We start from the raw sequence: 288,358 nt of genomic DNA on the forward strand, positions 1-288,358 counted from the left end.
AATTGTGCAGGCCTCCGCTGGGTAATGGGTACAAAGAAAGACGTCAGCGTTGTCATTCCGAATGCAGAGTGACGTAAAATGAACGTGCTTGTCAGTGTCGTGTTTTGGCTCCTTTTGTAAAAGCACTTTTTCATCTGGGCGCTCATCAGACGAGCCGCCGGCGCAGCGCTCAACTCTTTTCTTCTCGCCGCAAATGATCTGTCTCCCGGTAAACTCTGCACATATGCAGAAATTACACCAAAAAAGGGGAGAGAAAAAAAAAAACCCTGAAGGAAAATGAATTTCAATGAGAAGCTACAAATGATGAATGAATAAAGCGTTCTGGTAACACTTGACACACGTTTGATGAAAAAATGATTAAAAAAAAAAAAACTGAAAAATCCAAAATAAAAATGACTACTTTTTTGTACGCATGTACGTGTGTGTAATTACAAGCTGACACGCGTAATGGTCTGTATTTCTGGTTTTGACAGCGTACTTGACAGAATTGTCTTTTGTCTCTGTATCGTTGCCCGCGGCTACGCCAGAAAACGGCACAATTAGCGAAATGTCGGTTGAAACCGAGTTTTTGTTGTACATTCGCCGGGATTTTTCCTTTGGTGTTTTTAGCATGAAAATTGCTTTCCGCAATCCCCCAAATGCACGTTTTGGACCTGAGCTTGCAATTGTCTAGCGACAGCACAAATTTATGGGCCTTATAAAGCATTCCGATTATTAGCTGACTTAGCACAGCCAATCGAAAGTCTCTAGAAAACGTTCTGCTTCCAACCTAAGCCACAGGACCAGATTCCTGTTTTTTTTTTTTTACTATTTCATACGATGTTTTGAGAATCGGTCCTTTCACTGATTAATTGAATGCATTCACATCTTGCACTGATTTTTATCACAGCTAGCAAGCCTAATTAGAATGTTTAGATGCTCATTAAAGGTACCTAACGTCTTTGAGTGTAATACAAAAAATGCTGTTTAATAGGTATCTTTAAGTATACGAGATAGTAAAACAGAGCTAAAAATGATAAAAAAATATGAAAACAACAAAACCATCATGAATAAATAAATATAGTTACTATTCTAAAAAACAACAACACCAACAAGCTCGTGTAAGATTACTCGCATCCGAGGTGTGCAAAGGGTTTCCAAACTGCAATAAGTGGGCCATTTGTGACCTGCCAACTATTATTTAACGGCCCATGGCAAACAACAACATTCCTATTTTCTCTATAATATTGTCTACATACATAAAGATGCAAAGGAACCATTTAAAATCAAATCATTTCTATTATTAAAACTGATCATTTTGATATGCAAAATAAAAACAAAGTCCTTCCAGTTTCTGCTATCGGCTAAGTTAAACTTATAATAGATAGTCATCGCTTAAATGGAAAAGATGTGTATGTTTAACGTATTTTTCCATTTACAACTGTTCGGAAGAGCTCAGTCTAATTTTCGGTTATTTGGTAAATTAGCATTGAAACAATTTTTTTAAATGTGACTCTCAAACTACAGGTCAGGAAAACACATGAAAAAAATCTAATTGGCCTTTACATTTCCCATGTATCAACACCAGCATTTTTTTTTTTACTTTGAAAAATACTGAACCATTTTTGACCCAGTATGGCCTAAACTAGTACTTCCATTATAAAGAAGTCAGCAATGGCAATTAGAAATTATGTTATACCTTAGAGTAGAGGGCTTGTAATGATTTTTTTAAGTTCAACTGAAAAACCAAGCAATGCACAACTTAACTGAAAGTTCATCTAATGTAGTTACAGGCCTACAGCTGACAGGATAATGCAATGACAGTAGCCATCAAAGAGTCAAGTGAGCCACAGCAAGGATGACAAAATCAAAGAGACACTGTTCTACACAAAACTTTTAAGGATTATAACAAGTTCCGCGCACAAAAAGAAATGAAATAAAAATAAAAGTTAATCCTACCTGAAATGTGGCAGATTTCACCAAAGCACCCAATAAACTAAAGGACTCAAGCAAAAAGTCGACTTTTTATGTTGAACAAGTGGACTGACCACAACACTTGAAACAAACCCAAGCCAAGTCTCAAAAGTGTGAAGTGCGTTGAGCGACTCGGGGGACGAAGGAGGGGGCCTGAGGGGTTGAAATCTGTCAACGTCCAATCTGAGATGTCTTTATTTGACACGTCGGGGTTTTTGTCAGCGCTTTTGGCGAGCCCGTTCGGCCCCACTGGTGTCCCTTTCACCCCTAAAAGGCAGCTGGGTTGTGACCCCGCCGCGGGAGCACCCCCTAAAACCCAAGCGGGATAACTTTATTCATCCCGAGCTTCGCGGTCGCCACATTCACGTCGATACAATGTGAACACTCGAGGGCATTCAGCCCAAAAGAGGAAAGGGGGAGCGTTATGTCTTTATTTTTCACTTTTGACAGCTTGGGACGGCACCGGCTTGATTCCCGTGCAGCACTAGGGCTATAACTAACGATTATTTAATAGTTGAGCAGTCGCAGACAGTTGGAACGATTGGAACGACTGGTCCAAAAATCTGATAATAATCAATTCTTTAAGTTTGAAGTTGATTTAATGATGTAATAATAATCTTTAATTGAACATACTGCAAATTCGTTAAAAATAGATATGAATAAATCTAAAACCAATTAGGTGCAGCCCTGACAATGGCACTCAAGGCCACATCTGGCTACAAAATAATTTAAGTCCACAAAATCACTGCTGTACGTGATGTAATTTAGAACTTAAACAAAACCTTAGAAGGAGTTGCAAAACCTGTTCATCCTTTATTTTGAAAACCTACCTCAAGACATGCACAGTGTGTATTATATTTTACTGCTTTGTACTGGCTTTGAGAAGAAGCACAGAGCGACTTTTCGCAAGCATTGGCCTTTAGATGAGACTAATATGCTCTTTACTTTTATTTGAGCAGAAGGCAAGCAGTCTTTATTACTACTGTACTACTAATATCAGATCCACGCCTTATTATTCATATAGTGAGAATAATTTTACTTAAATGATTATAAAGTGCATTACAAGAAAGCACTATGGGCACTAGCAGGCTGTACAGGAAGTGGTGCCCCTATGATCCGTGACCTCGGTCTGTAGAGACATAAATCTAAAAATAAACCTCTATTTTTTTAGAGACAGAAATATAAATGACGAATCAAAACCAAGTAAACAGATTGTATCCCTCTAATGCAAAAACAGGATCAACAGCAGCAGAAGAACAGGAAATAAAACAAATACAGTATCATGTACATTGTATGAAGTACATTCAGTTGTCAACTGCAAAGTCTGTAACAGAAGAACGATTTTTTTTTAAATTAAAACGTTTTAGCAACTGACATTTGTCATTTTTGATGTTTTACCCACTGAGGTTTGTTCTTCTGACTGCATGCATTTAATTTTAAATATGTTTGTTATAACACTGGCACAACGCTTACAATATTTTGTAGCGAAATATACGCGCATAAAATGTACAATGCACGTTATCAAAACCATACTGGCTTGAATGGTACTTGAAGTTTACCAAGGCGAGTCAGACTCCGTTTCATTCAAAAGTCTGATCTGCTCTTGAAATATTCATGCGCCACTGATTTACCGACATGATACACAAGGTCTGTCTAGCAAACTTTGAAATTTGTCTTTTTATTGGCTGTATCAAACCTAAAATGCTCTCAAACTTTAGAAGTTTTGGTACGCGTAGTTGATGTTGACACCGCCATTTCAGTATGTTTTTGTTACCGCTCTGGAGAGACGCTATCGCGCATGTGCGACTCTCAGCAGAGATTATATTCATGTAGAGATGCTTCTCTCTGCCGACCATAGTTGACAATAAAAGTCATTGTCAAATATGTTTATTATCGATTTTGGTTGATAATGTCGACCTAAGCGGGGACGAAGGCAGCTGGAGGGGGCTTATTTGATTTTCACCTGCCTAGCAGCCAGTTGCAGCACTAGCTCAGACCACCCTGCTCTCCTCTCATCATTCATATTCAAGCTGGGCCTCTTGACAAGTCTGCTGATCTCACTCAATGTTTTGTCATAGGGACAATGCGTGTTCAGTGCGTGGGTTTGGGAAAAAAAAAAATACAAAAACTGCAGAAACCCATCGCACTTCGTCGCAGGATCTCCACTTTCCAAAAATTGTTGTCGGATGAAAAAAAGACAAAAAAATATTGATAAAAGAGACAGAGCCAAAGAAGGACTACAATTAAAATAAGACTAAAAAAACATTATAATATATAGCTTTGTTCAGTAGCGCTCTGGTCATCAATATTATTAGAATAATGGAAACTTAAATGATAGTCACAATAATTGAAGGTATATTGGGAAAATGTTTTTACTTCGAAATTCATAACCAATTTACCTCAATTTTGCTCATGTTACAATCAAACCAGTGACTGAAATGTAATTAACTGTCAACATGGATAAATAAATATATATATATATATATATATATATATATATATATTTTTTTTTTCCTACCAATATTTTATGTAATTATATTATTAAAAAAAATCAAACGAATTAAATGATCTCCGAACATATGACAATAAAGTAATATGCATCAATATACGTAAAAAAAATACCGTGTTTTAGACTATTAGGTGCACTTAAGAGCCCCAAATTTGCCAGAAATGACAAAAGTATGCCTTATAGTTCGGAATCAGGGTAAATAAAATAGGATATGCATAATTACAACTAAATGTTTCTACACGCAGTAACCATTGATGGATGAGTTATTTGATTGTTATTGTGAAACCATGATTTCCTACTATTTTTCTTGTATGAAGTACTTTTTCTTATTTTTAATTTTCTGACGCTTTTCTAAATGCAAACCTTGTTTTTACCATAGTTTGAATGTCATGGCCTTATAGTGCAGTGCGCCTTATATTTGGAAAACATCTTTCACAAAGGAATATTCTTAAGAGTGCACCTTGCAATCAGGTGCACCTTATACTTGGATATTCAATGATTTAATTATGTTTGTGAATTGAAGAAACATTTCAAATTCAAAGTACGGTGGTATAAAGAAATATATAAGCCAACTCACAAAAACAAGCAAAATGTTGATCATCATGTAGCTACCCTTAAATATGTAATGGAGCCATCAAGATCACCATTTAAAATAATGTATTTCATTTTTTCTCAAGACCCCAAAATTATCTTTTATTTAATTAAACCCCCGGAAGTCACGTCACAAGACTAAAACCGTTTTGAAAACATTTATCTTCCAAATTTCGGTCAGCAGAATGTGATTTATAGCCGACACTGGGATAAAAGGTCTTCTATTATAACACTTAAACATTTCCTAGATTTTTTTTCTTTTTTCACATGAGCTATCTCAAAAATTAATCGGAAAGTGTACGATCAATTGCAAGCAAACAAACAAAACAAAGTATGAAATAAGGATTGTTTAGAAAGTTAGACAACTACTTATTGTAAAAGTGTGAACAATTGGATTGTATGCAGCCAGAAACTGGGCAGGAAAAATCTGTTTTTGGGAGTGTGTGGAGGCTGGCGGGAGGATTTTGATATCCTAAAGGGAGGTTTATACATTATCGCTGTAGTTGCAAAACACTGTTGATATTCAAATGATTATTGTGCAAAATCTGGGATAAGCTTGTGTGTGAGAGCTCTTCTAAGTGCCTACAACTATTGCTAATTCCCCTCAGCATTGTTGGCCGGACAAAGGCCTTAATCCCATTTCACTTTTGCCGAGGGCCGCCACTATTTTCCCTCTCGTAAACCAACAACACTCCCCCCAAGCCGGAGCTGAGAGCCTCTGAGAAAGGGGGCCACTGTGTGTATACACCCAATCCCACCCTTCTTTTTTGTGTCCGACTTGGCTAGCTCTCTGCATAAACTTTTAAGTGGTCCCAGTAGACCACAAACAGAAAAATAAACTTGCGCAAACTGTAAGGAGGAGGAGGAGGAAGCAAAACCAAACACTCTTAAACTGAACAATGTGAGAAGAAGAAAAAAATATATGAGATCTTTTATGCGCGGGACTGCAAAGAGTTAACATCCCCCTGCTCTCTTCTTCAGCCACTTGTAAATCCTAATAGTGGATCTCTCCATGTAGAAAATCCTGTAATACATTATTTATAAAGTCGGAGGATTCGCTGGTTGTGCTTTGTAGTTTATCGAGCGTTTTCGGTAACTCAGGCTTCACGCTTTCTGAGATACATTCCACATCTTCTGTTGAAGTCATTCCCAAGGACTTTTCCTTGAATCGGAATCAATTAGACTCCCATGAAGGCCAATCGAGTGGCGCCTACATTGTGAAAAACTCAACTTGTTATGTTTTTGCTTTTACTAACACACGCCTACAGGACTCCACATGGGTCTTAATAACTGCTGGGACACACTGAGGTGAGCGTACCCTTTCAGTGATGGGCCTTTGCTTGATGCTAATGGTTTTGAACACCCCAGGTTAGCAGCACGCTTATGTGTCCGAGCTGGCCGGTAATGTTATTTCATTCCCTGGAAAATATATTGAATCATGTCTGACACAAAAATTATCCTCCTATTGGCACTCAAATCCTTTCCTACAGGGAAAGAAGTCGGTCTAGATGGGCGCCACAAAATTCTAACTCATGAAGTATTACTATCCATTTGCCAGTATGTTTCCTTAGCTCTGTAACGTATGTGCTCCTGAAATGCTTCAAAATTAATTTTGTTTTTTCCAGAACATATACTAAACTTACATGTTGTTTTGTGTCACAACGGAACTTAACATGGGGTAAGAGATTATTTTTTTTGCAGTAGCCACACTCTGAAATAAAATGTTAATATGGTAACATTTGTGGGCCTGACAAAGGCCTTAATCCTATTTTACATATTCTGAAGATGTCGGTTCAGTATATGTTCTGGAAAAAACAAAATTAATTTTGAAGCATTTCAGGAGCACATACGTTACAGAGCTAAGGAAACATACTGGCAATTGGATGGCAATACTTCATGAGTTAAAATTTTGTGTCAGCCCTCACACATTTTCAGCTTACCAAATCTGGCCCGCTTTCTCAAAAGTTTGGACACCCCTGGTATACTGTGTTTGTTTTTAATTGCATTATGAGCAAAAAATCCAGTACAAATATATACATCTTACCATGATTTTGCTCTTCATAAGGAGCAGATCAAATCATACACTACCCTGATAAATCCTATCTTTGAGCTATTCAAGAAAAAAAAAATTCTCATCAGTCTTGTGGAGGAGTTTAACAATTAGAAAGGGAATTCCGTGTTGGGCTTGTGCTCACCTCAGAGTTTAATGAGTAAGAAGCAAAGTTGGCAAACAATAGCCCCTGCCGCATTTGAAAGCGTAACCCCCAGCGGCCTCATTTGGAGATCCGGGCGTATCTCCCGGCTGCACCGGTTTAATGTGTGGCGCGTATGCGTGACCAGGTGAGTGCCTTCTTTTAATTCCAGATTGTACAGACAGGTAGCACGGCACCAAGGGATCCCATATGTGACCCCTGCAGGAACTGGCGGGCGGGTGTTAATTGGATGGGGGCGCGATGGGATGGCGAAAGCCCTTCCGGACTCTTAAGACGTGAGCCAGCGCTCATCTTTTTGACGCCAGCCGGCAAATTATTTGTCTCCTGATTGTCATGTGACTGGGGATGTAGTGGAGGAGGGTGGAGGGTGGGTCTGGTAGCTGCTGAATGTGGATTTTGCTTGGAATGTTCTTTGTATGGCTGTGGCCCACATACAAAGATTCTACAAGAGGGGTCACCAAACTTTTTTTTTTTACTATTTTATTAGAATGGTGTGCTGATTAGAAGTAGGGTTTTTGGGTTCGCTTTGGGCTCAGTCGTGCAAATTAAGTTAGTTGGTCGGGCTTGAGCTAGGACAGGCTCTAATACCGGCAGGCCTGGGTCTTGGTATGTTCTTTTTAGGCCCAATCTTACCATTTCTTTGTATGGATTTGACCCGAACAGAAAGATTATACAGGAGGGGTAACCAACATTTTTGAAATGAGATCTACTTTTTTTCCTACTGATTAGCAAAAAAGGGCTAACAATTTTTTATGCATTTCTAAAATAGCAACAACTTGTTATTACTATGTTGTTATTTTGTTATTAGCAAGTCATACTCGTTGCAAGAAGGGATAAAAAGGCTTAATCTTTAAAACATATTTGTAAAAGGGCACGGGGTGATTTAGTTCCTTTCTTTTCAATAAATTATAGCCCGATTTTAAAACATAATTTGGGAAAAACAGAGCATGTGTTTGCAGGCACTGATGATCTTGATGATTCCTCATGCCGCTTAGAAAACAAATTTCTTGGAAAATCAAAATGGAACATCATGAACTTTTTTCAGTTTGTGAGTTACTCAGGTGTTCTTAGGGGACTACCTTGTGCCCTTGAGCGCCACATCAATGACCCCTGTGCTACAGTATGTGTACACAGAATAGAGATTTATGTCCTGGTGGGTTTGGAGGGGGGCTCAAGAATACAGTATGTAAGAGTAATCCTATGTTCTGCAGAAGTTAGAATTTACCAACATCGAGTTTGGACTTGTTTTTGTAATTTCAAACGTACTGAAAATGCACTTGAACATATTGACAAAGTCAATCTAAGCTCACCAACAGTGTTAAATTGTGCATTAGCAACTCAATAAGCGGTTGCATTTGGGGGAACCATATAAAGCACCATTTAGTTGATCAATACTTTAAAACTACTTTGAGGAATGACTTGTTTAATATATTCAAACCTTTGGGCCTAAACCAAACTGTAAACTCCAAATTGGTAGTTACTCCACATTTAATAGCTAGGTATGTGTACGACAGACGCTCCCTACTTATGACCATTCAACTTACGAAAAACGGTAGATATGAAAAAAAAAATTCGGGATGTCGAAAAATATCAAAATCTGCTTCTTCTTCCTCCTAGTTCGTGTGTAAACATTCTATAATGTCTATGTCTATACTATCCACTGCGCTAAGAATTCTGACATTTCTATTGTTTAATATCTCGTTCATCTATTCAATATGGTTGGTGTAAAGTGTTTCTTTTGAAACGAAAGTGGAATAAGAAAGCTTGATGCGGTTGAGAAAATGGTCGGATCGCTTTTTTTGGGCCATTTTTTACCACGGAGGACCTTTTGAAGTTCATCTTCCAAAAGTAAGTTACACTTAACTTTTTTTAAATGTATAGAGCATTTTATTTGATGAAATGTTTATTTTTTTAGTACAAAACAATACAGGTTACTTATACAAGCCTTAAACATACCTATATAAACCATAAACATACACAATATAGCACTGAGGCAACCTACGAACAAATTAAACTTATGGGCAATCGTCCGGATCGTTCGAAAGTAGGGCAACGTCTGTATATATCTACACTTTTTTTTTTTTTACAGATAAGCCAGAAACAATTATTTGGATCGTAAATAGTCTGTTGTATTTTGTCAAACAATCACATTAAACAAGAATGCTTTGATTTGCATCTGTGTGAGCTATATGTGAAAAATTTTACTTAATATTGCAGGAAACCCAAATATATCAGAGATTTATTACTTGTTCAGTTAATAACAAGCAAAACCTTTATAATGATCATCATATGTATTTTTGAGTCGTTGATTTCAGCCAAAACTTTATATTTTGTGAAATACAAAGCAGTTTTTCAATGATTACTAGACTTTTTCTTTTAAAATTTTTTTAATGTGAGAACAACCTTTACAACTGTTAAAATGAAAATAAAAAAGTTGAACAAACAACCCCCTTACGTGTGAACTGTCCAAGAGTATCTATATTTTTTATTACATTCATCAAATTTGGAACTATGAAGTCTTGTTCCGACGCCAGATTATCAATTACTGTTGATAAACAAACTCGGAAAATTGAGAATTTCTATGAAATGATTAACCGATTTTGACTGAACCTTCCTGTGTGGAGTTTGCATGTTCTCCCCGTGCTTGCGTTGGTTCCCTTCAGATACTCCGGTCTCCTCCCACATTCCAAAAACATGTATGTCAGGTAAATTGGCCGGTCCAAATTGTCCTTAGGTGTGAATGAGCGAGTGAGTTGTGGGTCTCTGTGTTCCCTGCGACTGGCTGGCAACCAGTTCAGGGTGTCCCCTACCCACAACCCGAAGATAGCTGGGATGGGCTCCAGCAACCCCGCGACCCTACTGAGGATAAGCGGTGCAGATAATGGATAGATTAACCAATTTTGAATATGTATATAATAATTTAGTAAATGATTTGCTGTCGATTTGATTGGACTCATCAAAGCGGCGCCGCCACGAGCGGCTGCCTTTTCCAGCAGCTGCCTTGATTTATTGTTTTATTGTCTGCTCCTATCTTCGGTGTTTTTCTTCCCGTTTTGACAACTACACTATGGATTACTTCTATCCTATGGACATGGGTTTTAGTGCACAAAACTGCGTTTATTCAAGGAATCAACTCCTTGCCCTGAAGAATTCTCGTGCCGGAATGATGAAGGGGCCTATCGTGGAAGAAGAGCCGGAGCTAGCTAAGCGGCTAGCGGCGTTATAAGTCTTCGGTACCATCCGTAATCATGGTAAATGCGAACTCACTACCAAATAAGATCATCGAGTGCTGGTGGAAAACATCGAAGCGCACAGAGAGCGCAGTTGCTGTGTTTTGCGGAAACGTGGCTCACGTTTAGCATTGCGGACGCTAACGCGTAGCCACCCGGAGCTACCCGGAGCTATCCGGCTTCTGCGCCGCTATACAGAGACACGAAAGCCGGGGGGAATCGGAGAGGAGGCGGACTTGCTAACACGAGGTGGTATATCCCTGGATTTTCACAAAGAAAAGATTTCCATCTGCCGCAGGGATGTCGAACTTTTGGACTAGCGTGACGTCATCCACTCGGCTACAAGCACCCCTAGGGCATCATGTTAATCTGTTAATAAACAACGGGGTAGACTGCTGGAAGTGTGAATTTCCCTACGGGGATGAATAAAGTATCTATCTATCTATCTAATGACTGTAGCACAGGTTTATTCTATAATGGCAATGATCTAAGGAAACATGATCTGGTATAACTTTTGAAATCAACACCTCATTTGACAGCATAAATCGAATAATACTTCCCAAATGAGGAATTTTAAATTGAACAATGAGCATACTACTTCACTTATGCTTACTTTTGTTGAAAAACTACATTTTCCTTAATCATTACGAGACTTTGTTTTTCTCAATAATGCAAATTTGACATTGTTATGCCTTTCAGAACAGTTATGACTGTTTGTATTTCAATATGAATGCAGTGCAACCTTCTATTTAACCTTTGCATTGTGTTAGATGTAGACCATTCCCCCCACCTTATTTTACACAACAGGCCAAAGGATTAAACGAAAACCATTTTTTTTTTCCTTTTTGCCGTACCGATAGAACATGTGTGCGGGGAAGATAATTTGTTTTAACGGATGCAATAGGAAATAAACGGCTCCACTTCAACTTAGAAAAGCCAATTAAATATGATTTGTAGTAAATGATACATTTGTTAACATTCACTAAGACCTAAACTGTGAGATGGAAAACAATCAACTGCATGTTTAGCAAACAGGTTACGGAAACTCGCTAATATTGATAAACATTTGCAAATGGCAACAAAGTGGATATTAACACATTGCATCTTGGAAAATTGTGCTTAAATAAATGAACGGGTGTAACCTGTTAATGTTATTTTAAATACAATTAGCTAAATTTCCATGGATATTTTTCCCACACTTGGGAGCCGGCTTAATAACACTAAATACATAATCTCATATAGTGGTTATGGTATGAATGAATGCATTTTGGTCCGCTTGTCATCACGCTATAGCTTTCTCAACAGCCGTGGACGAGGCCGCTGCGAGCTGTCAGATTTGCGGCTGATATCTCTATTAAGCAAAATGCGGGAAAATCTTTTGTTGTCGAGGTGTGAGGGGATTTCCAAGCGGGCCGACTTTTTCGGAAAAAAACAAAAAAACACCAACCACAATACGCATGTTGAGCTTGATCAGTGCAGGAGGATTTTGGGGCGCGCCGGGGGGGTACCGCCCTCTTTGTGACACATGCGGCTCGGACATAATGAATTATATTATAATTACAAAGCGCAGTGTGTAGAAGTGGACAATATAGATATTTGGCCAGGGGGGGCGGAGTGTGCTGCTCCATAGAGACCGACCCACTCCAGACTGCATTTCTATTGAGATCAATTTGACTAAGACACATCTCAATATGAATGAATGGGTCTTTGTTTGGGGAATAAAAACATTTGAACAGGGATGTCTCCTCCTTGTCATCGGTGAAAAGCGCGCACGGGCAGTTTTACATGGAAGGAAAAAGCAAAAAATATGTTTAAAAAAAGCCACACAGTTAACCATCATGCTGCAGGTCGAATTGATCCCCGTTATAATGTTGACTATTAGGTTGACTTTAGTTACATGGTGTACAGACGCTCCCCTACTTACGACCATTCGAGTTACGAAAGACGGTAGATACGTTTTTTTCGGGAGGTCAAAAAAATATCCAGACATTGCTGTAATTTAGGTTTTGTATTGTGTGCACCTTTTTCCGAGTACAGGACAGTACTGTAGTGCTTCTTGCCGCTGCTACCGCCGTGTGGCGCTGTGAGAGGTCACCTAGCATCCACCCCAAAGAAGAAATCAGCTTTCTCTTCCAGTTCATTTGTAAACATTCTATACTACATCTCCAGCGCGCTAAGAACTTTTACATTTTTATTGTTTAATCTCTCGTGCATCCATTCAATTTGTGTAAAGAAAAGGGAAGCCGCTTCATTTGAAATGAAAGTGGAATAAGAAAGCTTGATGCGGTTGAGAAAATGGTTGGACAACTTTTTTTTCTACTCTGGAGGAGGAAATAGCCTATTTCTTGAAGCTTATATACAAAAAGTAAATTAAACTCAATTTTATTTATCTTTATTGAGCATACTATTATATGAAAAGTTCATTTTTCAGTACAAAACACTACAGGTGACTTATACAAGCCTTAACATACTAATATAAACCTTAAACATCCAAAATATAGCACTGAAGCAACTTACGATCGTTCGTAACCTATCTCGTTTTTAAGTAGGGCAGCGTCTAAATTATTTAACTACCACAGGGTTAGTAGACCTTTATCATTGCCTAAATCAAGCACTTTTTAAGGATTATCCAAGCCAATTTTTAAATTTTTCATGAGATTGTTAGATCCTGAGTAAATTACAAATATATCTGTGGATCTGAACAATGTGTGTAAATATTTTCAAGACAAATCTCTCTCCATTATGTGTTGGGTAAAAACAACATAACGAGTGTCCACACATTTTATAGTGCCCTGTTTAGTTGTAGCATGCACCTGCCCTATTGGGCGGGAACAGTCCGGGGGCGATGACGCTTCGTAGGACAAGTCACACAAACTAATGCCAGCTGCTGTTTATCACGTGGGAAGAAGAAATTTAATGGCAAAGGGAAGCCATCAGAGAGCAGTGTCGCCCAAGTCGTTTTCAAGCAGACTTATTGAGGAACTTGGCAACAATTTCAAGCGTTTATAGGGACTTCACCCAGAATTCAAGTACTTTTCAACCATTGAAAACACAATGAAAATCATGCATTTTCAAGGATTTCACGGAACCGTACACACCCTGCTACTAGTTGCTGCGGTATTGCGTCACGCAACCAAAAAGGGGTGCTAAAAAGCACAAAAAAATACAAACTACAGACCAGATCACACATTTTCTGCCAAGCCTTTGAAAAGGATTTTGGTGTTTGGGGATACTTGTAGCAAGAAGATGGCGGACAGTTATGTGGGCTCCCTCCGGGTGAGGCTCAGGTTATGTAAAATAAAGGCAAATTTATTGTAGTACGTCTATTTTTCAAAAAATGCAAGTTAATTTGACCGTTCATGTATTTTGGGTTATTATTCAAATACATCTTTTATTGAATAGCCGAATGTATCCATGTATAACCGTATTTTTTTTTTTAACCTCACAAAGAACTCAAAGTTTGGGTACACATTATACTTTATATTACTGTATTTGGGCAAACGTTGATTACTCCAAAAATATCGCTGACCACAATCGCAAAACATTGGATACGCCGGAATTTGAATCCGGATTACTGAGGTGAGTGCCAAATTCTAACTACTACACCCCCAGTTATATTGATGAAAAGGGTGCTCCATTATATAACGTTATCATAAAAATTGTATTCACAGTACCAAAGCTGACTATTAGAAAATTCACATCACAGAATTTCATCCTGAAAGATATAAATAAACGCAAAAAAGCATGAGGGGAAACAACTCTTTGGCGTATCTGATGACGAATCGGACCTTGAAGGACATTAAATAAATACAATGTGTTGTTGTAGAATGCAATACTCAAAATTTCAGAACCAAAGTATTTTCCTGATGATTTAGGATCGGGTATAAGTATTATCACACACCGCTGCCTGTATATGCCGAAATCCAGCTCATCTCTAAAAAGCGGGATGAAGCTACAACGAAAGACAACAGTGACCAGATGATGAGGGTGCTGTATCTGAGTCAGATGAGGAGGCTTCTCCTGCTACTGCTAACCATAAGAAACCAGCGTGTTCTGTTCCTGTGGGGGAGCAAAGTCCTGCCCAAAAACGACGTGGAGAGGGAGGGGCATTGCCAGGCGTTACTTGCCCATGATACACCACTGAAAGTGGTGCCCCTACAACACAGCTGCTTAAGAGCTGTTCAATTTTATATAGATTTTAATCCGACATTAGGGATGCGCTTAATACATCAATACATAGGGTACGTTTATTTTACCACAAGGAGGAGCTAAATAACACACAATTGAAAACAATCGGGCAAGCGGTCTCACAAATTGGCGAGGATTCAAACGAAAAGTCGATGGCACTAGCGTGGTAATAAAAAGCTATGTTTTAAAGGATGCAATAGACGTGCGTGAAACATGACATTTAATGCACCCACTTAGCGCTGAAAGCAATTATTGATTGTTAATTATGCATTTATCACACGCTAACATAAAAAATACACTCAATGTTGAGTAGCAGTGATATTTCAGAGCCATCAGAAAAGGCTCGTGTTGCGTTTCTGTCGAGTGCGCCATGCTGAGATTGGGCAAAAAAAATGGTGGGGAGGGCGGGAAGAGAAAAACTGGCAAGCGGCTGAGCAGAGAAGGATTTGACGGCAAGGTGACAAGGGGTTCAAACAAAATGAGGCTTGTAGATTAGCAGCGCTCCCCTTGGTGACAGGTGTCATCTCTGGGGGCAGTCTGTCACTCTGCTGCCTGCCACTCTTCATCCGCAATCAAGCCAGAAAGGATGCTGAAGTCCGGGAAGGAAAGACGATTTAGTTCTACCTGCTTGGGACCGAAACTGAATAGAACCGTAGTAACGCTGAATCGAATCCTCATTCAAATCAAATCTGTCTTTAAATGTTTTTTATCCCGTACGTCAAAAATAGAACGAAGAATAAATTACCGCATGTTTTTCAAAACATTCTACTTGCAACCTCTGTCAAGCTCCTTTTGTTGCACATGCAAGTATGTGAAATTCACAGACAAGCTCGAATAAGCGTCTCCTTTATCATCTTTCTGGGGGTTTGGGTTGGCATTTGGACTGTATCTGAAACAATCCTTTTCTTATTTTCACCATTTTCATCCTAGGATAAAAAATACAGCTAACACGCGCCTGAAATCTCCTGCTTTCCATTCTCAGAGCTTCTTTTCTTAAAGCGTAATTCGCTCCGAGGGCCGACACCAAGGGTAAAAGCAAGATAGAATAGGAGCAGTGGGGAAAAAAAATAGTATAAAGCCTCCTTGAACTTAGTTGGGCATTGTTAACACATACTTAATAGAGACAATAGTTAATGTTAAACTTTTTAAGGACACCTTTAACTACACACCCCACGCTGAAGATTCAAACACCTAATACATAGGAATGCAAACAAGTAATCAAGCAGTCCGATAACAAAAATGGACCAATCATTAGTAACTCTGAGCCAGATTATAATAATCTAGCCGTCTATTTTATTTGGGACCTCAAAAACAAATTAATCATTTATTTCAGACGAGTGTAAAAAAAAAACAAAAAAAAAATTAAAAAAAAAACAAACAAAAAAAACAATCACAACAAGAACCACCCCCCACCCCGAAGCACTATTTAAAGTAAAAGCAAAGATAATTACAAATCATAAAAAAATATAAAATGATTAGAAAAACACAATAATATTCATATAAAATATATGGATGGATATAAGGGTGTATACACTCTTCCCAAAATCATTCTTACTCTCATAAGCAGATTTTTTAATTGAACTCACTTTGTATAAATTACTTTCAGAAGCATCGTCCCTGAGTACCAACAGGAAACAAAATGTGTTTGTTTGTATTATTTGAAAAAACATTTTTTCTAAAGGCTTTAGCACTGCTGATCAGAGAGTATTAAGCCTCTGAGGATGATTTGAGTCTTCTTTCCAGTAATTGAGAGCTTGTGGGCGGGCCCCGAGTCACCAAATTCGAGTGATCACGACAACGGAAATATCGGGATATTAGAGGTATCATTAACGCAAAAAAAAGGACCATAGGGAGAGTTCTGCTTGAAATGCATGATTTCAGAAATACACACTTTTGACAGAAGTTTTTTTTTTTTGGAAACAAATATTTTCAAGAAAGCAATGTTTGAACATTGTTTAGCTGTAAAAGCTAGAAACATCCTTTTTTTGCTGATACAAAATGAGGGTTCAAGCATTCTTTTGATATGTACTACAGCTAGAGTACTAAATTCCCGTAGGCCTTCAATTTGAGTAAAAATGTCAAAAATTGACTGGCACCCCGCAATTCCCATTTGAGAGAAATGTCTGTCATTAATTTAGGTAAAATCAGCAAATTATTTTCCTAATGTGTACTAGGGTGGTCCTTAATGGGGGTCGAAAAAATTTTTTGGGAAATATTGGGCTCTGACCCCCCAGATATGTTCCTATATCGATAAAAACACACTGTGTGCAATTTTGAACAATTTGGATAATATTTAGAGGTAGCTCAACGACTTTGAAATTTCCCAAAATGGTAAAATTTTGGCAATTTTCGAGAAAAAAACGGAAATCTTAACCCTATGTGTACGGCGTTTTAGAACATCCAATTTCAGTCCATTGCTTATAATTGTAACACAAGAAAAGTTACAAGTAACTTTGTACACTAGGTCTGATATAATGTGCGAAAAATCCTTATTTTTCATACCAAAATTTCAGAGGCCTTGAGCGACCTCTAAATATCCTTTGATTTTGATGAAACTTTGCCTAATTACGTTTTGTATATATTGGAACATATTCAAGGGGTCAGAGCATGAAATTTTAAAAGTCGAAAAATAAGGACCACCCTAATGTGTACGTAATATTAGTTATTTATATCTGATTGTATTCAGTATCAGCAGGGAAAAACAGTTGTGATTCATTTGAGTAAATAAATTGATTAATACATATATATATATATATATATATATATATATATATATATATATATATATATATATATATATATATATAATTTATATATTTGTGAGTTTCTGTAGTCAAAGCCCAAGGCAGTCGAGTACTTTTCAAGCAGAAAATAAACACAGCTTCTAGCGTTGAGGGCAGTGAAGGGCACACAGCATAGCAGCAAACATTTTGCCACCAGGGACGTAGAGATCAGAAAACAAGCCAGCCAGCCAGGCGGTAGCCATTGTTCTTTTGTGAACGGGCCCTGTGAGTTTTTGCCCAGACTATTAACAAGTCTGTGATACAGGAAGGTATTAAGCAGGGCAGCTCGGAGGCAGCCAGGCCGAGATCCGTACTCTTCACCACCATCTGCTCCACAGATTGCGGCGCACCAGGCCGCTGCCGGGACCCTCCGGCGGAGTCCAAGTGGCCGGAGGGTGACCCTATACTTCTTTATCTTGTCCCTTGTTGATAAACGTGAGTTGCGAAATGATGGCTAGGAGAGGCAGTTTGAGAAGTAAATCATGCTTTCTCTCACATATACTGGACTGTCTCAGAAAATTAGAATATTGTGATAAAGTTCTTTATTTTCTGTAATGCAATTAAAAAAACAAAAATGTCATACATTCTGGATTCATTACATATCAACTGAACTATTTCAAGCCTTTTATTATTTTAATATTGCTGAATTTGGCTTACAGCTTAAGAAAACTCAAAAATCCTATCTCAAAATATTAGAATATCATGAAAAAGTATACAAGTAGGCTATTCAACTAATCACCTGAATTATCTAATTAACTCGAAACACCTTGCGAGGGTTTCCTGAGCCTTAAAAACACTCAGCTTGGTTCAGTAAACTAAATCACAAGTATGGGGAAGACTGCTGTCCAGAGGACCATCATTGATACCCTCCATCAGGAGGGTAAGACACAAAAAGAAATTTCTCAAAGAGCAGGCTGTTCACAGAGTGCAGTTTCAAAGCATATCCACAAAAAGTCTGTTAGAAGGGAAAAATGTGGCCGGAAACGCTGCACAACCAAGAGAGATGACCGCAGCCTTAACAAAACTGTGAAGAAGAGCCGCTTCCAGAATTTGGGGGAGCTTCAAAGACAGTGGGCTGAAGCTGGAGTCCAGGTATCAAAAGCCACAGTTCACAGACGTGTCCGGGAAATGGGCTACAATAGCCGTATTCCCATGGTCAAGCCACTTCTGAACTCAAGACAACGGAAGAAGCGTCTGACTTGGGCTATGGAGAAGAAGCACTGGACAGTTGCAGAGTGGTCCAAAGTCCTCTTTTCAGACGAAAGCAAGTTTTGCATTTCATTTGGAAGTCAAGGCGCCAGAGTCTGGAGAAAGGCTGGAGAGGAGCAAAATCCAAGTTGCTTGAAATCCAGTGTGAAGTTCCCACAGTCAGCAATGGTTTGGGGAGCCATTACAGCTGCTGGTGTTGGTCCACTGTGTTTCATCAAGTCCAGAGTAAATGCAACTGTGTACCAAGAGATTTTAGAGCACTACATGCTTCCATCTGCTGAAAAGCTCTACGGAGATGAGGATTTCATTTTCCAGCATGATCTGGCACCTGCCCACAGTGCCAAAACCACCAGTAACTGGTGCACTGACCATGGCATCACTGTCCTTGATTGGCCTGCTAATTCCCCTGACCTGAACCCCATCGAGAATTTGTGGGGTATAGTTAAGAAGAAGATGAAAGACACCAGACCTGCAAATGCAAATGAGCTGAAGGCCGCTATCGAAGCATCCTGGGCATCAATAACACCTCAGCAATGCCACAGGCTGATTGCCTCCATGCCACGCCGGATTGATGCAGTAATCCGTGCAAAAGGATTCCCAACCAAGTACTGAGTGCATCAATGGACATTTTCAAATGTTTGATTTAGTTTTGCTGTTATAATTTTTTTTTTTTTACTTGGTCTGAGGAAGTATTCTAATATTTTGAGAAAGGATTTTTGAGTTTTTTTCAGCTTAAGCCAAAATCAGCAATATTCAAATAATAAAAGGCTTGAAATAGTTCAGTTGATGTGTAATGAATCCATAATGTATGACATTTTTGTTTTTATAATTGCATTACAGAAAATAAAGAACTTTATCACAATATTCTAATTTTCTGAGACAGTCCAGTACCATCATACTCTCACACATGCAGAACTCAACTCAAACAGACACAGTCATACGCATGCACAAACACTATTACACCTTCTTATACAGACTTCTATACTCTCATTCACACACTACTATACTCTTTAGGGCTGCACGATTTTGGCAACTAAACAAAAAACAATTGCGATTTTTCAGTCCAGTATTGAAATTTTTATGTCATTTTCAATTTTAAAAGTAAATTTGTTTGTTTTGTGAGTACTTATATTGACACTCTTTAAACCTTAAAAAAACAGCGCCCTCTTCTGGGAAGCGTTGTTAAAGTTGCTGTCTGCTTACACGAGCCTCGCACGAGGCTGTGTGTGGCATAGCGTTCTGCTTGGCTAGTGCCATTAAAACTTGCTTCTGATTGGCCAGTGCCGTTAAAACCCGAGCTTTGAGAGTTGGGATTGGCCAAACACTCCACTCACAAAATGGAACTAAGAATCGTTAACACAATCGTACTACGCCACATCGCAATCGATTAGATTTCGGTTAATCGTGCAGCCCTTATCACTCATATTACTAAACTTTCATACACACACTACAATGCTGTCATAAACACACTAATATACTCTCTCACATATACTATTCCCTCACACACTATTACTATACTGTGACACGGTTCCTACAGCTCAAGGCAGGTTAAATGTAAGACTTTTTCAGTGCCTTTTCAAATCAAATATAAGACTAAGTTGACAAAAACAAAAATAATTCTTGCACACATCGTGCCTTGTACACATTACCTGGCACAGATTTTAGCCATAGCGAAAAATGTTCTTCGGACAGCCACTTATCATTAAATTTACACATCCCCATGGGCGAAAGTAAACTTCTCTGTCCGAAGTTCTTATGTATATTGTGGGTTGACCTAAGACATGAGATGTGTCTGCTCTGAAAACCCAGACTGGAAACACTTGACTGTTATATTAGTTTAATTGTCCCGGTCAAAAGAAGATGCCCCCTAAGTAAAGTGCAGTACAGTAGTGTTTGTGCATGGGTGATGACTGTGCCTGTATGAGAGTATAGTGCATTTGTGAGAGCATGATGTTACATGTGAGAGAAATTATGAATTACTTATCAAACAACCTCTCAGTCGGCCGAGTCGAATGAAAGACAGGGAAAAGGAGACACTTGCGTAAGACGTATTATGTTGTTTGGCTTTGACGGATCAACAGTGCCCCCTATTGACTTTGTCAAGAGAAATCGGAACAGACGACGAGAGGGAAGGCATTAACCCAATAGAGGAAGTCACTTTGAAATGGGAACTAGAGATGCCGACGAGAGATCCACTTCGACGGCTGTTCGTGAAGTGTGCGTTGACACATATTTGTATTTTCTATACGCTAAAAGATCCCAAATTGCGTCGCGGAAGGGCGCAGCGGCTCTCCCATTCAGTACCTTATGGACATTGACTACCGCCATCGATAAGAAATTCCCAACGAAATGACGAGTCCACCGGGCGCTCCATGGATTGCTATTGGAGAACAGACAGAAAGTTTGCTGGGAGAGTAGTTTAAGAATGAGATCAAATCAAATGCCTTTTCATAAGTCATCACTGGTGGTTAGGATTCGGCGCTCTCACCGCTGCGACCCAGGCTGGATTCTCATTGCATACAATATTTTGATATTGCGGTCAGCAATTATTTTCGACTGAGCAATCATTGCACAAACACGGTAATACACTACCCCGTGTATAATGCGCAAATACATTTTTCGTTATTTTTCAGGTAAAAAAAATGCTCGTTATACACGAATAGATCATAAGAGTAACTTGGTGGTCGGTGAGTGGGCCTAAAAAACCCAAATAAGACTACATACTCAACAACCGAGTTGGGTAACACAAAATCGACTAGCTCTTTTTACAATAAATGAAATGAACTCAGCATTCGGGCACACATACCGGCTCTGTGAACCGGGGGTCCGCCTGGGGGGAAAGGGACCACCCCCGGGCGCAGTCATGCCGGATTGAGTAATGAGGCGGGCCCTTTCCAGCACGGCTGATGGAGGCGCCCATTAACAGGCACGCTTCGGGGTATCTCGGGGCTGCCCGATGGAAATGAGATCTGAAAGAAGCATGTAGAATGTGTTGTCACATCCAAGTGACACTTATTAGCTTTATTTCCTGCTCAGTGTTGCTGGCACACCACCTCTGGGTAAATCCGATATCTGGCGTACCTTTGTTGATGCTGTTCCCACAAATCATTTGCATCTTAACAATGCCTTGCAACTGCTAACAGTCGCTGTAGGAGATATTGGTACATCAATCAAAAAAGTGGAATAAAACATTGAAGATGTGAAGGTTACGTGGGATGACCTCACATGTGGGCTATGCAAAGCTTATCCATTCAAAAATGTTGGTCAAATAAGTTAACACATATCATGCAAACTCACCAGGTTAACACAACTGTAGTACTTGATAAATGGTAAATGGTCTGCATTTATATGGCACTTTTCAAGTCAATGAAGACCTCCTAAAGTGCTTTATAATGTGCTTACTTACCCATTCACACACACACTCACACACCAATAGGGAGTCAGCCATGTAAGACCTGCTTATCGGGGCCATTAGGGATTCAGTGTCTTGCCCAAGGACCTTATTTTAGTACTTGACCACACCTCCTCATAGACACATTTTTAGATCATAGTACTTGACCATAGCTCCTCATAGACATATTTTAGACATATTCTTTATCCATTTTTCTTCTTTTACGTTTTCATAACCGCACATGTTTATCCTGGAGCATCATGTCTAATTTTGCTGCAAACGATAATACCATGCCAATATTCTAAATTTTCATTCAAATTTCCAATTCTAATAAACAATACAAAAAGTGTCGTTAGAAAATTGAAGGGAATAAATACTTTTTCATGAAAAATAAAAAAATAAATACCGTATTTTCCGCACTATAAGGCACACCTAAAAGCCGTTATTTTTTTCAAAAGCTGACCATGCGCCTTATTATACAGTGCGCCTTATATATGGATCAATATTAGGTCGCAAAGTCTTGCAACTAAGGCAAGCAGCCGCCGACTAGATTTTCCCCCGAAGGCGAAGTCTTCCGCGGTGTATGCTGGGATTTATATACCGGCGTTTCATTTCCTAACTAATGTGTCAATCATCATTTGAATCAGTCACTATTGGCTAAAGTTATTCGGAGGTAAAGGGGGCGGATCCTTTTTATCATTTACAGGCTCGCATAGGCTAAAGGGGCGAAAAAAAGCCTGCAATTGGCCGGAAAAGATGAATGTGAATCACACGTTGGGTTGCACTACGGCACAAAGAAAATATTTTTTACTATTCTGTATTTGTAAATATTTTACTCTCCTGGATTTACTACACTCGCGGTTGTAAGAAGACCATGGTTATATATCATTATTGAACGTGATGGCTGCAAGAGAACTTAAGTATAAGCTTTATATTTTCCCGGTATCTTTTTTTAGAACGATCTTGATATTTCTGTGATGAGTCTATTTTTAAACTAAATTCAATTCAAAGTGTTTATTGTCATATAGATAGATGGATAGATACTTTATTCATCCCCGCAGGGAAATTCACACTTCCAGCAGTCTACCCTGTTGTTTATTAACAGATTAACATGATGCCCTAGGGGTGCTTGTAGCGGAGTGGATGACGTCACGCCAGTCCAAAAGTTCGACATCCCTGCGGCGGATGGAAATCTTTTTCTTTGTGTCCAGGGATACACCACCTCGTGTTAGCGAGTCCGTCTCCTCTCCGATGATTCCCGTAGGCTTTCGTGTCTTTGTATAGCGGCGCTGAAGCCGGATAGCTAAAATAGCTCCGGGTGGCAACACGTTAGCGTCCGGGGTGCTAAACGTGAGCCACGTTTCCGCAAAACACAGCAACTGCGCTCCCTGTGCGCTTCGATGTTTTCCACCAGCACTCGTTGGTCTTATTTGGTAGTGAGTTCACATTTACCATGATTACGGATGGTACTGAAGACTTATAACGCCGCTTAGCTAGCTCTGGCTCTTCTTCCACCATAGGCCCCCTCATCACGCCGGCATGAGAATTCTTCAGGGCAGGGAGTTGATTCCTCGAATAAACACATTTTTGTGCGCTAAAACCCATGTCCATAGGATAGAAAGTCATCCAAAGTGTAGTTGTCAAACGGGAAGAAAAACACCGAAGATAGGAGCAGACAATAAAACAATAAGGCAGCCGCTCGTGCACAGTAAAGAACCCCATTTCCCTGCACAATAAAATTCTTACTTTGCTGTCCACACAGTTGCCAGCAAAAAATAAAATGGAAACTAAGAAATGTTTGGCATTTCTTGAATCCCAAGACTTTAACCTTCTGAATGATATTTGGAACGATGCATTTGAGTGATTGGTGACATCGTACAGACACCGTTTCCGTACATGTCTGAGACACGCAATTGCTTCTTTGCAAGCTTTCGGAATGTTAAGGGGGTAATAAGTTTGACTGAACTATCTGATTGTTTTGTCGACGTTCCCATTGTAGCGCCTTATAATCCGGTGCGCCTTATGTATGGGGAAAAAAAGGACCAAAAACTATTTTTTGGGGGTGCGCCCTATAACCCGGTGCGCCTTATGGTGCGGAAAATACGGTACTTGTTTTTTAATAATTACAATAATATTTAATACAATAATTTTGCTCGAGTCAGGTATTAGTTTTCTTATTTTACTATTTCTAGTTAACTCAAAATAAATAGACCTAACAATAGCAACATTTATAATGTTAAAAAAAATCCTTTGAAGAATTCTACAATATAACATTATTACTGTTAATTCCCTGCCAATACCTATATGATACAATATTCAACATTTACTGTAAAATTCATACTATATTGTGTACCTGATTACAAGCCGCATCAAGTATGTTTTTAAAGAAAAATCCATTTTGTACATAGTAATTCATATCTGACTATAAGCCGCAAATGCCCACATTGAAACCCAAGCTACTTACAAAGAAAGACGGTACACAGAAAGAGTGTTTAGAATATAGGGTACCTTAACCCTTTAGCATTCCAATGACCGGCCGGTGGGCCGCCACACTTTTGATAAACAAATACGTGTCTGCAAGATTTCACCAGCCAATAAAATCCATAGTGCTACATATCATTGGAAACCTTAAATTTTGGGATTCAAGATACGAGGACCATTTCAAAATATACTCATCAGAGAAACATCACAATGAATCAGAAACAAACCGCCCAAATGCCAAGGTTAATCACTCGTACGTCCTCTGGCAGTCCTCAACTTCTATTAATGTCCGCGAAAATGGGTCGGTTACATCAAAGACAATCCATAGAATCCAACCGTGTAAAATATTTACTCCAAAACACACGATAATGCCGACAAATGAATAGAAATCCTCCTTAAACATTTCTGCTACGCTTGCCGTTGCTTCTTGTAATCCGTTGGTTTTGTAACATTATTTTTCGTTCACAAGTAAACAGAAATGTAAAATAGTCCCAATAAGGTAGCGAGCACTCCACTTTCGATTGACACCTTTCCCATAATGAGGGTGTCTTCATGCTTGTTTTATTCATGCAAAAAGCGCAAAGTTATATTAAATTGCGTCTTCCTCGACACATATATTACACCTGTCTCACTGTCACCTTTACTGCCCTGGCGGCTGTTAGAAAAACATGCATAAATATCCGCATCATTGCATAGGCCGCAGGGTTGAAAGCTTTGGAAAAAAATGCAACTTATAGTCCAAAATGTAGGGTATATGCATGGGATATTAACCAGATCATGGTAGAGAACAGGGTTGAGCAGCAGGCTACATATGGCCCGTCAGGCTTTTTAACCTGGCCCACCGAACCAAAATGGTAAAAATGTATTTGTAATGGTTAAAATGGTTGCAAAGTACTATTTCAAAAATGCTGTTATACAGACGCTCCCCTGCTTACGACCATTCGTAAAACGGTAAATATGAAATTTTCTTGGGTGTTGTGGAAGATATCCGGACATTGCTGTAAGTTAGATTTTTTTATTTGTGCACCTTTTTCTGAGTACAGGACAGTAGTGCTTCTTTCCGCCGCTACCAGCATGTGAGAGGTCACCCAGCATACACCCGGAAGAAAAAAAAATGCTTTGTCTTCCTAGTTTGTGTGTAAACATTCTATACTGTCTATGTCTAGCGCGCTAAGAACTTGACACTTTTATTGTTTAATATATCTTGTGCATCCATTCAATATCAAGTGTAAAGAGGCCAGCCGTTTCTTTTGAAACGAAAGGTGGAATAAGAAAGCTTAATACGGTTGAGAAAATGGTTAGATCACTTTTTTTCGGCCACTTTGCACCACGGAGGAGGAAGTCGCCTAACTCTTGAAACTCATCTTCCAAAAAATAAGTTGAATTCAACTTCATTTATCTTTATAAAGTATATTATTTTATGGAAAGTTTATTTTTTAGTACAAAACAATACAGGTTACCTATACAAGCCCTAAATATACTTATATAAACCTTAAACATACAAAATATAGCACTGAAGCAATTTACAAACAAATTCAACTTACGAACAATTGTAAGTAGGGCAATGTCTGTAGATTTGTTGCCACTCTCTTGGCCTCAATTAAGATGAGTCTTTTTCATTAAGCATGAATGTGTACGGATAATTTAAAGGGCATTGGTACATTCATTTTGTGCTTGCAATTTTTTTTATCATATATTTTGTTTATTTATGCACATATTTATCAAATGTCATGCAAAAAACGTCACAAAAGACTCTTCTGAGTTAGCCCTACGGCAGTTTTTCAATCTATATAATCAAATTTAGTCCTTTAAAAAGGGGAAAAAAACTTGCTCTAATGCTGGGTATTTTAAAACTTATTAGATAAAAGGTTTCGTTCATTGAAAAATATGAAAACTATTTTTAACCCAAGTTAAAAGTGGCTAACCATTGGTATAGAATTGATTGTATTTGTCGGTTGCTTTCTTAATCGACAGTCCAAAGTGCACAAAATAAAGCCATAGAACAAATCGAAAATTTAGAGTCAAACATTATAGAATGATTAAATGAGTTAAAATAAAATAATTAAAAAAAAAACATGTTTTTAAGTTGTCTTCAGATACGTCAAAAAAGCCATAAATACAGTGCGACTTCAAGCAGATTTCGACTTATCCTGTTTGACGATGACACATTTATCTGCATACTGACCACAGAATCCTTTTTCCTGTCTTTCAAGCCACGAATGTCCCGTTCATCTGGCAGAAATCCAGCAAGTGGATTATTTAGACTAGCGCATCCTCTTCATGCCTTGGTGGCAAGATTCGGGCGAGCGTCGTCACGCAATTACGTTTCCGTCCGCCCGACGCTTTCGAGCTCATGTGCTATTTTAGCGGCGTGTCGGCCGGGCGGACGGCTTTAGGAAGGGTGAGTGGCACCTCATTTCACACAGCCTAATGGCTTGACACCGGGAGCACAGTGAGGAGCTTCCCTTCATTTTTGCGCTCTAAGTTTTATGAGAGAGGAGGATTAGGGCTTGATTGAAAGTCACCGTGAGCTGCCTGCTCGCGCGGCGGCGTTCTCAACTTCTTGTCATTTTGGGGGTGACGAGCACACGTAAACAGACGGCAGTCAGCTCAATTCTGCTGCGCCAAAAGATAGGCTCTTTGTTCTGAAGAATTTCATGACGCATGCACGTTTTAATTCCATAAAACGCTTATGTCTGCAAAAACAGACTCTTGGTCTGATGCTTATTGATCAAAATACTGTACTGAATGATCATATTAGGTAAGATCCACAACTGTACTTTAGATCATCCATCCACCCATCCATTATCTGCACCGCTTTATCCTCAGTAGGGTCACGGGGTTGCTGGACCCCATCCCAGCCATCTTCGGGCAGTGGGCAGGGGACACCCTGAACTGGTTGCCAGCCAATCGCAGGGCACACAGGGACAGACAATTAGCTCGCTCGTTCACACCTAGGGACAATTTTGGACCGGCCAATAAACCTGACATGCAATTTTTGGAATGTGAGAGGAAACCGGAGTCAAGTCAAGTCAAGTCAAGTCATTTTTATTTGTATAGCCCTAAATCACGAAGAGTCTCAAAGGGCTTCACATATTATTACACTATATTACACAGACTATTTTTCAGCCGACGAGAAGAGTAGGTTATTCATATGCTATGGAGTAGAAGTGAGTTTTAAGTTTAGATTTAAACATTTCCACTGAGGGAGTGCCCGGAGGAAACCCACGCAAGCACAGGGAGAACATGCAAACTCCATACAGGAGGTGTGATCGCACGACCTCAGAACTGTGCCGCACATGTGCTAACCACTCCGCGCTTAGGTAGTCACAGATACAAAGTAATAATATTTCCAGTGTGTCTAAAATGATATTTTACTCCTTTGTAAAACAACATATTTTTTCCTCATACGGTATACTTAAAAGGAAAATACAGGTTTGATGTGAAAAGCAGTCAACGGCACTCATTGTGTTTTTCATCAATTTTCCTTCAACCCTTCTATAAAACATTGGTACACAATACGTACAATACACGTACAATTCTTAACCAATTGAGATTTTCAAGAAACACATGACTTACCTGTAAATGACAAATAATTAAATATGTGATGATATATGTTAGACTTGATTTTAAATTCTGAAAATAAGTTTCTATTTTAAAAAACATTTTTTAAACTTATATCTACAAGTAAAATCAGACTCAGGACCTGCACGACAAATCCGCTCATTCGTAAGACTACGGACAGCAATGCACATTTATTTAATTTCCTTCAATATGAGTTTCCGTAGTGCAGTGGTTAGCACCTCCACCTAACAGGTGAAAGACCCCCGGGGGAAACATATGTTGGCCGGTTGAGGAATAGGCGCTTTTGGAGAGAACGTCGTTGGGCGTCGCACCGAAATATACACAGAGAGGAGATATGGCAAAAGGAGAACGCTCTTTATTGCATTCGGGACACGTTCAAAGTTCCAGACGTTCACCATTGGCCTTTATAGTGTTCTCAAAGAAAGTTAAGATATCTCGTGAAGGTCGTTCGCCCCGGCTCCCCCAGCATATCAGCTTGTGACCTCTTGCAACAACGCCATCCCACCAGATGCCCACATATTTATCATTAGTTATTATCCACATTCCACAACAGGGCCACCAGGCTATACTTGCCCAAGACACAGCACAGGAAATGGTGGCCCTGGATGCTAGTGGTTAGGGAATCCAACCCACCAACAGACCATCTGGCACTACAGCGTGTAGCAGCCTGGCAACAATTACGACAAGTTGGGCAGCCAGCAGGCACAGTAATCTTCTATCATACTAGGTAAGAGACTGCGCCATTGTAATGGACGTAACTCATCCTAGTCATATGTTGAATGCTACCTGTACTTTCACCCGAAAAATTAAGTAGTTCAAGAAAGATTACGACATAAATCTTGTGTTGCAGTATCCTTTTTTACTTTCCATGGTAATCCCTGTACTGCATTACTATAAAGAGAGTTTCTATGATATCACCATCATTATTAAGACAGTATAAAAATAACTTTGAATAACATGCAAGGAGATAACAACATCTACCTAATAATTTTCCTCACAGGATATTTATGACACACCCACTAATCACATCAATTGTGTGTGTGTTTTTTTTAACTTAAATGAAAGTTCTAGCTTGAACCAGAACTAAAAATATCGCTTGCATGTGACAGACGCTGCAACCCTCCGGCTTAGTTGTCACCAAACCGGAGAGCATTCGGAGCTCGTCAGGTCGCTGCAGAGGCATAATTGTGTTGTGACACCTTGAACCCGCCGCTGGTTGTGCGGCGTGCTAATTTTCTGATAGCGTGTCGCGTGGGCTGCCGGAATCACAGCTATGATGGCTGTAATTTGTGCAGAGAGGGAATAATAAAAAAAAAAACAGGAGTGGGGGTGTGTGTAGGGGGCATCCACAGGATAAATACAAATTAAAATTGATGCGGGTCTTTGCGTAGTTTGCGTTAGAGAAAGGGGAGGAGGGGCGAGTTTTGCTATTTGGTCCCCCCCATTACACGGCGAGGCCCCGGAGGCAAAGATGTGCTGCGGCATGTGATCACAGGCTTGATAATAATGCTTGGAAAGTGGATGCTTTCATGGGCGCTGCTTTGAAAACGCTGTGTGGCGACATGTCAAGGCTGTTAGCCTCCAAAATAAACATGGCAGAACAACCAGAAAAAAAAAGAAACTGCAGTTAATCAAAAAATGAGAGTTACCGTCCCGCAGGTCCGGAAGGGGACGGACTTTCCTGGTCGAGTCTCTGCTCGCCGCTTCGAGAACTCTTCATTACACAACTTCGGAAGTCTGAGGTGAGAAGAGACAAAACGATGAGTGCGCTGCATGAGAGAGACTTTGGTCATCTGAACCAAACTGGAAATAAGACATAGACGCTCAAGTGGTTTGAAACTCAGACAACTTAACATACGATCCAATGGGCCAAACTATATAATATTATTCATGTTTGAGGCCATTTTTTTTCTCCATCCCAAAATTAGGACCGATCTAGTCAGCTCATCATGGTATCCGAAAGAGACACTTACCAAGCAACTCTTGAGCTACATGCAGCTCTTTGGTGCCCCTTTGGGGGTTCCTGGAGCTTTTTCAAAAATGTTTGATAATGGAAAAATGATCATAATTCTGTAAGAGGCACACATGACACAAACATTCTTAATGTTTTCCAAGGGATGTGTATATATATATCTCCATCCATCCTTTATCCACACCGCTTATCCTCAGTAGGGTCACAGGGGTGCTGGAACCCATCCCAGCTATCTTCGGGCAGTGGCTATGAGACACCCTGAACTGGTAGCCAGCCAGTTGCAGGGCACACAGAGAAAGACAACTCACTCTCTCATTCACACCTAGGGACAATCTGGACCAGCCAATTAACCTGACCGGAGTGCCCGGAGGAAACTCATGCAAGCATGGGGAGATCATGCAAACTCTGCACAGGATGGCTTGAAGCTGGATTTGATCTTATGACCTTAGAACTGTGCCGCAGATGGCTAACCACTCATCTGCCGTGCCGCCGGATATATATACTGTATGTATACACATAGGAAGTACGTACCTTTATTTTAATGCTTATACAAATATTATGGCAGCTCCAAACAAATGTCTGTTTTTTTGGGGAGTGGGTCTTATATGGTTCTTTCAACATTTTGGATTGCCAACCCTGGACCTAAACTGAAAAAAAAAGTGTCATCGGCAGGTACTTTTGTTCATTTTTTAATGTGTCTTGCTTCTTATTTTACTGTATTTATAAGCTTTTTTTGGTTAGGTTCGTCACATCTTTTTCCCATTTCAACCTGGCCGCTACCTTGTTGACCCGTTGCCCTAGAGTAGACGCTACAGGTCCTGTAAAACAAGGAAAAAAAGGCTCAAAACAGGTGGAAAATTATCCGGTATCTGGTATGATGGATAGTTTTGCTCATTTAAAAAAAAAAAATTCGCCAAAATAAAAATACTCTGAATGAGTAAAATCTACCTAGCACCTTTTTTTTTTCAAACATTTGGTTCTCTTTTGCCTTTTGAAAAGTTTTATTGTTCTCACACGAGTAAAAAAATTGAAAAAAACCTGAAATTTAAAATATTTATATTTATTCTATATATGCAGTCATTTTAGCTCTTTTGCTTTGAGTGTTGTTATCCGAGTCAAGTAATGTTTATTTGTATAGCCCTTAATAACAAAGAGTCTCAAAAGGCTTCACAGACCACAGATGATTGCAAACCATCCCCTGATCTAAAACCTACATGAGGGCAAGGAAAAACTCAAAAACCCCAACATGAGGAAAATGAAGACACCTTGAGAAGGGACTACACATCAGGTAATCCCCCTTCCAGGATGACCAGGCTGCGATGGATGTAGCAATAACAAATCATAAACAGATATTGTCAAGCATAAAATATAGGTTAATCTTATGCTATAGAATAGAAGTGTGTTTTAAGCCTAGATTTAAACAGTTCCACTGAGGTTGCAGATCAAATCTCGGAGAAGAGCATTCCACAGCACCGGGGCCCGAATGGAGAACGCGAATCCAATCCAAGTGCTTTAAGACAAGTACATGTAAATTCTTATTTTTTGGCTAGAAAACAGTTTGAAATCAAAATAATAACTCTTAAAATTAGCAAAACAATCTCCCTTTAAATAAGCATAACAATAACAATACAAATGTCTTGTCAAACAAAGGATTATTGGGCTGTCTCATAAGCCAAGCTCTTATAGCGATATGAGAAACATTTGAGGCAAGTTCAAGAGACACATTTAATAAGGGGCTGCTGTTACGCTAAGACCCTTCTCACAAATATCAAACACACCACGTTGCTAAACCCCAACTCTAAAAAACTCATGCAACTCCACAGATCATTTTTTTCCTAATCACAAGTTTAAGCAGATGCAAATGATCATTTGTTGAAAGAATGTGGATCAGTCTTTATAGGACATACATTGTAAAGTAAGCGATTTTTAGTTGTGTATTTCTCAGACTCCTATGCTATGAAATTAACCTGTTTTTCTATTTTTAATATACAAGTAATCATCTCACACACACACACACACACACACACACACACACACACACACACACACACACACACACACACACACACACACACACACACACACACACACACACACACACACACACGTTTCAAAGATCCATGTTTTCAGTCTAATTCCATTGTTTGTAATACGTTTTCAATGTTTTTCCATTGTATGTAATGTAATACGCATGCGTGACTCCATTGTATATTACTGTGCATGCGTGACCTTTCAATAAATACGTCTCCTGAACCGGATGTGGTCAGAACGGCCTGGGCAGCCAAGCAAGAGGGCTGGCGGACCGGGCTCACTACATTTGCGCAGTAGTTAAACTCTATTTAAATGCCTCTACTTGAATATTTTTGTCAGCAATGAGTTTATATCTTTATAAACTCCGACATAAATAAATAAAAAGTTGGGTTATCCAGGATAGATTCCTCCATTTTTTTTTATTGATTTATTTTGTTATTCAACTGCATAATATTGTCTGAAATAAAATGACTCCCTAAAATCCTTACTGGATTAAGATGGTGCTGCTCTCAGGCATTGCTCACACCTTGACACTCACACGAAACAGGCAAGGCCGCTCGGAGGAGATGTCCGTAATATGAAAATGTTCTACTTGCTAAAGCCATCTTTTGGCTTAAGCCCCCGTTGCAGCCTCTGTCTAGGTCCCTCTGTGGCGCGTTCAAGTACATGCATTTCTTAGACATGCTCAAAACAACTCTTCTTTGTTAATCTTTTATGGGGTCTGGACTATATTTGAAAAAGTCCCTTTTTACCATTTTTATGCTCCACTAACAAAAAACAATAACGAGCAGATAGGCGCAGTGGGGGAAAAAAACAGTTATAAAGTCTCTTTGAACTCAGTTGGGCATTGCTTATACATAATTAATAGAGTATTTTCTTTTTACCTTTAACTTATTAGGGACACTTCAAACGACAAACTCCACCAATGAAAGTTATATTTTCATTAAGTAAGTTTTAACACAACCCAACTGAGTTCAAAGAGCCGTTGTGCTTTATTTTCTATTGCACCCATCTGCTTTTATCTTACTTTTATCGAGCCTGTATGGGGCAGAACAAACCCCTAAAAAGATGAAAAAAGAAGAGTCTATTCGACTGCGTCTAAAAAATGTCATGTACTTGCACACAAATCATGTGTTACTCTGCCGCCATCTCCTGGTTTGAAGTCACGATTGCAGGCCCAAGTTTTCAAATCGCGCACCCCACGTTTGAAGACATACTGAAACAACAATTTTTCTGTGTACGATATCACGCCATCGTGGCGTGTTTTTAAAGAATTTAAAGTTTGAAACAGGTGGGGCAAATGAAACTCGTATACAAGATAATGTGTATGTCCAATATTCAATACTTATTCGGTTTGTTTGCGTCAGTTTGGTTCTGCGCCAAGATCCAGACTTTCGTTTCTGAAGCGGGCTGGATAAGTAAAATATTTTTTAGCTTTGTTTTTTCGTATTATGCTTTATAATTCACCCTTGATCAGTAGGCATTGAAATGGTAAACTGCTTTATTTTAACATTTGTGCGAATGCAGTTTCACACCTAAACCAACTCATTAAACTATACAAACTTAACACTACCCTCCAGTGGCCAGATAGAGCATTTGGTTCGCATTCATTTTAAATATCATTATTTTTGATTGGAACGACCTAGAGACTTGTTTCTTTTTCCGATACGTTTAGAAAATTATGGTGGGCCAGAATAAATCAACCAACGGGCCGGATCAGGCCCGTGGGCGGCATGTTTGACATGGTGGTTGACGTTGTTTTGACGTTCCAAGCGGCTCCACGGATCGTCCACTGAATGAGTGTTTGCACAGAAACGAAGCATCGAGCTTGACAGGCTCATCAGCGCCACGCTTCTCGCAATCCACTGATATAATAATTATAGCGTCCCCCGTCTTTAGTGGAGGTTGATTGTTCTTGCTGTGAGCTAACACACTTAATTGTACTATGCAAATGAGAGCAATTACAAAGCTTTTAGGTGAAGCGATGACAGCTGAGCTTGCTTTTCCACCGAGGCCTCGCCCCAAAACAGTTGTCATGGGAACGTGCCATAGAATCACATTCACACAGGGGGTAAAAAAACGCACGGATTTCTAATGGATATAATCTCATGGTATACCCGCAAATTGCCTCCTCTCCAGTCACTGGGGTTGATCCATTCTTTGATTACGGAATAGATTCCCAATTTAGTCAGAGGCTTGACAACAAAAATGCTTTTACGAAACAGAGTTAATTACATGGGGAAACACACTCTCTGTTAACAATCATTCAAACGTATCAAAAATAATTTCAGATGTCTGCACCCCCATGCTGCACGGAGTTAAAAGTTGTTTTGTGGTCAAAATAGCTTCATTGTGCATGTGATATACAGATGAAAGATCACAACTGATCATATATTACAATGTCTAAATAAGGGAGGCAAACTACGGCACATGGGCCACATGCGACCCGTCGGGCTATTTCATCCGGCCCGCCAAATGAAAATGGTCAAAATAGAATGACAATATACACTACCATTTAAAAGTTTATGGGGTCACCCAGAAAACGTGTTTTAAATGAAAAGTTACATGTTTTCAATATTAAACAAGTTGCAATATAAATAGAAAGTATAGCCAAGACATGTTGGAAGAAATATTTAGATTTGAAAAAATGTATTTTAGCCTTCAAACTTTGCATTTATTAAAGAATGAAATTTCCCAAGCGACCGAAAACCTTTGAACGGAAGTTTATAACAGTAAAAAAAGTAAAACAAACAAACAAGGGTGTGCCAACTTTGTCCCCATTCTCCCTTTGTGTGTCTACTACAAAAAAATACTAGAGAAATACTAGAGAAATACTACATAACTAATCATCAAATTTAATGCTTAAAAACAGGAATTTGATTAATTATTTTGCTTTTATTTGGAAAAGAAAAAAAATACTACAACAGTAATTCTATAATACAAAAATACTATGACAGAAATATTACAATAATGCATCCACAGTAATCTTTAAAAAATCCCAAAGAAATACTACAAAAATACCACAACATTCATACTATAATACAAAAATTATACTTCAGAAATATTAAAACAAAATATTAAACATAAAACTATATAAATATTTCGAAAATCGTAAATAAATGCTACCAAAAGCATTACTATGGATATATTATAAACATACTAAAGAAATACTGCAAAAATATTAATATGGAAATACTTCAAAAAACTTAAAATGTCACTAAAGCAATACTAAAATATGAAAATGCTATTTCAGAACATTACAAAATAAATGCTACAGCGGTACAACTACAGTGATATTACAGAAATAAAAACAAAATAATTAATAGATAGATAGATAGATAGATACTTTATTCATCCCATCTATCATTATTATATTATATTATTATTATTATTATTATATTATATATTATTATCATTATATCCCATTAAGCATACTCCTATGGAAATACTACAAAAGACTCAAAAAATACTACTATGGAAATACTCGAAAAATACAACAGGAATACTCCCCAAAAATACTATGGAAAGACCTTAAAAAATACTCATACAGAAATACTACAAAAATTCCAATAAAGCAATACTATGGTATATAGTGTATATATACCGCAGCCATAGGCAGCACGGCAGTGGTTAGCGCTTGTGCGGCACAGTTTATGTCATGGGAACCTGTCGTGGGTTCAAATCCAGCTCCAGACTTCCTGTGCGGAGTTTGTATGTTCTCCCCGTGCTTGCGTGGGTTTCCTCCGGGCACTCCGGTTTCCTCCCACATTCCAAAGACATGCATTTCAGGTGAATTGGCCGGTCCAAATTGTCCCTAGGTGTGAATGAACGAATGAGTTGTCTGTCCCTGTGTGCCCTGCGATTGGCTGGCAACCAGTCCAGGGTGTCCCCTGTCTACTGCCCGATGATTGCTAGGATGGGCTCCAGCACCCCTGCGACCCTACTAAGGATAAGCGGTACGGCTAATGAGATGAGATGAGATACCGCAGCCATATCCCCCTAGTGGGAGGTGGCTAGAGTAATTTCTGACTCTTTTTGGGGGATTGATACAGAGGAGGGGATTCCCAGCCCCCTCGCTCAACCCAACTGAGGTGTTGGGAGTCATTAGGTGACCAAATCCCCCAATTTCAACCTCTAATGCTGAATGCCAAGCAGGGAGGCAACGGGTACCAATGTTTAAGTCTTAGGTATGACTCGAATTCTATAGCACTACTACAAAAATATTACCACAGAAATAGTACAAAAATAGTACTCCGAAAAACAAGGACATTAATACTTTAAAAATGAAACACAAAATACTACAGAAACTACAAATACTACTATGAAAATCCGACAAAAACACTACAGAAATACTACTTTGGAAATACCAAAAAAACACTTCTTCAGAAATACTACACAAATAAAAATACAACTAAGTAATACTACAAATGTACAACAGAAATACTCCAACAATCAAACAACAGAAATATTACAAAAATATTAAAATAATACAATTACAGGAAAATTAAATTAAACTGTTTTAATGAAATTAATCTATTTTAAAACATCTATGAAGACATTGTAAGATTCGTGTTTATTTATCCATGAATAAAAATTGCCCACAACCTAGGCAAAAAAACACTTGGCAAATCGAAGTTTCTGGCACTGTGAGTAAAATAGTGGGATAATGGGATGAGCTGTAATTCCGTTTTGTGGGGTGGGCTACTCTAAATAGTCTCCCACCCCTGGTCCAAACACCAAAACTCACTGCCAGTTACATTTGTTTTCCAGAAAAGTTTAATCAAGCCAGGATGGTCGTCTTCAACTCCCTTACAATTAAAGTCAATCTTCCCAGCCGCGTAACGTTTTGACGAACGCATATTTTTTTCCCTTCCGAAATTACAACCGAAAAGCCAGCGCGGTGTTTCCTCCACATTATCGTTATGACAATTAATCCAGCCCATTCTTTCATGAATTAAATATGAAGGAGGTGTTCTGGAGGTAAATGACAAGAGGCAGAGCGTAATTGAGGTGGCTGCGATGCCGACTAATCTCTGACTGGGTCACGTGACTGGGGCCTCTCCCCCAATGGCGGCCGCTCTTTTTGCCACAAAAGCCGGCGCGGCCGGGAAAATTGATTTCCTCGTGCGAGGTGTGTTTGATAGCTTTTGAAATCAAAAATTGAAATGAACTAACCTGCGCCCCGCGCGCAAAAGAGCAAATTAAACAAGCTCTGTGCCGGCGGCTTCTGCAGCTCTGCTTTTTTTATTTTCTCTCTCACCTTCAGAGCTCTGGAGAGAAATACCAAGACCGGTTAATTTGTAATAACATCATATTTATATTTATATTTAGAATATTTACAACATAATAGAATTACACGATATCATAACATAACATAAATCAGAAATTGTTTTAGTGAAAAAAATACTTAGAAATGCTTATCTTTCAATCATACATGCAGAATTGTGTTCCTTATATTAAAATTGCTCATTTGACAGGGACAATTTCATTATTTACAAATATGATGCATCCAAAAATTTTGTATCCCTTAACCACTAGAGTCATGGGGGTATCCTTTCCTGTGGTGTGTCTTGGGCAAGTACAGCATGGCGGCGCCCATCCCTCTCCTGGCCAACAAATGTTTCCACCAGATTTAAATTATACATTATAAAAAAATAAACTCTAAAGAAATTGACAGAAAATTAATATTTGTTTTTTTACCAAAATCACTAACATGTGTAAAATGATCCAATAAAATGTAGCTTAGTTTACAGTTCAGTAATTATTCTTTTTTTGGTAAAATATCAAATGACAAATTCAAATAATCTTTGCCATTGTTTGTTGTTTATTATTTACGTTATTGCTTCTTTAAAACTCTGGGGCCTGCCAATGTTTCTTCACAGTATTGCAGTTCATTATAAAATAATACATTAAACATAAGAAATTAGATACCTACAAACACGCAAACAAAAACAATAAATAAACAATTCCAACAAAATACTCCATATAATTGATATATGCATCAATTTTGATTAAATCAGTGAACTTTGTCTGGGAAATGTTTGCAACTACACACAAGTTTAAAACAAATCTAGAATATATCATTGATATTCATTGTGTGTTACTTTAACCATATTTTAATCAATACAAAAACAATTTTAATTAATCACGGTTGAGTAAATGCAACACATTTCAATTTCATGGTATTTTGTTAACCTAAAAATGGCATTACTGACAGTTTTTTTTTAAAAAGAGGCTACACTTTTTAACATTTTGAAAAGAATAGTTGCATTTAATTGGTCTTTTTTTCAACTCACCAATTAATTCGTAGTTGTTGACTGCTAATTATAATTAAAAAAACATTTTTCTTCCGTGCGATATGGGCCTAGCTATCTCCTATGGAGAAAGAATCAAAAATTAATCCAAAAGAATCAAAAATTAATTCAGTATTGCAAAGGTTAAGGATTTTTGTATAAATTACTATTGGTTATTACCATGTTAACTATTTCAACGGTCGTCAGTGCAGGGAGGTCAAAGTATTAAAAAGATAGAATAGAATGAAGAAAAACTCAATGACATCGATATTAACATCTCCATGGACAACAAAAGCCAACTATATAGAATGTACGTTTCTCGTACTACGCCCACTGCCAAATGTTTAATTCGCTCTTCAGTACCCAAACAATGTAAACAGCCTAGTACGAGGACACGAGCGGTCCTTTGTGCGACGAGTTGAAGCAAACGTTTGCCCACAAAGAAGGAGGACGCGAACGAGCAGATGTTTCTTGCAGGTGGACACCTAGATCAATAAGCTCGGCGGTCACCTGAGCCTCTGCAACTTGTAGCAGATGTTAAACAGACTGATGCCCCCTGGAAGGATGATCAATGGACGCGAGGCAGATGGAGGAGAACATGGGGGAGTGCTGCGAGGCGTCGCTAGTTACAACACGGACATATTAGTGAGGAGGGGAGAGAACAACAACAATAGGAGTCACATTTTAAATGCTAATTTCACTTTCAGGAGAAGGCTTGCAAAACAGAAGTCTTATTTACAGGTCGCTGGAGCGCGGCGGTGACCAGGTGAAAGGGAAAAGGCCGACTCAGCACTTTTAAACCGGAGCTCATTAGCAAACAGCGTGTGGAGGTGTCGCAGCGTGCCATGCCGCGCCAACCTTTAACGCCCATTAGTCAATTAAATACGCACACAAACGGGGGCCGCTCCTTTGTTATCAATCTTCTTATACGAGCGACGCTTGCTAAATTACACTAGGTTCCAATGAGGAAACGGCACGATTCTATGCCAAAATTTGTGTTTTTTTTCTGAAGGATATTCCTGGGTCCCAAGAAAACATACAAGGCGCTTCAAAAAGTATAAATATTGTAATAAAATAAATATAGTAAATAAATATAGTAACGAAACATAGTCATAAAATAAAAAATAGTAATCTGCTGGAGACTGTTACCCAATTCTGCAGCGTGTTGGCAGGAGCTGGAGTACCGACTTGGTATATGCCGTGTCTCAGGCCGTGTGCTTATTGAACATTCCTGAAATCATTCACATGCTTTTAAATTAATCATTCAGATTAGAAGAGAAAAATCTCATGATCTTCGATATTAATACTTAATACAAATACACATACGTAAAATACATAAAAGCAAAAACATCTCAAAAAATGTTTTTTGTTGCTGTCGTGAAAAATTGTACCTCCAATATCTATATTTTTTGTTTGTTTTCAAAAAATATATAAAAGGAAAAGTACCATGATATCTCTCAAAATAACATTTGTAATCAAAAGCAATGATACATGCAGAATTGGCATATATTAATCATGTATTCTGGATGAAGAGTGATTTTTCTTTCTTTTTAGGAAAAATTATTTGGATTTAAAACTATTGGCCTATTAATGATTACAAAAGGCAATAAGTCTATGTATTGTAATTATTTTCCAAAAATTTCGTTGTGTATGTCTTCATTTATACCTTCCCAAAGGGGATCACCACCCTAAACAAGAGTGCAAATGTGTCAAAATACTGTATATTTTATATATATATATATATATATATATATATATATATATATATATATATATATATATATACTGTATATGCGGATTTTTAGAATTTTTTTTTTGGGGGGGGGCTGCTATTCTTATTGCTCTACTTTTTATGATGCACTATTGTTTCATTTCACTCCAATTATAACTTGGGTCACTCTCCAAGCCAGTGATTTTCAACCACTGTGCCACGACACACTAGTGTGCCGTGAGAAATGATCCAATGACACTTTTAAAATTTTATAAAACATTTATGAATCATTTTCTGCAAATATTATGTCATTGTCAAGTGTCTGTGCTGCAAAAACTGGGGGTATTATAAATTAGCGTGTAATTAAACATACTCTTCAGTGTCATTTTATAACATTCTGGTTAGTCATGTGCCACAAAATTTTTCGATGTAAAAAAACGTGCCCTGGCTCAAAAAAGGTTGAAAAAGACTGCTCTAAGCACCAGGTTGTAAATATTTTTGCCCATTTATTCCGACAGTTTTTAATCTTATTTTTCTCCTTAATGTCTTTATTACCCTAGAGTGCCATGTCTGAGCTTGTTGCATACAGTGTTTCCTCACGATGATATAAACCAAAATAAACACAACTTTAATTATATTTCTTTTACCGTGAAGTGAATTATTTTTGGGCGATGTCCATTCAGACTCTTTCATAGGTATGTGATTGTTTTTGTAACTTCCCTAATGTATGCACCACCAACAAACCCTCAATAGACCTGACCCGCCCACGTGACAGACATTTCAAAGCGTAGCCAATTCCCACGCACTCCAAGTCGTTCGTCCTGCGGAACAGGGCACATCCTCGTGGCCTCGGCTGTCCGACAAGCAACTTGAACCGGGAGATAACCCGACAGACTTTATCTTGTCTCGGGTGAAGCCCGAAGACGGCACTTCAACCGAGCGCCGTGACGTACGCTTCCTACCCCCTGGGAGCCCTAACCTTACCCTCGTCCCCGTCGCCGTAGTCTGAAAGCTGTCAGCGGCCTGTTGCTTATTGATGTTTCTGCATGTTTTATGTCTCGGAAAGATATGACGGCAGTGACACGGTGCTGATTTCAATCAGACTCGACCAAGTGACAGCTGGGGCGAGTGAGAAGAAGATGATGAAAACAAAAAAAAAAGAAAAAGAGGTTGGGTGTCATTGGGTCCGATCAGATCTGGCTTCTTCCTCCCTTCTGATGAAAATGTTTCTTTCACGTCTCATGATTCTCTTCCCCAGTGTTTCCCATTCATAGGATGATTCGGTGGGCCTCCAGGGTTTAATTGGTCATACCAGAGTCTCATAAACTTGTATTATCAAAAGCTAAAATAATTTTAAATACACAAAAAAAAAAAAAAAAAATCAAAACATGTTTGGGATTTTTAATCATAAACATAACCACAAACGCCGTGGTGTGCATTTGTGCTATGTATCAGTCAGAAGGAATCATGGTCATTTAGCCCCTCTCCCCAGTACTAAAGTGCACATGGTGTTTGTCCTGCCCCGCCTGCACTGTGATTAGATGGCCGGGTGAAACGTGTCATGAATGAGTGTCAGGTATTCCCCAAGTTGAACATTTTTGAACGATTGGCGACCAGAAAAAAAGATCCACCACTCTGCAGAGAAAACCTGCGCCAGAAGTGCCTGTGTTTTTGTGAAAATGCGGCACTGCTATAGCGAGCGATCAGAAAGATTTGCTCAGATCAGGTAAACGCTTTGGTGGACACGGGCCCTAACTTGAGCCCATATGTTGCGCATTACAATAACCTCCTGTGAACCATTGAAGAAGAACCAATCACAAAAGCAGCGGTGATGATATTTAATACTGTACCAAATCAAAGACTTGATTACATTTAATCAAATTCCAAACTATTATCGGTCACTTGGTCTGTTTACTCACCGATACAATACATTAAAATAGTAAAGCATCAGCATTGGAACATTACTAGTTATTTTTAGTCTAATTAAATGACGGGTGGATTTTAATTTTTTTTTATTTGCATTAAATCACTTACTCCTTTACCATGTTTCGTGGGTCTGACTTGTTTGCTGTGTCTTTGCCTTTCCTAACTAGTGTTTTTATGATTAAACAGTTGAGGAGGGTAACCCTTCATCATAGATCTAGCCTCTTGATTTTTCTCTACCACTGTACCATATTGGTGGGTTTCCATTTCAAACAAATAACATTTTATTCCAGGGCAACACTCCTAGACTGTCCACCTACCAGGGTCTTACAAAATTCTATGAGAAACCCTGCTTCCCCCACGGTTGATGAATTCAAGGAGCAGAAATAAAAGGAGAAACGAACAGCGGAGGGGAAAGAAATTCGGCTTTTGTCCGATTGGGCCCGGGCAAGGAGGGAAGGTGACCCCCGGGGTCCAAGGTTCTGACACCGCATCAATCCCTTTAGGGGGCGAGGCCTGCCGGTACGGAGCTGGCTGGAGATTACTCAGGCACATCTGAGGGATGGCTCGCTCTATCTATTTCACACGTTCTATGTAGAGAGCCGGCCTTGTATGCTTTGGATCCTGAGCCGCCCGCTAAATTAGGTCTGAGATCATTCGGCCCAATGAGGGGGAGCCGTCCAAAGCGATTCAATCCCACAAGCATTGACGGAGAGCTTACTAAATCCCAAGCAAAAAAAGAAGGGGGACCTGCATCTATTCGCGCTTTCTCTTTATGATAGCCATGAGGGGAATGTACCCAGAGTAATCCCAATAAGGCTCTTAACTTGCAAATTCAAGTATGGCCGCGTATGTACCGGTAAGACGCTCCCACGCGGATTTTTAGCCATTGCCGTCTTTGAATTTCAAACTGTTCAATACACAAATGATATACCTAACACAATGTAACGCAAAATCCTTTTTAGGAACAACAAATTCAAAATGGTTTTCATGAAACATCGACATCATAGAAAAATCCTCATGTTTCGCTTGGATTTTCAGAATCATACATGCACATTGCAGTTACGTGAAAATACCCCTTTTTGGTCAAATCAGTATCTAAATGGTCTTTGAACAGTTTATTCCAGTTATTCAAAGATTAATTGTTTTTTAAATCCCTCAATATAAAACATATCGCTGCTCTTATGTAAAAATACAGGAGATTTTCTGCATTTTTTATGGGTTTCATGTTTACAATAATTATCAAAATATTAAAGGTGAGCAATAATCCCAAAAAATCATTGGCTTTATAAAACCAGGTTGAAGTATACAAAGATAGTTAAGCTATATAATTGGTGATATACCTTGAATGTAATGGCACATTTGCAATGCAGTAAAACAACAAAAAACATGTTGCATGACAGTCGTATATTAGATCAAATCATCATCCTACTCCAACCAAATCTAACATCTTATTAAGGTGTTATGTATCAAAATATGTATTAAATCATTTTCGGTGGATTTACAGATTATTTTTGTCGCTGTATTGTGATAAACATTTAATACAAGATATTTTTTTTTCAAAGCAGATGAGAAAAACACTATAATCCCCAACAAAAGAAAGGACATTCTGTTTTGATACTAAACATTTAGAAAACAATTACTCTTAGAATAACATTAATGAACCAGTGAAGGACAATTAGATAATGAACAAACAAAAATACATTTTGTAAATAAACTAACTGTTTCTCATGACAGGGACACACCGTTTAAAATATTCTACATGCTAAAGCTGGTTAAAAACTTGACAGAATTAAATCCAGTAACGATACTAAATTTAGCAACAAGGGGGGGAACGAATTCCTGAGCTAAAACTAACAGCATTAGAAATACTGCTGAGGATTAAACGGTAAAATGGTTACAGTTTTACGTTGTATCGTAATTATCTTTGATAAAAAGTGACTGCGTTGCTAGCTTTATTGTGTTTTTAGTGTTGCCACACATAGCACCAGCAGCTAACAGAAGTCTAGGTGGTAATGGTATGCCTCCACCTTGCTCTCGATTGATTACGGTAGTGGAAATGCACAAGGCACCTCACCAAATTTAAACTTAATGCGTATGTCGAAGTTGATGAATGAGGATCGCGTCTCTTTTTACAACTTTGTTGAAGCTTGATTTATTGTTCACTTGGTTACAGTTGAAAAGCATGTTTTCTTTGTTTTGTGTTGATATGTGCTTTGGTATTTACAAATGATTAGCTCATTGGTATTACTTTCCAACCTATTTTGGGATCTCGATACGGTTTAAGTACAAAAAAACTGTCCGTCGATCAAAACTAAAAATGATTACCCAGTAATTGTTTTTAGTACATATTACCATAATGAAGAAAAACTCCAATCAGCGCTCCTCGAATTTTTCTTTAATTTTACTTGCGTCAGTCGATCCAATCTGCCGTGTTTCCGGCTGTCATCTCTCTCAAGTTAAGTCTTCTCGAAGTTTTTGTTTTCCCCAATCAGATTAAACAGTTTATTCCGCCACGCTGTCAAATTAATAGCACAAGTAGGTGCTTTCCTACGAGTGTAGTCATATTTCTCTTTCATTCTCCTACCCCCCCACCCGTAGAAACACAATTACTCTGGAGGGTGTTCCATAATGAGATTCCAAACAAAGACCAAATTAGCTGTCATTAGATTATTTCAATTTCCTTTTGCCACTAATAGAAGATTGTGACAGGTGTCATCGTCGGCGTTGCGTTGGCCCGGCAACATGTTACAACGGATAATTGATCCATCAAAACGCATCAAGCTCCTGCAATAACTGGATTGGGACAGAAAACACGTGGAAAATCGAATTTAAACCCTGCCGTTGACTGCTCTGTCAATCAAGTATGCGTTCCCCTTCTGACAACCTTGTTCACATGTTGTTAAATGATCTAAAGCAGTGGTCCCTAACCATCGGTACAAGTCAGCTGATTTACTCCCCCTTTCAAATGGGCCTGATAACAAGATTTAGGTATTTTATGGTTTGCAGTCTGCAAGATTTTATGCCTTCAAAAAAGAGGAAAAAAAAAGGCCAATATTCTCACACAACATTGAAAAGCCATTGTGCCATCCAAATAAGATATTCATTAATGGAACAATTTAGTTGATGAACTTAATAATCTCCCTACTTCATATCAATCTAAAAATGAATATATAATATGTATTTCAGCTAAATATGCTACAAACGATCAATATATCCAAGGTTTTTGGGGGTATTATATGTTATAAGACTTACTAGTGATACTATTCTAAGTATGAAATGTCATCTACAGACGCTGCCCTACTTACGAAATGTTCTGGACGATCGTTTGCAAGTTGAATTTGTTCGTAAGTTCCTTCAGTGCTATATTTTGTATGGTTAAATGTTTATATAAGTATGTTTGAGGCTTGTATAAGTAATTTGTATCGTTTTGTACTAAAAAATAAACATTTCATAAAATAATATGCTCTATAAAAGGTAAATAAGGTTGAGTTTATCTTACTTTTGGAAGATGCGCTTCAAGAGTGAGGCGACTTCCTCCTCAGTGGAAAAAAGTGGCCGAAAATAAGCGATCCGACCATTTTCTCAACTGCATCAAGCTTTCTTATTCCACTTTTGTTTCAAAAGAAACGGCTCGCCTCTTCTGTAAACTTTACACCAACCATATTGAATGGATGCACCAGATATTAAACAATAAAAAATGCCAAAGTTCTGGAGATACAACATAGTATGTTTACACACGAACTAGGAAGAGGAAGTCGGATTTCTTCTTCGGGGTGGATGCTGGGTGACCTCTCACAGCGCCACAAGGTGGAAAGAAGTACTACGGTAATGTCCTTTACTTGGAAAAAGGTGCACACAATACCAAATGTAAATTGCAGCAATGTCCGGACATTTTTTTGACATAAGTAAAAAAATGTTTGCATCTAACGTTCTACGTGAGTCGAATGGTCGTAAGTAAGGGGAGCGTCTGTATGTGTTTCTTTTTCGTTTTTGTGGGATAGGGTTTCTGATTTTGAATACGTCTTCCCTGCGAGGAAAAATATGGAATAGGGGTAGGCTGTCTATTTTGTCGTTTCCTTTTGTCAACTCGTAGTTGGTATTATTTTTTAGTGGTGCCCCTAAATAAAATGCCCGCCCAAAATGCAATACTTCAATTCAGATATAATTACAGCAGTTCTGTTAAGCTTTCTTGGCTCCAAAATAGTATCAAAAAGAAAAACAAATGGACCAGTCGCTTAACTGGAATTTGATCCAAACTTTATACCAGGGGTCTCTAATGTGGTGCACACAGTCAAGGTGCCCCCTAATCACAGCTGAGGTGCGTGCGTACCTGTTCTTAAAATAGCTTACCAGTGCTGGGTCATTGTGATTCTTTTTTATTGCTTGGCTGAATCTATTTAATCCTACTTTTAATAAAATACCTGTAATAACATAGTAATAACATAATAAGTTGATATCAATGCAAATCAAACTGGGTGCCCTTTTCACTGATTAGAAACAAAAAGCAGCTCACAGCTTGAAAAAGGTTGGAGAACTATGGTTTATACAAATTAAGCTCCAGTTTAGGGTGTTTTCAAACAAGTATGTTGTTTCACAAGGGGAGCAAATGAAGCAACACTGCTAAGATATTTGAGAAGAGTCTTGCAGTATTACCCCAACATTTTGAAGTTTGACTTTTGCGTCTGTATCGTAATTTGTGACAATTCACTTAATACTGGTGGCCATGGAACAAATTAACAGTAAAAATTCAGGCGATACTTTATCATCTATAACGCTGCGGACTAAAACAAAAAATATATATTATACCATACGTTAACCGGTTTCTACCAATTAGGCCGCCAGCACATTTTTCATTTAACTATATTCATTCCTGGCCACGCAAACGACACCGATCATTAAAGAGACCCCATGATCCATATGGCATAATATGCAATGGCTCATATTAATTGATCGGGCTTTAAATGCCGAAATGCCACAACACGGTCGCACTTTATTAAATTGGTCTGATGGTAACGACTCAACAATACCAGCCGACTGTTTATCGCTTTATTAAATTTGAACTGTAGGTGAACACTCAAATCTATTAACCTTCTTCTATTTTTATAGTTAGAGAAAGTTACCTCAAAAATGTCCTTCAAATGTCCTTCAGTTAGAGAATGTAGCAAAAAAAAATGTCCATCCCTTAAAGTACGAAAATAATGTATTTTTTGTTGATTTACACATTTGAAAATATGTAGACTAATCAGGTATGACTTTCCCTTTAAGAACTATTTTTCTTTTAATAATCGGATATTTTGCTGTTTCATGTTTGGAGGTGCAACAACTAATTGATTACGCAACCACTTTTCCTGGGATCGATTATTTTTTTGGGCAATTAAAACCTCCGAAAATTGACTTTTACCAATTTGGATCTTTGATAGACCAAAAAAGAGGTTGCTGATATTGACTTAATAGTTGAGGGATTTTTTTTTAAACTTTATATATGAGCCAGGTTTTTCATTTGTTTATAACAAAATTGTTTAATAAAGGGCGTGAAAATGTGTTACTGTAATGATTTCTGAGGTTTAGGAAAACTATGATTTGTGTTACAGAGGCTCCCATACTAACGAACATTCACCCCGAAGAGGAAATCCAGCTCCCTCTTCCTAGTTCATGTGTAAGCATACTATACTGTATCTCCAGCGCACTAAGAACTTTGACATTTTTATTGTTTAATATCTCGTGCATCCATTCAATATGGTTGGTGTTAAGTGTAAAGAAGAGGCGAGCCATTACCTTTTAAATAAAAGTGGAATAAGAAAGCTTGATGCGGTTGAGAAAATGGTTGGATCGCTTTTTTTCTACCACGGTGGAGGAAGTTGCCTAACTTTTGAAGCTTATTTTCCCAAAGTAAATAGACTTAACTTTATTTATCTTTATAGAGCATTTTATTTTACGAAATGTTTATTTTTTGTATAAAACAATACAGGTTACTTATACAAGCCTTAAAATACTTATGTAAACCTTAAACAAACAAAACATAGCATTGAAACAACTTACGAACAAATTCAACTTATGAACGATCGTGCGGAATGTATCGCGTCTGTACTAATGAATAATAATACATTCAGTGTCAGTGACCGCTATAGAGGGCAACAATTAGGTTTGGTGAGTTAATATATTTTATTATGCGGCAAAACTATATCGATACTATAGGCCTTCCACAGTGTTTATTTGTTCCGTTTTGAAAACAAATGAAAAAAACATTTTTTTTTTTTCACATTAATTAATAAAATATTTGACTTAATTTATAAGTAATCCCTCTCTATAATGCTGTTTACATTTCACAGTATAGTTTCTTCACTTCAGTTCCTGAAATGCAATGTTTTTTGTAGCCATAGATACCATACATATCCTGGATAAAAAAAAATTCAAACTTAAAATTTAGATGCCCATTATACACAATATTTTACAGTATTATATAACAGTATTTGTGCAAATATTAATCAGTTAGAAAATATCGCTCACCACAATCGCAAAAAAGCACGACGAGTGAAACAACTCTGATTTATCTGTTGACGAATGAGACTTTGAAGGACATTGAATAAATACATTGTGAATTTAAAGTTGGTTTTGTGTTAATATTTAACGTCGTGAATAAATTATTTTAATCATGGCCGTGCATATTCAACAACATTCGTCACATGCAATGCAAAAAAATAAGGGGTGTGTGGTATATACAAGTGCGCGGTATACTTGAATATATACGGTGTGTGCCGGTCTTCTCGATATGACTGTACGCAATGATTCAGATAAAAGCTTCAACAGCAAAATAAAGCATAATAAATTATGTTTACATGTGATTTTTTTTTCTTAGTCGGTTCGTCAAAATATGGCATGATGTGAACAACGCAAATGAGGTTGGCGACCAGGCCGTCTAAAAAAAGGAGAAAGAAGATAAAAGAGAAAAGCATTCTCCGAGGGACTGTCACACAAAAAGCAAGATGCCATTGGAAGTGAAACAAGGGGGTGTCCGTGTCAGGAATGCCTTTAGTGAATGAATCACTATTAAAGCTAGCAAAACAAGATCCCCCAAATTCATTGGAAATTAATATAAATGAGCCAATGATTCGGGAATAACGCAGTAAACATCAACACAAGATAAAGCAACAGTAATCCCTCGCTTTAACACGGTTTACTTTTTACTGTTTTCCTACTTTACGGCTGTGCATTATGCATTCTGTTCTGCATTTTGATTGGCTAAAGTTTCCTCGCCTATTATTTTTATTTGATTTAACAGTAGTTATTATATAAAAAAAAAACGTTTATGTATTACTTTTATTTGGTAAACAAATGCTTGAACCTGTAAAAGGGGTTTGTTCTTTAGTTTCAGTGTATAAGAGATTAGTTATTAGAATGGTTGAAAAATACTATTTGAACTACCACAGATTTAGCCAATTACGCGTTCCTGATAAGTGAGGGACCACTGTAAAATAATAAAATAGAGGTTTTTGTAGCCCTAGTTACGTGTTTGTCTTCTCAATATGAATATTCCCAACGATGATTTTGGCTTTAAATATAAGCTTTAATACCAGTTTTCTTTCATCCTGGTTTGTCAAAATATGGAATTATGCGAAAAACGCAAACAACGATCGGGACCAGGTGGTCTAAAGCAGTGGTCGGCATGGACTGGTTTAAGGTCCGATTATATTCTCGCCACTCGGCTTAATAATAACATTAGTTTTTAATAATAATTAAAAAAGAAGTAATAATAATTATAATGATAGAGCGCTTAAATCCACGGAGCAAACACTAAAACACGGTATCTAGATGAAATCGGAAAATCCATTCGATTTTTTTCTCATTATTGCTTACGATACCACGTTATACAATGTTGCTTTGGGTAAACGCACTAAACGCTTCCCCAAATTGTAATGGTGCATTATGGGAAAGAGTTTTGCCAAACAACATTGTACATCGTGGCACTGTGAAATAAAATAGTTTGATGATGCGATTAAACCTAATGTGTTTTGCTTTGACTCCTACAATTCAAAGGATCTGCTCTCTCACCGCCGTAATCTGGGGTTCGATTCCCGCTGAGCAAAAGAGTTAAGAGATATTTGTCGACTGATCAATCATTGCTTAACTACAATGATATTCTGCAGTATGCACCTAAACTTTTTGTTTTTGGCAGAAAAAAAAGTGAAAACAAAGGCATTTTCTCTTTTAATGTGGCCCGGTACCGGTCCGCTGCCCCGTGGTTGCCGATCGCTTGTCCAAACAGATGAAGAGAAAGAAGATAAAAGAGTAATGCATTCTCCGAGGGACACAATAAGCAAGATGCCACGGGAAGGGGATGGGGAGGGTGAGGTGAGGGCGACCGTGGCAGGAATGCCTTCAGTGGCTCAGCTTTTCACATTTTAATTCGGGGTCCGGGGCGGCACAGCCCGAGCAGGCGGGTCCTGGGAGTCGGGCCTCAGCGCTCTGACCCCTCAACACAGACTGTCAGCCCGACTCGGCGAAGGATCACCGGGGGCCGACGGCTTTGAAAGCCGCCGCCAATTGAGCCCGAGAAGCGACTGAATGCATGCAGACGCCGCCACCAGTGAAAAACAGGTTGCGCCAGGAAGAGAATTTGCTTTCAAAATGTGTTTGTCCTCTGACCCCGCGTCCAACCTCGTGGCCCTGCCGCCTTTGAAGCCCGCGGTATGTTTTTTTTCTTAGCGGGGGGATGCTGAAAGGAGGGCCCCTGTCAGTATAAATATATTAATAATCTGACAGCTTCATCTGCTTTTGAGGGCCCAGCTTGACAGGCTCACAAAAGGCCGGGCGCTGTCTACACGTCCGCGTCTTCCTGTCTGAACAACGCACGAACACACAAACACACAAGGCAGTTTATTAAGACATCACGCTACTAGCAGCCATTGATTTTTGCAGCCGTCTCTGTCACTTACTGTACTGGCCCCCCTACCGGTTGCAGCGCCCGAATCGACCGGGACAGCATTGTGTGGGGCGCAGAAAATGTTTTGAGAGGAATGCTCAGTTCCAGTAAATGTGCTTTTTACTCGACCGCGTGTCTTTAATCTCATATATGCGAACACGGTTGTGGGATCAAACGGGGATACATGACAGAAATTGATTCTATTTGATTTTGTTTAGTAAAGACATGGAAAGGGTTTTTTTTTTTTTTTTTTAGGTTTTGGTTTTTTTCAATTTTGTTACACACACATCCAACCACTAGTAATGTCAATCTTAAGCTATTCCCTGCTTTATTGAATTAAATTCATGTTTTAATTTCTAGATTTTGGTCACCTCCTTTACATTAAGACACTTTTATTGACCTACTTGGAAAAAATATATTTTATTAAAATCAGAAGGTTATTCGATCATAACTTTCATTTACAATCAAATTTTATCAATATTCAGTTGTGGCTTGGCTAATTATTCAAATAGTCGATTAGTCTCTTGATTAATTTGATGTTTAATTGATTAATCAGACAAATATATAATTCTAAATTATGCATTTTAAAAAAAGAGCATTATTTTAAGGAAACATTGTAATATATACAAATTCACTAATGTGTTGGGAAAATAAGAAAGAAAAGAGAAAGATCATGTGTACTCAATATAAGGATTATTCATAAAAAATATAATTATTAATATTAATATTGTAAATTGTAAAAATTAGTTTTAATTTTCATTCAAAGCAATTATAAAATATAAAAATAGGTTAATTTTTTGCTGTGCAGACTCATATAATCCCTAACATAGCTAAGAAATAATAAAGATGTATTGGTCATTTTATTATTAATTAATTGGTGTTTAAATACTTACTTGTTGAAACGGTAGTGTGTTTCGAATTATTTTTTTCTTCCTTAATCTGCTTAAAATGATGTTTTTCTTTGAACCAAAATATGTTTATCCAGCATCTCTGTTGTAAACAATGTAAAGTCAGGAAATCATGGTTTGTCCTTTTATTTTAACTAAAAATGCGATACCCCATTTTATTGTTTATAAAACAAATTGTTTCTCGAATGGTCAAAATCAAATACTACACAATGAATTTTTCAAAACAATGAATAATTATTTTTAAAAAAATGTCCTTACTGTTTCCATATTTCTTATGGGATAACGGCCTTACCAAAGTCTGATGAATTGGTAGCAAACATTATTGAAAAAAATACAAAATTTTGGTTGGGTAATGGCGATAATTGCAAGATAGTACTTACATTAGCGCATACTTGGCTATATAGAAGTTAGGGCCATTATCGGATGTCAATAAGTAAATTATGAATTATTTATAATTTAAAATTCCAATAGTGAAAAGTTAAGGTCCCAGTATGTAATATTTGACCACTAGATGTCCCTGAATTGTCTAGCGCGAATGAAAAATAGTGTCAAGAGTACAACATGGCAGCAAGATGCCAGAAAAACATGGCGGCGACTTCCAGGTAAAATCTCCACTATGTAAAAAGTAATGTAAAAATAAACATTGGTACATAGTATTTATGCCTAATATTGAAATACATGTTTTACTTTTACTGAATGAAAGTTTTTGTACCACTAGGAGGCAATAAATACTACACACTAGACCTTTAAAAAAAGAAAACCTGAGCCTGTGTCACAGTTGCCATGGCGCCCAATTGGCCCAGCCCGTGTGGAGCCAGCTGCGGCTCATTGACGTATCGGCTTTCCGTCTATCTAAGCTCAGTGCTCTCAATATTCCTTTGTCAGTCTGTCAACTAACCTCTGCCCCTCTCTGGGTTTTGATTTGGTCCCGTTTCCTGTTGGTATTCCCTGTCCGGTATTGTTCCCGTTTATTTTTGTCCTGTTTACTATCGGTTTCCAGTTTCGTTCCCATCTATTTTTATCCTGTTTATTATTCTCTCCAGTTTTTCCCCCCGTCTAGTTTGTCCTGTTTATTTTCAATATCCTGTTTTATTATCAATCGTGTCTGCCTGGTATCAACCCCATCAGTCCGATATCTACTCGGGCAATTGGTTTTGATCTCGTCGGCCTCTGGCTTCCTATCATTTGACGCCAGACTGCTGCCTAACGTGTATGACTCCCCAATTCCCGTAAAATAAAAGGCTTGTGTGAAAATGTCACGTGTTTGGGTCCTGATCCTGTTCTGGTTCATGACAGTCTTCTTACCTCCTACACATAAAACAAAAAATGTCTCAACCTGGGCCAAAATGATAACACTTGATAACACTTTCTCTCCTTTAATTCTCGATCCAATTGAGTGCTCTATAGCACAACAATGCCTTTAAAGGCCTTCTCTGGTACTACTGACGAGTGGATTGTGTGTGTGGCGTTTGAACCATCTTTAGTACATGCTATTTGAGCAGTAAGAACACATGATTTACTTCCTCATCATTGGTGTGTGGGTTTCTCTAATGTAATCAATTGCGTTGTGTTAGTCAATGGCGTTGATGGTAAGAAAATCGATGTGTGTATTCCGCTGAAGTTTTGATAGGAGCCTGTTCGAGTTGAACAAAGGAGGAAAGGGGGAAGCATTTGTGCATGTGGAATAAAAAAAGCCCCGCCTCTCAGACAGCGTGGAGAGACAGAGGGAGTGCAAGGGTCAGCAGGAGCACAGGTAATTGAGGTGTCCCCGCCCCTTCCCTCTCCTCTCTCTTCTTTTTTTTCTGGGGCTTCTCACCCCATCCTTTCACCCCACCACCCTCTATCGGCACAGCGGGCACAATTACGCTTCCCATCACCCCACCAGCTGGCCCCCGTGATCCTGCACTTCTTGCTAAACGCGACTCCATTGGCCCCTTTCCCTCTTAACCTCTCAGCAGCCGTTCTGGGGGAAAATGGGCCGACTTGCGCTGCACGCCAACCGCGGGGAGAAGGAATTTAAGGCCACCCTGCTACTTTTCAACAGTTTAGGAAAATAGGGTCAAATGCAGGTTGTGCGTTGAGATTGAAGGGAAGGTTGGTAGCAGGTGTAGTATGGCAAAGCAACTGATATGGATCAGCCATAAATCTTAAGGTGACTTAAAAGTTTTACAGACTTCTAGATTACAAACGTTTTTAGGGAAACTAAACATTAGTTGCAATGATCCAATTTTTCCTCTGATCCCCAGTTTTGTTGTAAATCACACTAATGACCTTAGGTTTGTATTGATTCTAAACTCTAAATTTCTTATGAATTAGATTCAGAAAAATATACTTTAATGACAATCCATTTGTTTTCATTTAGCTTCAATTTACTTATATTTAAACCAATGCCAATTTATATATATATATATATTTAAAAATACTTAATTTTAGGACACGAAACACTGAAACTCCAAATCAAATTATATTAAATCAAGGGAGCAACCTGTCAAAGTACTAATTTGAATTTTTTTTGGTCAATTACATTAATTTATGGAATGTAAAAAAATGTGAAATGTTTTTTACTCGTGATATTGACAATATATAACATTATAATTGTATTTCAAAAAAAAAAAATCAATAAAAAAAATAATAACTGTGATGAATTGTATTAAAGTGCAATACTTTGGAATTCCTGCCTGAATTAAAATATAAAAAAACAGGTACACAAGAAAGGACCACTACTTTTTCAAACATTTAGGGGCAAAAAGGATCCAGGATTATTGCTTGGAATTAAATAATGTAAAAAGTATATTCATTCACTCATTGATTCATTATCTGCAACGCTTATCCTCAGTAGGGTTGCGAGGGTGCTGGAACCCATCCCAGCTATCTTCGGGCAGTGGAGACCCTTAACTGGTTGCCAGCCAGTCGCAAGGCACACAGGGACAGACAACTCACTCGCTCGTTCACACGTACAGACAATTTGGATTGGTCAATTAACCTTGGTATGTGGGAGGAAACCGGAGTGCCCGGCGTAAAACCACACATGCACGGAGAGAACATGCAAACTCCACACAGGAAGGTTTGATCTCATGACCTCAGAACTGTGCCGCACACGTGCTAACCACTGCGCCGCCCTAAAAAAATAAAATTATATACAGTGGAACCTCGGTTCTCGACCATAATCCGTTCCAGAACCCTGTTCGAAAAGCGATTTGTTCGAACACAGAAAGAATTTTTCCCATTACAAATAATGTAAATCGTTTTAATCCGTTCCAACACCCTGCATGTTTACCTTTGTTTACCTTTAAGACACAAATAACGTAAATGTAACCCAGGCTAATCGTACGTTCGCGTTAGCGTAATCTTCCGTACGCAAGATTACGCTAACATGAACGTGTAAAAAAAAAAAAAAAGGATAAAGAAAATAATTATGAATAGGATTTTTTACCTTTGTGGTGGTCAGCAGAAGGCGCAGATGGACGGTGAGAGGGATGGAGGAGGAAGGAAAACTATTGTTTGGAAGGAGAGTCCCCTTCCATAAAAACTTCGGGGAGCTCTTCTGTCTGAGGGGTGCTCACACGTTCCAATCTCTTTGCTACGGGTGACTGGCTACAGGGTATTCTTTTCTCTTAAAATATCAATCCAATGACACTTGCTTCTGTCTTCTTTTTAGCACTTTTCGAAAGGGGTTCATGACAGTGTCATTAAAGTCATGTTAAAGTCATGATGACTCTGGTGGCTGCAGCTTCATTGGTATGGTGAAATTCTGTAACTCGGCCCATTTGCTACACATTTGTTTAATCTCGGACACCCCCTAGTGTATTGGAGGTGCAATTGCACCTAAGGAAATTAAAAGGAGTAAAAAAAATGTGATGTGAAACATCCATCCCAGCGTTCGAACTCCGATTTTTGTTCGAACAACGGAGCAAGAATTTCTCGAATTTTTTGTTCGGACTCCGATTTGTTCGAACTGAGAGTCGTTCGAAAACCGAGGTTCCACTGTATGTATAATCAATGTATACATTTTAGAAACCCACAAATGCTAGTTATGTAGACAGCAATGTTTAAATTACATGTTCAAAATGTTATTTTTTAAGGCCCTTTTTTTAAATTTATTACATAAGTGATATATCTGGTAATTGCTAGACAATCAATTATTGGTCATCCATACTTTTTAGCAGGGGTCTCCAACGTGGTGCCCACTAAAGACAGCTGAGGTGCACTCGGACCTGTTTTGAAAATAGCACACGAGTGCTGGGTTATTGTCATTTTCGAGTCAAATACATATTTGTTCTGTGGTTCACTGAGTCTATCTTAACCCTACTACTAATAATCAACCTGGTAATAACATGGTATTACTAACTTGTAACTATGTAATTAGAATGCTATTGCCAGGTTGTAATTATTAGAGGTTAAAATAGGCTCAACCACTAAACCTCATATAAATCATGGAAATGGAAAATCAAGTTCCCTGGTAATTTACAATGACCCATGATGCATTTCCAGAACCAGTCCGCAGGCTACTCGTGTCGTCTTAGGAAGAGTTATGAGAGTTATGTCTCCATCCATCCATCCATTATCTGCACTGCTTATCCTCAGGAGGGTCGCAGGGGTGCTGGAGGCCACCCAGCTATCTCTGAGGAGTGGGCAGGGGACACCCTAAACTGGTTGCCAGCCACATCCGGGGAACACAGAGACAGACAACTCACTCGCTCATTCACACCTAGAGACAATTTGGACCGGCCGATTAACCTGACATGCATGTTTTTGGAATGTGGGAGGAAACCCCCGCAAGCATGGGGAGAGCACGCAAACTCCACACAGGAAGGTGTGATCCCCTGACCTCAAAAATGAGCCACACATGCGCTGACCACTGCGCTGCCGTGCTGCCTATTACAAAATACAGAAAGGGGTTAAATTTAACACATATAGTGATCATACTTTATATAGGTTATAAATACAATTAAATACTTCACGTATAATACATTTGTTCTGGTCCACTGTCTGTGAAGCTAACAAGTTTAATCAAGCAGAAGTCCATGTTAATCGCGTGTTTATTTCAAGACGTGTCGGCCAGATCGTGTTCCTCCGACGTCCCTGTAGCGTGTCTGGATAGACAGCGTTTTCACCTCATCCCTTCGCATTAATGAGCGGCGAGGCTCTTGCGCTGTGTTATTACCTGAAACAATACCATATGGTATAATGTAAACAACATCTGCATATTCATGTCATAACTTCCTCTGTTTAATTAGTTCCAGCAAGGCAGTTTAGCCTCTGCGCCGCAACCCTCCGCCCTCGCTGTCAAAGCCATCGTCTCTGGCAGGCTTCCTATTGTTCAATTGACACTGCCAAGCACTGGTGCGTTCAATGGCAAGAGTGTCTTACAGGTGAAGTCAGTTAGGGAGGCTTCTTAAAAGATGTCGCTGTTAAGAGAGTGTATCAACTAAATTATAGGCTAGGGGTAAGGAACATATGGTTATGGAGCCAGGTGCGGCTCTTTTGATGATTGCATCGGTGTCGGAGATAAAACAAAAAAATGGCCATGTGAGTTGATTTAGGTACAATACCACATTTCTACCTCTAGCTGCATGGGCAGTGTTATACTTTTCTACCTTTTTCCCCCCCGATAGAGACAACCTTAAAGTGCACAAGACTGAAAGATATCCATCTTCCTATCGACAGTGGGATATGTGGGTATTCATACTTTATTTATTTACCCATTTTTGAATATTGCTGCTGCTAAATCTTATTGTTATTTTTCATTGTACATATGTTACGATGCACTTTTTCTCTTTCACCATTGTTGTAATGCACTTACAATTTAGACCAATCTCTAAGCACTGAAAATGTTTGCCTATCTATTCAGGTCTTTGTTAAAGTTTTATCTTGGCGTGCTATCTCAAATCTTGCTATAAACAATGTTTAGTATGTTGTTATCCATTACAAAAAATATTCAAGTTCAACACGTGAGTGTGACGAATGTTTACTGGCATTTCCTGGATATTTTTTGCAAAGGTTTAAAAGGTTAGGTCTGCAATGAGTTCTAAAAAAGTGGTGGACACAGATGAGGATGTAAAAATTGTGCATTAAAAAAATGAGAATAGATTTAACTCAAGCTATTAAAGTAGTAAAATTAAATGTAGGATGGATAATGACACTCGGTCCTACCTGGTTGCAGTACCTAACCACATTTTTACAAATACTTTGTTTTGAATCAGGACTTACTATTGAGGGAAAAAACTAGTTTATTTATTGATCATCCATCCATCCATCATCTGCACCGCTTATCCTCAGTGGGGTCGCGGGGGTGCTGGAGCCCATATCCCAGCTATCCTCGGGCAGTGGGCAGGGGACACCCTGAACTAGTTGCCAGCCAGTCGGAGGGCACACAGGGACAGACAATCCGGAATGTGGGAGGAAAGCGGAGTGCCCGGAGGAAACCCACGCAAGCACGGGGAAAACATGCAAACTCCACACAGGAGGTTTGATCTTATGACCTCAGAACTGCGCCGCCGTGCTGCCATTTATTGATCATTAATATTTTATTAAATTCTCAGATGTCACATGGTGGAATGAAATTGAAAAATGTGGTATTGAAATAGATTATATAGTTTAAAATGTATGTATTTCTTTCATAGTTCCCTGAAGGTTTATTTTAACGACAATCATCTGTTAAAATGGTTCTAAGTTTAAATGGTCTGCATTTATAAAGTGCTTTTCAAGTTAAGTCCCAAAGCGCTTTGCAATGTGCTTCACACTTACCCATTCACACACACTCACACACCGATAGCAGCGACAGCCATGCAAGGCAACTACCTGCTTATAGGTGGCATTAGGTATTCAGTGTCTTGCCCATGGACACTTAACACAAAGGAGTCGGGAATACAACCTGCGACCTCTTGATCCCAAGACGAGCACTTTTGCCTCCCGAGCTACTGCCACCCCAATGGTAAGAACTCTTTGGGCATTACACAATGATGTGAAAGAAAAAATGTGTACATACATGTGCCTTTAGGAGCTGGGAGTGAAAAGTAGGACAAGTCACATGTATTTGTATGGCCCTTAATCACGAAATGTCTCAAAGGACTGTGCAGGCCACAATTACAAATCCTCTGATCTGAAACAGCATTTCAAGTCGAAAACAAGTCTTTTACAATATCCTGGAAATATGTTTTACCGGGCTCAATTTGGACGAGGTAAAATGCAACAAATACAATTTTTCACTGAATTATGTCCATGTTGGAAAGGGTCCAAAGATCCATCCATCCATTTTCTGCACAGCTTATCCTCAGTAGTGTAGCAAGGGTGCTGGATTCCAACCGAGCCATCTTCGGGCAGTGGACAGGGGACACCCTGAACTAGTTGCCAGTAAGTTGCAGGGCACATGGAGACAGGCAATTCACTTGCTCATTCATACCCAAGGACAATTTGGATCTGCCAATCTGCCTGCCTGGCAAGTTTTTGAAATGTAGGAGAAAAATGGAGTGCCACGCAAGCACGGGGAGAACATGCAAACTCTACACAGTTTAGGCAGTTGGAATTAAACTCTGTAACTCTGTACCTCCGCAGCACGGCAGCGCAGTGGTTAGCGCGTGTGTGGCACAATTCTGAGGTCATAAGATCAAACCTTCCTGTGTTACTCCCACATTCCCAAAACACACATATCAGGTTAATTGGCCGGTCCAAATTGTCCCTTAGTGTGAATGAGCGAGTGTTTGTTCGTCTGTGTGCCCTGCGACTGGCACACAACCAGTTCAAGGTGTCCCCTGACCACTGCACGTTAGCTGGGATGGGCTCCAGCAACCCCTGCGACCCTACTGAGGATAAGCGGTGCAGATAATGGATGGATGGATGGATGGACCTCCGCACCATCGGGCTTTACGCTATCCACAGAATATGTGTTGTATACATCCAAACCTGGTAGTGAAAAATGCCAACTCTTTCAATGTAACAAAAATCGAGGTCAGGAAACTGTAAATTAAAGATAGCAAAAGAGAGCATTGTTAAACAAAAAGCTCAAGCGGGCATTCTCTAATTAAATTCCCCTTCATCAGACGCTCATTTGTGCACAGGCATTAATACTTTTGACCCCTGCGTAGCCTGAACACTAACATGCCTGAGGAAAAGGGGGGGGGAGAGGCGAGCCATGAAAGAAAGGGGAAAAACATGAAGGAATATCTTATTAAAGGGAGTCAGGCGTGTTTTGGCCCCGCTCGCTTGATGGCTGGCTCCCGGTGTCGCGACCTACTGGCGTCGGAGCTAATACGGCAGTGCACGCCGCCGCATTGTTCTCAATCAATAACTAATTATCAAAGTACTGGCTCTGACTGGTATTGTCTCTCGGCCCCGAGCCTCTTGTTGCGAGCTGAATGAGAGAAATGTGGAAGAAAGGGGAACAGAGGGTGGCTTTTGGCTGCACACTGATGTGCTGCCGCCACAACATCCTTGCAGGCCTTTTAAGAAACACTGTGCCGTCAGTTGGCATTAGCGTCCCAGACTAATTGATATGAATTAGAACAGAAGAATTATTGTTGCGGCTGAACGTCATAACGATATCCTGGGAGACAAAGAGGGACGAGAAAACGGCACACAAAACACACGAGTATGCAAAGAAAAACCCAGCTGCTGCAAACTTTGCTTTTTAATAATTATTCAGCCGATATGTTATTTCCAGAACACAAGTGGACAACATTTCTGAGTATCTAAGGATTTTAATCATTGTTAACTTTTAAAGTGACATTGTGTATTATTTAGCGCCTCCAAGTTGTATTTACATTGAAAAAAAAAAAAACACATTGAATTTAATAATAGGAAAAAGTACATGAACAATCCTATAAACAAGCACTTTTAAATAATTATCCAATAATTTTACGTAACATGAGCCTCACCTAAAGTGAGTTGTCTGCCATCTTAGGTAGCCCCCAAAACATTGTGAAAGGCTGGGCTGAAAAATTATGAAAAAAAATGTTTAGATTGGTCACTGAGTCCGTAGTTTCGATTGTTCCTTGGACTTTGTAGCACTCGTTTTTGGTTGCACTAGGCGATAACACAACGTTAAGCGATTACTTTCCCATAAAATGTTTTTGTTCATTCATTCAAAGCTATTCCTCAATTAAGAAAAGATCAATTAGAAATCTTGTGATAAGATGTAAAGTATATATAAACTATTTCTATGCAAATGTATAATAGTAGAAGAGGATCACAGAGCAGAAGTAAATGGAAGGAGACAAAGAGGAAGGCCGCGATTGACGTGAATGGTGTTATGAGTGCACTGCAGGAAAGGTCTAAATATAGTGGAAGCTAGAGCTCTTGTTGGTGATAGGAATGAGTGGAGAGGTGTTGTGAAAGGATAGTGAGATGTTTGGACACGTTCTAAGGCGAAGGTGTCAAACAGGAGGCCCGCGGGCTGGATCAGGCCCGCTAGGGGATTGGATCTGGCCCGCGAAACAACGCTCAGAGAAGCTCAAGAGAAAGAGCTGTAGGTTGAAATAGGTCCACTTGATGTTGCCAAAGCCAGGTGCCTCTCACAAACTCTGCACTTGTATTTCTCTCTCTCTAATCTCTCTCTCTTCCCCCATTTTTCTCTCTATCTCTCCATTTCTCTCTTTCACTCTCTCCGTCTCTTTTTCTCTTTCTTTGTTCCTTTTGTCTCTTTCTCTGTATGTCTTTTCCTTCTTTTGCTCTCTTCATTTTTTCCTTTACTCTCTTTCTCTCTCTTGCTTTTCCCTTCTGTCATTTCCCTTTCTCAATTTCTCTCCTCTCCTCTTTTTCCCTCTTTCTATTTCTCTTTGGATTTCATTATTTCTCTTTCTTTCCCCCTCTCTCACTATTTGTTTTTATCTCTTGTTTCTCACACTTTCTCTCTCTCCCTCTCTTTCTCTTTTTTGTCCCAGCCTCTCCACCTTTCTCTCCCCATCTTTCTCTCTTTATTTTATTTCTCTCTTATCCACTAAACCGGCCCCCAAGAGAATGTTTGTTCTATCATGTGGCCCCCAAGCTTAAATGAGTTTGACGCCCCTGTTCTAAAGGCCAGGCAGGGCACCTGTATGATGCGGCGGGGGTAAACCAGTGAAAGCTGTCGGGCCCTGCTGTTGAACAGAAGAGTGTGTTGTGTCACCCTGACCCGAGTGACATGGCCGCTTTCTTGTGTCCCGTTTCATCTGGAAGGACGAAAGCATGACCAACTTAGGTGCCGAGGTGCCTAACTTGTTTGGGTGTCTGGGCATTTGGGTTGGCCATGGTCCAAAAATCTTTGTGTGTGTTTTTTTGCTATTTTTCCCTTTTTATTTTCTTTAGTATTGTATGCGTTTGTCTTGCTGTCGGACACCCCCCTTGAGGGATATGACCAAGGTAGGTAGATAGATAGATAATAGTACAAGTGTTTCAAATTCAATGTAAACTTCAACAATTTTTTTCTGTTTTTTTTCCCCGAGTGTTGCATGTTGGTCCAACTCATTATCAGGATCCATTCACAAAGACTGCTCTGAATCTTTACAAATTGGTTCTCACCAATAGTGATTCAGTAAAAAATCTAGGTGTTAGATTTCATATTTGTGAAATTTATGACTAGAATAGCTTTCTTCCACCTACGTAATATTGCGAAGATTCGCCCTATGCTGTTGCAATCAGATACTGAGATTATAATTCATGCGAGCATTACTTCTAGGCTTGATTACTGTAATGTACTGCTCTCTGGTCTCCCAATGTTAAACATTAAAAGTTTGCAGCTGGTCCAAAATGCGGCAGCGAGACTTTTGACTAAGACAAAGTTGGACCATATCACTCTTACATTAACAAACTTGCACCTGCTCCAAGCCAGTTTGAGATGTGACTTTATGGTTCTCATACAAATGTTTGCATGTACTTGCCCCCTCTTTTCTCTCTAAATTGATTTCCCCCTATGTTCCTGCATGGAGCCTCCGCATAGAAAAGGCTGGTCTCCTACAAAATCCAAGAAGACATCTGCAGGCTCGAGAACGTTCTCCATCTTGTCCCAGGGACTGTGGGATGCTCTGCTTAGGAGATGAGATCTGTAACCTCAGCGGAAGTTTTGTAAATCTAGATTTGAGACACACTTCTATTCTATATCTTATAATTCTTGCCCACGTCATGCTTTTCTTCCCCTGTCCTTCTGGGCTGCCTAGCTGGGGGTGAAATAAGGGAGAAGGACGTATCAAGACGAGTCAGCGAACCGGCGCCTGGACCTGAGGCATGTCATCATCTGCATCAACCAGCCAGCAGAGATGGGAAGCTGTGTTGTTGCTGTTCTGGACTTTGTAGACAATTATACATACTATGTTTTTATTTTATTTTATTGATGTTAAAGACTGTGTTTTGTTACCCAACGTAAAATTGATTGCAGCCTGGCCATCCTGGAAGGGGAATTACCAATGGTGAGGCCCCTTCTCAAGGTTTCTCTTTTCCCTCTTTTTGAGGTTATGAGTTTTTCCTGGCCCGCATGTTGGTATAAGATCAAGGGATGGTGCTATTGTGGCCTATGCAAAGCGCAGAACTTCAACGACAGTGCATTGCAAATCCCCTTTTGTTGTTTCTTTGAACAATCATTGTCCGTAAGTATGAAATATATTGTATTGAATGACAATTTTTGAGTACGTTTTGCACACAATTACCGTAAATTCCGGACTATAGAGCGCACCTGATTATAAGCCGCACCCACCACAATTTAAGAGGAAAACCGATTTTGTACTTACACAAGCCGCACCTGTATTTAAGCCACATGCGCCCACATTTAAAAATGTAACACAATCACAAAATTAGCCCAAATTCGACTTTGAGTCCTGCGATTGTAACTGAATATAAGTACACAGTCCAAAAACCACAGCCGGCAAAATGAACAGAAAATGATACCGGTACTTAAGGTTTGATGCAGACCTGCTGAGTCCGGGTGCCCGTTGAAACTAATCCAAGGGAAAAAAAGTCTATATTTCCAAAGGTAAGGGTGGGAAAAATATATATCTACTACTGTCCGCCACGAGAACAGGTCTCACTCAACTTTACCCCACTTCCCGTCAGCCCGCGTTTGCTCCGCCCCTCTTTTTTAATTCGCAAAACAAATCAGAATAAGTGTCTCAAATAAATACATTACAAAAATATACAGGTGCAAATACATATTATACATCGGTTACACATATTTACAAAGAAAGACGGTACACCGAGAAAGTTTTCAAAGTTTTAATTATAATATTATAACTTTCATCCTAAACCATGCCTGTGAAGGGCAGTAAAACGCTACTAGCAACACGCTCGCAACACGGTAAACGGGTCTGTTAAAAAAAACATATTGTACTTATAGAAACCACGGTAAGCCGTCCTCATCTTCCTCCTTATTACTGACGTCATCTAAGTCGTCCTCCCCAGTATGGGAAAGAGACCTTGTCATATGGACGTCGTCCCACGCGCCCTTTTTCAAAAACACGCTAGCAACACGCTCGCAAAGTGAAGTTTACATGCAGTAGCTCTGTTTCCTTCTTTATCAGACTGCTCGTTTGCTCTTAGCTTGAAGGCTACGTCATGTGCCTTTCTTTTTGCAATTTGCATGATGAGGACATCGCTAATTTAATTTGTGCACAAGCAGAGAAGTTGCAGACTTCCTAGGCGCATATATTCCACCAGTCGAAATCTTACCTTTTGTACTCGAGCGCCGCTGGCGGCTTTTAGAGAAATTACATAAATTGGCTGCATCACTGAATAAGCTGCAGGGTTGAAGGTTTGGGAAAAAAGTAGCGGCTTATAGTCCGGAATTTACGATACATACTGTTGTTTGAATTGTTTTTAAATGATACCATGTACGGTAACTGTTAAAATATATCAAATTAAAATATTGAAATATCGTATGGTCTTTAAGTGGACTCTTGTGTTGACATATTTCTTTGTTGCTAAAATTAATTTCAGCCGTGAAACCAGATTTCATTATATTATTTTATGTTCTATGAAATGTATTTATTCTGTTCATTAAGCAACCGTAACTCTTACTGTAGTTTAAATCCACGTGCCTTATAAAAATATACCAAAAAGACTTTCTGATGGGGGTGTGTCGCATTTCAATATTTAAATCTTGCTTGCAATTTGGCATCAAATTGCATGACCCGTCAAAAATTGCACTTTTTTCTACAAAAAAGGAGGGTCCACTGTAACTTCAACATCAAGTTCAAACGGTGCTCTAATCGTCAATACAATGTCCTTTTATCACCTTGTCATTGTTGGTTGCTTTTTACAAATGAGCTGACAAAAATAGAGAGAGCCAGTAATTTGTAGCTGGCAACTGTGGCGGGATTGTGTGCTGGTGCCTGTCTGTCTCAGTGCTTCCTAATGGGGTGGCTGGTCCTGTCATCCCACGTGGCAGCACACTTCACTTCTCCTCAATCCCGTCGGTGCCACAGGCAACAGGACCCGGGGAGGTGGATGCGGGAGGGGCTTTGGGGCCCACAGGAGCTCATGGGATGGCTGTTTGCTGGCCTCTGAGGTGGGCAGGGGTCAGCCTGGTAAAAAAGTGCAGCCTCAGGACAGTGAGCCAAATCCCTCAGCAAGAGCACAGCAGCTGGAGCAGGCCATCCGTTCAGACTGTATAATGATATCCCTTGCCCTGGATCTGATGTTTGACCTCATTACTCAAGTTTAATTGTGTTTTTAACACATTTTCTCTTCTTCCCTGTTCGGGCCTCTTTGTCTTTCTTTCACAACTCTCCAGGACGTCCCTCTTTTTCCTTCGGAAAATGAAATTATTAACAAAACTATATCAACAGTAATGGACCCAACAGTTTAATAAAATTGATTCAAACGACCTGATAGGGCCCATGTCTATTATAGAAGCTTTGAAAACTTTAAAACAAATTGAATTGCTTTCAACAGACAGTACACCCTTGGGATACGACATTACTCCGTGCTTAGGTTGGAGTCGTTAAGTGAGATTGGCAGGGCATAGAAACCTGGGGTTTACATATGGCGCTACAAACACCCAGCACCCCAGATAAAGAAAATGAATAAACTCACAAAATGATATAGAGTAAATACCACTAATGTGTATTATACGTGTAAGGTACATCAGCTTTGGACAGCAGTCAGCTCTGCACGGGAAGAAGGGGACACATGAATGGATTACCCCTGCTTCCCCCTCTCCACCTTTCTTTCCTTTCCTAGCTGGACTCCACAGGGTTGAACCAACCAATCAGGGTTTGATCTGGGTTTGCCGACAAAAAGCGACATCATTGGAATAGTACAATAAAAAAATAGATAAAATGATAAAATGATGTCGGAACATATGCATTCCACAGGCAACCAAGGCAGTCCGATTCAGTCAGGGACCAACAAAGGCCCAACTGCATGCTCCTTAACTGTTGGGCCGGAAGATGTTAGCGTAGAGACGCTTACATGAAGAACCCCTTGGTGAAAAGGACCCTGTAAGCCGCCAGCAGCCAATCAAAGCTAAGTCTTACTGCAACCAGGGATTCTGTTCCCAACCAGACTTGTTCAAATATCTTATTAACCGCCAAATCCGCTGCATTTGAGTATAGACATGCGAAGTTTATGGGTTTTTGAGTTAAACAATCTTAAGGTAGGGATGCCTACAGTACTAACTTCCACAAATAAATGACATATGGCTAGTGTAATCAGACATCATCAATACAAAACAATTGCTATTATCCAACAGTTTATTTACACCTTTAGAATTTACCTGGTCCTTACCATGTTTGTTCATCACAAGAGTGTGAAATAGCCAAACGGCTTACACAAACAGTGAGAGTGCTGCCAACACTTCTAATTAGAATGCCCTTTGGAATTTAGAGCAATGCACCTGCCATTCGCCCAAGCTACAAACTTAATTGTTGATGTGTTCTTCTGACAGAAACTGAACTTAAGTATTTTTAACTACCACAACCAAATATAAATTAGGATACACTACTAAAGGACCTTACTTTATCCAAGCTGACAGGTATTATTAATAGTAGTTGCAAAGGCAATAGTGAAATACCACAATTATTTGGTTAAACTATGCACTATATAGCTCTGTATTTCCCAGATCATCAATCCCTGTTATAATGTGAAAAAAATCTCTAAATTAATCAAATTAATGTTTGGTCATTGTGTAAAGGACACCTTAAAAAAAATGTGTCCCCTGCCCACCGCCCAGGGATAGCTGGGATGGGATACAGCACCTACACGACCCTACTGAGGGTAAGCAGTGCAGATAATGGATGGATGGATTTTAGGTATAAACAAAACTGTCCCAAAAATGTTATTTTAAGTATTAAGAAACTGTGTTTTCACATAAAAGGGATGATATGTTTTACTTTATGTTGTATGATTAGGTAGAAGGAAAACACATAAGTCACACAATGTATGACGTACTACAGTGTCATTGTTACTGTACAGTGACTTGTTTACCTGACTGCCCATTTTGGACATCTGGTTAGCTGCTACTCTTGCACTCTTTGCACTATTGTATAATACTATATATAGCCATAATTATTTCGTATATTATTAGTACTTCAATACTCCAACTCAATACAACATCTTATTTATCTGTACATTCAAGGAAACTGTGCGGGTCAGATGCATCAACATTCCGTTCTGTATACACGTGTAATAGAATGACAATAAAGTATATCTGAATCTGAAACTGAATAAAAGGGTGCATATGTTTCACATGCAAAGTAAGACAACGCTTGTTGTCGGCAAATTAAAAGAAAACAGTCTTCAGCGAAGAGAATAACTAATACGAACCAAACGAGGGCAAAAGGCTTACCTTAATAGCAAGAAACCTATTCGATATTATTAAGTTGAAAGCCCTCATTGAAGTTATGTAAATAAATATTTCACGGTTCATGGATTCCTCAACCGCATGAGTCATCGGGGCACCATTGAGGACACAATCTGGACAGCCTTCTCCACTGTTGACGGTCCCTTGACAGTTTTTGGGTTGTGGCAAAGTTGGCACCAGTCCATTCCTTTATGTCGGCCCAGTTCTTTTTTGGTCTTCCTCTCCTCCTTCCCCCTTGGACTTGTCCCTGAAGAATTATCTTGTCCAGTCCTGATGATCTTGTGACATGACCATACCACTGCAGTTTTCGTCTGGGCACAGTTGACAACAGTTCTTCCTAGAGTCGAATGTCCCCTCTAACGGTGTTCCTCACAGTTTTGTTTGACACATGGGCTAAGTAGCTGATGCCTACAACTTTCCTGTAGCATTGGGTCTCCAAAGCCTGGATTTTATTTTCCAGTTTTTCTGTGAGAGTCCATGTCTCGAAAGCGTAGAGGAAGATGAAAGTAACGAGTGCTTTCATGAGTCCGATCTTTGATTTCAATGCTTTGTCCTTGTCCCTCCAGGTGGGTTTAAGTCCGGCAAGTGTGGCTGTTTGAGCTATTAAACATTTACCAGTAAAGTACATTATATGCAAGTTACTTTTAATTTTAATTGATTACGCCACTCCAGAGTAACTTGCTCACCCCTTCACTCTACAGATTTATTTTAAGTTGCTGGCTCTGCAACTCTTTGGAAAACATTAAATAATTAATTTAAACACTGTAGGTTAAGAGTAGGCATTGAAATCTCAAAGGAAAAAGGCACTGTAGGGCTATATTCCAACATATCTTCCCAATTCTCAGTTTCCCAAGGCTAAGTTGGTGTAGCAATATGCCCTTGAAAAACAGACCCCAATTAATTTTTTCTCATTGAGCGCGTGGACTAATTTTCCAATATTTTCATGATGAAAGAAAAATTATAATTCAATGATTCATAACATGCATAATCCATTTTTGTAACAGCTATCCTCACCTATTGTCAGAGCGGAGGATAAAACCATGAAAAGCGCTAATCCCGCAAAAGGGAGAAGACTTTAATGAGCAGTCTGTCTCGGGCATGTGATATCCTGGCTAAGGTCAGCTCCTAATGGAAGGTTCGGCGGCTTCCGAGAAGGGCGGAGACAACTTATGTTGACCTCTTAAGTCAAGTTACTCTCCTCTGACCCTTAAAAAATAAGACTGGATCAGAGAGGATGACAGGAGAGCTACCTGCTGCTTGAAAAACTGACACACTTTGGAGGATGCAAATTCAGAGAGAAAAAGTTAAGTGAAACAAAGTTGTCCTTTTGAGTTAAAATACTGTGGGGCATAGAGGCCAGGGGCAGAACATCAATGGACTTCCAATGTATCAGAATGGCATTGTGATGACATGATATTGAACAATACTCTGGACAGCAGTTTTCTAAGATCTTTTAAGCAAATGCACTGTTTTTTCATTGAAAGAATATCAAGGATAACCTCCCATGGGAAACCAAAAATATTCAGATTTAATATTTTTACATTTACATTTTCAAGTCAGGGTCTAATTTAGCCTAGCATATACGTTTCCGTTTTTTTTTTTCTTTTTTTTAAACTAATACATGAAATTATCTACCACTGTAGATATTTTTCTAAACAATATTTGTAACTCGTGGGGACAGAAATATACCTAAAATAAGAAAAAAATATCTGCCTGGAAAAAAAACATGTTTTTGATCGTATGTTTTGAAGTCTAAATTAAAGTGTCATTTTCAAACTACAGTTATGCAGACTACACATTGTCTGAGGATATTGTTTAAGGTCATTTAATTAATTAGGTTTTTTCTTATATCAAGATTTACTTGTTGTAGTTCGGGAACAACAACCTGTGGCTTTAGAGCCACATGTGGCTCTTAAGTGCTCCCCTTGACGCTCACCGTAGGTGTTTCAAAAATGTTAGAAAATTGTAAAATATGGGACAATGATATATATAAATTTTGACTTTTGGCGGGTTTTCTATAAGACAAATACAACACAAACACTCCTGACGTATTTCCAAAACTTTTAAAAACATTTAGAATACCAAATTACTAACTTATAGGTATAAAAAAAAAAGTTATTCAAGGACTTACATTTTTTGTGGCTCCATACATATAAGAGTGTTTTTCTTTAATGGTCTATTATGGCTCTATCAACAGTTTGGGTTTCAAATCCCTGTTTAAGTTAAATGAAAAGAAAAATAGCTTAAATACTGTTTTTTTCTTATAAGAATAAAAATACTAAATATACTTACAACGCTCCAATTGGATTGTTTTCATTTGAATGGTTTATCTCATCCATTTGTGAAAAAAAAGTCATAAAATCAACCAAAAATTGTATTAATAAAAATAAATCGGAGCAGTAAAAACAATATATTCCTAAAAATAACAATTGTACTTCGTATTAAGTAATTTTCACATTGCTATCCCATAAATGTTACTTGAAAAGAGACTTTTCACTCTACATTTGTCTAACTAGACTTTTCGTTGTGTACTTGGGAACAGAACATTTGTTGACACCGTTAGATGAAATGAAATAACCTCCTGCAGAAGACCATAGTCTCATGGCACACTATTGTGACAAGGCACACAGTTTGAACAACACTGTTTTGGACAAATGCAGATCCCAGGTGGGGGTCCTGGTCAAAGGGTATTAATAAAATACAGAGGGAAATCTAAATTGAGAGAGGGAAAGCGTGCATGTCGTAAGGGGAACGCAGGCTGAATAATATTGCTGGACTTGACCGAGCTGTGCAAATAGTCACAGGATTGCCAAGTCAATAATATGCACAATCTTCACAGAGAGAAAGCTATAATCAACAAAAATCCATATGGAGGGTTGAATGCCAGATTTCTTTTTTGCAAATGTCAGAGGAGTGCATTTGCAGAAGGGCAGTCATGACAGATGAAGAGCGGCAAGGTGAGCAGCGGAGGCATCGGGATACGCCGCTACTGTGCTGATGAGGTCTTGCACAGCCGGGAGGAGGCAAAGAGCAGAAACCGCTTCTCGTCCCAAGGCTCTTTCCTTCCCAAAAGCCAACAAGAGTCAGCCCGGCCAGGGCTATCTAATGGGAGGCGTTGGCTCGGAATTTAATAGGTTAACAGGACAGTTGCAAGGGGCTGAAAATTGGGACTGGGAGGGTTTGTGATGATTCGATAGATGAAACCATTTTAAGTACATATAACGTATTTGTTCGTGTATAACACACTATTTCTTTTAAACTAAAAAAGACCTCAAACTTCGGGTGGACGTCAGCAGTGAGAGCACTGAATCCTCACTACAAAACCTGGTGGGTCGCCACGCAAAACGGGTCTCGCGCACATTTTCAATTGGTCGTGAGCCTTTGCAAAATAAGGCTATGAAAAAAATAAATAACTGAGGGTAAATGACACTTTTTGACACTAGATTGTGATAATGCCCTGAAAATGCAAGTTGACGGCAGCCATTTTAAACCAAAGAAAATGAGTAGTAGAGTTTGTTTACTCGTGTTGCACAATCAATGCAAATTTCTCAACCTATGAGTAGTTTTTTTTTTTTAAAAAACATGTTCATATGTATTTTTAATGTTTTAAATCAATTTTACTTTTTATAATGAAGAAGGTTTTGTTTTGACCACTGTGAGTCACTAAATAATATACACTGTCCTTTAATAAGGGAATATCAATTAAACATATTGTTTTTTCCGGTCATTGTGTTTTGTTGTGTTTTTTTCATGATACATTTGAAAATTGGAATCGTTTTCCCAATTTGGGTCACGGTTTGTAATCAGAGTGGTATATTGGGTCCTGAAGTCGGACCAGTAGAGAACCACTGCACTCGACCACCGGTAATATAGATGACATATGAAAAAACATCAGGTTCTATCTTATTTGTATACACAGTACCAGAAATGAATGTTAAAGAATGAAGAAAAAAAGTTGTCCTGAAAGATATAATTTAACACAAAAAAGCACAACAAAGGACACAACTCTTTGGTGTATCTGATGATGGATCAGATTTTGAAGGCTATTATACAATTTATGTTGGTGTTTTTTTTTAGTTCCTGATGTTAATAAATGATTTTACTCAACGTTTGTCACTTACAATGCTTAGTTTGAGCTGAGAAAAAGTGAAACAATACGTTATACTGATTTTTAATAAAAAATTAGGTGTGTGCGTTACACGCTGGCATGTGGTTTAGATAAATACGATACATATTGTGGTTGTGAGGTATTGCTGAGTACACCAATAGCCAATAGGTATTGGCCAGCCTTATTTTGAGGTATTATCAGTACTTTTTAAAAATGTATTTCAACAACTATCGGTTAGTCAAATAATTTCCAATTCACTTTACCGATGCAAATAAGAGATATCTATATTTTCAGGAGAGTAAAAATATTATTCATCAAAAATAAATCATTATACATGATCAATTATTTTTATGACACTAGAAAATATTTAAAAATAGTACAACATGATAAATCACTAAATTTACCAAACTTATCTGCCATTGGAGCACTTGTTACGCAATATCTAATAATATATATTTTTTTATAGATTTATTTTTTTGCATTAAAAATCTTAACTTAATGCATGAAAATGTTTTCACATTTGGGGTAAGCATTTAAGATGTTAAACTTCAGTGTGCTTTCTCGGTCAATGTCTTAAATGCATCAAACACATCCGACTTTTTGTGAATGCGCGTAGGTTGACCATAGTTTGAAAATGGTGACATTTGCCCTGTCTGGATGCCAAGTCATGAGTTGAGTTTCTTGACGGTGGGGCAGTACTTGGAAAAGCAAATTGGGCCAAATTCAGAATGAGCCTGCCCCCTCGACTCGTTTCTACAAAAAAAGATGTTCACAAGTGTTTTTGGGGGTCATTTCAAACTTTATGGGTGGGCAGTCGCACAAAAGCCCCAATTATTTGTATACAAGCAATTAAAACGAACCAATTTTACATAATGTCACCTTCGGTAGGCTCATTTTAATGATGTAAGCATTTTCCATTCCCAGACACTTTAACCCTTTTTCCATTTCTCTTTGCAAAGCTATGACTATTCTTCTCACCTCTTTTAAGTCATTATAAACGTGTTCTCTCTGTCTTTCTCTCTAGTCCCCACTTGCTTTGGTCGCCTCGTATAAAATAAGAAGAGATTTGCTGGAAAATCAGTGGCTTTTGTGTGTGGCTGCAGGAGCATGGTGAAATGTTTGGACACTAATACCCATTCATTTCACCAGCGCTATAAATAAAAGCTGCCAGCTCTGCGGCCGCCGTGAAGTGGTATTCTTTGGTGCCCAGCAGGATGTCCTGTTCACATTAGCGCAGCGGGGAAAAACTGGCCCGGAATAGCCAGACAACTAAATCAAGACATTGTCAACTTCTGTCAAAATTGTCATGGGATGGTGGAGTAGGCTCGTGCTCTCCTGCTCGTGCATTACAATACCGGAGGAGCGTTGGGAAATGCATCGTTTCAAATACATTCTATATTCTTGGAAATAATTGCTTTAAGACTAACACCATGGGGTTCCGGTAAAAAAGGCAAGATAAGAGAGGCGGCGCTTAGCTGGAGGAATAAAAGCTTAACCTTCATCAGCCTCCACTTCTGATGAGGTTTTCTTTCTAAGTTTCCATCCATGCTGAAATTCTTAGCCAAATTGTAATTGGGTGGAGCTGGAATCATAGAAACACATTTTGAGGGGCATAATTAACTAATTGATTGTTAAGAACTTGGTCGATGGTGTGGAACTGATAGGAGTCAAAGCGGACATTGTCAGTTACTGCAACTTGTGGTTTTGGGTAGGATATACCGAGAGCAATTCCTGTTCAATTATTCCAACTTTAATGATTAAACTCTTAATAGTATAAGAAATAGCAGATTGTTGCCGTCAGGCGAAACGTTTTTTTGTGACCTTAGGATGAAAAAAATACTATTATGCTCCACAAAATAAATGCCTGAGATGCACTAAGTTTATGGAAACCACAGAGAACCCACCATGGGTTTTACCATTTGTGACGTTAACAAAGCCCATTGAGGTATGCCAGTCAACCTATCTCAATATAACACTGGTGACATTAGTTTTCGTTCCTATGAATATTGATAAGATATCGGTTTATACTATGTATTGTGTGATTTGTAATTGGCTACTGAAACTATGCATAATGATTTATTTTTTTTATTAAATGCTGAATATTTGTTAAAAGATGTGTACATTTCAGGTACGTTTAACTCATTTGTAATTTCAAAACAATACATTTAGTGTTTGTTACATTGATTCATATTTAAGAATGATCATATTTATTTTTCTAATCTAATTATTCTAATAGATAAAAGTGCATTTACTGTCAATAAACCTTTACAAAAAAATGTTTATATTTACATTCAATTTTAACAAATTTCCAGATTGGAATTACAACTAAAATGGTTGTAGAAAGGGCGAGGGGTTCCCGAATCAAATCGTACAACCAGTGAGCTAAAGAAAGTGCACACGTGACATCGTGTCATGAAGTGTACGGCTTTTATAAACGCAGCAGCATTCCGGGTGGCCCTGGGCGGGCCAAGATTTGCAGGTGGTAGATTGCCTGATTTTCACAGAGGTTAATTCTTAGGCAGTGCTAAAAGCTGCTGGGGTCTGAAAGTGAGTCCCTATCATCAGAGGAGGCCTTAGTGCCAACAAGACCCAGATAATGACCACTTTGACCTCGGCTAAGTACATAACACAGCAAGAGCTCTTGGATGTGCTGCCCGGAACAATGTACGAGGGAAACCGGGGTAAAAATGCTGGGCTGAAGCCACAGCTGGGAAGCACCTTGCCAGTAGGGCTGCCTTTGTGATTAGGACCACTTTGAGCCGTTTCGTTTAGCTGGATGCGAGATATAGGAAAGGTTTTCCCTATATTTAGCCATTAGGTCAATTTCATGGGAAAATCAAACGGAATTCGGTTTGGCAGTGCCCCCGTGAGGTTGCGGTGGGACTTTAGCTGCAAAGGACATTCTGGAACAAATCCAGACTGACCCTCCCCATGACTCCCCCTTTACTTTGGAGTTATGTGAACTGGAGATGAGAGAAGTGTTTCCCTGTCTCTGCAGGCTCAAAGTTGGGAGAGTCTTTGCTGCAGGGTTCAGTGGACCTTGAGAAAACACCAGTGAAATCAGTCACCATCATCCCTCCTGGGAGTAAAGCTGACTGGCCACTTCTGAGGCTCCAATGACCCAATGCCTGAACCCTGCTGCTCTCCATTCCCTGACCCGACTCAGCCACTGGGAATCAGTGACCTTGAGTTCATCGGGAATCACACACAGTTCTAAAGCCACGGGCTGCCTCCGCCACATTTTTCTTTTTTCTAAACGGCGTGTTACCGGTTCGGTTACAAGACGCTTCTCGCCATGTACCTTTGCATTCGATAACGGAGGCCAGATGGCTTTTAATTGGCTGGCCGTGGGAGCATTTGATTAAAAAGGCGTGAGAGTGCGATTGCTGCTGTGACAAACTGTCTACGTGATGAAGAGACGGAACCGTTGCACAAAGGAGTCGCCAGGCAAGCATGCGGGTGGGGGGCTAGGGGGATTTCTTTCGTCTTGGGGTGGGGTCTGTTTTTCTGATGCGGGCATGGAAGACAGTTTGAAACATGTGGCGGCACGGAAGGAAAAAGGGAACATGCCAAGGACCCATCATAGTGGATTTTTTTTTTATGCTTTGATTTTATTAATGCAGTTGGGTTAGTATTTATACTTTTTATGGTTTATAATTATTTTAACACTCCACTACTTATTGTAGGAACAATAGTGGAAAATATCACTTCAGCAGTAATAATATAAAATTTCAAAAACATTTCTACGTTCTTGTTCCACTAGCATATATTTGTCTGAGTTTCAAATATTCTAATCTAACTTCCAATATTTTAATTATGTTTTTTTTTTTAATAATTTGAACTTGATTTCCTGAACAAATACAAATGTAAAATGAGCAAATTAATTTACCTTTTTTGCAGAGTAACACGCATTTGTTACCATTTTACTTTCTGAACGCAACAATAAAAAGACATGAACTTTTAGCTACACAAAATGTATTACAGACGGGCTGTGTTGGCCCAATAACATCTGGCAAATTGGGCTAATATCTGGCATTTTTTCAGGCAGTTTATCATGAAGTAGAAATACATGACATCGAATTTATAAGTCATTGTTCTGTTTTAAAAAGGGACGGGCTATAATATTATTACATGGTGTCATTATTCTAAGTTACTAATATTGTATAAGTACTAATATTTATAGCAGCAAGAAATAGTCATGGTGCGTATCCCTAAAATTGTGAATTTATATTGTGTTTAACATTTTTGAGTCAATCACATGAGTAACATACCTAATAGATTACTTTTTACGTTTACGATGCTTCACGGGTTTTGATCATGCAGTGTTCTGCATTCTGATTGGCGAAACAGTCACCCAGCCCCTTTTCTGCTTGTGTCTACCTGTGCAACAATAACCTTGCGCTATAAGTTGTACACAAACAGCTTTACAAACCTACTTTACGTGTGTGAAAATATTTTTCAATTTTGAGCTACTATAAAACCATCATGTTAAAAAACCTTGTGGGCCGATAAAACGCCAAAAGACAGAGGAACATGCTTTATTTTCTATCGCCGACAAAGTTGCATTTCTCAACATGGTGACGTGAGATGCAAAAAATATCTTCTGAGGTTGGATTGAGTCCTAAAATAATTTTCAATGTTATCGTGAAAAAAAGGTAAAGCAGCTAGATTATTTTCAAATAAATATTTTGAAAGTACAGAAGGTAATTTTAAAATAAAGTACGGTACTTTTATTTGTTGAACAAATGCCTGAAGCTTTAAATAGGGTTTATCCTTTGGTCTTGCTGTATAACAGCATTGATGAATAAACAATCATTTCTTCTTCACGGGTTTTGACTATTCCAGGTCCTTTTTGAAATGCAATTTCTCCTAAAAAACAAGGCCTTACTGTAAATTTGTGACAGGCTACACATAAAACCTAGTTTAAAATAAATCAATAACATAAATCAGGTACTGACATTTTCCTGTACATCCCCAAAACTAACTGGAAAGACCACAGTTTAAAAATGTAATAACAGTACATCAAACATAACCAAAAACAGAACCAACTGGCTTTCTACTGTTGCCAAACTAAACGAATCCTAGAATATGATTGGAACCATAACCACAGCTAATAGCCTGCCCTTTCCTGTGTGAAACCCCACAGCTGTTATTTCTTCATGTACTGTAACATGATGTCTTTACTAGTTCGCTGCAAATGAGGCCATGTCAAAAAAAGCAGGCCAAGGTAAAAAGAGGCCGAAGACGACGTCAGATCAACAGCGGTCCAACACAGGATCCTATTATCAGTAACAGTGTACAGGTGCCCTCAGCCAAAAGCCGATGGCACCGTGCAAGTTGAAGGTGTTGCTTGATTCATTAGAGCTTGTGTCTGGGTTGAGGTGACGGCACCCTCGTTGTCCTGGGAGGGCTGCAGACCGCCGTCTCTCTTCTTCCTGTCAACACGGTGTCACTGTAATTTCTTTTTCCCGACGCCACAGTCTTGACACCTAGAAAGGTTTGACCGAGCCCGGTGGCAAGAGATCATAGGAGAGTCCTATTTAAAGGGAGTGGTTGACACTGTTGACATTTCATTCTCTCTTCCTCTCTAGCAGTGGCTTCCACTTTCTTTTTCTTCCTTTCCCTCTCGCCGTGGTATTAAAAAAGGTAGACAAGTTGTTCATTGTTTGAAAGGCCAGATAAAGATCAGTCATAACGCTGGTGTTCTTTAAGAATTAATCCAGACATTAACACTGCCATCTGCGTCTTTGAAACTGATCACAGATGGCTTAGGGAGATGTAGATAATAAAATATCTTGCAGTCCGTTGAATTAAAGATGGAATCTCGCGAACGTCATTAGCAACATGAGGAAAATGATTTATTTAAGCAAATTTGCAGATTACGGTCACACTGAAGTCACAACTAACCAATGATTGCAATGCGCCTTTTTTATTGTCTGCAAGGCATCTTGAAGTATTTACAGTATGAAGTCACCCATTATATGTCCTGAGAACATAATAGCTGCCAACTAACGTGCAGTGCTAATAATGTAACGTGCTCCTCCCTGAGGGGGCTGATCCCCTCATCTGGGTCACTATGAGTATTAAGAGGGTTAAGGGTGCACCGTAAATTTATTGCAGGTCTTCCAGCACCGATGGGCCAGAGCACTAATGGATGACCTTGGGGTTTGGATGTTTCAGACTTGAGGAGATCATGTCTCAGCACCTCCCTGCCACCAGGATGACCTCAGCCCTCTCTGGCCCTGGCCTCAACCTTTAACTCACTGATCTTTGACCAAATTATTAAGCAGACACCTGCTTTCCGGTGTATGGTCAGGGAAAGGAAGGGTGGGGGTGAAGGGTTGTGAGAATCACTGTGTAGGCTAATTTGATGGAGATGTGTGCTGTGACACCATCCATCCCATTAAAGAGAAACCCATCTGTTCCCAGCAGTGTAACTTTCACTGACACTGAGTCATCTGGTTAATGTTTACATTGGAGGAGTAGAGCTCTTAACTTTCCTATTATTTGCAATTCAACACTGATGATTTAAACCACTGATGGGTGAAGTCGGAAGTCAAACAACAAATTAAGTGAATAATAAGAAATGTGAAATTTAAAAAGAATATACTGTAACATGTCATAGGCAGGTTTAGCAACTGAGAGTGGCAAAAAGGTAGTAGCCAATTATTAACTAAAAGTAACAAAAATATAATTAAATATTAATAATTTACCAAATTGGAGGGGCCATTAAATCAAATTACTATATCATAGAATGACAGAATTACAATACAAATTTAATTTTGTTGAAAAAAGTATTAAAGGTGAGATGCATCATTTTCAGTGTTCATAAGTTGAAAGTAAAATATTTTTTCCATTATGTACGTGTTAACAAAGCCCAACTAAGTTCAAAGAGTCCTTATGCTTTTTTTCTAAGGCCCCTGTTTGTCTTCTTCCAGCTGTACTAGGGATGATTCATCATTTGATCTACATTTGCTTAGAAGGTATTTTGAAACACTATGCACTATGACAAAAAAAAATACATCAGTCTGAAGTATGTCAACATACACATACTTGCAGGTGGATCTTGAACTTGCGCGGCAGAGATTGCAATGATGACACAAACAGAGGGGGCAGCCGCAAGTAAAAATGCTCTGTCCAAATTCTTCCCTGCACCTAAGTACAGAAAAGGCTTAATTGTTGACTTTTGTGTTAAACCCGGCGCTGTACTTCAGCCGAAGCGCAGGCTTTGGTGCCGATGTATGCAGGCGCCAAAGTGCAGGTTCGGGTTTACTTTGCGCTCGTCACTCAAATCAAGTTAGTCGGGTGGGTTCGGGCTTTTTTACCCGCGGGCGTGATTTTTTAGACCCCAGTTTACCGAGAGTACAAAATATTTTTCTTCAGATGCAAAACCTTCAGGGTCACCTTGTGTCGAACCAAGAGACATTCTGAGGAAATAGTTGTCTGTATCCAGAACGGTTTTCATTGTGGGCATAATAAAACCTGTTTGATTTCAGTACCAAGGCACAAGCCATGCCTCTTTGAGATATTCTAGTGTCTGCACACAAAGCATCAAGTCTTCTTCCAAAATGCAAGCTGTGTGGTCTTTGTGATAGCCTTATTGCGGCATGATGGACTCTTACTTTTGGGCTGCATGTCTGTGTGTGTGTTTGCTGTATTTTCCAGGGAACGGGAAAAAAGATCTTAAGAGTAAGTCTTTGAATGTAGGACATTGGTGCTGTTGCGGCTAATCTCCCCCCACGGCTTTACAGGCGGCTGTGGATTTAGGAGTTGGCATCCTAACTGACCAGTGCTGTTTGATTAGATAACAGGGGATCTACTGCAGGCATGTGGTCCACCAGGCTGAAATGAAACACTTTGCTGTCTACCCAACCTGCTTATACGCGATGGGGGTGATTCTTCAGCCGTCTGGAAAGTGAAAAGCTGCCAAGTGACACCGCACAAGAGAGATACCACCAGGGCGACGCTGTGATGGGGACATCGCTGGACTTGTAGCAGATGTTAGGAATTAGCAGTCCATCCACTTGGTACTGAGCATGCAATGCAGTTCTTCTTGAAAGTTGGAAATGAAAGATTGGAATGCTGACAAGTTGCCAAACACTGTAGGAATAGCACAGACACACCTGATTCCGCAATGTAATTTGTTGCAACTGAACCTTTAAGCTAATTTTAGCCCTAGTCACCTAACTCGGCGGCGACCACCTGTGGGCCCTCGCTGTGGAAGGCAACCCATTTGCGGTTTAAATCCAGCTTCAAGAACCATCAGGGATAATTAAATTGCCAAACTCTGGATGTCCTAACAGCTAGATAGATAGATATATAGATAGATAGATAATTTATTCATCCCCGCAGTACCTATCTATCTATCTATCTATCTAGCTGTTAGGACATCCGGAGTTTGGCAATTTAATTATCCCTGGTGGTTCTTGAAGCTGGATTTAAACGCAAATGGGTTGCATTGTTCAACAAAAGGTGTACCATTTATTATCCATCATTAGACCTACAATTAAATTAAAAAATCTATAATGCCCAAACATATTTGTTAAATCCAGATGGAACTAAATTTGCATTCAGTCCTTATCATATAATCCATCCATTCTCTGCGCCGCTTATCCTCACTAGAGTCACAGGGTTGGTGAAGCCCAACTCCCAGATATCTTCAGGCCAGTGGGCAGGGGACACCCAAGACTGGTTGCGAGCCAGTCGCAGCCTTTTAATATTAGACTTTACTACAAACAACGTACCTACTGTCAATAGTAAACCCTTTCTCAATTTTTGGTTTTATCCATTTTTTCCCAAAAGCTAAAGTAAAATTCTGAATTCTCAACTGTGAACCCAGAAATGCGCGGGTAATATGTAATAATACTTATCAGCATACATATTACCATTCATGTTGACATAATTAACTGACAACGCTTAAAAATTTGAAAGCAGAAAAAATCTGATTTAGCTTCAAAATTGCAATGCAATATTTTGCAAAGGCAAAAAAAAATTGCTTCCGAATAAAGCCATTCTCTAATTTTGTTGAGGCAACAAAATTATAATAAAGGTGACTCTGATTAGGCAATAATTGATCCCTGTCTCATAGCATAACATTTGAATATATATATATATATATATATGTTTGTGTGAAAAGTGATTTTCATGTGCATCATTAGCCTCTGGTTCATTGAAAATTATATTATTTCACATTAACAGTAAGCTTATGTATTAAACAGCAACAAATACAATGTCCTTAAATAGCTTGGTGTTTTTACAATAATTCCCTTCCGTGCATTGTTCTCATGTCTGTGATTACATTTAATATTTCAACGGCCGAGTTATTCATGTGATTACACGCTCATTCAAGTTTACTGTACTGCAAGTTCACAAGACAATACTCTGCGTTCTTCCTAATGAAAAATGGTGAAAATCCAGGCGTTATTGTGAGAAAACAAGGACCCTCCACAGTCTTTAGCAGTTACAAGGGATTGGAATCTGAATATATTTCATTGATCATACTTGGGAACATATTAAACTGATTGTAATTACTAGTGCAGCTATACATGCCGAAGGGTATTCATTTTAATATCCATCACCTCAAAGTAACTAACCTTTCTTACTTAATGTTGAAAGCAAGCCCGTCACACTCCAATGGATGCAGAGCTCTTTCACCCTCTAAAACTAAAGCTCGTGCATTGGTGTGGATGTCACATCAGATACAGAAATATTTGGGGGTGCCTACACAGGAGCGAATAATGTGCTACAATAATATCTTTGATCACTGCCACGGCTAGTCAACATAGGGACTGTGTCGAGTGTGGTTATCGTCAAACCATTTCTATTCCTCCAGCACAAATCACTGCATAGCTCCCCTCATCCCCTGTAGGAGGACCAGGTTTCAAAAGCAATCTCAGCTGAAAAATAAGGTGCTTTTCTTCAATTTTCAAGCCATTTGTTTTCGGGGCTAGTGTTGTTTACCTAGCTAGTACACTGGTATTTACATAGCTCTGTAGAGGAAAAAAATGGCTGGGTATGATTTATGGACTGCGCCCAGAGTGCAATTTTCTATGTCGAACACCTAATCTGAGAGGCCACAGAGAAAGGTCATATTGGCCATACAAATAGTGTGGCCCTTGCACAGGCTGTGGGTGGATATTCATTCCCTTTAGTTCTGATTTATGATATGCAGAGCACACTGAGCTCCACATCTCCTTTGCTTCCAGACATACATGTATTGCCATAAATATAGAGGAAAGATAAAAAAGGAATGATAATTTCCCTTACGTTTGATAACGAGTGGTTACAAGAAACATTTTTTGGAGACAATACTATAATAAATGAGGCTATGATGTAACACTTTATAGTTTCTGAAACATTTTATATAACCCATTTAATGTGTGTGCACATGTATGAGCGGACAGAGTAACTTCTATTGAAATATAACCAATTAAAACAATGGGCAGTTATTATAAAAACAGAACAAAAATCACTGAATAGAAGACAAAGAGAAACACAGGCTGCAATATTGTTAGGTGTTAGGATCAATGCCATGTTTCACAGTAGTAACCTTTAGCCTACCCCTTGACTCTATGGCGATATGATATCATGGGTGTAGAGGAGATGGAGGGATATTTTCCCATACTTAGAGAACTCGATACAACCAAGAGACAGTTTCTCTCATCCTTGATTTCCCACATTTATCTTTCTGTTACTGAATTTGATACCTACCACAGGGCAGAAGTCATTTAAATACATGACGGTTTGAGTCGATTTGATAGTTGAGTATCTGTAGCCAACAGTCATTTTAATTTATCATGTATTAAAAAAAGGAGACTCGGAAATCATGCCTTCATTAATATTAATGTCAACAACTCACTCCCATGGTCTGGCTTCAAAGGAAGAATGCTTTCTATATTTTAGACGAGACATCCAGAAAGGTCATCCAATTCACTGATTTATTGAAACTAACAAAGGGCATCCCAATCAAGATATCAAACACTGGCTTGAAATGACAGAACTCATCGCTTGGGCCTTTTTTTCCAACTGTTTCACTTAAAGGGATTCCCAAGTTCTAAAACATACAAATTGTGAGAAAATAGAACATGTTTTTGCATAATTATATATATATATATATATATATATATATATGTCATTGGTATACTTCAATTATTTTCCGAGATAATACATTTTGAAGAAAGTCTTTCCTGTCTTTAACTTCCTTAGCTCATAAGCACTCTAGCAAGCCAGTCACCCTATTGGTTTACATTTCAACTTGAATAAAGTATCTATCTATCTATCTATCTATCTAAAGGTTTTGAGTATTGTAAGCCAAAATTTGGTAGTTTTTCTGGAGAATGCCTAGGAGTTGTGTCGCAGATGGGTGCAGCAATGGTACAACAAATAGTAAGCAGCCAAAATGGGGCAAACTGGAAAAAAACAACACATAGATTTAACAGGGGCTGAACCAGCCAGGACATGACAGAATAGTTGGCTATCATTGAGGGCGAACATGGACCGATCGGCTGAAAAACCGTGAGCCTGGCTGACCGAAAACATCCAGTAAGCAGCCAGGATAACAAGAAGCCAACAACAAAAAAAGCTACCCCCCAACAAACACAAACCCAGCCGGGAGAAAAAAAACAATGAACAGGGCAGGCTGGCCAGCTAGCTGACTGCTAACGGGGCTAACCTAGACCAAACAAAACTGGAATCCTTCGGGAGCCTGCACGCTTCTGGGAGCTATCTAGACAATACTATATTAATGACAAGACAAGCAGCAAAAACAGGAGAGTAAAAGTCACAATCAAATACCTAAAATGAGGCCAAATCAAAAAAAAGGAACACCTGCTGTACATGACAGCAGGTAAACTTACCTTTTGATGATCAAAAGTCCCCCGGCGACACGGTAAGCAAAGTTCCAATTACTCCATGCTGAAATGTGCGCTATCCATTCGCTGATTACTACAATAGCTGTCTGTGTTCCAAAAGAACACGCTGTTTATCAAACTGTACTTTGAAAATAATTCCTTGAGATCCATGGCGCGTGGGATATTTTTGAACATACATGCATGATTGTGGGGAGGAACACTACATGTTATGTGCTAAATTGAAAATAAAAAGGTCCTTTGTAATCCCTTTCAAAGCAAAACTAATTGAAATCATCGATAGGTGGCAAATGGTCTGGGTTAATTCTACGCTGGCATCACGACACACGGGCCTTGAAAAAAGTATAGAATGTCAGTTCACTCCCAGATTCCATTTCATATCGGACATTAAGCACTGGTTATTTACAGTGTGCTTGCTCTTCATTCGGGCAGACCAATTTATGTAGGAAGAAAGAGATCAAGTTCAGTACTTAATGACAAAACATCTCTGTTGACCTCTCCAGAGAAAACAAATGGAGCCCCAAGGTGATGCTCCAGTATGGCTAACTACTTGGGTGTCCTAGGGAAAGAAACAGATGCAGCCCCGAGGACAAAGAAGGGGTGAGGTGCAGGTCAAGGTCACCATACGCCAAGGTGAGGGTCAGATAAGCGTGGCTGGGTTTGGGGTCTTCACATGCCCGGCGGCTTGCAAGGGAAGCGCAGAGACACATCCTTGAGAGCTTTGGCTCAAGTGTTATTACACCAAAGGCCTGAGGGGCAGGTATATGGAGGGACTCCAAGGTTCAGCACAGTAATATTCCTTAGTTGCATCCTTTCCACTGGAGGTTCCTTGTGGGGCAAAAATATGTTCATGTATTTTCTATTTGAGTGGCAAAAAGTAAGTAAATGATGTTTAATTTTAAATTATAAGAACTTACAGTATGTAATCTTTTTTTAAACAAAGTAAGCCCAGAAACCTGACTGATCTAGAGAGGATCTGTGTGGAGTGGGCGAAGATCCCTACTGCAGTGTGTGCATACCTGGTGAAAAACTACAGGAAACGTTTGACCTCTTTAATAGCAAACAAAGGCTGCTGTACCAAATATTAACATTCATTTTCTCAGGTGTTCAAATAGTTATTTGCAGCTATATCACACAAATAAATTGTTAAAAAAATCATGCATTGTGATTTATTTTTAGTCTATCCCTCTAATAGTGGACATGCACCTCCGATGAAAATGTCAGACCCCTCCAAGATTTGTGAGTGGGAGAAATAGCAAAATAGCAGGGTGTTCAACTACTTACTTTCTTCACTGTAAAATACGAAGGATGTCTTTAATTCCATTGATGTTTTGCGGTTACAAACAAAGAAATCAATAATTAAAGAAGTCCATGCATATGGTTTGAAGTACAAGTAAGATTTCGTTAAAGCTTTTCTTAAAGCCTAACGTAGCCCGAGCCCGACCAATTACCTTGTTTTGCATGACCAAGCCTGAAGCAAACTGGAAATCTCATAGTCTATTTGTGTGGAGAGGTGATTTATGATAACAAATTGAAGACTTCCTTTTGTAAAAATATCCAAACTAGACTGACTGAACATACATTCACATCTTTTATATGTCTGTATCTGCAAGGTTACATTAACCTACAATTTTCCATCATTGACATATTTTTTGACAGTTGACGGGAACAATTTTAAGGCCATCTGTCATTTTTACAGGTTTAAAATTCCATAAAAATGTAGTGCGGCATTTTAAAAGAAGGAGAGGCATAGAGTGCAAGAAAAACAATGATTAGTGCATAACCAAATTAAAAAGGGAACAAAAAAGAAAGCCTGGCCCCATTTGAATGTAATAATTGATGTTTTAGGCCCGACCCGACCCGAAATTCAGGTAGGGGCTTTAGATCTTACCTTTGGTTTAGAAGGCTCGTAAGCTTTTCATTTAAAAAAATACTCTAATGACCATTTGGTTAGCAAAGGTTAGTACATGAGTGCATTTCGTTTCCTAAATCGTCTGAGTTGTTCTAATGTTATTACTGCTCAAGCCGATCAATTTTTGGGGAAACATTTTCCGAACTTTTGTTAACATAACACCCTTTTTCTTTCGTTTACAATATTTGACAAGGCATGTAGACATAATATTTGTTCGATTAAGCTTGAAAAAAAAATACTGTTGATGTATTAGAGGTAAAAAGAATTACCTCTAATTGGAAAAATCTAAATAAATGACTTGAGGTTATTTTTTAAGATGAGGAAATGTCAGCCTCCACCCTTAGTTACGGAAAGAGATCCCATGGTATTTGGAGGGAATAAATTAGTCCGAGCACAGTTATTTGGACTTAATTAATAAGATAACCTAAGTGATTTATTTGATTCCCTCGACTGCGTGGTGCAATAATAAGCTACAGTACGCGGCACATTCACTGAATGGGACAACAGCAACACCGTGAGACAGCAATTACTGTCATATTCACGGGGAGGAGGATGCTAATGGGGAGATTCTCTGTGCCAGGATCAAATCAAATGTAAATGTATCCGGGTGCTTGTGCGCCTGCCTCTAATTAGCAGCAGCAGCAGAGTTTGATAAACTCTTAAAGATTGTGCTTCCTACGGTTGTCAGCTCATTACACGCGTATTTGCGCTGTAAGCAGTGCACATTTCATTCGCGTTCTGTTTTCCTCAAGCAACATTTATAAGTAATAAAGAGCTCCTCTTTGCTAGGGATGAGTGAGCTGTCATACACAGTAAGACAACTAGTGAGAAGATGAAAAAAGCGGAGCTAAATAAGTCCTCCGCATTTTTTTCAAAGAACTCAGGAAAAGTAGATGTTATCTACCTTGCTTACAAAGCAGACCGATCAAACCAGTTATCTGTACTTCTGAATGTGCACAGTAGCTCCCACTCGTAATGAACTCCAAAAAGAAGTGTCCGTCAGACAACTCCATAATCAAATAAACAATGAAATTATTAGTCATTATACGATACATTAGCCAGATAGAAATATATTGTAATCAGGGTTGGGAGGGTTACGGTAAAAATGTAATTTGATACAGTTACTGATGAAAAACGTAATCAGTGAAGTAATCCAAATAGTATGATATTGAAATAATGCAACTGGATTACTTTTGATATCTTTCCCATTAGTCAAATACCAAATCTGCTAATAAAAGACAAAAACATGAACAGAGTAACCTTGAAAACTAATTAGAGGAAAACCAAGTAGTCATTTATAGTCCTACAAAAAAGGGCTAAAAATCTTAACCAGGTCGTATATTTTATTAAGCACAAATAACAATTTATATTTCACATGAAATACAAGACGAAAAAGAAGTTTTGTTTTGTTTTGTTTTACATTAAGAAGACATTAAGATCCCAATCTTGTTTAAAACACCATTTGTTCACTTTCTGAATTTCCAACAAACCTACTTGAAATCGGTACCTTTTGAAAGTATTCAGATTTAGTAGGCTAAGTTAATTTTTCTCACAACATGACACTACAGTGATCAATTAGTAGATTTTGAACAACTATCAACTGCAAAATAAAAAAAAGAAGATAATCAAATTTGCTAAATGTTCCTGAACGCATCACTAGCGAGCAATTCTGCTGCCTTGCGACCAATACGCATACGTAAGCAGCCTCATGAAACTGCAGTCTCGCGCAAATTTACCAAAATGAGTGCTGCATTGAAAGAGAAATAAAATACATAAAAAAAAGAGAAGTGATTTTACCTGGAACATACTCTGATAAACATGCATTGGTGGATAAGGTGTCAGTCTGTACAATCTGTGCAACAGATTCAGCAACCTAATCTCTCTGTCTTTCTCATGTCAGTGATTGAAATTATGACATAATTCGTCTGGCATTGCATTGTGTGCGAAAGTGTTTTAAATCAAATTATAATCTGCAAAATAATCTTTATTTTGATTAAATGTACTTGTAATTTGATTAAGTCCTTATTTCAGTGACCGTAATTGTCACGAGACGTGGTGGCGTGGAAGGTGACCGGACCAGAACGGAGGCAGGAGGCATGAAGGGAGAACTCAAATGCGTTGACGATCCATAGGTTTTATTTAATAAAATAAAAGTCGCCCAATACTCCGAGGCAAAACAGAACAATACAGAGTTCCTCCGGCACGAACTCAACAGGACAAGGCATAACAGACTAAAACAGGACAAGGCATAACAGACCGGGATTGTGAATAATGAGTAGTAATGAACCCGCAACCGCAGAGCCCACCATGCAGCCTTAAATACAGACCCACCATTAGTGGAACTGCTTTCAGCTGTTGCCCAGGGGGCGGGGCAGACTGGTCACCAAGGCGACCGTGACAGAGCCCCCCTCTTAGGGGACAGCTCCCGAGGTCCCAAAAAAGAAAAAATTACAACCTCACGCCCCGGAATGGTTCGACGCTCACGATTGGGGCAACCCCGCTCCCTCCTCCGAACACGCAGGAACGGGGAGAGGCAGGCGCCATCTGCGTCGGGCGGATCGGAATCGGCGCTCGGCAGGGGGGGGTCCGGCAGGCAAGCTGGACAGGGGATAACAGACAGGCAGAACCGACGAGAACAGGACGGGCAAAATCAGGGCAGAATCAGAACAGGCAAAATCAAAACAGGACAGGCCTCTACAGAAGAGTCGCACTCAGGACAGGCCTCTACAGAAGAGTCGCACTCAGGACAGGCCGATGCAGAAGAGTCGCACTCAGGTGGTTCAGATGCAGAAGAGTCGCACTCAGGTGGTTCAGATGCAGAAGAGTCGCACTCAGGTGGTTCAGATGCAGAAGAGTCGCACTCAGGTGGTTCAGATGCAGAAGAGTCGCACTCAGGTGGTTCAGATGCAGAAGAGTCGCACTCAGGTGGTTCAGATGCAGAAGAGTCGCACTCAGGTGGTTCAGATGCAGAAGAGTCGGACTCAGGGGGTTCAGATGCAGAAGAGTCGGACTCAGGGGGTTCAGATGCAGAAGAGTCGGACTCAGGGGGTTCAGGTTCAGAAGAGGCGATTCAGACAGGACAGGCGGAATCAGAACAGACAAGACATGAGAGGGTCAAAATCAGAACAGACAAGACATAAGAGAGTCAAAATCAGAACAGACAAGACATGAGAGGGTCAAAATCAGAACAGACAAGACATGAGAGAGTCAAAATCGGAACAGACAAGACATGAGAGAGTCAAAATCGGAACAGACAAGACATGAGAGAGTCAAAATCGGAACAGACAAGACATGAGAGAGTCAAAATCAGAACCGGCAAAACAGGAGGAGCGGAGTCGGACTGGCAGGCAGCGGAGTCGGAGTCGGCCCGACGGGCAGCGGAGTCGGCCCGACGGGCAGCAGAGTCGGAGTCGGGCTGGCACGCAGGGGAGACGGAATAGCAGGCAATCGGCACGGGAGTCGGGCAGGCAGGCATGAGAGTCGAACAGGCAGGCGTCAATTCTTCCCGGGACCCCATTCGAGGCACAGCAAGGGCCACGACGGGCGGGGCCGTGGTTCGAACGGGCAGGGAAGGCCAACTCAGTAGGCGCCTGCCGAACTGCGCTCTCCAGCTCCCCAAGTCGCGCTGGGATCGTTCGCTGAGTTCTATTTGTTGGCGGGTTCATTCTGTCACGAGACGTGGTGGCGTGGAAGGTGATCGGACCAGAACGGAGGCAGGAGGCATGAAGGGAGAACTCAAATGCGTTGACGATCCATAGGTTTTATTTAATAAAATAAAAGTCGCCCAATACTCCGAGGCAAAACAGAACAATACAGAGTTCCTCCGGCACGAACTCAACAGGACAAGGCATAACAGACTAAAACAGGACAAGGCATAACAGACCGGGATTGTGAATAATGAGTAGTAATGAACCCGCAACCGCAGAGCCCACCATGCAGCCTTAAATACAGACCCACCATTAGTGGAACTGCTTTCAGCTGTTGCCCAGGGGGCGGGGCAGACTGGTCACCAAGGCGACCGTGACAGTAATGGAATACAATTAATTTATTTTGTATCCCTAATATACAGAAGTTTGCTGATGACACTGCTATCGTGGGATGTATCAGAAGTGGGCAGGGGGAGGAGTAGAGGAAATTGATTCAGGACTTTGTCCAATGGCGCGACACTAACCACCTGCACACCACCAAGACCAGGGAGATGGTGGTGGACTTCAGAGAACTAGAACTCACCCGGCTCCTGTAACTATCAAAGGAGAATGCGTAGAATTTGTCCGGACCTACAAATACCTGGGTGTGCAGCTGGACAATAAACTGGACTCGACTGTCAACACAGAAGCTCTATGCAGGAAAGGTCAAAGCCGACTGTACTTCCTCAGAAGGCTGGCGTCCTTCAACATGTGCAAAGAGCTCCTGCAAATGTTCTGAGACTGTTGTGGCAAGCGCCCTCTTCTATGCGGCAGCTTGTTTGGGAGGCAGCGCCAAGAAAAAGGATGCCTCTCGTCTTAATAAACTGGTGAGCAAAGCGGGCTCTTTTGTGGGCACAGAGCTGAACAGCCTGACAACTGTAGCTGGGAGACGGGCACTGAAAAAGCTGCGGTCAATCATGGACAATTCATCACATCCACTACACAGTATTATCTCCAAACAGAAGAACAGCTTCAGCGACAGACTGCTGTCACAGTCTTGTTCCACGGAGGGACTGAGATCATTTCTTCCTCATGCAATGACGCTCTTTAACTCCACCCGGGGGAGTAAAAGCCCACATTAAACCCCACCCCTACATTTACATATTACCCTATTTTTATTACAGTGTGTACTTTATGTAGCACTATTTAAATAATCTATAACAACACGTTACATTGGGTATTTATGTATTCTATTTCTTTTACTCTATGATGGTTTTATTTTCAACACAAGGATACTGCTGAAAGTGTGAATTTCCCTCCGGCGATGAATAAAGTATCTATCTATCCATCTATCTACAAGGCCGTTTCATGTATTCCGCTACTTCCCAACCCTGATTCTACTACACATCCTTTAAGCTGAGACTGATAATAGACCTGGTGTATTATCACATTGCTCACAAGCCAGGTGTGGCTCTTTTCACGAGTACATCTGGTTCGGAGATAAAATTGTCTTTTTAACACGCTGAGGCCAAACGTGCAACACTGTGTTTTGACCACTAGTGCCAGGAGAACTGTAGCGCTTTCCTACCTTAAGGCACCTAAAAGAAATGTCAAGGATTTTTGTCCTCTCTCTTAGCCAATGAATTGCATCAGAATACAATGTAGGACGTCTTTCTTCAACCATTTGCTGGATATTTTGTCAAAAGTAGTTTGCTCAGGTTATGAAAAAAAAAGACTGATGATTAGCAATACGCATACTGACTTTTAAGACAAATGTTTGTAGATTTCAAAGACGTAGAAGATGTGCTTCTATAAAACGAACGGGCAGCAAATGACACAATGATCCCCCAGTTTAAAACCAAGTCACATAACTAAGGTAAATACATATGTATCATTCTCGGATGCAGTTTTAAGTAACATTTTTGCAAAACAACTTTTCTTGCGCCTAGTTTGAAAATGATTATTCACAACAAAAACGACGGTCAAAATCATCTTTAACAATCTTATGCAACAGCAGGAGGGAAACACATTTTAAGTGGGATATTTGTTAATATGGGACACAGGCTATGGCATAATTTCTTGCATACTGTATACTGTATTTTATGAAATCACCAAATGTCACACAATGAAATAAAATGCACTGAAGGAAACACTTTTGTATGGGGATCAAGTTTAGCGTTTTTGTTTCAAAATATAAAAGAAGAGTCAAATAGGTTCCCGGCCCCTGTATGATACAGTACTTGCTACTTATTAGTATGGACAGCATGCTAAGTCTTTACCCAAACACACAAGACCTGTAACGCAGACATGACATCAATGAAGTGAAATTTCAAGTGGAAAGTCGCACAACAAAATATTATTGAATCAAATTACATCAAAATGTATTTGTATAGCACAGGGGTCGTTAACCTTTTTCATGCCGAAGGCTACTTTATTTTTTATTTTTATTTATTTTTTTACTAATTAAAGCAAGGGGCCCCCAGTTTGCTATGTATTTGTAAAATAGCAACTTATTAAGTCATAAACAATGCTGTTACCATTGTAGTAACACTTAAATAATTGGAGGTAGCGTAAAATAGCCTCAGTCAACACCCAAACAAATCATTTTACTAGCCAATCACAATATCACAGCATTGGCGATCTATTTCCAGATCAGGTCTTCGGGCCCCTCGTTGGAGACTCCAGGTATAACACTGAAATGGAACTCAAAATGCTGTATAAAACATTAAAAATAGCCATTTGAGACTCTTTGTGATTAAGGGCTATATAAATAAACATGACTTGATATATAAGAAAATTACCACCCCCCACCCAACAAAACGAAACATTAAGTACACAGACAAAAACACAAAATGGGTAGAAAAAATAAAATAAAATAAAAACATCACATCACCCAAAAAAAACCCAAAAACACTCAAATAGAGGTTCAGGAATGTTTACTTTTCGCGAAAAATAAACAAAAATAATGAAAAAAAAGAGTTAGGCAGGGCAATTAAATATGTTCGTGAAAAATAAGCTACCATTTTTTAACCAAATATTTGATTAAATGTGATAAAAATTCCATTTTATATATATATATATATATATATATATATATATATATATATATATTATATATACATACAAACACTCACACACACACCGGAGCCATATCCCCCTAGTGGGAGGTGGCTAGAGTAAAGGACACATTCACATTTTTTTTACTCTTTCTTGAAGATTGATACAGAGGAGGGGATTCCCATCCCTCTTGCTCAACCCAACTGATGTGTTGCAACATCTCGTTGGGAGTCATTAGGTGACCAAACCCCCAATTCCAACCCCTAATGCCGAGCGCCAAGCAAAGAGGCAATGTTGTAAGTCTTAGGCATGACCCAACCGAGCCTTGAACCAGTAACCTCCCAGTCTCGGGGTGGGCGCCCAACCCCAATGCCACCTGGCTGGTTTATATTAATATATTTCCTTAATTTTTCGAAACACTTATCACTGTTGTCTGGAACAGGGGACTTTAAAAAGAATTTACTTGGTGGCATCTGAAGTTAGGTTCTGGATGAGGTTGGCCCATGTCAGGTTTTTCACAAGAAAAGTACTAAATATAAACATTCCACTGCTTTCAAAAACTCAAATATACCATCTCAAAATATTAAAATATCTTGAAAAAGTAGACTAGTAGGCTGTGAGCTATATAATCAGCACTATTCAAATGATAAAAGGCTTAAGCCACATGTTAATGCCACATACATATGGGATATCTCTTTTGACGCCCTGGATTAATGGCTGTTATTCACCACAGTTGAGTATATAAAAAGCAGTATCTTCATTAATGGACCAAAAATGTATGACCAACATAACAATGAAAATACCGCATGCTTTACTAAAAATTGCAAGTGAAATGAAATAAAGGATGTATGAGAACGGGGAATGAAGGAGAGAGGGAGATGACACCACGAAAGGTCAATCCTTTTTCTGTAGTCAATCATTGACATTTAAATGCGACGTTTCAAACGTCACCGATAAAACGGTGGCAGATAATGGCGAGCGGGTCGCCAACGCCGCCGCGCAATTATAACCGTAATGAGATGCAAGAATGCAAATGTCTTTGTGAGTGGCCGGCCTTCCTTTTTGTGGCGTCTGCAACGTGATGATAGATGCCACGCTGCTGGTGGCTGACAGAATGGTGACATGTTGGTATGTGGCAGCTACCGGGGACAGAAATGGGGCAAAATGTGCAACACAAAAAAGGAAAAACCCACAACTGAGTACCATTTGGCTGAATACTTCCCCAAATCCATATGGAAGATTTGTTTTATCATTGACAGAATATGCTTGACTTTACTTACAATAGTTGTAGGTAGCATAACTCGCGATTAATATATAATTTTAAAGTGCCCGCTTATTTCTTTGACTGCCAATTTCAATATACAGTGACGTTTTAAATGATACATACCCAGAACACTTGAAACAACCCACTGAAAGGGAGGTAAATAGAATTGCAAATATTCAGTGTTCTATACAAACAAAAACATGTCCTCTGATTCGCATACTTAGACCATTATTGCTCATGCTGAAGGTTAGATTTAGATTATGTGTCATGTCTGCATTAACCACTTTAAGGTATCATATTTTTCGTGTATAATGTGGAATACCTGCTATTGGCGCTCACCAGTACCTCAAAAAGTAACTGCTTTAATCATGAAAAAAAAAAAAAACAGAATATTTATCGTATTTATTAATGTATAATGCACATGCGAACGCCCCATTTTGGTTGAAAAATCGGTAAACAATTTTGTTTCACTTTTGACAGCTAAAACTAAGAATTGTAATTGACAGATGTTGTTGAATACCATGATTAAAATAATTAATTGACAATGCAAACTATTAACACAATAACAACATACATTGTGGAAAGTATTTATTTAATGTCCTTCAAAGTCATATTCATCATCATATACACCAAAGCGTTGTTTGCCTCGTCATACTTTTTTTGCGTCTATTTATATCTTCCAGGGCTACTTTGTTTTCTTTATTCTCTAACAAATGTTTCTGGTACAGTCAATAACAATAGTTTGATTGAATTGAATACCTTTTCGTATACAGTGGAACCTCGGTTTTCGAACGCCTCTCAGTTCTAACAAATCCAACCAAAAATTTCGAGAAATTCTTGCTTCACTGTTCGGTCAAAAAAATCGGAGTTCGAACACCGGGGTGGATGTTTCACATTACATTTTTCTACTCCTTTTAATTTTCTCAGGTGCAATTGCACCTCCAATACACTAGGGGACATCCGAAATTAAACAAATGTGTAGCAAAGGGGCCGAGTTACAGAATTTCACCACACCGATGAAGCTGCAGCCACCAGTCATCATGACTTTAATGACACTGTCATGAACCACTTCCGAAAAGTGCTAAAAAGAAGGCAGAAGTAAGTGTCATTGGATAGATATTTTAAGAGAAAAGAACATCCTGTAGCCAGTCATCCGTAGCAAAGAGATTTGAACGTGTGAGCACCTCTCAGACAGAAGAGCTCCCCGAAGTTTTTATGGAAGGGGACTCTCCTTCCAAACAATAATTTTCCTTCCTCCTCCATCCCTCTCACCGTCCATCTGCGCCTTCTGCTGACCACCACAAAGGTAAAAAAAAACCTATTCATAATTATTTTCTTTGTCCTTTTTTTTTTATTTTTACACATTCATGTTAGCGTAATCTTCCGTATGGCGATGAATAAAGTACGGAAGATTACGCTAACGCAAACGTACAATTAGCCTGGGTTACATCTATGTTATTTTTCTCTTAAAGGTAAACATTCAGGGTGTTAGAACGGATTAAAACGATTTACATTATTTGTAATGGGAAAAATGATTTCTGTGTTCGAACAAATCGCTTTTTGAACAGGGTTCTGGAACGGATTATGGTCGAGAACCGAGGTTCCACTGTATTTATATATATATATATATATATATATATATAGATATATATATATATAGTTGGTGGTCTCCTGGTTAGGGTTCAGCAATCTAACAACCCGGACTCGATTACAGATGCATCCAATGTTTTGGATTCGGATCAGCTGTATTTTTCAACCGATTAATCACTACACAATACGGTAATATACCCCGGTAAAACCTTGTGTATAACCAAGCAGCGAAACTGGGTAATTATTTAAATTTGTATTTTACACTTATACATAAATAATAATATATTACAGAATTCACTATTTGTCCACCTTTTTTGAAATTAACTTGACTTATACTCAAAAAATTAAAGTTTTTCAAGTAAGAGACAGGTGTTTGGAAACCCTGTTTAGGTCTGTCTGAATTGGTTAAGATGGTTAAACATTGGGAGCTAAATCATTCCAGGAGTTTCTTTACCATTCTTATTAAAGAAAATATGAACAAACTTAAAAATGCAAATTTAAATACAAATTCCAACCTTAATTGTTGAATAGATATTTTTTTCAACAGTGTTAACGACATTAAGACAAAAATACTTAAAAAATAATACAAAATAATTTGAAACCTCCATCCATCTATCTATGATCTGCACAGCTTATCCTCAGTAGAGTTGCGTGGGTGCTGTAGCCCGTCCCAGCTATCCTCGGGCAATCGGCAGGGGACATCCTCAACTGGTTGCCAGCCAATCAAAGGGCACACGGAGACAGACAACTCATTCGCTCATTCAAACCTAGGGACAATTTGGATCGGCCAATTAACCTAAAATGCACGCGTTTGGAATGTGGGAAGAAACCGGAGTGCCCGGAAGAAACCCAAGCACGCACGGGGAGAACATGCAAACTCTGCACAGGGAAGCTGGTAGCTGGATTCGATCACATGACCTCAGAACTGTGCCGCGAACGTGCTAGCTACTCAGTCGCCGTGCCGCTCTAATTTGAAACAGTAAAGACAAAATGAATAAAAATCTAGATTAAGTATTGTATTTTCCAGACAATACGCTGCTCTGGAGCATGAGTCGTGCCAGCCAAAAAGTGCATTTTATGAGTTATTCAGATAACTCTAGCATTAAGAACATCCTTACCAAAGTATCAGCTTCACTCCAAATAACTAAATCCAATGAAATACTCATTCTTTGTGTCACTTTTACAGGTAAACAACTCCTCCAACTCGGAAAGTTGACAATAAGCTGCTTCCTCCTTCCGCTTTGTAAAATGTCCACTGCCAACAGGGCATTGCTCAAATTATCGACACAGCCCTAGAGTGCCCTTTTGGGATTTAGGGTGAAAACAACATGTAAAATTATACACAGTGCCGGAAATAAAAATTGTCAATATTATAATAACGTGTAAATAATTTAATTTATAAGACTAACCTTAGCATAAGTCTCACCTTCCGGCCAAACTATGAAAAAAAAACTGCGACTTGTAGTCCGGAAAAGACAAATGCAGAATTCCTCCTCCAATTCAGAACAACATAAATAGGTTAAACGTACTGCTTAAATTATATTTAAATTGAAAGAATACATATCCTTCAGTGGTTGAATGTATGCTTAACTCATTTTTCATGTCAACTTTGGGTATTGAAAGCCCAACTCCATCATTTTCTCCATTTTCACTTCATTGACACTTAAGGTTATTTCGTGGAGGGAAAAAAAGCACACAATAAAGAACTCGGGTACAAATTCCATACTTTGTACGTTCATCCTCTTTTAAAAGTGTGGACCACCCTTCTCCACCGGGAGGCCTGATAAGAATGGGAAACAAAACATGCTAGCTGTCATGCTGTTTGTTAGAGGCAATTAATTTCTCGGAGGACTTGGTTCCATTCAGGACGAGCTTTTGTGTTCTAAATCCCGCTTTTGGGGAGCTTCTCTTGTGCGGCGTAGGAGGCTTCGAGACAGATCCAAGGATCGGCAAGGAGAAGGAGAAGCTTTGGCTGAGAGATTATCTTGGGCCAGTTAAGCATGTAATTGCTCAAATGAGTTAAAATCCCTTCAAATAGCAGGCTCCGCACCTCACCGCACCAATACATATACGCAACTATTTGACAATGGGCAAAGAAGGACCTAAAATGTTCCACAGTAGTGCACCACTGAGGCTGAATTCTTAACAACTAAGTGAAATGGACATTTTGCGATTAAAATGCTTCACAAAATTAGTCTGGAGTGCCTGCAAATTCTTCACATTAAATTAATAAACATCTTAATTTTGCCCCAGGATTAGTTTGTTAGCATAATATATTTACTATTATAATTATTATTATTATTGACAGAAATCAGCATGTCAGCTTTGTTGGCTTATATACAACAGAATGTTTCTTAATCGACTCTGGATGAGACTAGTCTTCAGAAAATCACAAGGCACAAAGACAAACATATTTATAGACAATCACACTCACTGCGTTTATGAGTAATTTAAGTCTTCAATGATCCTAACTGCGTGTTTTAAAAGATAGAAATAAACAGTTTAGATGAAACTCAAAATTAGATTCTAACACTGATCTTTAAAACTGCGACACAGCCAAGTTAAAAAGTAGTTTACTTGCGATTATGCAAAGTTTTAAGTCCCGGAGAATTTTTCAAGTGTATTTTATCTTTACTAGAAGAATTAAGGTGAAATATAGGAACAAGGAAAATAAAATACCATAGTAAAATAAGAAAAATAGAATAGAAACAGATTGAATGGTTAAAATGGGCAAACCCATCTACAGTAAGACCTCGGTTATCGCGGTTTATGGGGACCAAAACCAACCGTGATAAGTGAAAATCCGCGAAGTAGCTGGGTCTGGCAGCCTCCCAAACCAAAACAATAATAATCTCATTAAATTATTATTTTTTAGACCCTGTTAATGGGGAACAAAACCACCCGCAAAAAGTGAAAATCTGCGAAGGAGCCCATCCCAGCCATCTCCGGGCAGTGGGCAGGGGACACCCTGAACTGGTTGCCAGCCAATCGCAGCTGCAAATCACGTTAGTTCTCGCGGCTAGCTGCGTTCTTCATCGACGCACGAGCCAGTGATCCACCGCTAAGAGTCGTACAGCTGGGCGATTTTACGTCCGCCCGGGACGATCGTAGACAAATTCACGACAGGGTTTTTATTTGCGCCGCACCGCGGGTGCCGTTCGGTTGGTCCCGCGAGCGAGCCCCTAACCTGCGGCGCGGGTACTTTCGGGCGTGACACCGACACAGTTACGGGGGTCCTGCGCACGTCCGCCGCCTTTCGCCCGCCGCGCGCAGACGGCTGCCTGTCGTCGCGCCGCGCTACTGGGGTCGTTGGACGAGCGGGCTCCCCCCAGTTACGGGGGTACTCCGATCACGCCCGCCGCCTTTTCTCGCGTCGCGCCGTGTGACGCCGCGTCCGCCGAACTCGCTATCGCGCGGCCCGGAAGTGACCTCTGCCAAAATTATTATTTTTTATTTCATTGTATTTTTTTTAAACATTACAGACCGCGAAGCTCTGAAGCCGCGAACGTCAAACCGCGAAGTAGCCAGGTCCCACTGTAAATATTGGCACATATGTTTATACATTTTAAACACTTTTCATATTTTTGTATGATTTACCTTGAGCAACAACAAACACACACAAAAGAAATTATATATATATATATATATATATATATATATATATATATATATATATATATATATATGTATATACACACACAAAAACTAATGGTAGAACAAAGGCATAAATTGAAAACAATATTTTATTTATGGTAGTACATCTTCTCAGTATTTGTATAGTTGTGTGTGTCATAATAAGCAAAGTTCTTGAGCTTGGCAATAAAACATAGAATGCATTGTATTTTCCGGACTGTAAGGCACATGGTCCAAAATATTCCTTTTACAAATATACAATTCACCTGACTATAAGGCACGGGCAATTAAAACTGTAAGAGTGATGTTTGCAGTACAAAAAAAAAAAAAAAAACACATCAAAAAAATTAAAAATGTATATATTTAAAAGAATATTAAGAAATCATGGTTTTACAACTAAAATTAATTGATTAATTCACAAATGCCACTGAATGTTGAAGCTATTTGTTGTAATTATGCATTTATGGTTTATTTACCCCATTTTCAGTCTACAAGGCACACTGAATTACAAATCACACTTTTAAATTTGGCCAAATTTGGGGTATTTAGGTTTGCTTTATAGCCTGGAAAACACTTTATTATTGTAAACATGATTTTTTTTTTAACCCTTTAAATTAAGATACATTCGCATTCTGGCTTGCTGTCGCACTGTGCTATTTAATCTTTGAGGTATTTTGATGAAAATTCTCCAAAGACACATAGTAAATGCATTTACTTTTTCCTTTAGATAAAACACAAAAAACAGCTGTCATGGCTGTAGTGATTCTGCTGATAAAGATCACATGCAAGAATGGAGATGGTTTGAGTGAAACGACAGAATGTTCCACACGGCAGCAGACAGATTTAGATCTGGAGAATGTGTGCCACCCTTGTGCCAAGTCTTTATCACATAGCCACTGTTGTAACACGGGTAGGAGCCATGCCTTAGACTCTAAGTAGCGTTCAACATTCAGGCTTAGAGGGAGGGTCGATTGATGCTAATCCTCAGAAAGTAATTGAATGGTGTATTCTTTTTTTCCTTTTTTTCATAAATAAAAGTTATTTTGTCTTATTATACTTGTGTATTTTTATAGTCCCATATTTTCCCAACCGACCCCAAACCCCCAAATTGGCCAGATATTTGAAAGTGCACCTTGAATGTGGATATCATTGGAAATTCATATTGCATCCATGTGTGTGCGGTAATACAGATGATTGATCAATCGAACAACATGGCTGACCAAAATCGCAAAACATTAATACGGAATCAAACTCAAGTCACAGTGAGAGCGCTGAAACGTAACTTTTGACACCGAGTAATACAGATAACTAAAACAGAACATATTTGATCAAGTTATTACACTATTTTTACTCACTGGCAGAAACAAGTGTTAGAGAAATGAGAAGACAGAAAGTCATCCCGAAAAATAAAAAAAATCCTAAAGTCTGATCCATGATCAGAAAATCCAAAGAGGTGTTTCTCTTGTCATGCTGTTTTTGCGTTTATGTCTTTGTGATCTTGGTCAGCGACATTTTTCGACCAATCTATCATTGCACTAATATATGAAGTAAATGACGGTAATACACGAATAAACATGGTAGCTCTTGTTATGGTTTTAATTCTATTGCACCCGATATTCCAATGCACCTTATATATATGTGACAAAATAATAAATTTTGGGGGTGCAATCCGTTGTACTTGTAGTGTAAAAGATACAGTACTTGTAAAAATGATGCGGGGTAAGAACACATATTTTATTTTGTGCTGAACACGATGGGTGAGAAGGGTAATAGCAATGGAAACACGTTGCCAGGTGTGCTCGGCCTACGCCAAATGCCACCTTTGAGGGAGGGAGGATGCCCCGCATGGTTTTCCCCGACTGAACACTATAGAGGGCGTTTTCGTATGTCTGAATGTTATTCACACCACATCAAACTGGGCTTGCAAAGAGGTGCAAAACTGGGGCTGGCAGCCTCCCAAACCAAAACAACCTGGAAGAATGTCATGCATTACACAGGCTCTGAACACAGTTCAAGCATGAATTATTTGAGAATGGTGGAGAGTTGGGAAGGGTTAAGCATTCCCAAATAGGTGGACCATTAGGCTCTTCGCAGCCTAATATGTTGAAAAGAAATCACTTGTTCTAAAAAAGTAAATAACCCAAAACCCAATTTGAGCATTTACTGTTGAGATTTGTCAAGTTATTGTCCAGATGACCACTGATTGTACTTCACAAAATTCAAATCAAATCTGTTATATTTACTGTTCTACTGTTGCTAATGAGCCTAAACTTGCAGGGATAAAAAAAATGTTTACTGGATTTTAATTTACTATTTATTTGCCTGTCCCTAAAATGGATCAAGGTTTATTTATGTATTCATGTCTCTACTGCCCCAGCACTGCTCTTAATTGGTTTTAAATAGTACAGTAAATTCCAGACTATAGAGCGCATCCAGTACATTTTTGAAGTAAAAACATTTTATACATACACCTGACTAAAAGCCGCATGTGCCCACATTGAAACAAGAGATATTTACAAAGAAAGATTTTTAATAATATATGCTACCTTAACCCTGTAACGTTCCCACAGTCCACCTTTCTCACTCTTACCTTTAATGCTTGGGCGCCCCTGGTGGCCGTTAAAAAAATAAATAAATAGCCACATCATTGTATAAGAGCGAGGTTTGGAAGCTTGCGACAAAAGTTGTGGCTTATGTTCCAGAATTTACAGTACATTTGTTCAATAAGATGTATTTTTCATTGTACATATACATTTGGATAAACATTTGCAAAAAGATCTGGCAAACAAGACAGTGGCCATCTGCATGGACAACATAGCTAGTAATTATGCTACCAAAGATAAAAAAATATGCTCCAACTACAGAACCATCAGTCTCATCAGCCATGCGAGTAAAGTTATGATATAGGTCCTAATGAAAAGACTGAAACCACAAGCTGGAAACATCCTGGCCGAAGAACAGGCAGGTTTCAAGGAGGAATGAGCACCACAGAACAGATTTTTAATCTGCACATCCTATGTGAAAAGTTTCAACAACACCAGAGAAACCTCCATCATGTTTTTGTTGATTTCAAGAAGGTGTTTGAAAGAACATGGCAAACCACTTTATTCAAAATGGGCCACAAACTAGTTTAGACCATTGAACAACTGTATGACAACGCCAACAGTGCGGTAAATATTAATAGTACTATTGGAGCGGGGTTTTGAACCCCAGACGGTCTGAGGCCTGGCTGGATGCCCTCTCCAACTTTATTCATCATCTTCCTGGAGAGGCGCATGTCCAAAGCTCTGGAGCAACATAAAAGTAAAGTCGGTATTGGGGGACACAAAATCACTACCCTCTTGGAACTTAGGGATCTGGTCAATCACCTGGACAAAGAATCAACCCAGTATGAGATGGAAATCAACACAGAAATAAACAAAAGTAATGACCAACAATTCCCAAGGTATCACCATAAACATCACTACCACAGAGAGCTAGAAACTATAATTAAACCCAAATATAATAGAGCTGTCACATCAAAGCAGGGGTCAGAACCAGAAACTATGGCCAGGATAGCTCAAGCAACAGATGCACTTGCCAGAAATAATCTGGAGGGACAAAAAATAGCAATAAAATCAAAGATCATACTCATGAAAGTGATGGTAACTTCCATATTCCTCTACGCTTGCGAACATGGAATCTCACAGCAAAACTGGAAAAAAAAATCCAGGCCATGGAGATGCGATGCTACAGGAGACCTCTAGACATCGGTTACTTAGCCCAAGTGACAAATGAAACTGTTCGCAACACCATCAGAGGGCACATTGGACCCTACTGTTGTCAAGTGTGTGCAGACAGAAACTGCAGTGGTATGATCACGTCACAAGATCATCAGGACTGACCAAAGGAATTTTCCAGGGCACAGTCCAATGGGGAAGGAGGAGAGGAAGACCGAAAAAGAACTAGGCCGACATAAAGGAATGGACTGGTGCCAACTTTGTCACGACCCAGAAACAGGCCCGTCAACAGTGAAGATGGCTGTCCAGAGGTGCATCATCATTGGTGCCCTGACGACCTATGCGGTTAAGGGATCCATGAACCGTGATTTTACTTGTGTTTATTATAATTTTCCACAAAATGAAATTAACTACATACCTTAATTAAGAAAAAAATACTAATTATCTGATTTTTCAACTGAATGTTTCAATAGTAAACTATTGAAACAGTAGTTACCCTAAGCCCTCACTGGCACGTAAGGTAAATAAAACTTCTAGCTTATTTTGTTTTTCATCTTCATATTTACTGAGGGTGTAAAATAAATCTGGAACGGTTTAAAATGTGCTTAAGGAAAACTGTTGGTTAACAAGATTGTTGTTGATATTTTCTGTTGTGTATCACAGATGTGCAATGTTACCTTTAAAACACACTTTTAAAACAAACTAAATTACTGAAGCAATCACAACCATTAGACTGTCAACTTTGCTAAGGTGAGACATTGTGTGGATTGCCTTCTCTGTCTAAGGCTGACAGGTGACAGGCAGACAAGGTCAGTGGATGTACAAGCTCTCATTTAAAAAACACAGAGACGGGAGCAGAACCGGGGTTAGTTGGCTCTATCGGAGCTGTCAATCAATTAATGACAATAATTGAGCAAGGACACCGTAGGAGGTGATGGAGAGGCAATGAGCATGACCGCGAGGTGAAAAGGAAGAAACTCTGGCAACGGGACGAATTATGGAGATTGAAAAATAATGACCAAAAAGGAATGATATTAGCAACCTCACGAGCGGATCGCTTACTTCTGCGTACGTGTAAATGTCTTCAATGAGAACCGTGATGGCCATTTAGTCTTGATTTGCTCATCGAGCCGATATTTGAGAACTAAATAGAAATCTCAACAGGGAAGAATGAAATCGAACCAGAATAAGTGCAGAATTATACACTATAAGTGATTTAGTTTTCAGATCACTACATATGTATACATATTTGCAGGACGGTCAAAAACAGCACAGAAAGGAGTCAGGCCGGCACAGAATCCTGAAGTTATCCAGCTGGCAGGCTTGGATTCAGAAACATTCTAATTAAAATGCAAATTGAATTTATAATTAGCGTGTGCGCATCGTGCAAAAGCACATTGTGTGCTAACTAAACATATGGGGTAAGCAGCAGCGGGTAGAACAGTCTTTGGGACAGTGATTCTTAAATGTGGTTAATGTAAGAGCTGGATTTTTTTTTAATTGTTGGCAAGTCACAACCAACTTTGTAATTTTGATGTCAGTTACGTCATTTTCATCTGTGTCTTTGATTTTGGCAGGCGTGTATAAAATGCTGTATTTTCCAATCATTTGCAGAATTGTTATGAGTGTCCCGCATTTCTCAATTAAAATCAGCGTAGCAGTCCTAGATTGATTTAGATGAGACCTCTTGGATCTGGGTATTATATGCCAACCAATCAGCACAGAAAATTATGAACACTCATGCTATTCAAAAATTGGAAGTGACTCAAATCAATAACTGAACAGCTCATTAAAAGACAAAGCATGAATTACAGTATTTGGATTTCAATCGGAATGGGTAAAATCATGGTTTCATAATACTTTCTCAATCAAATGTCTAAACCAATAAAGAATACCGTGGTACCTCTCTATACAAGCACCTCAATACATAATATTTATGATATATGAGTTTAAGTAGGGAGAAAAATTGTGCTTGCTACACGAAGAAAAATCCAGATCACGAGCCCCCCTAAAGGCTACCACCTGAACCCGGAAGAGACCACTCACTGCCAGGATCAGCTCTTTCCAGTATACACATGCAAACTACCACAGGCCCAAAAAATAAATACAACATGTTTCTATAAAATTGTTTGTGTGTATGTTGATTTAAAGTTACAGTAACTTTAAGTGTACAGTAAGTGCTTATGTATCATCAATAGTGTCTTAAACATATACCCGTCAACCTTAGCCAATTGCTTCCCGTATGAATGGCCGCAATTCCCCTTATTAAACCTTTTTGCATGACAACAAAAGCGTCAAGTACAGTTTGTGGCCTTTTATCCTCTCAGACTGATAACTGGAATTCCTTACAAACACAACGCAGCACCTATTTACTCACAGAAAGAAAAACTGAAATACTGCGGCAATATTAGCAATATACGATGACATTGTTGTCTGCTACTAATGAATGAGATGATTCGGATTAGAGCGAAAATGGGCAAGATCGGTCTTTTTTAAATTTAAGTTTTTATCCCATATAATTGTCATATGGCGTACATAATTTGAAATAAAATACAGGGACAACGTAAAAATTGACAGGTATACGATCTCCGTCATTTCATTCGTTACCCATAATAAACTTTTTTTTCATTATATAATCTGATCTCTTTTGGGTATTTTAACATTTAATTACTCTGTGAATGTGTTTTTAGTGATCAGGAAAATGAGTTTTATAGTTATAAGAGTTCACTTGGATGCTTTGGGAGGACAGGAATAGTCGATTTACTTTTTTTTATTTATTTCATATCAGGAAAATGACCTCGTTACAAGAGCAATTTTTTGAACAAGTTAAGCTCGTATGAAGTGATTTTTCTACAATGCTTTTGGCCTCATGTGCTATGAATATAAACTTTGATGAATAAAAATAGGGTGGCAGTACCAAGTATCAAGCAAAATGTGGTGAGGAGGCTGTCCCTGTCCCACAGACCCAGCATGTGAATGGAGCACAGCCTGGTATACGCTATTGCCGCTAGCCTGCGTCACAGGTCAGAACTCATATCACCTTGGCGAAGCGAGAGTACACTGGGATCGAAAGGTTACTGACCAGAATTAACCTTTGCCAACTCGAGATAATTATTTTTTCATTAATGGCGAGTCTTTGTAAACACAATACTGTGGTATGTCTTTATCAAGCGCTATTCAGCCACTGGAACAGAGCTGTTTTCTTATACAAGCAATTCCAGGCTATTATTTGCCCGAGAGGATAACAGGCCACAAACTGTAGTTGACTCTTTTGTTGTCCTGCAAAAAGCTGGAGCCAGGCCATTCGGTTAGGGGCAAGGCTTTGTGTGAGACGCCTGACTTTTTCCCACTGACACAGCAGAATCGGCACATCAGTCAGCCATCAGTTGTCACGGCTGGCGGCGAAGGGTCACCGCGGCTCGCCGTACAAAAAGAAAAAAGGCCAGATCTCGCCATGCACTCTCGCCCAGCTGGATGGTATGCTAGTGGCACCATGTCAAGAGACTGCTACACCGCGCTCAAGTCACTCTTTTGTCAACGACTTAGGCAATGAGAAGGTCTCACGTGACCTCTTCAACACTCCCTGTCCGCCTTGTCACCTAGGCCAGAGCATATGACACAGTTAAGTCTCTTGAAGGCAGGACGGATTTATCTCCAAAGCTGTCACTTGAGTTAACCTGCCAAAGACAATTGGACATGGCCCTATGTCACAACTCACTGTCTTCTGTCACGACGATCAGCAAATAAAGCAAAGAAGCAAAGGGCAAAGCTAAAAGAGAGCCCCTGCTGTTTCCCGGGTCAGGGACCAGGCCCTGACACCAATACTAAAAATCTGTGAGTAAATGAAGCCTTCAAACCCCCTTAAAATCTAAGTGTTACAATTACCCAAATTATTAGTTTAACTATAATTGGTCTGTTTACCGCCCCTGTAATGTTGAGGCGTTTTTGCCTTCACTACTAACATCAATTGCTAATTTTTCAACATCTATTATGTCAGCTTCAGTTTACGGGGACTGGTTCCTTCTGCTAAAACAGACGCATGATTAAAAGGTCAATAAGAGGCTTATAATTCTGTTGAAAGATTTCATTTTCCCTTTTTTGGAAATATTGTATTTTTATGTTCTTCCTTTAAGAGTCTAATATTTATTTATTTTTTAAATAATTGAAAATAAATTTGAAATCAGACAGTCGCAGTGAAATATAAGGCATAAAGGCCCTTTGATCTTAGTTGGGCATTGTTAACACATATTTAATTGAGAAAATACTCAACTTTCAACTTTTTAAGGACTTCTCATAAGAAGCACCCCCTTCAAGGTTCCTAACATGTTTTCCTTTGTTATGGTTTTAAGATTGAGAAAACGCAAAATAAGAATTACATTTAATCTAATTGTTCAACCTCATTAAACAATGCTGAAGAGGTTGCGCACAACTTGTCAAATTGGGCAATTGGGGCGGGGGGGGGTTCTACAATAATAACCTCATGACAGTGTTGGACAAAAAAAAAGTCAAAATGATGTATGGCCAAACTCATTTGACAATTTGCATGAGACAATACATGTTTTCTAAATATAACTCCCCATTGTGCTTCTCAGTCCGCAACATGTTCATGCTAGCCACTATGGTGGTGCCACCTGTTGCCTTGTTAATCTTGTTGAGAAGATACTCATAAATCATAACGTTCTTCAATTAATCACATTGTCAGCTCCTAGGTGAGAGGTTGGGGCAGGAAGAGACAAAGGTCGCCGTCGTGGTGTGAACAGGTCGCCTTTTTCTTGGCATCTCTTATTCTCGGGAAGTGTCGACGGAGAAACCACTGGAACAAAAGCCGGAATTAAAGTAGGAGGGATGGGAAGATCAGGGGGGTGACTTTATGGTAAACGTAAGAGAAGAGAAGCGAGGAGCGGCATATAAAAGGCCGTCAAATTGACCTGTCATCACATCAAGGGAGCGGTGCCACGCCGCTGCATTATCTCACTCGCCATACCCTTTCAGATGACAGAGTTCCCGTAACATACCAGGTTCCTGTGGCACCCACATTTGCATAATTAACTAGTCATTCACATGTCACTCATTGGACTTCCATTCATTTTTTGAATACTGTATTTTACATCACATGATCGGCAGGAGTATTAACAGCAATTAAAGCTTATTAATGGGGTTCTATGCCACATTCAGATTAAAGTTGAAGGAGCATGAATAATCATTGTTTTCCAACAATTTCATGATGATTATTGTGTGACTAGTTTGTAACTTCAAAATAATGCAAATGTTAAACATAGTATAGGAATTCAAGTCAAGTCATGTTTATTTGTATAGCCCTTAATCACAAGGAGTATCAAAGGGCTGCACAGACCACAGATTATTGCAAACCACCGACTCTTATTACACCTTCCCCTGATCTAAAACATACATGAAGGCAAGGAAAAATTCAAAAACCTCATGAGGAAACTTAAGAAACCTTGAGAAAGGACCACACATGAGATAATCCCCTTTCCAGGATGACCAGGCTGCAATGGATGTTGCAAATTTTTATTTATTTTGTATTCAACTGTCTGATAAAATAGACTAACAAATGACTGTTACAATAATGTAAGGCATGATAAGTTGAAATGATTGACAGAAGAAGCTTCCAAAGTTATTTAGGGCAGTGATCCCAAACATTTTCTGTACTACAGACTGGTTTAATGTCTGATAATTATCTCACGGCCCAGCCGATTAATAGTTAGTGTATCGTAAGTAAAATTAGTGTGATGGTCTAGTTGTTAGGGTTCCGTGGCTCACCGCCACAGTCCAGATTCATTTCCTGTTGCATCCAATGTTGTGTAAATGCAGTCATCAATAATTGCTCAAATACAGTAATATAGTACTGTAAAACCTCGTATATAATGCGCACCCACACTTTAAGTTATTTTTTTGTGGTAAGAAAAAAAAAGTATTACCATACAAGGAAAAAAATAAGGCAACTTTGGGGTCCACGGATTTCAGTGACAGGTCTCCTTTAACCATTCGGCGTCAACAAGATATCCCATTTTTCTTTGCGGGTGATTTGTTAATTTTGTAATGTGATTTGAACATGCCGGAAAAGAAAAATAAATAAATGGGAAAAAACATATAGCTTCAATTATCTTTTTAGCATATTTCAATTCCTAATTTGACATAACACCAAGACTCTGAAACATAGTTTAATTCTCATTCGAAAGTCTCCAGGATATGGGCCGGAATGGTTATATACTGATGTATGGAATATGTTTATGAAAGACTAACAAGACTTGCTGGCTCTGTTGCTGAACAAAAGTGGTATGTACTTTAGCATTCAGGTGGAAAAGAGACATCAGAACGAAGAAAGTTGGTCACACCAGAAAAAACTTACTATCGAAAAACGGACAAACCCTGAAAATTGTAGAATAATCAGTCTTGAACTGTGAACGAATATGAGTAATCTGACACAATGTGACGAGTCCCCGTTCCAATAATGAAACTACGTGCATGACTGAATGTCTGCTATTTAGCCTCGAAAACAGGAAATCACCCTTCAGACACTCATATGAGATCTGTGCAGCAACTACCTACACTGAAATGTAGCTTTTAAACAGTAATTGAAAGTCTTCTTAGTCATCAATGTGGACTGATGAAATCACTTACTGAGAAAGGCGAAAAAAAAACGAAAATTCCCTATAGCTATAGAAATTATTTCTGGCATTATCGTATCTGAAATGCACTGTTCTTTTTAATAAAATTGCCATTTGCGAGATATGTGCCATTCTTAACTGATGCCACTGTGCTTAAAAGCAAAGTATTTAAACCCTAAGGCGAACAAGGTCACAGATAATCACACAGACTGTAATTTTGCATCCTAATGTGCTATACATTAAAACTGAACTTTATCAAGCTTGGGATGTCAATTTACTCGATTCAGCTCTTTGCATTAGTGACTGCATTACTGACCTTTAAGTCTTACAAATGTTGCCGTTTCCTTGTGACTGCACTCTTGCAGTCCACCTTAGAATTTTCTAGTGATTCTATTCATTGATTACAAGCTGTTTGAAAGTCTAATGCAATTGGGTCTGAGCTTGGATGGGTTTGCATTGTTTGGATCGGACCAAGGTATCTAGCGATCAGGGCATGAAAATGAGTTTTCGAGTAGCTCATAGTTTAAGTAGGGACAGACTAAACAATGATTCTATTTTATGCCTTGTAGTGTGCCTTTTATACCTTTAAGCCTTGCAGGTTATTTATGCACCATTGGCGAATGGTTTCCTTAGCACTTTGATTAAATGCTTTAATCAATCACAATCCTGGTCTGTTTATTAATCACTTTATCAAGCAGTTGATGCATTGCTGCTTTTAATAGACTCCATTTATTTTGATTTCTCCTCTCTTCATCTTATGGAAGCCCTTTTCGAATCTGGGACAGATAAAAAAAAGTGGGGGTGGGATGCATGATTGGCCTTGTGAGCACGGTCAGCTCGGTGTCCTTAACTTCATAGCAATCACTCTTAAGCAATTTATTCATGACAAAGTATTGCCTGAGGAATGGCTGTAGGTAAGCCACGTAGCTTAACGCAGATAAACAGGCAACCATTCACTTGTCTGCTCACCTGACCCAGTGATGATGTATGATCCCCATATGATTAGTTCTCCTGGGTTATTTTCGCACTCTTTAGTCTTTAAAGAATTTGTTTAATGTTACAGGATAATGATCCAATATTCATTTTTTTAAGTAAGCATTAAAAATCAAAATCAAATAATGTTTGGTTTTTTATTTCTGCAATTTTTGAAGAATTTTAATATATTTCACATCAAAAGATAGTCACTGTGGATAATCTAAGGGAAATAGAAAAATGATTGTGGATTGATTTCAATGAAAAAGTGTGAGAAATGGTACAGTTCCAATCTTGTTCAGTGTTAATCTCTTCAATTAAACATCTCCAAGTTGTGATTTTCTTTTATCTGGTTAAGTTTCACAACTTGCTTTGAGTAATATCAAATTCTAAAACCTGATGGACAACCAACTTTAGAAATTCCACAAGTACTCAATCTAGTTATGTTTTTCAATACTGATCCGAAACAATTAAAACAAAGTGTTATTGTTAAGGTGAATTCCATAGTGAATGAAACTTCAAAAATTGATGCTACCAAGCCACCATTTCAAAACAGATACAAAAATATGACTAAGGTGGTCGTTGAACCAAAGGCAATCTGGTCAGAAATAAGCATAATTACCAAACAATGCATCTCTTTTTAGTCTTATCCCTGCCAACCTCACCATCACTCGAGTTTGCCAGTCTGGACTCATGTGTAGACCTTCTGTCTCATCCATTTCTATTGCTTCCCCCCTCTGTCTGCCCTGATGCATCTCCTCCCCTCTCTACTGTGTGTCCTAAAAAGCTATTGTCTGCATCAGCTGAAACCCCAACTAGGCGTTATGAAGCGACGGTGAAAAACAGAGTGTACAGGTTTGAAATAGAAAATTGTACTTAAGTGGTCTTCTCTTGCCCGCCACCTCTGGCCTCTACCCTCCTCCACATGAGAAGGGCTACAGGGGTGGGCTGGCAGGGGACGCCAGCGGGGCAACGCCGAACTTGAAAGCCGCCAGCGTTTGCAACACTCTGAGGAATTTAAAAAAAAAAAAAAAAAAAAATGGCATTTCACACCTGAAGCCTTTCATGCGGGGGCCTCGAGGCATCCCCTTCAAGGCTTTTAATTGGCTATTGCTACAGAGCTTGTTCAGAGCAGCCATTATGGCGAAGCGATGAGCGGCCGAGTATGTGGAATGAAAAGGGTGTTTCTCCCAGATGGAACTGGTGGCATTAGAAAGTGCCCGATCACTTCTTGTTGTTGACTGGCGGAGCACATTTAACAAATGCACGGCCTTTGAGAATTAGGTCCAAAGGCTTTTCAATATGGAAAATGACATCGTTGTTGGTGTATTAATGACATCAAGTAAGGCAAACGTAACAGAACAAGCTTTCTTTTGATACATTCAATTCCGCCAGTCTTGTTTATAAATGACGGCATGTAAAGAAGCAAGTGAAAGATTTAGTTATTAACTCATTCAAACAAACCCTGCAGCACGCCTGCATACTTCAGGCATTTTGATCACTTACAGCCTTTGAAATTAAGACATTTGTAGCTTCTCCCTACGTATATTTCATGCTTTAATCTTGGCGGAGACAGGCGAGCCCTTAGGATACGATGTTCCACTTTTTGCTTGGCAAATCTACCTTAAAAGATCGTTTTTTTTTTGTCCCTCGCCTGTGCCATCTGCTATCAGAATTTTAAACATGCAACAGCCCCTGAGGCAAAGAAGCATATACTGGCAGACATTTTTGAGGGCACTCTGAGTCCCCCGTGGATGGACAGCCATGAGGGAACCAGATAAAGTAGGTGTTTAGTCTCTGGGCTGCTGTTGACGAGGTATTTGGCTTTCAGCTAGAACAAGACTCAGGGGGGTGGCAACAACGTGCAACTAATAAAGTGACATTGACAATCTGTGATTACAAAAGAAGTTAGAGAATATGTTTTATTTAATCCTCCACTATTTACTTTTAGGAAATAACACAAAGTGATATAAAATAAAATTTAGCCTGGAAACAGGAAATCACCCTTCAGCCACTCATATGAGATCTGTGAAGCAACTACCTATACTGCAATTGCACTGAGGAGCATTTCAGTTTGTTCACATCCAAATAATAAGGATGATCAGCACTCAACAAAGTCCTAATGACCTAATTCTCATGTGTCCAAGTGCCTGTCACGCTTTAGTCAGAAACCAACTTAAGAGGTAGTGCCACAAATTATTTGATATGTTAGTTCTTAACACCTCAGCTGGTGGGCAAAAAGTAAACACACAAGAGAATTATTAAAATAGAGCAATTGAACCCCAGATTATTTGTCTCAATGAAATAATATATATATAGCAATGAGGCGCATCAGTCTTGTCGAATAATAAAGGATCTTTTACAACTCAAAACCAAATTCAGAAAGATGTCCATGTTATTAATTCATTGTACATTGAAACAGCTTCTGATTTAGACTATTTATATACGAGACTAAATACTCAGCTATTTCCCAACCATGCTGACACAAAAAACACAAAACATCACTTAACTAATCCTTATTCTTCTTGGGATTACTCAATCATTCTCTGTTTCCCTAAAGTAAGCAAGCCTTTTTCAACTTTTTCAAGAATTACATTTTGTAGATAGCAACTAGGTCTGGGTGATTTGGCCCAAAAAAATCCAATCTTGATTTAATCAGTCTGGATGATTAAGATTGACATCTAATTCAATGATTAAACCTCACCCAAAACACATTTTCTACTTAAAGTTTTGATTAAACCAAAATAATCCAAAATGTTCAGGCAAGAAAAAAGGTTTAAATACATTTTTCCGCAGTTATAACTTGTAGCTTTCACAACAACAAAATGCTAATAGTATGCTACATTTACTTAGTTAGTAACTTGTGTGTGATAATCAAAACCAGCTTTTAATTACCTAGATTTTTTTATGATGTTGCAAATTTTCCAATGCACAATTTTCCAGAAATCAGAAACATTCAAATGATTGCAAAGTTCAATAATACATCCACAAAACACCAATTGTTTTCTCTCTACTTGCATAAAATGTGGTATGAACCACATTTAAGTAGCACACACTGCCAAACAGGAGTAAAGAAATTCCCACTTTAATACATGGTGCTGCATTTTCAAGCCAGCGGGACATAAATCTTTGTCTCCGCTGTCATTGATCTTTATTACATTACGATTCATTACATATGAATGTGCTTAGCATGCTTTAGAAATGCATGGCGACAGCCGTAGCCTACTCATAGCTCATAATGGGTTTATACAGGGGAGCATGTCAGCAGCTCAGATGAGTCACATTTGTCAAGGATGGACTGACAGTGCACGATGAAGCAAAAGATTGCTCGAGAGCAACTTTTCTGACTCTGTTGACACGCTCTCTTTCTGTGAGGGTTAGAAAAAATGGAAGCGATTTTTATTAAGGCACAGAGGCGGATCTAATCATTGGATCAGGGTGTTTTGCAGGTGGCATCAGTCAGTGCCACGCCGCAATGCGATACGGGATACGGGATGGATCATTGTCTGTGGTGCCACTCTTAGCAGAGACCTCATCCTTCACGGGGGCCAAACCGGTTGCGGTTAGGGAACTGAACTTGGGACAGGGGGGCGCGGGTTCAATATCTCCACCAGACACAGAGCTGGGATACTTAACCCGCGCTGCCGCAAAGAACATTCGGGCTAATAAATAGATGGCATATAAAATGTCAGTGCCGTGCCTGTAGAGAGCCGCGCGGCAATAATAGACCCCAGTCTTCCCGGACTCTGCATATCACAATAAAGCAGACAGACATCGCCGGGAGACGGCAAGGTTATGTTTTCAACGTGCCTGACACTGCAATTGCTATTGGAATTACTGCAGACTGGAATATTATTTCAAAAGGCAATAAAGAAATCTTATTAGATTTGAAGGTTTGTTTGTTCTAGTACTTTTAACCTTTTTTTAATTATCTAAAAATAATTGTAATAATAAACAATAATAACAGAAGCTGCTGGTGTCTTTCGATGAAGCTACAGTGAAGCGCATTCTGGCATTCGGCTTCAATGTGTGGCATGCTAGGAGCATGGCAACGGACAGGAAAAACATACAGAAAATAAATCAACACAGCCCAGGAGATCATTGACAGCTCTCTGCCCAGTCTGTTAGACATTGCAAACTTGCGATAAAGCGGCAGAGAAGTTACCATTATAAAAGACTCTTCGCACCCTGGCTCCAACCTTATTGACCTATTGCCCTTTAGAAGGCGCTGTAGGTCCCTTAAAACAAGGACTAACAGAGACAGCTTCTTCCCCAGGGCCATCAACTCCCTAGACAAGGGCGCAAAACTGTGAAATACTTGTGAATATATATTTGGTAATGTTTGTGTTGCTGCTAAATGTTGATTCACTACTTTTGATTACACTACTGTTACTATGCCTTCATTGCACTATCATGGCTGAGACCAGTCTCTAAACACAATTTTTGTAAATATCTTTGCCTATTTATCCCAACAGTCTTTTATGTTTTTTCCTTTTTATAGTATTTATTACCCAGGAGTCCCATTTTTAATCTCGTAGCATCCAATGTTTCACAATGTTGATAACGATGACAAAGACAATTAAATTTCATTCAATTGTAATCTTTTTTCTGCTGTATACTGGTGAAAACCCAGAAGTTATAGTCTTTCTTGTACCTCGACTCGAGTTTCACTCCAGTGTTCACAGAGCAAGGAGGAGAAAGAAAAAAAAATCAATAAAGCAACACGACAGCGAGTCTCAAGAGGGTTTCACTTTGGATTAAGAAAAGAGCGGCAGGGGGGGAAAGAACGAAATACTGGGACGGCATTGACATTATTATCAAAATCCTTATTGATTGCTGACGTGTAAAAATAAAAAAAGCAATCTTACAGGTAGTAATTGAATGGGAATCCAGCACTCCGAAGTGGAATGATAGGCAATGACGTGACATTAAGCAACGTGAGGCGAGAGGCCAGCGGTTTAAGTGATCCGGCGGCCCTCCTGTCAGGATCGATCAGTCTCGCTGAAATTTAGAGCAACACTCCAAATTGGTCTAAATGGCTTGTTTCATCCTCCGTGCGTCGACGGGGAGCCAATGGCCTTCATCGCGCCGGGTTCCCTGGCCTTCCTTTCAATTGGGGCGTGCCACTGATCTCTGCTTGCTGGGAAAGGAGGACAGCCCGCAGCATCAAGTGGCTCCAATCCCTACTTCTGATCGACGCGAGGGTTCTTCTCCTTGTGCTAACGCGCCAAAACATGCTCAGAATCAGGCTGCGCCAGAGCCCTCACAATTTTTTGACCAATATCCACAGAGGAGGCTGAAGCCTGAGCGACCAATGTCACAGTGATACGGAGAAAAAGAAGCGCCGGCGGCCCCCTTGGCTCTTTATTGTAAAGTCATCTGCCTACATCATTGGGCTAATCATGCAGACACAAATTAACAGATTATCTCTTTTCTACTCATCTTATTGTTAATATTTTTCAAAATATGCAGACCACTTTATAGAAAAAATGTTATATAAATATATGTAGAATTAACTGTCTTCTTTTATGGCATTCTAAAGAGGTGCATAAAGTCACATAGTTACTTTTGATTCCGGCAAAATCAAAGAGTGATACAGGTTCTGTCCCACACCCGCAGTTGCATTTGGTTAAAGATTCATTTTTCAAACCGTGAGGTCTTCAGTTGATTAATATTGAAATCAGCTACAAAGAAGGACACGTCGCTCATTAGACATCAGGAGCATTCTGAGCTCACAAATACATGTTTCTATCTGGGCTCTTTTTTGGGAAGTCTTGATTAAATATTTTGAATTACTTTTTTCCACCAAATATATTTTTTTAACAGGAAATGGTAATTGCATTGAAATCATAAGACCTGTGTCCTGATAAGAATTAGACGAAAATTGCTCATTCGATTTCATCATTTCATATTTTTTTTATTGTTTATTGGTAGTGTAGAATTATTTGTTTGGTTCAATGAATATAATAAATAATGAATGTCGGATACAATAAAATAATAATAACAAAAATGAAATTTGTTTTAACATTCAAATACAAAGTCAGTATTTTACCTTGCCATATTTCACAGAAACCTTGCATGTTGTTTTGTCTACACGTTGTCTTTTTGAGTATTAAAATCAGCTTTTTTTTAAAACGTACTGATTCATACTGTGTTCGATGTGCATAAATAGTTCAAGAAATCAATCAATTTTCTTCCTTAGATCCTACATGACAATTAAATTTAAAACTTAAAAAAAATGTACACATCCAACTGTCTCTATTATTTGCCTTGTATCGACAATCCTTGGGGAAAATGTGATTCGTAGCAGTAATTTAGGTGATAATGCAATAATTCACTAACCAGTGGTAAACACACACCATTCCCAGGATATCAGCGCTGTACAAATAATATCTGTCCTGAACAACTGAAAAAGGGATTGATTGATAAATTGACAGGTTAATTTAGGTATGGTTAATGAGTGTAGGACCCTGAAAAATACTGGAGAGGTTGTCTGAGGCACCTTTGCTCTACTTTGGATGCAGTGCCATCTGTCTATGACTGAAAGAACAGCATGTAGGCTTGCATGGGTTCAACAAAGCTCTTTTCTAGCTGTGATATCTTCAACTTCACCTATTTTTTCCAAATACTCAATGATGTTCAAAAATGTTGCACAATTTATTTCGAAGGATAATGTACACTTGTGTGGATTCCATCTGTCGTGTATAATTAAGAAAGAAAAACCCTGGCTTAATTAGAGGGCAAATGGTGAGAACACGAAAGGAGGTTTAACTAGAGGTGAGGAAAAGGTTTCTTATACACATTCCCACTGGTTATCACTGCAATGTGCCAAGTTTGCATGCACTTTTAATTAAGTCCGACTACTGTTACTGTACCTCTCTCTGTCCATGAATCGGCACACATGCTCCTAATGACAGCCAAAGGTCAACGTTTTACTTCCACAACACACCCATTATTTCCATCCTTGTTCAAATGCTTTTTTTGTCAGCAATATCTGTGAAACATGTGAATCAGAACTCACGGACAATAAAAAGTGATAAGAAAGGGATAATTACACTCTGGGAATTTACAGCATGCCTACCAAATTTGCTTTTCAGTAAAATCCAGTAAAACTGGAAGCTGAATGATGTCTTAATGCAGTGATTGAAGCCAATTAAATTTACATATTATCATACTACGGAAGTTGAAATGACCCAATTTATTTGCGCTTTTGTAGCAGGGCTCCAGTCGAGTGTTTTCCTTTTCCTTTTAGTACGTGGCTCGATAGGCATTACGAGTCTGCCGCTCTGCATTTTCCACTGGTAAGCACGTTCTAATGAAAATAAAGGCGAAACCAGAATGCAATCGAGTAAATTACAAAATTTCTGAAAATGCGATTTTAATTACGACTAATAATCATATATTATACATGAAATATATGATATATATATATATATATATATATATATATATATATATATATATATATATATATATATGAGATATATTAGATATGGAAGCATTTATATATGTTTGGGGTCACCCAGACAGTAGTGTGTATTTCAAGAAAAAGTCATACTTTTTTAATCAATTAAAAGTACAGCCGAGAAATTGAAAGAAAATAAAAATAAAGATTTTTCAAACTTTGCTTTTGACAAAGAATGGAAATTTCTAAGCCGTCCAAACTTTTGAACGGTACTGTATTTAGAATTGTTTTTGTTATTATCATCCATCCGGTATATTTCTATACACTTCCATTGAAAAGATCAGTGATTCAAATCAAACTTCATTTAAATTGAGTATAAAAAGGCTTAGGCATTCCACGAAGTGGCGTGCATAACAACAATGCTGTCTGACACTGTTTTATTTTGATGGCGTTTTGTCGCATATTGTTGTCAAAATGAGCGCAATTGTGAAGGGAAAAAGCGAGGCTTAGTGTGTTATTGTAGGGGTGTAAATGCCCGCTGGTTACCAATAAACTTACGGTTGCACCAACAGGGTTGCCGCTCTCCTCCCCATTTGTTTCAGCATCCGTCCTGAACTCTGACAACACCAGTGGGACCCAAAAGAATGGGTGCTGAGGACAACTCTTGGGGGGGCTCCACCCTCTTGTTTCTAAAGGATCCGGCAGCTTGATCCCATGTCACTCGCAGGGCAAGACTCGTCTGTGCCTACATTTGCCTTTGAAATCCAAACGTTTAATTGTGGTCAGTGAGAAAGGGGTTCGATCGAATGAATGGTTGAGATGCATAATCGAAGGGTGGCGCCTTCTCAGGAGTGTCAAGCTTCAAAAAGAGTATGAGTATTTTTTTTTTAAAACATCTAAAACGAAGAGGGAATAATGAAATTAGGGACAGTATGGCGGGAAGACTTGAAGCGCTGACCCTGATCGTCCACAGTGAAAAGCAAGATATTAGAAAATGTTTCATGCTAATTTCCATGGAGATTTCTGTAAATTTTCAAAAATTACTTCTTTCCGCTTTGATTCGTCCACATTGGCTGCCACTCCCTCACCCCCTTCTCTCCCAAGTACTGTCGGGGTGGTCCGCTCTATCACGCCTCTGCTCTCATGGGCCCTTGATGGCCCCTCGCGGCGGCCTGCTGTCATGAGATTACTGAAGCGATGCTGACGTCTCTATCAGCCCCAGCGCCACCATCATGCCCTCTTCCCTTCTTCACGGCATTTTTTCTTTGCCCACCCACCGGCAAACTCTCTCAGATCAGTCAGATGATAGCTTCATTGGTTTGTGTGGCACCCTGCAAACTTGTAGCGTCCTATCCTCGGAGTTCCCCCACACCCAACCCCCTCACATGGTAGACTGTTTCACCTTTTGCTATCCCTCAGCCTCCTCTGCCTCAGCTTCATTCTGGTTTGTGCTTCTGCCTGCCACATCAAAGGAGAACCCGGGGTTACAAAGCCACAGGCATGGAATATAAATGCAGCCAACTGTGTGGCAGTATGGGAAATCAATCCTCTAAAGATAGCCCCATACTCTTCATGAACCCATCAGCGTTCTCTGATACATATAGAAACACGTATGGCCCCTTTGTGCATTGTGCAGTGACGATGTTCTGTTTGCCTTTGTGTTCACGATTCCCTGTGAACTTAAACTTGACAGTATATCATATGAAGAACATGCGAATCAAATGTGAGATACAGGGGAATAGTTGCACAAACATATGAAAACAAGCTCCCAGTATGATTACGATTGAGATCCATTTAGTCACCGTTTGTATGGAAATAGCTGAATACTGCATATGTAACTGGATAGTATTTTGAGTTTTAAAAGGGTTTGTTTGTTTTCAGTTTGTGATGTATTTTACAATATATATTTTTTTTTTAGAAATGAATGTCTCTTCCAGTAAATAAGTAAATAGGAAATATTATTTTAAGGAAATGTGGTCACATTGTATTAATTTTATTAATTTGAAATTTACACTTTTTCAAACCACCAAAAAATATGTAACTGGTTCATGCTTTATATTATATATACTAAACTTATTAAACATAATTAAATAAAAAACATTTTTTTTTGTTTAAGGTCAGAAAATATTTGGGATTTTTTTTTTAAATTTGAGAAAATGCCATTTTTAAAAACATACAAGAATAAATGGCAAATGTTGCGATAAGAACAAATTGAACAGTTATCGTTACATGTTGCATCCCCGTTATAGATAATATAAAACGGTTACTGATTTGTATTAATTTACTTGTATCGGAAATTACAATGAATTTAAAATATATATATGACGGTTTAATTGATACTTACTGCCATAATCAATTGAGTCTAGTTAAACACATTTACCGGTCCTCTAATGCATTTATTGAAGCCCAACACATTTAGCAATAAAAACATTAGGCGGGCAGCACGGCGCAGTGGTTAGCGCATGTGCGGCACAGTTCAAGTCATGGGAACCTCCTGCGTGAGTTCAAATCCAGCTCCAGACTTCCTGTGCGGAGTTTGTATGTTCTACCCGTGCTTGCGTCGGTTTCCTCCGGGCACTCTGGTTTCCTCCCACATTCCAAAGACATGCATTTCAGGTGAATTGGCTGGTCCAAATTGTCCCTAGGTGTGACTGAGCGAGTGAGTTGTCGGTCCCCGTGTGCCCTGCGATTGGCTGGCAACCAGTTCAGGGAGTCCCCTGCCCACTGCCCGATGATTGCTGGGATGGGCTCCAGCACCCCCGCGACCCTACTGAGGATAAGCGGTGCAGCAAATGAGATGAGATGAGTATTAGGCGGGCGAGTCCATGCAAGAGAAACAGCACCCTGCAAGTATATAAATAACATCTGGCAAAGGTCAGTTACCCGCCTGCAAAAATTCTGGATTCTTCTTGAAATAAATCATGTGAAGTCGACTTGACATTTGACACCTGTGATACTTTTGAATTGAATAACAAATAGTCGTCAGGTGGGGTATAAAGTAAAAAAAATGTGGCAGACTACCTCCAATAGTATCATCTTTAAGGGATGAAAACATGAAAAAAAACTCCACGGTCAGTGAGATACGATGTCACCTTGCTGGGGTAAGAGTGCGGTAGATAAATGCTCTGTCGGAAGATGTAATCGCCAACATTAGTGAGAGATGGTACGCTGGGGCATGGTGTTTGACTGACATGATGTTTTGTGATTTTGACAAGGACTTGTAAATGCTAACTCCCTTTGGCACGGTCTTATGGCTTAGCCAAAGCAAAACATTGCAATACAGTGTGGTGACGAGGCACGACACTAAAAAATTTAGATGAGCGTATGTTCTCTATGCCACAGGGTTAGGGCGGGCAGTACATGAAATAACACAGGTCACAAAAATACACAATGTACTACAGAAATATAGCGATGTTTATCATTTATAAAATACTCTGAGTTATCCTAGTGTTGAATGCAGCTACATACTTTAAGGTAGTGACGAAGTTAAATTTTAAAAAGTAATTTGTAGAGCGGTACTTAAGTATTTTTTTTTCTTTTTAATATGTCTTTTCCATTTTGTTCACAGGGTTCATACAACTTTTTCATGGCCAAATTCAAGCCTTTTAGTAACTTTCAAAGCCGATTTTCCATTTTCTCCAGTACCATTAAGATAAGAAATCATTTTTTTGCAAAACAACAAATATATTTGCTATTTACGTATGTGATGTATTTTTTCTTACACGTGCATTTATCACGATATATGATTTTAGATCCGTATTAAATTTTGAATATATGTGTAGATCTGAACAATACATGTGTAAATATTTTTAAAACAAATCTCACCCCGTATAAGTGTTGGGTTAAAATGACTGTACTATGTAGCTTGCGTATTCAGTTGCAGGAAGTCCTTCCCACTACAATTCACCACTGGGATAGGCTACTTTAATTTTTTTACCATGGCCAAAAATAAAAGCCTATAATTGATGCGCAATCCTTGAATTGATATACATTTCATAGTGCCCATTAGGTGAAGCATGCACCCCTCTTCTTGGGCGTGACCCATGGGGAGCGCTGACGCTTCAAAAGACAATACCATACAAACTAATGCCAGCTGCCGTTAATCATGAATGAAGAAGAAATGCAATGTGAAGCAAATCCACCAGAGCAGTGTTGGCATCATTTGGAAGCAGACTTGTTGAGAAACATGGCAACGATTCCTAGCATTTAAAAGTACTTCACCCTAAATTGCAGTTTTTAATCTGTGGAAACATAACATTAAAATTCAAAATATTTTGAGGATTTTAAGCACCCTGATGTCACGGTGTGCACTCTTTGCAATAATTTAAAAAGTTGTATCATGTTATGCAAGCCAGGGCTACTCATCGTGAAGCTAGACAACAAAAGCTCAGTGTTGCTAAATTCGTGATTCAAGCACAGAAAAAAAAGCTAAGTAAACGGGATAGGTTATCTGAAAAAATACAGCTCACTGGTAGACAAGTTCAAATTATACTTTTCTAATGAGCAAGAAATAAAGTTTGCATGTAAAAGCAAACATCCAAATATCCTAAAGATTTACACAAGTACACCTAGAGATTATCTGCATCCAACACTTCCGACCACTAAACTATATTAACCTTTAGCCAGCTAGATGACCATCAGCGCCACCTTGAGACATTAAAGGTACACATTTAACAGCCTAAGATGTGTAAAACAGTACAAAGAGGAAGGAAAGGGCTTTACGAATCACTCTGAACAAGCCGCAAGCAGACAGGCATCATCTTGAAGTGTCTCTTCCACAAAAGGCTTCACTTAACCACAATATGGTATATGTGTGTTCAGCACAAGCCTAATGCACTTACAGTCCACCACAGTGCAGATACACTACAGCCGCACAATGGGTGTGCTATGGGTTTTTCCATCCTTTCAGAAAGTGGATACAAGAGTTTCCCGCTCGGTTAGAGCATTCCCGTCTAAACTGTGTTTCAGTGCTTCTTGGTACAAAGAGTGGACCGCAATGCAGTACAACTCTGAGCAGAAAAATAAGTGCAAAGTTATGACGAATACGAATTGTTCATGAAAAAAAAATTTGCAATTTTCTAAAAATGCAATTTGTTTATGTCAAATACTGGACTAATACTGTGAAAATGCATTTATATGCGATATTTATCATTTATAGACCACCACAGTACAAAAAACAACAGTAAAAATACTAACAATAAAAGAGTTTTGGGCGATTGCACCAGACTTGCTGCAGTTTTCATGAAAATCATTTTTTAAAAATAAGATTTGCACCTGGGCAGCACGCCAGCGCAGTGGTTAGCCCTTGTGTGGCACAGTTCTGAGGTCATGAGATCGAACCTCCTGTGAGGAGTTTGCATGTTCTCCCCGTGCTTGTGTGGGTTTCCTCCGGGCACTCCGGTTTCCTCCCACATTCCAAAAACATGCATGTCAGGTTAATTGGCCAGTCCAAATTGTCCCTAGGTGTGAATGAGCGAGGGAATTGTCTGTCCCTGTGTGCCCTGAGACTGGCTGGCAACATGTTCAGGGTGTCCCCTGCCCACTGCCCGAAGATAGCTGGGATGGGCTCCAATACTCCCGCGACCCTACCGAGGATAAGCGGTGCAGATAATGGATGGATGGATGGAGATTCGCACCTTACACCAAAAAATTATGAAAAAGTCCAAGGTTCTATAAGACATTTATTAGTTTTTCAATAATGGTCCTGTATCTGCGAAATTTACCCTAGGATTTTAAAATTATTTTCAGTGGTTACAATATGACATCACCTGTTGACGTCTGGGCAAAATAATGAGAAAGTAAACCAAAACTTGCCAGGAAATTGAACGAGAGAGATTCGAGAGCGAAAAAAAAAAGAAAATCAATATGTTGCAAAATTACATCGCATGGCTTTTTATCTAAATTGAAGTGTTTACGGCTATCCTTTGAAGAGCCAATATCACACAAAACATTACCAATAAATAAAATTACTGCGTTCTTGAAGTATATCACCCTGACTTTTTACTTAGTGAATAATGAGGACCATCGGACACGATTGCACCTTAACATTGACTTATAATGCTGTTGAGTTTTTATTGTACCATGTGAGCACTTTCAATATTTACATTGGGTTATTTATGGATCTAGGCTTTTATGAATATTCATTCTGGATATTTGTTTGTGGATTTTGCATTTTCTTTTAATGTTTGGATGAATAGATGCTCCAAATGAAGTTTCGTTGATCTTTTTGACTATGACAATACATATTCTGAATCCTCAAAACTATAAATCTTTTATCTCTTTATATTATGACTTTAATCCCCCAGAACAGCGATTTAAAGTAGGTTGCACTTTTTCATAGCTCCAACTTATTTACACAAGCAGCTCTTCTAAATAAACATAATTCCAATAGAATAGCATCTTTTTTTTGCAGACGAGAATGGCATTGTAAATTCCAGTGCCTACAGCCCCAAAAAAATCCCAGGCCATGCAAGTGCTCTGTAAGCTGGAGGGTTGGACAGTGTACTCTTCCTCCACCGCTCCCCTAATGCCCTACCCATTGATCTTTCCCGTAACTACAGCTCCCCGAAGAAACCCGTGCAATCTGTGCAGGGGAGTGCTCCCAGGCAGCCCCCACTTCAAAGGTGCATATTTACTCTTAGACATTTAGAGAAAGTGCAGCTGTGGATGCATCCTCCAACCTCAATCAATGATAGGGCTCCTACTCCTGACCCTACCCCCTGCTGGCTAATAAAGTGCTTCTTAGGCTCAGCGGTTCCTCTGTGAGTCGTATGGGCTTGGTTCAAACCAGCACTTAGGTGAGTTTCTATTGTCTGCATTCCACAAATTGATTTTGTGTTATTTTTGGGGGGGGAGCGGGCATGTTCCCTGTTTTCGCTCAGAAAAGTTCCCGAACCTTGACAACCTTGCACCCGTGTTGGTCCCAATAAAGAACATGTCAGGCATATTCAAATGAGATTTTACCAAGAAGAAATGATTGGTCACTAAATATGTCATCAATACCAAAATGTAAGATCAATTGTTGTAAAACTGTCACTATTGCATTATAAATAGGTATTATAATAAGGGGCTATTGCTGCATGGAATCATAAGTATCCTCAACAAAACTGACGCATGAAAAAAAAAAAAAAAAAACGAATATTGCATTGGAGTAAAAATAAAAAATAAATATTATTAGGGTTTATGAAATAATACAACATTATAATTACAATGTTTCTCTTAAAAAATGTCAAACAAATATTCATTTATTATTTACATAGAAATAGAAACGAACTGCATGCATTTTACAAAATATTGATAAATGACTGTTCATATTTTTAAAAAGTGTCAGTAGCTAAAGTGAAAGGAAAAATAAAGGCTGGTAATTAAGTGGTGCGATATTTTAATCAGCAACCATTCAGGCTACTTTTTTTCCTCTGATTTGGGTCCCTTCCCTCCAGCAATTACATAAAATAAATGTCATCAGGTATTTCCCGCTCCCCCATCCCATTTCTTTCTTTCGTTTCACTGAAATGTCTGCTAAAGGTCCCAGTGGGATTATAAAAAAAGAAAAAAAGGGAGGAGGTGAATTGTCCTACCTGGCACAAAAGTCATCTTAAACCATTGGAGTAAAGATTGTAAAAGAAAAGTAAATACTGTCTTATAAAAAATATGGGTCATTATTTTACCCTGGGCTATCTGAGGTGTATTGTTTGACTGACATAGATGAGGGGAAAATGAAAGACTTAAAAGCCCCGTTTGAAATTATTGCTATTGGTGTCAGAATGCAAGCTAGCGATTTTCATCAAGATTTAACATTAAAAATGTGTGTAATATGAGCCCTAAATATATTAAAGCTTTACTTATTGCGATTCCCAATATATATCTGACCCAAATATTTACTTTTAATCTTAAAAATAAAAGGAGTGTGATTATCTGTTTCAAAAACGGTGTCACAAAAATGGGGTGGTTTTGTATTTGCTTGGTAATCATGCTTAGTTTCAAAATTGGACAATAGGATTTATTTTTTTTAAAATGCAGGAAATAATAACTGGGAGTACACATCACTATACCAATGAATGTATACATTTTCCCCGTGTTTAATAAATATATTTTTTTCATCATTTGAAAATCATGCCGCGTAACAATTTTTGTATTGGGAACAATAATAAGAAAAAAACTCCTTTTACTTTAAACCAATATTGGTCTTGCCCATTTTGGCTATGATCCTGATCGTCTTAGTCAACGTCATCGTAGATTGCTAATATTCTCGCAGTGCACAACCAATGTTATCCTCGATCAAGCTTTTACTTTCCACGCGTATTGCTCTGCCTTCCTCATCCCAATGCAGACAGGGAGTTCTCAGTCATGTGAGGAAAGTACAATAAATTCAGAGTATAGCAAGACTTTGGGGAGTGAAACTGACATTTGTGCTGCAAACTAAACTAAATTTTGAGTTTCTGTTACAGAGTAAAACAATCTGTAGACTAGATAAAGTCTGCCTTAACTCAGCACAGCAACATATAGTAAGACACTAAATGTACATCAAGTGGGGGAATATCCAAGAATTATGCTGAAAAAAATGGTGTTATTTGGTAAATAAAACTAATTATCTTGGTTTTTATTATATAGTTTGGCTTGCTCTGAGTAAATAGATGCCACTTTATGTTTGTAAGGCTTATCTTCGCTTAATGAGGGGGTTTGCAATCATTAATAAGCAGAGCAATTGGCTGAGGTTCACAGGTATGCATCACTGAAGATGACTATCCAAACATGGTGCAACATTTAATGCAAGAAGCAAACCGAACGTTCAAAGCTCAAATATCATTAGCCAGATATTTTTACAACTTCACGTTATCCAGCTTGGTAGCCTAGATGGTAGGGCGCCCGCTCCGAGACTGGGAGGTCGCTGGTTCAAGCCTCGGCCGAGTCATACCCAAGACTTACAAACATTGGTACTCATTGCCTCCCTGCTTGGCGCTCGGTATTAAAGGTTGGAATTGGGGGGTTTGGTCACCTAATGACTAAAATGGCTGCGCCCTGTTTAGCTGCGGCTGCATCGGCTCGCTACAGTTTAACTGTACGGGTCACGTGTATTGACATTTCGTTCTGTGTGCATGGTTACAAAGAATGGCAATAAAGTAAATATTTTCTCTTTAAATTGTAATGACATGTCAGCTTCACAAAAGCTGGAAAACACTTGGCGCGGAAACCTGTAAATCAGGTTGAGAGCTTTAAATTCAAAACTATCCAAAATACTGCAAGATGCAAGTGTATTTATTCATGGGATTAGGTGCTCCACTGTGTGCACATTTTATCATTTCACACACCGAGCCTAAACGGTGAGGAGTGAAGAGGAATATGTGTAATTTATAACATGTTGGGACTTTTTATACAGACTCTGTGAGACATATCTTTTTTACTCCCAGGCACAACGTAGTACAAGTCTAAATTGGTGCGTCGCCAACATGTTGACAGCACTTTGTTAGTAGGTATCAGCTTGCAGTGAGCAGACACCGGGAGGGGAGTGGTAATCATCTCTATCTCTGGTTCCTTGGCAGCGTTTCTCCCCCGCCCCGTCGCGACCGGCATGCTGGCAGACACTCGCCATTGAGCGGCTGTCAGGCAGAAAAGGGGTGCAGTGATGTGGGATGTGGGCTCAGGGGTAGGCCAGTTCACTATTATTTCTTTCCAAAAGACGCTGAAGCTAAAAAGCTCTAAGTGGCATCCCCAATCTTACCTGCACTGGCCGTTTTGACAACGATAACAAGGACACCAACGGGAAAGAGTCAAACTCGATTACACCTCCCTGGTGGGTTTGGCCTGGCTATGGCAGTGCTTGTGGTCGCAAACTTCGATACAAGTAAAATGATATGAATTCCAGGTTAAAATTGTCTAAAAAAAATCTCACAAGTAGTCTAGTTTCAATGGGCGACTAAAAGGCTTCAAATGAATGATTAGGGCAAAATGTCACTTATGAATAGAATAGATAATTTAAAAAAGAGCTCCCTTGTCATAATTGCTCAAAGCGTTGTAACAAGTGTTTTATCCATTTTGCAACTACCCCAATTAACCTGACAAGCATGTTTTTGGAATATGGCAGGAAATTGGATGTCCGCAGGAAACCCACGCAAGCACAGAGACAACATGCAACATTTGCACAAGAACGCTGATAGCTGAATTTGAACCAATGACCTCAGAACTGTGCTGCAGATACACTAACCACTCATCTGCCTTGCCACCCGCAACTCGACTTGATGGACCTAAATCGTCTACCATAGGGCAACAGTTCAAACAATGTCGAGAGTAGAAAATGTCCTTCACAAAGAGGTGGGTTCAGTTAAAATGATGTGTAAATGGTAAGACAATCAAAACCATTTATTAGAAATAATATACTCTACATTGCCCCTCTAGTTTATTTCAGATTAATTATGTTAAAGTGAGGGATAATTTGTGTTATACTAGCTAATTGCAACACAGAAGTCTGACATGTTTCATCACAATCTTTCTGCAAAAGAATAACTTTGCAAATGTAATCAATTATGCGTTGCTTCCACTTTAGTGAACTAATACAAAAGTTTAAAAACTAATTGCATTGTCCCATATTTATTGCAATACATTTATAAAATAATGCTAAAAATGCAAAATATTACCTCCCCCCATGTTTGATTGTTTACTACACTTTTGTTTTTTTGTTCTTTATTAAAAATTAGATTTTTGCTGGTATTTTATACAAAAGAGTGGCTGAGAGAAACGCAATCTTATTTCTCTGTTTATGCTGCAAAATTGACAAAAAAACTGACTTTGAATGATATTAAAGTACCTTAGAAAACTGATTGCAATGTATTGTGTAGTGTATTGATTGAGAATGGTCTCAGTTTTATATTTTAATTGTAGGAATCAAATCAAGATGTCAATTCTAAAAAATATATTATGGAGTCGATAATACATGAAAAAATATTATCCTCAACAATATGTAGTAAATAGAAATCTATTTCTGTGTTCCTTCCATTCATGTTTTAACCAAATTACGTGCAGATTATGTCTTTATGGTAATCGATTACCATTATATTTAGTGTACGTCAAAGGTAAAAAAAAAAATAAAAAAAAAGATTCCCTCTGCCTCATTGGTAAGACATTTACAAGATGTCTGAATAATAGTCTGCCACTTTGCTGTAATAAATAAACAAATGAAAGCTGATTTAAAATCATAGGACAAAGCCCGATTGTTCATGCCAAATAATCTTTGAAACAAATCTAATCATCAAAAAAAGAAGAGACAAACAAAAGGTTAAAACTTAAAGGGGAAAAAAATAAAAATAAACTCTATGGAAAATAACTTAAATGCCAGAAAACAGCAGCGCGCTTTGCTAAGTTGCAGTTTCTCACAACCTGGACCTGTGATCTTTAGAGCGATACCCTGCAGTTCGTAGCAACAAATACGCTCAATCACTCTGGGAGATACTAAGTCTCTCTGTTGGCCAATTACTGGTTCTTAACAGCCTGGGGCGTAGAGGAAACTTTGACTCCTGGAAATAAAGACCAATGTAAGGGAGAAGCACTGCAGCTATTAAAATCTTTATAATTCTCCAAATCACCAGCGATTTGTTTTGCCTCGTGGCTTGTTCCGCTACGTTCTTGTTGCTATTGCAAAGGGCAAGGGGTGATTACAATTGTGAAGAGCAACCTTATTTTTACGTCTCTGCTTGAGAGAAAAATAAATAAAATAATGGTGTTGCCATTTTTTTTTCCTTGTTGTTGTTGGGGGTGCAGAAGGCAAAGATCTTTTCTGTGGCATAATTGCCTGGAGTTAGAGAGTAAAGGCTTTGCACTGCTGATGTAAGTGTGGGCCTTTCATCGGGGGGGCTGGAGTCAGAACCGCTTTATAAAATCAGGGACTCAGGAGGATCAGCCTTCTTTTATTATGGAATGAAAGACTTTTGAAAAGAGAAAAGTTATCATTTATCTATTTCTGAATTAGACCTTTCCTTGACTGATGCTGCGGCTGCTGGCTTTGCTATTATTGTTTACTATCATGCTTGCCATTATTCATTCAGATTTATGCTCATTTCCACTTTCTATTGCAAAAATTCTGCACGTTGATTAATTTTCAGGACATATCCTGAAATTACTTGCCTATTCAAACTGAGTGGGCAGTCAAAAGTGTTGGAGAGGATAACACAATTATGGAGTAAAAATCTCTCCAATTTAACAGCGGGACGTTAACTTTTGAGAGAGAGGCTCACACTTCACCTCATAATTAAAAATGCTACCATGGGGAAAACTGGGAAAGGAAAACACCAACATTGGCCACTAGGAACATTTAGCGAGCTGATGGCTTCTCCAAAAGCGCTTCTTTCGTTCGACTGGGTTTTCGGGTCAAGAATGGCTCTCAGTCTCCCGCACTACGCCCCCCCCTTTTAGCAATGCAATAGTACTGTAGCTAACAACTCCTTATATTCTACTAGTTACCAACTATTCAAACAATTTGTCGAATAATCGGATAATTAGTATTTTTCTTCTTAAATTTAGCATGATGTTGATTTAACTACATGTAGAATGATCTATCTATATACCAAAGCCATATCCCCCACATGGGGGTGGCTTTAGTTAAGAACACTCTTATATTAACCAAACATTTATTCCCCTTTGCTCTTCCCAACCTGACATAGAACACTAAGCCCACAGCACCACAAGGGGTGAGTTGCTGTGCAATGCAACCTTTCTTTAGCAGAGGGCCCTGAAAGCATACACTGGTTTACTACCTCTGCATAATATGTGTTGATAGAACAGTAGAAAACTAAATAAAACAAATACTAAGTGCAAGTTTGTTTAGTTGTCAACTGCAAAACAAAAAGAGCTTAATGTTTCTCAACACTTTAAAATCAAACGGTTTAAACAACAGATGTTTGTCGTGTTTAACATTTTAACAACTGATGTTTGTTCTTCGAAATGCATGCATTTAAATATGTTTGTCAGGAACGGTCCGGCATAACGTTTGAGCTCTCTTTTATGGTGAAATATATGCGTATTAAATGTGCGTCACCAAACCCTATCAGCTTGAATGGTGGTTGAATCTTAGCGATTCAGGTCAGACTCTTTTTTTGTTCAACTGTCCGATGGGCTCTTAAAATATTTGTGCATCACCGAGCTACAACCATGATACGGAAGGTCCACTTAGTAAACTTTGCAGGCAGTCTTTTTATTTGCCGTGCCAGGCTAAAATGCTCCCAAACTTTAGAAGTTTTGGTATAAGTAATATTGACAAAGTAGTTTTCTGTATGTTACCACTTGAGGCAGACGCATAAGCAACTCTCAGACTCGTGTTGAGATGCCTTACTCTGTCGGAAAAACAGTAAACATTGTTGACAATTACTATTATAGATTTTTGTCGACTAATTGTTGCGGCCCGACCGTGCAAGTGGACAGACGAAAGCCCTTTTGAAACTTCAGCCTCTGATCTGCAGAGTATACTAGAGCCGGGAGCTGATGGACGAATGGGTCATAAGAAGGATGTCCCGACCATAAATCAGACTACGGGGGTGACAGCACACAAAATAGGTGAATTGTCCTTGGGTGTGCAATGCATGCAGCGCCCCTTGTGTCCCCGCGTCGCACCACCCTTTTTATTATTTGGTAGTGAGTCAAACGGATGCCCAACCAGCATTTCTTCCCTCCCCCTTGTGTTTCCTAACCCCCACACACGCTCTCCCCAACTGGACCTAGCTATGAACTGTTTCCAGAGTCAGTTACTGGTGTAATTGAAAGTGCTTTGTCATCGCTTTCAGCCAAACACTGATGGATGTGAAGTTGAATGAGGTTTGGGGTTTAGTTATACGAGTGAGTCTGCGCGAGATTTATCACCAGAGGCTTAAGAGGCTACAAGAGACTATTAAAGTGCCGCTGTAGCCTACATTGTCGCAAACTGTTCATTATTATTCATTAAAATAGAATGCCTTTAATATAGCTACTTTCCATCTGAGGTGGGAAAAAAAACACATGATGTGTTCTTGTAACATTTGAAAAAAAAAAAAACACACTCCAAAAGAAAATTATCAGCAGTTGATTAAATGGAAAAACATTTTACCTTCAGGTTCAATATATTTAAATTGCATGTGTTCATTTTTCTTCAAGGAGTTCACACTGCTTAACGTGTTCAAGCATCATGAATTTTAAAATAAAGTGAATGCGAATAATTAAATGTCCAACTTTAATAAAATCCAACAATGCGCCAATTTAAAGGCTCTTCACAGTTTCAGCAACGAATACATTTCATAGGGTTATTTTATTGGGCGTTTGTCAGGTCATTATGCCAGTTATAACAAGTCAATACCTTTAGAAGCAAGACAATGTTTCACTCTAAAACAAATAAATGCAATACCATGTTTTTCAGAGAAAAAAATTAGTATGGGGAATTAATAATAATAATAATAATTTCCTTGTATTGTCATTCTGTGTAACAATGTACACAGAACGAAATGTCGATTGCACCTGACCCGTTGTAGCGAGCCGATGCAGCCGCAGCCAACCGACCACTTTTTAAGTCTTAGGAATGACTCGGCCGGGGCGCGAACCACCGACCTCCCAGTCTCAAAGCGGGCGCCTTACCATCTAGGCTACTGAGCTAGCACTTAATACCAAACCTAGGTACGGATACTACTTGTAATTGAAGAGAATCAAAAATTCATACAAAACAACAAAGACCCCGTTTTACTGACAAATGAGGATACACTTGACATCTGATTTCAATTCAAGTTGTTTTTTTCCCTCTGCAAGTATTTTTTTTGTCAAGTTGAAATAAACATAGTTTTTGAAGGCTGAACCAGAAAAATTACAAACCTTTTCTCTTCACTTTGCCATTGTGACTAACATCTTTGCCGTATATTTTTTTCGTATTAATTTTGAATATAAAGCTGTATGATTGTGGCTTTGTTGAATCTTGGTGAAATTATATTATTTTTGAAAATATATTAAAGTTGGACAACTCAAATGTTAATTCTAGTCACAATACTGTAGAAATATGTATTATCACAAATGAAATTATATTTTTAAAAGTATAACTATGAACTGTTGTCTAAATTTGGTTCTTTAGAAGTGTTTTTAAGTAAGTAAAATGTATACAGACAAAGGCCGGGGCAGCCTAGACCAAACAATTAATGTTGAATACATTTATTGGTTGCTTGATATTTCATGAGTTCTTTGAATGTAAACATATTCATATTGGACAGGTAGCACTTGAAATGATCATGAATTAGAAAAAAACTACAGGAAATATGCGTTACAGGCTTTCAATGCCAAATTGGGCACTTGGCCAGGACTGTAAATCCCTCCATTCAATTTGATCAAAGACATTTTATGAAGGCTTTATTGCAATTTTTCAGTGATCACATGTAGTCACCAGGAAAGCAATGGAACCATTTAATTTCATTTCCAGATCAAAAACCTCATGCAAAGTGTGGGAGGCGCGCTAGTTCTTATTGTCTCCGCTTATTATAGTCTGTTCCCAGCTGCCCAAACTGTGAGGGCCTGGATCAGGTCCAGCATCGGCTCTGATCTGGGCCTCTTTGTGATTTGGAGTAGTACAGGGCTGCTGTCCTAGAGCCATGTTGGAATGCAAGAGCAGTGGTGGAAAAAGGCAGGGAGACATGACCTCTCTGTATGATGCGAACGCAAGTAACCAGGCAAGAGCAACACATGAGGTTGGTGGGATTATAAATAAGTAGCTGTGCTGAAGACAGCAAATAAGAGAGGTGAATACTGCAACCCACAGCGTGGTTATAAATGTTGCCCTTTCCCAACATTGGCCTGAAGCTGCCAAGACAGGACGGATAAAATGGGTTTAACGAGATATTTTCCTTGTCAAATTTCCTTAACAAATTGGAACTATTCATTTGGAGTTGTTGTTGAACCAAAAACATTGACTGGAAATCAGATGCTAAAATGCCTCAAATTAACTAGTTGAGTATTTGATTATAATACTTTTTAAATCCACCAAATTGTATATGGAAAAACGACAAATGGTGGTGACAGTAAAAATACAGTGTGTTGTAAAAAAAACTAAAATAGAAAAAAATGAGTTTTTTTTTTTTTTTTTTAATCACTAGCAATCAGGTTTTCCAATGCATTTTAGTATTTGGGTTTTGTTTTAAGAGCAGGGATAGGCAAAACTGTTGAGTCACAAGCTGCATGAAGTTAAACAATTTGGCAGAGTGGCCGGGGTAGAAATATACAGTACGTGCAGACAAATACCGAATTTTCCGAACTATAAGACGCACCTAAAATCCCCGAAATGGACAGATATTTCAAAGGGTGCCATATTATCCGGTGTGCCTTATTGACTGGAAAATAGGGTGGATAAAATTGGAAATGCAGTTACATTGAAATGAAGTTGCAAACAGTCACCATTTATGAATGAATTGATTCATTTTAGTCATAATGTGAATGTTTTAAAAAATACATTATTTCAAATTAAATGCATTTTTATTCTCTATGCAATCCTAGCTTCTACTGTCCATGTGCCTTATAGTCCAGTGCGCCTTATTTATTAAAATATTTTACAAAAGACTATTTTGGGGGGAAGTGCCCTAATAATTTGGCGCGCCTTACAATGCAGAAAATATGTATGTGTTTTTGTTTTTTATGAACCATTTCATCAAATTTGTTTTGAAACACACATAATTAAATCAAAGTAATACATGATGCCCCTTTTTAAGCAATAGATTTGATCATATGCATTTAAATTAAACTTGAATGTAAGTTTTAGGCAGTACAAGGGGTGAGTGGTTAGCGAGTCCGCGGCACAGTACTGAGGTCATGAGATTGAACCTTCCTGTGTGGAATTTGCATAGATATGCGGTTGCTTGTTGGTAAATTGGCATGGTAAATGAACATTAGCTCGCAGATGGTTTGTGATGGGGCATCGCCGTGACTGCTAACAAACAATTGATTAACTTGTAAACTCCCATTGCCCAGCTGTTATTCGGGCTGTTTACCATAAATAAAAGAGGGGGAGAAAGGAATGAATCCAGATGCTTTGAGTGTGGCAGGAAAGCAATCTGTCATTGTTCTCAACTAACACTGATGGATGCAGCTTTGAATGGGGATTGGTTTTAGTTAAACATGACAAAGTGAGGGATGACACGCCACTGGTCACAAAGGTCCAGGGGTCGCGCAACGCCTCAAGCGCTTCTTTTTTTTTAACTGGCTGAGGCAATTTCATGTCTATGTATCGAATACCAAAAAATAAGGCGTGTTCCAGATTATTTAGATTTGATATGAATAAAATACCTCAACATTATTTTAATGAATTGGTGGAGGTTCATTAAGTTTTTAGTGAAATAATGTCTCTTCATAAATGAGATTAGTAGCTGAATTCAAGAATAAATTGAACAATTTACAGGGGGTCAATTTCTGTCACATTTGCCTAATGAGGAATTCACTTTGAATTGAGTGTTTTGAGGGAAGTTTTGAAATCAGAAAAAAATGCTCCTTCGGCAGCGATGAGTAATTGCTACATATTAGAGCATTTTTAAGACTTCGTGTGTCCAAATGAGAACTCAAAAGTGTTTTATTTATTTACAATAGGTCTCTATACAACTAAAGTTATTTTTCCATAATTATAAAAGTGTGAAAAACAAAATTTCACCTTAGTAATTGGGGATAATTATGGGTAAGTGGCATATTCAAAAACGTTTGTAACGGTAAACTTTTATTTAAGATCGGTTTCCTTTTTGTTTTCTTCATGTTGAAGAATGGCCTTCAGTACCACTCAAATATAATATAGTCCTTATGGTTGTTGTGAAGAGTTACTAATTGGCAAGATGCATTTTTGGTCAAAAAAGCCAACATTTCATTAGCCCAAATATTTGCAGGGTTATGAAGATTGTTTCCCTTATTTTGAGGGTAAAAAAGATAACTCAACTGAGCATCCATCAGTCAAACACTGTATAATGAATGTCACATTAAACTGACTGTAAAACATTCCGTGCATCCAGATTATATTTACTTGTCACTCGTATAACTGCTTTGCAATTTTGAAAAATATAACTTTGAAATATTATGTGCACTATGTACCAGGGCTGCAAGATTTTGGGAAAAAAAATGATTGCAATTTTATTTTGTATTGCAATTTTGATGCGATTTCCAATTTTAAAAGTTTATTTTCTGGGCTAGTTTGGTTTTTTGTGAGAGCTTAATCATAGTAACATGCAAACTTGCCTTGTGATTACGCCATTACGACTGTAACAAAATTACAACCATAGATCTACATATAAAAACAGAATTGCAGTTGAATAATTGTTCTTTATTTTCATATAGAAAAGTACAAAGGAATTGGAGGGCTTCTACTTTCAGAATAAGAAAGTAATTTGGAGAGCGGCTGGCTAGCTGCACGCTAGGTCTCTGCAATGAATAATGTAGAAGGTACACGAACGTAGCGGTTAGTAATGCGTCTAGCGTTAGTGACTAGCCAGGCTCTGCAATGGTGGCTCGGGAGTTGTTAGCCTAGCTGTAGCACTTGACTATAAGCCACACGTACCTACATTGAAACACAAGATATTTACAAAGTATGTTTACAAATAAACAGACTATTAAAATGATTCTCAAAATGGTAGTTAGCCCTCCCCTTTCGATTTACACCTTTTCCATTACAAAGGTCTGTTAATGATAGTTTTACCCATGCACAAAGCGCAAAGTTACATCAAACTTACGTCTTCCATGGTTGCATAAGCTTGGGAAAAAAGACGCGGCTAATAGTCCGAATTTTACTGAGTATAAATCGTCTGTGAGAAAGTGCCTTTTGGAATGAGAAATTTAAATGTTACCAAAATCTGTAATATTGGAATGATTCAATGTGTCATGTACCCATACAAAACCAACTTCATTGAAATCTAAGGTGGTTTTAAAGGCGGTGTCCGTAACTTCAAACTTCAACTTGCGGTTGGCTGAAATCATCGTTGCAGCCTCAGTCAAGAAATTCTTACTCGATTAAAAAAAATCTTCCTTCCTCTTGTTTGGGGGATTGGGTTTGTATTTGGCCTGCATATAAAGCAGTCCTTTTCTTGCCTTCACCATTTTCATCCTTGAACAAAAGAAAATCAGGAACACGCGCACAAAACCAACTCCCTGCCTCTTTTCCTCCAGGGTAGTGCACTCTGTGGACTGAACACCTAGGGTAAAAGATAAAAACTGATAGGCCCGGTGGAAAAAAATATATAAAGCTCTAATCTCAATTTAGAAAAAATATTTTCAAACTTTTTAGGCAAACCTCAGACTACACACCCATCCTTAAAATAAATGGCACTTTACACACTTTTTGTCAAACACACTGCTCCAAATTGCATTGCACAAATACATTTCTCATCCTCTAAGAGACAGAATGTAAGATAGGCATGTTTTTTGTGATTCTGCTTTCATTTATTTAGTGTGAGTCCATGTGGCCAGCCTGTTTGCAGTCTTGGCTGTAGAGCAGGCGGCTAAAGCAAATTGTCGATACTAGGCAGCAGAACACAAGGCTGCCTTCTTGGAAAAAAAAGAAACAGAAGAGGAGTTCTAGTAGTAAGCCCACAGACAGGAAAACTCAAGAGGAAACACCAGAAAGCCATTAACTAACCACATTATTATGGTGATCTATTAGCAGAGAAGAGCAATAGACAGCTAATGAACTGAATGAAGACCCCCTCCCTTCTTCCCTCCCCAGTCCTTCAGAACCATCACCACACATCAACCACACATACACAAATGCACAGCACGTATACATGGACTAAGGAACACTTTGAGAAGCAATGCAGAGTTCTCATCTCCTACAAAACAGCATGACAGATCAATGGCCGATTCCCAAACCGTAGGAATAACCGTAGGAATAAGGTTACTCACACTCTCACTGGGATTATATTCATGACATTGTGACTCCGCTGAATCTCAAGATGCACCCATTCCAATTTCAAACACGCATATTTCCTAATTAAGAGTAAGGTAGTAGAGCTTTTTGTATCTTTGGTTATACTTGCAACATCGGTGTCTGGAGTGTGAAAACAGATCTGATGGACTGGTGCCCTCGACTCCCCCTGATCAGGCTCCAGCAGGTATCCACCATGATTGACAGCCCACAGGTCAGCCGTCCATCTCCCAGTCTGTTAGAGGGTGGGCGGTAAAGAGATTTGGAATGCCTGGGACCCTGATTGCTTTATTGCTCGCCTGTCAGAACCATTGTATAGCTCTGTATTATTAGGGATCGCCATCTCTCATATTCTGGAAGGTGCCACGTCTCGACTCTGCATAAAGAACCTCCACTCTATTCAAAAATCCCCCCCTTTTCTTTTTGGAAGAAAAGAAAGCAACCATAGATTCATTCACGAAAGCTCCTGTATTTGGTTTGTCAGATAATACGACGCATGTCTAGGGGGAATGGTTGGATGGCGCAAGCATGCATGAGATTTGGCAGTCATTTTTTTCCAAGTAATACCGACAATAGTCCCAAACATTTCATTTGGATTACTCTGATGGTTATGATTATGTATCTATTATTTTAAATTATGCATTTTTCTTTGTGCATTTCACTCTAGAGTGTCTTCATATTTACGATATGTTTTAACAAATGAAAACCCTAAAAAATGTTTAAAACTTAACTATAAATGGAACATGCCAGGTAAATACACAATAATAATAATAATATAATATAAATTCAATGAATAGAGTGCAATATAAAGTAGTAAAATAATATTTAACGACAACAAATATTACCAATTAAGTTGCAAGATATATATATTTTAAAAGTTTTGTGTGCTGGTTTAGGGTGGTGATGGTCCTGGGGAAGAAATTGCATTTTAGCCTACTTGTCGTTGTTTTAAAAGACCTTTATCACCTACCAGAAAGCAGGTCAAAGAGGTGGTGGATGTGGTGGAAAGAGTCCATTCCATCTGTGCCGGATTAGATGGATGCTATACTGTAAGTACAAGATAGCATTTAATACAAAAAAGGTGCTATCTTCTACAAAGAAAAGAGAGCTTATAGACCAATGTTCTGAAAAGGATATCTTTCATTCACTGTAGCATAATTTAGTCTTGAAAAACAACTAAAAGGTTTTCATTTCCTTTTTTTTTTTCCTCTTGCGTTTTTTTTGTTGGGATGACAGACCAGTGCCTACGAGTCTCATAAAGCCTCAGTGATGGTCATGCCTAATCCCCTGTTACTCCAGGCCAAGGTAGTACAAGCCCACTGGGGTGTCTTGTCAGGATCTCAATGGAAAAAAGGCGACAAGCACAGACTCACGCCTTTGAGGCAGAAGAGGAATCTCAGGAGACTCTGTATATCACTCCCACCCCAAAATCCATGACCATCTCGTGTTGTTGACTTCTTGAATGCCACAGTGAACGAGCTTCACCCTTAGTTGCCTTCCTGGCAGTGCTACCCTTGTGAAGCCTGCTGGGAGCGTTGGTGAGATGTTAGATTAAACCTGTAAGTCTAGAACAGTCTTCCATAGGGAGACATCCCACTGGGACTGACCAGTCTGACCATGCTCCATTATGAGTTTTATCACAGGGTGTGAAAGCATCTCTCAGTGTTTGCCTATGAATGGCCTCTTTTTTAATTGCCACACAAAAAAGTAAGCTTAATTTAAAAAAAAATGAAAAATAAATTGTGTTGTGTCTATACAGTGGGACCTCGGTTATCGCGGTTAATGGGGACCAAAACCACCCGGGATAAGTGAAAATCCGCGAAGTAGCGGCACACCTTAAAAATTTGAATTTTATTATTATTATGTTTTAGACCCGGTTAATGGGGCCCAGAGCCACCCGCGAAAAGTGAAAATCTGCGAAGTAGCGACGCCCTTTCAAAAATGCTTAAAAACTTTTTTTTTTAATTATTTTTTTTTTTTATTAGACCTGCGAAGCTCTGAACCCGCGAACATGGAACCAAAGTAGCGACGCCCCTTCAATAATGCTTAAAAAAATATATACATAATTTATTTTTATTTTTTAAGCCTGCGAAGCTCTAAATCCGCGAACGTCGAAGCGCGAAGTAGCGAGGTCCCACTGTATTACTAACCTTATTAAAATGTAATCAAAGGTCATAATGAGAAAGGAAAATCAATTAGATTTACAATGTAAAGGGCATATTGTGAGTGTGTCAGTTGACATACAGAATGTAACGTATGCATAAAATAATTTACTGTAGTACTCATATTAGCAAAAATGATTTCAATTAGGATTGATTGTTTCCCTACTGTATTTCTGTGTTTGTGTGAGAAAACGATAATAACCTCATCATTCCTCTTACCCACAACCCTTCTCACTGGAAGCCATATTGATTTTGTTAGTCTGAGAGTCCTCGCGTTGCCTGGCCTCTACCTCAGGGACAAATCTAATTGTTTATCTCTGGACAGACTTCTGCTTTATTTTACTCCCTTCTGTCTCATTACGCGCCAACATTTGTCAAGTCAAGTCTCTCCACACTCTCAAATCTCGCTTTACAGCATGTCAATCGGTTGCCCACTACAGATGGCTCGCTTATCAGCAGACCCTCCCACATGGAATCTTGTGAACATGACAGCAGTAAAGACGTTAAAAATGTGTACTCAAACTGACATACAGTTTAATCACTCACAAGAGAGTCTTCTCAGTTAATTTTCCACTCAGTGTATACGTTTCAGACTAATAACTATTAAATGTTACAGACTAAAGTACAATCTTAAGTTATTGCATTTAGTATAATTAGTAATTTAATAGTAAGTAAGGAGGTGTTACGGCCTGTGCGGAGTTTGCAGGTTCTACTCGTGCATGTGTGGGTTTCCTTCAGTTTCGTTCCACGTTCCCAAAAAATGCATGGCAGGTTAATTGGTGACTCCAAATTGTCCCTATGTATGAGTGGTTGTGTGTCTGTGTGCCCTGCGACTGGCTGGCAACCAGTTCAGGGGGTCCCCTGCTCATTGCCTGAAATTAGCTGGGATGGGCTCCAGCACTCCCGCCACCCTAGTGAAGAAAAATGGTGCAGATAATGATTTGATAGATACTTATGGAGAAAAAGAGTGAATTTGTATTTACATTTTAACCTTGATACAAAAAGATGACAACAATGCTAGTTATGATGAAGAAGGGCATAATAATGAAAGAACATGATTGATCGTTCAGTTCTCATTGCAGGTTTCATTTCTGTAAAATCAAGGCAAAGAGTGAAGTATTTTTGGACTGTACACCACATATCATTGGAAAGCTTAAACTCTTCCAAAATATAGTCAGCAGAGAAACATCACGATCAGTCTGAAACACGATACTCGAAAACTAAAAGGGCGGCGTAACTCACCAGTATGTCCCCTGGCAGTCTAACTTTTTGGAATATCCGTGAAAATGGCTTTGTTACATCAAGGACAATTCATAAAATCCAACAGTGTAAAATATTTACTCCAAAACACACGACAATGACGACAGATGAATAGGAATCCGCCTTAAACATCTCTGGTTCGTTGGACGTTGCTTAAGTAATCCGCTCGTTTCACCATATTATTGCTATTCACAAAAAAATGGACTGGTAAAATTATTCTCAATATAGTAGTTAGCAAGCCCCTTTTGATCGACACCTATTCCATGATGAGGGTCTGTTCATGCTAGTGTTATTCATGCACGAAGTGCAAAATTACATTAAACTTGAGTCTTCCTCGACACATATTCTACGTGTCCCACTTCAACCCTCACTGCTCTGGCGCCCCTGGCGGCGTTAGAAAAAAAATGCATACATTTGCCGCATCATTGCAAAAGCCACACAGTTGACAGCTTGGGAAAAAAGTTGCGCCTTATAGTTCAAATTTTACAGTAAATCTTTTACTGAGGCCTATGTTCCTAGCTTATAGTCACCAAAAAAATCAATTACTAACGGCTCAGCTTGGATGAAGTATTTTTATTCTAGTGCCAAACTACATCGCTCACATGTTAGGTACTTCTTTATGGCCCTAGCCTCTGAGAAGGTTGGCTTCGATTCAAGACTTAACACAGTGAGACAACTTTGGAGTTTCATGATTCTAAACTCTAAAACGGTCATCCAGAAAATATGAGATACTGTAACTTTTACATTCAGGCAAAAAATGAACCCTCCTACGTTCGCAGTGTCTGACCTCAACTGATTTTACCTACACAGTAATCTCTTGACGTTTACTTACTGCTGTTCGCTACTTAGATTTTCATTGTTCTTCATTCTGAATGGCTAAACAGCCCCTTTCTCTGCCTGAGTGTCTATTATGTTACAGTTTAAACTCCTAATTAGGTACACGCAAATCTTTTTCAATTTCATTTTTTTAAATCATAATGTCAACGATATCGCTTGGACAGACTGCGGCTGAGTCCAAAAGGCAAAGGAATGTGCTTTCCATCGCCAACAAAGTTGGATACAAATTACTTGTAATAAACTTTATTCATTAATTACGCTTCTTTGCGCGTTGCTCATCGCTGGTTCACTGCTTCGCAGATTTTTAATTGAATGGATTTTGTCTTTATTGTCATTGAAATTGTATTTTGCATTGTGTTCTGTTAAACAGCACATTGTGGGGACAGATTAGGAAGGGCGCTCTGTGTTTGATGATTGTAACAGTCTGTGTGCCCGATTGTGGTTGACTGACAGCATACACCAACCTAACAGCCTGGATCGGCATGCACAGTCAAAATCTCCGGATCAAACGAAACTGGGAAGCACCGCTACCACTAGCTTTTACAGTCTTGGTACATTGAAAATAAATTCATTAATTATATCGGACACTGAAGAAAGTCAGAAGAGTGCAACAAAATTGTAATCACCAGCGGGTGTTTTATGGATTATCGGGTTCCAGAAGCGACGACAGAGGCGTCTGGGAGAAGGCAAGTGATGCTGGTCTGGCCTACTGCTCATGGCTAGGTTAACAACTCTTCAAAGGCACCTCTAAACCCTGTATCTTGCCAACGGCAGGTCCATTAGCCATGGAACGAATTACCTGGATCAACAACTAACCGCTACATTCGAAACGGTTTTAATTTAATCATTGTGGGTATCTGTCTCCATGTGAGTACACCTGATGCTTTCTTTATTACACTGAAAGAAGCCCTCCAATATCGTTTTACTTTTGCATAATGACAATAAAACCATTCATTCAACTGTGTTGTGTGTTATCATTTGCAGAACTAGAATTGTTAATTTCTCAGTCATATACTTTCCCTTTGGAAATGAGTTTATATAGAGGTAAGTAACTTTTGGGGCGGTTTTATGAAGGTGCAACGCTACTTGGCGAATATTTACTTTTCGCGGGTGGATCTGGTCCCCGTTATAAAACCAAGGTATCTATATACAGTACTCCAATTTCTTAAACAAATGTTTCAGCCTGAAGAATTGTTTTTTCTTTGTTTTTTAATGTATAATAAATTATTTAATACATACACAAACAAAAAAAAGAGGTTTCAACGATTGTGAGACTTTTTCGGAAAGCACCCCAGCTAAAAAACGAGGGGTTACTGCCCTCAAAACTTGCAATTTCACTTGGAGGCCCTACTTGCTACTTCGAATATTCTCAAAATAAATATTCAACTAAAAGTCCTAGTCAAAAAAATGTTCTGCTTTGTGCCAAGCAATGGTAGAAGCCTCAAATAGACAGGCAGGGTGGCAGATTGGTGCATTCACATTGTGCCACCTTGAACAAATCAGGTTTTCAAAATGTTTTCTGTAAATATCGTTAGCAACCATCCAAATACCATGCTGTTAGGAGCACTCGGTCTGGTTTTATCAGCGAGTTAACTCCGACGAAGTAGGCTAGATCAATAGGAACATTCTGAGGGAGCAGTCAGAGAAGAGAGTTAGAGGCCCCGGGTAGGGGGGAGAAGGCAAGAAGCAGGGAGCAATCAGAGAGCGAAAGGTATGTGTAAAACCGTGCGTGCGCGTGAACATGTGCCTTCAGGAGTGGATCGATTCACTGACAGCAGCTCGGCTTTGTTCTGGCAAAGTACTCAGATGTTAGGCGTGCGTAACATGATTGCTTTAAGGTTTTTGTTGGGGCTACTTGTGTTTTTGTTTGTCACTTTGCTCCACGCCTCATAGCATGTCTTGCTGTCGTGTTTCTTTGAGAGTTAGCAAGGTGTGCGGTCTTGCTGTTTTTGGTACGTTTTCTTTAATCACCCAAGTGACATTTTAGTCGTCACATTTTGACATATTTCTGATTGTGAGATGGGTGCAGAGGCCAGTACATAAGGGCAAGAAAAAAGTGTATCTGCACATCTGAGACAAGAATCAGCGAGCATATGTATGCTTCGAAATCCATTTATAAATAAAGAAAAATAATAATTGAAAGGCAATGGGGGAGATTGGTGCCCCTGAATTCTTTTAATAAAAGTAATGTTTGTCAAGAGAGGTAGGGAGGGAGGCTTTGACACTGCTCATCATTTTTTCAGGACAAAAGGTTTTTTTTTTTTAATCCCAGTAAAAACATATTCTTTGTACCCACGCCGACCACGTTAAGCACTTTGCATCACTAAATACTCTCTAAAGAATTATTTGAGATGAGAGCTTGGGTGTGCCTTCCTTGTGACTGAAAGGTGTTGACCGCAAAGGACAAGTAAGTGTCAATAGACTTGCTCTCCATGCCTATGGGACACTGGGACGCATGAGCTCCTTTCCAAAGTTTTAATAAGATAGCACAGATGCGCTCTTGTTTGAGCACAGTTCTGTGTCTCATTGTATTTTGGCCTCCCAACCTCGCCATTGCAAGACCTCCATTGCTTGGACTGCATGAGAGGGTCTCATTAGGACAGGCAAACGAAAACCGGGGTCAAGGTATATAAAAGGTAGTGGCCGCGAAGAAGCATGCCTCAGAGATGAGTTGGGGACCGCCACCACGTCCTAGCAGCCACCCCTGTGGACCTCTGGCCCTTCCCATCGTGACCTTCCATACCCACCATTATTTAATGAAGCAGAGCTTGATAATTATTTAGTGTGGATGAAGAAGGGGGCACAGTCTGAAAAGAAGTGTCCCACTCTAAAGGAGAGGATAGTAGGGGATGATAGAAGAGGAAAAAAAACTAACAAAAAAAAAAAGATCAAAAGCAGGCCTTTCGCTTTTCATGCCTCAGAGGCTCCAAAGAGGATAAAGAACAATTGGGCCCTGGGTATTCTGTCCTCTCTGGCAATTAGACTCAGCTGATGAAGTGAAAGGGATGAATGGCAGGGTTCAAGGCCTTCTCTAGGATTCACACAACAGGGTGTGTTTTTACCCTCTCCTCCTTTATCCCGAGCTCCCCAAATGCGGCTGAAATATTTCCAGATGAAGACAATGTGGCTCGAGGTGCCAAATCGCAATCACGGGCGGGGGCTTTCGAGATTGAGGAGCTTTGAGAGGAGACGAGGGGGCACAAGCAGACCGCAGTGCAATCATGTGCGCAAACACATTTTTCTGCAAAGTGGCCACGAAAATGATAGGAATTTTTTATCACAAGATTTAGGTCCAAACTACTTCATGCAATGATTGTCTGGTAACTCACTACCCCCCCTGGTCTGTTCAACAAAAAACGCACTGTTACATTTCAAAACTAACCGGTTGTACTGTAGAGAAAGATACAAGATTAATTTAGTCACACGTTTCCTTACTTATATAAGGTGCAATTAATAACTAATTGATTGATTCAACCTGTTCATTTTTCATAACCACATCAGAAAATCCACCAATTTTTACCATCTGAGGAGCGGCAATTTTCACAATTGGACCGAATTTAAAAATATATCAGTTACTTGAGGCACAGTTTACAATCGATCACAGCACTCGTCGGAAAACAGGTAAAACCAGGATTGATCATTACCTGAACTTTATCCAACTGGGACATTACTCTCAGTCAACAGAAAGTGCCAAAATGTCTGCACCCTGAAATAGATAGAAATGGGTAGTTTTTAAAGCAACATTATTATAAAACATTACCAATTACTATATTGACTTATTGGTGCTGTTAAAAGCACATCAATTATAGTAGAGAAATGTTTCGGACTTCTTGTTTAGTGTACCACCTTTTATATTCACGGTTTACACTATTGACAAGGCTGCAAACAGTTTTTTTTCCTGCCACATTTTAGCGCGGAGGAGCAAGTCGCCTAACGGTTGAAGCTCATCTTCCAAACATACATTCCATACAAAACATAGCACTGAAGCAACTTACGATCAAGTTCAAATTACGAACGATAGTCCAGAACCAACCTCGTACGAAGCGTTAGTATTTTTTATTCACTCAACACATATTTACTTAAAGAAGGCTTTATTGTATAAAATACGATGTGTGCAACATATTCAACAGTTCGTCTGAAGTCTGCTAAAGTATGGGAGCACTTCACAAAACAAAAAAAAGTGGTATGGCACAGGTGCACCACAATGGTGAGGTAGCAATCAAAACCAAAACATGGTGTCACTGACGGGGATGAAGGGTACTCAATAGCAGGGTAAGCCACTACATTATTTGTTTATCATTTGCGTTTTCAAGTGTAGAAATGCAACCTTTGTCTCTGGTAGCTAACTGATGTTAGCTTTTCAATATGATGTGTGAGCGAGAGCGAGACATTTTACTTCAGTTACATCATCTTAAGAAAATTTAATTGTGCTTCATAAAAAATAACTCAATTTTCACACAATGGTAGTAAGATTGAGCAGCAAATTTTAATTGTTTATTTTTCTGGCAAAGTCCGAGTAATTAAGTGAGGAAACGTGTTGTAGTTTGTGGTAGCTTGCTTGATGTGCTAGTGTGTGTTAGCTTTATAGTGACTGCATGTGAGTGAGCGAGAAAATACAATATTATCATAAACATGTGACCAAAGGAAGTAGGCTTAAGCAGTGTTTAATTGCGTTTTATTTAAAAAATATATTTTTTAAAAAAGCTCAACTTGTACAGAATGTTTTTTATAAGTTTGAAATTAAGCATCAAGTTTTGATTTTCTGGCAAAGTCTGAGTGATTATTTTGTCCTTCTATATTGTGCCATAAGAAAACTCATACTATTCTTTTTACCTCAATAGAAAACAGAAAACAATGACAAGTTTCATGATAAGAAAGAGACGTCACACACGCCACAGCAAGCAGCTATCATCACTAAGATCATCCTCAATGACATGCTCAAATGTTAGCATTGCAATTCAAAGTTCTCAAAAAAAAAAGGAAACGTGAGTGAGTTGGTGAACAAAGGTGATAGTAGTTACTTTTTGCCGGTTAATGTTGAATATCATGTTACAGGGTTTTCACATTTGTGTTTATTTGTTACAAAGCTCATGTCCCTTTAAACGACACAAATACCTATTTATTGTCACTTTTTTAAAAACATTCTTATTCATTTGCAGGTGTATACCATTAATTTGTGTTTAAATCAAATTATTTGACAAACACTTGAAATGTTCTTATTGATACGTGTCACTTGGTTCAGATTTGCAATGATGTCTTAATTCCAAAAGCTCATGGCCTTTAAACGACAAAATTGTCTTTTTTGCACTTGTATTGTAGTGTATTTTTGCATGTGTATAGCATTTATTAGTCTGTATTTTGTTTGTTATTAAACAATGTTTTTCTTTGTTGTTTTATATTGTAGAATATTCTGTTTTGTGCACTATTTCCTTATTTGTCCACAAAATGTATTATATTTGAATAAAGACGAAATTAATACTGTGATTTTTTTTTTATATTCGATTCCTCAATTAAAAATAATCGGCTGATTAATTGATCATTGAAATGATCGTCAGTTGCAGCTCTATTGCTATTAATTGTGATGTAGTGAAAAAATGTATGCAACACCATTCCATGTCTTCATACCCTTGATTTAATAATTTAACAAATGATCTGATTGTCAATTTTTATGTTGAAAACTTAAAATTAATCAGCCCTAGACGCTAAAAAATGTATCTTGCGTTCTAATTGAATAATAAGGATAGAAGCTTAATAAAAATGTTACACTACTGTTGCTCTGTACAACCATTCACATCAAGTTAGTCTTTAAAACAAGCCATGCACTTAATTGATATGTTTAGACATTCATTATTCATTAAAGACTCACAAGATGCCAGGTTAAGACGCCGCTGTGTAGGCGGAAAACTTAGCTTAGCAAATGAAACATACTTATTAATAAATGCAGCGGGTGAGGGTTTGCTATTACAATAATGCAAACCATGTGCACTCATTTAAAATTTTGATTAAAACATGAAACGAGCTCCAGAAATATTTAAGACAAATGGTTTGTACTGAATAATGACTGCATTTGATCCACTGTTATATTTTTGATCTTCATTCTAAAAGTATTATCCTTAATTAAGCTTCACATTGAATTGAAGCAGACCCTTTCCTAAAAGTAAATGACTAGTCACGATTTATATTTGTGTGTATCGCACTTTTTTACAGTGTCCCAAGCCCGTGAATGGACTCGGGAAGGCTTTGATGATGCTGCCAAACTGCACTAAAACCTTAAGATGATTAGTGATATTCTTAAAACCCAAGTCCACTGATAATGTGTTTAAAGAAGCAATACGGCTTTGCAAAAGCTTTGAGTTCAAAGTCTAAGAAAGCATGGGGTCAGAATGCCAATGAGCCAAACAAAGAATAGCCAAAACGGGCTTTGGAAGGGATTTCAAGCTCGGGGCCTAGGACACTTTTGATGGGAGCATAGCTGTACCCTTAGACATACTGCGTATCACATGGTCAGGCTTCTTTCTTTTAGGGGGTCAGGGGAGATGGCCTGAATAACAAAAAGTGCAAGTCAGTGGGGACAATTTAACACCTAAATTACTTGCGATTATCAACTGTTCTCAAAAAATTTTCACAATAAAATTAATCCGTTCAATTCAACATGATTCAAAACCGAAGAATTCACCGGTTGTCAGAAACCAAAGTGACAGTCAATCTTCTTTTAAAACCCAAGCATCATGTCTTTATTCTGTATGCACTGCATCGTGAGAAAGATACCAAATTTAAAAGGAAGTCCTTTTCAGCTTAAAACAATATTTTAACAACAAAGTAGATTGCAAACTGTGCCACATAATACTGCATAGGTGTCAAATTCACGGCCCGGCGTACAATCATATCCGACCGATGAAATAATTTTATATACATCTACTACAATGGCCCGGCTCTATAAAATGCTGATAAATCATAGATCGCACAATGCAGCGCTTCAGCTGCCGCCACAAGACTTAGCGGGAACGATCCCGCATCAATCGAGTTAGCTGTAGCCTGACGAGCGCAGTCACTTTCAAAACTATCTACTGACAAAGAACACATCGGCCGGTTGAAAAACAAGACCAACAAGAGCATTAATAATGAGTCTTTAGTGTCAGAAAGTGAAAATGTACGACTATAGGGACGACTATACATCACAATGTAACGGAGTGCTAAACGGAGATAAGCAGGGCGAAATTTCTGTTGCTGTGGATTACGCAGATGCTAAACCCTCACAATGGCTGAGCAAAAAGTTTATTCTGAAAACGGAGCCTTTCAAAACAAAATAGAGGCTGAATATGTGTTAACCGACATTGCCGGTAAACCTTCTTTGTGGAGCTTATGTAGCTGTAGCATAGGAATTTAATGTAAAGTAAGTTGAAAAACCTGAATGCAGATAAGAAAATACAGACAGTTGAACAGTTAAAGATGAATATGAGGATACACAAAATCCCCAAGTGCGAAACACAAATTTTATTGATATTTCCATGTTTTTCCACATTTTGAATTTGTAGTTTTGACAAGATATTTTTTATGGAGAACAAAGTTTAGGTTATTTACCGTTTAAGTTTGTTAATCCTGAAATAACATCCTGTCTGTTATTAAATCATATTTATGTTAAAAGCACATTTTTTTGGTGCAAAGTACAAATTGTATTTATATTCTCATTTATTTTTTATTCATTTTAGGTTTTACAGGAGATATGTTTTATGGAGAGCAAAGTATGTTTATTCTGGAATAATATTGCTGTTTGTTTTTAATTCATACTTATGTTTTGTTTTCAAATCAAGTTTTAGTTTATACAATAATTATTTATCCTGTTCGGCCTGCGACCAAAGGTTTGGTTTGAGTTTCTGCCCTCTATGCAATTGAGTTTGACACCCCTGCTCTAATGCTTTTGCTTGTACAGAACACCATATTACATAATTTAACAACAATTCCATTAATCAATATATTAAACGCTGCAAATGACAAAGACGCATGTTACACGCAATGTGTAATAACGGGTGTTGCTTTTTAATTGCTTACATTCTCTTCCACTTTTTTAAGGCGACAAGGCCATTTCTCTGAAGTCACCACTTATCGCCGCCATCGCAGGAGAGGATTAATGGTCTCACTCTGGGCCCCTGAGAAATGTTTAAGTTGTCCTGATTATCAGTGCAAGAAAAAGAATCGTGGTTATTTGTCATTGTGTTAAGCAGTGAGGGAGACTAATCAGACAACCCCCAGAGCTAAGAACGTGATTAACCCTTCCTGCTACTGTTGTACACACAGGGAGTCGCGGCAAAACGTTCCATTGCCATTGTTATTATGGATGGAAAACTTGGAGTGTCGATTGACATTACGAATTCATGAAGCCGATAATGCAATGGCTCCAAGCTGCGAGAAAGTAGTCTGGCGTACAACAAGACAAGAATACATCATAACCTGCACATCGATGACACCAGTAGAGTATGATAACATGATAAAGCTGCATATAGTGACAACTGTATGAAACCTCAATATTATATTTAAATATTTATTATATACCATTTGGAATACACTCAATTAAGACAATTTCCTTAGTATTTGAGTGACTGCATAGCATGCTGGTTTTTTTTTTCCCCTTGCATCAAACGGCATTTTGACAAATAAGGTTCTGTTCACTTTAAAAGAGAAGCATTGGGACTTTTATTTTGTGTGCAACCGCAATCATCAGATACAATAGCAGCTGCACAACCCATTTAACACATTTGTGTCATGGAGGAGATGTTTTTCCCCCAACCCTTCCAACTGATCCCTGAGGCGTTTGGACTAGTCAGGCTGGTTACATTATTTTCCTTGTCTGTCACCTTTATAGTATCTGTTAAGACACACTGCGCTATCTGTTGGTGCAGGGTTTTGTCTTCCTTTCGCCCATGAATGTTTTATATAGCGGCGGGAGAAAGATTGTTCATTGCAACCGGGCTAGCCGGCGAAAGACAAATTGCTCAGGAACGTCTAAATGGCAGTCAATGATAAGTCATTGTAAGCAAGTAAGTGACTTCCAATAGAGTGGCTAGGGAGACAGAGAATAATGGCAGAATACAGGTGAAAAATTGATGTTTGGCTTGGTGTAATTACTCCATTAGGTTGGCTCCTGGTAATCTGCTGCTGAGGCGAGTGTTTTTACAGTGGAAGGGGGTTTGGTGTAGTGACGTAAAAAATGAATGCAGCAGTAGATGTAAAATTCACACGCATCCGATGTGCAATCACTACACATGATATGAATAATATAAGAGTGGTCAAGTGAACCCCGCTTTCATGGACAAATTGTTTCTTCTTCATATGGCGGAAAATCTAAAACCGAGGTCAAAGAAAACAATTACTTTTCTAAGATTTTTTTCAGTTAAAAAGGATCTGTTGTGTGAAACCAGTCTCGCATATTGAAATATTCTTATTCTGAAAAGTTGTCTCGAGTTGAAGTATATTCAAATGCTCTAGTCAGCTTGCAAATATCACACGTACAAATTCAGAAAACAGCTCAATTGAAATGGATTATTACCAGAAAGCCTTGACGTCTTCATCAGTTGAATCAAGTGGTATAATGGTTTAAGCCTGTGATGAAAAATAAAAACAAAAGACGTATTTCGGTGCTTAATTCATATTTTACAGAAGAAAAAAAAAGCCAGAATGCTGCTTTGACAAGCAGAGTCGCAATTAAGCATGAAAAACGTTTCGAGTTGAATTTTTCGTAGACAAATTAATTTAGGGAGAGGAAAAACAATCACAACGTCTAACTTAGAAGACTGATAACCAAGAACACAGCCAGCTCTTTGAATTTAATTTATAAGGTATTTTATGCATTGTATTCCTCAAAGTAAAATTACAGGTAAAATAGTATTCTGTGGTTATAACTTACAACAAAAATAATAAAATAAATAAGACAAAGAGCGAAATGTAATAAAGTCATTCAGAATCTTCAAACGATTTGTGTTAACAATTGTTTTGTTGGACCCAAGTCATTGAATTCCAAACTAAAAGCCATTAGGTTACTTCATTATCTGTGTGACATTTGTTGCCTCGGTGGACAGTGCTTGAAATGTATTTTGTATCTAATACCACAAGATTGACAAAGAAAAACATAAGTCAAAACAAAAAAGAGGACATAGTCAAAAACCGGGCAGCACGCTCCTGATTTTTACACAATATTTTCAACACTTGGTATCTGCTTCTTCCGCCTGTAGCAATTTAGACAAAAGCAGGAGGGGAAAAAAATGCTCCAATATGTTCTTCTGAGTTTTTTTCTGACCACACAAGCTGTTTTCTCCAGTTAACTTTTTAAACAGTGCTAGGAGCGCTGCCCACAGCTTTATCGCCCGAGCTTAGACTGACCTCATCCTCACCTTTTTGCGCTAGTTCCCATCTGCTTGTGTCCCACCCTACACTTCATCCCACTTGGCTGTAGGCCCACTCTCTGCAATGGGCTTTTTTAACGGATCCCCCCAAACCAAACCCTGCAGGAACTGAAGACCCTAGTGCATGTGTGTGTGAGTGTTTGGAGGAATTGCAGCCCTCACACCTCTGCGTTTTCATGGACAAAGTAGAAAATGTACAGACGTTACCATTGTTTCGCTCAATTTTGGCGTTGTGAGAGTAGTAATAAAAACAATAATAAAATAATTATATTCAAATACTATACTCATAGTAATAAACTATAAAACATTACACTGCTTATTTGTCATGCCAATGTATTACCAGAAGCTTAAAATGCTCGTTTCAATATGAACACATTGACTCCAAAAATGTAATTTTACAAATATTTTCAAATTGTACATTTGCAGGGAAGAAGGTAGGAAGGTTAATCTGCATTGCATACATTGACACTCCTCAAAATGTATACAGGCGTAATCTTTTGATTTTTTTTTTTAATTGAAATGCATGTCACATGAAAGGTAATAATTATGGCTCTGACTGTAGTTTGCAACTTACAGATGGCTTTAATTGATGTACATTGCCTTCATTAGTGGTAATTACGTTGAAAAGTGATGGTGTTAAGTTTACGGAAGTGAACTAAAGGTATGATGAACAAAGAATTAAACAAGAGAGGCCAAAAATTGAGTCTAGTAAGTTTAGAAATATTTACTTTTCGTATTGCTTCTTTCCTTCCCTGCAGTCTGATGGTGCATATTGAATCTCTGTATATTTTGCACTCTAAAAGTTATTACCACACCTCGAACATTACAGTTAACACAATCTGGTTTAATCGATATACGTTTCGTTTCTGTACATGGGTTCAAAAACCAGTCAATTATAAATTATGTGTTAAGCCTTGGCTATTTTTTTTTTTCATTTTTTTCACCCACATTTCTAGGGTGAAAAATATTTGAGCTGGTAAACAAAAGTACCTTCACCAGATTGAACTACCATTGAGGTTACATTTGACCATGTTGACAATAAAAGTGTTATTTAAATAAAGAAATAGATTTAATATGTATCTGACTTGTCATTGGATTGGTGTCACTTTATTCCACTCACTGATTTGACCCGTGTTTTTTTTTTTTTCGTTTCACTAACAGTTAATAAGGAAAACCTATTGGCAGAATGGAAGTAATAAAAAGTCATGTACAAAGTCATGAAGAACTTAATGGTGTCGCTACTTGTTCACTTTACACTTAAACTGTAGATGTCAAACTTACCAAACCTAATATACTGTAAAGTATGCAGCCTAAGAGTGACAAAAAGGGAAAAAACACTCCTATTCAACCATGATTGTTACACAAATTTGAAGGTATGATGTCAGTAAGATAATTTTTTGCACCCATTTTATAATTTTAATACATACAATAAAATGTCAATACGAATTTCGATACAAATAATAACACAAAATTAACTGTTTTGTAAAACCCACTAATGTTCCTTAGTCCAAGACCAAACCTGGAACAAAAGCTGCTGGTGCCCTTCTACAAAACCACAGCTAAGAACATTCTAGCATACGGCTGCACTGTGTGGTATGCTGGCAGTGTGGCAGTGGACAGGAAAACCATACACAGAGTAATCAACCCAGCCCAGAAGATCATTGGCTGCTCCCTGCCTAGTCTAGAGGACATTACCTGCTTGTGATACTGTAGCAAAGCCATCAATATTATTCAACTCTTCCCAAACAAGCCGCCACAACTTGACCTGAACCCTCAGGTAGGGGCTACAGAACCCTCAAAACTAGGACAAACAGGCTCAGACACGGATTCTTCCACAGAGCCATCACCACTCTAAACGAGCGCACAAAACTGAAAACATGTATTGGGTCTTGTTTTTTCTTCTTTTATTGCTGATAAATGTTATTGCACAAACCTGTTAAAATATATATAGTGTGACTTATTTGGGGGATTTTATTTCTGCTAAATGTGATAGCACTTCTTTTCATTGCACTATTGTTACAATGCACTATTCTTTCATTCACAAACATTGCTCCATTATTATAACTTGCCAGTCTCTAGGCACTACGTTTTAAATATTTGTTCTGCCTTTTATCCCAATATAAAAACAATAGAAAATACTCTTTTCAAGTCTATTACATGTTTACCCTTGAGTGCTATGTCTAGTCTCGTTCCACACAATGTTTACTACGATGTTATCAAAGACAATAAATAAATTCAATTTGATTCAATTCAAGTGAGGAAAGAAGTAAGATGCTGAAAGAATCATTTGTGTTATTTATTTGGTAAACATAATATACTTGTTAACTCACATTACACTTGTTTTTATTCTACATAGTCTGTCTTGCTGTACGTAAATAGGTGCCACGTTGTTTTTGTAAGGTATTACTTAATATTGTTATTGCATTCGGGCCCCAATGTTGTGGAATGCTCTGCCCCCTAAGATTCCATTTGCAACCTCAGTGGAACTGTTTAAATCTAGGCTTAAAACACACTTCTATTCCATAGCTTTTGAATTGACCTATATTTCATGTTGACAATATCCGTGTATTGTTTGTTATTGCAACATCCATTGCAGCATGGTCATCCTGGAAGGGGGACTACTCCCAAGTGCAGTCCCTTCTCAAGGTTTCTTCATTTTCCTCATGTTGAGGTTTTGAGTTTTCCCTTGCCCTCATGTAGGTTTTAGATCAGGGGATGGTGTAATTATAATCTGTGGTTTGCAATATTCTGTGATCTTTGCAGCCCTTTGAGGCTCCTTGTGATTAAGGGCTACAAATAAACATGACATGACTTAATAAGGGGAATTCCGGTTCATGTATTCCTTAACCGCATGGGTAGTCGGGGCACCAATGAGGATGCAACTCCGTACAGCTTTCTCCACTGTTTACAGTTTCTGGCCTGTATTGTTAATAAAAGGAACAATTGGGTGAGGTTGACAGGTATGGTATCCAAATAGTCATTTACCCCCATGTAGGTTTTGTATCAGGACATGGTTTAATAATAGTCGGTAACAGTATGTGGTCTGTGCAGCTATTTGAGACTGATTTTGTTATACAAATAAATGTAAATTAAAAAAAATATATATATATATTATTTTAAGTCTTTTATTTAATGTGCCGTGTCTCATATCGCAGACAATGTACACTACGTTGTTAATCTATGGCATTAAAGAAAAAAAAATCGATGTTCTAATGCCAATTGATAGCAACTAGTCAGAGTTGACAGTCCGCCATTTTGACAGCACTCTCGAGTCTGTTAACGTTCCTTATATTGTGGCTGGTCCGCAGCCTCCTCCCTCGCTTTAGAATTGCTGATCCAAATCCTCGCAGTAGCTCATTAGAGAAGTAAGCTGACCTTCAACTGGGCGAGCTATTAGCAGGCAAAGGCGTACAGGTCTCACACAATGGCGTCAAACGAGAAAAAGGGGGGAGTGGGTGTGGGGGAGACGTTGGACTGTACACAATGCGTCCAGCTGGACCATTTTCACCGCCCAAAACGTTACAGGTTCCAACAAGACGACGGCTAACCGTTGGAACGGAGAGAGACCATTTGGGAGGTCACGCTCTTGTTTTTGCGGTGTTTAATTTCCTATCGACAGTGACATGGACCTTACCTGTGGTGTCATCTTGTTAAAAGTCACTGCTTCTCTCCAAACACCCTCGAACTCTTCGGCCCACGTACACGCCCAAATACAGTCCCCGTTCCACTCTCATCACGAGGAAGCTGTGGCCTGCAGCGCCCCCAAGCGTTTGATCAGGTTAACTGTCACGGGTTTGAAGCTCAATGAGCCCGAGCTGAAATAGAAACAAAGTTAAATGTTTTTATTTTTTATTTTAATGACTGATTAGTTTAGTTTACGATGCCTCCTTTTATTTATTTTTTGTTATTATTCGAGTGTTTTATTACATGTTTATCCTGGAGTGCCACGTCTAATTTCGCTGGAAAAAAATGTACACTACGTTGTAATCCATAACATAAAAGATAATTCAGTTCTATTCTTAACACATGTTGTTAAAACCCCAGACAAAATCCCCTAAACAGTATTTTATTTAACGTTAAATTGTATGACTTTTCCCGGATTGGTCCTAATACTGTAGTATCAAAAAAACATTTTTATTTTATTTTATTTTTTCACATTTCCGTCTAATCTGTATATAAAATTACAAAAATTGTCCTTAAAAGGAGGACAACTCGAGGGTTAAATAAAACAAAAAGACTATTAGAACATTTAATCGGGGGTTTTATTGAAACAAACAACAACATTAGAGAATTGAAGAGGAATTTGATTTATCTTAAATATTTTACATGAGTCCAACCATCCCTTGCAATTTGTGTCAAACAATTTTGAATGTTACAAGAACCAAAGTATTAAAAAAAACAGTTTTCAAAAAAAACTTAAGGACATTTTAGAGGAAATGTGTTTATGAGAAATATTTAAATTGGTCTTTATATTAATTGTGTAATTTGTGTCGAATGAGTGTTATGTTACAAGAACAATATGTGTTCAGAAATAAGGAATGTGATTTATGATTAATATTTTGCTTTGTGTTATGCTGTGTAATATTTTTTTCTAAAACAGAGTGTTAAGATGGAAGTTGTAATTATGTTATGCATGTTTTTTTTCTTGTATTTTCAATATTTGTGAAAATTGTATTCATTTTTTATTGGATTCTTTTAGACCTTTCTATATTGCCATTCAATATTATTATTTTTAATGATTATTTTATTTTAAATCATGACCAGAGCACTACAAATGATAAATACCATTCTGGCTTAATCTGATTCATTAAAAAAAAAAAAAAACTACATTTAGGAAGTTATTGTTGAATTACATTGTCCCCTTTAAAAAAATAAATTAATAAGTCATTGTTTCATCACACGAGTTGTTACAAAACTAAGTTGTCCTTACACTTGAATTAACATTGGTAAACTAATGAAATATTATTTTAGTACCAAGTTAAAATGTAATGGATACTACTTATAAGAAATTTGAGTGTGTACATAAAATCCCTTTGTTTTGAGGTAGTGTAATACCGCCTGCATGTGAGATCTCGACACAGAGCCCTCCGACATTTTTTTCATGATACTTTGAAGCCACAAGCTGCACTTTGACCTGAGCTCAAAAGTTTTTGTGCTGCGCGAGTTCACAGTGGCACCAAATTCTCAGACAAACCGTTTCTTCACAAGCATCGCCGTTCCCTTCATCTGATGCTAATGCCGAGCAAAAAAAACAGAGCGCCAAAGCAATATCTGGCTTTAGAGACACGGCCGTCTGCTGCGATCGCCGTTTGAAGCCGTAAATGTGACATAAGACTTCAAGAGGAAACCCCAAGACTGGCGGTTTAAAGATGAGTGCGAGGCGGGCGCTGCAACACGCTTGGTCTCCATCCAGGGGGATATTCTGCGGCCAGGCTTGATGATTGGAGATGAAGGACAGCCTGAGAGGATGTAGGTTTGTTAAACCCCCGAATCCTTTCAACAAAGCCCTCCTATAACAATCTTCTCTCCGCCGTTGTCGCATTTATTGTTCCCACACGAGAGTTTTCCTCTCTATTCTCTCTGGCTCCTGTAATAGGCTCTCGTTTTTTTGGCAATCGGTGATGAAACGTAGGTATTTTATTTATAATCAATTACGCTGCTGATTGTTGGTTTTCAAAACCGTATGGACCTTGAATGACTGAAGGGAAACCGTGTCGGCTCATCCCCGTTCCTGACTGATCACGACGCTGTGGCCACTTCAACCGTCATTAGTATTATGTGAAAAACCCTGGCCGCGGACTCAAAACCTCTGCTCTCCCCCCACACTCCTTTCGCTACGAGAGAACTGTGCTTTATTTAATGCCCTGTCCATTATTGCCAGCATATTTGAAAGGTGCTAAGCCTTGAAACGGTTCCCGTATTATTTTCGGGCACTGACTGAATATTTCACGGCGGGAGGCAGAAAATGAGACCTTCCCTCAAGAGACTGCCTACCGAGCATTCTACGGGGTAAGGTCCCACACTGTGCAAAAACACCCTTGAACAAACAATTATATATTTATCCACCGCTCTTTTGAGGTTCTCCTTTATTATTCTCTGCTCGCTTGCACAGTTACAGGTAAAAAGGGGAAAATATTCAATATTGAAGTGCGGTCCAAACTAAAGCTTCACATAGCCCTGTGAGTCATCAGCTACTCTAAAATACGGTTTTATCATCACCTGGGAAAGTGGAGATCCTTTCAAAGAACAGTCATGGGCTTAAAAAAAGGACCACACTGCATTGATTGCTGAATCACTGTGCGCTGCCATGAAATCAGATCTTAGTCTTGGGAGATTAGCCAGAAACTGGGCTGATTTGAGAAACGACTATAAAAGAGGAGACAATTCTCTCATCTGTCATAAGGGTTGATGGCCTTTTTTATTGAAAAATGCGCATTTAAGTTTATTGGTACACTGCAAAATATCAATCTCAATTTTGTTTGTTTTAAAATAATTCCCTTTTTTTGAGCTAGAAATGTTATCGATTGTCAGGTAACAAAAAAAAAGAACTTAAACACAAATTGAAAATAACTCTAATTTATGACTAAGAAGATGATGCTTGCTTTCCATCTGTAAGAAAACCATGCCCGTTTCAAGTAGAAAGATAAATCAATTTGTTTTAATGTAGAAGAAGATAGCATTCCTTGGTGGAGAATTAAAAATAAAAACAGGATACATCACTAGATTTTGAACTTGCACGGAGAACAGGGAGAGAAGCCTCATATGAGAAAGTTCAATCCAATGTATCCACCCTAAACAGTGCATAATAGTCAAAACAGCAGTGCGCAATAATAATCTAAATAACGAAGTAGCATCCTATTAAGTTGTTGTGGAATGTGGATAATAACTAATGATAAGTATGTAGGCATCTGGTGAAGGTCGTGGATGACATTGTTGCAAGAGGTCACAAGCTGATATGCTGAGGGAGCCGGGGCGGACGACCTTCACGAGATATCTTAACTTTATTTGAGAACACTATAAAAGCCAATGTTGAACGCCTGGAACTTTGAACGTGTCCCGAATGCAATAAAGCGTGTTCCCTTTTCGCCATATCTCCTCTCTGCGTATTTTTTGGGGCGACGCCCAACAACGTTCTTTCCAAGAAAATCTCCTTTGCAGGTGACTAAATATTAAAGACAAAAAAAAAAAACTCAATAGACCACCTGTTTTTTTTTATTATTACAGCCCTCTTTCAACACTGCTGATTCAATGACCAGGGTTCTGAACAGACTTCTACAGATCTTGCTTGTAACCCATAAGTTACAGCTCTGTTGGAGGATGGAGACAGGGAAAACAGGCAGGAATACAGTGTAGGTGCAGTACGGTACGGTATAGGTGCAGCCCTTTGAGACTCTTTGTGATTAAGGACTATACAAATAAAAATGACTTGACAATGACTTGACCAAGTTTTAACTTGGAAAATATCTTTAATGCAGAATATACACAAATGTGAGTCTTTTTTTCCTCAATCAAATAACAGTTGAAGTCAACACAAGAACTTTCTTTAAAATAATATGAACAGGTTCTAAGCCCCCACTTATCCAAACTAAATATTTGAATTCATATGTTTGTTAAATATGAGATAGTTAGCAAACTACTCTTCTCAGGTGCTGGCAATCTAAAATACCCAGGTTTTAATTAATGACAAGTCACGCTTCACTTGGTTTCTGAAGCACAGCCGTGATTGGTCAATAACTGAAGCCGAGTGTTTGTGATGTCATTTTCACTCGACAGCAATATAAAAATGGCCGTTTGCGGATATAAATCAAAACAATTGGATGTTGGTTCTTGTCTTATTGTCTACAAACACGATACGCCATGTTTATATTGGTAGAGGCACATACAACTTAATATTTTCAAGAAATAATTGGTTGTAACTTCCAATTAAAATAAGATAACATTTTTCTGGACACAAATTGAAGAGCAATTTAACTTGTAACTCATTGAAAAGGGAAAAAAATATATAAAATGATTACAAGTGCTCTCCACTGAAATTTACGAGCATTTAATACTGCCTAAAGCACATACAATATTGGTTTTTAAATAATAATATTCTTCAAGACAAAGACCCATATTTTTGTTTAGTCTAGCATGCACAATTTCTAAATGTCATTTTCTGCCTAGCCCTGTGATGTTATCAGTCTTTTTTTTCTTCTCATTGACATTTTGAGTCAGCAATAATAATACAATTATCAAACACTGGGAAAAAAATGAAAATCCACTTCAATTTAGGATTGACATATACAAAATGATTCAATTCCTTTCTGTTACCGTTGACGTAATGAGGCCATTTGCACCTAAAAGTAGATTTTGTGGCAGCAAAAAAGTCAAACAACAAAGCCATGCTTAATCATTAGGACTTCAGCCGGCGTTGACCTTTTGGAAGGATCCATATCTTCCTTTCCTGGAGGAAACGATGTGGATGGCGAGGCGCTTGTGTCCTTTGTGTTTTGTGAAGATATTGAACGTTTGAAGTGTTAACACTGACACTAAGCCTTTGGGGTGAGCGGGCAAAGGGAACATGTCACACAATAGGACGGGACTTGGATCTTTGCCTCGCCTCTTCTGACCTCTCTCTCTCTCTCTCTCTCTCTCTCTCTCTCTCTCTCTCCCTGCCTTTTCGGGGGTACGCCGGGCAATGCTACTTGAGGCTTGGTGTCTGACTAAATTGTAATACCCTTATATGAGTTTCATAACCAGAAATTGAACGTTGTCCGAACATACTAAATCAAATATTTGTCCTGGTACAAATTATGCATTTTCCATTCGGTTTGATATGCAAAATCAAAATGAAATCAAGCACGGATCTTGAATATTAATTATTCAAATAAAAACAGGATGAGTGTTTGAACCAAAAACAGCCCAAAAAGGCTGGTTTGGTCTCGCAGAAGCTATTATTTGGATTATTACATTCAAATAAGGTCTGATGCTGTTATAATTGCACTTACCTATTTATTGAAAAATAGTAACTAGAAAACAGTTAAAGACACATATAATGATAGTTGTCAGCTTTTATGTTGAAAATTATCAGGTCGTTTCCCGGAAACAAGCATTGTCATCTGGATGGAGTGCTAGAGTCTTCCTCTACACCAAAAATTAGCATTATGTTTTTCACTCAAAAATAGTGTCATCTTGTTCTGCATAGAAAGCTAGGGTCCCCTATATTGGATATTAGCGTTGTCCTCTTTACTACGGAAAGAGTTTTCTTCTTTTATGCCAAAAATGGTTCTGGTCTTCTTCTATGTCAATAAATTGTGTTGTGCTTTTCTTGATGGAGGGCTACTGTTTTTTTCTTTGTTGAAAATTAGTACTGTCTCTTCACCATTCTGAACTCATGTCGACTTCTTTCACAACAAAAAATTGTCCTCCTCATGGATGGTAAGCTATCATTGTCTTCTTCTATCTCGAAAAAGAGCATCGTCTAGTTTCATCTTTATCCACATTCTCTTTGTCTACGGCAGAAAATGTTGTTACGTTTTTCACCATGGAAAGCTCCAGCGTTTTCTAGTCTAAACATGACTGACGTATTCTCCTGCACGACGGGGTAGCAATTTGTTTCTACTATGACAAAAATGAGCATCAAATTCTTCACCAAAGAAAGCTATTTTCTTCTACACTAAAACTAATTGATTTATCTTTCTACTTGGAAAACTGGCATGGTTTTCTTACAGATGGAAAGAAAGCATTGTTTTCTTAGTCGTTAATTAGAGTTGTCTTCTGTATTTTCATTCAAATCAAAAGATAGCGTGTCTTCGAATGAGACAAAAAGGTAGGTTATTTAATTTGTTAATAATTTTGTTAAATTGTTACTCAAACCGCAAAAATATATTCATTCTACCTAATTATGACTTCTACTCCTGAGCGACTTATTGTCCGTAAAATTCAGTCATTTCTCTATTCACAGGCTTTCATTGTCCCGCTGTCTTTGCCGTTTAATAAGCATCCGCCGTACCCGAACGACCTTTGTTAATGATGCTTTGAATTTTGGTTGACAATGTTTTTGTGTGATCTTCCCATGTTAAATGCCTCCAGTAGCTTGGCTGACATACTCCATTGAGGCCACACATAAAACAGTGTGCCATCTGCACCTGGAGCATCGCTCTCGGCTCGCGATCCTCCCCACCCTCTTTCTCTCTCCCCCTGACCTCGCTCTTCTCATTCTGCTGCTCGAACCCGACCAAAGGCAGCTTTCAAGGGGGCGGAACTGTCCGCCTGTATCAAGTCAGGGGGCCTTTTCATAGATCAGAGCAAGTGGAAGTCATGGAAGAAGATGACCCGTTCCTTCCGGGCTTGATCGGATCTCGGCCCAGTCAAAGCCGGCAGGGCTCGGGTCTCTGGACTTCGCCGTCTCTGAGGGCTCGAACTCTCTGATGGTGGCAATGAAAGAGGGCAGTGGGACCGATGTGTCAGGCTCGATGTCGCAGCTGTCTCGTAAAGCCAAGTGGGCGAAGCAAAGGATGCAGCCAGCAGGCAGCGGGCCAGAACAAGACCCCCATATTGTGTGACATGTCATCTAATGACTGTCGCTTTGCTTTAGATCATGACCAGTGTTGGGCGGGTTACTGAACAAAGTAATGAGTTACAGTTATTTCATTTAAAAAGTAGTTGCACTACCCCCCCAGTTTTCAGTCACGGATCCCGTAACCACCTGGGTCATCGGGGCATCACTTTCCGAAGGCCATCTCTCTCCACGCCATTTTTTTGGAAAGGGGTTAGCTCCCCCACATGAAACAGACAATACTGCTTCCCATGGTTACCAGTAGCAAGGGAAGACTACTGATCCTACTCAGTTACAGCATCTTTATCATCTGATCACCATTCTCCCGCTCTTCAGAGATGAGCCATGCTACAGAGACCAGATCATAAATCACTGGGGAAAACCTTTTTGGGATGATCACGGAGGAAAAAAAAGCTTGATTCCAGTTTGAATTTTTCAGTAGGCTTGTCTTGTTCACATTAACATTGTAGAATACGTGTTTCATCACTTGTGGCTTGTTTACTTTGTTTCAATGGTGTAACTTCTTTTGCTTTTGTAACATTTTATAGGCTCCTTGACTGGTAGAGGCCTTGTTGCATACATACAGATGAACTGGCTGTGCTGGTGAAAAACATCAAAGCGTACAGGGAGTGCAGTTTACTGTGTTTTACAGAAACGTGGCTCACGTCTAGCATTCCTGAAGCTAACGTGGAGCTTCAGCGCTGTTAGGACAGACAGAGACACAAAAGCCTGCAGGAACCGAGAGAGGAGGTGGACTCACTATCTACGTGAACACGAGGTGGTGTAACCCTGGGCACAAAGATATCCATCTGCTGCAGGGACGTCGAACTTTTGGACTAGCGTGTGACGTCATCCACTCCGCTGTTGCTAAACTACAACACAGCACCCCAAGGCCATCCTGTTAATCTGTTAATGAACAACAAAAGTATACTGCTGGAAGTGTGAATTTCCCCACGGGAATGAATGAAGTATCTATCTATCTATCTATCTATCTATCTATCTATCTATCTATCTATCTATCTATCTATCTATCTATCTATCTATCTATCTATCTATCTATCTATCTATCTATCTATCTATCTATCTATCTATCTATCTATCTATCTATCTATCTATCTATCTATCTATCTATCTATCTATCTATCTATCTATCTATCTATCTATCTATCTATCTATCTATCTATCTATCTATCTATCTATCTATCTATCTATCTATCTATCTATCTATCTATCTACATACATGTTGTTAATTACTGACATGTACATTAAAGCTGATCCCAAAAAACATATTAAAAATAGCCATTGAGGATTGTATGTGACTTTGTGAGCAAAGGAGAAGTGGTCAAAAACACAGGTCAGCAAAATTTATGTTCTGACTTTTAAAATGTAGCAGAGTAATGCATAATGTTGTGACGGCAGTTGAGTTACAAAATTGTGTTAATAACACGTCACAGTACTCGTTACAAGGAAACATAATTGTGTTCCATGAATGCGTTCCTTTATAACGTGTTACTCCTAACACTGATCATGACATTGGTCAGGACGGGTAGAGGAAATAGATAACTCAGGGCCTGCTGATGAACAAACTTCTAGTAAAACACTCATAAAAAAGAACAACGTTTACCTATTAGTGCCAATTAGCATCTGTTGATCTACTCAAAACTATACCACCAATTGTAATGACTCGCAGATGTTTTCTTTTACACGGCGTTAAAAGAACAAGTTTTTCCAATCGGAGTCTGCGCCGATTTTTTGCGGCAAGAGAGTCAAACGTAAGGCGAAACTCCTGAACTTGGCTCACATCAAACACGCATACATTGAGACAGAGGGAGCCAGTTGCTTCTTGTTGACACGCCAGATTATTCACCCTACGTGCCTGACCCTTCTCTACTTGACTCGAGAGCCCACCCTCTCATTTTCCCCACCGCAGATCGTAGCATTCATTAAGATGACGTATTTACTTTAAGTCTGTCGCCTCTTTGCATAATAGCGAGCAGGTTCCCCGCCTGGCACTGTGTCTTTCAAGTGCTCGGCAAGGATGGGACTGAATTTTAAACGCGGCGTGCTTCGCCTCCGAGTTGACCTTGCGCAGAAAGCTCAGTGATCTCATTCTGTGCTGCTGGTTCCCTCTGTTGCGGCGGCAAAGAAAGGAGCCTTGTACGTCACTGCCGGCTACTTCCACACACCGGCTTCCTTTTAAACAGGGCGTCCGGGAAAAAGGCTCGTTTCATAACGCTTTGATATGGAAATCTAGGTTAATTTCTCCCTCCAAAGGGAGTCGTTTTCAGGATGATTATCCGTCTTTGGCAGGTAGATGAGCGAAACTGTTTGAAACCAAAGCACTGAAAAACACCTCCAGTTAGTAATTCGAAATGATTGATTGAAAGACTATAGAACTAATGAATATAGTGCAGATGCGATTATACAGACCATAAGAATATATTGGTACCGCAAGGACAAGTGTATCAAACAGTTTTTCATATCTGACTAATTTTAGTTGCACTTTTCCTTGGAAAACCGGCATGCTTTGGACTTACATGTTTAGAACATAATTACACCCAGTGTCATTTTATGACACTATCATTGTCTTACACATTTATCAATCATGCAAAGAAATATGGGTTTTGTACTAAAATTAAATCATAAATAAATACATTTTAATATTTCTTCCTACTCAATACAAGTACACATATTAATCAATTTAAATTTTCAGTGGCTCAAATTTGTTACAGATTGTACTGAGAAATATGAGGTACGAACACAATGTTCTCCTAAGCGGACCACATAAAAATTATATATGAAGCCACTTTTGGGCCACTGAGCTTGAGTTTAACACCTTTGCTTTTTTTTGCAAAGTAATTCCCAAAAGTCTCACCTAGAAATTACCTTTTTTTAATTGTGAGTGACAAGTGTGTCCAATTACGATGCTTATTAAAGTTTGCAAAAAATGTAAATCCAGCAAAGACAAACCAATTAAACCTTTGTATAAGCAGCAGCTTGTTCAACACATATACAACAAAACAATGTGAAGCCAACAAAAGTGTTTCAAAATGCTGTTAAACTGAAATGTTTTGGCTGTTGGTGATCTCCAGTTTCAAAACGTAGTTAAGACTTTCCTCAAAAAGAGCTTTTCGTACAAGGCCAGTCAACATGCTGGTCCGACTCCATACGCGTCTGCGAGTATTTATTAAAGCGACGGCCAACAGTTTCTCTGACACTGTGCCTGTCAGTCTCAGGCAGCGTTGGGCTGTCCGATGCAACTCGGGGGTTATGAAGGTTAATATCGTCTAGCGCCTCCAATTCAAATGACGACTAGACGCCTTCGTTGATGAATGACTGATAGTCGACCTCGGGTTTCACTTGTCATCAAAGTGGTTAATGCGTTCTCGGACGAGCCTTGTCAGGAAAGGTTTGGAGCTTAAGCCTCTGCTCGTCACTACAGATAAGTCAACCAGAGTTGTCGTCAAATGTGAAATGGAAACTCGGCTGAGTCTGAAATAAAGTAGATTTTCAATGTTATATCATCAAAGACAAACAAAGCTGTCCAGTCAAAATCTTGATGAATTGGAAAATCAATAAACCTTCTTTTACTTTCACCAGAAATGCAGAATATTTGTCCGGGTTTGTAAGGTACCGAACGGCAAACTGCTAAATACAACGTCACAGTTATCGTACTGATAATAAAAGAAGACCAGATAATTAATCACTTGACTTCATGCTATAATGTTCAACCTGCCATTGTTTCTTGTTTATGAGATTATCTGTATAGAGGTTTACTGATTGTCTCAGACAGCGAGTTTTGCATCAAGGGATTTGGCTTTCTCTTTAGAATTAGATTAGAACACATCCAAGTGCTGTAAACGTATTGAAAAACATATTTTCTTTTGCAAGCAGACCAGAAGAAAGACAGAAGAAATTATGGTGAACCTTCAAGATTCCATCTTAAAACCCAAGAGAAACATCAACTTTTCTACTTCTTATGTCTATATCATGTCTTGTCTGTTAATCATGACCTTTAAAAGAGACATTTTAAGGCTATGATACATGGATCACCTTAGTAATGTCACATGCGATATTGTTAGATGACCTTCAGATAGTGACCTCCTCAGGCCGAGCCGGATCCCCGATATGCCATGGCTTTGTTGGGGTAGCCTCGCCTTGCCCCTGGGTTTTGCTCTTTGGAGAATTCCCTGATGAAACCTTGCGGTGATGAGGGCAATATGCCAGATGGGAGCACTTTAAGCGGTAAACGTAAGCGGGCACCATAATGACTTGCGTCATCCGTGGTTCACTGGGCACAACGTGGAAGGGCAAAACGATAGAAGAGGCACATTGAGACGTAAAAAGGTCACCCCAGTCAAAATGGATATTGCACTGATGTTGGGTCAGTTGCAAGCTTCCTTTTTTTTCCTGAAAATAGATTTAAATTGTCTTTCTCTTTTAAAGCAATGAAATCCTCACACATGGAGAGGAAGAGAGACATTTCCTCTGTTATCTTGGAGCGTCCCTCATAGTATCTTGCTACTTGTAAATTAAATATACATCAATCTTATATGGAGTAAAGCATCACAGTCAACATGCTCGTGTTTCATCTTCCCGGCCTCAGCACCACGCACCCATTAAGCACCATTACCGTGCGGGGCCATTTTATGGTCAGAGAGCATTTCAGTGTTGGCCCTCCCTAGGGGCCACAGAATCAACCGAGTGACTTCCAACCATGCTCCAGCAACAAATGTTTTACATTTTGTTTTGTTTTTTTCTCTCCACTTTTCCCCTTTAACGTCGACTTACCGTGCACTTTGACTCATCAAGTGTAACTCGACTGTACTCTATGTGACTGATGCCGCTTCGATTGACGTATTGAACTACAACCTCCCTAAGGATTGGTATAAAACTCTGTTCCTGCTGACAGTTATATTTCATATTTCCAAGTTGAATTGTAAGAATGAAACAATATATTAGTTTGACGAGTTTTTCTATGTTTTTTTTTTTTTTTGCAAAGCAGTTCGAAGGAGACTTTATGTTGGGTTCAAGAGAGTACTAGTAACAATTTGCAGAAAAAAACAACATAACGTATTCCTTAAGACTGGTGATTGATTCAAACACAATCAATGCCTGGTGCAAATCACAAAAAGTTATCTTGTAGACATTCAATACTTAGTTTTGAGTATGATCTTCAAATTGATAGTACAGTATACATAGCTTTTAATTCGTAAAGGCGTTGTCCGTAGCTTCAAAATAGTCTACGTATGAAATCACTCTCCTCCCCATGACTCCACCTCCTTTCCTCCAGCATGATGCGCTCCGGGGCCGAAATACCGTAATTAAAAGTAAGATTAAAGGGCCCGGTCACACAGCCGTTTGCGTCTGTATCGCGGGTAAAATTTTGCGTTTTTTTTGCCCGTGGTTGCCCGCGATGAAAAATGCGCAATATTGGCCAACCCGCTGTTCATCGGTGGTATGCCCGCAAAACAGACGCCGGCGACTGTTCCGCTTCCTCATCGCGTCATTTCCGCGTCATTTTCTCGTGTGGACCATGGGTATAAAAGCTGCCGAGCCGGCGTAATGCCGAGATTTGCATCCCCTCGCTACTACAACCACTTTTACCTGGTTTTATCTAACTTTTATATCACTTTTAGGGAATTTAATGGCGAACATATAACCAAAACCACTTTGTCTTGCATTTGTTGGGAATGTAATACAACTTAAACCATTCCGTCTTTGTATTTGTTGTGAATGTAATCGAACGGTAATGCACGCCGTATACAAATCACTTTTGAGCAGGTAACATGTTTATTTTGCCTTTTTCTATTCAAATCGCTCGTATTGAAACTGTTATGCACTCTACCATAAAGCTTATTTCTGCATAATAAGCTTCACGGTAGAGTGCATAACAGTTATCAAAAGTGATTTATATACGGTGTGCATTACCGTTCGATGACGTTCACAACAAAAACAAAGACGGAATGGTTTATGTTGTATTACATTCCCAACAAATGCAAGACGAAGTGGATTTGGTTATATGTTCGCCATTACATTCCCTAAAAGTGATATAAAAGTGAGATAAAACGAGGTAAAAGTGGTTGTATTAGCGAGGGGATGCAAATCTCGGCAGCGATGCATTTCTCGGCATAACACCGGGCTGTAGAAATCATAACCGCTCAAGACACAGTCCCGTGAAGATCAAGATTTCAAGCTATGGCACCGAAGAAGCCAATATGTTATTATTGTAAGAGTTTTTCATTTTTATTTTATTATCTTGTTATGAAATGAAAAGAAATGTCAACAAATAAAAATGGATTAAGACGAGGTCACTACGGTGACGGGGATCCATGTCCACCCCTTGACGTCTCGAGCACAACTGACGTGTGCTCGGCAAATCGCGCTGTATATACGCGGAGAAAGGCGTTTGACCGTCACACGCGTAACACGCTAATTTCACGTAATAACACCGCGATACAGGCGCAGAACATGCTCTGACCGTGCTCCACCCACGATTACCCGCTGAAATTTCGCGTCCTACCCATGTGTAACCAAGCCCTGGCCGCGGCCAGAGCACCTTGTTCCGCGTCATTACCTCGTGTGCCGCCCGCGGTTAACACGTGGTCTAAAGTTTTGAGCAGCGCAAAACTTTTTCGCGTGGCCAACCACGTGTGAATTTCCGACCGCGTGTAAAGCACTGCTGTATCTCGTCTATATGGCGATCTCAAAGCGTCCAACATCGTCTGCTTCACGGCACAAATTTCTGGCCGTGATTTAGCTTTTATACGCCCGTGAAAGGCTTGGTGACCGGGCCCCAAAGATTTGAGCAGCGCAAAACTTTTTCGCGCTGCCAACCGCGTGTGAATTTCCGACCGCGTGTAAAGCATTACTGCATCTCGTCTGTATGGCGATCTCAACAGCGTCTGCTTCACAGGCAGAAATTTCTGGCCGTGATTCAGACGCAAACGGCTGTGTGACCGGGCCCAAAGCAGAGGAGTAAAACAAAAAAAGCCTCTTTGAACTTAGATGGATATTGTTAACACATACTTAAAAGAGAAAACATCCAATTTTAAACTTTTTAAGCACAACTCAAACCACACAAAATACAAACATATCTAAATAAAACCCTCTTATGCTTTTGTACTATGTATTTTTACATTAATCGTATTCTCTGGAATGTAAATCTCCCGTAAAAACATTGCATGTTGAGCAATTAAAAATATACATGAGTGTCACTGGAGCATAAGTCTCATGTTTACTGCTCATGTAACGATGAAGCTTAAATGTTTAAAAAATACTGCACTACCTATCTGAGCAGGAAAAGATCACACTTATTTTCAGTATTAATTAAAGCGATGCAAATTTCCCACTCATAAGAAGATCTCATTTGTACTTTTTGGCATAAAGGAAGAAGCTAGTTTTGGGCATAGATGAAAACAGCCAGCTTTAGAAAGAAAGAAAAAAATAATACCAATATTAAGTGTTTCCCCAAAAACTTCTAGTATTTAATGCAATATTGTGTTTCATTATAAATAAAGTTAAATAAAAGTGTGCTTAAAAGCTATACAAAAAAAATATGACTTGAATTAAAAAAGTGAAATTTATACACGGAAGAAAATAAGTACCGTATTTTCCGCACTATAGGGCGCACCGGGTTATAGGGCGCACCCCCAAAAAATAGTTTTTGGTCCTATATCTTCCATAGATAAGGCGCACCGGATTATAAGGCGCTACAATGTGAACGTGGACAAAACAGTTAGATAGTTGAGTCCAACTCATTACCCCCTTAACATTCCCAAAGCTTGCAAAGAAGCAAATACGTGTCGTAGACACGTGCGGATGCGGTGTCCGTACTATGTCACTCAAATGCATCGTTTCAAATATCATTCGGAAAGTTAAAGTCTTGGGATTCAAGAAATGCCAAACATTTCTTAGTGTCTATTTTCTTTACTGTGCATATGACAATAAACACTTGGAATTGAGTTTAATTCACTCAACTCATCACAGCAACATCAAGATCGTTCTAAAACAAGATACCGGGAAAATATATAGCCGCATAGCTCACTTAAGTTCTCACGTTCAATAAAGATACGCAATCATGGTCTTCTTACAACCGTGAGTGTAGTAAATCCAGGAGAGGAAAATATTTTCAAATACAGACTAATGAAACATGTTTCTTTATGGCGTACTTTAGCAAGCTTGCTACGCCATTGCTAAACTCGGCCAATTGCAGGGTTTGTTTCGGCCCTCTAGCCAATCCGAGGCTCCGAATAACTTCAGCCAATAGCGATCGATTTAACGAATGATTGACACATCTTTTTCGGCCAATTACAGGGTTTGTTTTGGCGCTCTAGCCAATCCGAGGCTTTGAATAACTTCAGCCAATAGTGATTGATTTAACGGATGATTGACACATCTTTTTCGGCCAATTGCAGGGTTTGTTTGGGCCCTCTAGCCTATCCGAGGCTCCGAATAACTTTAGCCAATAGTGATCGATTCAAATGATGATTGACACATTGGTTAGCCAATGAAACGCCGGTATATAAATCCCAGCATACACCGCGGACTACTCCACGTTCGGGGGAAAATCGAGTCGGCGGCTGTTGCGTAAGTTGCGAGACCTTGCGATTTAATGTTGAGCCATAAATAAGGCGCACTGTATTATAAGGCGCATGGTCAGCTTTTGAAAAAAATTAAGACTTTTAGGTGCGCCTTATAGTGCGGAAAATACGGTATTTGAACACCCTGCTCGATCTGTGTGGAGGAGTTGGTCAAGATCCCTCCCGCAAAACCGGGTGAAAGACTACAGAAAACAGTCGACAAAACAAGCAAAGGCTACTGTACCAAATATTAACATTCATTTTCTCAGATGTTCAAATACTTATTTCCAGCTGTGTCACACAAATAAATTGTTAAAAAAATCATACATTGTGATTTCTGTATTTTTCTTTTTAGTTTATCGCTCACACAGTGGATGTGCACATACAATGAACATTTCAGACCCCTCCATAATTTCTAAGTGAGAGAAATAGTAAAGTAGAAAAATAATTGATATCATTTTTTTAGAATACTTCTCTGGAAAACTATTTTATTTTTTATGGAAATAGAGCTACAAAATGATAATATAAAGGCACAGGTGTACTTCTAAAAAGTAAAATATTGCAATGCCGTGAAAACCTGAACATCTGGGTAATAGGAAAACCAAGCTGAAGCCAAACTGATGTTAGTCTTTGTCCCCAAGATGGAGTAATCAGCATCATATTGCGCTGAAAAGAAACATGTTTGTCAACAAACAGTGACAGCTTGTGGCATCAAGTCCAGCAGCACAGTTTTACTGTAGGCAACAAGCAGATGTTGCCAGCAGAGCCCATTTTACAAATGTCACAGCTGCCATCAGTTTCATCACCGCCATAGTTTCAGGAAAGTTTCCATGCATAACGTAAACTGAAGAAAAAAAATTGACTGGTGTCTAAGAGAAACCACCCGCTGTCTGAAAACCCAAGCGCTGACAGCCACCACAGATGCACTCTTTACGCTACCTGAAACCCATTTACAATAAACAAAGCACATCCATTTGCTTTTCTATTAAATCCGCATACATTTTTAATGAGACCAATGAGATAAAACTCCTATCTAAGAAAAAAAGATGATTTTAGATTAGGAAAACGACAAGTTAGAGCAAGGTACCATAAAGCGGGTTATGCATACTGATTGCTGGAGTGCAAGAAATAAATATAACCGACATGTCTGAGTACCCTAAAAACACTTGGGTTAAAAATAACCCAAGTCTGGGTCAAAATGAACCATCTCAATACTTTCGTTGATTTGTTGTTGTCGTTGTCATTTATTCATTATTATTATTTATTCTATGCATCAAAAGCAGTGCACGGCTTCCTGATTATTGTCAAAAAAGTGAAAACATGTAAAATAGAAAAAGGAAAAATAAGGAAGCTACATAAACCACAAAACGAAGTAAAAGAAACTACTGAAACAACCTCGCAACAATTGAAAGAATGTTTTTTTGGTGCAAGAGAATTCTGCAAAAAAAGTAGTAATATCACCCCCAAAATTGGGCCATTTCATACTGAGTCTGGGTTATTTTGATTGGGACAACCCGAACAAGTGTCTTTTTTTAAACAACCCAGAAAAATGGATCGAATTGTCATAAGTACGGGGTTAGTCCCATTTTTTAATCGAGTGTTAGCATGCTTCATATAACTAATCAACTTTTGAATTAGCTACAATACCTTGGGTAGTTGATCTGCGCAGCAACTGCTACACATAAATGAGTTTGATAAGTAAGAAATATTTTGAAGATGACGTTTGCTTTACTCTTGTTGCAAATATAAAGAAAATGGATATCAATTGATGAATAACTTTGCTCAATTCATGCATATATTTGCTCAATTCAAATATATATTAACTAAATTAAATCATTACGATAATGCCAATTATATATATATGTATATATGTATGTTGTCCTTATATATAGATGGTACTTAACCACTCTGTTGCTCACCGATTTGAACTTTTTTTCTCAATTAAGTCAATAAAAACACCAATATTGATATCTCCTTTGCGTATGCTGCTTATTAATTTGTCACAGCCGTTTGACGCCGTTATGGAGTGCATCAGGAATTCAAACGCGTGGCTTCTGCTTCACGCTGCTGGCGGATGACACTCGGGGAGAGATCACTGAAGCTCAGTAGGAAGCTTCCTCTCGGATGAACTACACAGCTGCCGAGCTCTCAAAACTTGACTGCTCGGCATATGTTGGGCAAAATTACTCTGGTGACGATTGTGCAAGAATGTGACTGATTCCATTATTAAAATAGTTGAAATTGGTGTACATTTTTGGGTTGATTAAGGACTATACAAATAAAGGTGACTTGTCTTCCTTTATTTAAAAATATATAAAAATTATATTTATTGTAGTTTCCGGCGCACTTGATTATAATGCGCTCTACAGTACTACAGTAAGAGGAAGGGTTGCATTAAAAAAAAAACCCATCAGAAAACAGAAAAACATACAATAGAACATAAGTATTAGCTAATATGGTTTCACAACGAAATTAACTAAATTAAATCATTACGATAATGCCAATTGATAAGAATAAGTGGTATATTTCTTAGCAGAGGCATGTGTGACATTATTTATTGGATTTCTTGTATATGGTTTTAGAAGTGATATATTTTCACATAATGAACACATGCATTATCATATGCACTTTTAGAAATATATATAAGTCAGTGTTATAGTGCCCACAACATTATCATGTCATTAAAGTTATTATTGACAAAAAATAAGTAGGAGGGGATCAGTCATGTCACAACTTTGCACTGAGGTTTCTGTTTCTCTGTATGTTCCTTCTCTATCTGATTCTCTCCTCTCTTCCATGTTCCCTGAACTAACCATATTTTTCCCCTTACAGCTGTAGTCACTTGTCACTTATCATACTCGCCCGCTTCCCTTTATCAGTACCCCGTCCCCTTGGTTCCCTGCTAGTTTGTTGTCATCCTAGTCAAGTCCCAAGCACCCCTGTCTCAGCTCATCTTTTAGTGTAGCCAATACCTACCTGCCCTTCTGGATCATGGGTGCCGCCTGATGATCGCTTGGACTGTTCCTTTTGCTGCTTGGGTTTACTGTAACACTGACCTCTGACTTGCCCCTTGGATCACAATTGTTGTCCTTAATGTCCTAGATCCTGTTGTCTCGCTACCTGGCTTTCCTTGTACTGAATCCTGCCCGAATAAAAGACCATCATATACTGTACTGATCTGTGTTTCTGTACTGTGCTGGCACACCATGCCGAGTGGGCTCTTGACAAGTCAAGTTCTAGTTTCTCCAACACTTTTTGGATAAATGTTTACCAAAGCTGTATTGTGGTATTGTATATATATATATATATATATATATATATATATATATATATATATAAAATAAAGACACACATGGAAATAATCGATTGTGTCTGAGTTATTTTCAAAAACAGCATGCAGTAAAAAAAAAAAAATCAGTCTCCAGGGGCATGATTTTTTCGGTTAGCAATATCGCTAACAGTTATTATGCCTCCTCAATCATTATTTTTATCATTTATGTTTTTTGAGTGTAATCCGACCTAACAGGACGACACAGCAGGCCTCAGGACAAACCTCGCTGTCTCCTGAGATGAAGAGGCTGGCCAACTGCATTGACTGATTGTTAGCATTAGCGGCTGTGAGTGTGATTAATATGCCTGCCCTCTAACATGGCGCATGAAAATCAAAAAAAAAGAAAAAGGGTGTGGATTATGTCTGAAGTGGCATGGCCACATTTCACACATTTTAGGGAAAAAAATGACACACCGTGAATGCCGCTCAGGTGTGATTGCGTGGGGTGGGATGCAGAAAGTGGCGCTGGCCTCTATTTTGGTGAGTTTTAGGGATGGCGATAATTGCTCGGGCGTTATTTTCTTCACTCCAGACTAAATCTGCAGACTTCCTGTCTGGGTGGAGAGTTTGTTTAACCGAACATTGACCAATAATTGGAGAAGTCACATACTCTTTCATTATAACCTCTTACTGGGCTTGCACCAGTTAAGGACTTGATACCACAAGTGCCAAACCACTTCTGATAAAAGCCAAACTCATCATGGCTTTTTTTCTCTAGTAGGAGCATGAAAGAGCTCTTAGAAAAGCCTCAATTTTAATATCTTGTAATTGGGATGTTTTACAAAATGTATTCTAGGTGTGTTTGTTATGATCTTCCAAAAAGACAGAGCATTTACTTATTTCTATAAAAAACATAACACATACCTTTATATCTTTATAATAATAAGTGTACTAATATATTGAATAATGTACTTTTTTTGGTAGAATAGAAAAACGAATGACAAATTAACCTAAATAAAGCTAATTTTGCTCATTTTGAACATTCTTTTTCTCAATTTTCTCTCTCTCTCTCTCTCTCTCTCTCTCTCTCTCTCTCTCTCTCTTTCTTTCTCTCTCTCTCTCTCTCTTTATATATATATATATATATATATATATATATATATATATATATATATATATATATATATATATATATATATATATATATATATATATATATATATATAGATAGATAGATAGATAGATAGATAGATATATATATATATACTCATCTCATCTCATTAGCCGTACCGCTTATCCTCATTAGGGTCGCGGGGATATATACTTATATGTATATCTAAAAAAATTTGTGGTGAAAGAAAAACGTTGTTTAGGTATGTTTTTTTAAAGGACCAAGACATTTCATAACTTTTTTTGTCACATTTATACGAATATCACTCATTCAGAAATTGTATTGATCCTATCTTATCTCACAATATCTACATTTCGAAAAGTAAATTTGTCTTGTGTGACATAATGCATGTATTTTTTCATAATTAGGAAAATTATCTGCCATTTGCTAAATAGATACATTTCCTGATCTATTTTTCATATTTTACTACAAAACATTTTTGAAAATCTGTTAGATTGGTATAATACAGCTGAAAACCAGTAATTTTGAAATACAGCAAGGAACTATAATCCATCCATCCATTATCAGAACTGCTTATCCTCAGTAGGGTCACGGGGGTGCTGGAGCCCATCCGAGCCATCCTCGGGCAGTGGGTAGGGGACACCCTGAATTGGTTGGGAACTATAACAGTATTACTTTATTCGGCCGTGATTGAATACATTTATCAATACATCGCAACTAAATGTTAGCCTGTCCAGTATCAACAGGGCGTTTTAAAAGTTATGGTGTTATCTTTTAAACCCATGAACACCTTAAGGTGTTATATTGAGTAGATGAAATAAAGTTTAATTTGGTAGCTACCACATGAGGTATTTAGTAATTGGGGACACAGCCCTGTCAATGCTACGGTCTGGCTCATCTCTGAAGAGCAGGATGACGCTCAATACCAAAAAACAACGGCAACCAGATGGTAAGGGTGCTGTATCTGAGTCAGATCAGGAGGCTTCTCCTGCTACTGGTAACCATGGACACCAGTACTATCTGTTTCATTTGGGAGAGCAAACCCATACCACCCCCCGAAAAAAAACGACTGGAGAAGAATGGGCACCGCCAGGCTGTACTTGCCTAAAACACACATCAATGGAAGTGGTACCCTGACAACCCTGGTGGTTAGGTAAGCAGTGAATGGTGAATGAAGAGAATGGATTTGTTCACTGTTGAGCACATTTCACAAGCCCACCACCAGTAATTCCCAAATATTCTCTGGTGTGAGTTACCTGCAGCAGCTACCAGAAGTGGCTAACAGGTGAAGCTAATAAATGCTTGCAAGAGCAAAACTCCATGATTGATAATCAAATCGTAAAATTAACCACACTCTGATCCACTGCCTGAAATTATTGTTGTACCCACTAGAATGTCTTGCACATCTCATCGGCACAGCCTCTTATAATGGCGTTATCGTTCCATTTGCGTGCGGGTGTGAGGGCCATAAAATAGCGTAGCGATTAAGTGAGCCGCTCACTCAACATCTGTCACAGGTTCATCTGCGTAGCAGAGATCTATGACTCGGGCACTCCCCTTCATGCCCCTATGGAAAAAGAAGCCTGCCACAATGAGGAATGAGAGCTAAAACCCTTATTATTAGAATTAATCGTCTTTTAGTCATGCAGTGCAGGAGCAGGAATGTAAAGCAAGGTGGGTATTGATGAGGGCTTTGCGGTAGTCCTCATGTTTTACCGCTGAGATCTTCACAACTCGATCAAGGTGATTTGCGACTTCGCAATGTGAAATGTGTTTTGTTAGGACTAGGAATGAAAAATGAAAAAATAGCAGTTAGGCTTTGTTACATTATGACTTTCTTGAGTGCTACATTTAATGTCTTACCACTAAGAACCAGACGTCTTTTGGACTTTGGATTTCAGGCTCGTTTTAGACATGATTTGGTCCAAAAATAGACGTCTAAATTTGCGTTGTTTTCAGACCATTCCACTCCGAACAAACGTTGTTGAATAATCGTGGTTAGTGGTTTGCTGTGTTGACTGATTCCAAGTTTAGATTGATCTTTTTTTCAACTACAGACGCTGCCACACTTACGAACGATGATCGTTTGTAAGTTGAATTTGTTCATAAGTTGCTTCAGTGCTTTGTTTTGTATGTTTAGGGTTTATATAAGTAGGTCTAAGGCTTTTACAAGTAAACTGCATTGTTTTGTACTAAAAGATAAACATTGATAAAATAATAGGCTTTATAAAGATAAATTGGCAGGAACCAGGAACATAGACGGGAACCCAATTGAGTTAGTTTCTTAGTTTTATTTGAAAAGAGACGTAAGCTGGCACCCACGATCCAGTGATCGTTGAGTGTGGGGAGCAGGTTGCTCGGGACGCGGAAGTGGCACTTCTCTGGCGAGCGATAGCGGTGTCGAGGAGGGAAAAGCGGGTCGGGTTACCGGGGCGCAGAAGCAGAGACCCGATCAAACGGAAACAGGTTGAAGCCGGGAGACGTACGTGAGTCAAAAAACAGGGAGTCAGGTTTGGAAGGCTTGCCTTAGCGGGAGCTGAATGTTTGCAACGATCGGACGCCGGTAACAGGGAGTCGGGGGGTTTAAAAGGTGGCAAGGAGCCAATCAGCGACTAGGGATGTTGGCGCCACCAGGGCAGCCGCAGGTGCCCCGAATCAGTAATCATGATGTAAATAAAGCTGAGTTTAACTCACTTTTGGAAGATGAGCTTCAAGAGTTAGGCGACTTTCTCCTATGTGATTAGATAGTGGCCAAAAAAAGTGATGCAACCATTTTCTCAACCGCATCAAGCTTTCTTATTCCACTTTCATTTCAAAAGAACCGGCTTACCTCTTCTTTACATATTGGAAGCAGATTTTTTCTTCGGGGTGGATGCTGGGTGAGCTCTCACAATGCCAAACGCCGGTAGTGGCAGAAAGAAGCACTACAGTACTGTCCTTTACTCGGAAAAAAACAAACAAACAACAAAATCTAACTAAGAGTAATGTCCGGATATTTTTCGACATCCCCAAAAAATGTTCGTATCTACCGTTTTTCGTGAATTCTTATAAAATATGTGTATATATGTATATATAAACGCACGGCGGCGCAGTGGTTAGCGCGTGTGCGGCACAGTTCTGAGGTCATGAGATCGAACATCCTGTGTGGAGTTTGCATGTTCTTCCCGTGCTTGCGTGGGTTTCTTCCGGGCACTCCAGTTTCCTCCCACATTCCAAAAACATGCATATCAGGTGAATCGGCCCGTTCAAATTGTCCCTAGGTGTGAATGAGCGAGTGAGTTGTCGGTCCCTGTGTGCCCTGCAACTGGCTGGCAACCAGTTCAAGGTGTCCCCTACCCGCTGCCCGAAGATGGCTGGGATGGGCTCCGGCGCCCCCGCGACCCTACTGAGGATAAGCGCCGCAGTTAATGGATGGATGGATATATATATATATATATATATATATATATATATATATATATATATATATATATATATATATATATTTCTCACTAAAACCCTGTTCCTTTGCCAGATAATTTTGATTATTTTTATTTATATTTTACATATTGTTAGTAGTTATTTTTATTACACAGTTTTTTTAAATTTAATTTCATTGGCTTTATTGTATTATGACTAGTAATACTGGGCTTGTATTACTTTTAATCTACAGCAGTATGTACAATGAAAAAACAGTGTAATCTATGTATTATTTTTCTTAAATTACACTCACAGTTAACCGAGTGTAATAGATAATACGAAAAAATAATTAAAACGAATTGTTTTAAGATATTTCAATTTTATTTCCCTCTTTCCATTTATACATTTTTGTCAATTTCATGTGAAAACTGCTTATACCAAACATTCAGCAGGATGACAAACACTTATCCCTCAAAATAAATTATAAAGATACTTTCTCAACATCAAAGCAAGAATGCATTTTAAATTGATATATTTAAAATCTGATTACTCTTTTAACAACTCAAATATTTGAGGGCCGGTTTAAATATTGAGCATCCAAAACAAATATCAGGAATATTTTTGGACATGACGGCAACTTAAAATTACAATACCCTAAAAGAGAAAGTCTTCAAGACTCGTTTACGTCAGTATGGCCTCATTTTCAGTAGAACAACTAATCATGATAAATAATGATGAACAATACCTAATAACATTATACTTTGGGGTATGTCTTTTGTCAATTTGCGCCGTTTAGCTACTTTGGCTCTGATGCTAATCCGTGCTTGAACAGGCAAGCCCCTTCGATAACTTTCACAAACTTCCGCAAGCATGATGGAATGTCTGTCAGCTTGGCGTCATTATCACCATACGTGATTAAGTGAGTATTAGCACAACTTGTCAAGCGGAAGATGCCTTTGCCATTTAGCCTCCAGTCCCTATATTTGTCATGTTCCAGCCTGACCGGAGAAGCCATCCCGTAAATGCACACAGAAAATAAGAGTTTAGAAAATAATGTGTTTACCGAAAAGGAATCGGTATCAAATAGTGTACAATAGCGCAACAACAATGTTTACTGCGAACAAAGACATTTAAAGCTACTGTTACACAGGCTCGACAAGACATCCCTGCTAGATATTAAAACTGTGACCAGATCTAAATGAATAAAACATGAAAGTAAGACGACACAGGATATTCAGGAACAATAACTGAACAAAACATGTGCGGCACAGTTCAAGTCATGGGAACCTCCTGCGTGAGTTCAAATCCAGCTCCAGACTTCCTGTGCGGAGTTTGTATGTTCTCCCCGTGCTTGAGTGGGTTTCCTCCGGGCACTCCAATTTCCTCCCACATTCCAAAAACATGCATTTCAGGTAAATTGGCCGGTCCAAAATTGTCCCAACTGAGTGAGTTGTCTGTCCCCGTGTGCCCTGCGATTGGCTGGCAACCAGTTCAGGGTGTCCCCTGCCCACTGCCCGATGATTGCTGGGATGGGCTCCAGCACCCCCGCGACCCTACTGGGGATAAGCGGTGCAGTTAATGGGATGAGGTGAGATATATATATATATATATATATATATATATATATATATATATATATATATATATATATATATATTATATATATATATATCACGAAATAAGTTGGAATCTCAATTTGTATTAACTCAACAAAACACAAAGTTAGTGTCACGGGGTGGAAGGGGTGACCGGACCAGAACGGAGGCAGGAGGCAGGAAGGGAGAACTCAATTGCGTACGATCAAAGCTTTTATTTACCAAAATAAAAGTTGTCCAAAAACTCCGGGACAAAACAGAACAAAAACATTCTTACACTCAGAATGGTCAGGTACAGGTTTCCTCCGACTTAAACTAAACAGGACAAGGCATAACAGAACAGAAAAGGTGTAATGAGCCAACCCCCGCAATACCCACAGCCCAACCTTAAATAGCAGCCACGCAATTAGCTAATCTGCTTCAGATGGTGCCCAGGGGGCGGGGCAGACCGATCGCCACGGCGACCATGACAGTTAGAGGACACAAGAAACATAATTTTGCATGGAAAGAACTAAGTAATGTTACAACACCAACCAGTCTTAACAGTAAAAAAACAAGAAAGGCAAGAAACATTCACAAACTCGGAAAGAACAAAAACAAAATTAAGATCCATCTGTTGCATGTTGAAACAGTTTCGGTTTCATTTTGGCTTCGCACTTGAGACTTGCTACAACCATTGCCTATAAGTAACTCACGCCCTGAATATTCTGCAAACAAAACTTTGAATGACCTGTTCAATGTTTCTAGCCTGTATTTGGTTATCCAAAATTCTCACTACCCAAAATCGAAATAACAGGCAAAGGAAAAAAAAGCGTCCTCCAACAATAACTATCTCTAACTGAACAAAACATGAAAGGGGATCAACACAGGATGTTTTGGAACACTAATTCTAACCAAACAAGAAATCAAAGGAAGATAAAGCAGGACATATCGTTGATAGAAAAATGACACCAAAACTATACGCGATCAAATTTAAGAGGCAATGTGCTAGCAGCAGAGCCATTGTGATTGGGATGAAACAATTTCCAAAAAGAAACACTTATCTGACTGTTATAGTATTAAAATGTGTCACTTCATATATTGTCAGTATGCTATGATTTCAGTCATTTATATCTTCTTCATTTATTTAGTTGTACTTTTTTTGCTGCTTTATTTATTCATCCGTTTAGTTATTTTTTTAGCTTCTCAATTATCTCAGTTGTTTTGTATTTTGTAGCCAAAAGTGGCTTTGAATGATATCATCTTAGACTTGGTAAAACTGGTTTAAACAAAGGGTCGTTGTGGAGTGGAAATTCCCACTTCTACTCTACCTAATGTTCAGTTTCCTCAACGTTTAAATTTCTTTGGACTCATAGACTGTTCCATTGGAAAAAAAAACAAATTTTAAGCCATTTTGACCATGCACCTGTGAATTCTACAGCAATTTTTTGTAGCGTATTTGTGCGTAGAATATTTTGTAATAAAAACCCCAAAGGAACTAATGATAACAGCAATACTAATACCAATAAAGTTAACAATGACAAAGCTGATTCCACTGTGTAATCAATAAACTACTAGGGAATTAGATGACATAGGAAAAGGAATTTCTCTCATCATCTCATTAGCTGTACTTCTAGTACCATGTTGTTTTGGCTGAATTCTTTCCCCTAATGTTCCATGTGTTAAGTTTTGGGGCTGATGGCCCATGTGGGGGTTGCAGGAACTGGAGGGTGCTCAAGACGAGGGATTGTATTTAATAACAAAACAAGGTAGCAAGTAGCAAACAAACCGGGGTTCACAAAACAACAAAATGTCTGAACAAAACAGAACCACTCCAAATCAGGAGCAATGACCGAAACTGGAAATGGAAAATGTACGGAGCAAAGTGACAAAAAAAACAGAAACGAAACACAAACGAACCTGGCATGATGGTTCAAATGAAATTCACCCGGCGGCGGTTAATGTTCACAATGTCCTTCTAAAGGGTTCAGAAAAACTGGACAGAGGTGTGTGGTTATTGACACACCAGTGCCCAGTTCAAACCCTAGTTGGGGCCCTATGGTTGTAGAAGACATACGCTTAACAACAGGACAACATTGGACAACGTGGCACCGTAAGTAAAACCAGTGGGATGATGAGATAAAACTTTATTCCTTTTACAATGTCTTGTGGCTAGGATTCAGGATGCTCCTTTCCCTAATCCAGGTTAGATTCCGGTTGCATCCAATGCTGAGCAAATACAGTAATATATTACCATACAACCTGGTGTGTGAGGCGCATCCAAACTTTGAGGGTTTTGGTAGCTGACGTCCTTTTGACAATGAATATTTAACTCTGGTAAATTTACCTCCTATTAATTTCGATCATATTGCATATTACAGCAAACCCTACAAGACATTTTAAAGAAATCGGTTCCTTGTCGTCATCCCTGTGGAAAATCTTCAGATTGTGGCGACAATTTACACTCAGCTTTGACATATTGTCCATATGTTTTACGCTCTTACATTTTCTTTCTCATCTGTATGTTTGCATGTTGACAGCGGAGGTGTCTGGCGTCTTCAGCGACTCCGGGGACGAGATTTAGCATTTCAAAAGACGTTTCCAAACTTTACGAACGTGCGGGTGCAAACACATTGGTATAATCAGCCACCCACTCTCCGTTTTCCCCAGCTTGCGGACGTGCAGCGTGGGCTGCAGTGGCAGTCGCCAACAGATGGGAGGAAACGGGCCTCAAATAAAGTTAAACTAGAACAGAATGGGGATGCAAGTGGCGTGGCTGCCCTTTGTTTGCCAGGAAGGTGATCCTCAGCAGCTGGGGATGATGGAACGCATGAGTAAAATTACCAGAGGGAATGATTAATATCTCCTTAAAGCCCACACTTCCAGCATATCAATCATCTCATTACAGTGGAAAAGTTAATTGTGTGAGGGGAGGGTTGGGGCCCCCAAACCATGAAAAAGTAGCCCGCCCCTCGACATGTTTACACACAAAAGAAACCGGCACAATAACTTGACTGAGCACTCTGAAAATTGCGGACAGATAGCCATGAACTTAAAGACGAACAAGGTTTTGAATCATCTTAATGTGATATTATCCCAAAATGAACTGCGCGACAGTGCGATATACTGTAATAAGAATATTACATATAATTTTCATTTATATCTATACATTTGTTGTATCATATATACATACATACATACATACATACATACATACATACATACATACATACATACATACATACGCCCTCTGTTGGCTGCGGCTGCATCGGCTCGCTACAACGGGTCAGGTGTATCGACATTTCGTTCTCACAAAGAATGACAATACAAAGGAAATTATTATTATTATCATTATACATACATACATATATACATACAAACATACATACATATATACATACATACATACATACATACATACATACATACATACATACATACATACATACATACATACATACATACATACATACATACATACATACATACATACATACATACATACATACATACATACATAATTACACATACATACATGCACAAATTAGCATGAAATGAGTACTACAATCAGTTGAATACAATTGAATTATTTTAATAAGGACCTTTCTCATTTTATTTAAGGAACAAGATAAATTGGACCCTGCAAAAATGAAATTATTTTATCTCATTTTAAACATTTTTTCCAGTTAAAATAGAAAGGCTTTCTTAAAATGAGTATATATATATCATGATTACTTATGCGAGGCACCTATACCTGCTCCTTTGGTGCCAACTGACTCGGACTCTGATTTGCTTCCTGTCACTATTTAAACCCTCGTCTATCTGTCACCTGTTGTCAGTCTGTCTGCTAACCTCAGTTCACTCTAGGCAAGCCATTTGACCTTGACTCACTCCTGTTAAGGCTTCGACCAATTTTCTGATCTCGACCACGTTTGTTGCTCCCCTACTGACCTTTTTTTTCCGCTCCCGACACCGCCAATGTTCGCCACGGAAATACCACTTCCGCGTTTAGAGCAACCTGCTCCCTGCAAACCAGCGATCACCGGATCGAGTATGCAATCCTTTCCCTTATTCCCAATAAAACTGAGAGAAACATACGCAAGTGGGTCCTGTCTCTGTTCTGGTCTTGAATATATATATTTATATATATATATATATATATATATATATATATATATATATATATATATATATATATATATATATATATATATCATCTCATCTCATTAGCCATACCGCTTATCCTCATTAGGGTCGCGGGGGGGCTGGAGCCCATCCCAGCCATCTCGGGCAGTGGGCAGGGGACACCCTGAACTGGTTGCCAGCCAATCGCAGGGCACACAGGGACAGACAACTCATTCGCTCATTCACCCCTATGGACAATTTGGACCGGCCAATTCACCTGAAATGCATGTTTTTGGAACGTGGGAGGAAACCGGAGTGCCCGGAGGAAACCCACGCAAGCACGGGGAGAACATACAAACTCCGCACAGGAAGTCTGGAGCTGGATTTGAACCCACTAACCACTGCCCCACCGTGCTGCCCATATATATATATATATATATATATATATATATATATATATATATATATATATATATATATATATATATATATATATATATATATATATATATATATATATATATATATATATATATATATATATATATATATATATATATATATATATATATATATATATATATATATTAATTTGTATATAATCTTTTAAGGGCGGCAGCTTGAAAATTTCAAGTATTTTTTACTTGCTTTTGCCATTTTTATACCAAAACAATAGAGAAATAACAGTTATTATGGACCAATTTTTTCGGGTAACATTTTACTTCAGGAATAGGTTAAAATCAGTGTTAAAATAGAAAAAGTGCACATTTTTGGCTATGTAGAATTCCAAACAGCTTATTTTTCTATATTAATAAAAATAAACTTTAAAACTTTGGAATATTCTACACTTGTCGACAGCCGCTGCAACACTGATCAGGCATTTACTTGACTCCCTCCAGCCTGCACTATGCTAACAAAACATGCACACATTGCACACTGTTCTCACCGTGTTTGCATTTTCTGCTTCATTGAGCATCACTGTTTTGGATTCTCCCTTTTGCGCACACACACGCAGTCGGCAACTACTCCAAAAGAAAGGCAAAACAAATGAAGGGAGATGAGAGTTCCTGTGCCTACAGTGGCCCGCCTTGCCCTTGCCTCGCCTTCCTATCCCCTCGCTGCCAGCATGTCCTCCTCTTTGCCCTCTTTGCTCTGATGCTCTCGCTCCCGAACGTCCCCCCTTAGCGTTCCCTCACCGTTCCTACCGTGCCTTTGCAGCCTGAGCCAGCTGCTCCCACTTCATCTTCGGCAGCGTCACCAGGCGGGGTATTAATCATGTTTTTCGAGGGGGACACTCCGCTATTTATCTCACTGACACCTCTAGCATTCGGAGGGTCGTTGCCGGGCACAGCCCATTGAGTAGTAAGATTACACATTACTTCGCACCATTGCTTTTGCCTGCCCTCTCCATTGACTAGATGTTGGACGAGGACGATGTCGATTCCGACGGAGTTTGAGCGCTACGTGAAGGGAACACGCAGTCTAACCTCAACATTATTGCCATATTTCCACCCTCATTTTCGGGCTACGAGTTGCAGCAAATATATTTTTTAAAGGAAAAACCATTTTGTACATACATTAGCCGCACCCTACAAATAGGCCTTCAAGAAGAAATCCCCAGGTCCAAGATCATCCTCTATTCAAAGTGCCCATTGTAACCTGGTCAACTTATATAAATCAGTGGATAGAAGTAGAAATGCATACCATATTTATACGTGTGCATTGTATTTTATCTCATTATCAGACTATTTATGTGACAGGGAATCTATGTGTTCTTAAACGAACGATTATCGAAACAGTTATACTATTGCATACGAGTAATTAAGCATTTTAGGAGGAGATCAAGGTTCTGACAGACAAGCTGAAAGAGGGTGTCGCCATATGCAGGCAATACACAAAGAGGTAAGTATTAGTTTCAGGAGCGAGCAGCAGCAAGTCAACTGCAGGAGAGAGAGTGGGAAAGGTGAGATGGCACAACATTCATTTGGACAGGTAACTTAAAATTAGTTTTATCTGGTTATATCAGTATCAGAAATATTTTATTAACACTCCACTTATTGAAACATGAATATTTTGTTTGTTTGTTTGTACATGATTCAATTGTTTGTTTGTTTGTAAATGATTCAAATTGAATCTTTTCTTCCGGCGCCGTCACGAATGGCAGCCACTCCAGCAGCTCCCGTGTTATTTTCGATTGTTCTCGATTGTTCTCAGCTCAGGGATGCTGCTGGAAATGTGAATTTCCCTTCGGGGATGAACAAAGTATCTATCTATCTATCTATCTATCTATCTATCTATCTATCTATCTATCTATCTATCTATCTATCTATTCGGGCCCCGGTGCTGTGGAATGCTGTACTTGCTGTAATGGGATCTGCAACCACAGTGGAAGGGTTGAAATTTAGGTTTAAGAAACAGTTCTGTTCTATAATTTAGGGATTATGTTGACCTCAAACTCTTGTCTTCTTTTCCTTGAAGAAGAAGGACCAGCTGGGATGTGGCATGGTCCATACATTCCAAGCCGTCATGTCTGCCATTGGTCGCATATTAGCTTACATCGCACATAAGCTACCCAGTAAAACTGCTTCAAAACAGCCACATATTAAAAGAAAATGAATATATCAATGAAGCGAATACCTTTGATAATCTTTTAATTATGTAGTCAGTGAAAATGAATATACTGGTAGCTAAAAACATTTTTAAACAATTTACTGCACCTTCCAGCAGCGCTTAACATCGTACACTGTTTTCGTATTTCGCAATGGTTTCCTTCTTCAACTTGATCGTTGTTATCACTGTTTTCCACTCTTACTTCCCCTTATCACTAACTTTTTGGGACCCATTTTAACAGGCAAAAAGGAAACAAAATCACAATAAAATGAGATGTGGTCCCTCTCAAAAGCGAGACTGAAGAGCAGTGCGATAATGCCATGTACTGTTAAAGAGTGTGATTGAGCCACGTTTCAACTTCTTTTTAGGATGATTTTGCCAAGACAATGGTCCACGACCCACCTAAAACAGATCTGCGACCCTCTTTTGGGTCCCGCGAAGCCAGTTGAGAAACACTGCTAAAGAGGCACAGTCGAGATCGTACTGGCATACAGTGTTACGGTGTTGTATATTGGGAGCATGGCTGAAGACAAGAAAACTTTACATCATCAACACAAAACAGAAAATAATCGGCTGCTATCTGCCCATTCTGGAGGATACTTTCAGCCTGCAGTACTGTATTAAGGACTCCTGATCCCTGAAATTGGACTACGATTAAGATGCACTCACAACTAAGGCCAGTATCCAAGCACGACCTAGTAATTTTTTTTGCCTAATAACCTGACTTTTTTTTATCTTATTTTTCCTCATCCTTGAGTGTAATGTCTCATCTCACTGTAAACAATGCTAACTAAGTTACTTATCAATGACAAAAAGTAACTCTACAGGTCCCCTTAAACAAGGACTAACGCTCGGAGAGAGTTTCTTCCCTAGGGCTATCACCACCCTAAAGAAGTGCCCAAGAGTGTAAAAAATATATATATACTGCCTATCTAGAGGGCCATGTTAATTCATATTTTGTTTATTTACTCTTATTCTGGAAATATGTTCCTGATAATTGTATTGGTTTTCATTGGACTATTGTTCAGATGCACTTCCAACGTAAGCGAGACAAAAAGCAGCAGCTTGTAAATATTTGCCTGTCTAATATTCTTTTAAGCCTTTCACGTTTTGTATCGGGCAGCATGGCGGCGCAGTGGTTAGCGCGTGTGGGGCACGGTTCTAAGGTCTTGGGAACCTCCTGTGTGGGTTCAAATCCAGCTACCGCACTTCCTGTGCGGAGTTTGTATGTTCTCCCCGTGCTTGCGTGGGTTTCCTCTGGGCACTCCGGTTCCCTCCCACATTCCAAAGACATGCATTTCAGGTGGATTGGCCGGACCAAATTGTCCCTAGGTGTGAATGAGCGGGCGAGTTGTCTGTCCCTGTGTGCCCTGCGATTGGCTGGCAACCAGTTCAGGGTGTCCCCTGCCCACTGCCCGATGATTGCTGGGATGGGCTCCAGCACCCCGCGACCCTACTGAGGATAAGCGGTGCTGCTGATGAGATGAACGTTTTGTATCTTTTTAACCTGGTGTGTCATGTCTAATCTCAATGAACACTTATCAATGACGATAATTCTAATTCTAGAAAACGCTGGTGTGTCATGACTACCGATGTAAATCACCTGTGCCCGCTCATTTGACACCAATCGCTGCGGGCTCTGATTGGCTCCCTGTCCCTATTTAAACCCAGTTCTGTCAATCCCCTGTCCGTCGGCTAACCTCTGTTTATACAAGGCAAGCCTTTTTCGACCCTTACTCACGCCTGTCCCGTTTTTACTCCTGTTTTTCTCCGGCTACGACCTGTTTTGATCCCGACCACGTCTGCTCTCCCGTCCCTGATTACGACCAATTTTTGATCCTGACTACATCTAATCTCATGTCCTGGCTTACGACTCGTTTCCGACCCGGACCACGGCTACCGACCAGTTTTTCCGTCCCTGAAACTGCCATCGCTCGCCACGGAAGATCCACTTCCGTGTTCGGATCACAGTCCAAATGCGAGAGCGACTTGCTTCCCGCGTCCAGCGAACACCGGATCATGGGCGCAGCGCTTCCTCTTTCTTTCAATAAAACTTGTGGTAAACGTTACACAATTGGGTCCTGTTTCCATTCTGGTCCTGACATGGTGATACCAAACAAGCTTCCATGTAGACACTATTTACTAATAAACTTGGTTTAGCACTGCAAAAAAGTATTTTTTGTTCATTTCAAAAAGTACTTTGTTTAATATATTGTCTAAAGTATTTTAAAGTATATTCACGTCTATTTATCCTTGAATACCACAACTAAAATTGTTGTAAACAATGTTCACTATGTTGTTATCTATCAATATAAATTCGTTCAATTTAAAAAGGATATTATATGCATTTTTGCTTGCGTTTCAACGGGTCAAAAATGACCCTCCAGGAACATTATCAAGCAAGTGAATTAGACAAGAGGATGAAGAAAGTGGGCAGTTCTATTGGTTGCTGGTCAGCCTAATGGGAGTGATGGAAACGGCAAAAGAAGGAGTGATTCTCCAGGGGAACCGGCAGCGAGTTGTGCTCAAGTGTCAACCAACTCCACTTGTGGAAATGGAGGATACAATTGCCTGAAATCCGGCCATATACCTAATCAAATATATTTTTGAAAGGGAAGTGGACATTTTTAGAACAAGGGTGAAGTCATCTAATAACCTCGCCGCAGTTTTCTTTGCTGTTACGGTTTACATGAAATTAAAACTGTAAAAAGTTAAAAAAAAATGGTAATAAGAAAGTATTGTATTCAAAATGAATTGACTAATGTTCTAACAGGACCCACATCCAGATCTTTGGCGCTCCCTAGTGGCTTCCTGGCATGTTTTCAAAAATGTTTGATAGTGGAAAAAAATGTGGTTGCTGGAAAAGTGTAAACGTAACACAAACATTCTTCAAACAGTATATGCTTCTTTCCTTATACGGCTTATATAAAGCTTTAATTTAATTGTGACTTCAAACACGTTTTTTTCTACCAATATGTATCTTTTAAAACTATAGGTTGCCAAACCCTGGATTGGGTCTGTTAGTATAATATGCATTTCTAAAATAACTTATCAGGTTATTACCGTGTTGTTACTATAGTATTATTATGTTATTAAAAGGTAGTAATAATTAGAAGGAGGGTTTAAAAAAGGCTCATTCAAATACTATAAACAAAAAACATCTGCCTTGAGTACATACACTGAGTGATTTATGAATTATAGGCTAGTTTAAGAAAATACAATTAAATGCATGATTAATTAAGAATAATCATTACATTTATGCTCACATTTTTGTAGGCTTTTATCCAAATTAAATTGAATTTGCCAATACAGACGTATTCAATATTTTTCCTTTTTTGAAATGTATTTGATTGGGTCTGACATACCTCCGACCACCAGAGGGCCCCAACCCGGGGGTTTTAACCGGGCACAGTTCTGTCTTCCACCGCCATGCCTGGTTTGTTTGTGTTTGTTTCTGGTTTTCTTACCTTGTCCATTGCAGTTTCCATTTTCAGATTTGGTTGTGGTTTCTTACTTGGACTTTGACAGGTTTGGTTTTTGTTTCTCGTTTGGGCATTTTGTTAGCTGATTTATGCCCACTTTTTTGTTTGCTGAGTTTGTCTTAATGTTTTAAATAAATACCGTCTTTGGTTGGAGCACCCCTGCTTCAGGGTCATGCCTCCCCCAAAAACTACCACCCAGTTTTTATTCATTGAAGTGTAGGAATTCCCTGCAAGTTCCCCTGTAATTTATTTTGAATATTTTTTGTTCAAATAAAACGAAAGTCTTAAATATATGGAATTGTATTTGTTGTCATTGAAAACGATGCAGTGAACATTGTTTACTCTGGTGCAACACTCAAGGATAAACATTTAATAAAAAGTATTGAGGATGTTAGGATGAATAGGCAAATACTTTAGCAGCACCCTCTTACCAAAATAAGTCAAAAGACAAAATATGAATGCATATTTTTCTTTAAATAGATGGAATAGTTTTCTTTTTCTCAGTTTTGTATGCTTGTTTATGGTTATGGTTATGATGGCCCTGAGAAAGAAACAGTCTCCGAGCCAATAACATTTCAATTTTATTTAGACAACCTGTGGTGAAACAAACCTACTTAAAATTGGCCGTGAATACATTTTACACTCATGTTACGTTAGAAACTGTCAGGGTCTTATTCCTACCTCCTGAACACCATAAAGAAAAAAAAAATGCACAATATAGTTAATACTACATCAATACATACGTTATCTGCATCCATAACCATGAATTCCCATTGCAATTTAAAAAATAATGGAAAATTATGAAGTTTGAAGTTTTAATTTTTCAGAGTGGAAATTATTATTACTATTTAGTCCCTGCTCCAGAAATCTTATAGCCTCAATGACCTCTATTTCTTTCGGTATTTGACATGTACAGTACATAGTGCTGTATGCATTCATATAAACCAGCCGCCTTTGAAAGGTTCAATGTCAGGCAGGCCACAGCTTCTTCAGACCCGTCGTCTCCTATATGCACTCGATCCCTGAGATGAAAGCCGCGGACTCGCCTTCAAAACCTTGAAAATGGGACGCACTATACGGCAGTGATAACAAGAATTGGGCTTCAAACAGGTACAACATCAAATGTGTTTCTCTACCAGGTGCGCTTGCCGGGTGCGTGACCGTCCATTTAGTTCCACGTGTTTGTGTATGTTTCGGCCTACTTCCCTGCTGTTATTATGTTATGTTACACTGAGTGCATAGGTGTGTGTTTTTCCACAATAACCCCCCTTTAATAACGCCGTATATTGTGGCCCAGGCCACAGAATTTGGACACACGTTCACCTCTGCTTTTGATGGCCAGAAAATGGAGACAGGAAAGAAAGGGGACAATGTTGGGACCAGGGGGGATTACCAAAGGGAACAAGATGAAAAGGAAGAGCCAAGATGGCAAGAGAGCCCTCCCCCTTCCCACAACAAACCCCCCTTGTCATGACCAGCAGAGTGGCCCATTCATCTGCTATAATTCAGGGCATGAGTGCCTCACAAGATCAAAAATGTCAAGACCACAAGACTTGTTTTTGACTTCGATGCTGCCCAGCCATTTTCATACATGAACAATACCAATGCCAAGAACGTATTTTAACGTCTTATGCATTATTTTTTTCCTACTCCTGATCTCAGAAGAGGATTATCCCTGTTCCCCTTGGTTTATGAAACATGTATTTGTGTTTTTATTTTCCGTATCGGTTATTTTGTGGATCATCAAAAACATGTCATTTGAAGAATGATTAGCACTCAATGAGTTAAAGTTGTCATGATTACTGATGCGAATCTCTTGTGCCCGCTCCTTTGGCTGCCTCGGACTCTGATTGGCTCCCTGTCCCTATTTAAACTCCCTTTTGTCGGTCCGCCTGTGAATCTCAGTGATACAACGCAAGCCTTTTTCCATCCTGACTCCCGCCTGTCCCGTTTTTGTTCCCGTTTGTCTCTGGCTACGAGCCCATCACGACTTACGACCGTTTTTTAAAACCCGACCACGTCTGCTCTCTCGTTCTGACTTACGACTCGTTTCCGACCCCGACCACGTCTTGCTCTCCTAGTCCCGGCTACAGATCAGTTTTCCGCCCCTGACACCGCTATCGCTCGCTACGGAAGATCCAGTTCCGTGTTCGGATCACACCCCGAGTACCTTGAAAGCTCAAAATTCACTGATGTTATTTGGAGTGTCTATTCAACTATAAACCTATGCTTACTAGCAACAGTGCTCGATATTTAAAGAAATTCAGGAAAATTGAAGATAACATCCGTCCAACCATCCATGCATTATCTGCACCGCTTGTCCTCAGTAGGGTCACGGGGGTTCTGGAGGGGACACCCTGAACGGGTTGCAAGGCCAGTCGCAGGGCACACACGGACAAACATCACACTAGCTCATTCACACCTATAATTTGGACTTGACAATTAACCTGACATGCATGTTTTTGGGAATGTGCAAGGAAACCGGAGTGCCTGGAGGGAACCCACGCTGGCACGGGGAGAACATGCAAACTCCACACGTGGAAGCTGCGGCAGCTGGACTTGAACCCTGAACCTTTGCATCGTGGGGCTGCGCGCTAACACCCAGCCGCCGTTCCTGAAAAAAACATTTCACACTCAAATTCATTGTTATTTATTCAAACTTAACGATTTTGAAATGCTGCTAGGGTTTCCAAATAGGGTTTCCAAGTAGTGTATAAAAGTAGGGGTTCAACCCTAAACTAGGGTTTTAAAGTTCAGATAGGGTTTCCAACTCGGGTTTTCAAATTAGGGTGTTGGCCTGAAACTAGGGTTTTAATCCTTAGGTAGTGTTTCGTACGTATGGTTTAAAAGCGCAGCCAGGGGTTCAGACTAAGGTATGAAACTATGGGGATTTGCCTGAAACTACGACTTAAATTTCAGCGAGGGTTAAAACTGTTTTGCATATACTGTATTCATTTATTTAGCCTTAATCTACATTAATTTTAAATAAATTTGATTTCACTGTGTTTTTGTGGAAGTAATTCAAAAATTATTGATCCAGGCTGAGATAGTAATAATCAGCACTGAACTGATTTTGGCTCCCATTTCTCAGTTCTTAATGAACTAATAACATTTATTAAGGTCAGAGAACTTTTAAAAACAACACTTATCTCATCTTTCTTTAAAATTCATTTTAACACTTTCATGAAGCCGATTAATCGGTGCTACTGATGTGAAGCAACTAAGGTGATTTATTTGAACTTCACCCTCCCTAAAAAATCTGTGAGCATCCCGTGTGTATGGAAATGAGAAAATGCCATCGATCCTCTAATCCCGTCTCTACGGTTCTTTTAGAGAGGTGCATTAAAGAAGCCCTTAAAATCCGGAATTGCCAATAATGAACACTCATTACTCAAATTACCACGCTTGCTGATTGGCTTTAGGATAATGAAGAAAACACAATCAATCATCATCACGGCCCGCTGTGGTCATGTCGTATCACCGTGACTGGCAAGGCAGGGCTCCTCCCACTTGAGCCGCATTCTTTCTCCAAATGTCAATAGCACGTGTGTTGAAAGCTGTTGCCTGGATCAGTGTTTCTCAACTGGTGGATCAGGACTCAAAAGTGGGTCACGGACATGTTTTCAGTGTTTTCCTTGACAAAATAATGCTAAGAAGAAGAAAAACGAGGGTCAATTATACTCCTTGGCATTATATGCCGATAGTACCATACTTGATATATTTTACATGTTGAGTCAATTTGAGAGGGACCACATCTCATTTTATTGTGATTTTGTAGGTTTTATTTCCTTTTTCTGTCCGTAATAATGGGGGCCAAAATGTTAGTGATAAAGGGAGGGAAAAGTGAAAAACTTTGACGACAAGAAAGCGATTGTGAATACGGAGGTGTTGCTGGAACGTTTTGCTGTTGGTGTTGCTGGAACGTACAGTAAATTGTTTAAAAATGTAATATTTTTAGGTTTTTACCAGTGAATGAATCTGTATCTACTGTGTAATTAAATAATTATTGATGTTTAGATACACGCTTTATCAATATTCAAAATTTTAGTAGGTGGCCATTTTAAACCAATTCTAGGGGGGTGCTTACATGTGATGTTGGATGATATCCCATTACAGTAATTGAAGTTGTTTTGGTTTTGTCGGTCTTTTTTTTTTTAAACAAGTGGACATTCATTGTACTATCTTGGCTTTAAAATGCAAAATCCATTTATTGGATACATTTAAAAATTGTTTTTTTTTTCTTGATTTGGGTCAAAACTTGGTATGAGGGTGGGATTGAGAATTCTCAAGTCAGACCAGTTGAGAACCAGTAACATAGATTATAAAGGCAAGTGGAATCGGATAGAAAGTATTGAAAGTAAATTATAAATCTCATTTTCAAAAAAGTTATTGTAAGTTATTAAATGGGTACACTTGTGGTCAAAAGTTTACATACACTCGTGAAGAACATTTTGTCATGGCTCTCTTGAGTTTCCAGTTATTTCTACAACTGTGATTTTTCTCTGATGGTGATTGCAAAATATAGTTCTTTGTCACAAAATACATTTATGAGGTTTGATTCTTTTATGACTTTATTATGGGTTATCAGAAAAACGTATCAAATCTGCTCGGTCAAGAATATACATATAGCAACACGAATTAGCAATTTTGGTTACTTAGAAAGTTGTGCAAGTGTAATGGGCTTAAAAGCATGGCCTCTTAACTCCTTGTAATTATGGGTGGTGGTAGTATTGTGCTATGAGGCTGTTTTGCTGTGAATTTACAGAAAGTAAATGGGACAACAAAGAACAAAGATTCCCTTCAAATTCTTCAAAAGAATCTAATGTCATCAGCACAAAGATTGGGTCTTTGGCGCAGTTGGGTGTTCCAACAGGACAATGACCCCCAAACCCACACCAAAAATGGTAATGGAATGGCTAAATCAGGTTAGAATTAAGGTTTTAGAATTGTCTTTCCAAAGTTCTGACTTAAACCCCATTGAGAACAATGCTGAAGAAAGTCAATGTCAGAACGCCATCAAATTGAACTGAACTGAACCAATTCTGTCAAGAGGAGTCGTCAAAGATTCAACCAGAAGCAGGTGCCCCAAATCAGTTATCATGACAAAAACTATGGTTTAAAGGACTCCTAAGATTTCCAAGTATGGTTTCAAAGTTGGGATTTCGTTTGAAACTAAAGTTTTTAAATAGCATCAAGGGTTTACAAATAGGGTTTAGGAGCGGGGTTTTGTCCCCAAACTAAGGTTTTGAAATGCATCTTGGGTTTCCAACCACAGTTTGGAAGTAAAGTTTCAGTCCCAAACAAGTGCTTTAAAACTCTGCTACGGTATCCAACTAGGATTTAAAAGTAGGGTTTTTGCCTGAAACTAGCGCTTTGAAATGCATAAAGGGTTTCTAATTAGGAAAATGGGGGTTTAGATTATCATTTTACAACACTGTTAGGTTCCCAACCAGGGTTTAAAGGTAGGGGTTTGGCCACAAACTAGGGTAATAAACTACAGCTTAGATTTCCAACTAGGGACTAAAAAAAAGGTTTTTGTACCAAAATAAGGGCTTTTAGTCACTTCTGCGGTTTCCAACTAGGGTTTAAAAGTAGGGTTTTTTTCCCCTGAACTAAGGTTTTTAGGCACAGCTAGGGTTTCAAGCTAGAGTTTAAAAAGGGGTCTTGGGCTCCAACCAAGAGTTTTAAGCCATAGCTAGAATTTCCTACTCGGGTTTTGGTCTAATATGGGGGTTTTCAATCGCATCTAGAGATTCTAACTCGGGTTTTGTGGCGCAGCCATTGTTTCAGACGGTGGTTTGAAAGTAAGGTTTCGTTCCCAAACAAGGGTTTTAAACTGCAGCTCATGTTTACATCTATGGTTTCCTGTTTGAGCAACTCATTTCCGACATTGATCTATTATCTGTTGTGCCAATTGATATATATATATATATATATATATATATATATATACATATATATATATATATATATATATATATATATATATATATATATATATATATATAAAAATATATATATATATATATATATATATATATATATATCAATTGGCACCTGTTTATAAGCCGCATAAGCCCACATTAAAAAATGTAACACAAACACAAAATTAACCCTAACCCGACTTTAAGTACAGAGTCCAAAATTCACCGCCAGCAAAATTAAGGAAAATGATACCGGTACTTAAGGTTTGATGCAGACCGGCAGAGTCCGGGTCCCGTTGAAAGTAATCCAAAGAAAAAAATGTATATTTCCAAAGGTAAGGGTGGGAAAAATATATATCCACTATTGTCCGCCGTGTCCACAAACACTCACCTTCACCGGTCCCCACTTCCCGTCAGCCCGCGTTTGTTACGCCCCTTCTTTTTAATTCGCCCGTCCAAAACATATAAGAATAATTGTCCAAAATAAATACAAATAAATACATTACATAAATATACAGTTGCAAATACATATTATACATGGTTACACATATTAACAAAGAAAGCCGGTACACCGAGAGAGTTTTCAAAGCTTTAATAATAATAATATAACTTTCATCCGGGCAGTTAATGGTAGCAACACGCTAGCAACACGTTCGCAAAAAAATAAACGGGTCTCTTAAAAAAAAAAACATACCGTACTTGTAAAAATCACGGTAAACCGTCCTTATCTTCATCCTTAGAACTGAAGCCATCAAAGTCGTCTTCCTCGGTGTCGGAAAGAAACTTTGTCGTATAGACGTCGTCCCACGCTCCCGCAGCCGGTGTTATGCAGAGAAATGCATCCCTGCCGAGAATTGCATCCCCTGCCGCGGAAGCGCGCACACGTCACTCCCGCTACTACAACCACTTTTACGTACCTCATTGTATCTCACTTTTATATCTGTTGATGATTTGACAGTTCGTTTCAGCATAATAAGCTTTATGGTAGAGTGCATAACAGTTTATATACGAGCGATTTGAGTCGAAAAAGGCAAAATAAACACGTTACCTGCTCAAAAGTGGTTTATATACGGTGTGCATTGCCGTTCGATTACATTCACAACAAATACAAGACAGAATGGTTTAAGTTGTATTACATTCCCAACAAATGCAAGACGAAGTGGATATATGTCCGCCATTACATTCCCGAAAAGTGATATAAAAGTGAGATAAAACGAGGTAAAAGTGGTTGTAGTAGCGGGAGTGACGTGTGCGCGCTCCAGCGACAGGGGATGCAACTCTCGGCAGGGATGCATTTCCCGGCATAACACTGGCTTTTCGGAACCCGTTGGTGATGGTGGATTTTTTGATGCTGCCTCACGCTGTCAGGATCCACTGGCAGACTTGCGAAAAAGTTGCCTTTCGCATGCAGCCAGTTTTAGTGAAGTTGCAGTCTTCCTCGACGCATATATTCCACCGGTCTAAATCTTACCTTTTGTACTCGAGCGTCGCTGGCCGTCGTTAGAAAAATTACATCAATTGGCCGCATCACTGAAAAAGCCGCAGGGTTGAAAGTTTAGGGAAAAAGTAGCGGCTTATAGTCCGGAATTTACGGTATATATATCTCCTCTCATCTCTCATCTCATTAGCTGCACCGCTTATCCTCAGTAGTGTCGCGGGGGTGCTGGAGCCCATCCCAGCAATCATCGGGCAGTGGGCAGGGGACACCCTGAACTGGTTGCCAGCCAATCGCAGGGCACACAGGGACAGACAACTCGCTCGCTCATTCACGCCTGGGACAATTTGGACAGGCCAATCCGCCTGAAATGCATGTCTTTGGAATGTGGGAGGAAACCGGAGTGCCCGGAGGAAACCCACGCAAGCACGGGGAGAACATACAAACTCCGCACAGGAAGTCCGGTAGCTGCATTTGAACCCACACAGGAGGTTCCCAAGACCTTAGAACTGTGCCGCACACGCGCTAACCATGTATATTTTTAATATTTTTTGTCAATCTTTTAACGTCATCTACCGATCTGTAAATTTGTTATCCCCCTCCTCGGTAGAGCACCTTACCTTCATTTCTTGCAGCAAAGTTTTATTGCTGATCCAACCCAAGTTTATATCTAGGGTAGTAAAGTTGCCTCCCGTCAATAATGAGGTCTCATTTACACAAATGACTCCGAACGCTGATTAGGTATTATCTAACGGTGAGGGCCACTCCGATCAATCATCATCATCCTGGGGACCGTCGATGGACATCGAAAGGTTACGGCAGAGCTTAAGAGGGCCTGCCAATGTCAGCAGAATGCAAGCGCCAGGCCTAGGCGCTGTCAATAGAGCAGCCCCACAATTAGGTAATGATTAAAATAGCAGCGCCAGGGACTGGATTAGAAAATGAGCCGTCGTGGCATAATTTCACAATGATTTGTTTATAAATCTATACGGGCGAGTAGATAAAAGTCACCTCAGTGAGGGGAAGGGATATGAGTTGCTTGCTTGTCACTGCAAACTTGTAACTGAAGGTTGTTCTGTGTTTTCACCGCCGTATACTAAATACTGTTTAATTTTACAGATGTTTGTGAGGTGAAATACGAGAAGAAATGTGAATAATTCTAAGGGGTAATTGGAGCCCTGGCACAAAAGCTTTAGATGATAAACCCAAAAAATAAAAATCGAAATCAATTACCGTACTTTCTGGACTATCGACAACTTAATTTTCATCTTGCACAAACATAAATCATCCCTGAACATCATTTCACGAGATTAATACAAAGAAAGACAATACATATAAAATTTTCCGGGTTATTATGACAAAACGTTTCAGGCAGTAACGTGGCAGTAACACAGCAACACAACGTTAAAACCATTTATTTAAAGTAGTGCAAGGGTTTTGCCTGAAGCTAGGTTTTAAAGAGCTGCTAAGAATTCCAACATGGGATTCAATGTAGGATTTTGGACCAAACTACGCTTTTAAAGCACGGGTTTCCATTTAGGGTAGGGGTCTGGAACGTTTTTGACCGAAAGTCATAAAAGCAAAAAAAAAAAAAAAAGATTTTCTATATGCATTGAATTGATTGCTTGTGGAGTACTTAAACGCTCCTTTTGGGACTGCCCCGCTAGACCATTGCTTAACCTTGAGCAAAACCTGTTCATGCCTGTTTGTTCTGAGTAAATGCCTAGTTTGTAATTTTGATTGCCTTTAAGCCTGTTTTCTCTTGTCTTTGGTCCGTTTGTGTTGGACAACTTTTCTTTCCTGAATTAAAGTGACAGATCATCTACGCTTTTGAGTTCACGCTTCCTGGTCCGTTTCCTGACAAAAAACATCAAACACGCTCTCCAGGCAAATGCTAATTCTTTAGCAAATTTCATTTTACTTTGTGGATGATCTCTTAAAATTTATGAAATAATTATAAGAGCCTGTGTCCCATATCAAAAGCTTGTTTTGACCGTCCCTTTTGTCCTTAAATTGTTTCAAAACAAGGTGCAAGCAAAGCTCTTTTGTAAAAATGTCACAAAATACTGAAAACGAGGATACCAATGTATTCACCTTCTGTGCAAACTGCGTTGGGCAAAAGAGAAAGCGTGTGAAAAAGCCCATTCTTACCAATCACCTAATGAAATTGTTCTAGCTGCTTTGCTAGAGCTTTTGGGTGTGACGTTTTTTCTGTGATTTCTCATCCTTAAGTGTAACAACAGTGAAACTAAATTGTTTACTGAGCTTCTATATAAAGAATTACAGCCAAGACAGGGTCTGCTAGAGTGACCCAGACTGTAAACTGTAGTCAAAGTTGCGTCCAACATATACTTGACCGAAACATATGAATTTTAGATTTCTCATTGATTTTTATATATGACAACCGGCCGAGCATAAAGCAATGAAAAAAATTGCACAAATCCTATTTTATCTCCGAGCTATGTGTACTCATGAAAAGAGCCAAATACAGGGAGTGCAGAATTATTAGGCAAGTTGTATTTTTTAGGATTAATTTTATTATTGAACAACAACCATGTTCTTAATGAACCCAAAAGTCTCATTAATATCAAAGCTGAATATTTTGGAAGTTGGAGTGGGGCTTTTTTAGTTTTAGCTATTTTAGGAGGATATCTGTGTGTGCAGGTGACTATTACTGTGCATAATTATTAGGCAACTTAACAAAAAACAAATGTATACCCATTTCAATTATTTATTTTCATCAGGGAAACCAATATAACAGCTCAACATTCACAAATATACATTTCTGACATTCAAAAACAAAACAAAAACAAATCAGTGACCAATATAGCCACCTTTCTTTGCAAGGACACTCAAAAGCCTGCCATCCATGGATTCTGTCAGTGCTTTGATCTGTTAACGATCAACATTGCGTGCAGCAGCAACCACAGCCTCCCAGACACTGTTCAGAGAGGTGTACTGTTTTCCCTCCTTGTAAATCTCACATTTGATGAGGGACCACAGGTTCTCTATGGGGTTCAGATTAGGTGAACAAGGAGGCCATGTCATTAGTTTTTCTTCTTTTAGACCCTTTCTTGCCAGCCACGCTGTGGAGTACTTGGTTGCGTGTGATGGAGCGTTGTCCTGCATGAAAATCATGTTTTTCTTGAAGGATGCGGACTTCTTCCTGTACCACTGCTTGAAGAAGGTGTCTTCCAGAAACTGGCAGTAGGACTGGGAGTTGAGCTTGAGTCCATCCTCAACCCGAAAAGGCCCCACAAGCTCATCTTTGATGATACCAGCCCATACCAGTACCCCACCTCCACCTTGCTGGCGTCTGAGGCGGACTGGAGCTCTCTGCCCTTTACCGATCCAGCCACGGGCCCATCCATCTGGCCCATCAAGACTCACTCTCATTTCATCAGTCCATAAAACCTTAGAAAAATCCGTCTTGAGATTTTTCTTGGCCCAGTCTTGACGTTTCAGCTTGTGTGTCTTGTTCAGTGGTGGTCGTTTTTCAGCCTTTCTTACCTTGGCCATGTCTCTGAGTATTGCACACCTTGTGCTTTTGGGCACTCCAGTGATGTTGCAGCTCTGAAATATGGCAAAACTGGTGGCAAGTGGCATCTTGGCAGCTGTACGCTTGACTTTTCTCAGTTCACGGGCAGTTATTTTGCGCCTTGGTTTTTCTACACGCTTCTTGCGACCCTGTTGACTATTTTGAATGTAACGCTTGATTGTTCGATGATCACGCTTCAGAAGCTTGGCAATTTTAAGAGTGCTGCATCCCTCTGCAAGATATCTCACTATTTTTGACTTTTCAGAGCCTGTCAAGTCCCTCTTCTGACCCATTTTGCCAAAGGAAAGGAAGTTGCCTAATAATTATGCACACCTGATATAGGGTGTTGATGTCATTAGACCACACCCCTTCTCATTACAGAGATGCACATCACCTGCTATGCTTAATTGGTAGTAGGCTTTCGAGCCTATACAGCTTGGAGTAAGACAACATGCATAAAGAGGATGATGTGGTCAAAATACTCATTTGCCTAATAATTCTGCACTCCCTGTATGGTTCGTGAGCCATAGGTCTCTAACCCCTGATCTAGTGTTGAAAGTAGGATTTTGGCCTGAAACTAGGGTTTGAATCAAAGCTAGGGTTTACAACTGAGGTTTCAAAGTGGGGTTTTCAAATGCAGCTAAGGTTGCGAACTGGTGTTTAAAGATAGGATTTTAAAATGCAGCTAACGTTTCCAACCAGAGCTTGAAAGTAATGTTTTGGCCTGTAACTAGGGTTCTGAAGCACTGTCAAGGTTTACGAATAAGGTTCCAATTGTTTTGGCCCCAAACTACAGTTACAAAGCGCAATTATGGTTTCAGAACAGGGTTTTAAAATTGGGTTGGTTTTCCAACTAGGGTTTAAAAATGAGTTTTGGCTCCAAACTAGGGTTTTAAAGCACAGCTAGGGTTGTCAACTAAGGTTTACAACTGGGGTTTTTCCTGAAATTTTGGTTTTGAAGCGTTGCTCGTGTTTCCCATTAGGGGTTGAAAATAGGGTTTTGGCGTAAACTAGGGTAAATTGGTAAAACGCTTTTCAAGTCACTGCCTACCAGCTTATCATGGTCATTAGGGTGTTAAAGCAGTGCTAGGGATTCTAATTTGGCTTTGAAATAAACATTCATTTTTAGAATATAGACTTAAAATCAAATCTTCTTAGTTTGATCAAGTCAAATATTGTAACCTCCCTTGGAGCTTCATCGAAAGAATTATAGAAAAATCCTTTTTCAGATCGACTTTTCCTTCTGGGATCTTGCTCATTATAAAAATGGAAGCGCTTCAGATGTTCCAATAGTTGGCGACTGCCATTTATTGGATTATCAGCTGCAGGGTCATGACACAAAGTCCAAATGCAGGACAAACTCCCCCTAAAAAAATGACTAATCCACCAAGACCTTCTTATTCCGTGCCAATTAAAGGCCACCTTTGGCCAAATGTTGGCTGATATAAAAACCTTGTTACCCAAATCAGCTGGTGGCCCCACGCGTACATCTGCCCCTATTAGGGTTGAAGGCCAGCGCCTGCTGTGCGCCTCCTCTAATACAAATGAACTTCTTCGACTCTTACGGCGGCGAACAAACGCCGCCGCCTTTTTATGTAATGTGCAGCAGTGGGGCACAGAAGCGAGACCGCAAGACATAAAGGGCCAGCGCCTCGGGATGGGGGCGACTGCTTATCAGGCTACTGGGATTACGCCGCGTCCCCTGCTGCAGAGTCACTCGCTGCTCTCCTGCAAACAAGTCACGTTATAAGTGTTATTACATTCACCTTTCATGATTTTGCTTTCGCTCCCCAGATCATCAAATGAACGGCGGGGGCGCTGTCCAGTGCATAATCTTGAGGTCGTCCTCCGGAGAACTGAAATGACACGGGGGTGAGGCCCCACGCTAACGCACTTGGTCTTTTTGATCATTATGTGCTTAACACTGGAGATTTTCATTACCGGGTGTTATTTTTCATCGGATTTAATACGTTGGTCTTGGGTGACCTCGTTCGAATGTAAAGACGGAGCGTCTTTAGAGGGATGCTAGGAGGTAAAGTGCTGATTGAACTCGGTGACTTGCACCAGTTGACTTTGACAGCTATACAGGACTCTTTCAGAAATAAGAATATTGTGGCAAAGTTCCTAATTTTCTGTAATACGGTTGCTTTTTGTATTTATTACAAATAGATTGAAATATTGCTAGCTTTTTTGGATCTAATATAGCTTCCAGCCAACTAGTATACCTTTTCATGATATTGTAATATTTTTGAGATGGGCTATTTGAGTTTTTGCAATAACAGCAACATTAAAATGATAAAATGCTTGTGATATTTTATTTAATCTGTGATTCATCTAAAATGTATGATATTTGTTTTTTAAATTGCATTATGTAAAATTAAGAACTTTATCAGAATACTGGCTTCGTGCTTTATTGCATTGCTTTATTGCTGAGAGTGGAGACCAAGATATGCATTTCTGAACTTCCCCCATTATTCCCAGACAACGATGAGGAGGAATTACAGTATTCTAATATTGTGAAACAGTCCTCTACGTATGACTTTAGTGTTAGAAAAACAACGTCAATTAAAAAAAATAAATAAATAAGTAAATACAGAAATTATATATATATTTATATATATATATATATATATATATATATATATATATATATATATATATATATATATATATATATATATATATATATATATATATATATATATATATATATACATATATAAGGAATCTTAAAAAATGTGCAAAATGACATAATTTTTTTAATTTGATTTTCTAGGGATTAAAATGATTATATTACAAAGCAAGATTTTACTTTTTACTAGAAAAAAGTTACGAAACAAGATGATAGATCTCATTTCAATGTATCTGATCAATCTCAACCTAAACTACTTGTGAGTTTGTGTTTGTGAATTATCAGCTCTGAAATAGCGGAACCGATTTTCGTGAACATTTAAACAGATGTACTTTAGGCCCTCGCGACTGTCTTTGGGTAGGTTCTGTGTCAAGGCACCCCCAATAAATACCAACACAATCGAAAAACATCTGCATTCGTGTGGTCTTGAACACGGTCGAATTAAGCTTCCGATCACTGCCCACTCCAAGCAGTTCAATCCAATCTTCACTCGGAATCAACACCTTGATTAGTGCAATTGTTTCTTATGTGCAAGTTTCAAAAAAACAAAACAACACCGGGTCATTTGCTTGTCTGTAATAAGCAATAATTGATTCAAGAAAAAATTATCAGCCTATGTGTTCATTTTTTGGGGAATTTAAAAAATGGAAAATGCTTGAAGACGTCCATATTGGACCTGTCTCCGAGCATCTCCGGCTGATCACTGTCACTGAATAAATCGGATCACCTCCGGCAGAGACATATGTTTGTGACAGCTTTGTTGTGGTGACTCGCCATGTCCTGTCATTCCCACCGACGAGTCTTATATACTCTGACTGCTTTCCGGAGAATGGCAACATTTACACATGAATCAATTGTCAGCATCGCTGTTGTCTGAGAAACTCCCTGACAGCTCCGATACACAAACCACAGTGTCGTTTTCATTTCTTCTCAAAGATTTTTGTATGTTTCTTTGCCATGTGATACGACGAATGTGGAATATCAAGGTTACAGCTATCATTATAAAAGCAATTAAAAAAAATACAAATAATAATGGACTGGAGCATGATGGACAAAAAATAAATAGCATAGTTTTTTTTGTGAATAGAAAATAAATATCAGCTCTTTTAACAGCTACTTGAAAGTGAGCTTTTCCCGATTGCGATTGCTCAAGATAACGGCTTGACATTTGCGAAATCAGTCCGTGTCACTTTTGCCCACGGGACTCAATAGCACTCCTAACTTAGGTATTTCTGTCAATCAAGTGTTTTATATATACAAAAGTCAATTCCATTGAAGTTGGGAAAAAGTTTAAAATGTCAGTAAAATTAGAATAGAATGACTTGCAAACCTTTTCTAACCCATATTTAAATGAATACACCACAAAGACAAGATTATCCATGTTCAAACTCATAAACTTTATTTCCATAAGCAAATAATGATAAACTTAGAATTTTATAATTGCAACAAGTGCCAAAGTAGTTGGGAAAGGGGCTTCTTCACCATTGTGTTACATCACCTTTCCTTTTAATAACACTCAATAAACGTTTAGGAAGTGAGGAGACTAGTTGTTGAATCGTTGATAGTGGAATCCTTTCCCATTCTTGCTTTAGGTACAGCTTCAGCTGTTCAACAGTCCGGGGTCTCCTTTGTCTTATTCTGCGCTTTATAATGCGCCACACATTTTCAATGGGAGACAGGTCAGGACTGCAGGCAGGCCAGTCAAGCACCCGCACCCTCTTACTACGAAGCCACGCTGTCGTGAGACGTGCAGTGTGTGGCTTGGCATTATCCTGCTGGAAGAAGCAAGGGCGCCCATGGTAAAGATTCTGTTTGGATGGCAACATACTTTGTTCCAAAACCTGAATGTACTTTTCTGCATTAATGGTGCCTTCACAGATGTGCAGGTTACCCATTCCTTGGCCACTCATGCACCCCCATACCATCACAGATGCTGGCTTTTGCACTTTGCGTGCATAACAGTCTGGGTGGTTCTGTTCTTCTTTGGACCGGAGGACACGACGTCCACAATTTCCAAACACAATTTGGAAAACTGACTCATCAGACCACAGAACACTTTTCCACTTTGTATCAGTCCATTTTAGATGGGCTCGGGCCCAGAGAACCCTGCGGCGTTTCTGGATGTTGTTGATGAATGGCTTACGCTTTGCAACATAAAGTTTTAACCCACACTTACGGATATAGCGTCGAACTGTATTGACTGACAGTGGTTTTCCAAAGTGTTCCTGAGCCCATGTGGTGATGTCCTTTACACATTGATGTCGGTTCTTAATGCAGTACCGCTTGAGGGCTCGGAGGTCACGGGCATTCAATAATGGTTTACGGCCATGCCGTTTACGCACAGTGATTTCTCCAGATTCCCTGAACCTTTTCACAATATTATGGACTGTAGATGATGATATCCCTAAATTCCTTGCAATTGTACTTTGAGGAATGTTGTTTTTAAACTGTTCAACAATTTGCTCACGCAGTTGTTCACAAAGAGGTGAACCTCGCCCCATCCTTGCATGTGAATGACTTAGCTTGTTCGGGTCTCCCTTTTTTATACCCAGTAACAACTCTCACCTGTTGCTAATTCATCTGTTCACCTGCAAATAGTTGGTTGATTTCCATTCATCCACTTTCTGAGTAGTTATTGACACCTGTCCCAACTATTTTGGCACGTGTTGCTGTCATCAAATTACAGAGTTGATGATTTTCTCCCAAAACAATAAAGTTTATGAGTGAAGACAATAAATATGTTGTCTTTGCTGTGCATTCATTTAAATATGGGTTGAAAAGAATTTGCAATTTACTTGGATCAATTTTTATTTGCAATTAACACACTTTCCCAACTTCATTGGAATTGAGTTTTGTATATATATATATATATATATATATATATATATATATATATATATATATATATATATATATATATATATATATATATATATATATATATATATATATATATATATATATATATATATATATATAAAATGTTACTCGGGAAGCAATTGAAAAAAAACTGAGAACGTAGCAAAGAATTGTTGTTTCATAGAAGGCGCTATGGGTTGTTTTTAAATACTGCTTCTTTGACATTCGAGATGAGCCTCTGAAAGAAGTTAGAAACAGTAGATCCCCAGGTTCCTGACTTTTACTAATCTGCACTCAGGTTCTTGTCTCTTGATAGGTTTCTCTCGCTATCACACGATCTTACTTCCGGGTTCAATTATCTTCCTAACGGCTAAGATTACTTATCTTTATTTACCCATATTTTTTCCTCCTATCACATCTTGTCTCTTTCCCTTTATTAATACTCTGTCCCTTTTGGTTCCTTGCTAGTTTGTTGTCACGTCTTTTTTATTGGCTGTTACTCAGTCAAAGGCATCCATCACCAGATTGTCGATGCTAATGGTGTCAAGTTTTAATGGTTTTAAATGTTTTATGGTCCCTCGTGACAGCATTTTTCACAACATACAACATCAAGAATAGATTGATTTTTAAACATGAGACTTCACTGGGTTAACTATTGTCACCTGTCATGAACAGACATATTGGTCCAAAAACCGGATTTCTGATCTCAGAATTCCCCGCATGTACACAACCCAATGTCTTCGAGACGATGTATTTTTAGTCAGCTTCGATGGATGACCTCGAAACACAGCTGCTCCCTTTCTGCAGCCAAAAAATAAATAAAAAATAAAAAAACTCTGGACTTTTAGCTCAGTTTACTTTGGAGCAAACATAAAGGGATTGTGGAATCAACATTGAATATTCCCACATGCTTTTGTTTGGGTATGGCTCCGAGCTGCGATTCCCACGCGGCCGTGTCGCTCCCCTGCTAAGGACGGGGAGAAATTTTGCTTCTCCGGAGTCACGACCCCCCACGCCGCAGGCGATGTTACCCGCCCACGACCGACTCCATACTGTCGGTTACGTGTCCTGGTCTCGGCCGACTCACGCATTGGTCAACATTTGACACTGCTGCAGGCACTAAAAACTCACTGTGAGAAGTTTTTTGTGGTTTTCACACACAAACACAAATCTGTACAGTTTATGGTTGTTAAACTTCAAAATACATTTCTGTTAGGCACAGTGCTTGGTCAGTAGACACATAAATCCATAGACCAACATGTGTCCATTTTTTAAGAACAGGCGAATAAATAATACATTTACAGTAATTCAAGTCAACGTGTTCTATCACTGTAAACCAAGAACTTTACAATTCTCAACAGTTAGAAAGCAAACAATTTTAAAAGGGTCCATGGTGACTCTCTTATTCGTACTGCATGCACTTTATTACAAATATGTTGGTCAGGCACAGTCCGGCATTACGCTCAAGCTCTCTTTTAAAGCAAAATATACGTGTATAAAATGTACCATGCATGCCATCAAAAACAGAATGTTATTCGGATCTTACCAAGGCGAGTCTGACGTGCTTGCTATTCAAATGTTCATGCATCACATAGGTACTGCCATGTTACTAAAGGTATGTCTTGCAAACTTTTGCAAGTACAGACGCTCCCCTACTTGCGAACATTCGACTTACAATCGCATTATCGTAAGTGCAATCGTATTGCAATCAACATTCGCCGATTGCACTAATATGATCCCATACTGTAAGTTAACACCCAATATAAATATCTTCTGCCTCTACAAGCTCACACTTTCTTGTGTAAATATTGTGTAAATTATCTTTCTATCTTTATTAAATTGTTTTTCATCCTCACAGTAAAATGTGAAACGTCCAATTTTATTGTTACAATATGTTCAACCCATTTTGTAACAATGATAATAAAGGTATATTCTATTCTATTCTATTCTTACGAAAAATGGTGGACACGAACATATTTTTTGGGATGTCGAAAAATATTCGGACATTGCTGTATGTTAGATTTTGTATTGCCCACCTCTTTCCGAGTACAGGACAGTATATAGTGCTTCTTTTCGCCGCTACCGGCGTGTGGCACTGTGAGAGCTCACCCAGCATCCACCCTGAAGAAGAAATCCGGCTTCCTATTCCTGGGTCGTGTGTAAAATAAGATCATTCTGTATTTGTCCCACAATGGGGACGACACTCTATAGCAGACCTGGGCACTCCGGTCCTGGAGGGCCATACGTCCAGCCAGATTTTGAAGTTTGCTCGTCTTTAATTTAGGTGATACAAATTATAACCTCGTTAGCAAGCTAGCAAGTGCTCGTTAACGATACTGGTGATTGGGATCACCTGTATTGGATCAGAGAAACCTCAAAAATCATGCAGAACATACGGCCCTCCAGGACCGGAGTGCCCAGGTCTGCTCTATAGTGTATCTCCAGCGCGCTAAGAACTTTGACAATTTTATTATTTAATATCTCGTGCATCCATTTGATATGGGTGGTGTAAAGTGTGAAGAATAGGCGAGCTGTTTGTTTTGAAATTAAAGTGGAATTAGAAAGCTTGATGTGGTTGAGAAAATGGTTGGATCACTTTTTTTCAGACACTTTTTACCACGGAGGAGGAAGTCACCTAACTCTTGAAGCTCATCTTCCAAAAGTAAATTAAACATGACTTTACTTATCTTTATAGAGCATAATATTTTATGAAATGTTAATTTTTTATTACAAAATAATACAGGTTAGTAATACAAGCCGTAAACATACCTATATAATCCTTAAACATACAAAATATGGGACCAAAGTAACATACGAACAAATTCAACTTACGAACGATCATCCGCAACGTATTTGGTTCGTAAGTAGGGGAGTGTCTGTACTTTTTTTACTGGCCAAAATACTACCAAACTTTAAAATCTATGGTAATACGTTTTTTTACGTTGACGCCATCATTTCTGCTTGTTACCGCTCGATTATGCCAAGTTGTCATGATTACAGATATGCTTCAGCTGTGTCCGCTCCTTTGGCGGCAACTGCCTTGGACTCTAATTGGCTCTCTGTCACTATTTAAACCCATTACTTTCTGTCATCTGTGGTCAGTCCGTCTGCAAACCTCAGTTTACTCTAGGCAAGTTTTTCAACCCTGACACACTCCTGTTTTTGCTCCCGTCGTTTTTTTGATCTTGACCACGTTTTTGCTCTCCTGTCCTGGCTACTGACCTGTTTTTTTCCGTTCCCGACACCGCCATCGCTCGCCACGGAAGTGCCACTTCCGCGTTCAGAGCGACCTGCTTCCCGCGAACAGAGATCACATGATCGTGTGTGCAATCCTTTCCTTTCTTCCTAATAAAACTGAGAGAAACGTAACGCAAGTGGGTCCTGTCCCCGTTTTGTTCCTGACACAAGTATGATGTTATTGCTTATGAGCGACTCTTATATTCATGTAGATGCCTCACGACGTTGGAAAAGTATGTCTGCCGACAATCGCCGACATTGGTATTCATTGTTCACCTTTTCTATTATCAATTTTTGTCGACATTGTCGACTAATCATCGCAGCCCTGTTTTAAGGTTGACATTGAGGCTGCTTTTGGGGCGTCCGATGGCTTCTAAATGTGAACAGAGGTCGGCATTCCCAATGCAGCAGCAGATGGTGTCTCGGTAAGATTTAGTAACCGGTGTCATTCGACTCTCTCTTGAGGGGCCTCCTCGGCCCATTTATATTACCCAATCTCTCCCTTGTAACAACAGAAAGGTGGCCGTAAAAGCACGCCGACGCTCATGAAAATGCTTTTGACCCCCTCTATATCCGATGCCGTTTTTATGTTTCTCAACTCCACCTCTACTTTAATCATTTTGGTGTAAATGCTTTATACTCCCAGTGTGTAAATGTTAATGGTAGGATTTTATTATGCGCAATGTCGACATACAGCAGGGGGGTCTTTCGTTTATGACCGTGTTACACGTCATCTTAACATGCGGTATTGTGAAGTCAAAGTAAATTTGTTTGCCGTATTTCCTGGTCTATAATACACACGTTTTCTAGGTGCGCTTTATAATTCAAAAATATGGTAAATGTATTGCAATAATCTTTCTGAAATCAAAACAATGTGTCTGGATAATAGAAAACACATTTGTACACCATTCTCAGAATTTTCTAGGGTAATGTGGAGTGCTTTTTTGTTTTAAAATAGAAATTCTAACCTATCATTTTTTTCTGACTGTAAGGTGCACTGGTCTATGAATTTAATTGAATTGTCTTTATTGTCATTGATATCAACATTGTAAAAGACAGTATGCAATGAGATTGGACATGGCACTCCAGGGTAAAACATGTGATAAAGACATAAAAGAGCAAAAAGGACAAAATAGAATAAGGGTAAGAAAGCCCAAAACAGGTACTTACAACATGGTGCTCAGAGGCTTGCCTAAGTTATAACTATAGTGCAATATTACATTACTAATTTCGCTTTAGGAGCTGGTGGCCCCAAACCGGTTGCTTCACAACTCTCCCCTCCAAAATTATTATTGTTAATAAATACATATTTTTGTAGGGATAATGGCAATTTCTCCTAATTTAAAATGTTTTTTTCGGATCTCTGTACAAAAAAAGAAGATATATTTTATGTCAGATAATTTTATGGGTAATTTATTTTGCAGATCTGAGGTTCCAGATCTTGTCTCTCTAATGTCTTGAATGAAAATAATAATGCTTACGATGAGCACAGTTTTTTGCTAATGAAGTAAGAATTTAGCTTTAGCATCTAGCACTAGCGTAGCGATTACCATTCAAAGCTAGCATCCCGACAGGGCTCTAGCATAGGACTTAGCATAAGCGATTAATGTTGTAGAAAATAAACTTGCATTAGTAGAATAGATTTGCATACATTTAGAAAGAAATGTAGAAAGACTTGCTTACAGTTGGGAGAAAGGTTGTTTACATCTTGCGAAGGTCTCGGTGGACGAATTAGTATAAACAATCCTCCTTAACGGAGGACAACAGATAACGGCAAAGGGCAAGGTGACATAAACTGGCATAAACTTAAAAACACTTCCAAATAAGGACGGAACCCTGGGCATGTACGCCTTCAGGCGTGAAAAGGGACGGGGCCAAACCGGGTACACGTGCTATGTTGAAAACTATAAAGACACACGCATATCTTTGATTCGCTGAGTCTCTTGTTGAAATTGTGTATCAATAAAAATAACTCCCTCTTATGTCATTTTGATTCCTGCATTTCTTTGAACACGTACGAGACGATTCAACAAATTGGTCTTATCTTCAACATTAAGTCAAAGGAAAATTCTTAACTACGATTTTATGACAGCAGCATTCAAAAAGTGAAACTATAACAAAGTCACTTTCGTTTTAATGTCTATAATAGTAGAATTAGAGGCTCTAGCATTGCATTAGCATTAGCTTTAGCTGCCTTATATAATAAAATGAAAATTCTCAGCTGCAACTAATATTGTTTGAGAGCAGCAATCAAATAAGAAATCCATAAGAAAGTCAACGTTATAACTTTTAAATATTTACACCTGATTATTATTTGTTCTTTCAGTCTTAATTTAAAGGGACAGTGTGTAATATTTAGCACCTCTTAAAACAAATAAATAATAACCTACAATACATGAACCATGACATACACGTTACATTTTTAAAGTACTCAGGTCGAGAAATGTCTTTCATTTTACATAACCCGAGCCTCACCTAGAAGGAACTGACATTATTGTACCCCAAAACCCAAATCAAGTGAATGGCTTTAGAAACAAAATGAGAAGTATATTCATGAGTTTATGCCACTTTTTTGTATTCTTCCCTCAGTTTATGAGCACTCGTTTTCGGTTGCACTACACACTAGAGTGACTTCCAGTGGTCAAATAATACACACTGTACCTTTGTGTTTGTATTTTATGCTATGTTTTGTCTTTTATGTTTAACTATAATAGGAAATTGGTCGTAAAATCGTTTTGTAAACATTTTCTAAATATTTGTAACCACAATTGTTATTACTTTTAAAATTCATAATGTGATGTGTGACATATCGCCCACCCCTATCTGACGTTTTCCTCCCGAGCAACATAAAATCTATTTTCCATATAATTGAAAAGATCCAAGCAGCCTTCATTGTATTTATGACACCCCGATCGGCAGTGGAGAACTCGTGTGAGCCAAATCCATTCACACCGCAACAGGTTGTCACCGGGGACTGTTTATCGACGGGCCCTTAAATGTTGTAGTGATTTTAATTGATCACCGCTGGAGCTTGCAGGCTGTGAGGGTGCAGGGAAGCTGGCAGGGTGCAGGAACTCAAGAGCCATTAGAAGTAAGAGCGCGCACACTCGAGGTGATTATGGCCGCTCAAACAACACTGATCGGCACCGATACTGCTGTACCGGGAGTGAACCCGTACCGCCAAAACATTGAAAAAGCGTGGGATTAAGTGCAAGTGGAGAAGGTTCACTCAATCGATAGGCCGCTGGCTTTTTGTGGGATCAGGTTCATTTTCATTGCCCCAAACTTATTAACCCCTGATACATGAGGATAGATAGCAACCCTGTGTTAGTCAACAGCCCTACCAAACATTTGAATTAGTCCACAAGTTTTGATTATTTTGTTTGGACAATTCAATCTGATTTTGTAGAAGTTTTAGGGTTTTCTTTCCTATTCCAAAACATATTACCAACAACAAAGTCTAGTTATCCCTTGCTACTTTGCGCTTTGTACTTCATGGTCTGAAAAATGTTAATTCGAAAATTTCAAAACTACTAAACCAAAGTTTAAGCCTTGGACGCATGTGTAATGCATGCACGGTCGAAGAGTGTATTTGTTTGGCGCTGTTATCCCCAATCGCATTATGCTTCGAGAAACGACCAGCCAGAGCGGACTTTTGTTAGACCGGTGGGGTGGCTCTTTTCTCCGAAAATGAACTGCACTCATGCATTCAGGATCCATTATCTTCAATTCAATAATGCTGCAAGTGGGTACAGGTAGGGGGTATTTTTTGTTGTTCTTGTGCGTTCTAGCAAGCCTAGAATGAAATGCTTGGTTGTGGCTGCGATCCATTATCATCAGTTGACTATTAATGAGAGCATGGGCCAGCAGGGCACAACTGTTTCCAGTTTGGGCAGCTGAAGCGTGACAATGTGCCCTGCCCACAATTAACTGCACTGTTTGGGCCGCGATACATTATCTACAGTTGACTTCTTCTGAGAGCGGGGGCTGAGAGAGCATATTTGTGTCGTGAGTGGTAGCTCTTTAGTGTTATTTCCTCCTAAAACGGACAGCACTCTATTCGGCCACAATCCATTATCCCTGTTTGACAATTGCTACAAGGCTGGGAGCGTGGTCCGCATTAACTGCGATACGTGAAGGATCATAGTAACTGGTAGAAGACATTAAAAAATAAGATTGAGATATTCAATCAGATTTATTGATATTTGTCACGTTTGCCATTCGAAAACTTAATGAAATAAAGGAATCTCATCTCATCTCATCTCATTAGCTGCACCGCTTATCCTCAGTAGGGTCGCGGGGGTGCTAGAGCCCATCCCAGCAATCATCAGGCAGTGGGCAGGGGACACCCTGAACTGGTTGCCAGCCAATCGCAGGGCACACAGGGACAGACAACTTGCTCGCTCGTTCGTTCACACCTAGGGACAATTTGGACCGGCCAATTCACCTGAAATGCATGTCTTTGGAATGTGGGAGGAAACCGGAGTGCCCGGAGGAAACCCACGCAAGCACGGGGGGAACATACAAACTCGGCACAGAAGGTCTGGAGCTGGATTTGAACCCACGCAGGAGGTTCCCAAGACCTTAGAACTGTGCCGCACACGCACTAACCACTGCGCCGCCGTGCTGCCCGAAATAAAGGAATACAAATATTTAAACAATTTTGTTCTATCTAGAAGATGCATGCATAGAAAAATGTACTAAAATGGTTAAGACAATAATCTTTAGAAATAAAACCTTCTTGTATAGTTGGGGGCTTTGTTTTAAGTACGGTATTTTCGACACTATAAGGCGCACCTAAAAGCCTTTATCAACATGGCGGCGTATGGATGCATGCATGCGGCTAGTTGCTCACCAGCTAATCTTCTATTTATTGCCGTTCTCTTGTCTTTTTTGCTTTCACTTTTGGACACATGTGTGGCTAAAAATACTTACAGTAGGGACGAACTTATTCGGTTGGGTGGGCGTCTAAATTTCGACTTTTCGGGCACTTTTTATACCGCCTATGATATACCGAGCGAACTTCAAAGAGATCCGGCATCCTTGTGGACAGCTATTCATCCTAATAAACGACGACAGCGGCGCCGTAAGGACAGAAAACAGAAGCGTGGTTGCCGTGCAGGTAGATGTGTGAAGCGTGCGAAGTCTAAGGAGCAAGACGGACGCGAGGATGTGACTAATTCCACCATTCACTCCTCGCCGGACAACCGACGCTTTACACTGAGCGCACACGAACAACCACAACGGCGGCAACTTTTGAAGATCTCTACAAAGACTACAAAGACTTCAGCTAAGTCAAATGATTCAGCAAAGCTAAAATTTGGTCTTTTAAATATTAGATCGCTTGCTCCAAAAGCTTTACTTGTTGATAACATTATTCGTGATTATAAACTTAACTGTATGGGTCTTTGTGAAACTTGGTTACGCCCGGATGAGTATTTAGCGCTAAATTATGCTTCACCCCCTCACTACGCGAGTAGCCATGTAGCACGCACGTTGAAAAAGGGTGGCGGTGTCGCGCTCATTTCTGAAAAACCGCTCATATTTAATCCTCGTACCTCTAATAATTACAAGGCGTTTGAGGCTCTTGTGATGCGGTCCTCTCTATTGTCAATTTATGTAATAACTATCTATCGCGCACCTGGGCCATACACAACTTTCTTAGACGAATTTGCTGAACTGTTGTCTGAACTAGTAACCTATGCAGACAAAATTATAATTATGGGGGACTTTAACATTCATATGAACTCCCCACTCAGTTCACTTACTATTGCGTTTAAGTCTCTAATTGATGCATTTGGTTTTAATCAACTAGTTGATTTGCCAACCCATAAAGAAGGGAACACGCTAGACTGGATTCTGACTCGAGGAGTTTTAACCTCAAACATTATGGTGTTACCATGTACTACCGTTATCTCGGATCATTATTTAGTTACATTTGAGGTGCTAGCTAAATGTAGTGTTAAAAAAGCTGAAGAATTTAGCGGACGCAATATAAGCACTGGCACAGTTTCTGAGCTCTTTGAACTCCTTCCTAGAGCAGTTACGTCCTTTCCTTCATACAATGGCTCGATTGACTCACTCATGAATGAGTTCAATACCACCCTGACTAGTGTCCTGGATTCAATAGCGCCCATAAAGCTAAAATCACGTCCTAAAAGATGCACGCCTTGGTTTACTGATGAAACTAGAACCCTTAAACAAGAATGCAGGAAATTGAAAAGAAAATGGCGCGCTACCAAGCTTGAGGTTTTCCACCTTTTTGAATCCATGCAATCAGGATTCAGGGCTAACCACTCTACTGAGACAGCTCTGATCAAGGTAACAAATGATCTCCTACTGGCAATGGATTCTGGCGCTTCATCACTTTTGCTGCTGCTGGATCTTAGTGCTGCTTTTGACACAGTGCACCACAATTTCCTACTAGAATGGTTGGAAAAATGGATTGGTCTCTCAGGAACCGTCCTCTCGTGGTTCAGATCCTACCTCTCAGATAGGACGCACTGTGTTAAATATGGTGAAATGACATCTGAGCCCTTTAATGTTACCTGTGGTGTTCCGCAGGGTTCAGTGCTTGGTCCCCTTCTTTTCAGCATTCACATGCTTCCATTAGGTGATATTATTCGCAAGTACAATATCAGCTTCCACTGCTATGCAGACAACACTCAACTATATCTTCCATTGGAGGAATCTCCCACACTAAACTGTGGAAATTTGGAGGCCTGTCTCATTGAGATAAAAGAGTGGATGTCACTCAATGTCTTGCGTCTTAACTCCGAAAAGACCGAAATGTTAGTCATTGGTCCATCTAAATGCCGTGACTTATTCTCAAAAACTGCTGTGAACATTGACAAATGTCACATCACACAGAGTGACTCAGTTAAAAATGTAGGTGTCATATTTGACCCTGATCTATCCTTTGAAACGCATGTAAAGAAAATTACTAGAACCGCTTTCTTCCATCTTCGTAACATTGCTAAAATCCGTTCAATACTGTCTCAGTCTGATGCGGAAATTATAATTCATGCGTTTGTTACCTCCCGTCTCGATTACTGTAATGCACTACTCTCTGGTCTCCCGAAGTCTAGAATCAAGTCACTTCCGCTGGTACAAAATGCCGCAGCGAGGCTTTTAACTAGGACAAAAAAGTACGATCACATAACACCGATTTTGGCTAACCTGCATTGGCTCCCAGTTAGCCATAGATGTGATTTTAAGGTTCTCTCAGTATTGTACAAAATCATACATGGACTTGCTCCCTCTTATCTTTCAGATCTGATTTGCCCCTACGTCCCGGTCCGAAGCCTACGATCTGAGAGTGCCGGTCTTCTGGTGATCCCAAGAGCAAAGAAGTGTTCTGCTGGTTCGAGAGCGTTCTCCATCCGGGCACCGGTGCTGTGGAATGCTCTTCCCCCTGAGATCCGATCTGCAACCTCAGTGGAAATGTTTGAATCTAAACTTAAAATTCACTTCTACTCCATAGCATATGAACAACCTACTCTTCTCGTCGGCTGAAAAATAGTCTGTGTAATATAGTGTTATAATCTGTGAAGCCCTTTGAGACTCTTCGTGATTTAGGGCTATACAAATAAAAATGACTTGACTTGACTTGACTTGACCATGCGCCTTATAATACAGTGCGCCTAATTTAGGTCTTGGGAAGTCTTCCAACTAACCTGCAGCCGCCGACTAGATTTTCCCCCGAACGCCAAATAGTCCGCGGTGTATGCTGGGATTTATTTACCGGCGTTTCATTGGCTAACCAATGTGTCAATCATCATTTGAATCGATCACTATTGGCTAAAGTTATTCAGAGGTCAAGGGGCGGATCATTTTTATCATTTACAGGCTGGCATAGGCTTGAATGTCAAAACAAAGCCTGCAATTGGCCGAAAAAGATGTGTCAATCATCAGTTGAATCGATCACTATTGGCTATAGTTATTCGGAGGTCAAGGGGCGGATCCTTTTTATCATTTACAGGCTGGCATAGGCTTAAACGGCAAAACAAAGCCCGCAATTGGCCGAAAAAGATGTGTCAATCATCAGTTGAATTGATCACTATTGGCTAAAGTTATTTGAAGGGTCAAGGGGCGGATCCTTTTTATCATTTACAGGCTGGCATAGGCTTAAACGGCAAAACAAAGCCTGCAATTGGCCGAAAAAGATGAATGTGTTTAGCATGTGGTTGACGGCATACAGAAAGCATTTTTTATTTGTAAATATTTTATTCTCCTGGATTTACTACACTCACGGATATAAGAGGACCACGACTGCACATTATTATTGAACACAACGACTTCGGTGAGCTACTCAGGCTATATTTTTTCCCTGTATCTTGTTTAAGACTGAACTCGATGTTTCTGTGATAAGCGGTGCAGATAATTGATGGAATGAAGTGTCTATTTTTAAATTAAACTCAATTCCAAGTGTTTATTGTCATATGCACAGTAAAGTTGCGAGCGAAAAAGAAAATAGAAACTAAGGAATGGTTGGATTTTCTTGAATCCCAAGACTTTAACCTTCCGAATGATATTTGGAACGATGCATTTGAGTGACATCGTACGGACACCGCATCTGCACGTGTCTACGACACGTATTTGCTTCTTTGCAAGCTTTGGGAATGTTAAGGGGGTAATAAGTTGGACTGAACTATCTGACTGTTTTGTCGACGTTCCCATTGTAGCGCCTTATAATCCGGTGCGTCTTATGTATGTCAAATATAGGACCAAAAACTATTTTTTCGGGGTGCGCCCTATAACCCGGTGCGCCTTCTAGTGCGGAAAATACGGTAATTTTATAAAATAACACCTTAAATAAGCCTACTCACTGCCTCAATACTTAATAAAAATTTGCAATTCCAGGGACCCAGGGTTAATAAAAACAGTACAAATAAGTATTGTATCACACTAATTTGTCTTCAAATAACACAAAATTCTTAACCGAACAAAAAAAGACAATGGTATATTATGAGACGGAGAAATTGTGTGTTGCAGAAAATCAACTAATGAAAGTCCGATAAACATCATACTGTACACCATTAAATAAAAACATCATAATACGTTGTAATCTGGGGTCTACACCAAATAATTTGTGGTCGATGTTGTATGGAGGCAAAAATATCATGCCAAGGGTCCGAAAAAACATCATATTCCACATTGATGTATCGTAAGGTAGCGTCGCTGTAACCCAGGGGTCTACTTTTTGGGCAAGGCTAATAATTTGTTGCTGATGTCATACGGTGGTGAACATTTCATAACAAGAGTCCAAAAACATCATTCTACATCGTAGCATGAAAAAAAATCGCAAGCCAGCAACGCTGTAACCCAGAGGTTTTCTTCCTGGACACACCAAAACATTTGTTTTGATGGCGTATGGTGTGAAAATTGTGGTGACGAGGGGCCGAAAAAAATATCGTATTCTACATCGTAGCGTGAAAAATTCGTAAGGTTAGAATGCTGTAATCAGGGGGTCTACTGCATTCTGATCTTAACCCCTTCTAGATAGATAGGTAGATAGATACTTCTATTCACTGAATGTAAAGATACCGTCAGTCTTGATTTCAGAGGCCGAGTTATTTGCTAGACATGGCATTAACCGGAAAGCAGAGTCTCAATCCTTAATTGGCTTCGACAGTCAAGACGCCCCCGCGTTGTCGTTTGGTTAAATATTCTCAATGTAGCGCTCGACTGCCGAAGTGTCAAAGCCTTCTATTCCGCTCTGAACCCCGGAGCGGTGCTAATCAGTTTGCGCTTATCGGAAGTTCTAAGTCCCGAAACGTCGTAATCTCGCTAGCTCAAAGACACCTCTCCTATGTAACAGCAGGGGGGCCGCTCGCTTTACACTCGGCTAGTTCTTTCGTAGAACTTTCGCCTGCTTATCACTCAAGGGGGGGTCTTTGCTGTTCTTTTTCGTCTGCGTGTCCCATGGGTGTCTTTTCCAGCTGTAATGAGGCCTCCTAGACCAGAAAGCTCCTTTAAAACGGGGAGTAATGAGTCCTTGTTGGCAGAGAATAAGGATTCGCGCCGCTCGTTGGAAAAGGGAAGGTCACGAGGAGGAGTTTTATTTTGGGAAACTGTCTCGTCTCGGAAGTAAACACGGCTTGAAGGGAAGCACAACAAAGTCTTCGTCCAGGAACTGGTTGTCACGGTCTGATGGCGTTTCAGCAACTTGTGATGCAGCTTTGCAGACGTGACAGCTTGCATCCTATACGTGATGTTTGCATTTGTTGGCGAAGGAACGACCTTTTAGGTAAAGTACGGCTTCTTTATCTACGAATCTATTACAATAAATGTCTCATATCGTTGCTGTCTAGGATAAAAAAGTATGACTGTAAACCCAAAATTCAATTTGAAATAGATTCTTTTCAACACATTTAAAAAACTCTTGACTACAGATCACTTCTGATTAAAAACCACACATGAACATTTAAGGAAGAACTCAGTTTTGTTTGTACAAGCCGCATCGAATTTTAAGTCGGAGTTCTAAGGAGCCCAAAAAATGAACTTATACATCTCCATTTCCCACCGCCCACCAAAAAACAGTGGGGATATGTCCAGTTCAGAAAAGTAACAAGTTGTGCAATACTTGTTAGCAGACTGTGTCCGCAGTTGTCAATCTTAATAAACTAGCGTAGCATTCAATATCAATTAAATTGACATTGGAGTGCAACATAAACATTCTCAAAACAGAACTGAATGTCATGTACTGACTAAAATTAAGATTCCTATACAATCACGGCAGACTGTACATATGCAGAGCCATGCGACTGATCGTAAGCTCTCCCATCCCTTGCGCACGTGACACAGTGACAAAGAGGAGGCCAGGTATTGCTACTACCACATTAAAAATGTATGTACGTAGATGCTTGATATCTTTCTAACAAGTAGTGTAGGCTGATTAGAAATGTTAGTCCAATTATTGGTCCATCTAAATGCTGTGTCTTGTTCTCAAACACTGCTCTGAACATTGACAAATGTAATATCACCCAGGGTGACTCAGTCAAAAATCTAGGTGTCACCTTTGACTCTAATACGTCATTCAGTTTACAAGTTAAGAATATTACTAGGACAGCACTTTTACAAATTCGCAACATTGCTAAAATTCGCCCTATGCTGTCCCAGTCTGATGCTGAGATTATAGTTCATGTGTTTGTTACCGCCCGTCTCGATTACTGTAATGTATTACTCTCCGGTCTCACGAAGTCTAGCATCAGGGTCTGCAGCTGGTACAAAATGCTGCAGCAAGGCTTTTAACTAAGACAAGAAAGTTTGATCACACTACCCGAATTTAAGCTAACCTGCATTGGTTCCCTGTTGGTTTAAGATGTGATTTTAAGGTTCTGTTGGTATTCAACCAAATTATGCATGTACTTTCACATTTAATGTCCCCCTATGTTCCTGCTCAGTCGGGGAATGATGTTCTGCTACTGACCCCAAGAGCCAAGAAGAGATCTGCAGGTTCAAGAACGTTTTCCATTCAGGCCCCGGTGCTGTGGAATGCTAGGCCCCCTGAGATTCGATCTGCAACCTCAATGGAACTATTTAAAGCTAGGTTAAAAACACTTTTATATTCTATAGCCTATGAATGACCTACAGTATGTTTCATGCTGATGTTGTTTGTGTATTGCAGCATCCATTGCAGCGTGGTCATCCTGGAAGGGGGATTACCTCCCGTGCGGTCCCTTTAAGGTTTTTTTTTCATCTTCCTTATGCTAAGTTTTCGAGTTTTTCCTTGCTCTCATGTAGGTTTTAGATCAGGGGATGTTTTAATAGTAGTCCGTAGTCCCTAATAGTCCATGGTTTGAGACTTGATTAAGGCCTATACAAATAAACATGACTTGACTTGACGAATTATGGGGTATATTTTTCCTAACAGGACGAAAACAGTGTCATCATGATAGGCTGTGATCTGTCTGATAACTGTCGGATTGATAGTTTTCATGGGGTGTAGTTACTTTGTTATTAACTAGTGTTAGCGTGTAAAATGATGTTTTTACCTTTTTAATTACTTATTTTTGTAGTTTTTGTTTGCATTGTTATTGTTATTGTTGCTCTTCGCTGATTTTGAATTTTAATTTTCTTTATTGTCGTTGATATCAACGTCACACAGCAAATGCTATCACAGGGGCAGGTTAGGGAAGGGTTTGTGTGTGTGCGAGTGACTGTGTGTGCGAGTGTGATCGGCATGTGTATGCTGTGAGTCAAACAGCGGGGCGGGCGCACAAGTGGCCAACAAACCAAAATGAAATCCGAGCATGGCCCTGGATAGCTTTTAGCAGTTCATTACATTGAAAAGAAATTTAACAATCAAGTTAGACTCTGAGGAAAGTCAGAAAAGTGCAAAGAAATGGTGGTCACCAACGGGTGCTCCGTGGATTATTATCAAGACCCGGCAGAGACTGAGGCGGTCTTGGGAGAGAAACTAATAGTGAGGCTGCAGGTCCGGCTTATTGCTACGGCTAGGCCAACAACTCTCTTGAGTCAGCCCTGCTGAGCCTGTATCTCACCACTGCCAGATCTATTACCCATGAAACAGATTACCTAGAGCTACAAGTTGTGGGAACCCACTACATTCGAGACTGTTGTATTTTAATCATCCTATGAGAGACCTGGTACAATTCAAAGATACAGCAATCCCTCGGTTGTAAGGATAATGGGGACCAAAACCACCTGCGAAAAGTGAAAATCCGGAAAGTAGCGACGCCCCTTCAAAAATGCTTAAAAAAATAAATAAATAAACAAATAAATATATTTTTTTAAATTATTTTTTTTTTTAGTATTATTTTTTAGACCTGCGAAGCTCTGAACCCGCGAACGTGGAACTACGAAGTAGCGACGCCCCTTCAAAAATGCTTTTTTTTTTTTTTTTAATTATTTTATTTTATTGTTATTATTTTTAAGTCCCGCAAAGTTCTGAACCCACGAACGTGGAACTGCGAAGTATTGAGGTCCCACGGTACCTGATGAAAGCGTGCAGCAGCCAGCGAATCTAGAAATCGATTTCTTGCACTGAAAGGCGAAGCCCTCCGATTTTGTTTTACTTTTTTTCAAAATGATAATAAAGACCATTCATTAAACTCTGTGTAGTGTTTATATCTTCGAGATCTATAGACGTTGTCTCGAGGTAAGTTTGACCCTTGGGAGCTTTTTTGAAGTTGCGAGGCTACTTCAATTTGCTCGGGCGGCTCTGGTCCCTGTTGACCGAGACAACCGAGAGATTACTGTACATCCACATGGAAATAATTTTCACTGACCTTCAACGGAGGAAATTGAGTTTAGTGTTAACCTGGTCTGGTTTTGCAGAGGTCAGGTTGCTTGGTCATCTTCTCACTAATAGCTAAGCCGTCATGGTTCTCCGCGACACATTCGAGCATAATCGGCCCTGACAAGAAGTGAATCATCAACGTGGGCCTGATAAGCATTACAGCTCGATGACAGCGTGCAGAAGTGTATTAGCAACAGTGTGACATATCGCATTACCGCCGTGAATACAATAAAGGAGATACTAAACATTATGGCAGCTTCAATGACCATCCATTTCTGCACTCCCGCCTGGCCCATTATGTCCTGTTTTCCATTGCTAATTTGCCGCGCCGATGCGTGACACCTTAAGACGAACTAAATGGGTATTACAGCGGACATGCGGGTAATACTATGGATAAGCAATTCATTTGTGAGCCTTTAGGACATTTCCTTTTGCCTTTACGGTAAAAAAGATCATTAACAGGTGCTAAACCCTAACACCGGTTTGGTATTTATGTAATAGCTGAAGTGTCTTTATACATTACAGAAAAAAAAATCATATATCATTAATAGTGGGGGTAAAGGAACGTGCAAAGTAGTGCGATAATATGAGTATAAAACATTGCCATTATACAATACAATTTGCCGAGGCTGTATCGTGATATATAATTCTTTGAAGTTCAAAAGTTAGTTAAAAAAAAAGGAATTTCTTTCTACCGATTTGGTCTCATTGCGGTCAATTATTAAAACACAATTTTGAAAAGTTCAAAAAGAGGACGTTACTTCCTTGGCATAAAACAAAAAGCGAATCTTCATATTTGAAGACAATGCAAGTTTTTGACAAATCAAAAGGACAACTTTCTGCAAATTTTCCAGACAGAAGATAAAGCATAGAAGAATAATCTAGTTTTCAGTTTAGAAGAAGACACAAGATTTTGGCCAAAAAGATTCTATTTTGGGTATAAAAGAAGACAACGTTCTGCTAAATTTCCGCACGGTAGATAAAGCTAGTTGTTTTGCCATGAAAGAAAATGCTAGTTTGCAGTGTGGAAGAAGATCATGCTAATCTATGGGGTGAAGCTAATTTTTAGCATAAAAGACAACTCTCCGCTATCTTTCTGTGCGGAAGTTGAAGCTAGTTTTCGGAATTGAAAATGACAACATTTGGATTTGTCGAAGAAAAGATAGCACACATTTTTGGCATAATTGATGACAACTTTCTAGAAACCTAAGATGAAGCTAGGTTGGTAGACAAGAGGTACCAGGTCTGGAGGCAAAATAAAACAATGCTTGTTTTTAGTGAAGAAAACAAAGAAGCTACCTTTAGACTTAGAATAAGATTAAGCTTATTAAGGGGTCAAAAAGAAGACATTAATAATTGGCATAAAAGGAGAGAACTTTCCGCTAACTTTCTGTGCAAAAGATCAAGCTAAATTTTGGCGTAGAAGAAGATGACACTATTTTTGTTGAAGAAAAGTATAACACAAATTTTTGGTTTCCTCTCATTTTGCGCAAAATATAAAGCTACTTTTTAGTGTGAAAGAAAATGCTTGTTTTTGTCAAAGAAAGCTAGTTTTAGCATAGAAGTTAAAGCCAAATGGTGGTGAGGAAGAAGATGCTAATTTTTAGCAAAAATAAATAATGATCATGCAGAAGATGGAGCTAATTTTTAGCATAGAAGAAGATTACACTTGTTTTCATCTAAGAAAACGATGACACTAATTTTGGGCACAATAAAGGACAGCTCCGCTACCATTCTGTCATGATTTGCCCTCACCTGCGCTCACTCGTTCAGCCCCAGCTGCCACCCGTTCCTTAATTAGTCCTTCTCCTATTTAAGCACGTCATTCTCGTTCACTCCGGGTCAGTCGGTCAGCTAACGTCCGCACATGCAAAGCAAGCATTTTTCACTCTGGCTCCCCTTCTGTTCTCGACCTGTCCCTGTATCCTGCTCGATTTCGTCCCCATTTCCTGTATTGATCCCCTGTCTCTGGCTTCCCGATCGTCACCGGTACCTGACTTGTTCTGATCCCGACCACCTTCCGTCTCCCGTCCCGACTGCCCGACTTGTTCCGATCTCCGACCACACTTCGTTCACGAGGTCTTACCGCTTCTCCTGCCCAGTGACCACCGGATTGCGGTCTTTTTCCTCTCGCCCTGACATCCCCGATCCCTCAACAAAGCATTGTGTTAAACGTTACTCATTTGGGTCCCCTGCTTGTTCCGGTCGTGACACATTCTGCACAAAAGTCGAAGTTAGTATTTGGCGATACAAAGCTGGTTAGGGACATAAAAGTAGAAAGCAGTTGTTTAAGAAGAAGATAACATTTATTTTCAACATAAACGAAACACATAATTGTTTATGACATACAAGAATAGGACATTATTCTTTTGATGCCACCGATACTTGGATCAAGAATAAATATACAATAATGTTAGTCGCACATTTTACCACGGCACAACTATTTACTTCTCATTTCTTATGTCTATAACTATTAATTACTGTTGTACGGGATTAATTAAAATATGTGCCAACATTCTAATTAATTCATGTATATCCCCTGATATTGTTATTGAAAGATTCAATTGTAATACTTTCCGATATTAGTTGCAGCTAGATGTCTGATTTATCACAAGAGCTCAGTGGAAAAATCTATTTGAGCTGGGCAGCAAGCAGTGAGTAACAGGAGCCCCGGGCAACCGCGACAGGTCGTGAACCTGATAACTCGGACATGTTTTATAGCTGTTACATTATGAATTATTTCTACAGGCCACCGTCTTCTGGGAGTGGGAACGTGGGAGAGTGAGGGGAGGGAATTGTATGTGGTTTCCTCTCAGCTTGAGTTACTTGTAACATCCCTTAATGACATTAACGAATTTGCCGCTCTAGTGTTACAAATGCTATCTGGGAAATCTCAAACGCCTCCGCGGTAAATACGAGGTTATGATATTATCTGGCACAGCCTATTGTGCACTGGCTGGATCGTATGGCTATTAAAAATGGGCCGGCGGTGGTAACAATTACGCACATGAATGCACTGCGTTGCCGCCTAGCAGCCTGTCTGCATTTCCTGTTGTAACTGAGCTATGGGATTGAAAAAAGAAGTTTTATTGGCTGCAAACACGCCTTTTTTACGGCTTACTTCTACCGCTTGTAATGTTTCGTAATCCCTGCTCGAATAATGAGGCCTTCGTTGAGAGATTTGAGTTGGGTGTACATTCAATTATCTCCATGTTATACTTCACGAGGATACCACGTTTACCATAAAAGTCTATACGGTGCTATTTTTGAAACATTTATTTAGAGACGTGGCTTTTGTGTGGATCAAGTCCTACTTTGAATAAAGCCCCAGTAAAATTAACTAGAGGGAATATATGTCACTACCAAGTAGTCAAGTCAAGTCAAGTCATGTTTATTTGTATAGCCCTTAATCACAAAGAGTCTCAAAGAGCTGCACAGACCACAGATTATTGTAAACCACTACTATGACACCATCACCTGATCTAAAACCTACATGAGGGCAAATAATTCTACTAACTACTAAGTACTAACACAGTATACCCATGGGATATGGCATACCAACTTTACAATGTTTTCACATTACAATGTGTAATAAAGCGTTTTTTACCCCTCTTTACAGCATTTGCCCCACTATGAAGTTATTTAGTCTGTATGTAGAGTCATGTCTGCTATTTTTTTGACATCAAAATGCTGGTCAGCAAAAGAATACGTCACAGCATCTGAAAATCTGAAAAGAGTGACATGATAACCATGGAATTTAAGCTTGCAAGTATTAATAAATACAAAGAGGGCAGACGAAACGCTACCCTTGCTAAGGTGCATGGCCGTACCCAAATGACGATCAGTACTATTACTGAAAAAAAAGGGTCATTTAAAGCAAGGAAATAATGACAATCCTCGCAAGTGGAAGTTTTATAATCAGATTTCATTTCAACCCACCATCTCTTTCCCTCAGCATCCACACACTACTCCTCTTTACCAGCTCAAGTCAAATCATAACATGCATAAATAACATTTCATTTTCCCTTAATGAGTCTATTTATTTCAAATGTTACTTATACTCAAAAGTATACTAAAAATATACTGTACTGCTCTATTTCGTTATTTCAAAGTTTTTACTTTGAAATACTGGGACAAATTCGCTAGGCATTAGTAAAGTTGTCTACCCTCTACAATACGGCAATTTCATTTTGTGATCCCCGCTTTGGAACAGATAAATGTTGTTCCCGGAGGTATAATGTAATACTTTAAGGTAGTCAGAAACTTACAAATTCACTTATAAAGGAATTTAATTTGAAAATTCATGTTTTTTCCCTACAAAGTAATGGGTGCAACATATAGTCCAGTTTTCAGGTGTGTCTGTTTATCAACACATACTGTATATAAGTAACATTGCTAAGTAACAGTTCCTAAATCGCGATATGCCTGCGTGTAATGCGTTACGTCATGAAGTAATAAAAACCCAAGCGATCAAATGTAATCCAAGCTTTGCCCTACACATTAGTCAACGTACAATCGGAGGCAAAAACTAATGACCCGATAAGACGAAGGGATGCTAAAATGAATTATATTATCGTTTAATTTAACCATGCCTAGTTTTATTTAAGTTCGCCTGACGTCGTAATCTAGACAAAACAGCAACGGAGATAAGAACGAGAATTTCATATCTAATATCGATGCCTGGGAAGTAATGAGCTGCCAGATATGATCCAAAAAGGCCCCCAAGACTTATCCTTATACCTACATAACCGCACGAGACGTGACAACTTTTAATCTTGGCGTGGAACTCCGCCAAAGCCCGTTTCATCCCTAAAGACAGGGCGAGGGATTCGCTAGCGCTAATGGAGTTCATAGATCGGAGCACGCCAGATAAAGAGTCGGCGGCCGTGAGTGACAGCGGTGGTTTTGCAAGCTGGAGACTTGAGAATGGCTGACAGACGTTCATAGGCAATGACAGTTTGCAAATATCTCAATCTGCTTGCAGACACTCGGGGTGACAATGAGGCGCGCCGTGAAATTGGAGGAGTCGGCGGCCGGCGTTTATTTCATCAGGGCCTTTCCCTGACGAGGTGCGATTGCCTGACAGCCGAAGGTGACGGGTGCACGTGTCAAGACTCCCGCGGGCCCGTTGTCAACGCTCGTTTGGCTAATGAAGACGTGCCGTGGACAGACGAAGAAATGGCGCAGGAGCGAATTAGCGCACATCCGAGGGGTCTTAAGTCATTTCCAAGTTGTCGTGCGCAATCATGAGAATGACGGGTGGATATTTGTCGGATAAACGAACAAAACGTCCAAAAAGGGTAATAACAGAGCCTGTTTCGCTTAACCCTGCTACTTTTACTTGATAAAAAGTCAGGGCTCAGTACATCCACAGCAACACAATGTTTTGTTTAACAGGAAGATCGTTTTTTCACAGTTTAACAATTATTATGCTTTTTATACTATATTTTAACATGCTCATCTAGTAATTAAGATATACATCAATCCCTTGTTGTTTGCGGGGGTTACATTTCAAAAAAGGACCTTTGCTGCTATATTGTACTGAACTGAAACGATTTCAAAACACTGATTTTTTACTTCAGATGATATTTTGTTGCAATCAAGTGGACGTTATGGAAAACTGTCTTTACTCTCCTCTAGCATGTAGAGAAATCCAACTTTGTTCACAATGGATAGCATCTTCCTCTGTATTTTAGGCTGGCGGCAGTCAGTGAATTTGAAAAAGATTTGCGTGTATGTAATGTAATTCCATCAAGCAGTTTTACACGCCTGTACAACTCACACCGCAACGTTATTGAAGCAGAGGCGGATAAAGGCAGACACATTCAGAAAGGAAACTGTTTGACCAATCAGAATGCAGATCGCACTGCACAATGAAAAACCAACAGTAGTAAAATCGCGAAAAGTAAACCAATAAAGCGAAAGATTGCTGCTTAAAGAAAAGCATCAGATACAATTCCCTTGTAAGGTTTTGTTTAACTGTTACATGAAAAATACTTTATTTCTTAAAATTAAATTTGTTTACATACGGGCTACAATCTGAGACTTTTCAGTTTGAATTTGTGAAGATATGTAAACGCACTGTGAAATCCAAATACGTTTTGATTCCGACAGATCAAGGGTATGGGTCTGTCACAAAGCACTGTGGGACTTGTAGTACAGAAACAGATGATTCACGCAAACTCCCGGTTTGCCGGCTAAAAATCCTCATGTGGGTTGATTCCTCCTGGACATTTTCATTTTCAATCAAGCAAAAATGCCACATGTGTATCCATTGATTGATAGTGGGAGCCACAGTTGTATCCATCCATTAATAGTGTAAGTCTGTTAAATTCTCTGCCCCTAAGGCCAAAAAGCTACAATCGATATACAGTATCGGGATTGCCATCATGAAGAGTGAATACTATTGACTCACAGTTTAAAGTCACTTATAAATCAATGTTATATACTTTACTATGAAACAAGACGGCGTCACACTCGAACATTTTGTTATCTGTGATTTCGACACGCTGCCATGCTCAATTAGACCTGGGTCAACATAATACCGCTTGAAACCCAAAGTGTTGAGAAAGGTCGTGACATATGCAAGTGGCCAGAAACATGAGCCCCTTTGGATTTTGAGTTGTGAAAAAAAGAGAAAATTTAAAATAAACATGGCAGCAGTTGGAGATGAAATCAGTTTGTTCCAACCCTCATTGCAAAGGTCAGAGTTGACTGGAATGAGGATTTGGCCACACCGGGTTCTGCGATCCGGCATATGCCTGCACTTAACGTAATTACGTTTTGATGGCTGGGTTGAGTTCATATTTACTTTTGCAAGTGTGGCTCAAAGAACCAAATGTCTTTGTTTCAGACAGACAGAACAAGTTGAAAATGACGCGGGTCACGGGGGTGGACGCTCAGATGCTAGCAATTCACTTGCAGCGTTTTTGTTCTCACCTTGATTTTAAGGTGTGGGGTAACATTACTCGTTTCCTTCTGAAAATATTTTTCAGAGGGTTGTACATAGCCCATGGCTGACTACCATGTCCTCTAATAAAAGGCCTGGAGGCACTCATCACTACTGACTATGTTTACATGCAGGCAATAATCCGATTGGAAACGGAATTTTGCATATATAGAGCAATCAGAATGAGGCATTTACGAGCAAAAACGAATCACCCTGAGTATTCTGATTCTGAAGTGTGAAACAAGAGCTATGTCATTACGCATATTGACGTCATTTTCGCATTTAACTTTAAAACAAAGGACAGTTTTATTCATGTCACCCTCTAAATCCACACTTCAAAAGTGAGCTCCATTGCACTTGTGTGTTTACAAGTTTGCTTGCAAATAGCAAACACTTACACTATGTACGGATGGATACAAAAGTTTTATTCACTGTATATAGATTTGGATATAGATATAAATTGATACACCCAGGGCAAGCCCCAAAAATTCAAACACTCTTAAAATCCAGTTTGACCTTTTTTTCAATGACCATCAAAATGATTTGATATATAAAGTGTTTGAATAGCTTAGTTGTATTGTATTATAAAAGTGTGCTCGTGGTTCCGCCCTGTGTGTTTACAAGTTGCGATTGTATGTGGCTAGCCAGAAAACAAAGACTTACCAAAATAAATGCATGTACAGAGACCTTTCGCGCTTCAGTTATCACTGGTTCACTCCTTCGCAGATTTTTTATCTTCATTTATATCAACATATCGTTTCTTGTGCTCAGCAAGAGCACAAAGTAAGTTCAGCACTGGGAAAATACATCCCCGAATCAAAACAAACTCGACACACATATACAACTAATGCTAGCTTTTAGCGACTCGTTACATAGAAAAGAAATTCGTCAATTAAATCGGACTTTGAGGAAACCCAGAAGAGAGCAAGGAAAAGGCAGATATCCACCAAGTGCTCCATTAATTATTATCAGGTTCTAGGAGAGCTGTAGGTCCGACCTCCTGGCTTTTATGAAAGTGCGACGCTAATTTGCGAATCTTGACTTTTCACGGGTGGTTGTGGTCCCCATTAACCGTGAAAACCAAGGGATCTCTGTATACAACAATGGCATTTTCGCTGCACTGCAATCGGAATACAGTAAAACTTGGCTCATTCGGATTTAATTTATCTAGATCTTCATGAAATCCGGATAAAAAGTTTGGTCGGAATGATTATTAATGTATTTCTTCCGAAAAATCTATGCATATCCCGGATTTTAAAATCCCAGATCAAAATTCTAATCATTTTGATCCATTCCTATTCATTTTCCCACGTCTATTCTGGAGTCGTATTCCAAGTCGACATACCGTCTTTGACGTCTTCTTCCGGAAGAGGCTGGATGACGCAACTTTTTTGGAAAGTGTATGCCATTCTTTTGTCCATAGACAACCGATTTCTCTATTAGTTTGTCCTCATTAGATGTCTTCCGGGTTATCACTGACTGAATTTATGTCATGGTACTTTGATTCAAGTTGTGAAATAACGCTAAGTGTCACATCATTACGTCAGTAAGGAAGAAAAATTAAAGACACCACAATCCTGTGTGGTATAAAGAAGAAAGATACCACGACTTTTTTCGCCATGAAACCTCAAACATCGTCTGTTATTCTGAAAAACGCGGTATGTATGTTTCATTATTATTTTGTAGTGGGTTTACATAATCCACCCGCGGAACACTTGTTGAGTAGATTTCCAGTGGGACAGGTTAGGAAGTTGCGGTGTCCCTTCTTCCAGTGAAAGAGATAGCAACGTGCTGTTGCTGTTGTGCCCTGTTTTGAAGAGCTATGTCAAGAAAGCCCCCCAGACTCCTTTTGTTACACGCTACAATTCTCATTTAATTTGTATGAATATAAACACGGGAATTCGTGTTCAACCGAAACCAGATGAGTCATTCATATATTTTCTACTAAACATCATTTTGAGGTCAGGCGGTCCAAGATTACTGGACATCGGATAGTCCGAATACTCCGATAATTTTCCCGGTCCATTTAAATCTGAATTAACCGCGTTTTACTTTACTTGCAATCGGACTGAGACCCTAATCAGATTTATATGTGCGATTATATGGCTTTACATTATTGCAAAATCGGCAATAATCCGTATTTATTTCAAGCGACATGTTTTTCTTTGGCAGCACGGCGGATGGGTGGTTAGCGCGGAGCCTCCACGTGGAGAGTTTGCATGTTCTCCCTATGCTTGCATGGGTTTCCTTCCACATTACAAAAACATGCATGTCAGGTTTATTGGCTGGTTGGCTGGCAACCAGTTCAGGGTATCCCCTGCCTACTGCCCGAAGATAGCTGGGATGGGCTCCAGCACCCCCGCGACCCTACTGGGGATAAGCGGCACGGATAATGGATGGATGTTATTTTCCCTAAATTTAATTTGAATGAATTTGTAATACGAAATAAAACTGAAACATTAATAACGAAAATGAGATGTTTTCCTTTTTTATTTTACACTCAACATTCACGTGGACATAATTTGTGTTTTTCTCACTCGGTCTGGTGAACCAGGAATGCTCACGTTAGGATTATTGTAGCGAGCACTAAAGTTAATGGACGCCTGAATACTCATCAAAACAACAATCCATACCGAAATGAAAAAAAGAAAACAAGTAATCGCGTTTAATCAATTCACGGCTGACGAGCGGTTTAAAGCAAGGTCGGCGTTCGCCTCCGCCAGACAAAAAGCCGATGTAAAGCACACCATTTAGAAGGGACTCGTGAGGTGATACTTTTTAATTGCCTCAGACAAATTTGTTTGGAGGCGGCGGCTCGTCAAATTCAAAAACATGAAAGTGGAATGGCGGCGGGTGTTTGCGTAAAAAGCTGCGTCCTTGGGGAACGCTGTGTCGTGTCGCTAATGAGTGGTGGGCATGAAAGACTCCGCTCCGACAGATGTATCCATTTACAAAAAATATAGGAAAAAAAGCAAGGGGTTGCCTTTAGTGCTGAGCGCCGAACAAATTCCTTGCAACTTTCACGACAGAGCCTGTTTGTTTACACTCGTGGGGACGTGCGATACTCATCGGGGGCCCCTCGCCAGCGTATAGGGGACTCCCATCTGCCCGGCCGTCTAGAAACCGTGACGTCTCGTCTATTTTTTAAGACGAGCTCTTGCCGGTATCATAATTGGGGTCACGGAGAAAAGGGATTAGCTTTGGGAGTTGGTGGAAATGTGCCAGCTTGCTTCCCTTGAGCAAGGCAGATCAGGTGCCCGTGTAAATTTCAGACTCTTCTGTACGTGGTATGAATCTAATCTCACTGTTATTCGGAAATGTCTTCTGTGTAAAAATGAAAAAAACCTTGCTTAATTTGAGTGTGATTTTTATTATTGCGCGTTAGTTTTAAATACAGTATACCCTCGGGATACATTTCTATTTTTAAATACAGTTGACCCTCGGTATATGGCTTTATTTTTAAATACAGTTCACCCTCGAGATAAGGCTCTATTTTTAAATACAGTTGACCCTCGGGATATGGCTCTATTTTTGAATACAGGTAACCCCCTGGATATGGCTGTATTTTGAAATACAATTGACCCTCGGGATAAGGCTATATTTTGAAATACAGTTGACCCTCGCGATAAGGCTGTATTTTGAAATACAGTTGACCCTCGGGATCCGGCTCTGTTTTTAAATACAGTTGACCCTCGGGATACAGCTCGATTTTTAAATACAGTTGACACTCGGGATACGGCTCTTTTTTAAAGCAAACTTGACCCTGGGAACACCGCTTTATTTTTAAATACAGTTGACCCTCGGGATAGGACTATATTTTAAATACAGTCGACCATACTTTATTGCATTTTCTCCAATGTATGACTTCAATTTCTATTAGTGGTAAGACCAGGACTAAAAAACTTCAGCCTGACCCGACCTGAGTCGCAGGTATATGAACCCAAACCCGCACAAACCCAATGGAATAACTTTATCTGATAACTTAGCCTGAAAAATTCTGGAGCTTTGATTTACCGCTGAAGTAAAAAAGAAACGGCTTAACTACACAGCTTGGGGTTTACTTGGGGCCGAATCCTCAACTCAAGCACGCACTACGAGTGCAGCGCCAATGTGCGCATTTCGGCGATGTGCAGTGAACTAAATTGAAAAGCAAACTGAATGAAATGGCACAGAAAATAAAAACGTATTCTGCAGTTTACAAGCTGAAAATATTGAAATATTTGGCCGAAAAGCAGAAAGAAAGTTTGTAAAGCTTGTCAGTTACCGCCAAGAAGCGGAAATCATGTCTGACGTGAGGGAGGCGGTACGAGGAAACGGCGCATCTTTTACCCCAACATTGAGGATGAAAATCTCTTTGGATTAAGTGATTTTGAGTTAAACTGATAGTTTGGTAAGTATGTTCTTTATCTAAATAACGACTCCTCCATTCAGGGAAAAAAAAAAAGAAAAAAGCGAGTGAGAAACCTGGCCGGCCCGAATCAGTGAATGACAATTTGAGCCCGAACCCGGCCTGAATTTCGGGTCCGGTTCAGGTCGGGTTTGGCCCTGGGCCCAAGATGTCTCTTCTAATTACTATACAAGATGTACATTTTTAAAGCTGCTTTCAAACTCAAGTCAAACATTCTAGTTAAAAAGACTTTAAAGCGTTACATTTTTAGTAACGGTAGCTCAAAAATCCGACAGAGTACGGGCAAGTTAAAATCATGGGAAGAAAACAAAGCTTTAAAATATTAACTCAATCATTCAGTTTAAACTTTGAGTTTTGACCCAAGTAGTAAATCTTAAACTTTGTTTTACTCATGACTTAAAGTTATTCAAGAAATAAAGCTTAAAAGCAACTTTTAAGTCTTGAGTAATTAAAACAATATTAGAACGGAGTTAAAGCAGCTTTAAATAGGGAGTTAAAATCTTAGACTAAAAAGCTTTGGAGCATTAACTTGAGAATCACCATGAATGCTCTACCCACTGAGATTCGATTTGCAACCTCAGTGGAACTGTTTAAATCTAGGCTTAAAACTTATATGTATTCTAGAGCTTATGAATGACCCATATTTCATGTTAACAAAACATCCGTGCAATGTCCGTTATTGCAACATCCGTTGCAACCTGATCATCCTGAAAGGGGGATTACCTCATGTGCAGACCCTTCTCAAAATTTCTTCATTTCCCTCATGTTGAGGTTTTTGAGTTTTTCCTTGCCCTCATATAAGCTTTAGATCAGGGGATGGTGTAATAATAGTCTATAGTCTACACAGCCTTTTGAGACTCCTTGTGATTTAGGGTTTCACAAATAAACATGACTTGACTTCGAATGTTTTCTTGATTGATAAAGTTTTTGGGCTCTGAGAGTTCTGATCTCACATATATTGTAAGAAAGCTATTAAAATAAATGTGACTTAACTTGATGCAATGCTGCATTTAGTCCAGCCTGACTTAACAACGTCCTGCTCATATTTCCAAATTTGCAGACAAAGTCATTCCTCTACGAGGCTGCTGGACGATGAGGCGCTCCAGTCACGTAGCTCCTTCTATTCGGCGAGCCACGGGAGGTCAACCGACTTAACCGACAGCAAGAAGCACTTCTTCATCCGGGCCGGACGGAGAGTTAAGGACTTTTGCTGCAGTCCTTACGCGGGTGATTATTTGTGGCGTTCTCGGGTTCCCCGAAGGCTCAGTGACACAGATGTGGCCCGGGGGCCGCGTGATGGATAACGCTCTCTCCAATGAAGATGAACCTTTTCCTTCTGCCGAGTAGAAGGTGTTGACACTTGCTGCTCTCCTCCTGGGGGTTGAAGTCATTTATCCTGATTTAGCGAAGAGAGGTACATCAGTAGCTCCTCTTAATGGTGGACAGAGACGGATTCTGTGGCTGGCAGGTTTTTGAAGGATGCTGTTTGCAGTGGGGGGACGTATTGGCTTAGTGTACTTGAGGAGATTTTTCATTTTGTGGCGCTTACTTGACATGTTGCTTTTACTCGGCGCGAGACTCTGTGGTCCAGGGGTCTCCAGCCTTTTTCAAGCATCGAGTTACTTTTTGCTACGTGAAGAAGAAACGTCTTCGTAGCAACTCTAAAGCTAAACACGGTCAAACTTTCAAAGTAAAACAATCAACCAAATAAACAAAATGTTTTCTTTTGAAACTGGTCAAACAAATAAGACTAAAGGAACTCGAACGCAATATTCTGCTTGCGTAGAGTTAGCAAATAGCAGCTGTAGAATTAGCCAATGAAGATGAAACATATTCGTAGGAACTATAAAACGGAACTTAGTCAAACTTTCAAACTAAAACAATCAGCCAAATGAACAAAAGGTTTCTTTTTAAATTGGCAAAAAGAGTACAATTGAAGGAACTCAAATGCACCATTTTGCTTGCGTAGAGTTGGCAAATAGTAGAATTTGCCAATGAAGATGACGCATATTCATAGAAACTATAAAACTAAACACGGTCAAACTTTCAAACTAAAACAATCGGCCAAATGAACAAAGGTTTTCTTTTGAAACTGGAAAAAGGAAGAAAACTAAAGGAACTTGAACGCACCATTTTGCTTGCGAAAAGTACGGGAGAAAAGTAGCAGTAACAATATTAGCTGTAGAATACGCCAATGAAGATGAAACATATTCGTAGAAACTATAAAACTAAACACAGTCAAACTTTCAGACTAAACCAATCCCCCAAATACACAAAAGGTTTTCTTTTGAAACTGGCAAAACGAATAAAACTAAAGGAACTCGAACACATAATTTTGCCTGCATAGAATTAGCAAGTAGCAGTAACTTACGTTGTCGCCAAGATGATGCAAATTTCTCAATATCATAAAACTATATACAAGAACTATTTCCATCATTGCTTTGAGTTACGTATAATTTTGAAATAATATGCCACTTAATTGTTTGGGAGTTTTCCTTTCCGCCTGGAATCGGTACATGCTATCGGTAAAAGTCCATATTGTTTCTTATTAGATACTTTAACATGACAAAAGGCGTTTGTTTTTAATGTTATAGCTCTGACTTTTACCAAAAAGGTCAAATAACATAAATCCCCGTGTGTGTTGTATGACGCCAGCGATTCCGACACGGCTAATGGCAAGGACAGAAGCAAACGAGCAGCTAGCTGTGCCTTGTCGTACGTGGGACGCCTTAATTGAAAGTTAGGATCACTTTGCGGCCATTACGCAAAGATACCCGAGACGTGTTAGAGAGCGGGCGAGGCGGCACCTGCTGTCGGCGGCTAATTGCATTGTGCTCGCATGTGTCTGTCACGGAGGGAGCGTTCGGTTTACTTACCAGCTGAGCTGACATTAACCGGGCGGCCGCAGGGGAGCTGGAGCCAGCCGGCGACCTCAAAGGTTTATATGGATCCCAGTCATGTCGTTACTCCGACATTTGATTGCTTTCCTCGTTGGTCTTTGGTCCTCCATGTGTGATCTGAAATCAGAGAACGGGCTTTGAACAAGTTATACAAACACTATGTTTAAAAAGATTATGCATGTGCAGTGGACCCCCGGAATACGGCATAAATCTGTTCCGAGGTGGGAGCCGTAAGGTGAAATTGCTGTATAGCAGGGGATAGAAACAACTACAGACTCTGCCAGACCTACGAACGAGTTAGGTCTGGACGATCGTTCGTAAGTTGAATTTGTTTGTAAGTTGCTTCAGTGCCATATTTTGTATGTTTAAGGTTTGTATAAGTATGTTTAAGGCTTGTACAAGTAACCCGTATTGTTTTGTACTAAAAAATAAATGATCTGCATAAATATATAGCACTTTTCAGGTCAACATTTCAGAAAATAATAATGCTCTATTAAGATACATAAATTTGCGTTTAATTTACTTGTGGAAGATGCGCTTCAAGAGGTCCTTCTTCGTGATAAAAAGTGGCCAAAAAATGTGTTTCGACCATTTTCTCAACCGCATCAAACTTTCTTATTCCACTTTCGTTTCAAAAGAAACAGCTCACCTCTTCCTTACAGTTAACACCAACAAAATTGAATGGATGCATGAGGTATTAAACAAAAAAATGTATAAGTTATAATGTATACGTAATCGTATAAGTAAAATATTTAAGATCTTAGCGCTCTGGAGATAGTGTAGGCGTAGAATGTGAGGTGCGCATAAATGATGTCATAAGGGCGACAAATGTCGCGAGAGTTGGTGCGAGAGTGTAGGCGAGCGTAAGTGTTTAGTTCGGTGTGTTCACAAAGAGACCGTAATGGTTTCTGAGTATTTTTTCATGGAGGAGGAGCAATCCATTACCCACACAAATCGACAAGGTACATTGGTGGCGGCGGTGGTATTGCGAGCAGGTGAAGGAGAGATGTTTACATACGAATTAGGAGGAGGAAGTAAATTTTTTTCACTTCCAGGTGGATGCTGGGTGACCTCAAACAACGCCACACGCCGTAAGCTGCGGAAAGAAGAACTACAGTAATGTCATGTCTTCGGAAAAAGGTGCACAATACGAAATGTAACACACAGCAATGTCCGGATATTTCATCCCGATAAAAATGATCGTATCCGCCGGAATCCGTAAATCAATTTAAAAAGAAACAGCTCGCCCCTTCTTTACACTTTACACCAACCATATTGAATGGATGCACGAGATATTGAACAATAAAAACGTCAAAGTTCTTAGCGCACTGGAGATACAGTATAGAATGTTTACATGGCTGCTGGGTGACCTCGCACAGCGCCACCACACGCTGGTGGCGGCAGAAAGAAGCACTACAGTAATGTCCTGTACTCGGAAAAAGGTGCACACGATACAAAATCTAACTTAGAGCAATGTCCAAGTATTTCTCGACATCCCGAAAAAAATGTTCGTATCTACCTCTTTTTTGTAACTCTAATGTTCGTAAGTAGGGCAGCCTCTGTAATATCTTTCCTTTTAGTCAGTTGCAGCTTACGTATGTCTATACAGTATACCCTGCTCATATCCCTCGAGAAGGGTGACCGACAGCAAGACAAACACATACACAAAAACAAAGAAAATAACAAAAGATAAAAAGTATTTTTTTTTTTACCATGGCCAACCCAAATGCCCAAACAACCAAACAAGTGAAGCACCTCGGCACCCAAGTTGGTCATGCTTTCGTCCCTCCACATGAAACTGGACACAAGAAAGTGGCCATGTCACTCGGGTCAGGGTGACACAACACACTCCACAGCAGGGCCCGACAGCTTTCGTTGGTTTACCCCTGCCGCATCATACAGGTGCCCTGCCCATCCCTTAGAACGCGTCTAAACATCCCACTACCCTTTCACAAGGGATACGTATGCACAACATGTTTTTTCTTTTAAAATGTACTGGGAGCGGCCTATAATCAGGTATATATAGGTACTCAAAAAATATGTTTTTCTATTCCCGCCATATAACCATTTGACCTTAAGATCCCCACCTCTGAACTGATTAATGTCATCTCATAGGTCTGATCTCCTGTACTACCTACGAAACAATTCTGATTGTTAATTTTGACAAGACTTTGGAATAAAATAGAGCAGTTTTCCATGATATGTTGTCATCAAGCAACCGGCATCTCACATTTCAAAAAATAAGCGGCGTTTCCTATTGATGCTGACTTCCATATGCACGATCGCCGTACCAGGGTGCCGTGCAGATGACTCACCTAGGCCTCCTACTGTTCTTTTGAGGAGCCCGCTAAGTCTCGCAATGTATAATCTGATTGAGAACAGAGCACGCGCCTATTTATTTTTAATTGTCCCACTTTAGCATTTAACAGCTATTGATCCCCCACCCGGAAAAACGCCACAGAATCACCATTGTGCTCCCTGCTTGGAGAAGGGGCATCAAAGGACGTTTGAATGTCACAGACTTTCTGAGGGGAAATTGAAGGGGACGATTTCAGCCATGCATAACATCTAGTTCCCAACGAAAGAGCTTGGTGTTATTTTTGAGTAGTTAATTCAAGTTTTACAATACATTTTTTTTTCAATTTTGAACTTAAAAAGAAGGTAAATAAGTGAAAGTTAAAGGGAAAATAAGTAAATAGGTTAAATACCTGCAAATAATTCTACCTTATGGAAAATATTATTTTGTTTTAAGATATTTAAAATATTTTTTTTTTTTTTTTTAAACTTCAGCAATTGTGAAAATTAACTTTCATCTGCTTTTATTCCCATTTTACAATATATATATATATATATATTTTTTAATCAAACCAAAATTTTAAAAAAATCGCTTTTTTATTACTCTTTTTGGTATTATGATTTTAATATGTCTTTGGGTGAATAGTGATTAGGTAAAATTATCAAATTGAAAATTAATTAATATTTTTATTTAAAATAGTAAAACTTGTGGGGTTGCCACATCAATTTGCACAGTTTTACATTTATTTTTTCCATGTTAGATTTTAGTAAAAATGTCCTACATTTTTTCATTAATTCATGTTTCTCTTTTTTTCTCAAATTGACTTTTTACAAAGTGAGCTTCGAGAATAAAAAGAAAAAGGGAAAAAAAACAAGGAAAAATGAAAAATTGAGGAATAAAAGGCAAAGAATTCATCAAATAGATACATGTCGTGTGTCGACAGATAATCCTGCCCATTTTTTACATTTTATTTTTCATAATCTACGTGTATTTGCCCAAAGATACATATTGTAAACAGTCGAGTCTAAAAAGAATAGAAAAAATAAATCAAATACAGAAGTAATTTCACTTGATGATGGGATTTTACAGTTCCTGCATCAAGCAGTCTCTAAATTAAGAACAGTTCTTCAATTCGAAATCTAATACTTCGTAAACAAACAAAACAACATTTATTTTTTTCAGTATTATTATAGTACAAGTTAAATTGTTTTATGGCAGGGGATGGAAACCTGTCACGGTTGCCATTGCGCCCAATTGGCCCCGACGTGTGGCGCCAGCTGCGGCTCTTTGACGGATTGGCTTCCCTTATATTTAAGCTCAGTGCTCTCACTCACCCTTTGTCAATCCGTCAACAAACCTCTGCACCCGATAGACGTGGGTTTTGACTATGTCCGCTTTCCTGCTTATGTTTCCTGTCCAGTATTGTGCCCGTCTATTTTGTCCTGTTTAGTAACGATCTACAGTTTTGTTCCTGTCTAGTTTGTTCTGTTTAATTTCGATATCCAGTTTTGATATAAATCCTGTCTGTCCCGTCCTGTCCTGTATTGACCCTAGCTGTCCGATATCTGCTTGTGCAATTGGTATCAATCTCGTCTGCCTCTCTGCCTCTGGCTTCCTGTCATTCCACGCCAGACTGCTGCCTTAAGTCTTACCCCCAACGATTGCCGAATCACTGCCGTTTGGGTTAACGTGCATGACTGCCCCATTTCCGGTAAAATAAAAGCTTTTGTGAGAAACGTCACGCATTTGGGTTCTCCTCCTGTTCCGGTTTTTGACAGAAACCTACGGTAATTAAACAAATATACAATAACAAACACTAAAAAATAAGCCTTTGTCTAAAATGGCACTAATAAGTACTGACAGGATGACGCTCAAGGCCACGCCTACGTACGACAAGGCTACAAAACAAAGAACAACTGAAATAATGTAGAATTTGGACTAACGCGTTACAAAGGAATGCTTGCCTAGAATGCAATTAGTTTTCTCCGAAACGAGTACTGTAACGAGCATTTATAGATTAAATAACTATTGTCGTTACTAAATGGTGTGTTACTGCATTATCCCGGATAATTTATCCCTCAACTGTACTGATTGAGCGCATATTGTGAATTACAGTATCTTTTGATTGCTGGGTACTACTGTGTCAGTCACGTTCTCACATACAACCCTTGAGCCACCAGCAACATCTACAGGTTAGGTAGGTTTACTTACTTAACTACTGAATTTCTCCTTAAGGAGATATTCTCCCTACCGTACACACTCACATCCAAGCATTATTTACAACTATAAAATATTGAAATCTGGGGATCAACTTATATGTGCATATTTGGTTGTGTGTCACCAACAGCAAATAGTAGGCGGCATGTGGGGAAGGGCTTATATTGTCAGGACCAGAACGGACACAGGACCCAATTGCGTTACGTTTCTCACAAATTTTATTAAAGGAAAGAGGTAGGGCTGCGCCAACGATCCGCCGTTCGCAAGGCGCGGGAAGCAAGTCGCTCTTGTATTCGGATTGTGATCCGAACACGGAAGTGGATCTTCCGTAGCAAGCGATTGCGGAGTCAAGGACGGAAAAATAGGTTGATAGCCAGGACAGGGGAGCAAAAACATGGCCAGGGTCAGAAACGGGTCGTAAGCCGGGATGGGAGAGCAGACGTGGTCGGGATCAAAAACGGGACTGGCGGGATTCAGGGTCGGAAAAGGCTTGCCTAGTGTAAACTGAGGTTCGCAGACGGACTGACAACAGGCGACAGAAAGGAGTGGGTTTAAATAGGGACAGGGAGCCAATCAGAGTCCGAGGTAATCATGACATATATAGGAACAACAAACCAACAGAAAAATGTGGGAAACGTGAGCACTGAATTTAAGGTAAAGGTGCAGAATTTTTGTGTGTTTTTTTTAGTATTATTTTTGCAATACACCACACGTGGAGAAAACAAGAAAATGTCTTAGGGAGTACCCAGAAATAGAGAAAGAAATCCTCTAGTGCACGGGTGGCGAACACGTGGCTCTAGAGCCGCATGCGGCTCTTAGCCAATAAGAATGCGGCTCTTTGCCTCATCATATTTTCTATATTTTTTATACGTTTTATACGTTTACCTGACTGCCCATTTTGCACATCTGATTAGCTGCTACTCTTTCACTCTTTGCACCACTGTATAATACTATACATAGCCATAATTATTTAGTATATTATTAGTACTTCAATACTCCAACTCATTACAACATTGTATTTATATCTGTACATTCAAGGAAACTGTGCGGGTCAGATGTATCGACATTTCGTTCTGTATACATGTGTACTAGAATGACAATAAAGTATATATCTGAATCTGAATCTGAATATACTGTGGCTCTTTGCCTTGTTTCATGTTTAGTTTTTTTTGTGTGTGTATTGAGGGTGGAAACTTTCCTTGAAATCAACACAAGAACAATACTTGTTGTATTGTAGGGAGAGGAGTGTGTTATGGGATATTATATGTTTTTAATTGTGTGTGTCTGTCTGTCATGGCAGGTCAGTGTGTGGTGTGTCTCTTTGACTCTCACAGTTAAAAATTTCGGCTCTTTGTGTCAAACTTGTTCACCACCCCTGCTCAAGTGGTTTGAAGCCCAGTGACAAAATGGATATGGAGTGTCCCAGGTATGTGTTTACAAGGTCTTAAGAATGCATCATCCAAGAAATATGAAGGCTACACTTATACATAGGTCTTTGTATAAGTTTTATTTTATGATTTGGGGGGTCAGCGAGTATATACTGAAATTTTTATTTAATAGTTACTTTCGGAGTCACACGATATTTTTTGGTCTCAGGAATCTGGGAGGTAACTGAATTTCTTTTTTGAATGAAGTAACTAGTGACAATTACTATTTTTCAGTAGTGTGCCCAACTGTGTTTATGAATAACAATGGAAAAGGAAAATGGCATTCGTGACAAATCTAGGGACTTATGGGCTAACAATAAAAGCCCAGCAGGATGCGGAACACGCTCAACACATGTTCCACGGTGCGTGTAACTCCATGTAAAGGCCCAGCTGACATCCTGGCAACATCATCCTGCCCGCTCTCTCTTCCCGTGCCAATTTTTCCCTCTGTGTGGTCTTGGCACATTCCTCCTCGCCCTCTCCGATGACTCCTTTTTACATCCAACGCTCTGAAAGATTTGCAGAAAACGCTCGGACGCGGAAGTCACTGAAAAAGTGCGTCGACCTTCTCGCCGTTCCCGAGAAGGGGTGGCCCTTGATCTTGGTCTGGTGCCCGCGGGCAACCTCATTAGACGGACGGCAACTACCTATCCATCTTCTCGGATTTTGCGCAAAGGTGACAGCTGGCATTCGGCTCTTTGCAAAAAGCCCCGTGAAAAAATGCAAGGCCTCTGTCTTAAAGTAATTAGCTGCCAAGCTAGTAGAAAGCAGCCCCCTACCAAGGGGCAGCAAGACCGCGGATTGAAGTCGGCATCCTGCTTGACACATCTGGGCAAAGGAGAGTAATGAAAACAGCTGCTTCTGCCCATATGGCATGAAAAGGCTGGTGGTGCTGCGGAGCGCCGTGCCAACCTTAGGCAAATTATATGTCATTAATCCCGGGATCTGACCAGCATACGACTTGCTGCTAATCAAAACATCTGTGGAAGAAGAAGAAGGGGAGGGATTAAATTGGATGGAAAACCAGCGAGTTAGGTCAGTTAAAGGTATTCCCAATTTTTTTAGCATGCAAAATGAGAGGAAATAGAACATGTTTTTTGCACAATGTATCTATATATATATATATATATATATATGTATCATTGGTATATTCTGTCAGAACCAGCACAAATGGTAAACCCAATTGCGTAACGTTTACTCACAAGTTTATTGAAATATAGAGGAAAGTCAGCGTCAGGGATCTGGTGCTCGCTGGACGCAGGAAGCAAGCCACTCATGGGATCGGAGCGTGTTCTGAATGCGGAAGTGGATCTTCTGGAGTGGGAGATCGTAGTGTAGTTAGATGGAAAATCAGGTCGTTAGCCGGGACGGGAGATCAGAATGTGGTTGGGGTCAAAAAATGGGCCATATCAGGAGACAGGAGACGGGGAAATCAGGACGAGTGGAAAATGAGTGACAAAACGGGACAGACGGGACTCAGGGTCAAAAATGCTTCGCTGACGGACCGACAACAGGTGAGTGAAAGGACTGAGCTTAAGTTTCGGAGTACAGGACATTTTTGTAGTGCTTCTTTCCGCCGCTACTGGTGTCTGGTGCTGTGAGAGGTCACCCAGGATTATAAAGCGCACTTTACGGACAATTTGGGGTTTTTGGGTGCACCTTATAGTCCAGAAAATACAGTAAGTTTTAACTATTACTTTTATTTTAATACATCTACAGTCTTTTTCTTTCTCAGTCTGAAATCAATTGAGTACAAAAAAAAAATGTGAAGATCCCTTCTCAAGTTTTCTTCATTTTCCTCATGTTCAAGTTTTTGAGTTTTTCCTTGCCCTCATGTAGGTTTTAGATCAGGGGATGGTGTAATAATAGTCCATGGTTTGCAATAATCTGTCATCTGTGCAGCCCTTTGAGACTCCTTGCGATTGAGGGCTATAAAAATAAACATGATTTGACTTGACTACACTGTTGAGCATTTGCTGATTTCGAGTTAGGCACGCAATTCTCTTGCCTCATGGTAGGGGTGAATTCTGACATGGCGTACACCTTAGCCTAAACAATCGAATTAGCGATAGTATTAACAAGAAAACAGCAAGTCAAGCCATCCAGTAATACATTTTCTCTTTGCATGTAGTTTAGTTTTCATAACGGATTATTTGTATCTGAGTGTGCCTCACTCAACTTCACTGACTCCGATGATACTGGAAGATGATACTCCTGTTGAATTTGGATGGATGAATTTAGGACTACGAATGATTTGTGGGTAAAAAAGTGTAATTATCATGAGTACATCGAACCTCCTGTTATGAATGTACTCATAAATCCCCTCAAAGGAGCAACAGACAAACAAATCAATGAGTTAAATTTCAATAGATCCCCGGGTTATTGTGTCCCTGCCTTACAACAAAAAATCTCAAAGACCACAAAATTTCACTCAAACGAGGATAAGAAAAATCCTGAGAATTCTTCTTTTAACATGTGACTGACAAGGCTCGGATTATTGGTCTCTCTCTGAAACGGCTTGATACGAACAACAGCTCGCTAGAATTCAATCAATTCCATCATCGCGATGGCGCGAGGCATCAATACGTTTTCATTATGTTGAAATGCCACATCTATATTCGCACTTAAACCGTGCCCGCCTACAAGAAGTTGGGCGGCCATACCTTGATGGCGAGGTCAGACACGGCTGTCTGCAGCCTCTCGATATTTTCATCAATAAAACGTAATGCCGACCGTCAATAAGACGTCGAGTTTCCCGAGTGACGGGAGGCCGTGGCGTCATTTCGTCAAGGTTGCCGTGTCCTCGTTTTGTAAAGGCGGGATTTAAAGTATTTGAGGTTGCGAGGTCATGGATTTGAAACATAAGTCTGGATCAGAGGAGACAACATCCGTTGAAAAGGCACTAAATATTTTTTGGGGAGCGGGGTTCCAAAAACTAAAATCATTGGCGGGGGGGAGGGGAGACTTCATAATAAACTAGTAATGAACACCCTTAAAATATTAGAAATAATCAATAAAATCATGAATAAACATATACATTAAAAATAGCTAGATAGATAGATTAATAAATAGATAAATAAATAAACATATCTAATCTAAATCTAATAAAAATAAAAATGTATAGCCACATCACCCAGATGAATGAAACCAATAATGATTTAAAAGCAACTACAATGAGCTACTGAAAGCCACAACTCACAGTTGACTCTCACACTAAACCAGCTACCTAACAGCCTAAAGTCCCAAAAATTGTAGACACTATGTCACGGTTGCCATTGCGCCCAATTGGCCCTGCTCGTGTGGCGCCAGCTGCGGCTCGTCGACAGATTGGCTTTCCTTCTATTTAAGCTCAGTGCTCTCACTCACCTTTTGTCAGTCCGTCAACGAACCTCTGCCCCGCAAGACGTCAGTTTTGACTCGGTCCTGTTTCCTGTTGGTATTTCCTGTCTAGTACTGCTCCCGTTTATTTTGTCCTGTTTAATATCAGTTTCCATTTTTGTTCCCGTCTAGTTTGTCCTGTTTATTTTCGATATCCTGTTTTGATATCAATCCTGTCTGTCCCTAACTGTCCAGTATCGACCTCAATTGTCCGATATCTGCTCGGGCAATTGGTATCGATCTCATTGGCCTCTGGCTACCTGTCAGTCCATGCCAGACTGCTGCCTAATGTGCATGACTTCCCATTTCCCGTAAAATAAAAGGCTTGTGTGAGAAACGTCACGCATTTGGGTCCTGATCCGGTTCCGGTTAATGACACACTATCTTGCAAAAAAACACACTAAAACATGTGGCCCATTGGATACCTGGAGAATACCCTTGATCAGGCAGATGTGATCTGAGCTAGAAAAAGCGGGGTGCGAGGGGCTTGGCAGGTTCTCACGTGGTCTGGTTGGGCTCTTGTGGTTCACTTTTGATGCATGTCCGATCCCACTTTAAACCTTAACATTTTTCACAAGACAATGCGAGTTTCTCACAGGTTTTACACACTATTCTGTTGTTAGTGAGTATGAAGCAGAATTATATAAAAAGAATAATTTCTCAGAAACTGTAATATACAATATACATCGTAATTCAATAATGTGATCATTTCTTAATAGATTAACAAATGATTGTTATATTGTAAGATAGGACAATTTGTTTATATGATTGAAGGAAGAAGAGTCCAAAGTTATTTTGGTTGTGGGTATCGTATAAGCTTTTTGCTACAACCTGTCATTCCTTCAATCTTTTCATGTGATATTTGTTGGGACATTAATGAAAAGAAAAATACACCAAGTACAAATACATAGTGAGGCATATAAACGTTTTTTTTAATAATTAAAAAATAACAACAATAATTATACTCGTATCTGATACTAAAACAGTATGGTCATTAAATGTATTTTGTAAGAAATTAAGACGGAGGGTTGACAAAATAATTTCAACCAAAACTAACGAACAAAAAATACTTCAAAAACTCTTGGCACTAATGACTACCCCAGTACCTCAGATAAAAACATTGACAAAATAGTATATAGAAAGTACATCTTGTATGTAAACTACATGTATATACAAAATATATGTGTGAAGTGACTTGAGCTGGTATGGTGAAGTTAATGTGTGGATGCAAAGGGGTGAGGAGACAGCAAATTCAGATTGACGGATTTTAAAACTCCCAGTTGCGAGGATTGTCACGTTGGTATAAGACGTCATTCCTTTTATTGGCTACTTTTTGCTTATAATCGTTCCAACCATCGATTTGTTACGGCCATATACGTTGGTAAAATACATGTGCCTTCTTCTTCTTTCTTTCTTTTGTTCCATGGTTATCATGTTTTTGCTTCTTTAGCATCACTGTCTTGTGGACCCATAGTTAAACAAATGTTTGTTCTACAAGAAAATTGTGGGAGGGATTTTAGGCAATAGGTCGGATATCGGCATCTTCATGAAGCTCCGTCAGAAACCAATAGCAGATCAGCATCTTAGAAATGTATGAGGCACATAACTCCTACACGGTAAAGTTTGAATTTTGTATGTTTTTGTTAATTCAAATGGTAACATGAAAGTATCGTAAGATAGAGATGCCGTAACTCGGGGTCTACTTTATATGGTATACATCTTAAATTACTCTGAAGATAAGTCTTTTTTTCCTATTCTGCATTTTTTTTTTTTTTTAAATAAAAATTGGCAAGAATCAATGACATTTCAATTCCCATTATAGTAAAAAATATACAAAACCAGTGCAGCTGTTCTTTTGCATCAGTATTGATCTTAACGTTGTGCTTCATCTTTCGGCTTCTGTCTGGGGGGAAACGGACGAGCGCAGAGAGCGTTTAGCGAATCAAAAGACATTTTGAAGCATTGTTCCTTTTCTATTTGACTGACATTTTGCTCAAATTAGCCACAATACCTTAGGGAAGATGTGCGCAAAACCTTTATACTGTTACTTTTCCGAACTTGATTTGAGATGGACATTGTTTAATTCAAAGTGATGTTGGTTAACCGGGGCCGCTACACTTTTGCATGCCGGGCTTCACAACACTATTAGGCCCCTGAGTGTATTCTCCCGCAGGGGCCCATTAGAATTTGTAGTGCATGCAGGAATCTCGTTGGATTGTGTTTCGCACTCACTTGGGGACTTGAACTCGCAATACGAGACCGAAACGCTTGGAGAACACTGAGTTTAAAGCAGAACTGGAAGATGGAATGTTTTCCATTGAGGTAAGAACATTCATTTAACTGGAGCTGTGTTGAAAATTAGGTGGGTTAATAAAATCTGCACTTCTTTATATGTAACACGGAGGTTGGTTGGTTGGTTGCCTAGTTACTTGGTTACTTGGTCAGTTGATTAGTAGCTTGGTTGCTTGGGCAAGTACAGCCTGGTGGCATGTTTAAATGACTTAAATCAGTATACATGAAGGAAAAAAAAAAATTGTATTTACCTTTGGTGCGATGCGACGTTTCCATGGTTATCATGTTTTTGCCTCATCCTTTCGGATCACTGCAAGTATATTCCCTCATAGCTAAGAAATACAGTAGACAAAACGCATTATTGTATAACACTGATTCACCAAGTCTTTCTGGAATGCATTGGATTCTGAACGAAACCAAGAGAGAGAAATGGATTGTGGGAGCAGCCAATATCATATCAGCATCTTTATAATGGTTTGATGCAAACCAGTAGCAGACCAGCATTATATATGATGTTGACCAATAGCACAATCATCTTAGAGATGTAACTCGCACATATACTCAAACGCCACGGATATTCATGACAGTCAGTCACAATTAGTTAAACTACTATTTTAAAGCATTAGCCGCGGGCTTTCAATGTTAATTTCATTAGCCTTTGCACAGGGATAATATTATTGCTGTGGTTTTGTAAACTGAAAACAAATAACTACGCCAGCGCTGTGAGTGTGTGGCGGCCATTTTGGTGGGGTTATTGGGGCTTGGGGATATTGAAACTTCAATTCTATTTATATATTTACAACAGCCACTTCTCTGCAAGCAATTAAATCAGGTCAAATCAAATTAGTTTGGTGGAAATAAATATCCATCCATCCATCCAGCCATTATCTGCACCGCTTATTCTCAGTAGGGTTGCGGGGGTGCTGGAGCCCATCCCAGGTATCTTTGGGCAGTGGGCAAGGGACACCCTGAACTGGTTACCAGCCAGTCACAGGGCACACAGAGATAAACAACTCACTTGCTCATTCACACCCAGGGCCAATTTGGACCGGCCAATATACCTAACATGCATGTTTTTGGAATGTGGAAGGAAACCGGAGTGCCCGGAGAAAACCCACACAAGCACGGGGAGAACATGAAAACTCCACACAGGAGGTCCGATCTCATGACTGATGCTACAAAATAAACATAATAATTATGTTAGAAAAATTAATAAAAAATCTCGGTTCACGGATCCGTTAACCGCATGAGTCGTCGGGCCACCAATGAAGATGCAACTCTGGACCCCTTTCTCCAATGTTGACAGTCTCTGGTCTGTTTTTGGGTTGTACCTTATTTTGATAAAGAATACAATAAAATAGATAATAATGTAAATAAAAATATAAAAATATATCGAAGGCTAAAATGTGGGGGTTTGTGATGTCGTCCTCACTGGAGAACATTCTCAAAATATCACTTCGAGATAGGATAACAAAAGGTAACATTTTCTTCATAAATCACATTTTATAAAGACAAGATGAGCCTCTTAAACGACTGCTGATTGAGCTACAGACACGTTCAGCACACTACCAACACTTTAAGATGGATTATCCTCGCACTACAGTCACTTTCAACTGGACCTTAAATGTAAATGGTCTGCATTTATATAGTGCTTTTCAGGACAACGAAGACCTCCCAAAGCACTTTACAATATACTTCACACTTACCCAATTACACACCGATAGAAGCGTCAGCCATTCAAGGCAACTAGCTGCTGATCGGGGGCATTAGGGATTCAGTGTCTTGCCCAGGGACACTTTGACATATAACACGGAGGAGCTGAGAATCCAACCTGCGACCTCTTGATCCCAAGATGAGTGCTTCACCTCCTGCGCTACTGTCGCCCCACTTGACGACTCATGCACTCATGACTTAATCTTGTGTATTATCTTTATCTTTGTTTCCTTAACTCATCTTGAGTTAATCTTGTATTTTTATCTTTTAATATTCTTAATATTGTTTTTTTGTATAGGATACATGTATATAATGTCCTAGTTTCTGTTTTTACGCTGGCAACTGTGTGGACAGCAAAGGAGAAATTCCATTATACAGGAACGTGGTTCTTTACAGTGCATTTGAGGCTAAACACTTTGAATCTTGAACGTTAATCAAAATTCTGTACTTAGTAAAACATTTTCTTCTGGCTTAAGGGGAGCGCATTGTCCCTCATTCAAATTGAACTTTTTTAGCATCACTTCACAGAGTGAAAAATTGGATTTCCTTCATTAAATGACCCCCTCTTATGTATTTGTCTGCTTACGCATAGGAAACTTAAGTGGGGTACATTGGCTCAAGGCAGTGAAATCATATGTCTGTTTATTTCGGGAGATTCTGGTTTGTATAAAGAAAGAAATGTTTTGTTCTGGACTCCCACAGCCACCATTCCACTTGGACTTTTATTTAAATTTAAATGTCCGTAGCTGCTTTCTTCTGTCACACTGGGCAAAAGCTTTGATGTGCCACTTCCCCCCTCGCCAATCACCCAGATTACATCCCCCCAAAGTGGTGATTGTCAGAAAGCCGGTAGAGCTGTCCGGCCCCGTCGTGGTCTGCGGAGGGGGACGGGAGGGATGAAAGCTGGCGGGGCAGTTCGGGGGTACGTGTACAGTAGAGAGCAGGCCTCAACTTCAAGCGCTCCCCTTGACCGATGGCTGAACTCGGGTAGCGGCCATCATCACACCATTGCCGATACCTATTCCTTCTTTTCCTCTCAATCCCTCTATTCATCATTATCTCATCCTCTCTATATACTGTAGCTTTCTCTGACTCTCTGTCTCACCCTATTTTGTTCTCTATGCCGGCCCCTCTTGCTCTGTCATTCACTCTCACTCTCTGTATGTGTCTTCCTCTCTTGCGGTCCCTCTCTTTGTCCATGTGTGTATCATCTTTGTCTCGCCCTCTCTTTTTCTATTTATCCTTCCCTCTCTCTCATTCTATTTCTATGCGTGGCTCCCTGCCTCTCTTTGTCTCGCTGTGTAACTATTTCTTTCTATCTCCCTTTGATTATATCTCTTTCTGTCTACAATTCTTTTACTTTCTCTTTTTGTATCTCTAGCTGTTTCTTTATCTGTTACTTACACTCTCATTCCAGCTCTCTCCGTCTATTTGTCTCTTTACATCACTCTTTCTCTGTCTCTATCTATATGTCTTTCTGTCTTTCGCTGATGGTCTCTATCCCCCTGTCTCTATCCCTCTCTTTCTGCATCTTTCTCTTTCTCTGTCTCTAACCGTCTCTCTCTGTCTGTTTATCTGCCTCTTTCTGGCTCCTTTACTTTCTGCCTCTCCATTTTTCTATGTCTCTGTCTCTCTCGACCCCCTCTCTTTCTCTTGTTTTATTTTTTCTGTCTTTCTTCCACTATCTCTGTGGCTCTTTATGTCTCTTTCTCTTTGCCTCTCTTTCTCTCTCTGTCTCTTCTTATGTCTCTCTCTTTCTCCTGCTCTCTTTTTGGCTCTCTCCTCATCTCTGAGTATTTTTCTTTCACTCACCCTACTCTCACTCTATCTCTCTGTGCCTCTCTGTCTCTCTGCCCCACCCCTTTCGTCACCCTCCTCTTTTTCACTCTTTTGTGCAGCAGCCTCTGGCATGACAGGTGAATCGCTCCGTTAATAGCAATGAAATGAGATTCTCCCGAGTTTGAAAATGCATGCAATGTTCAACACAAGTTGGTGAAAATGACCACTAAAGCGCAAGGCTGTTCACACTGCTCGGGGGAATTGGATTAAGCATAAAACGGTCTTCAGGGCTTTTTAAACTTAGCTAGAGGTCAAAGAAAAAAAGACACCCTCTTTGTTTTTTTTCTTTTCCTTTTTGCACCGAGATTTTTCAGCAATACAAGACTGTTTAAGTATGAATGCGTGGCTCTCTTTCCTTATTTCCTTTGATTCTCAGAGAAAGGGGACTTTTAGTTCACAGCTGTTGTACGGGTGCTAATGGTAAATGGTAAATGGTGTACATTTATATAGCGCTTTTCAAGCTAATGAAGACCTCCCAAAGCGCTTTACAATGTTCTTCACACTTACCCATTCAGACACACACTCACACACCAATAGGGAGTCAGTCATGCAAGGCGCCTACTTGCTTATTGGGGGGCATATCATGCCCAAGGACACTTGGACATATAACCGAACCTAATGGCCACCTTTAAAGACACAGTGGGTGTTATGTAGCAACCCTTGGTTTTGTAAAAATACTTTGTTCTTATCAATAAAACACTATTGGTTTGAACAATAAGCAAAACCACATGTATTATCCCGGAAACATGATTTTAGGGACTTTTATGTTAAAAAAATGTATAATTATGCTACAAAACTTGAAGAAGTCGGCATGTTTGGCTGATATCTTACTACAATGGAAGCCCGAATGACAGTTTTGTGACGGTAGCTTGCACTGGTTGTGCTTTTATCACTTTGTGGCCACTTACCTGCCAGAGCCGAGCCTTCCATGATGTATGCACTATGTACAACTATCACTATAATACCAAAAGTAGTTGTAAACATTCTCAAAATCTAATAATTTCAAGATTTAGAAATACCAATACCTTCACATTTTCTTCTTAAGATTGAATTGAAAAAATGGTAAATTTCTAATCTTCTAATTTGTCATTGTTGGTCACAACTAGGATGAATTTCATTTCAACGGCATTTGAAAAGCACAAGCCCTGAATCTGAATGTAACAATGTTTTAATTGGAATATGTGTGGGTCTCAGTGTCACTCACAAAACATAGCCGTATAAAATCGTTTTCTCAGCTGTACCTTTCCTTGCAAACATTTTAAAAATACTTTTTTGTGAGGACTGACAGTTTTCCATTTCATCTACTTTATAGCCGCTTCCCTACTTGCGACCATTCGACTTACGAAAAACTCTATGTACGAACAATTTTTTTCAGGTTGTCGAAAATTTCTGGACATTGCTGTAAGTTAGATTTTAATATGGTGCATCTTTTCCCCCCGAGTACAGGACATAACTGTCGTGCTTCTTTCCGCCGCTACCAGTGTGTGGCGCTGTGAAAGCTTACCCATCATCGACCCTGAAGAAGAAATCCGCTCCTTCTTCCTAGTTTGTGTCTGAATATTCTATACTGTATCTCCAGCGTGCTAAGAACGTAGTCAAATTTATGCTTTAATATCTCGTGCATCCTTTAGATATGGTTGGTGTAAAATGTAAAGAAGAGGCGAGCCGTTTCATTTGAAATTAAAGTGGAATAAGAACGCTTGATGCTGTTGAGAAAATGGTTGGATCGCTTTTTTTCCAGCTACTTTTTACCACGGAGGAGGAAGTTGCCTAACTGTTGAAGCTCATCTTCCAAAAGTAAGTTAAACTCAACTTTTTTATCTTTATAGAGCATATATTTTTTTTAAGGAAACATTTATTTTATTAGAACAAAACAATACAAGCCTTAAACATACGAAATATAGCACTAAAGCAACTTACGAACAAATTCAACTTACAAACGATCGTTTGTAAGTAAGGCAGCGTCTGTATTTATGAAGCAAAAGAGATGTGGCAGGCCATATCTCACAGGTTAACAACAGTGATTTGGATCATAGGTACTTTAAATTGTTAAGCAGAATAATATTTTTCAAAGTTCTCCGTGACCCCCGCCCTTATAGTCGCCCATGTGCATCGCGTTCCCGATATTAAGGAACGTTGCATGATTAAAAAAATAAATAAAAGCCAGTGCTGTGTTTGTGAGCTCTCATCTTCTGTTTGACCTCGTGTAAATGCAGTTGTTGCAGAGGTGACCCCCTTGTAAATGAGGGTCATGGTTCAGGTGCCGGAGGTCACAGCCGCCGACGACCTCCCTCAAGTGCCAAACGCGCTTTCGATCGCTTCGGGGCCGATGAGGGCCGACGAGGGCCAATAAGGGCGGGGCGCCGGGGTCACCTCCGGACTCGTACGGACCTGAGAGGTGACAGGCGGCTCGGTCACAGCCAATAGAGATCAAACGGCATCTGTCAAACGCGCTCGACAGTAGTGTTTGCTCAGCATCCTTGGAGGTTTAAGGCTTCTGGCAAAGTTACCGTAGTTTCCAGACTATGAGGCGCACCTAAAAAAATGTCCAGGAATTTGAACATACCCCTTATATCAGGTCAAAATTGGAAATGCATTACCATATTTGTACAATGATTGAATTTATCACTGACCATAGTTGCATATCAATGGTGACAACAGGGATCGGTGTTATGCCTGACAATATTTTCGCAATTGGGCTCATTAGAAGAACTGCTTTTATTTTAATGACAAAAAGACTAAAATATAGTTGGGTAACATAAAATAATATTTAGAATAATAAAAAATATCTACAATATAAAATATGCGCAGGTTACCATTGTCATGTCCTGCATGGTCGCCATGATACCCAGCTGGTCCCGCCCCTTGACACCAGCTGACACAGATTGACTTAATTGCATGTGGGATTCTTAAGGGCTCGTTTTGGGACTGCCCGTTGCCATACCATTGTTTTGTTTGACTCGAGGAAAAACCTGTTCATGCCCGTTTGTTCTGAGTTACTGCCTTTCTTTCTTGAAGACCTGTTTGTGCCAGTTTGTTCTGTGTTATTGCCTTTAAGCCTGTTTTTGTTTTGTCTTTGGTCCCTGTGTGTTGGACAACTTTCATTTTCCAATTAAAGGGACAGATCGTCTACGCATTTGAGTTCACACTTCCTGCTTCCTGGTCTGTTCCCTGACAACCATTATTTACAATATTTTTTTAAAACATTTTTACAATGAGGAAAAATACAAATATATACAATAATTAAAGTAGGCAAAATTGACAAGGACTTAAGTTGTCAGTTTTGGGAAAAATAATTCTGTTTGCACTATGGGCAAATTCATTGATGCATTACACTACTTGTGCCCCAACTTGATTTGACTACTCTCATTATTTCGGATGTTTAGCACGAAATCAAACAAATTGACTAATGCATCACACTAGGGGTGTCGAACTAATTTCAGCTAGGGGTCACATGCTAGAAGAAGAAAATCTTACGTGGGCCGGACTAGGTTTAAGAGAAAGAGAGAAGGAATAAAAGAAAGAGAAAAAGACACAAAAGAAAAGAGAGAGATCAAAAAAGAAAACAAGAGAGAGGGAGTGTGGGAGAAAAAGGAAGACAGAAAAATTGAGAACAAGTGAAAGAAATAGAGAGCGCTCAATAGAAAGAGAGAGAGAGAGAGAGAGAGAGAGAGAGAGAGAGAGAGAGAGAGAGAGAGAGAGAGAGAGAGAGAGAGAGAGAGAGAGAGAGAGAGAGAGAGAGGAGAGATCAATAGAGACAGAGCAGGAGAAAAAAAGGGGAATGAGTGAGAAAGAATCGAGACTGGAAAAGGAAGGGAAAGAAATAAAGAAAGACAGGGAGAAGGAGAGGGAGAAAGATCAAACAAACGAGACAACAGGAAAAAGACTGAGAAAGAAAGAGAGAGATAAGAGTAAGGATGAGAAAAAGAGGGAGAAAGAGAGAGGGGAAAAGGGAGAAAAAAGTATAGAGTGAAAAAGAAAATAAAAAGAAAAGGAGAGGATGATAGAGTGGACAACGATACAGGACGAAAGAAAGAGAGTAAGAGATGGAGTAGAGGGAGAGAAAAAGAGAAATAAACACTACTACAGATGCTTTGCGAGTGGCGCCTGGCTTGGGTGACACCAACTGGACATATTTAAAACCTCAGCTCATTTTTTGCTCGCGCTTCTTTCAGTGTAGTCTCACGGACCGGATGAAAACCCTTGGAGGGCCCAATAAGGCCACCTGTGCATCACACTGTACACGCCACGACTTATACATACTCCAATCAAATCTAAGCCTTGTTCCGCTTCCGTTACCTCAGCTGTCAGGCGTCTCTCTTTCTGCCACAAAAATCAGCAACTCATCAAATAAAATAACATCTGTGATGGGGCTTCATGTGCCCCAAAAGTGACAAAACATGAAGAAGCAAAAGCATGTCAAAGACTTTGAGCTATTGTATTTGTGCCAGGGAATGTCGGCGCATCCCAGCATCGCCACGTACATCACTTAGCGAAAATCCCAAAGGCCGTGACTAGCGCAGCATGTCCTGCATTAGCTCCACCGCAGCTAGCTGAAATGCATTCGCTTGAGTGGAATGAGAGCCGCCGGGCAGCACACAACACGCAGATCGATGCCGAGCTCACTTGGATCTCCCTCAAGGGCAAATACGGTATCATGAGCGGGGTCGCTTTAAAAAGGGAATCTGATACAGTTACTAGCTACCTGTTTAAAAACATCAACAGTTACATTATACGAAGACTATAACATTGTGCTAATGTAACTTGATAACTTTCGATTAATTTTTCGATGGCTCCGATGACAAATGCTATTACCGTAAATTCCGGACTATAGAGCGCACTTGATTATAAGCCGCACCCACCACATTTTAAGAGGAAAACCGATTTTGTACTTACACAAGCCGCGCCTGTATATAAGCCGCATGCGCCCATATTAAAAAATGTAACACAAACACAAAATTAACCCAAACCCAACTTTAATTCCCGCGATTGAAACTGAATGTCCTTCATTAAAGTACACAGTCCAAAAATCACAGCCGGCAAAATGAACGAAAAATTATACCGGTACTTAAGGTTTGATACAGACCTGCATAGTCCGGGTCCCGTTGAAAGTAATCCAAGGAAAAAAAGTGTATATTTCCAAAGGTAAGGGTGGGAAAAATATATATCCACTATTGTCTGCCGCGTCCACGAACAGGTCTCTCTATTCCTCACCTTTACCCCACTTCCTGTCACCCCGTGTTTGTTCTGCCCCTTCTTTTTCATTCGCTCGTGCAAAACATATCAGAATAAGTGTCTAAAAAAAATACAAATAAATAAATTACAAAAATATACAGTTGCAAATACATATTATACACATATTTACAAAGAAAGACGGTACACCGAGAGAGTTTTTCAAAGCTTTAATAATAATAATATAACTTTCATCTCAAACGGTGCATGTGACAGGGCAGTTAATGGTAGCAACACGCTAGCAACACGCTCGTAATACAGTAAACAGGCATGTTAAAAAAACATACCGTACTTGTAAAAATCACGGTAAACCGTCCTCATCTTCCTCCTTAGAACTGAAGCCATCAAAGTCGTCTTCCTCAGTGTCGGAAAGAAACTTTGTCATATAGAAGTCGTCCCACGCTCCCTTATTCCAAAATACGCTAGCAACACACTCGCAACACAGTAAACGTGTCTGGTAAAAAAAACATATCGTACTTGTAAAAATCACGGTAAACCGTCCTCATCTTCCTTATGTGCTGCGTCATGTGCCTTTCTTTTTGCATTTTGCATGATGAGGGTGTGTTTACGCTAATTTAATTTATGCACAAGCCAAGAAGTTGTAGTCTTCTTTGGCGCATATATTCCACTGGTCTAAATCTTACCTTTTGTACTTGAGCGCCGCTGGCGGCCGTTAGAAAAATTACATAAATTGGCATCATTGAATAAGCCTCAGGGTTGAAAGTCTGGGAAAAAAGTAGCGGCTTATAGTCCGGAATTTACGGGAAATAAAGACCAAATAAACATAATATGAATAAAGTTACAACATCATGTGCAAATGAACACTATTACCTTTAAAAAGAATTGGTGGAAACCAAGGTCGGGTACTTGCTTTTAGTCCTATAGAAATTGCTCAAATTTTAACCAGGTATTATTATTCATGAGCAAAGATAAAACTTTGTTTTTCACAAGGCAGACAAGATATGTTGCTTTTTAGTTTACATTAAGAATATAATATTCGTGAGTATGATATCAGTTTCCATTGCTACGCTGGTACAAAATGCTGCAGTGAGGCCTTTAACTCAGACAAGAATGTTTGATCACATGACCCCTATTTTAGCTTACCTGCATTGGCTCCTTGTTAGCTTATGATGTGATTTTAAGGTTCTGTTGGTAGTATACAAAATCATGCATGGACTTGCTCCCTCATATCTTTCAGATTTAATTTCCCCCTATGTTCCAGTCCAGAGCCATCTCTCTAAAAATGCTGGTCTACTAGTGATCCCAAGAGCCAAGAAGAGATTCGCAGGTTCGAGAGAGTTCTCCATTCGGGCCCCATTGCTGTGGAATGCTCTGCCCTCTGACTCAGACTCGATTGTGCATCACTTTTACATAATGTTAAAAGAGAACCAGATCGAATTATAACAAAATAACATAAAGTAAAACAGCAAGGTTTAATTGGAATATGAATTGTTTTTAACTGAACAAAACACAAAAGGAAGAAGGAATAGTGTACATTATGCATAATGTACCAATACCAACAGCCTTTAACTGAACAAAACACGAACGGAGGCAACACAAGAAACATTTCTACGTCACCATAAAAAAGATGAGACTGTCGATTAAAATACAGGCACACTAATTAGCTGTAACTGATCAAAAATATGAAGGAAGACAACGCAGTATAAGTTGGAATACCAAGTGCTTCAAACTAAAGAAAAACACGAAAGTAATGGGAACCGAATAACACAAGAAAAATTCCCAGATGTGGAACAAACAACAATGACAAGATCATGAAATATATTGCAGGTACATCAACAGAACATGAAAGGATGACAACATGGGATAGCGTAGAGTACCAAATGGCTCAAACTGAACTAAACACAACAAGAGGAGCATGCAGTGGCTTACTCACATGTAGATATACCTTCTCTAACAAAACAAAACCTGAAAGGGGGGTGGGGGGGCGACGAAAGAGAACGCATGTTGGAACACTATTATGTTACAACACGAACTCCCTCTAACAGAACCAAACATGTAAGTAAGACAAAACAGGAAATGTGCTCTCACATAGACCGAATGAGAGTGCCATGACAATTAGACTACGAAATATAAGTAAGGCACATTAAATAGCTTTAACTGAACAAAACAGGAAAAGGAAAACAACGGAAAATATTTTTCGCCAATAACTATCTATAACCTATAGTATAAAAGGACGATGACACGTGCCATTCATTCACTCATGTAAAAAACAAATACCCCAGAGCCAAAAGGATGAGGGCAAAAAACAATGTCGGAATACTGACTGGTTATAACGGAACAACACTGAAATGAAAGACAGTGATGAGCAATCAGTAGAGACATAGTGAACAGGTAAAAACAAGATACACAGATGAAAAAAAATAATAAGCTGTGAGTACCAGTGGCGCCAACAGGGGGTGACCAGGGGTGGCCAGGGATATCTCAGATTTAATTTCTCCCTATATTCCTGTCCTGAGCCTTTGCTCTGAAAATGCTGGTTTACTAGGTACCCCAAGAGCCAAGAAGAAATCCGCAGGTTTGAGAGCATTCCCCGTTTGGGCCCTGGTGCTATGGAATGCTCTGCCCTCTGAGATTTGATCTGCAACCTCTGTGGAACTGTTTAAATATAGGCTTAAAAAACACTTAGATTCCATAGCTTATGAATGATCTATGTTTCGTGTTGAAAATATTTGTGTCGTATTTTTTATTGCAACACGCGTTGCAGCCTGGCCATCCTGGAAGGGGGATTACCTCATGTGCGGCCCCTTCTCAAGGTTTACGGTGTGGTATGCTGTTTGCATGGAAGCAGACAAGAAAATACTTCAGAGGGTCATCAACACAGCCCAGAAAATCATTGGTTACTCTCTGCCCAGTTTGGAGGACATTACCTGCTCTAGCTACCTCAGCAGAGTAGAAAACATCATCGAGGATTTTTTTATCCCGGCCACCACCTCTTTGACCTGCTGGCGTCCGGCAGACGCTACAGGTCAAAACAAAAACAAACAGACTCAGAGATAGTTTCTTCCCCAGAGCCATCACCACCCTAAATACACACTGCACACAAAAACTGAAACTCTCCACAAACGCTCATTAAGAAGGAATACCAATGCAAAAACACTGCCTCATAGAGATGTAAAATGTTATTCATGCCTATGCTTACTTTGCACAATGTTGCCTATTTGCATTACTGCATATTGCACGACTATGATCCCCTGTAAGTTAACACCCAATGTAAATATCTTGTGCTTTTACATGCCCACACTTTCTTGTGTCAATACTTTTTGTTCATATATATCCAAAATATTTTTATATTTTTACAATCTTTTATCTTACGGTCAAAATGTGCAACTAGAGTGCCACGCCCAATTTATTTTCTCAATGTGTTCAACCCATTTTGTAACAATGATAATAAAGGTATATTCTATTCATTTCTTGAGTTTTCCCTTGCCCTCTTGTAGGTTTTAGCTCAAGGGATGATGTCATCAAAGTCTGTAGTTTGCAATAGTCTGTGGTCTGTGCAGCCTTTTGAGACTCTTTGTGATTAAGGGTGTCACAAATAAACAGGACTCGACTTGACAAACTCAAAATGTTGACTGGACATTAGTAACATCAAGTATATCATAATAGTAGCCGTGTCCTTTAGTCTTTCTGGTCCGTTAGTCTTGCTTTCCTAAAATTATGGCTTTTAATTTTAGTATGCCACCCCAAGATTTTAAGTGGCCCCTATGAAAAAATTCTGGAGGCGCCACTGGTGGGTGCCTTTATATCCTCCCAGAAACTCTTACATCATATCTTCATGACATCAAAAGCTAAATCCCACTGAAAGCACTAAAACATGGAACATGACGGTACGAAAAGTACAGAACATGACACCCTAAAGCACTAAGTGAAAGTGGGTCATAATTGTGGCGGCGTAAAGGAGCTTTGAGGACGATTATTTATTTATGAAGTGGCCTGTGACTTGAGAGCTCTTGAACTCGAGATGCGAGGACCTCCCAAGCTATAACACTACTAAAGTGTGTTAACACAGCAGAGGTTGCTGACATGATGTTTGTAATAACCGCCCTTTGCTAGGTTCTCACCGCAAGCTGAGGCTTCAAGAAAGAGAGCTTATTTTACGGCCTGAACAAAGAAGAACTTTGGATGATAATTAATAAAATAAAATAAAAATAAAAAATAGAATAACCTTTACTAGAAGATACAGTAATAGATATAGTAAGTATTAATTCTGTATAGTATAGTTTTCCCAATTTTATTTTTTTATTAATTGTATTTCTGTAGTAAAATAAGGAAAATATATACCATTTTTCTAAGTAATATTTTCTTACTAGAAAACACATTTTGTTTAGTTTTACTATTTGTTGAGTAAAATAATAATTAACAGTAAAGATAATAACAATAATAAAATCGTATCTGCTCAGAAAAAAATAAACCAAAAATGTATGGGTGGGTGGGTGATTGGATCAATTAACCACTAGGTTTGTAGGGGCATAATTTCCTGTGGTGTGTCTTGGCCAAGTACAGCGTGGTGGCACCCATCCATACCTGAAATGAGCAAAACTGTCCCATAATTCTTAACAAGGCTATATTAGCTTATATTGCCTTTTTTCTTGATAGACGCTTCCCTTCCTTGGTTATCATGTTTTCGCTTCTCCTTTTAGCATCACTGCAACTCTTGGGACCCATAACTAAACAAATTACAAGATTCTCAACAAGAGAGAGGAAAGCATTGTGGGAAGGGAGTTCAGCCAATCGTAAATCAGAATCATTGTGGTGCTGTGAGACAGACTAATAATAGTTGACGAAAAGTTGGTTTTTGGGCACATGGATGAATTTGTTTTTGATGTTGTACATGGAAAAAAATACAAATAAAGGTACGATTTGAGTATTCCACATTATAACGCAAAAACACAGCTAGTGGCACTGGAGTTTCTGACCATGTTTCAAGAGTGAAATGACACAATCGAGTACATCTTTACAGTGCTGTAATGTAACCCGTTAAGTTTGAGTTTTGTCAGTTGTTGGGCGTGCAGAAGATTTTTTGTTGATGCCATATAGTGGGGGAAATCCCATAAAGAGGAGCTGAAAAAAATCTATTTATGCATTGTAATATACTATTCTAGGGACACCGTAACCTAGGGGTGTATCAGTGTTGTACCTTCTTTGTATTTCTTTATAATTGCAAGCATTGTATTCATGGTTATCCCGTTTTGGGTTCTTCTTTAGCATCACTGCAAGTCATGGGACCCATTGCTAAATAAGTTAGAACTAAACACAACAACTTTTTAGATTTAATTTGTTGGTCCATTTAGGGAAATTCACTTCCACAGACTGTACCGGGGAAAATAAAAAACATTACATTAAAAAACAGCGGAATGACAAACATATACGATAGTGTGGGACAATTTGTGTAGACTGATTGAATGGATCAGCCAAGCCTGTTGTTTAGGAGGCTGACCGCAGCGGGGATCAGGCTTTTCCCGAGGCGGGCCCTCCTGAATCTTAAGTCAAGTCAAGTCATGTTTATTTGTATAGCCCTTAATCACAAAGAGTCTCAAAGTTCTGCACAGACCCACAGATTATTGCAAACCACAGACTATTATGACACCATCCCCTGATCTAAAACCTACATGAGGGCAAATAATACACAGATAGTCCCGTATTATACAATATTCCAAACTGAACAAGGATCGAGAACGGCATCGTGGGATGGAGTTCAGCCAACCGCAAACCGTCAGCTTCATGATGTCTTTATGTGAACATATAACATCATATATCAAGAGCAGGCAGAAATGTTCTAGTTTCTACGTTTTCAGGCATGTGAACAAATTTGTAGTCTATGTCTAATGGTTAGGAATATGCGGTAACGAAGAGCCGGAAAAAAAAATCGTATTCAGCATCCCAATGCAAAAGTATCGTAAGCTAGGGATGCTGTGACCCGGGGGGTCTATTGTAGCTGTTAAGTGTAACCAACAGAAATGTTAGGACAAAGTTGAACTGGGGATGAAACAAAGGGAAGCATCTGCCCTCAACTGATAGGCTGCACCGGCCGCTTATCACAACAGCAGGGGAGAGTCCTAACTCGGTCCCTATTGTCTAGCATCTCCCCGAGACAGTCGGACACCGAAATGATTGTGAAGAGTAGGAGGCTCACGCTAGAAGGTGACCTTTAACTGCACTTCCTTAGCCGAATCTCATCCAATTAGGGCGGTGTATATTTTCCCTAATAGCGTGTGATGAGGACGGGCGCATGAGCCGGCACGACCGTCCGCCGTTGCTACGCAGCGAGATGGCTGCTTAGCGGCCGAGGAGCGCTTGGGAATAAGTGAGCAGAGAGCTTTAATTTGATAGGGTTAGAATCCTGCAGGCTTCGGGGTCGCGGGTCACCGGGAGCTCGCCTCGCACCCGATATGAAGAAATCACAAGTAAATTGCTTACATCTGCCGCTGGTGGCCGTCCCGCACAACGTGATTGGATCTCTGAGAGTTGAGGCGATGGCTGACGGGAAAAGGGGGGTGTGGGGGTGTCTGGATTTGTAATTGCAGTAATTGTGAATTAATTGTGTGAATGCTCGGAGGATTCGCACAATCACACCTGTGCTATTCTTTACTCATTTTGGGTCTGTCACAAAGCGATATAAATGTTCCAATCATAGGGAACATCTATAGTACTATTTTCCACATCCTCCATGTTAAACACAAATCATTTTCCATTAACTCATTCAATGCCAGGCGTTTCTCTCAAATGGGAAGTGCTGGTACCAGACAATTTTTGCCTCGTTTTTGAAGGCCTACAGCAAATTTAGCTCCGTAGCTATGTAGACATATGACATATCAAAAGTAAACTTGAACCCTCATGTTCTATTTGAAATAAAAGCTATGTTTATAGCTTTTACCATTAACATCACATACCATTTAACATTAATTAGCTTCTTAAAAACATACGTTACCAAGAAAAACAGCTGTTTGAGAACTCACCCTTAGGTACTGTTTTTATTTAGCATTAGCGATACCTCCAATATCTAAACCAGGGCTCCGGAACCTTTTTGACTCAAAGAGCCATAAAAGCAAAATAGTTTGATTTTTTTTTTTTTTTTTTGTGGGGGCAGAGCATGCCATTATTTTGAGACAAAATCCAACAAAATCGATAAACCTGTTCTCCAGACAAGAGCTTACACACCCTTTTATCTCATTATTTGACATTTCATGTCATGATTACTGATGCGAAGAACCTGTGCCCGCTCATTTGGCGCCAACTGCCTCAGACTCTGATTGGCTCGCTGTCACTATTTAAATCCACGTCTATCTGTCACCTGTTGTCAGTCCGTCTGCAAACCTTAATGTACTCCCACCTGTTTTTGCTCCCGTCTGTTTCCCAGCTTCAACCCGTTTTTTGATCCTGACCACATCTACTCTCCTCTCCTGGCTTGCGACTTTTTTCCGATCCCAACCATGTTTTTTGCTCTCCTTCTAACCCGTTTTTTCCGTTCCTGACACCTCCATCGCTCGCCACGGAAGTCCCACTTCCGCGTTCAAAGTGACCTGCTTCCCGCGTCCAGCGATCACCGGATCGTGGGTGCAACCCTTTCCTTTCTTCCAATAAAACTGAGAGAAACGTAACGCAAGTGGGTCCTGTCTCTGTTCTGCTCCTGACATTTGATGATTTGATACAATTAAAGAAATAATGATAATGCCTGAGCCTGTGTCCCATATAAATACACCACTTAAAATTTGTTTTCCCTCCCGCAGTTACTTAAGTGTGTTAAAGCTCGTTTTGACTGCCATTTTTGTCATAAATAATGGTTTCAAGGGGCGAGCAAAGTTCTTTGGTAAAAATATCACAAAATTCTGCAAAATGTAAATATGCATATTCATGAGACAGTGTAGGACAATTTGTGTAGACTGATTGAATGGATCAGCGAGGCATTTTCAGTGTTTTTTACATGTAAATACACAGGTGATATAGCTTTAAGACACAATTATTAGTGAATTCTGGGGGAAGGATTAAACAAGCATATGCTTCTTCCTATTCCTTCAGACATATACATTAACATTGTTGTTTTTTGACTAGTTGTTTTGTTTTTATCATTTTTAAATAAAGTTTCATTCATTCAAACCAGGTTGTCGACCTATTTACCTTCAGTGTAGACGGCTCAAGGCGGGAGACAGGAGGGAGTGCTTGCTCTCTTAGCTCCACCCATCCCCACCGCTCCACCCATCAAATTGGGTGCACTGCTGGTGTTTAGGCGTATCTACAGTTGGTTCTGTGGATTTTCATTATAATAAATAAGAATTTACTTGTATTGTCATTCTTTGTAACCATGCACACAGAACGAAATGTCGATATACCTGACCCGTACAGTTAAACTGTAGCGAGCCGATGTAGCCGCAGCCAAACAGGGCGCCGCCATTTTAGACCCAACTGCTGTGTTGGGAGTCACTAGGTCACCAAACCCTCCAATTCCAACCCTTAATGCCGAGCGCCAAGCAGGGAGGCAATGAGTACCAATGTTGTAAGTCTAAGTATGACTCGGCCGAGGCTTGAACCAGCGACCTCCCAGTCTCAAAGCGGGCGCCCTACCAAATAGGCTACCGAGCTGGTTAGTGTGTCCCGACATAGATTATTTAATTAGCTTCCGTACAAAGGATGACATAGGATTGTTCAGCCAAAACGTTTTTTGATGTGACACCTTGACTGTAAACTGTAATTAAAATTGTGCCCCATATATAAGTGGACAGTACCAACATGTATCTAGATGATGGTTTATCTTTACATGCACTACATGAGGCTACAATCAAGCAATTGTGGAGGACATGGAAACAATTTGCATGAAATCAACTTTGTCTCCTAGCCATTCATGAAAAGAGCCATATATGGCTAGCGAGCCATAGGTTCTCGACACCTGATCTAAACAATGCTTTCCATAAACACAAGGGCATTTTGCCTGCTAAGTACCATTTTATTGCAAAGACACTGAAGGTATGCATAAACGATGCATGAGCTTTTCGGCGCCATTATTTTCAGTGACATGATCACACGATTTTGGTCACCATAGCGATCGTGTTCCTGCAGACTTGCATGAAACGTCATCCCTGACTACCACAACAATGAAGAGGGACTTTGTCATCTTTTCACAGAGAAAACTTGTACAACTTGTACTTATCTTTATATTCACAAAGCCTATACTCGCCTCCACACTTCAATCCCTGGATACAGGAAGCAAGAATAGCAAGTGGGGACTTCTCAATGTGTGGACAACAATCTTATCAAAGCCAATTCTCCTATCCACACAGAAATCATTCCTAGAGGCTTGATACATGTACATGTTTATTTTTACGGCACTCATGGACAATGCTTCTGAAAACGTGTTCTTACGTTATGGCCCTGAATGAGTTTTAATGAGGCGTTGGAGTGCTCATAAATTCAGCAATGGTAAAAAAAAAATGTTTCGTGTGTTTTGAGACTCAAATATAGCAAGAAAATGTTCCATGTAGTAACACTTACAAATCGTGTCAGCTTTTCAAAATTGACTTATTTTTCCAGGGCTTGGACTTCCATGTCTCTGCTACCCCACACAATGGAAAAATCGTGTTGCTACCCCAACAATCCAGCAAATGAGGCGCAACAATAGCAGCGCGTAAAAATGACAATCCATCAGCAAGCCGACTGGCAATAATACAGCCAATGAATAATCTTATAGCAGGTCAAAGTTGGGGACGCTCCATATTGCATCCGGCCTCTCCCCGCGCCACACAAAAGTGCCTTGTTTGTCTTCGATATTTATCAAGATCGCAGCTCGGGCGCATCCACACATAAAAACCGGGCCCGGCTGTGAATTATATCTAAAAGCTCGCTCTTGTGTCCCCTCGTCGTCACCAATTACGTGTCTATTAAGAAACGGTCAATCAGTCAATGTGCAAACAGGCCGTCCTCGGAGACTATTGACGGGTTGCTGTCAATAGTCCATCTGATATGATTTAGCCCGAGAGAAAACTGTTTGCTGGGCTCGCATCCTTTTCACTTATTGACCGCCGATTACTTTAACGAGGCTTTTTATCGGCCGCTTATTCTTAGTCGCAGTGGATTTGCAGTTTGTCAACCTCACGATTAGCGTTCTCGAATAATGGAAGCTAATTCAAGCAGTAATCTGTTCCGAGGTGGGGATCGCAAGGTGCCGTACGGCAGGGGATGGAAACCTATGCCAATTGTTGCATTGTCCAGACTACAGCGTGCACCTGATTGGTGAAAAATTCTGTAACGAGAGGACCCCAAAATGGTACTTGGTCCACATCGTAAGATGAAAACATCAAGAGCTAGGGACACAAAATTCTGTCAGAACCCAAACAGACGGAAGACCCAGACGCGTAACGTTTTCATACAAGCTTTATTATACGGGAATGGGGCAGTCATGTGCGTGAACACAAACGTCAGTGATTCGTCGATCGCTGGGCGGGGGAAGTGAGAAGGAGAAGTCAGGCGCAGGAAAACAGGAAGCCAGAGGCAGACGAGATCGATACCAGATAGCGGAAAGGACGGAACGGAAAAGATCGATACCTGACACTGGATGCACGAGCAAGATACCTGACAGGACGGGACAGACGGTATCGATACCGGATACTGGAGCAAGATACCGGACAGGGCAGGACAAAGGTATCGATACCGGATACTGGATACAAGAACAGGATATAGGGCAGAGTCAAAATACAAGCCTTGCAAGTGCAGAGTTTCGTTGACAGACTGATAAGGAGTGAATGAGAGCACTGAGTTTAAATAGGAGGGAAGCCAATCAGGCAACGAGCAGCAGCTGGCGCCAAACGGGCGGGCCCAAGTGAGGGCAATGGGCAACTATCACACGAGGGGTTGAAAAACAACTTAGTCCACATCATAACATTAAAACTCCAGGAGCTAGAGATGTCAAATGCTGTAACAAGGGGCAAAAAAAACAATGAAGTCCGGATCTTAATGTAAAATTACAGGAAGCTACTATGGACTCTCCCCTACTTACGAACATTCGAGTTACAAACAACGGCACATACAAATATTTTTTGGGGATGTCAAAAAAAGTCCGAACATTGCTGTTAGTTAGATTTTGTATTGTGTGCACCATTTACAGGACATTACTGTGAGAGGCGCTATGAGAGGTCACCCAGCATCTACGCCGAAGAAGAAATCCGCTACTACTTCCTGTTTCTTGGGTAATCATAACAAAGTGTACTGAACTTTGAGGTTTTTATTGTTTAATATCTCGTGCATCCAGTCTTTATGGTTAATGTAAAGTGTACAGCGGAGGCGAGCCAATTCTTTTGAAACGAAAGTGGAATAAGAAAGCTTGATTTGGTTGAGATATTGTTCGGAACGCTTTTTTTCAGCAACTTTTTTACCATGGTGGAGGAAGTCGCATAACACTTGAAGCTCATCTTCCAAAAGTAAGTTAAACTTCACTTTATTTATCTTTATAGAGCATATTATGTCATGAAATGTTTATTTTTTTTCAGTACAAAACAACACAGGTTCCTAATACAAGCCTTAAAAATACTTATAAAAACCTTAAACATAGAAAATATAGCACTGGAGCAACTTACGAGCAAATTGAACCTCATTCGTAAGTAGGGCAGCATCTGTATACAGTATCTATAACATAACGTGTGCATGATTAAGTGACGTTATAAACAAATAAACATGAAAAGAAAAAAAAATTATACAGTATACCTTTGGTGAAAATCGCCCACTTATTCTAAATGTTTTGCATCGTCAATTGGTTACGGCCATATTCTATGCATGTATCATCGTATTTTTTCATTATCTTGACTTCTCCCTTTAGCATCACTGTAGTCTTAGGACCCATAGCCCAACAAATTGAAGTCTGTTACGCAAGATTTTAAAAGGAGTAGAGAGAGGTTAAGTTTTATTTAGCTTTGTTGTGACGTGACTTGAGCTGGTACAGTGGAGTTAACGAGTGGATGCAAAGGGTGAAGGAAACAGCAAATTTGATTCGAAATTGATTTGAAAGCTTCTACTTGGAAGGATTTTGATGCCCTCAGAAAACGTTGTGGTTTTTGATTCCTTCGTCGATTGGTTACGGCCATATTCCTTAGCGAGGGTAAAGGTGCAAATGCCTTCTTTGTATGTCTTCATAATCGCAAGCTTCGTTTCCGTTGTGATCATGTTTTTTGTTGTTCCCTTTAACATCACTGCAAGTTCTGGGAAAAATAGGTAACAAAAACAGTACAAAAATACAGCATCGTATCACAAAGTCAATACAAAGCACACAAGATTCTGAAATGAGCAAAGAGAAAGAAAGGCATTGTGGGGGTGAGTTCAGCCAATAGCATTTAAGGATCAGACCAGTATCCTATGAGACGCCAACCAATAGCAAACAGGCACCTTAGAGACATACGAGGCACATAACTCGCACAGGGGCCATAACAAAAACACAATATCCCACATCCTAACATGAAAACATCGTAAGCTAGGGGACGTTGTAAACCAGAGGTCTTTTAGCGTTTGGCAGTGTGCCTCAGTCCATCTTTGTATGCTAATCAAAACAGTTTCGGACGCATTCTGTTGCCATTTTGCGTAAATGACCGTAAAATGCTCCGTTCGTGGAACATTATAAGCATTAACATACGCAATTTTCCCTTCGTGGGAAATTGCATCTATTCAGGTCTCCGGAGTTACCGTCTACATTTCAAGAGCCGAATGACATAATCGAGTATATCTCTATTTAGTGCAGCCCATCTGCCTACGGTACCTGTTTTCGATCGGGGCTCCTCTGGACGGACTCCCTAGTTGAAATACAAGACTTGGAATTCATTTGGCGAGATTTCTTAGTCACAATTTGTTAACAGTAGAACGGGATCTGATCTTTGAGATGTTTTCATTCTATCCGTTTTTTACGGATATGTCCATTCGATATCAGCTAATTGGGATAAACAGTCCAAGGAAAGTATGAAATCACCAATCTTGGATAAGTACTTACCAGACATGGGGACTTGAGACTTAGTGACTTGGACTCGAGTCGACTCGAGTCGCTGTTTTTATGACTTGTGACTTGACTTGGACTTGGCAATCTAAGACTCGGGACTTGACTTGTGACTTGACTTGCCCAAGAAAAAAATACTTGGGACTTACTTGGGACTTGAAGGTGAAGACTTGAGACTTACTTGAGACTTGCACATGTGTGACTTGGTCCCATGTCTGGTACTTACTCCGACATTGTATTCTGTAGAGCAAACTCAAACAAAAACCTTGAAAAAAATAATTACGTTTTTTTTTAAAGTGCAACTCATAGGCATTCAGAAACACTAAAAGAAATGAATGGAAATCTTTGTGGTGGTCGAAGTTTGAACGTAGTGCAGTTGTGACACTGCGGTTTTTTCAAGGTTTTGTAGTGAGTGATGGAGTTTTGGCCAATCACAATTGTTACTGTTCGAGTTTTAAAAGCGTAGACCAATCAGAGGCAAGTTTTAATAATAGCAAGAGCCAATAAACACGATCCAAAGTTTGCGCTAGTAATACACTGCGGCCCCAAGGGGGCACGAGCCCTCAAAAGTTTGGGAACCATTGGTTTAGGTTTACTTAATTTAAACTGGTTTCAAATTGAGGACAACAAAATAATGCATTAAAAAACAAATTCCATCAAAACTTGATATTTACACAAATATATACAACTCAACAACATTTTTTCTTAACTACTTGCCTTTTTTCTGTTTTGGCACAACCAGTTGACGATTCTCACCTTTTCTTCAGTGTGAGTATCCCAAAGAGCTCTACCTTAAAGAAGGTTTTGTGCTAATGGGAAAGTCCAAGGTCAGTCAAGGTTAGGCGGTCATTCTTCAACAGGAAATTAGCTTTTGCCGGGCGCTCTTCGTAAGCTAATGACAATGTGTGTGCGTCTTCAATATCGGCTAAAAGTGTGAGAACAACAAGACACATATAAATCTATTATTTTGCGTCCAAAATGATACGGCGGAACACTTGACTTTGTCGCCCAAAACCACCAAAAATCGATTCAATGCACTTCCTGTTGATGCTCTTATTTTGGAATTGATTCGCACTACTTTAAACTGACTGACGAAAACTTAAAAACTTAAAGTCCAAGTTGTTCTTTTATTTGTTTGTTTTTGTTTATTCTCGAGATACTCGCTAGAGTTACACAGTTAATGATCCGATAAACAATCAATCCGTTCTGGATCGTAAAGTAAAATGCCTTATGGGGGGATACTAACCTCTGGTAATTATCTAGCGTGTTCCAAACACCCGGATGAAAAAATTCAAATTGCACATAAACATTAGTACAGAAAATATTATGTAGTAAATACAACTCATATGTAATATATGTATATGATTAAATAACGTGAAAAAATAAAAACAAAATGATTTACCTTTTTTGTAATGAGGCATCAGCTTGTACAGCGTAGTAGTGGGTGGATGCAGATATATAAGCTTATCAATCCATCCATTAGCTTTCGCTTATCGGGGGTCAAGTTGCAGAGGTAGTAGCCTCAGCAGGGAAGCCCAGATCACCCGTTACCCAGCCACATCTTCTAGCTCATCCGACGGGCTCCCGAGGCATTTCCAGGCCAGTCTTGTGATGTAGTCCCTCTAGCATGTCCTTGACAGTCCCTGAGGGACATGCCCGGAACACCTCAAGTGGCTACTCTCAATGCAAAAGAGCAGTGGCTCTACACTGAGTCCCTCCCAGATGACTAAGCTTCTCACCCTCTCTCTAAGGTAGAGCCCAGCGACCCTACAGAAAACTTATTTCAGTTGCTCGTATCCAAGATCTTGTTCTTTCAGTTATGACCCACAGTTCATGTCCAAAGGTGAAGGTAGGACCGGTAATTTGAAAACTTTGCCTTTTGGCTGAGCTCCTTTTTAACCAAAATGGACCAGTACAGGGTCCGCATAACGGCAGACACTGCACCGATCAGTCTGTAGATCTACCGTTCCATCACCCCTGAGGTCTTGCCACCAAGGAGCTTTTTGAAAACCTCTGTGACTTCAAACCCACCTCATAGTCCCCAAGTTCTGCTTCCACACAGGCCCAAGGAGCCCAATAAGACTCCTTCTTCGGCTTGACGGCATTCTTACCACTGATGACAACCGACAGGTCTGAGGGTCGCCGTCACGGCAGGCAACGACAATCTTATGACCTCGATGATGGAGGCAAAGAACATGATCTATTTGGACTCAATGTCATCTGCCTCCCTCAGGGCATGGTGTAAGTTCTGCCATAGGTAGGAGTTGAAACCCTTTCTGACAGGAGATTCTGCTAGATGTTCCAGACTGACCCACACAACATGCTTGGGTCTGCTGGATCGGACCGGCATCTTCGTCCATAATCGGAGCCAACTCACCACCAGGTGCTGACCAGTTGATGGCGTGGCACCTCTCTCCATTTAAGTGTCCAGAACATGCGGCCTCAGTTCCAATAAAACCGACTACACAGTCGATCATCAGACTGCGGCCTCTAGTGTACATGGTCACACCTCCTGTTTGAAAATAGTTTTCATTATGGACAAACCGTGACAAAAGTCCAATAACGAAAGACCACTACGGTTTGGATCAGGGAGGCCGGTCCCCCAATCACGCCCATTCGGGTCTCACTGTCATTTCCAACTTGAGCGTGGAAGTTCCCCCAGCAGAACAAGAAAGTCTGTGTGGGGAGCGCTCTCAAGCACACCCTCCAAGGACTCCAAGAAGGGTGGGTACTCTGATCTGGTGTTCGGTGCGTAACACAAACAACAGTCAGGACCCGTCTTACAAACTTGAAGGCCGTGGGGGTTACCCTCTCCTCTACAGGGGTGAACCTCCACGAAACAGGCACTGAACTGTAGGGTAATATGCCCACACTGGCTCTATGCCTCTTGTCTCAAAAGCCAGTTTCTTTAGCCTGGGATCGGTGCGCCCAAAACATCTCCTTTGGCTGCCAGCCAGCTCTCTACAAACCTGACCCCTCTGGGTCCTCCCACAAGTGGTGAGGGCATGGGATGGGGGACCCACATCGTTCCCTTCTGACTGATCCCTGCAGTACCCCATGATCGTAGGCCCGGCCACCAGGCATTAACCAGCTGACCCCGCCTGCATGTCTGGTTCCAGAAGGGGTTCCCTGTAAACCGAGTCCAGCAAGGGAAATTGTGTAATGTTTTTACTCATCTTGAGGGGTCTCTGAGCTGTGCTTCATCTTGCCTCACACCAAGGACCTGATGGTCATGGGTAACCCTTGCAGGTGCTTAGCTCCTTCAATCATTGGGACTCACAAACCCCTCCAACACGATAGGGTAGCATCTCACGGAGGTGTTGCTAATTAGTAGCATGCAATAGACTTGATCAAAAACCTTAAAAAACATGTTTTTGTTAATAATTGTCCTGATGGTTGATGGGTGACGGCCATATTCCTTAGTGAGGGTGACAAAGCAGGTGCCCTCTTCATATTTGTTGATCCTCTTAAACTTTGTTTCGATAGTTATGGTTTTCCTTCTTCTCCATTTAGCATCACTGCAAATCTTGGGACCCATCACTAAACAAGTTCATCGCATGAAATTCTGAACTGAACAGAGAGAGAAAGCGAGACTAGTGGGATGGAATTCAGCCAATAGCATACCAGCATCTTATATGACGTCGGCCATAATTTTGTGTGTTTTAGGCAGGCAAAATAATTTGTTGTAGATATAGTAGCGTTGGGATCACGCTGAAACGAAGGGACGACACATTGTAACTTGAAAATTGTGGAACTAGGGCGGCCGTAATCATTTGTTCATTTTTCTCTACACACATAAATGAGAGAAGCCATCAAATACTTTGCGTGCGCCCCAAACATTTTGATCACGTCATCCCCTCTGGAAAATTGCAATTAAGTCGGCAGAGATAAAACACGGCGACTACTCTGCATTTCAAGGCTTGATTGGCCTATCAGCGAAGCTAGCGTGCCGCCGCGCTTTTTCATCAATGTTAATTGATCCTTTCTTTAATTAAGCAGGAGAGGAAAGCAGGAAAGCCCGTATCTGGCCGTCTCGCGTCTGTCATAACACAATAAAGGTTCTCTTCGGAGCGCCGGCTGGCCGGCCGCCAAATGGACTATTTACGGCGAGGGGTTCAATGGCCGACACTTTTCCCGGCTAATTCTAATTTGCATGAGGCGGAGTCTTGCTCTTAAAATGCATGTGAAGGTTAGTGGTAGGGCCAAGCCGTTCCTTCTACTGCTGCGCTCCAACTATTGTTCTCGGGGCTCCTTCCATGTAAGCCACACTTAGAATTTTCCCTCCCTGCCACCCGCGATTCAATTAGACGGGTTCCTGTTTGATTTTCGTACATGAATAGAAGCATTTTTAAATCAACCCGAAATACTTGAAAGAGGAGATGGAAATCCGTGTCCAAATGGGGTTAATTCTTTCCATTTCTGAGCAGTATGCCTGAAATAGACGCTTTTCTTTAGAATAGAAAGCACATTTTTGGGGGGTCATCAAATGTTCTCATTTCATTTCTTTTTCTTTTAAGTGTTTAAAAAAAGAGTAAATTAATATATATGTATATCTTTTTCAGGAAGATATTTTTTCAGTTTTGAACAGCAGTTTCTTTTAATTTTCATATATTTTATATTAAAATGCGGAACTGCACCGATCATATATTGACAGGCTCTATATCCATGAATCCTGGGTCGTCTTTCTTTCATGTTTTGTTCTGAAAGGGCCAGTTAGTATTGCAACATTGTGTTCCATGGTGGCGTCGTCTTGGCGGCTTGGTATTCTTTCTTTTCACGTTTGAGTATACATCATATGCCAACTTTCTTTCATGTTTTGTTCAGTTAGAGCTAGTTAGTCTTCCAACATTATATTTCAAGGTCTCGTTGCCGTGGCCCTGTTGGTGATCTTTACATGTTTGGTTTCATATCGCGCTTCGACTTCCTTTCTTATTTTCCCCAGTTACAGCTAATTGATGTTCTTGTATTATATTTACTCTCGTCTATATTTCTTTTGTTGTAGGAGTATATGTTTTGTGTCGTAACACGTTTATGTTTTGTTCAGTTACAGTTAATTAGTGTTTCTGCATTATTTTCTGGTTTTTCTTTCCTTTTTCTTTCAAGGCATGCGTTTTTTTCTGTCATCTATTTACTTTGTTTTGTTTTATTAGAGCTAATTGCTGTAGGAACATTAGTACTTAACTGTTTTAACTAGATATGTTTTCAGCATTCTCTTCTTTCACATTTTGTTTACTTAGAATTAATTAGTATTCCTACATGTCCTGCATTGCACTCATTCATGTTGTGTTCGGTTATTTCAATTCCCAAAATTTCCTGCAATGTCCCCTCTCATGTTGTGTACAGTTAGAAGTTAAATTTCCTAACATATATAGCTTTCATTATCCTCTTTTAAGTTTTGTTCATTTAGATTTTAAATTTTAGGGATGTGTAATCAAGCCTGTGCATTTTTGAAGTTTTGAATTCTGAAACTTATAGTAACATTTCTTGTTCTGTTTCTGTACACAATGCAATACAGTTTCCTTTTCTGTAAATCAATCATTTTAAAAAATATTATTTTACGGTCTCAATTCATGTCATTCTCGTCAAGCCGGAACCTTTCATCTTTTGTTATCTTAGAGCTAGTTTTTGTTCCAACATCCCCTACATCTTCCTTTTTTTATGATGAGTTCATTTAAATCCAGGCAATGTTAAAACATTGTGTAGTGAGGATGTGTAATCAAGCTTGTTATAGACCAGTTTAGTTGTGTTTGACTTGTCAAACCTCTGATAAACTTTCTTGTTCTGTTTCTGTACGCCTTCTGATACACATCCCTTTTCTGTTAAAAAATCCTTTTAAGTATTTTTTTTGTGTGTGCCTAGATTTCTAGGTGTATTTTTCTTCCTTGGCTTGCCCAGATCATGACAATGTTCATACGTTCCGGTTGTTCCCACGGAAATGGCTGACAAGCTATTCAAAAGTGACTGAGTCTGTTTTCTCTGCAAGTTTTCTTTGTTAAAAAAGTTGGGTGTGGTCTTCCAACTTTAATTTTTCCCAGTATTATTTTGACAGCTGTACCTGCAGTAATGGCCGCCTCCAGGAGCGGGTCCTAACACTTGGCCTCTTTTTTTCCTCTACGGAGCGGCCATCGGAGCGGAAAGCATGTTTTTCTTTCCCTTTCCTTTCCTCGGAGGAAAGGCTGCAGAGAAATGAACATGTGAGTATCTGTTTCTGTCTAATTAAATCCACTGAACGGCCCTCAAGGCGTCCGTTGCCAGGGTGTGTTTTCTGCGGGTGCACACTGCCACCTATCGACCAAAGAGAGGAATGAAATAAATAAAACTACCCAAATTGTTTTCTTCAGTCGTGATGGGATTAGGGCTCTTAAAGAAACGACTTTTTTGGCTCGGCTTACTAAAAAGAGACGTATCTTTCGGATCCTGGCGGCTTTTCTGTTGCTTTAATCCATATATTACCAATTATTACGTCACACTATGCATGAGATTACTCAAAAAAAAGGGGGGGGGGATAAAGCAAAAAAAAGAGAACAAAAAAGTAAAAAGAAACCAGAGAACAAAAAAATAACTAAAATAAGAAAAAGCGAGAAAAAAAAGAAGAAAACAATAGAAAAGAAGGGAAAAAGTAAAAAGCATTGTAAAAAAGAAACAAAAGAAGACAATAAAAATGTTAGCAATAAGAGAAAAATAAAGCAAATGAGAAATAAGAAAAAATCTAGAGGGAAAGGAAACAAAAGAGCAAATATGTGAAAAAAGGAGATTTTAAAAATAGGGGAGGAAAAAATGAAAAAGAAACAAAAGAAGAAAACAATTAAAAAGGGAAATGAGAGAGCAAATGGAAAGAATGAAAAAATATGCAAAAAAGAAGTGAAAGGCCAGAGGGAAAATGAAAAAAAATGAAAAAAAAGATGAAAAAAGGGAAAAGGGAAATAAGAGAAAACAATGGGAAAAAAAGAAAAAAAAGCAAAACCTAGGAAATACAAAACAAGAGAATAATTAAAGAAAAAAGGCGGGGAAAGGGAAAACAAGAAACCAAGACAAAATTTAAAAAAGATACAAAAGGAAAAAAATAAAGTAAACGGGAAAGAAGTAAAAGCAAACAAGGTAAGAAAAGAAGAAAAATGAAATAAATACATAGAAAATAAGATAAATTAAGAGAAAGAAAGAAAAAAAGCTGAAACAAAGAAGACCAAATGCAGGAAAACTAAACAAAAGGAAGAATAACCAAAGGAGGAAAAACAGAAGGGGGGAAATCTAGGGAAAGGAACAAAAAAGGAAAGAAAAAGGAATTTAAAAAAACTTGGAAAAGAAAAATGTCAATGTTAAAATGCCTTACCCCCTGAAAACCCACAGGAAACGTTCTTAAAATTTACAAATCTACAAAATAAAATATAAAATACAAAACAATTTTAAAGTTAACTCAAACTCCATAGAAAATTGAATTAATCAATCACAAGGGGTTTAAAAAACCCAAATAGTCTTAAAGTGTAACTTCCCCCGGTCACTTCAAAGAGTTGGCTCCTAGTGCCGTTTCATCCTCGAATGACACATCTCTCCTCTCCGGTCCTTGATTGCTGCTAACTGCTGATGGTGGCATCGCTGACGGCGCCTCGGGATAAAACAACTCTTTCAAGATCACATATCTCTTTTGAAGGCTTCTTTATTTCTATTTGTACAACACGGAGGTAATAGCCGGCGAGCCGTAAATGCGAGCAAGCGCTCTTATGTGCTATCATAGCGACGAGCTGCGTTTTGCCGCAAAAAATCCTCCTCATTTGGCGGGGGGAGAACAAAGCGCAGGGACGGGAGTGGCCGGCCGGAGGAGCAATTTGGCCCCATCACGGGGCCCTCGGCCAGGACTTCAATTATTCGTCTTGTGAAGTCTTCCGAGGATACTTTCGGAGTTCTTTTGTGGGGGAACCTATCCATTCTCGCCGTGGAAATTATTTGTATACGAAAAGCCTCATATTCAGTGACTAGCAAAAATATTGCCCCCCCCCCCCTTCTCAATTCTTTATCGCCACATTTCAGGCTTCAAACTTAAAGATGGATATCATAAAGTGGAACCAAATTATTTCAATATTTAAGTCACATTAAGTAGGTGTTGCAAAGATATTACCCCCTGTTCTCTCAGACTCCAGAAGTTCCTTGACAACTTCTGAGTGATCCAACGTCGACCTAAATGACTACCAATAACAAATTACTCACTACTTCTTCCAAAGAGTAGCTGAGTTAGTAACTGAGTTACGCTATGGTTAAAGCAACTACAGACACTGCCCTACTTACGAACGAGGTTCCAGACGATCGTTCGTAACTTGAATTTGTTCGTAAGTTGCTTCAGTGCTATATTTTGTATGCATAAGGCTTCTATGAGTAAGCTGTAATGTTTTGCCCTGAAAAATAAACATTTCATAAAATAATATGCTCTATAAATATAAATAAAGTTAAGTTTAACTTACTCTTGGAAGATGCACTTCAAGAGATCCTCTTCTGTGGTAAAAAGTGGCCCAAAAAGCGTTCCGACCATTTTCTCAACCGCATCAACTTTCTTATTCCACTTTCATTTCAAAAGAAACGGCTCGCCTCTTCTTTACACTAACCATATTGAATGGTTGCACGAGATATTAATCGATAAGAATGTCAAAGTTCTTATTGTGCTGGAGAATCATTATAGAATGTTTATTCACAAACTGGGAAGAGGAGGTGGATTTCTTCTTCGGCGTGGATGCTTGGTAACCTCTCACAGCGCCACACGCCAGTAGCGGCGGAAAGAAGCACTACAGTACTGTCCGGTACTCGGAAAAAGGTTTAAACAATATACAAAATCTAACTTACAGCAATGTCCGGATATTTTTTGACATCCTGAAAAAAATCTTTGTATCTACGTCGTAAGTAGGGAAGCGTCTGTAGTTACCAGGGAGACTAACTATTTCCGTTACTTTAAAAGTTGTATGTCAAAGAATTTGAAATGTTCTGAGCAGTATTCGAATCAGTTGAATAGAGAACAGATCGGTAGTCGTGTTATAGAACTTTGTATTATGTGTTGCACCTCACCAGCATCAGTCTAATCGTACACTTGAAGTGCAACAAAAATGAACAGTAAACAATATAAAGTGAGTTTAACAAATTAAATCTAAATCGAATGGTCAGTTGTGGGGATTGGAATTCCAAGAACCAGCCTTTTTAGCTTGGCTCACTAAAAAGAACTGGCTCTTTCAGTCCCTGAATGGCTCTTCAGGTTGTTTTGGGGGGGAAATGAAGCAAAATTAACATTCAACCGTTAACACAGGAAACATAAATTAAAATATTGAAAAATCTACGAATAAAAAGAAAATACAAAAGAATTCTGACCTTTTCTATACTCAATAACTTCAAAGTCAAAAGAACAGAATCCCTCAAAAAATGCATTTTGGCCAATCACGAGAGAGACATAATCTCAGAGGGAACTGGCTCTCGGTGGCTCTTTGAAAAGGCGGCTCATAGAGCCATTTTGTTCACGAACAACACGAGTAGACTGCTGTACTGTACCACCAATACACCTTTTTCTTCCAGCGTATGAGTAGATACTGTTTTCCTAATCGCTATCTAACGATATGATTGTCGCTATTTTCTATGCTGACATGATCCAAAAGACGGGACGTACAGAACTTGGAGAGGGCGAAAAACCACCCAGATGAAAACAGCATTAGGTGAGCATTTTGATTTTTGACCAATCACAAGAGAAATATAGGAATCGGCTTTCGATCGGTGGGTAGCCGGCTCCCGCTTCAAAGACGTTCACGAATGACACAAGTCGGGGTGTCAAAATCTTTCCGCGAATCAGCCCTCATGCGCCTTTTCTTTCGGTGCATAGTAAATACTATGTTCGTAATCGCTATCCAACTATATGGTTGTCGCTATTTCAAATGGTGATCCGAAAAGACGCGACATAAACAACTCATGGGAGGGCGGAAAACACTTTACTCAAAGTAACGCAGCGCTTTTGATCGTCAGTAGCGACAACAGCGGAATTTTTTTTAGGTTACTGAAAAACGAACGTCGTTACGTAAGGACGTAAGAAATTATATTAACCTCCTCTGCTGTTCAGGTAACTGTGAGCCATATGGCACTGATAACACCCGGCCTCTGGACTACTCGAGCGGCGAAAAAAGGAAAAGTCTAGATACGGCGGAGTTAAAGTGGCTGTTCAAAGTGAAATCCATCAGCGGCAGGTCTAAAACCGGATCAGTTTCACAAGTCTCTGTGCTGGCCATCCATTTGTAGCAGTCAAACAGACTCGGGAGAAGCGGCTGATTCGGCGGCCAACTCAATCATCAAAGAGCGTGTGTCGCTTTAAAGCCGCTATTGCGCCTTAATGCCATTAAATCGCCTCGAATGTCTTTGAGACTCCATCTCCAAGGCGCCGCCAGCGACAGGACCATTGCATTTCCCCAAAGTGCCTGTCCGTTTCCTGTCTGCTGGCGACGAGTGGCCGCCAACTCCGGTATTTGGGGGTATAATGTTCAAATGCTACCATAGAAACAAATGCACCGAAAATGCAATTTTTGGAATCTTTGAGTCCTCCCCCTCAAAAAAATAACAACCTACTGGCAGATCTTCTCTATTCATTTAAGTCAGGGGTCTCCAACCCTTTTCAAGCATCACTCACCTTTTTGCTACCTTTTAGTGCAAAGGGCATCTCGTTTGATATGCGTTTCTGAACTAATGAATTATCTTGTACTACCTACTATCCTGTTACTATGTTATTACCAGATTAATTTTTGCAAGTACAAAGGAGAGAAAAAGATGGAAAGAGAGAGAGAGAAATAGAGATGAATAGAGAAAGAGAAAGAGGGAAAAGATACAGTAGAGCGAAAGAAAGAAAGAGCAAAAGTAAGAGAGAAAGAAAGAAAGATCGAAAGAAAGAGAGAAAGAAAGGGGAGAAAGAAAAATGGGGGAAGAATAGAGAAAGAGTAAGAAGAGAGGAGATGAAGATAAAAATATAGGAAAAAGGAGAGAGAGAGAGAGAACGATTGAAATAAAACAAACATAAATTAAGAGTGTAAGAAATAAAGGGTGAAAGAAATAAAGAGTGAAAGAAAGAAAAAAGAGCAAAAGGAAGAGCGAAATAAATAAATAAAGAATTTCATTTAATTTCAAAAAGAAAGAATGAATGAATCAGAAAGAAAGAAATATAAAAAGAAACAAGTAAGGAAGGAAAGAACAAAGGGCAAAGAGGAAGAAAGAGTGAAAGAAAGAGAAAAAGAAAGAATGAATGAAAGAAAGAAAGAGTCTGCGAGACAGAAAGACAGAGAGAAAGACAAAAAGAAACAAGAAAGAAAGAAAAAAATAAAAAGAAAGAAAGAGAAAAAGAAAGATAGAAAGAGAAATAAAAATGGAGAACAAAAGAACAGGAGAAGAAACAGGAAAAAAAAACGAGAGAGAGCAGAAGGGAAAGCACAAGAGAAAACACGGGGGGAACAAGGGAAAGAAAGAAAGAAGGAAAGAAAAATCAAAAGAAAGAAAGAAAGAAAAAGAAGAGAAATAAATAGAAAGTAGGCTCAATTTGATTCAGTCAACCAAAAAAAAACAATTTTTACTCGAAAATCACCATGACCCAGCACCAGTGAGCTATTTTGATAACAGGTCCGCGAGCACCTTATCTGCCCTCAGGGGGCACCCTGGTGCCTGCGGGGGCGTTTATCAGCACACCAGAGCAAGGTTGGAATGATCAACACGGGCCTAGAGCGCCCTCTGGCGGTTTAGTGTGAAAATAACATATGAAATGATACACCCGCTGATAATGGGCCAATAACACCCCCAGCCAAATTCTGAAGGAATTGCGATTTATATTCTGGAAAATACGGTAATCATTAAAAAAACATAGGAATCTGACATGTCAGGTTATACGGTTAATTTTAAGTATTATTTTTTTCTTTTTTTGTAAAAAAATATTTACAATACATTATGACATTTTATGTTATGATTTATCATGATATATATTAAATTTAGGGCAGCACGGCGGCGCAGTGGTTAGCGCATGTGCGGCACAGTTTATGTCTTGGGAACCTCCTGCGTGGGTTCAAATCCAGCTCCAGACTTCCTGTGCGGAGTTTGTATGTTCTCCCCGTGCTTGCGTGGGTTTCCTCCGGGCACTCCGGTTTCCTCCCACATTCCAAAAAACATGCATTTCAGGTGAATTGGCCGGTCCAAATTGTCCCTAGGTGTGAATGAGCGAGCGAGTTGTCTGTCCCCCGTGTGCCCTGCGATTGGCTGGCAACCAGTTCAGGGTGTCCCCTGCCCACTGCCTGATGATTGCTGGGATGGGCTCCAGCACCCCCGCGACCCTACTGAGGATAAGCGGTGTAGCTGATGAGATGAGATGAGATATTAAAATTCCTTGGACTCATTTTTGGTTGCATTAGGGATTACAGTGACAGCTAGTGGATACATATAAAACGCTATCCCTTTAAGAACAGCGGAATGTTTTTATCAACGCTGTTTTTGGGAAAAACCCCGTTTGGCCTAACCTTACCCAGACCCTAGTTCCAGCGGTCCCCAAATCAATTGAGTTGGAGACCCCACCTCTAATACAATGTCATGTTTATTTGTGTGGCTCTTAATCACAAGGAGTCTCAAAGGGCTGCACAGACTATAGACAATTATAACACCAACACCTGATCTAAAACATACATGAGGGCAAGGAAAAATCCCAAAACCTCAACATAAGGAATATGAAGAAACCATAAGAAGGATCCGCACATGAGGGGTCCCCCCTTCAGGATGACCAGGCTGAGCATTCCACAGCACCAGGGCCCGAATGGAGAACGCTCTCGAACCTGCAGATTTCTTCTTGGCTCTTGGGATCACTAGTAGATCGGCCTTTTCAGAGCAAAGGTTCCGGACCGGGGGAAATATGTCGATTTTTCAAGGTGGGCTTCAGTCCCAGACATGGTCCCTCAAAAACAAATTTCAAGCGATTTTGAGGATTCTGAGAAACTGACCCAGACCTGGACCCCCTTTTACCTCGTTTTTGTTCCCATTTCCCAAGGTCTGATATTTTTGCAGACGGCCTTAGTCTCCCCCTCCCCGTTTTTTAGGGTGGGGGTGCCCGGATGAGACATCGGCCTTGTGGGAAGCTGTCGTCGGCGCTCTATAGCACGCTAGCTCTTAGCGGCCGTGACTCGGGTGACCTGCTTTGTAGCGCTCTGCTCAATGGCTGCTGGCAGCAATCCACGGCCTGTCTACTAGATGAGACACTAGTTTAAAGAGATGCAACCCACCACTCGAGACCCCCACCCTCCACTGCCGTTACATTTTCGTCCTTGATGATGTTATTATCCCCCGATCGTCCGCAGGTCATCGCGGAAGAATGGCACGCAAATCAATTCAAATAAGTCCTCTTGTTTTGGGGGATTTTCGTTTAAAGGAAACCAGGAGGGGGGGGGGGGGGTGATAGTGGGCTTCCCTTCATCAGGGGCCATTTTGTTTTTTACTCTACATATCGCAACGGCGACCATCAATTGTCCATTGTGAGGATTCGAAAGGCTTTCCAGCACGAAAGTTAACATCGGGGTGTGGATTTTCAATATTTTCATTTTCGTTTTGATCGTCTCTGCCAAGATGGACCAACTCGTTCAATGGCAGACGTTTTTCGCAAATACTTTTGTCATTATTTTCAAAGGCCTCCAGCAATTTTAGTTCTGTAGCTTTACAGGCATGTCAAAAGAAAGCTTCGGCCGTCATCATTCGTTCGAAATGTTTTTAGCTTTTACTCCTAGCATATAACTCGTTGCATACAATATTTCACATAGTTGACATCAATAAAGACAATTCAACTATTAGGTACGGAAACCCCTTTGGGTCTTAATTCAAAATTAGGTTTACGCTGAATAAAGTAGAGGTGGCCGAACATTTTAGAAACCGGGCTAGGCTTGGTAAGCTGAGCTTTATTAAATTCACCAAATTGTTCTTCTTTTCTGTTCTTCATTTTCCTGATCCTGAGGTTTTTGTGTTTTTCCTTGCCCTCATGTGGGTTTTAGATCAGGGGATGGTGTTATAATAAAATCTGTAGTTTGCAATAATCTGTGGTTTGTGCAGACCTTTGAGACTCCTTGTGATTGAGGGCATCACAAATAAACATGACTTGACTTAACCCTTGTGAAAGGTTTGCAGTGCTTGGAGATCTGTCTCACGAACTCGTAGCTCGCCTATGTAGCATTTTCATTTGACAGGGTCTCATGAAAAAGCAGTTTCCTGAAAAAGCACTACTGTGCCATTAAAAAGGCTTCCAGTTTCTTCATCTTTTTCAGTTGGGTGGTCGTAGTTAGCATGTTTGGTACGGCAGTGCCTCTCTTTATTATATTCTTTCAAAACGGCCACAGTGTCTTGTTAAATTAGGCAGATGCAGTTGTTTCGGATTTCGGTGAAAAAAAAAATCTCCAATCTCCACTTGTCCTGGAAGCGGCGGCCCACGCAGTCAACTTTTCTTGTTTTATTTACAGTTGCCAATCGAAATTGGGGTGGGCGTTCACAGAAAGACAAGGGGAAGGTGGACAAAGGGCCACTGCCGTCATCTGGTGAAATTGTGTTTTTTTTTTTGCACTCATTTATTACCGGCGGGCTACATACTATTAATTTTATGACAGAGGCCAAGAGCCTGTAAATATATGATCACAGCCCGGAACTGGCCCGCGGGCCAGACTTTGGACATATCTGATATAACGTTTTACATTTTTTACAGCGCCAAACCTATTTGTTTTTTCCATTTTCTTTGTTCCGTTATGGCTCTCTCAACATCTTGGGTTAGGGCCCGGTCACACAGCCGTTTGCGTCTGTATCACGGGTAAAATTTTGCGTTTTTTTTTTTTGCCCGTGGTTGCCCGCGGTGGAAAATGCGCAAAATTGGCCAACCCGCTGTTCATCGGTAGTATGCCCGCAAAACAGACGCCGGCGACTGTTCCGCTTCCTCATCGCGTCATTTCCGCGTCATTTTCTCGTGTGGACCACGGGTATAAAAGCTGCCGAGCCGGCGTTATGCCGAGAAATGCATCCTTGCCGAGATTTGCATCCCCTCGCTACTACAACCACTTTTACCTCGTTTTATCTCACTTTTATGGAATGTAATGGCGAACATAAAACCAAATCCACTTCGTCTTGCATTTGTTGGAAATGTAATATAACATAAACCATTCCGTCTTTGTTTTTGTTGTGAACGTCATCGAACGGTAATGCACACCATATATAAATCACTTTTGAGAACTGTTATGCACTCTACCTTATTATGCAGAAATAAGCTTTATGGTAGAGTGCATAACAGTTTCAATACGAGCGATTTGAATAGAAAAAGGCAAAATAAACATGTTACCTGCTCAAAAGTGATTTGTATACGGCGTGCATTACCGTTCGATTACATTCACAACAAATGCAAGACGAAGTGGTTTTGGTTATATGTTCGCCATTAAATTCCCTAAAACCTCGGCAGGGATGCATTTCTTGGCATAACACCGGGCTGTAGATATCATAACCGCTCAAGACACAGTCCCGTGAAGATCAAGATTTCAAGCTATGGCACCGAAGAAGCCAATATGTTATTATTGTAATAGTTTTTCATTTTATTTTATTATCTTGTTATGAAATGAAAAGAAATGTCAAGGAATAAAAATGGATTAAGACGAGGTCACTACGGTGACGGGGATCCATGTTCACCCCTTGACGTCTCGAGCACAACTGACGTGAGCTCGGCAAATCGCGCTGTATATACGCGGAGAAAGGCGTTTGACCGTCACACGCGTAACACGCTAATTTCACGTAATAACGCCGCGATAGAGGCGCAGAACATGCTATGACCGTGCTCCACCCACGATTACCCGCTGAAATTTCCCGTCCTACCCATGTGTAACCACGCCCTGGCCAGAGCACGTCGTTCCGCGTCATTTCCGCGTCATTACCTCGTGTGCCGCCCGCGGTTAACACGTGGTCTAAAGTTTTGAGCAGCGCAAAACTTTTTCGCGCGGCCAACCGCGTGTGAATTTCCGACCGCGCGTAAAGCACTGCTGTATCTCGTCTTTATGGCGATCTCCAAGCGTCCAACATCGTCTGCTTCACGGGCAGAAATTTCTGGCCGTGATTCAGACGCAAATGGCTGTGTGACCGGGCCCTTATATGCTATAGCGCGTAGCCACCAATGACACAAAACAGAGCACCGACGTAACATGTGGGCCGCATTAAAGAAGGCAACGATACGGCGGGTCCTTGAGAAATTAGCGCCTTTGAGGGCACGGGAGGCCGAGTAGCGCGGTCAGGTTAGCGTGTTAGCGGGGAGTCGGCGTATGAGAATGATTAGAGGAGCAGGTGCCGCTTTTAGCCGCGCTCAATGCACCCTCATTAATCTTACATTGTCATAAGCAATGACTGCAGATGATACTTTACGAGCGTGCCTGTGCTCTTTGTTTCGTACGGAGAATATTTGGAGCGCCATTACCATTATGGAGCGCTCCTTCATTACGGCCTTGAACGTGCACGCAGGAGAAAGAAGAAGGGGCCTCTTAATCACTTTAAGTGGATTACCTCACCTCGCATGTGACATCATGCTACACGTTACATACAGTAACGTATAGCACTCTTTCTTCTAGGGGAGTCGTGAACACTGATCTTGACTGAGGCCAGCCAGGCTTGGATTTCCTCAGATGTTTTTCCAGGTTCTTTTCTAACCTCCTGAATGAGCCGTCGTCGCACTCTTGGTTGAACACTCCTGGGAAGGTTTGCCACTGTTCCCAGTTTTCTCTCAATGTAGATAATGGCTCTGACAGTGGTTCGCTGGAGCCGGCCAGCCTTGGCTTTGTGACGCTTTACGGACTGATTTTAACCACCCATCCTTCCGTTATCTGCACTGCTTATCCTCACTAAGGTCGCGGGGGTGCTGGAGCCCTTCCCAGCTGTCCTCGGGCAGGGGACACCCTGAACTGGTTGCCAGCCAGTTGCAGTGATTCTAATCACTTTTTTTCTAAATTCTTTAAGAATTTCTTTGGACTGTGGGACGTTGATTGTGTTCTTGATATTTTGCAACCTTTTTCACTTTGTGTCTGTCACAACTCTGCGGCTGACCCCATCAGCCTGCGATGGCAGGGGCCATTAATTCCAACGCTGCACCGAAGGAGCGGGTAAGGTACTTCGTACCAGGC

General features: G+C 39.5%; 1 protein-coding gene and 1 long non-coding RNA gene across 2 annotated transcripts; both read right to left on the minus strand.

Moving 5' to 3' along the window:
* Positions 1–29,450: 29,450 nt before the first annotated feature.
* LOC148362954 (uncharacterized) lies at positions 29,451–30,738 on the minus strand. Its single transcript, XR_015850938.1, has 3 exons — positions 30,637–30,738; positions 29,783–29,870; positions 29,451–29,683 (listed from the first exon to the last, which is right to left on the minus strand). It is a non-coding gene; the product is annotated as an uncharacterized LOC148362954 (long non-coding RNA).
* An 87-nt stretch (positions 30,739–30,825) lies between these two features.
* Positions 30,826–155,747, minus strand: LOC148362955 (uncharacterized). The gene is made up of 8 exons (XM_088340553.1): positions 155,603–155,747; positions 151,116–151,168; positions 149,621–149,718; positions 138,283–138,359; positions 39,579–39,660; positions 38,940–39,051; positions 37,312–37,406; positions 30,826–30,923 (listed from the first exon to the last, which is right to left on the minus strand). Exons 4-8 carry the CDS (start codon positions 138,331–138,333, stop codon positions 30,826–30,828), a joined length of 438 nt encoding a protein of 145 aa, XP_088196679.1. The 5' UTR covers positions 138,334–138,359; positions 149,621–149,718; positions 151,116–151,168; positions 155,603–155,747.
* Between the last annotated feature and the right edge of the window lie 132,611 nt (positions 155,748–288,358).

Source organism: Urocampus carinirostris, chromosome 7 (genome assembly GCF_059441175.1).
Source record: "Urocampus carinirostris isolate Australia breed hairy pipefish chromosome 7, RoL_Ucar_1.0, whole genome shotgun sequence".
In the NCBI taxonomy this organism is placed as follows: domain Eukaryota; kingdom Metazoa; phylum Chordata; class Actinopteri; order Syngnathiformes; family Syngnathidae; genus Urocampus; species Urocampus carinirostris.

What these genes read in the sequence shown, in the direction of transcription:
- LOC148362955 (XM_088340553.1), bottom strand. Translation starts at nt 138,333, where the DNA reads ATGGAATGGACTCTTTCCACCACATCCACCACCTCTTTGACCTGCTTT. An exon ending in TACAAGTTGCAGAGGCTCAG is followed by an intron (nt 37,407 to 38,939) that starts GTGACCGCCGAG and finishes ATTTCTCTCCAG; the next exon opens with AGCTCTGAAGGTGAGAGAGA. An exon ending in CTTTTGCGCGCGGGGCGCAG is followed by an intron (nt 30,924 to 37,311) that starts GTTAGTTCATTT and finishes CTTGTTTTACAG; the next exon opens with GACCTGTAGCGTCTACTCTA.